A 243,793-nucleotide genomic window follows, 5' to 3' on the forward strand; every position below is an offset into this window, starting at 1 on the left:
GTGAAAATAAGGTCCGTAGAAAAATCCTCAAATCGTGAGCAGAAAATTAAGCCTCGCCTAAACTGCGGACAGCGTATCTGAACACACAGTATTTTTATGCAGCTACACTCAATCTGTGAATGATTTCAAAATGTGTCGTTTAACTTTACAACTACTGTTGTTATTTGAACTCACGAATGCGAATATCTGTTACGTAGAACATCTGATCTTTTGTTTCACTCGTGAGGCATAAAATTCACCGGAAGGTTTTCACCCGATTTAATATTCCTAAGTATGATTGTAGGTTATAAAAATTGTTATGCTAGAAGTAAAATCGTTTTGAAAATAAATCATATTTTTCAAAATGCTCGAACAATTGGTCAAAGGTGTAAAGATAATTAAGCTCATTGATTACCATTAAACATCATAAATACAACAACTAATTAAATATATGAACAATTATCACCCAACGATGATTTATAAGTTATATAAGGAAAGGATTTCTATACATTTAAGCTAAGAACACGATTCTAACATTTCATGGCGCCCCTAAAGCTATATACTTATCTTTCCCTCTCTGAAAAGCCATGTTAGCATTTCTTTAATAACTTAAAACTACATCATTGGCTAAATAAATATTATTAAAGCGATCCAATCCAACTAGATGATATAGTTTTGCCACATAATCCTGATACAAATATCAGCTAGGCTAAAATATTCCATACATAATACTGAGGCTTAGCAGACGATTAAAAACTATTTGGAAATGAATCTTATGATCGAAGACACTCGTAGTATTTCATTTCAATCCTTCTTTTGATCATTCAATGTGATCACTATCTGCACAACAACAGATCTACCATGCATCTTCTGGCATTTCCTTAATATTTCCGAACGTCTTTCGATACGAACGGTATTAACTGACAGGATAGGACGCATGAATGGTAAAATTATCAACGCTGATAGTCGGGACAGATTTTTCTCCTTCGGATAAGAAGTCTTACTTGGCAAACTGACGTGTATAATGACCATGACAAATTGAGCTTCATCCCAGACGATTTAAGTGTTCGTAATTCTTTCCCAGAACTCCTCGACCTCAAGAGATGTCCACCTGCTCCCGAGGAATCTCACTTTCCAACTCCATCGATTACGTTAAACAACGGGCCAGATGGTGCTCGCTTGGAGATCGATCCTCATTCCAAATCCAATGCATCAAAGTCGGAAAATCCAGTCGAGATCCTAGCGAGGGACGACCAATCGAACCCGGCTAACAACTGTAATTTATGGATAGCTGCAATCCCAGCGACTTAAGCGAAACGAATCCCTCGCGGAAGTAGCGCCGCATCCAACACCTATGCGCGCCCCCGCTATACTAGTAAATGTGATCCAGCTCCTCGATCCATTCACTCTGATCCGTGAAGGGAAGGTGACGGATGGGAACGGTGCACGCTCACGATGGCGGACGGAACCCTTCCCTTCTCCGCTCCCTCACGCCCCCTCATCCAATTACCCAGTGAAAGGGATCGCACAACACCATTGGGAACGGCATGTTTACAACCGCGCCCGAAAGAAATGGTAACGAAAATGGCGGATCATTGTCTACGCCTCTCCCATGTGCTCTTTATCTCCGCGGAAACACAAGTGCGGAGCAGCTAATGGTGGTCCCTGAAGGCACGATACGTTAATTCTGTCTTTTTGTAATTTCTATTCATTACATCGGTTCTCGCCAGGACTCTGACGATTGAGAGATACCCACTTCACAGGGTAAGGGTTAAGAGGAGATATCCTTCCTGTGGAATCAATGAGAAAATGCCTAATCCTCGTCGTTGATATACTCGTTCCAGAGGTATTTTAAAAACAAGCTTAATTATGATAAATGCCATAAGGCGGTTGAGGTAGGTTATGGTTGGACAGTGACTAACCGCTACTAGACTGTTTAGCCTCACCGACCAGGGAACAACAGGACATTCACCACACGTTACGCTTCTTCAATTCCGTATCCATTTTCTCCCTATTATCTTCCTTCCCCTTCCTCACCTGTCTAAAATTACAATTTCTATTCAATTCAAATTCCAATTCATCGCCTATTAAAAACGCCTTGTATCTAATTTTCTTACCTCCTTTAGAAATTCTCTTCCTCCCTCCCTCCTCCTTTCCACACATTTTTTCCACCGCTCCCTCACTTTTTCGCTGCTTCTCTCTAGAGGATTGCTCATCGGTTATTTTGCCTTTAACCAAAGCATGTTCCACGACAGAGTTATACGCTGTCCTCCTTTGGACCAATGCCTCTTCCATCATATTGCCTAAATGAACTCCTCGAGTGCTGAAATACCTTCCTTCATGCGAGAACTATCGAGTGAAGGGTGACAGTATTTGAGAAATTAGAAAAGATTCAGAGAAAATCGACACGATTCGTTAAAAAATACCACGAAAAGAGATCCAGGGTGACGGGCGCATTAGAGGAATTAGGATGATAGACCCTTGATTCACGCAGATTGCAGGCAAGATAGATTTTTAGAAAGATAGAGGACACCTGTTTTTTTTGCAACACCAAGGATATTGTTATGGTACGAAATAATCCTAGTATGATCCACCGCCGAGTTTAATAGATCCTATCACTGATGGAATCAAGGCCTCGTTCTCCCATCGTATGATACAGAGTCATGACAAAATCCGACCTAAGTACCCGAGTATATTAGCCTAAAGTTTACAATTTAAATATTTAATCAAAGGCTCCAATTCTACATGATGACAAAGAATTGTATACGTAGGAGCTGTTATCAATAAGAGAAAATACTTATTTAAATACCTGCATGAACTAATATTTGGACAAGTATGGCTGGTGCCCTTACACCCCACGCCACACGCCCTCGCAGTGACATGTGGGGCATTGTGAGTAGACGTGCTAACTCCAAAATCCTTTCTAAAATTTTATTTTTCCCACTCAAAGTCACCTTAATCTAACATAACAGGTGATCCAAAGGATGATCATATGTGGTACTGAGAGAGCGCAAGAACCCGACCACATAGTTTAGTCTCCGGAATTGTGTGCAGCTCAGCACCTTTCCGCACGTGAGAGAACATGTCTATAGCTTGTTGAGCAACAGTGGAGTTCGTCAACCGTCAAGTGTGGAAAATTTCAACGGAAACAAATTAAATCTCGTTTTCTCTGTGCAAAGAGCACGTCTCGCTCATCACTGAATATATATCTGGCCATATCGGCCCGATGAATCAAATATATACTCGAAAATCAAATTATGGAAATGTATACTTGAATATATCATGCAGATTACGTTATTTTCGACTTTAATCTCTCCGGAGCGAATCCATCACCTTGTGCCTTTTAAGATTATCATTTGATCTCTTGAGTTTGCTTCAAAATTTGACTTTTTCCTGTTGATTCATTAATTGATACACAGAGGGTTGTGAATTCAATTTTTAATTAACTTAACTATTGCCTATCCTCCAGGCTATTTTACCCAGCCACCGATTTCATTTACCCCAATTTCTATGACATTTCAACTTTGGCAGAAAAGTGCAGAAGAGACCTTAAGGAAAAATATGGGCTTCCACTTGAGAGTATTATTATTGTTAAAATCAACATGTGCAGGTAGACAGGGTCAGGTGGCACACAAGTCCCAAGTAATCACAAAAGATAATAGATAAAATCAGTCAGTAAAACAAAGTACACTAAAAGGAAACCTCCAAACACAAATCTCTTTCTCTAAGAGCTCTTGTTAGCCAATAATAGCTTCATATTACTTTGTCAAATGCACTATCAAAACTGCTAAATTAATTACGTATTTGAATGAAATCTTTGACTCTTGTTGGAGAATGGTTGCAAAATATTTGTTTTCGTTTTCACAGAGAAAAAGAAGTACAGAATATCTTGTGTAGTTAGTAGAAATTTTAAAGCGAACGGGATTTCAGTCAATAAGTCATTTTCATGAGATAATTATGCCATGAAATTCTTATTTTTTTGAACCAAATCAAAAATAATACAAATTTTCTCGTAAAAAGTTTGACCAAAGGCAAATTTTAATTTTGAGCGTTCACCTAAGCTTTTTAGTTAAAATATGGCAAAAAATAATATCATTCAATTTGGTCTTCAAGGTGGTCAAAATAACACAAACTGGAAAATGTCTTACCTACCTCTCACGAAACGGCCTGATTTCTTAAGAATTTGGTTTGAATCCAGAATTTAATACCAAAAGCCAATGAAATTTATCTCCATTGAAGAGGTATGCCAAAAAGAATTATATGATTTTCTCAGAAATCATGCGACGTCAATCATTGTGACTTTAACCATCACATTTTCATCTGGTCACATGCTCTTAAACGAATTATAAACTAATTACTGCAGTTAATACTGTCTCTACACGGAGCCGAAAGATCCTTGATTGTATCGTACTTACAATAAAGGCATACGGTAGACGTTTCAGCCACACTTTACATATTTGGATCGCCCCGAAGGTTTATTATCAGCGAAAACGTATGCTTGGAAAAAGGAGTATAATAAAAGAGCCGTAGGTTTCAATAATTATTGTATTTCAGGTATTACCAAAAATTAGTACTAATTTCCCAAATCACGCATGAATTTTATCGCATGAAACAAAAATTATTTACCTGAAAAATCGGTAGGTGTCATCAAACGAGCAAATCGTAAGCGTTAAAGAAATATTCCAAACTACACTCCCAACTTTGGGAGGTGGGATCATTAAGCGTCTTGACTGCACAGGAGTTCATCTGTGAATTGTAAGCGCAAATAATCGAATCAAAGAGAAACCAATTCCAATTGGCGCATAAACACCCTGGGGTTACTACAAAAACCTTTCCCATGAAAAGAAATCCTTTGGGTAATGGGTCAATTTGGTTTATTGAAGGAGTGGGCGGGAGCAACTAGTCTTAGACACCAAATAGCATCTAGAATATCGTTTTCGGAACATTCTGTAGCCACTAATGCTTGGGTCTGACAGAATGATAAGCACAAGCTCTTCAATTTTGACTATTCTTTCAGTTGTATATGCATTCGAGAAAGGGAAAAAGAAAATTAATGAAAATTCTTCAAAAATTTAATCAGTGGACTAGTTTCTCGTATATAAAGCTTTTCAGTATTTAGCATTTTTTACCTTGCGCATTTTTGATGTTTTTGGTTTATTCAAAATAGCACCAACAGAAACACTCATTGGCCTATGATTTCATTACAAAATAAAAATATTTTCTTAACCAAATATTCATTTACATCTTAAATAAAATACTTAAATAGCAATAAATACATAAAGTTACTTCTAAACACATGTACATAAGCATCTTTAAACTGTTATCCACGGTCTTTCACGAGATTTGTGGACAAGGTCGGATTTGAAGACTTGAAAGTGTAAGTAAGTATTGCAAATTGAAATGTATTCGCCAACTGCAACTCTTTAGCCATCGATTGGTGTGCATTAGATTCACGATTTGCATGCTGAATGAATAAGAGCTTAGTCACCCAAGACTATGGAATTTAAATTATCAGAAAATGATTATATTTTCGCAAGGAAGACGATATATTCACTGCCCTCTAAACAGTAAAACCAACTTTTAATAGATAAAAGACGGCGGTACATTTTTCTGAAACTAGTCGAATTTTAAATGGGTACACGACAACGATAATATTGCAGAATCGCCGCTTAACCCGATTGGCGGAGACACTGCTAAAATATGAACCTGAGGACTCGATATGATTAGATAAGCTACTCTCCCAATTCTTCGCCCCAATCCGTTGTTTTTGTCCGTTTTCTTATTCCCGTGAAATTCACATAAAACAAAACTTATGTTAGCTGATTTATTTATATGGCGTTTTATTAAACATCAAGTTTTTTCACTTTATTTCCACCACCTAATCTTGCCGAGCTCAAAATTCGAATCACCACCTCAGCTTCAGAAGTGATGCTGGATAAGCTGAAGCAAGGCTGGCAAACATATCGACTACAGGTGAGGTATCGAAATGAAATGAAATTATTGACTTGGTAATTCCAAACACTTTATTTAAAAATACGACCCAGGTTTCAACGTTGAACGTCATCAACACCCGATGATGACGTTCAACATCGAAACCTGGGTCGTGTTTTTAAATAAAGTGTATGAAATTACTAAGTCAATAATTTCATTTGTTTTCAATATGTTAAGCAAATTCCATAAAGTTACGCCCTAGAAAGCAAATTTTATTCAAGTGAGATGTTTATGTGTTTACCAGGAGCACTCACTTCGTACGAATTTCACAATGAATTGTTAGCAATTATTGATATAATATAGCGGTAGTCCAGGGGGTAGAGCGTTGGACCGCTGACCGGAGGGTCCGAGGTTCGATTCCCGAGCGAGGCACTCTGGGCACCTGCAGCTCCACCCAAGCTAAAGTGATTATTCGGGTACCAGATCTTCCTGGGAAACCATAGCCGGCACAGGGAAAGGAACTGTCCCCCCTACCCTGATGTGTGAATTTCACACGCCGTATAGGGCTTTGTACCGGGTGAACTCTACCATCACCCACTAAACCGACCTTCGGGTTGATTACTGTGTTTATGGTTTTTTTATAATTAAGAGATCATGTTTGGAAATCGCAAAAAGTAAGTTTTTCATGGAAATCTTGATATATTTTTGTACAAAATGTTCCCTCAGATGAACCTCCGAGCATCATTAATTGATTTCCCTAAGCCTATAAAATTGAAGAGTTATTTTTTATTTACCCTGGATAACAATATCAGAAATAATCAATATTGAAAGTTTTACTACATAACGAAATAATCACAAAATGCTTTCAGTTTGGGAATATTAAGAAATTCAATATGAATTATTCGTACTTAAAACTTGATTCCATCAATTTAAGAATACTATAAACACCCTATTGCTTAGCCTCATTTCTCAAGCCAGCTTTTCCGTAGCATTAAAATTGGATATTATAACCTTGCCATCAATTACTTAATTACTTATGGGAATCGAACCCAGGCCCTCCGATGAGTAGTCCAACGCTCAACCTCTGGACTACAGCAACCCAATTTATATCTATTAGCCATAAAATAACGAGCCAACCAATTCAACCCATTTTTCTAGATTCCTCAGCGCAGGTCTGTTGGCGTGTCTTCCACGACTCGAGTCGTTGAGGTTTTCAAAATATCGAGCTTTATATACGGTGAAAATGATGTATCAAATAAGGATTAAAGCGATCAATATTACCTGGGATATGTGATAAAATAAAGAGACCAATGGCTTTTTCTTTTGTTCTCACGATGTTTCCTTTTGTTCGCATGCGTTTAGCGTAAAGAATGTTTTACAGCTACTCTGGTTGAATGAAAATGCAGAGGCTCGACGCAGTTCGTTCATAAAAGGCTACAGCAGTGATTCCAAACTTCGATACGTGACAATCTATGGCCCACCCCTTTAGGTGTTGGGTGGATTATCCGGGGAGACGGGATTTATTATTTATCACAGTCCTACCTCATGAAATGTGCATTCAGGGAGGCTTGACATTTTTTTCGATTTCTCAGGGGACGCAGGAACCTAAAATGTTTTGTAACCACCGGATTTCATTCACTTTGGAATGTCAGAAATATCAATTAAGGAAAAAAATACTGCGAGACCCTTAGCACGCGAAAAATGGAGTGCCTTTCCTGAGCGGGTGGCCAATATGTCGGTGACTTGTTACATCACATTAATAATTAATTTAAATTTAGTTTTCCGCACCCCGGGGAATTTCAATTCAATTGTTTCATAAATCATGACAATCCCCAGTGTCGGCGCAAGATGAATGTGTATAATGAGCAAACGAAATTTTATTACCGAACTTTTTATAGATTCTTCATTTTCTTTCCCAGGTGACTAATGTTTGCATAACTTACAGCTTAATGAGGGACTCTAAGAACTTCTTCCAGCCGCCTTAAGGTTGTGCTGATGCTCCAAGGCATAGCATCTTTTTCATTAGAACCTTGTTGATGGCAAACTGACACCTAATTCGTGAACAACCATATTTGGCATTAATGCGATATTTTGGACATCCTTTAAGATTGACAAATATTACCAAGAGTATTAAATTACCAAGTGAAGCATAGAAAAAGTATTGAGCTTTAACGCGAGAGGACCATTAGATTGACTGAATGCCACTATGCAAATATAGAGAAAATTCTTAAATAGGACAAAAAGGAAGCAATACCACATGCATTCGTTAACTTTGCCAAGCGACATCAAGACGTTGCGCAGGTTATTTCATAAATCTTTCCTTAAAATATATTTCATACGTTTCCCGTTTGATTATGGATTAAAGTAGCATCATACACTTTACGATTAAAATTACTCATATTCCGATGAAATTACTCTCCTCTCAAAGGTTAATTAGAAAAACAAAAGTTCTATCATATAATATGTATCATATCAAAGCGGTAGTGATCAGCACAGTAAAATATATTAAAGTAAATATATTAAAATTCATATTGAAAGAGTGTATCCAGAAACACACCCCTCGGATGTTCCGTACCAGAGTGTAAAGTAAAAATCTATACTCCGTCATATACAATGAAAAAAAAAAGAAATTTTAAAATAAAATATTCTTCATTTTATAGTTCGGTTAAAATCTCGCTCAACCCCTTGGTCTAGTCTTCTGAAACGAAGGAAATATATTCAGAGTTTTTATGCCGATATAATTATTTTTAAAAGGGTAGGACGAATGAGAAGAGCGGATGAAGAAACTTCATAGTGTAAAAATCACTCGCTATGATCCGGACTCAAACCCCGATCCTTCGATCCTCGATCCCCCGATTCTTCAGCCGAGTACTACAGAGCTGTATGGCCAATTAATCTACCGAGGCGTCTTCTTGCACACCGATCTTTTGTGGGCTTTTCGGAAACATGATGTTATAACGAAATACCGTACGTACAAAGTTACATGTATCCGTAGTCGTGCGCGTAGCGCCAGTCCACGAGGTTAAAGCTAACGTCTTAAACACAGTGGTGTTTCCCTAAGACTAATTCAAAGACCTGCAGGAGATGCCGCGACAGTAACTATTAAACGGAGTCATCCGCAAATATACATTACAATGCAGAAATTTCCAAGCGTGAAATCATTCGCATTGACCGGGATTCGAACCCGGTGAATGATTTTTCTCATTGAAATTTTTGCATTTTAATGCATATTACTGGATGACTCCGTTAAAAGTTACCGTCGAGGAATCTCCCGCAGGTCTTTGAATTTGCCGAGATGAAAATATGTGGAGGAGAAACTGGTTAAAGAAGGGGCTTGGTTAATATTTCGAAAGAGTCCGTGGTGTGATAATCGGGAAGAGGTGGGATGAGAGGGAAATGAGAAAACTTTGGCTTGCAAAGAAGGGAACGCACAAAATGTGGGAGGAATATTCGACAGTCATCACGTTTTAGTACCACTGCTTTGTCTTCTTCCCCTGTATAATCACTAGACACTTTCCGTCCGTTCACGGTGATTTTCAACTCACCCAGCAGCCCTTCCTTGTAATCTGCTTAATTTACGAATTAACTCATCACAATATCGCTTTCAAATTCTTAAGACGTACGCTTCTTGCGCCGGACTTGCATAGCAACGCGACGTATATCTAGCTACCTTAGTCATTCAAATTTAGAGAAGGCGGCGGACAGCCACCAGCGCGGAATTCTGATCACACGGGAGTTAAAAATTCAAGATTAATTCCTGCGAAAATAAACGATGATACTACCGGTGGCACGTGGACTTCATGGTCAACAGTCCCCCTCGCCTTTTTGGAAGACGTACTCCGAGACCCCTGCGGAAGTTTATTATACGGCGAGACAGCTACCACCATGCCGGAGGCAATGCTCGACTAAAATTCGTGTCTCTCTGCGAAATTCAGAAATTAGGCCGTCGATACATTCCTCCGACTAACAAAAGCTGTACCGTTATTTTGGGCATCTATCTTGGCTTTCAACTCTCCCTTGGCATTGATTTCTAATGAATTCTGAGTAAATAAATTTTGAATAGATACGTTCGACTTCTGTAGTGTTACAAAGACTAGCTTTATTATCTGAATTCGCAATTAAAAGTTAATACACTTGGATATTGGTTTGAGAAAGGGGAATTAAATTGGAAACATTGGCGTAGTGCATGCAGATTTTAGGAATATATCTAATATGCAGAGCGAACAACCATTCCTATAGAGTGAGTGAAGGAAGAACTGTATGTAGAAAAAAAACTCATCAAAGAAGAGGTAAAACTCAAACTCATTGGACATCCTGAGGCATTTTAACCTCCGAACCCTGAACATGATGCATAGAGAAATCAGTAAATTACAGATCAATTGGAATACCTGGAACAAGTAATGGAGTGCGTTAATGTCAAAAATTTATTATATTCCCTACTCTTTATCTGACTGATTAAAAAATAACCTTTGCGGATTTTCTTTGAAAGGACATACTATTTGTAATGATATAATATATACAAAACCATTTATTATTTCTGGAATGGATGATATGCTTCTAATTCTCTCAGCGATCTCTTGATTCTTGATATTACGCGTGCTAAAAATATTTCTACTTGTTTAGGTTGACGAGATTCTACATATTATAATGCACTACATTTTCTTAACAAGCATAAATCTTGAAGATAAGAAAAATATGCCAGTATCATCAATGAAGCCATGTATAAATGAAACCTGTTGGCTTTCAAATGCTAAACCATGGAATCTTAATCTGGAAGTATTCTTAAATAAATGTTAAACCACAATTTTAGGGTGCGATCATTTATTTTAGAATACTTCAAGATGTAAATCTCGATAACTTATATTGGTCCAAATTTCCATTGCTCAAATATAACGATTATCCTCTACTTTCGTTTACCATTTAAAACTTATAAATTTATATGCTATTCTTAAGGCGTTTCAAAGAGAGTTTTAGGAACCAAAAAGATTTTTTTAAACTTACTTTATTGTGAAAGTAGGAGACGATTTGCCTTTCAGTAAGCCTATTTATTAATTAGGCACGCCAGCTTTTGCCAGCCGTCTGACCTGGGGAAAGAAATAACAAATTTTGTAAAGAAGTTGTGGAGATAAATCACGTGTTTCAAAGGTTTACTGATAGGATACACGTAAGTTTTCAGTAAAAGTATGATATTATCTAGTATTTAATACTGCGGAATTAGCGTATGTACTTCTCTCAAAAATATTTTGAACACATAATGTAGCCTCATGATTTATCCTAGACGTATCTTCTCTAATGGGCAATTTTATTAAGTTCAATTATAGTCGAAAGACTAAGCACACCAGCGGTCAAATCCACTTTTTTTTAAACCCAGGCTACAGCCTTCCGATCGTTTTACCGCCGATTTAAGCTATATTCCACTTAAGAAAAAAACTTAAAATTAAACATCCTAATAAATGCATGTGCTTGATATGAAAAATAGCAGAGAAAAATGATTTAGCCCAAAACATAACAGATGACTCCTTTCGGTCCATTACGGTACCAAAAGGGTTGGCCTACCGTTGTTGCGTTTAACCTATCAGTTATTTCATTAAATAGCAGGTATCGAATAGAAACAAAATAAAATGAGTATAAAAGGAGGCACAGTCGTGGATTATTCCTGTGGTTGCTTTAGTACAAAACCCAATTTTCCTCTGAAGCTTACTTTATCTTCACATTTTATTCTATCCCACCCACTCTTGGACGATCCAAGAATCGTGTTACACCGGGTTTTTTAACACGCTATTAAAAAATGTAGATGAAATATTCGTCATCCTTTGCGTAGTAGCAACAACGCTAAGAAGTGCCCGTTTATAAGACCCATGGTTGCGATCCGAGTATGTTAGTAAACCGCGGTGATTCTCCGCCAAAAAATACTTGCAAAAATAATTTGAATAGCTAATACCATAAGAGAAAGGAACGCCCATCTTCCCGTGAGAAACAAATGTCACACTTCAAATTTAAACTAATCCACTTCTAGCTACAACCGATACTAATAAATAATCATTCGTATTCTAATCTGATTACCTTTTGCACTCACTAGAAAGAAAACAATTAGTACTCACAGAAATTTGCAGCCGATATCTCCAATCTAACCGAAACGATTCATACGAGACAATCACTAAAATCGACAAAAATGTCTGATTACTATTAAAGGTGTTTGGATACAACCAACATACCGATGATTGCAAACTGATTTCGTAAGTTTTTTGAACTTTTTCGATCCTTCATATCTATCTAATCATATTCACCTTTTGATGGTTTAGGTACTACCGATACTGGATAAATGTTTTTAATCGTACGATATCTCATCTATTTTTAATACATATTGGTTAATAAACTCGATAATAATTATTAACAATTTTACAAACCAGTTTATATAATTTAATTGTGTAAAACGTTATGCATATCTACATCTAAATAAATGCACCACAATCCACCAAAAAGGTGTGTGGTAAGGGGTGCAAGCACCAGGAGGAAAGGGTATAAATGATTAGTACCTTAATCACTGGGAAATATTAGATTGTCACATTCCAACATTGCCTTCACCACATCCGCATATTTTATTGGTTATAAACCGTAATGAATTACCTCGAAGACAGAAATTCTTTCGGCCAAACATCACTGACGACTCTAGCATTCAATTTAATTCCAGGAACTGACAATTAGAAGTTCATCTGATGTCTCAGAAACCAGCCCACCAAAGTTACCACACATTCATTCTCAAGGAGGGATTCAAAGCCGTTCTTCTTTCGATTAGAGGGCAGTTGTCCACGGAATACATCATAAGTCAAATTTTAAATACAAAATTTACGAGATGCTTGTATTATTTTCAGAGTTGAGAGGGAGAAATAAAGAGAATTGTAATAAATTAATTTAAAAAGTGCACCTACCTCAACTCAAATGCGAAAAATATTTTTTCCTCGGGCACCGATAATTTTGGAAAAATTACACACCTCGATGGTCTGAAACACGAGTGTCTAATCTGGTAAATGCTCAAAAGACTCTAAGGATGAATTCCAATCTGACAATTTAGATATTGACTTATGGTATATTAAAGAGACTACAATGCCCTGCATCAATTCTCAATAAATAAAAGAACGAAGACTATTGTAAGAACGAAAATAAATTTTTTCAGCACTTTTTCTATTGTATTGCGTGTTTCTTTGAACCCTTTAAAAAATAAGCTATGCCACGCCACACAACTTCAGAAATAAAATAATGGCAGTTCACAATAAAAAGTTCAGTCAACTGATTCGGTGGTTAAAAAGCCAGCTCGTGTCTGGGTATGGGAGTTGATTTTCTAGTTACTCTCAAGGCTCCATCCATTTCGCGCCTAAAGCGCGCCGTCCAAGAAAGCCGGACAACAAAACAACCACTTCACTGGAGAGGTTTAAAACCAACGCCTTTATGACTAGGAGGTGAAAGCCATCACCTAAGGTCATCAAAATGTTTTCGCGAGAGAGAGAGAGAGAGAGAGAGTAAGACAGCGAGCATTTAATCAAATATCTTTCGGGAAACGAACGATCCATTATAATTTCCCGTTCACCCACGAGACTCGGCATTTTGCAGAGTCTGATTGATTGTAGACATTTCCCCTGCCGGATTTGCATTCTCAACCTTGGGGTGTGAAGCAGCGTGGTGAAAGAACGTCAGATTCCCATTCCGAGGAAGACCTAATCTCACTGACCCGTGTATTTGCCTAATAGCACTACCCTCACCTAATTATCGCGGGCGCTTAGAATGCAGAAGTCGGGGGGGGGGGGGGGAATAGAAGATTTCGGCACTCCGGTTTTGGTGTGAAAAGCCGCAGATATCTACCAACACCCGAGTCCCAGTTTCCAACCCATTGATTCCTCAGGCGTCAAGCCATGCCACCCCCCTCCCCCACTTATTTTATTCTGCCCTCCTTCCGATCGCATGTCCGCCAGCTCATCTAAAATTTCTGCCATCCAAAACCGCGCGGGAAGAACCACCTTAAATTCCCTTCACCCCGAAAAATACTCCTTCCCTCTTTTCCTCCCCCCCCGAAACTTCCCCCTCCCCAGAGTATACCCTCCTAGGCACTAACCGTTAAAGACCCACATACTCCCGTCCCCTTAAGTCCTTGTCCCACGCCCGATGGGCCTTATTGTCTCCTTATCTATTTCTGTCCCCGGGACGGTGAAGCGAAAGCCCGAAGTTGAGTGGGTCAGCACGGACCCCCGAAGACCCATAGGAGACGGACGGCAAGGGAAAGGGTTGAAAATGCCGGCCGAGGGTGGGTGAGTGGGTTCGGGGGTGGGGGTTATAAATGAGTAGTTACCGTCAAAATTCGAGTTAGTGTCCGTCCACCAACGGTCGAGGAACGCGTGTGACAACTCGTTGCTTCGAAGGAGTGACCGATTATAGAGAAGAGGACTTCGCCGCGGATCAGCAGTCCTCCAGCAAGGGATTTTTAAGGAGCGCTCGCCATGAATAAGGTGAGGTTCGGTGTCTGTGTCGGTATAGGGTCGGTGCGATTTTCGACGCCCAATATCCGAGGAGCCTGCGAATGGACACCTTTTTTTGGATTAGGGATATTTTTTTCTAACCTTAACCAGCCGTGAGTCAAGGATATACAGTATGTTGGAAGTGTTGCAAAAAAAGTAGCTATCGAGAGTCAAGCTAATTAAGTAAAGTTAAAAATATTAAATGTCGAGTGAAAGATATACAAAGGTGGAGGACATTGGAGAGGACATCCTTCTCTTTCAACCATTGTGCAGGATCTTTGCGTGGTTATAACTGTCTCGTAGCATTCGGCCATTATGTATCCAAAGGAGACGGCTTCGAACGGCTTTCTTCCTTTGACATTTTTTAACTGATTACCCAAAGAAAAAATGAAAAAGGTTCACACTTTTGCGTTAATAGGAATCGGTGAAGGATCGGTGAAGTTATAATAAGTCCAAAACATACCAAGAAGCTACGGCCATCAGTGGGTTTATAGCTTAAAATAGCCCTCTCGTTCAAAAATAAATTGAAAATAGCATTGAAAAGCAATCGGCCAAAAATAAAAAAGTATTTAAGTATTAATTGTTTAAATGTCATAAGCCTAGAAAGCAAAACTACAGAAGAGAACTTAGCAGAACTACAACCAACTTTTGACGATTTTTAGCATAAAGCCTACGGTATTGTTTATACCAATAATTTTGATTGAATTATCTCTAACTTTACATTAATTTAACAGGAATAAGGAAAACCCTATGGTGAATAATCTGATATCCTTTTAAAATCAAATTATGATTACTTTACCAAATAATCATGCAATGTCTACGCTACAGAGTCGTGATTTCTATACGAACTGAATCGTTTCTTTCAAAGTTTTCACGGCCGTAAGAGGGAAAAGAATTCAAAAAATAGGCAATCACTCATTACACCTAAGTAATATTACTCTTTCCAGACGAAGTCATTTGAAAGTTAATCATTCATATTATTTTGGTATTTCGAAAAGAAAAAAAAATGTTTTTTACGGATGGAAACTTTGGATGAAAAATTGTAAAGTCAACATAAAGAGCAGGTAAAAACCGGTGAATTTTTCCCCCTTTCACCAGCAAAGGCTGTGGGTATATTCTAGAGTGGGTATCTTGGTGATATTAGTTTCTCTTATCATTTGCTTTTTCATAAGTTCTTAAATAGAAATAAACCGTCAACTCCCTTCGCCATCACACTCTCTCATATTGCCGTGCGTTGTAGCTGCCTTTAAATTAATATCAATAGTATTCTTTTATTTAATTGCAAAGCATCATTTCTCCATTAAACACTTCTTAATGTCGAATTACTCGGTACAAAATTCCTACTGATTTCACTTCATGTCTTCTCACAACATCTCATCTCTCTTCACCTACCCTATTAAGCATTACGCATCAAAATATTCATCCAAAATCAAAATTTTTTGTTTTTCTCTAGTACTCACCATAGCCGCATATCTATATTGTAAAAATATGTTGTCACGATTCTAATATCTACTCCTATTGTACCGTTTGAAGTTCTATACCACTTCTTTTTCATTTCGACAGGGTCATCTAGAGACCTTAGGGGCCTATTTCAATTCTTCCTCCTATGCTGTTTTCTTTTCCTCCCATATTCTTTCATCCTTTCACTTTAACACTTTTTTCTTTCCTCTGGGCACTTTGGACCTGCTTCTATCTCTTCTATCTTGAAAGTCTATCAATTTCAACACTTTGCGTGAAAACCAATTTTGATTTATATTTATACATTTTCTGATATCCGCCACCTCGAAAGATATCCTTTTGAAGAAGGAAATCGAGAATTTACTAGTAAGTACTTATTAAAAAAAGCAGCACTAGCTAAGTGCCTAATTTCAGTATCATGCAATAACATTGGATAATGCTCAATATAAGTATCTTAATTTTAATCAATTCTTAATAATGTGTAATACAGGGAGTGGCAGCTTGATTTTCTGATTTGCGTAGCATTTCTCCATCAAATCAGCAAATTATGATGCCGCATTCTGCATTAGGCTCTCTGTAAGTATTTTTTTTCAAAGATTGCCGCTTGCTGAGAGCTAGAGGGTAGCAATTGAACTTAAGAATCAAGAGCTTTTCCTTGCTGCCGTCTACGCAAGATTCACCAATACTATATTTTTTTCTATTACTGGATTCGCCTCTCCTACCTGGAATCTAATCGGAAACGTATAGCTCATGCTCTGAACCAGTACACACACGCAGCGAATTACTCGTCTTGTTATACGACTAATTAAGGATCTTTATAATGGGAAACTATCTACTGAAGAAAGCCTTTGTATAGGATGATTGGATTGGACTGTTGAACAATTACTTATAAGATGGACAAAGCGGGATTTCTCCCGAGCACTTACGGTAACTTTTTTGTTTTTGTTTTTAGCTTGATATGTTCATTTAACACTAAATGAAGTGAACTTGAATTTTAAATTGATATCTATGTGCTGAATCATATGCATTCAAAAAATGACCTGGAAAGACTGTAGTTCAAAAATGAAGAAGACTATTGGAAGCTATATGAATCGTTCATTTTATCGTATATAAGATAACGTGAGTGTTTTTAAAAAATAGATTTTCAAGCCAATTTTTTTATAATTACCCATTATTACTCATAAATACAGTTCAATAAATCATTGTATATCACCAAATATAATTTACAAAATATTGGCATCATAGACAACAGTTTGACAAATTAAATGCCTTAAAACTTTTTTCAAGGTTGTAATCCAAGATGCAGACTGTACAATTGTTTTCCATTAATCTCTCTTCCTTAATTTTGTATTAATAGCAGAATTATTTAGGATGGGAGCAATTGGCCAGCGTGTTTTCCCTTATATCTTTTCATTCCAATCATTTTTTTTGCATTTTCAATAGTAAAGTTAGCAACATGGTTATTGCCACGGTAACTACATTAGTAATGGCATTATTACCACGGTAATACATTAGTAATGGAAATAAGGCATACCTGAATTGCCTATTGTCAAAGAATGGTTACGTTGATACGCAGCTTCACCTATAGCCCCTTTGACACATTCAAACACGTGACGAACCTTTCTTCACTGAATCCAGTAAAAGAAATCTTTTTAACTTAAATCAGTCTCGCGGCCATGTGGAATTTTGAATGGAATGGCTCTGTTTTCATAATAATCTCCGTTTAGAGTGGCACACAAATAAATAACCTTAATATTTTTTTGAAATGCTATGCTATTAAATGGCACTAACCGATCATTCCTTACGGTCGCAGAATACGTGTAGCGATTCTTAATGTTGGCTAGCATCAAATAGAATTGTTATCATAATTTTATAGCATCGTTTGGTCAGCCAATTATTAGTGATGCGATTGACTAATCTCTCATATATTTTCTGAATTCTTTTCAATAAATAAATATTGTATTATTTCACACTATCTGCAATTCAGTGGCCAAATGGATAAGTATCCTCATCAAATCCTCTTAGACCATGTAACAGACTCGTCCAAAAGTCGTGATTGAAGTCTTGGGAGTTGAATCATTTGAATCTTGCTCGTTTCTCACTTAGGGGTTCATTCGGTTAAGTGGGCTACTATGGTTAAATGCCTCGCTCATTTCCATCAACGGATTGTCCTTTTGGGCGCTCCACCGTAAAATTACGAATGCCACGCAGCAAAAAGTGAAAAACTTGAGTCAAGCGTCAAACTCCAGGCATTGTAATTATAAAAATTCATCAGGTATTGAACCGTCGTTTTTAAAATTTAATAACGCACGTTCATCCGAAAAAGTACAGGCTTTTTCACATAATTTTATGATTTTTGTTCAATTTTATTATTCTTTGTAAATGTAGTGAATCTCAGATAAACAATGAAATCCGAGCAGTTGATAATTAATGCATTCAAATGACTGGAATTGAAAGCAAGGGTCGGTAGTATCGAAATGACACAGAATATTCAGTGACAGCAATGGAAGGTGGGAGGGTGAGTACAATTTTAGGGTATGAACAAAAAAAATGCTTAACTTAGAGGAGACTCAAATCATCCAAGTACCATCACTCACACTTCATTGGAATTGGATTAATCGTAATTATTTTTCTAATAGTTGTTCTAACGTGTCAGTGTTCCTCATTTTTACTTTCTCTTTTCCTCGGTGGTCTATGGAATATGCTAACTTTAAATTTGTTTTCTTTAATGAGTCCAATATGTATTTGGTTGAATATTTCCATTTGAGAGCAAACGGGTAATCAAATCACGCTGCCCAAGTTAACCCAGCCCACGGAGCTAGCCGCCCTTCCAAAAACACTGGCTCAGTTAACGGTATCCCCAAGTGCAACATGAAATTTCTCCGATTCCCACACAAGGTCAGGATAGTGAAGCGCTGCCCTATATTATATCTGAACCGTCCGTTATTCTAAATAAAACCCATGAGGGTGTGATTTTCCATTCTTAAAGCGGATGAACGCAAGGAAAATCCAGATTCTTAAGGCTGCGTATGGGAGAGTTTGCATTGTTCCAAATATATTTTTCCACGTCATAAAAAGGGGGAAAACTAAGCAATTCATTACTTTCCAAGTTGCATCGAATGAAAGAAACTAGTCAGATTTAGCGTTTCATTGCTCATGTTGTAAATGCATCACTTCGTAATATTCCACACTTTTAATTGCTGCAGATCTACCAATATTCCTGTGTATGCCTAAGCATGTACCATGCATGTATATAAAGCCGTTACCAGAAAGAGTGACGTAAAATTATCTTGAACATAACGTTCGTGCGTGGAAGCTAGATAAGTTTTAGTAATAAGAAGTAAGTAATATTGCAAAATGATTAATTTACAATATGTCGCATTTCTATAAATTCCAAAGAAACTGCCGGAGGTGCCGCAACAGTAACTTTTAACGGAGCCATCCGCTAATATGCATTTCTATAAAATTATTTCACTGAAAACCAGCTTAATTTCATTTCTCAATGCATTTTGTCTGGTGTAATATGAATACCGAAGCGAAAAAGAGCCACTGCTAATTTAAAATTCTTCATGGAACAAACTTTCGAACTATTTCTCCTAAAATATTTCGGCTTCAATTCATACATAGCTAGGATTTAGGATTGGAGATTAGATACACGAAAGAATCTCAAAACCATATAGCTTCAAGTTTTACCTTTGTTTTTCACATGATCTAATTTCAGTCAAGCATGCATATGAGCGTGCAAATTTTATCATTTAAACTGTTTCATTGAATGATAAAAATGATTCAAAATTGAATGAAGCTGTCAGGAAATATTATATTTTTCCACAGAAAAAAAAGAGACGGCGAGGATATCAGGGAAATGTTATGACAAAAATGCCCAATACGTACATACACTGGCCAGCAACTTATGGCCAATCTGCTTCGATTCGGTCAAGGAATACATTGCGGTTGTGCTCATATTATGTTTAGGAGGGCTTGCTGGTAATTAAAAGCATGGGATATAGAGGTAAGCGTGGCATTTGGAACATATGATATCTCCGCAGACTCACTCAAAGGTCTTGAAAATGTTGAAATACATACATACATATACTTGGGACTTCATCTTAGAATTTATAATGGCCAAGGTTGAACAAGTGGCATCTAGATCATTTTCAATTCTCATACCGAAGAAAGTGCAGCAGTAGAATGTGAGCCTAAGAAGTATACCTTTAATTCTGCACTGAGTTCAGGCAGTGATGTGCGATCGACATCGTGGTTTCGTTTAGGAAGAGTAAAGGAACATGACACACCGTAGAAGCGTTGACAGCGTTATCAAAATGGAGTATAAAGTTGTTCCCTCCTCTTTTACTTTTGCAGCATTCATTTCCAGAAGGCACTTGAGAGATTAGAGTGGGAATGTTTAGTCCAATAAAGACAGAATATGGGAGTACACTTGAGAACTATTTATCGAAACCTTCTCGGCAAATCGCAGACCTCTATCAACAGAAGTAGACGGAAAATCGAACCTCAATGGAGATGAACCGTAATGAAATATTGGTTGTCTGTTAGCTATCGGAAATGAAATAAATACCATTTTTACCATGAAAATATTTTTCATTGGTACATGCTAGTTATCCAAGCCCATGCAAGGTCATTATTTATGGCCTAAAATTTGAAATATGCCAGAAACATCATTAAAACCATTTACTTGATCAAGATATTCACATTCGGATAAGATAGAAAAGATATTTTGGAAAAGATGTTGACTATTAGCTAGTTGCCAAAACTCAGATGCGGTTATCAGTCACTTAAAATTGACACTAGCTCTCCCCTAGCAATATGGAATGCTAGTTCGTTTCCGCATTTCTCCCTCTCGAAAACGATCTGTAAGCCGAACACGAGTTATCCATCCATTAGGATTCATGCCACGAAGACATTTTACGAAATACGCCACTTGAAGATATCACGAGAAAGCATCTAAATAGTATTAAATGTGACTGCAAACTCGTCTGAATAGAAATAACTGTTTCTCTCCACCTTCTGAAAGACAACATAGCTTCCTCCCCGGGGTTATCCATGCAAAATCCAAACCTCAAATAAGTCAATGCTGTCTAACACATAAGTTGGTGAGGAAACTTACTTAAGTGGGTAAAAATTCCTAAAAGAAATAATATTCACCTTTACCCATTATAACTGACAACTCGAATTTCGTTTGTGGTCTAAGTCCGCTTTTTTAATGGTGGAAAACTAAAGAACCATTTAAGCGAAAGGAGGAATTACAGATCTGTAGTTCAGATGATCAAATTTTGCTCTACATAATCGAATTAACTTCAGAAGACATTATACCTTAGTCTTTAAGGTGGTTAACTAGAATAGCGCCTAAACCTCAAAGCCTACATTCCTGTAACCCTTACATCAACGGTATCAGTTTCATGAAAGAAAGAGGAAATTTTCAAGAATTATTAAAGTTTCATTAAAATTTCTTCAAAAAAAAAGAATTATTAAAATTTCTTTCACTATCCACGAAAGAATTTCTGACTGCGATCTTGAAGGCGCTCTTAGATAACGCCAGGTAAAGCCTAGCTGAGTGGGGATTGGGTTAATGCGGTGGACGGTGTACTGGCTTCCCATCTGCGAGGTTCAGAGTTCAAATTCCGGTAGTGGCAGAAATTTTCATGAGTATCCCGATTCTTGCCCGAGTGTCATGTGGAGAGCATTGAAAGTGGAGTACGCTATACATTGTTTGAGACATTTGATCGTTGTTTCTTTTTATTAACAGACAGGGTCAAGGCTCCTTTTGTTAGGAGAAGGCTAATGCCGACGCCGGGTTTATCTCCACCCTTCCCTAAATTCTTCTTCTACCAAACAAATTGCCCACCTAAACCTAATGGCGCAATTGACTACCATTGTCGGTCGTCTCCCATAAGGACTTCTACTATACAAGTTGGGTGATATTTTGGTTAAGAAAACTTTCTGAGGAAGCATATAAATTAACCATTTACCATGAATGTAGGGCCGGTAATAAGCGAACTCCATCCTAACGTTTCAGTGTTCTTTTGGTTGAACCAATGCAAGCAAGCAAACTAATTAAGAAGAATAAGCGTTCCAAGGACCCCGATGTTTCCATAGAATAACCTCGCCTCTTTTTTTTACCATCTTATCCTTTCAGCTCGTAGCTCTCCTAATAATCGCGCTGGCCGCGCCGCCAGTCGAGCCCTCAGCAGTGAGTCTCCGAAAACCTCGCTTCTTCGGTCTGTCTTCCTGGTTCGGGGGCGGAGCGGAGGAGGAGACCACCGAACTCCCGGTGCCCGACTTGACGGCGCATCCCCTCTGGAAGGTCCACAAGTACAACGGCATATCCATTCACCCAGTGACCCTTCCCCTTGAGGGAGGATCCCCCTCTCCCGTCTCCCACGTCCTCCCACCGCCCTCTTCAAATTTCCCCTCCTTCGGCTCACCCCTGCCGCCAACGTACGGACCACCGGCGCCAACCTACGGTCCCCCGGCGCCAACCTACGGTCCGCCTGCGACCACCTACGGCGCTCCAGGGGAAACGTTTGGCTCCTCCCAGAACCATGTCGCCGAGAGTGGCGCATCCTCATCCTCCACCGACGTCTCCATGGGCTTGGATGCCCTCGGAGCCCTGGCGAGCTTCCTTCCAGATAGCGGATCGGATGGCGGAGCCGCTACCGGCAAGGGGGCGGGCAAGCAATCCCTCATCCAGAGCACCCTCAAGTCCATGCTGGACATCAAAGGCAACCTAGGGACGGCCATCACCGGGCTGGCCGCCGGAAAGAGCTCCGCCCTGACCAGCCTCGCCAATGGAGGGGGTCACGCGGCCCTCTTCGGCCTGCTCACCCAATACCCGCAGCTCGCCTCCTTCCTGGCGAGGAAACACGGCGTCAAGGGCGGCCACGACATGCCCAGCCTCCCCAAACTTCCGGACCTGCCTCACATGCCCGGAATGGAGGCAGTCCCTGAGATCCCCGAGTTGCCGGAGCTCAAGGTACCACCGACCACGTACGGCCCTCCCCCCCCGGCCTACGGCCCACCGCCGACCCCCGTGAAGGCCTACCCACCACCGATCCAGCCCGCGCCCGAGTACGGCCCGCCTGCAGGGGGAGCGTTCACCTCGTCCTTTGCCTCCGCCGCCGCGAACAGAGTGCCCGAGACGACTTATGGAATCCCCGCCTTCACTGTCCCCCAACCCAGGGTTCCCCAGCAGACCTTCGGCGCCCCTTTCGCTCAGGGCATCCAGAACACGGAGGCGAGCGCCGCCGCGGACGCGACTGCGTTCTCACTCGCCTCGTCGACCTCCTTGCTGCCACCCTCGACATCGTATTCAAGTCGGACGGATCAACCCGCGGATCTGTTCACTACCGTCCGCTTCAATGACCAGGACTCCCCGGCCCTGAACAGTATCGGTCAATTCATGGTCAGGAATTCGGACACTTCGAAGGAAACTTACGTTGACGTGAGTGAATAATTTATTTTCCAGATGATAACTGGATGGGAAATAAATGGGTTTTCATACTCCTTTTCTTTCTGAATAATTCATTAAAATTTTTAAATGACGCAGCAGCACTGGTATTGCTCGCAAAAAAATTCTTTTTCAGAATGGTCGAATTCAAATGATGAATATTTAATGCCACTGAGTTATTTTTTTAATGTTGAGCAAATCTAAGTAACAAATATAGTGTTTCACTGGAATAGATAACGATAAAGAAACAATATTCTAAGTATTGCAATGAGGGAAAATATCAATACTAAATATATCATTTTGGTTCCTCGTAGAAGATAACATTACAATGAAACTTAAGTATTTCAAAAGATCAAACACACATTGCAATCCCTGAACACGAGTATGCTAACGTACCCGTCGCCAAGTATTGGGTTTGAAAAATTTCCCAATTCGTTTGGTTCACACGCATAATTTTCGTATTGCCTGCAAACAATGGATTTCGACGACTGAATTGTTTGAAGATATCTTAATCCATATCTTTGAGGTTCCTCATTTGGAATTATCGACTCTATTTGAGAATGTTGCAAAAACAAAATTAAATGTATGAATTTGTCAATATTTATGTATAATAGCAGAATCTCTGCTCGGTGAGGTGCGCCATTCTGAGGAATAGCAGAATATAAAAATAAAAATGCATTTTAATCTCCGCATTTAAGCGGATTTCTTGATTGTTTCATTCTATCTATTAAGCGTGGAGATGCAAGGAAATAAAGCCTAACTGATTTTTTTTAAGGGCTCTGCTTTCCGGCCATCAACAGAACTCCGATCCTCCGACCCAGAGATCGCGGACTCCTCTTTCTTCCCCGTCGCCCGCGACTATGTCTCACCGTTCGTGCAGTACAGGGACGATTCCTCCCCCGAGGCATCGGGCAGGGAGGAATTATCCCTCCCAGCAGACGTCGAAATGATGACTGTCGAAGAAGACGACGAAGCCGAAGAACCCGCGCCCCTCATGCCCCCGGCTAAAGCGAGGGAATACCCTGTGACAGCGGCCAGGGCGGCCTTCATCGACAGGTTCCGAGGAGGCAAGGTTCACGTCGCGTCCGGTGAAGTCACCATCGACACCGCCATGAGAGTGCAGGGTTGAGGAAGGGGTGCACCGGCCGGGAACGTTGTCACGAGTGAGGTGAGGAAAAAGCCAACGGCAAATATTTCGTGTGAATTTCTAATTGAGGGAAGAGAAATGGCGACTTAATTTCTAAGACCAAATGAAAACCCAATGCAATATCGACAATCCCATTGCAATGAGTATGGCCAGTGAGAGCGCTGCTAATTTATTTTAACTTATACTCAATGTCTTCCGCTATTCTTGGTAAAGGTCTTGCACCTTTACTAAGAATAGGGGAAGCCACTTTGCACCTTGCTTGGTAAAGGTCCTTCCCACCATCATGAAAAGACAAAGAAGATTTTAATAATGATAATTTTTCCCAAACAAGATAAATAGTAATAACATAATCAATTAACACGTGGCATTGTGAAAATGACTCTTTTATCGACACATCCAGCTTTCCCTTTAAAAAAATCAAAGCATTGAATTTGGAAATGCAAAAACGCAAAAGAGAAGTAGAATAAAAATAAACTTTTATTAATATGAACCTGTAATAGCAACTATAACATTCCAAGTTAGTGCGAAACAATTTTTTAGCCGATAGGAGTGGTTAATTCCTAAATTTTCTCCGGAATTCTTTTGAATTTTCAGTATGTTAATCAGAAGTATAACCAGTGCAGAGAAAAAAGATTTAGGAAAGTATTAATGTGGAAGCGAGTAATTAACAACTTAGAACGAATGCATCGATTTTGCGAATCTCCTCGCGGCTTCCTTCTGAAAGGGAACTTTTTACCAGCACGAAAAAATATTTACCTCTACAGTAGATCCAGGCGTGCATGAGACGATTATTATCTAATCTACACTCAAAGTCACTCGTGCTCTATTAGGTTACTACTCCTGCCAAACTTAAAGCATATTATGTTAATCTTGTAATGGCGAGGGGAAAGCATAAGAGACATTCGAGACGGGAGAAAGGGCAAGATCATTCCTAGAAACCATCCATCACCACTTCGTGGTGGACACAATATGCGCTGACGACGGGTGCAGGGGCTGACCTACGTTTAGCGGGCGGACGCTACTGCACGTTTTCAAAAGTTGAATAGGCAAATTGATGCAACGCGGACACCGTCACGTTTCATTATCTGACGATACTTTCACTGCGTTCTCTTTTTCGTATGCTAATTGCACATAACACTCCTCGCGGATCCAACCTCTTTGAGTGGAGGTTGGCAAATACGAATCTTTCTACAAAGAATGGGTCATGAACTCACCACCTCCTTTTCAATAAGTGTTTACTCTTTTCAATCCCAAGAGTCGTTTTTGGTTTTTACCATTTGAATATACCAATACTTTAGCGCTCTGCGGATTTATCTATTCATTCATGAACCAGTATACTAATTGGACAGCCAATGTGCCCTCAAATTTAGCATATAACTCGGAAAAGTTCCGCATTTCCATTCAGTTGTACATTTTAACAAAAGGCCTCATCATCCTATTCAAATTCACTAGAGTGACTGTAGTCGTTACGCTCACTCTTACTTAGGTTTCTCTTCAATTCGAATTTTAATCGTAGTTGTAGATATGGCGATAGAAAAATTAGCGTCGGCTCCCTGAAATATATATCTTTGGTGCTCTTTCAATGCTTAATAAATGTAAAAGCTTTCATCGACATAAATACCTCGGAATCCACCAAAGAGGTGGTGGCAGGCCTTTATAGTGCTCCCTTCGGTCTATTTGAGGGAAGTGGTGACATAATAATTTACCATATAATAATCATATTAAATTTTCATTCACAGGATCGTATTAAGTGTGTTCATTTTCTTAAGCTGCCTTATTGGGAATTACTTCCGAATTATAGCATTAAACATATTTCAGTGGCTTCAAGAATATGACTTATTGTAAATATCATGAGATGCACTAAGAGTTTACACAGCACTGGTAAAATTTTTGTGCTTTCAAAATGAACTTCCTCTTTCGACTATCTTTTGATATTTTAATTTCATGTTAAACGAAAACTTTGTAGATTTCACGTAAATAATTTCATTAACGTGAAATTCACAAAGTTTTCGATATATTCGACATTAAAATTTCCTAAAGTTGAACTGCAACTATTTATTTTCATATTTAAAGTTTCGAAGCTATTATTTCTTTTTACAATCCGTTTATTCTTAAAAATAATTTTTATTCGAAAAATTTCAAATTATTGCAGAATAATAAATTCTCGAATTTTGCATTGCAGGTATGTGATGACGGATGATCCCAGAAGATGGCCATATGTGATTCATTTTTGCCGCATTTATGTGAAGATCTTCGCGAAAGGTCATTTTGTCTTAGAAGTCATCTCATTTAATTTTCACTTTTATGTGTTTAGTGAGGCTGTGCCTTTCTACTGTAAAATACGTAAGTTGGTGTGTAGTTATCTTACTTTCGCGAACCGAAAGTTAGTGCATTTGATCTACTTATCGCGGACTATTTTCTTGATGATTACTTTTAGACGATAAAATATTTAATTTAAGGATGTATAAATTAATGTATTTATGTAACGAATTAATTATTAAACGAGTCAATTTCAAAGAGCCCCTATTTTTCTTTACCCGCTACCTCAATAAAATTATTTCAATAATTTCAGAAGCACCAGCTTGTCACCTCGAAGAAGGTTGTGACAGAGCGCTTTCTAATGCCATTAGGGTTCATTTCATAAATACCTGCTCGTCTTGATCACTTAAAATTCATCAAGTGTGTACAATGCACGCAGGAGCAGCATGTGACAAGTCATTTGAAAAGTGCGCACTCAGAACTATCGTTCGGTTGATCCCAAAAACGTTAAGTGGCCCTAACGACTGCGATTCCGAATCACTTTCACTCATACTCGGTCCTCTTTCAAAATGAACCAATTAAGTACCATCACCGGCACCCAGCAAGTGCGCTAGCATTTACATTGTGCCCATCACGCCCCGTGAATAAATATCCCATCCTATCATTGAAAGGAAGGGTGGTCGGTTAATGTCACTCCATTCACCATTTCTTGCGAATAAGATTTTCTTTCAAATTCATATGTCCATCTTTCGGGTTTCAAGAATAAAAAAAAACAGTTTTTACATGGTACCTCTGATCCAAAAAATGTTTTTATTCCAAGATTATTTTTATAAAGTCCGGAATTTCTTTCCAGTGGATACCGTTAGCTCGGTGGGAAACACATTAGCCATTATATCATCAAGGTCACGAGTATGAATTCCCGCACTTCCGACATGAAGGAACTTTCAGCCATGGACGTTACCCTCGTGTCGCGTTGTTTTTTTCCGGTATGGCGTCCCTTAAAAACGCAATAATGGCGGTATCAACTTCTCATCGTCTCCTATAATCCATCCTGTGATTTTGGTGTCCTTTATCCATCATACCTTCATGTTGATCATGCTCTGGACATTCATCTAGAGGTTCGTATTACTGGTACCCTCGAGCACCATTCCGAAATCAGCACCCAAAACTCAACTGCCACTAATATTATTGACATTTTGTTTAACTCCCCAGTAGAATAAGAACACATCAGTAATTTTACAATATTTCAGAGTTAATTTCTGGGCAATACCCAACTTCATCCAGGTTATAGTAAAATGATATAGAAATGCCTCGATGACGGAAATAATTTGACATAAATTGACGGAGTTAGATAAGGATTTGAACATTTCATTGAGCTTTTAAATCCATGCCAACATCTTGATAAATAACATCTGCAGATTTGTAATTTAAATGCCGAAAATTCCTTATAATATCCTAAATAGCTAACAACCTATCGTTCAACAATCGGCGAGCAAAGATAAAAGTACTGAAAACTTTGACCACCTTCCACGTGATAATTTTCTACCCAACAAAATATTTCTTAATTCAACAAATAAACAAGGATATGCTATAGCTAGGCATCATCTAGCCTTCTAAGATGAGGTTATTTATTTGAGGTTTACCGAAATTTTTTTTATAACAGTGTATATATAGTATTACCGTTGTAATGGAAAGAATATCGAACGTTTGAAAATGCGCTAATACCAATAATGTACGTTTTCGATCCGGCAGGCATTACTTTTTTTAATGCGAAGAATAGGATGTGCCAGTGAAACTGATATGAGTTAAAGATCAATGTATGCAATTTATCAGCGATATTAACGAAAAAAGGCTATCACCTTTTCTAGAAGGAAAAAAGTTAACTTATACGTTAAAGAGCCAAAATTAGATCAGGCATAGAAGTTAAGCAATCTTGGAAGCGTTTTGTACTCTTTTGGAAGTAGAGGAAGAGTTGCGTTAAGCAAAGAAGCTTTCACAAGTAAGAGGAATTTAATGACAGGGCCTTCAATTAAAATGTTAAGAAAAGATTAGTTAAAACGTTATGAATGAGTGTGATTTTTAACGGCGCGGAAACTTGGTCTTTGAAGCAAGATGATAGGCGGAGAATGGAGGCTTTTGAAATACGGGAGTTGGGAAGGATGGATGACGCAAAATGGTAGGAGAGGAAAATATAAGTAACTAGGCATGGTGGGGAGGAGAGAGAATTTTTGGAGGAAATACCGAGGAGGCAGGAAAGGTGGACGCAGAGAATTTTGAAGGGTGTTAGAATGTTGAAGATTGTGATAGAGGAGAGAACATTAGGCAATCGAGGTGGGGGAGGATATGGATTTGGCACGTTGAACGGATGGGCGATAGAATGTATGAGGAATTGAATAAGAATGTATTGCAATGTCGGGTGTCAGTTTTTGTCTTGTTATTGGGAGGCTAAGAAATTCATGGGTGCTAAGGTGTGTCCATCGAAAACTAGCTTCAAACGTTAGACTAACGATTAATGAAAATTATGACTTGATGGGCATAATTCTTCCATATTAAACAGATATACTAAATTGGGTTTTAACAATAATTCCGTTCGGTCATTTCATCAGGAAATCTAAGTTCATATGTATTACTTTGAGGGAACTCGAAAGAAGGAACAATATTTATCATCTTCGCAATACAGCGTATTAAATTTGCGAATATGCACATTAATTACCGATAAAAGGGATAGCAGATCCGACGTAGAGCCACACTAATTACTCCAAGTGAATATCGGAACAGTTCAAAATTTCCATTATTGTTCATTTTTTAATTTATTACATATGTTGCGTCTTTTTAACTAATGTAAAACGTTAAGATTGTCGTAGATTACGAATAAGCACCAATGGCAAATGTAGTGCTCATATTCGGCAAAACAAATAATAACCACAATCCCCTAATCCGCCTCCCGTTCCAAAGCCCTGGAAAAAGTATTAATCCATCCCACAACATGCATTAATATAATGGAGAAATTTTGTACGTCTGTTTCACAAGTGTACGTCATTTATTCGCCCGTTTAACTTCTCAGAGGGAGGCCAGCGAGACATATGAAAAGGAAACGGGCTTCCAGGAAGTAATAACGAGAGAGAGAACGGAATGCGAGAAAAGGAAAGAGTGAGAGGTGAGGGTCGGTGGAGGGGTGCCCGCGTCCCGTGTGAACTCTACCCAGGCACGCCTTGCGTCATTGGACACTTAACCCGTAAAACGGAAGTGCCAAGGAGTTTCTAATGACCCGCTTCGATTATAAAAAAAGACAATTTAATCTAGCGTAACATGAAGCGTTGACTTGACGACATGTTTCAGGCAACATGCTGACAAATGGGATTCAGCATTAATTTCAAAGCTACAAAGAAAGATTTAGAGGAAGGATTTCATTATGGGGAGAGAAAATCAATGCTGCATACCCGAAGCTAACTTTTCCGCAGCTGGGAGACGAGTTTTACGCAGCATCAGAGGAAACAAGATTAATGCAAGACGCAAACCTATGCATGACCGCAGTGATGCATAAGAATGATGAAAAGCAGTTATGGTAACAAATTGAAAAGTAAGTTGAATCGCAGGTAAAGAGAGATGCCTACGGATATCGATAAATGGAGTAGAAAGAGACTATTTGGGCCCATACTGAGCCACTATAGATAGCCGCATGCCATTACAAAAGACAGTATAGAGTGACATAATTAGAAAAATAGATCAAGGATGCATTTTGAGAAGCAGGTGATGGAAGTAAACAGTACAGGGAGATATATTGCAAAGCCCATCCGAGGATTGTTAGCCCATGAGGATGATATTTGTGATTAATTCTTGAAACATTGACGTAACGGAGTATCCATTCTAACGAAAACTGATACTGAAGAAAACAAGCTTGTGTCGGGCTGTCAGGTATCCTTTTAGACTTCCTCATGATCGGTCTTAAGTGAAAAGGTCTGCTAATAAATATGAACTTAAAAAAACACCTGATAAAAGCTTCATGCTTCTGTGGAGTTTCTTCCACGCGACCTGGCTCTATTCTGGAGACGTTTCATGTTTTAGTGAGCATTTTCTCGTAAAGGCGCGTCCAAGAACTAGGGCAAAGTTGCTGATTAAATAAAATCAAAACGACTGAAACCCATAAAGGAAAAAAGATATCATCTGGATGTCGCGCGAGTATCAAAGAAAAACGAAATATTTTTCTGCTATTCGATGTTCAAAAAATAAGGCATGGCCTGCGGACTTAAGTGCAGTAATTCGATATTTACAATCAAACTTCTCTACTATTGCAAGCGTAAATAGCTAATTATATAATTATTAATTAATAAAATAGTACGAAATGTAAGATTTTAACGAAACGCGACAAATTGGTACGCAAGATTGAAAAATTATACGACTTGGTAAAATTTATACCTCTGTGCATAACCTCCGAGATTTCAATTATTTCTATGATTGTTTCTTTTATTCGTGTTCGTGTTTTACTATTGCCTCAAGCACATATTAGCAACCTAATACTTTGTAGGTGCGTGGTACTTTTATATAAATAATCTTATGCATACATACATATACATACAAGTATAAAACATGCGACTAAAGAGAAAACAGAAATATGAATTCAACCAAACATGATTAAAAAAAATTCGTGGAGCACAGAATGTTAACGCTCGCTCATTCTTTTGTGCAGTTTTAAGACTGGGAGAGTGAAAATTTTACCATAGCTCAAAATTACCGCAAAGATAGATTCAGTGGTCAGCGGGTCAAGCAAAAAATCACTAAGCAAAGAAAAAAGCATTTTCAAAATACTCCTAAAGGCGCCGAATAACCGCTTTGCTTTAATTGACTAAGCTTTGGAATGACTGACAGCACCCCAAATCAAACCTAATAAGTTCCCTTTAGCAAAATACAGCAAAACAATCTCCATTCAACAGCGTTTCCTATACAAGCACCCATTAAAAGGCATATCCTTTTTCCATTCATGGCGACTAATTCAGAAGAAAATAAGCCCTTCACCTGGATCTCACGTTTTTAAGTGTCCCACTACGGCCGCCGCCGCCGGCAATTATATCGTCGGAATCTGCTGCCCAGAAGAGAAAAGAATTTTTAAAAATATGAGGAGAAATCCACGAACACAATGAATCTGACTCTTTCCCCTCACCCTTCGCTTACCGAAACAGGATGCTTTGGGAGGAAGAAAACAAATCCCTCCCACCACTCCCCCCATTAAAACCATGAATACGCATTTTTTTGTGTATCCTAAGGAAGATTTATTGGTTTTTGCCGTCCGACCCGACGTCATTCCCCTGGTGTGGGAGTGAAATGGAGAGGGGAAGGGAGGTGGGAGCTTGGAGGGAGGGGGTGAGTACAAGGTGTGGCGTGTTGTAGAGCAGATAGAACGGGAGAAGTTGAACGAGGAATGAGGTGGGATCGGGTGAGGGTTGAAAAGGTTGTGGAAGGAGAAGAAACACAATTCCACGTTACGAAACGTCACCAGGGAGTGGGTGGGAACGGGAAGAAGTCCTTTGAAATCGAAGAACTTCCGGAAATATTCTCCCTCCTCTTTCCTCTCCTCTCCCGTTCATTCTCACCATTCCCTCTCTCCTTCCACCCCTCGTATTCCCCTTCCACCCTCTCTCCCTTAAACTCCTTCCTGACTCAATACTTCCATACAAGACTCCCCCCCCCCTCGCACCCGCTGGCCCGAGGTAACAGAAAAAAATCGTTTTACGATTCGGATTTCTTATATCCAGCCCTCCGGTCAAAGGGTGTATTGTTCTCTACAGCAGAGAGAGAGAGATTGTACTCACGTCCCCTTTCCACACGACGTATCTCGAAGAACGGGAGGGTGATAGGTTGTGCTTGTCAACTTCGGGTTTCAGTGGCGGGAGAGTGAAAAAAAAATAAAAAATGCATAAAAAGGTGCGAAAAAAATGCACTCGGATTCCCACGGCATGAACACTTTTCCAATCGAATGCGAGCAAATCTGCAAGGCAAACGACCCGCTGAGTGGCTTAAGAAACTTCCCGCGAGAGTGCGTGGATAATGGCGATCCCGGCTAATATCCTGGGGGAAGGGGGGGAACACGCTAAGACGCCTCCAATTGAAGAAATTTTCCCAGGGGTTGTCTTTTTCTTATTTTCCTTCAACGGTGCACACAAAAGAAAAGGGGCGTTTAATGGCCCCCTCCTACATTAGGGTGATGCCGAACTGAGATTTCCTGCTCCCACTCCCCCTTGATGCTTTGTTTTTTCGCATGAAACCCGTGCAAACTCGTATGCGCGTTAAGTTTTTATGTCATGAGATGACAACACGAAGTGTTATGCAGCGGTTTGTCAGGCGAATAGAGTTCTCCTGAATACGTATTTGAGGCACCCAATAAGGAAATCGAATGAGGTTTGTTTTGGCGCCCATTAAGAGCTCACAACCCAGGTCAACAACAAGGTGAACTACGTCGCGAAGACTCAATCCTGTCTCGGAGTGCATATGTGCCAGCCATTCGAAAATTCTCGGAGATATTTTCTGAAGATTTCCTATCTATAAGTTTCGAGTGAAAATACGTTTTCCTGGTTAATGTCGCGACTCATTTGAGATTGCGGCGCAAAATCAGTGTTTACGGTAAAAATGGGACGACGTTTGATTCTTAATTTTACCAAAACTTACCCTTTCACTTTGATGCATGTTGATTGAAATGCCCTGAAATTGGTGTGAGTAGCATTTTTACCACAAATAAAGTGTAAAAATTATTTTAGAAGGGAGAAGGGAACTAAATATACTAACGCAGTAGTTTGAGATTAAGGGTAGCTGCAAATGTGGCAGATTTCATGAATGCTTATTAAGAGGTCAAAAGCGTAAAAAAAAACCGAATATGACAACTATCCTTGACGTAACTCATAACGTTCGAACAGAGTCAATATTATTGGTATTAAAATCATAATATAAGTAGACTTCCGTAATCCAATTGGCAGTGAAAATACGCTAGATCATTTTTTATCCAAAGAATTTTGCATTAAATTTTATCTGATAATGAATTTTTTGAAAAATAATCTACCGCATTTTTCATTCTTAGTTTTTCCAAGCTTTTTTATCCTGATCTTTCGTAAAGGTCCCATGCTCGTCTAATTTCTTTTTAATTAAAGACAAGGTGGCATCGTAAGGGATAATATGTACTCCAATATTTAAGGGATAATATGTACCTGGTGCTTCTTGATACTCGTATTTCCAACTGGATCGTAAAGCCGTTGCCTCTGCTACATGTTCATATTTTTCGATACCTTGCTTTTAGATAAATCTGCGGTTGGAACAAAGATCACACATGATTATGTGCTTTCTATTTTAACCCTACATGAATTAAAATTCACTATAGTAGTAAATGATGCACCATGAAGTGGTCCAAGAATTATAGCCTATTCGTCAAGTTGCTGTTTTGTTTTCATAAGAGAGTCGAGTTGATTTTACCCGTGACCTCTTGATGGACCTGAATAATAATCGAGTTGGTATCAGAAGAGATAAAAACTTCGTTCAAAATTGAATCTTGAGTGATTCGAAATGATCAAATCGGAATAAGGACAAATACAACTGTAAAGATCTATCTTAAAAATCTGTAAGCATTATGATATAATTAATTTGAAAGACCATCGAATCGGTCATGTTCATAACTAGGCCAAATAAGTAAGTAAAATTCATCCTTGCAAACGTATACGTCATCAATTAATGAAAATATTTATTCGTGTAGTAGGAGTGAAGTAAATTACTTACAACGGGAATATGAGGCAAGTTGTTAAACTAAATATCAAATTATAGATAACTAACTGGTCATACTATCTGCCTTAGAATCGTTTAGAAACTAGTGTACTTCTAACTTATTTCACAGTATTGATTTATATTGATTAGCTACAGATTGTATTATTTTCAAACACACTTAATATCGCAGCAGCCAGTGTGACCTATCCCACAGTTTGATGAAGTTGGGCATTTGGAGAAGCATTGCAGGAAGGTAATTCTTTTTAAGCCATCGCAGATTGACTAATCGAGACACTGACGGGAAGTAACGATAGATATGGATAAGCAAATGCGGCTAAAATCTATTTAAAAAAATCAGACTCAAGCCTTAGTTTCAAACACATTATCATAACATCCGCATATTTTATAGGAATTAATATGCACAGAACATGACACGTTTTAAGGAAAGATATCGGACAAGAAAAATATTTTAAAACGCATATTTAGTGGATTATTTGATTAGCTTCCTCAACGCTTTAGTGACCTCATTTATTTCCTTTCCCTTCCCTCTCTTCCTATTAGCGACGATCTCAATCGCAGTATTGTACACGAGGAAATATGATATGCCTGTGATGAGACGGACTTAAAATTATTTATATATTTTTTGTAGACCTTTCACTCCATTAAGAGAGTAATGGTAGAAAAATCTGCATATTTCGTTTTTCACAAAATTATAACGTCACCACCTTAAACCGAATTTCAATCTTTTTTAAAAGATATACGACATGAAATTTAGCTCTGGGCGATTCCGATAAACGTTTCTATAATAAATTTTAAATGTACTCAATGATTGAGGCTGTGCTCAATACTATATTTGCATCTAATTTTTTTTATATTTTCGAAATACACCGTATAATATATAAGCATCATGCCTATATGTTAACTATTTAAACTCGAGATCGCCTAATGCCACTATATTATATCGACAGTCAGACCACATGTTAGGAACTGAAGACGGGAGAGAGCGTAATTACTCCTTACGACTGGCAGGCAGTCTCAACTTCAAAATATTCAAAGTAATATTAATGGTCCAAAGAAATAGCGTTATTCGAACAATCATTCGGGTGATTTGCCTACACTGGTCAAATAATAGCCCCTTAAAAACCCTCACGGCTGTTGACTTGTCACCTCAAGGCAGATATTCGATAATGCATGTCATCCTCAAGTGATTTAACTTTCGCTGCGGTAATACAAGCGAGGGAGAGCTCAGTTAGTGTCAAACAGAATTTTCTACCTCATCCCAAACAATTCTACAGCAATACCATAAATGGCCGCGGACCTCGGTAGGTAATTAGGACTGGTTTTGAAATATCCTGCTACTCGCATTCCCTTGCGTTGGCATCCAGATATTCGCCAATGTGACGAATATGAACTTGGTCCGATAAACAGGCGAATACATTGGCTAGGCTTTACTCTATGTGGAAAATTTAAATTCGAATGACAGATATAAATAAAGATAAACTTATTTTTCTCTTCAAATGAACGCAAGATTGCAACTCAATGAACGCCACGCTTACTCAAGACCATAACTCAAGAACATAAAATTTAGGTATGGAATTACGGAGAAGTGCCAAGAATGAACTACTAGGAAGTATTTGAATATTTCAATACAAGACGCTCTGACGTAATTAAGAGACTGGTAAGGAAGAGGATAAGTATTTCTGAGGGCTGTTGTAAGCCAATATAACCTGTGATACGGTGATTATAATCACATGTTATAAACAATGCTATTTGTTTCATTAGTATCTCCGTTGACGGGTAAGTGTAATGTGACCTATGACAGTCCTAGTTGGCTTTTTCCGTGACTTCGAAGGCCGTACTCGTATGATGATATACATGTAATTAGAATGCTTTAGCCTCAGCGTATCTCATATCGCAAATGTTTAACGCTTTAATGGTCACAAAACAGAAGAAATATAAAAATTACTCGATTAAGGATGGCTTGATAGGTGAGGGTAGGACTCACCTCGGATCAAGTCCCCGGATCAAATTCTTGCATCCACGGAGAGGGATGCCAATTCATTTCCATCCTACGCATGAGTTTCTCTGGAAGATCGAGTAACCGAATTCACAAATCTTGAGTACGACTGAATTATTGAAAGTGATCGAAAATCGAAGCAGTACCCTCCAGTCAATAGTCAAACAATCAAGACACTGGACGACCATAATCACCAAGCATATAAAGAAAGGCAGCAATTAAATTTTGGAATTACTCATTATTCTTGCTCTCAATTCAATAATGATGGATCAAATAATGTAGCTTGGAATTAAATACCCAACCCCACGAAAATCCTCGATGAAACTTTGCTAAAGACGTTCATTGACAAAATAAGGTAAGTATGTATTGCTAAATTTATGCCAGAAATTTCCACTGCATTCAATCGAAACGTTTAGCGAAAGACTGGATGAAACTCAACGAGTTTTACTTAAAAGAATCAGTGGGTTTTATAGCATTTCTTTCAAGAAAAGAATAAATGTCAATCAGAAGAAATAACGCGTACATTTCACAAGGTCCTCGCCATTATTCCCTCGGAAAGAAATATTGGTCGATCGGAAATCGCGAAATAGAGTGCAAGCAGTGTTTCTTTCAACGTCAAGTATTCATGACCATAATAAAAGGGCCTACTTGTCATTGGCAACGGTACATCACGCACGCAAACTCGAGGATTTTGAGCATTTAATCATTACAAAGATATTATAATTGCGCTTCAAAAAATGAAGGGTAAACTTTCCCGATGAAGGATAGCCCGAGAATTCTCTCCAAAAATCGGCACGAAAATTATCCCTAAATTTGGTCAATCTTGGGGAAATTCTCGAAATCATTGATTCGAAACCTTCCGGAGAAAGATCAGAATTCTTAGCACCATTTGGTGCTTAATAATTTAGACACGTTCTTGGGGATATTTAAGACACTATTTCCTACCACTGATAGTTTCGGATGCATAGCAATTTTATTTATTGCGCCCTCTGATTTCAGTTCGTTTTAATATGATTCCCTTTAATATTAATTTTATTTAAACAAAAGCTGACTATTTGAGAAAACTATTCATAAAATACTTAAAATATTTGTAAAATATATATTTTGTGGAAAGACAGACTTACATAAAAATAATTCCGTCTTTCAACCAAATTAGCTTTATTTTTTATGAAGTTTGAGAATGGAATAACGACATCACCATGAAGTTTGTATATGCCATCTTCTGGACATCCCATTTTCCTTGGTATCTCCCCACCATATTTTTTGTGTGAATTTCTGAACGACATTTTATTTAAATACGTATTTCAAGAACACTAATGAGTGGATAGATATGGTATTAAATGGTATTAATCAAAAAAGTTCTGATAACTAGAATAGATCAATATTCCTTCACGATATCAAAAAACATATTATCTCAACATACCACGTAACTTTGCTCAAGTATAGATTAGAATCTAAAATGAAATGGAAAATATTAAGTCACGTATCCAGAACTAAGAGGCTTGGTAGTCCAGTTGGTAGAGCGTCCAGTGGCAGTCCAGTCACTGACTCAGGGCACCCTCATTTTCTCCCAAGATGATGAAAAGCGTATTTATAAGAGTATCAGATCTTCCAGGGTAACCAATGGTGGAAGAGGGAAAGGAACTTGCCACCCTCTGCTCATGTGTGAATTTCAGATAAAACTTCAGATATTTATCCCCGTAGGACTTATTACTATGTGAGCTCTACCCACGCCTAAAAAACCAACCTCTACTCTGTGTTGAATGCTGCGGTTGGTTGGCGTTCCAAAACTAAAGCAGATATGGTCAATCCGAAGCAATATTTGGAAATATCATCACAAATATGCCAATCTATAGATCTATTAGCCAGCACAAAATGGAAAAAGTATTTTTGTTGGGCTGTGTACTGATTCAATCACATTAAATGGGTCTCTTACTGTCCCGGATCCGTTTGCTTTCGTCGGTAAATATACTGCTGTGATGTAATGCAGAGCAGATGGCTCCGAAAAAAACTTTCTTAAGCCTGACCAGCAGCACTGACTCATGGCTAAGAAACTTAACATGACGAACATGAGGTTCCTCCAACCCTCCACCGACACCTTCACACGGTAAATGCAGATCCGATCCGTCTAAGAGTCGATCATCTGGAAAACGAGACGTAAGAGAATGCACGGTGAAAACTTTCGAAATTAGCCTGAAATAGCATTCCTATTTCTCACTCACTAATGACAATGACAGCTAGAGAGCCGATTGGGGTGAGACCTAGATACTATCCAATCGGTAGATCCGAGGTGGTATCATGGTTGAAATCTCTGACAGTCAATTTGAAACATGAAGCTACGAAGCACTTAAAGGCCCTATTTCACTTTTCAATAAAATCTATCTCAAATTCAGTATATTTTTAATGTCTGTAGTAAATTTAATAAATTACTCTGATGTTTGATGGTAGAGAAGCGGAATATAGCTACAGCAGTAGTTAGAGGGTTTTTGTCATCACCAAAATTTTAGCCAATAAGATGAGAGAGAGGAGGTATGATGCACTGAAACTTCTCATAATTTGTACAAGAAATAGTTGAACATATATAGAAAGAAAATGCTATTTCTTAGGTTTCCAAAAAATTAAAGCGCAATGAAATAATATTGAAATGCACAATAATGAGAACTATAGTTCAGTGTAGACTACATATCTGATTGATATAATCTAATATGCAAAATTTTATTCAAACGAGCAGTAATTGAATCAACATTATTCACCTTCGTTATTTAAAAGCATGGAATGGTGAACGTGGCTGTGAATACATTTAAGGTCACTAAGGAATTGAGGTTAAACGCGCTTATGCAACAATAGTGTTTTGTAAACAATAATCCTAATGTCGTAATTAGGCCAAAACAAATCATTAAGACAACTATTTAGACAAATAAATACCCCATAAACAGGCGAAAATATGTGAAAGTGTCATAGCCCAAACCGCCACCTACACCCTTCTCGACGCATCTTAAAATCGTTGTAACATTTCCCAGAAGTGTCGTACGTGACCATGGAATGAAGCCAAAATATAAGACTAACTGACGAGCGAAAGTTAAGGTTACGTCGAGATGGGGAGGTCAACGTAACCAATTCTCCAACTCAATGCATTCACCCTGCAAAAAGAAAACTGTATACGTTGGTACACATGTTGAGTGATATGGTCCACAGAATACACCCAAATAAGTGAGAGGGTCCTTGAGAATTCGCTCAGGTCGCCGGAGACTCCCAAAATCCAAGACCACCAAAGGAATTAGGTTATGAAAGATGATGACGTCTTTATATCAGAGCTGTTGTACCACAAAAGTCGGATATATTCCCTTAGTACACTATGAAAAGGAATGCTCTTTTGTTTTACCTAAAACATTTTCATGAAAATCTACGAATGTCCTTGATTTTATCAAGCCCAGAATAACACTTAAAATTAGTTTAAAGGCATGAGTTACTGATAAAGTACACGTATTCATATCAAGTAATGTAATAAAATAGCCATTTCAATATCTGCAACTCTCAAAGAAATATGAATGACTCTAATTAAGGTTATTTATTGAACAGCAATTAATATATCCCCTAAGATGGTTAGAGAAATGATTCCGCGTGAAGAGATATATAACACCAAGTGAATATTCTGCCTTACTAGCAAGTACTTACTGCCTAACTTGTATTTCAAAATATTAGGGTCTTGCCGCCTTACAGCAAGTTCTGAGTGAGAAAGAATGTAGCACGGAAACATTTTCCTGGCCTTCCCATAAAATATTATTTCGGCAACGTTGTCACTCAAATTTAAATCTTTTTCGACGGTATAATCTTGAGAAAAAACATCACTCTGAAGGAAATGTCAGGAGATTTTCAGCGATGGTGACAGAGGAAAAGGCTTGAACGAGGATGGGAGAAAATTGTAAACGTTGGACGAGCAATTCAGAATCGGACCAAAAACTTCACCTTTTCCTTATTGCGCATGAGGGACCTAAAACAACGTTTCCACATGAGATGTATTGCACCTTGTGCCTTATTTTTGTATTAAAAAATTGCAACATTTGTTACAGCCATATAGAATCCCTCCCTTTTGGGTAGGGTCGTGAGAACTTGTTAGCACACACGACATCTTTATAAGAGACAGTAGCGGGGGAATCTCTTCGGAGGTAGGGGATAAGAGATGAAGGCAAGGCATCGCACCTAAAAGTAAGATATTGTCTCTGAAATTTAAATCAAAAACATTCAAATATTTTTATGACCGCTAAAATTAGGAATGAAGGTGATTAATGTGGACGTCGGGATATAATGATCATTCATATTGGTCGACTGTGGGGGAAACTTAAAGGTTGTTATTGGGAAAAGCCGGTGATATATCTATCTACTGAAAACCTGTTTCATAACGAAAGATTCTCGGTCATAGACAGTCGTTTGACCATAGACTTCGAGAGCATGCCGATCCCCTTTAATATATAGTGACCCAAAAAGTTAGTTCCACGAACGCACGTTACCTATATTAGTTTAATTAATAGAAGGTTAACGCATTAAGATATATAAAATATAATCGTTTAAAGAAGAGTGAGGCTATTAAATACCTTTAAGTATGATAGAAATAATTTTGAAACGCTCCAAAAATAAAGAGTTTCCTCACCATCTATCTGACAATCACTTTTGCAAAACAGAGATCGTTGAAAACCCTCAAAGTAGCTTTTTACTTCACAATACTACAGCTTTAGCAGCCATAGAATCATGGGATAGGCGCAATGCTTTGTTGGACCAAATAAAAGGATTGACGTTTTATGTTCTCCCTTGATTGATTTTAAAGAAATCAAATCATTTGCCTATCAGCAAATATTATTACTTTAGTAAAGTGGGATATCCTTTTAGCGATAATAAAAAACTACGGAGAAATATATTAAATATCACGAACGTTAGGAAAATGAGGTAAAGGGAGGAAAAGGATAGGCATGGGTTTGATGGAACGGAGGGGGAAACGTAAAAAAATTGTTAGACAAGGCAAGGAAATGTAGGGGTGTTACTGTCCAAGCTGTGCCCATCTAAAACCTACTTTAGATGTTACGCTACCAAATAATATTAAATTAAGAAGAGTTAGCATTTTGAAAATATCTAAAACTTGAACGGTGGTTCTATGTGCAGGGGTGGATTCAAAGGGAAGAAGTATTGAACAATGTCGTAGACAAAAATTAGACAAAGGTTTTCAACAAAATTCGAAATGAATATTACTGATCACCCCGTCAATAAATTCGAATGGATACTCTCCTCCAAGCATACAATTATTTACCGCAGAATACGTTGCGATCTCTAAATTAGAGCAATTATTTTCAAATTAAACATGATTTTCAACTTTCTTCCAGAGTAGAAGTTTCTAATTTCTTTTTTCATTTATGGAAATTATCCCTGCCCAATTTAGAGGTTTTCGAGATCCACTACTGACTATGAGAGAATTTGAGAGCATTAAAGCAATAACTTCGGTCAAATTATAATAATGTATTCATAAATAACAGATCCTAGTATTAAATGAGCTCCTACGGAGGACAACGACGAGTGCAGTGCAGTCGGAGAGACCGGGGATCTCAATGACTACAGACGACGAGATGTTACATTATTTCCGCGAAAGCGTAATTCACCATCATTCTAATTTTCGAAAATTAAATATAAGACAGCTGCTGGGAAGCTTTCTCCAATTATTATTTCTTTAATTTCACCAACAGAGTGTGGGGGAAGGCAAAAAAGTTGGTCGGAGAAGGATATACGAGTGGAGTATAGTATAGGGCTTCTTCATGAGGATCCAGTTGGTACAGAAGGGAAAGTATATTGTATGAAGTTGTCGACCACATTTGTGGATGAGATTAGCCCAACTGGATGCCGAACGAACTGAGACGGAAGGTAAACTAAGGAAACGTTTTGCCACGTGGCAAACATTCTCGATGAATTGAAATTGTGTCAGTCCAGAAGAGAACCCATTTTTAAGAGAGCTATGGGATTATTTCTAATTCGATTTAGGCACAGAGGTTTTGTCGATATGCTAGAAAAAAAGCATGGCTTAATGGAAGAGATCAAGAAAGTAAAGGAGTGCGTCTAAAAACAGAAATTTCCAAGCAGACGATTTTGCCAACTCGGGAGAAGGGGGATAACAGGGGTGCCTCACAGATGTAAATTGTTGCTGTGAATCATTTGAATGGGTCAAATTGATTATTTGTAAAATTATTTGCAAAGAGGTAACACTTAAGATAGGTTCGACGGGAAAAAAATAGTAATAACTAATCCCTAAATTGTGGCTGGCTTAAACCTGCATTGAAACCATCGTTCAAATTATGAATTTATGTGAAATGTCAAAGAAAACAATCATTTCGGTTTATGTCTAAATAGCAAACGATTTAAAGTCTTATACTTGAATGTGAACTGACCTCTTCATTTTCATTATTTTATTTTAAGTACGAATGGATGCAGTGATTGGATTGCCATTTTATGCTTCTTATTTTAATTTATCACTATTATTATTGGTAGCCTGCCGTCAAAGATAGGTTTTGGATGGGCGCAGACTGATCATAGCTACTCTTCTCAGTTCCATCTAAGAAGACACAACCTGAATCCCCCCAGAAAACATTAAACATTAATTCTGCCATAAATGGTGATTAAATTCTGCATACTTTCTACCTCCCTTCGTTTCGTCCAACATAACTATCCTTTTCCTCCCCATTACTATACACTTTATTGACAAGGACAAAATTCTACCTGGAATTTTTAACTGCCATTTATAAAACACATGGATTCCGAATAAAAGATTTATGAGTGATTCAGGTGAACACAGTTCTTGAAATGAAATTTCTGTGTATAAATGAACAAATATTTTTACGCACATGCACAATTTTTAGTACAGTGAGAACCATTTTTGTCCCATCCAAGAAGATCCTCTGCTGTATCATTTGACTTCCATTATATTTAAATTTAAGGACTTCCAAACTTTCGCCAGACTGCACCATTGGTAAACCTGGGTATCTAACTTATCGCATCTCTACCCTTAGACACGACGATAATAAGCTAGCTCTTCGAAGAGACATATTTTTCAACTACTCTAAAATTTTGTCAATGAGAGACACATGAATACAATTTTGACATACATAACATCGTCACGCAACCACGCGCTACTGAAATCACTCGGGGACAAGAATGATGACTATTCAGCGGAATGACCTTCACAACCCCACAGTCAGTTCTCGCATTGTCTAGCCTCCACAATCGGGAAAGGAAATAGTTCGGGAAGGGTAATAGTGGTAAATAGGGGTTAAGGTCATGTTCATCGAAATGGGCGAAATTCTCGCAATGAGCAACCTTCGAATGTCTACCCTTTTCGAACGTGTATTTACTCGCACTCCCTGCCACTAAAATAAACGGGGAGTAGCGATTCATGCGAAACGCCCGTCACTTTTTTGTTTTCCTTCCCTAATAGACGAGGTCGACCAAAGACTGTGCGGGGGAGAAGTGAATGGGGGGAGGGGGACCTCGGCTCGAGGAGCTGGCAAACAGGGAAACGAGGTGTCTCGTGGGGCACTCCCGAGAGGGGGGGAACGAGCAATAAAAAAAGAGCGCGCGCGTGATGAGAGGGCGCGCCCTCGGGAGACGAGAGAGGAGTTGACCAACGACTCGGATGAGGAGTCGAGTCACTCGGAGAGCGAATGTGGGTCGCGGTAACAGGGAAAATGATTGCACGGGGAGGGGAGATGGGGACGGACGCGATGCGACTGGAATGCCTTCGCTCGGCGAGGAACCACGAAAAGTCCAGACGCCGGGCTGTGGCAAGCGAACCAAAGGCATGTACCTTACCGCTGCGATCAAAATTGAAACTTGGGTATTACGTCGTTAACTTTTTGGGTAACTCTTAACTCGTTCACTGATTTTTCTATCATGTGGAATGATAAAACTATTTCGTAAAATTTCAAAATTTATCAGTAAAAACGACACGGATTTCGATGCTTGAACATCATCATTTCATATGTAAACGTTCGAAGGTAATAATCCAGGCGTTCCACATTAGGTTTCGCAAAAATTTCACAAAGCTTCTACAGTCAATATGGACTAAATCACGAAAAATGATAGAGGAAATCCTAGATATGATAGGGGTTGTTCAGAGAAATTCGAAGTGGGTAAGGAAAATACATGCAGGGCATTTTGGTTTGCGACGAAATTTTGAACACTGTGACAGAAGGAAGAGTGTTAGGCGGAGGAAAAGAATAAGTATGCTGGATGGAATACAGCAGGGGGGCAGAAAGTGTGCAGAATCTGTAGGGTCGGGTGTGGCGCATCGTGTCAGGTCATGATTAGATATGTAGCAGTGTTTAGTCAGTGGATTCACCTAAGGTCTACCATAGTCCAAAGACAACCATACGTAACGGATTAATTTTACAGAAAAAAAACTAACGTAAAGTTGGACACCTTGGAAGTTGATTTAAAATTAAGATATACAAGATTCTAAAAATAAGATTTTATCAATGTATTCAAACTAAAACGTACTTGCTTTCCTAACGGAATGCCCGGAATTGAATCCTGGAGGTGGAAGAATTTTTCAGTGGTATCCCGACTCCCACTTTTGGTACCTTGTGGAGGACACTTCAAATGAAGTGCGCTGTCCGGCGAATGACATTTTAGAATGTGGACACCTTGGTGCCCATCGGTAAGAGTAGGGCAATGCCAAAGTCCGTTTTCTTTCCACCCTTCCTCCATTACCCGAACAGTCTACCCCTACTAAAATTTCCACCTTTCCCTGAAGGTGCAAATGAACTTAGCTATCGGGCACCTTCAATAATAATCAGCACCAAGCCTATCCCAGCTAAACCATAAAAAATAGGATGACACAATTTCTATTCTGGGTGCGTTCAAATTTGACTCCTAAGTTTAAATGAGGAGGAAAAGTGTTGATCGAGTCAACTCCATCGTATCAAAGCCGGTTTCAATGAAGATCGAAGGTAAGCAGGGAGAGAAAAATCCACGGACCGAGGGATTAGAAAAGAAGAGGCGATTACCAAGGGGGCGTTTGGTAATCAATCGCTGAATCCATCGTGGAAAGGCTGTGAATTCGTGAGATTCGCTGTCGAAACGGATGGGTGGCTTATTCGGTGGATGAATGTGTTACTGAACTGCTAAAAATGTGGTGGAGAGGTTCTTTATTTCATCAAGCCTATCGCAGCAAAATTTCTCAGGAAATCCGAGAGGCAAATAGGCGAGTAATTAATTAGACAGGTTGATAAAAAATGGATAAAACCGTGAAGAAACCATGGACACATCAGAAGCTTATAGTTTCTTCAAGACTTCATTGGAAACATCATCACGCAAGTGTGATTGCTATAGAAAGATATAATGCATAAAACCTTCTCGGTCTCTAATAATAAAGTTGAATAACTATCAATGCTGAATTTTCTTAACTTAAAAGTTCAAAACACTGGGTGCATTTAAATATCGGAGGATAAACATTAAAATATTACGTACTATTAATAAAACAAAAATTATTGGTACAGAATGATGATATCTTACATAAAGAATTTTATTGGAAACATGCACAAATAATGTTCACATTCTAAAAAGCATTTCTCTACCGTGTAGAAAAGGACAACCTAACGTGTGATTAATAAATTCACTCTCGGCTTTTCAGGACAAGAAATTTCTATTTAGCAGCCACACAGAGGTTAACAAATATCTCCAACCCTCCTTTGGGCATTGAAATATATTTCAAAATGTACCAGTTATGGAGTAAAAAGCGGACGTTCTAAAATCGACGTTCATGAAGAAAATCGTCCTACGCTCATATATGACGTCACGTAAATATTTTAATGTTTAAATTCATTTATCAACAGGAAGTATCAATGTAAAACAAGGAAAGGAAAAATAATGGTAATGAGGAATACAGACAGGATGGCTTCGAAGTAGCCACTGGCTCCTGTGCTGCATTTTTTTCCATTTTCGCTAAAAATTACGTTGGTTTTGTTTTATTTAATTATATATTTTCATCCTCAAGATCATTCGTTTCAGTACATAAAGATTACCATTTACTAATAAATATTGCCGGAGATTACTGAACAATCGTGTATTGTGTTTTCTCGAGATGTTAGTTTCATATATCAGGGTAGAGCTCACCTAGTAAAAAGTCGAATGGCGCGTAAAATCGCATATGAGCAGGGTATGAAGAGGGTCACTTGATTTCCCAATACAACCCGAGGCTTCCCAGGAATTCCCCATGGTAATCACCAGGAATCGAACACGGTACCCCTGGTCAGTGGGCCAGCTCTACCTATTGGACTTCAAGATTCCCTCTTCCGTCAGCGGTAGATATTTCAATTATTTTGACTGGGGGGAGTTTTGTGGCATCTTGGCGCGTAATACATTATTTTTGCTATTTAATAAACTTTCAATAGCAGGAAAATGCAAAATTATAATTATTAAATCGATAATAACAACCATTTAGGTGCGTAAAATTACGGTTTTAAGACTAACCAACTAGAAATATAAATTATAATAAAATAGTAATTCCGATTTCATTTTAATGTTTTTCCAATATAAATCATTTCAATATTTAAAGTTTCATTGGGAAAGTATGGAGAAAGTAATCACTCCTGGACTTATATCCAGTAACAAATGTTGCAGGGAAATGGACGGTGTGGCAACCTAAAATAGGCATGCGAAAATATAGCAAATTGAAATAGTTTACGCCAGGGTAGAAGCTACGAGATAGAGCAATTTCAAAGCAAGTCTGGCATGACTAATGCAGTTGGACGAGGATTAGAGAACTTAATGTGAGCCCTAAATATTAATCCTAGGCTGGCAGTAATATTCATTTCGCCACCGTAGTTAACCAGGAGTCCAGGGGATTTTGTTTGAATTTTTTAGTACACCTTGTGTTTTACGTCAAAAAAAACCGTTGTTGCCCGAATAAACTCCGCCCTTTTCAAAATTTGAGCTAAAGCAAGTCGGCCCGTGCGACTAAGATAGCGCAAAAAAATTTCAAAGGCGTTATTTCGTTAGTTCGTAACACACAAGCATCATATCGTGCCAAATTGACGAAATATGGCGCTTACTTTTCCATTGACTCCGTCAGGAGGCCGATGGTGCGAATAGATGAAATTATGCTTACCCGAAATTAAAAGGATGCCGGACCTCTCTGAGCCCTATTTCCAGTTATTTAAGAGCCCATTGATTTCATTATATGCATATCCCAGTGTTCATGATTTATAAAAATAATATGGAGGGAAATATAAAGGATGGAAGAGGTTTGTGCATCATTCCACCAATATGCTGATGCTGCCGATGCATTACGTCGCTTTCGTTTGCAAATCGCTGCAAACTCGGCAAGTTAATTAACGAAGGAAGCGCTTTCTTGCATCCCAGTGCATATCAAGTGGGCAATTAGGTATTTCCAGAATAGGTATGCCTTTTTCCTACTCATTACTCTCAATCATTCTCAAACAACACCTCACTCCGCCCCACCATCATCATCATTCTTCCATTTTGACATACTCTAGGCCCACGGCAAGACACGTTATAAGCAAGATAGTACATAATTAACAAGGCCCTTCCATGGTTTGAAATTCATTACCCTATTATCTACATCTACCTCAGTAAAATTGGAAATTAAAATCACGAGACACCTGTTTGACCAATGCCTCAAAAAATAAACACTATTTTTTAAGATTGAACTTTCAAATTCTTATTGTTGCTAGTTTAAATTGGAAAGCAGCATGAAAATGAGTTTCTATTAAGTCATTTTAATTTATTGTAAATGTAAATGTATTGTAAATTTATTGTATTTACTTTGAGTAAATGTTCCGATTTAGAGCATCGTAATAAATGTTCAAACCTCAATTGTGAGATATAATATCATACCACGCAAAGCAAGTTCAATCAATTTTTTTGCAATACTTCTTCCTTTTTTGTTTTTGCTTCAATTTCAAGTTATGGCTGATAGTAAAATGAATCCTGAAATATTTTCAGTTTCAATCGTAAATATTTTCAACTAATGATGATATGTGCCCAGCGCGCGCTTTCAATAATCAGTCAAATTATGACTCCTGAAGGTGTTGCTAACTATGGTGTTAACCTCCGTCGCTAGTCAGTCGACGATAATGACACAGGGTGAAACACACAACGATTCAGTAAGATACAGAAAATAAATTCTGACAATTAATCTTATGTTTCGCAACTGGGTGTACATTAATTATAGAATCAATCCAACCGCTTATATCTGCAAAATAAGTCAGGAACTTAATGAGAGAGCGAGGAAGTCAAGCGCACCGTTTAAAAAAATGAGCTCATAATTTCTCCGAACCGCTATCGCACAGGCATTGACATTCAACGGTCGGCCTCCGCCGTGCTAGCGAGGATAGCGTCCCCCTCGGACGCGCGTGGGCAGATTCTTTCATGCACAGACGAACGCGCTTGAAAATTTTACGATTTTTTTACTTTTATTTTCCCTTTCACTCCTGGTCCCACTCTCTCTCTCTCTCTCTCGCCGAATCATCTACATGAATATGAGCTCAACGGCACGCGTTTACGTGTATTCCGACAAATGAGAGAAAATATTTACTTTAGCCTCGACGCAATTCATGTATATTACGACAATCTGGCATGCACACGTGGCGCGGGGAAAACATGACAGGTGTTATTCAAACGAAAAATCCACCGGAATCTCCGCTGATATTCGAACGTCTGGGTAACCTCTCCACCACTTTTTATTAGCATTCACCAAACTGTGAGCTTAAGTCCGCATGGAGTCTTCTAGGGGATAAAATTTGCGGCACTGCTGAGGGAGTTAAAAATCAGCAGTTTTTCAAACATTCTATGATGCCACCCAGCTGATTTTCATCACAAGAGTTTTTTTTTATTGAAGCTTATGTGGTTAATAATGACCGCAATAAGTCTTTACTGGTTCATTTGCGGAGTCTCCTTGGTGTGATTCATAAAATTCCTTTGAGCTCTGACGGTTACTTTTGAAGGGGAAAGAATGCCTACTGTCAAGAATGTGTGTTTACCCTAGGTATTTTAATTAAAAGAGTGAAGAAGGAATGGAGACATGAAGACAAGTGAGAGAACAAAATACGAGAATCATTTAATTAGATAAAAATTCTCCAACATGTTGCTTTACTTGCAATCGTATATCCGATTTATTCAATTAGTACCAACCCCCTCGTTTACAGGCGAGAGTGATGTATCAGTTTTTTCGTAGTTACACACAGCTTATTTTGTAACAGATTTATGGACATCCTCCACAATTCATAATTTTGTTTAGGATGAAATAAGGTAAAAAAAGAGTTTATTACGCCACTTCAATTAATCTATTTGGTAACGACTCCAAAGATCACGGTATCGGGGAAAAATTCCCCCGAGAATAAATGGATGGATATGAATTTTTCTTATTTCATTAAATAATTCGCCAGGTTTTCGGAAACCCCATTATTATTTCCAATATATTATAATTAGGCCTACCTACTTTAGCTCGATCTTTTAGCCTAATCTTTCCACGCATTGGGCCAACATTTACGCTGAAAGCCTTTTCGCGTGAATACTAGAACTCATTTGGAACCTATAAAAGAAAGGCAAGATTTCGCATAAACGTGCAGGAATGCGATATGAGAGGTGGAACTCGTTCTAGTGAAAACTATCAATACATATGATTGCCAAAACTATGGTTTTAGGCACCAGTTCTTCGTTTAGCACCTGACGCGCCCCAGGGGAATCAGAGACAGTATAGAGAGGCCCAGGGTCGAGGATTCTCCGAGCAACCATATAGATCTCGGCTGATAATCGTGAATCCATATTTCACATTAGTTCGGAAATGGATTTGGACTGACCATTTCTCTCTATTTTCTTCAACCTAGTCCAAATTGAACGGGCTTTCACTTTAACGAAAACAGCCGCACGTGACGGAAATTCAAAGCAATCAGTAATCAACAAGAACTGGGTCCAAAAGAACGGGAAAAAAAGACACGCTGGAAATTTTACTCGAGTACTGTGGTTGATGCGTGATTATTTCAAGTTAGGTGTTGATTATTATGGCCGCAATTCAAAACCAGCAACGTAAGTGGGTCTCTATTCCAAAATGTTTGTAAAGCATTGCTCTTAGCGCCTATAGGTATATTCTCAGTATGTGTTGAACAATTTATTATGAGAAGGACGGGCTTCCCTTGTTTCAACTCCGTCAGAAAATGATGTCATCTTTAGCGTATGTTTTACAGCTGGCCAAATTTCAACCACAGGATTCAATTTATGGATATTATATAATGTATGCATGCATTATCCTCTTTAATATAAGAGCAATATTCCCAGGAACAGCCTGGTAAATGGAAAAGATCGAATAAGTATGACAGTAATCTTATATGCTAACTGAAGGACAAAATTCACAAGAGGGATTTTCTTAAATTTAATGGAATTAAATTTAACTCTTTACAGAGATTTAATCGCTGTGGGAATATCACCCTATTACGGCATAGAATTACTTTGACAATATGAGGGTGTTTTCAACGCATGTAAATTGCTTGGAGAAAAATGATTTTTAAAGACGCACTAGCATACCAACTGTCAGAAATTGGATTATAGTAATAGGATTTAGTATGATAAGGCACATCTTATGCAGTCTTACATATTCCAATCAAAATACCTTTATCAATTAGATTGGTACCACATTATGGCTTTCTTCTTCAATATTCTTCACAGTATATCACTAATAACAGCACATTTTACGTTTTTATACTCTTATTGCATGCCATAAACCCTGAAAATGGCTTCTCTTGGTAATATGACCCATCGTGACACGATACCGAAAGTAAAATAAAATAATTAAAAATAGAAAAAGGGCATTTCTATAGAATACTTATGTAGATCATGTAAATGAATGTGCCACTTTTTTCAGATTAAAAAAATACCTTGTTCAGACATAAAGATTACACATCCTAATACTTCTTCCAACGTTGATGCTCCAAATAAATCATGCTGCGTGACTTAACTAGGTATGATAAGAAAGAATGAAAGCGTGAAATTTTCGGGCTAACGATTCATTCAAAAGCAATCTGGAGTAGCTTAACTTCTCTTTCTATCTCCTCGACAGCATTAGGAAACACAAAAATGAGGCTTTGTCCTACAACAAATGTGTCTGGGGTGAACACTTCTATTTTCAGGATCCGCAACAAGTTTATGTGGTAATAATATGACATATATCTGCGATCAGAGGCATATTCTAGTGTGTTCAGCCTACGAAGTACGAGGCAAATTTAAACATTTTGAATAGTAGAATAAACTCTGTGGCTGAAGATGCTCTTACCATTATAAAAATACATTTAGAGCAAACCCTTAGGAGACCTGCTTCGTTACTTTTCTATACATTAATGTAAAATATTTCATTTGAATCATTAATAAATTCACTATAATACACCTCGCACCGCAATAGGGTGATATTCCCACAGCGATTAAATCTCTGTAAAGAGTTAGATTTAATTCTATGAAATTTAAGAAAATCCTTCATGTGACTTTTTTCCCTCGGTTAGCATATAAATGTATATCAGGACGAGTGTAAAAATAAATTTGACCAACACCACTATTTACATCAAAACTTATTTATAAAATGTAGATTTAAAATTATTTGCTCAAGCCTTCTCGTATCATGCATAATCACGAAAGCAAAAGAACTGAATTCTACACCCCCATATATAATTAATTCGTGGCCTTAATTTGTCGAGGTTGAGACTTATAGCACCTTCTTCCACCTGATCCTTAAATTACGTTAAAGATAATTACATACAACCAAGCCCTAGAAAAAACCACCTCGGCAGGAATGGAACCCTCGACCTCTGGGTTGATAGGAGGACGTTACCCCGCCGCCACCGTGTAATGTACCGTGAAGGGAGCCATCATTCCAGAATCTAGATTATGTTTTTTTAATTAAGACACGACTGATAGCTTCGACCCACCGGTAAACTTCACACTTAAGGGCTATCAATCATACACACTAGGTAGTAAAAGTGAATTGTTGCGACTTCCCTACATAAACTTAAATCCCTCCAAATAATTAAAACCATGTACATCTTTTGTCGAGTGAACGTTTCCGATAAAGTCGAAGAGATTGAAAACCAAAGATTGCCATCTAACTCCTGTTTCGTCTCAGGACTCCTCTGTGTTCACTTTGGTAGCGTAGATATTACGTTCCACGTGGATTCAAATGACTGAGCCCAGTTGAATTCGTTATCAGCCAACGAAATCATAATCTCCTCTTGCATTACCGACGAGACTGACATCTTTTCAATTTAAAAATCCATTAATTCCCTTAGTTTTGCTACTCGACAACAATATGCCTTTAAAAAATGACCATCATAAAAGTTTACCTAGATTGACAATGAAATATTATTACCGATTGACAATTGAGAAGCATTCAATTAATAAATCAAAAAATAGTTTCGTAAACATTTCGAGAAACATGCTAATTAACTTAATTAGCTCTTAAAAATAGCGAAAGTTAATGAAGAAATGATTTAGGCATTTAAGATAATTGAAAGGACTTCAACAAATTAGACGAAAGGGTATAATTACCCTTATCATGAACCATGACCGCACGGATGAAATGATGTACGTAAAATGGACAAAATAAAGGAACGAGAAATTAATTTTATACAATAAACTCCAGAAGAAAGTCGTTCTTCGTACCTTTTCAGTTTGGAAAAGGTAACTCTAACACCGAGGCGGAAGTCGGCAATTCATGTAAAGTCTAAAGTAAGTCGTCTAATAATGTTAATTGAAACTGACACCCATTTTGATGCCTACTCGATTCATCCTGAAGATTATTCCTTAGCAATTTCAGTATAAGCCCCTAAGCTAAAAAAATTAAAAATTTAAGGAAATTTAAAAACACTGCACACATGTTTATTTTCACGAGACATTTTTTAAATATTTTCTTTCACAAAATAAATTTCCTGAAACACAATTAAAGTAAAATATTGCTAGAGATGGAGTGTTGTTCGCGACATGCCATTTATTCAGTTAATTCAGCTGACATAAGGGATTTAAAAAATAAAATTAGAGTATCGCGAACTTAATCAGCTCTCTTATTGGCTTAACCTAGCCGTCGTCGACCATAATGACCACAGGATACTGGATTCAGAAATTATTGCAGAACCAATTTCCAGACGCTACGAGATGTAATTAAGAGTGTATCTGTTATTACACGGACTGGAATGAACTAATTTGATTTCCTGAATGTCAAGGGTTATTAAATGTCGTCAAACACATTGACGTCACAATATGTTTGTTTCGAAGCTCCAAAAATGTACGCCAATATAGTCGACTAGACGCTTTATATTAAGCTGTATCAATTATTAACGGAGAGGGAATAATGAGTTAAGAACATAAGAACTTGTATATGTACGGATGAATTGCAACACGCATATTAACCAAAATTTGTTTTCAAATCGTATTGACCGCCAAATGAAAGCAAAACGAAATATTTGAAGGGATCAAATGAAAGATTATTTGAACTATATGTTATGGTCGTCAGCGGTATATTTATCCAATCATTTTCAAAATGTGTGAAGTTATTTATCTTTTTTAATTATAAAGCTACAGAAGAGACTTGTAATTTACAGAAAATCGTCATTATTCCCAGACTGTCAAGAATGAAAACGTTTACATTCGAAGAGTATCTAATGCCCCCGAAATACGTACTAAAAGGTAAGAATCATAATGATATTCTCTAAATAACAATTATATCATCAAAATAGAAAGAAAACCTGGATGTTTTCAATTCGTGGTGTTCATGGCTTTAGAATACTATATCAAAATAAAAATCTGCAATTGAAGGTGAATCATCAAATAGAAAAATTTTGAAAGCAGTGTGTGAGCATAGATATCAAAGTATATGCATGGTGAAGCGAACACAAATTACTCGTATTTCACGTCGTCTTTTAGCAACTCAGACAAACGTCACACGCCCATGATTATTTTTTATCGTTGTAAGAAAAATGTTATTCCTCCGACTTTTAACTTTTATTGTCCTGATGCATGTGTCCTAGTTCATAATATAATAATCCTTCGACATCGGGTGATGCTCCTGGGAACACTCAGCACAAGGTGCGTGATTTTCCGGGTACCAGGTCTTCCTAGGAAACCACATGCAGCATAGGGTAAGGAACTGGCCGGTCTCTATCCTGATGCGTGAATTTCACATGCCGTACTTGTTACTAGGTGATCTCAGCCAACGTTCGGGTTGACTAGTAGTATGTGGCAATATGCAGTCAAAAAGAAAGCATAATTTTCAAACTTTAAGGCTTCAGATAATTGAATTATTTGAGGTCCTAATTTGGGCACAAATTTGCAGAAAATATCAACAAAACGGTCGATCATACAGTATCCATCAAGGATGAGTGAATTTTAGGAATTAAAATTGAAAAAGGGGACAACATAGGCTAGAGTAGGCTAATGCCAACGCCGGGTTGCTCTCCACCCTTCATCCTTTCCTGTCCATCCCTAATGGCGCAATTGACCTCAGTTGTTAGTCACCTCCCCTAAATACTACTACTACTACTAGAGATGCATAGTTAATCGACCTTCCGTTTATTGGACATTACGAGCAATAGGACCGGGTAAGAATCTTCATTTCTGAATGGCAACATGCCACTCACCACATTAACAAGAGGAAAAAATAGCCCATCTCTCACTTCATAGCTACATTTACGCATAACCCATCTAATGAAGCCAAGCTTCTTATGGGAAGACCAGTATATTCTTCAAACGTGTGTTTAAGCACGAAGTTTGTCATGAAATGATAAGGATCATAAATGTATGCACTGACTTGCAGTTGGGCGTTTTCTATTTTGTTTAATTCAATGTCGTATATTCAAAAGGTCATTCGTTTTTTGCATTTCCATAACTTCAAAATATCCCTCCAGCTCATTTTTTAAGGTTTGAATCTAATACCAAATAAAAGCGCCGATTCGAAATTACATCCGCACAACACCTGACTTAGAATAGCTGTCTTCAAAGCAAGCACCTGCCGCTTCAAACTTCCACAATGCGAGAGAGGATGTGGGGAAAACAAATTAAGTGCTGTGGGATTCCAAAACCACTTTGCTTGCGCATATTCTTGGACGAGCTACTTCCGCTCCTACGGCACGGCGTAGGTAATTGATACTCAGCTTTGAATGGCGGAAAGTAGTCATTGGTGGTCAAATGTTCATTTAAAAAAGGGATATCTTATTGGAAAGATATGTATTGCGCCTCTGAGATCGCTTTCGTAACCTAAATGCTTATAAATAATATTTAGTTTACATTTGTGACATAAATCTTGGCTTAAATAAATTTTAACGCAATAGCAGTGACACTGAAAGTTCTGAATTAATGAGAGTCGCATTTTGTTAATATATATGGAACATCTGTGAGCAGAATTGTTCAGAATTTTCTTCCGCAGCTTCGAGATTCGCCGCCAACTACTTCATTTCCTCATCAAATGCCTTAACTATTTTGACGCAGGAAGTCAATCATCCCCTTTTTTCTATTTTTTCTAAAGCCAAAAATTGATCTAATACACTCCAAACTACTTGTTCTCATTCTCATAAATATGATTCCTAAGAGTTTATCTTTCCTACCAAACTACTCTCTCCACCTCATAATTCCTACACCGTTATTTTTTATGATATTTTCCATCACTTGCTTCCGCCAACCCTACTTTCTGTTTGCATTTCTTTCCTCTCAGAGTTCATTTCGTCGAGGTGTTGATGTGCTTTTTGTAGCGGATGCAACTCCACATGCTTGCTACTGTCGTAAGAGGAGTAAAATCAATTACAATGTAACAATTTCAGAGCATAAAAATCATTCACCTTGACCGGGATTCGAACCCGGATCAGTGTCAAAATTTCGGCCGGATATCGAGGGATCCGGGTTCGAATCCCGGTCAAGGCGTATGTTTTTACCCTCTGAAATGTTTGCATTTTAATGCGCATATTGCTAATGACTCCGTCAAAGAGGTACTATCGCGGAATCTCCCGCAGTTTCTTGTAATTCGTAAAATTAATTTGGAGCAATAATTATAGAATCATGATAGTTAAGTGAAAAAGTTGAATAGAGAACGCTTTACAAGGAAGTCACATTTTAACTCAAAGCCTGCCTATTAAAGTAGATTTTTGATTGTCCCTCAAGAGTATTATTACTTAATTATCACGAGAAATTCCCTTTGCTTGACTAACATTATTTCCTTCTGCATTCCTCCGTGCTTCCTGCTTCTCTTCATGCTTTCCTAAAGCCTATTCTGGTCTTTTCTCTTTCCCGCTTACCTAACATTCTGCATTATATCGCTGTCTATATCATTCTACCAATTCTACACAGACTTCTCCAGCCTTACTTGGAATTCACGCTTTAAGGTACAGAATTGGATGAACGGGCGTTGAGCATAGACATAAACAAAAAATACTCAGAGAAAGAGAGAAACTCCAACGAGATTTGAGTAGTCGGTGGCACAGTCATCTTCTCCAATACGTCGAGACTTGAAAACTATATGCACATGTGTGAGAGCCTTTCATTTTTGTCTATGTTTTGATAGTGTTTTTATAAGTACTATATGCACAAACGTGCAAAAATATACCAAAAGAGGTAATGTAAGAATTGGAATAGGGGATCTACTTTTAAATTAGCGGAAGAAGAGCAGCTTAACTGACGAAAAACATTTTGCAACAAAACGAGAAGGCAACCTAATTACCGGAAATGAGTAGAGGACCCACAATCAGATTTTTTACAGCAGAAGAGATAAAATGTCCTTTCGTGTAAACCGTTGAAATAAATAGGTCTCGTATCGTGATTATGCATCAGAGAAGAGAGGCCCACTGAAAAGATAAGTAGAGCGGATGAAGTCTGCCTAAGAAGTGCTGTGGTATATATAATGACGGCGAGAGAAAAGTTCAGATGGAGAAGGAATAGAGGAAGCAGCAGATTTGGTGGTGCTACGAAGAGATGGCCTTAGGCTACAGAATACTTTACTCATGGAAGTGCTTTTATTTTCAAATTTTCATCTCAATTCCATGGCTAGAACATTTTTCAATGATCTCGCACTTCACAGAAAAGTCAAGTATCTACTGCGAGAGAGGAGTGATAAATAGGTAATATTTCAACAGGGTTCACAATATCTACGACTACATTTTTTCCTGGATTATATTCAGGAATAAACTTGGTTAAAACCGGAAAATGCATAGTTTGAATTAATGAACCATAGTTATGGAGATGCTCTTGCATGAATATTCAATAAGAATCACGACTTTAAAATGAGAGATGGTTTTAGGGAGTGTTATCCACTCAATCCATAGATATTCCATTTTCAATGATTCACTATCGCGGCCTTGACCAAATTTAGTGGTTCCGCAATCATTTAGACATTAGCAGCCACGCATTTCATTTAATCATCCAAATATTTGTAGAAAGGAGGACATTTTTAGAATGGTCGTGGCCCAAATTTTCTTTGGTTTGCAAACATCAGCTCTCATGTTAAATTCTCCCTACTACGGTAAACTCTGATACTGAGCAGATGGGATAATCGTTCACTCAGCCAATGTTTTTGGATCGAAGGTCATCTGCCCATTATATACCATAAACAATAGGATGCTAAGGGAAGCAATGACATAGCTAGAATCGAATGCTGTATATTGATCGTGAAGAATTAGTATTGTGATTATATCTATAATATACAGTAGATACATATTGATTCAATCGTAAAGAAACTAAGTCTGTTAATTGGCTAATGTCTTATAGAAAAATACATTTTAGACAAAGACTTCTTAAGTTAAATAATTTCGGAAACGTGAACGATCGTTAATTTAACCACATCATGGGACAATTTCGACTCCTAGCACCGCACGAATGACCTTTTTGGTCAGCAACTTCCTTAGCCAGTAAGAATGATGGGCATGACGGGAGCCCATTAATGAAAAATTTAAGTCGACCGAGAGGGGTTAAAAACACGATTTCCAAAGAATTACCTCGAATTATGATGAAATAAGTATTCTTTTCAAGCCAGCTATAAAAATTCCAGGACATAACTTAGGAACTTAATGAGAACGAAAGTATTCATATTTATAAATACATGAAGGTTAATTCTAAAAAAATTAATCATGATTTGGGATCGTAGCAAGGAAATACTCACATATCAACCATAAAAACAAACTGAAATATGATTCAGATTGGCGAGGTGGTGGATGACTGGTTTATCTACCCAACAACGACGACCCAATTCCAAGCGATGGCGGAAATTTTATTGATATTCCAATAAAGGGTCCAATTAATATTCCAATAAGGATTAAGCCCTAAGGCTAAACTCTCAAAGGTCACCATGCATCGGAAACCATTTACCGAGAGTATGTCCACTAACTTTTCTTTTCCTTTAGTTTTATTTTTTAATGTGACGGACAGGTCCCTCAAGGGGCAGTAAAATCCACGTAAGCCCTGAGTGCGAGTGTGCGTGCGACTCAAAAAAGGGCCATTGGGTATCACAAACCTGAGCGAGGGAAGGATGTTTTTGAAAGTTAATCTTTTTTCTTGTTTTCTAATTATCCTTGACCACAGAGAACAATTGTTCTAGTTCTTAATAATTACATTATGATTTCAGAATTATTTAAGAATTCCACTATCTCTTAAAATTAAATTCTAAAGTTCTTATTCATTTCACTTCATGTGTTCTCATGCCTCTAAAATAAAAAAATCAAGTTGCCAATCATGACAGTATTTTTTTCTCAAAAAAATGAAACAGGAGTGATTAGAGAATAGATAATGGTAGGGAAAACGCTTTCAACATACCTAAACGCGCTCTTTTCTTCTTTTAAGAAAAAGATGCCTACATGATAAATTAATGATAGCGTCGATTATTACGTAAGATGGGAGAGCAGGGGGTTTATATAGGGGGAAAAAGTTGGCAATGGTCTTCCGCAATTTAAGTGCAATCTCTACCATTTATTCACCCTTTTATTTGAACGACCGTGGGTCGGTTCTTTGATTAATTTAATATGGCGATCTCTATTTGGCCACCTTATGTAGATCCGAACAATGAAAGCATTCTATCCATCGTAAGACGAGTTGGAAACTTTGACACCTTTCTCTAAGAGTTTGCCGATGCTGAGTTTCCTTCTGCATTTCCTCTACTGCTAAACATTTTACATACAATTATTTACCACACACACAAATGAACTCGGCCGTCGGTCGTTTCTCCTTGCAAAATTCTGCGACCTCGTGGTCAAAGCCTATTTCCGGTCACTCTTAAAGGATCTTCGATTCAGTACGTCCGGAGTGCCCAACCCTGACTGCAGTCAATTTCTATCCTTCAAGGTCGCGCATCCTTTCAAAGGCTAATGCGTTAGCATACTTCGACGAGTTGAGGAGTTCATTCCGTGCCTCGAGCGAGGCGCGCCCTCTAAGGCTATTCTCTTAAGCGCCGAGACCACTTAGATACCATCCTCATAGAGGACTAAGGCCAATGCGAGTTTTCTCCTTCACTTATTGTTTGCGTCTTATGGTAAATGACCTTAGTCACAGACAACTCGGCAGGTGACCTGGAATTCTGAAGTGTGGCGTGTAAAAATCATCACCATGGAAACAAACAGAAAAGAAGGGCGCTTTGTCTTCCAGGTTCATTTGAGCAAGCTTGTGCAATACTGCGATATGTCAACTACCATGTTCATTCGATTTAATATTGCAGAACAATGAGCAAGAGAGGTGATACGTCCTACCGCAATGTGAATGCGATGATGAAGCTATTCGCGGTACGCTTTCCTTTTCTAACCCTCACGAATTTAAAAATTCGTTCAGATACATAAATTTCGCAGTTTCGCAGAGGATGTCGATATAACTACAGCAGAGAGCCGTAAATACAAGCCGATTTACTGTGAAAATGTATTTAAATTTCATGGCCGCAATACGCTCACGATATGTGAATAAGTACGTTCGATGCTGCGGTGTAATTGTGATTTAGATTACGAGGTGTGTTCAAAAAGTATCGCGACTTTTGTGTTTTTTCAAATATTATTTATTTATTCATGAATATCTATTTGGCCCATTGAAAGTAATCCCCATTCGATAATATACACTTGCGCCAACGTTCTTTCCATTCCCCGAAGCACTTAAAAAATTAATTTTTTTGTCATCTTGTTCAGCTCCTCCTTCGATGCAGTCTATCTCGTCAATCGTAGCGTAGCGTCGTCCTTTATTGGACCTCTTCAGTTTTGGGAACAAGAAAAAGTCACTGGGGACAGATCTGCGGAATACGGTGGCTGCGGCATCATTGGTTTGTTGTTTTCGCCCAAATATTCGCGCACAATTAACGATGTGTGAGCAGGGGCTTTGCCATGGTGCAAAAGCCAATTTATGTTCTTCCACAAATCCGGGCGTTTGTGGCGGATTGCTTCACGCAAATTGCACATAAATTGCACGTAATATTTCTTATTTACCGTTCCACCCGGTGGCAAGAAAGCATGATGCACCACACCCCAGCAATCGAAGAAAACTGGAGGCAAAACTTTGACATTCGACCAAACTTGGCGCGCTTTTTTCGGTCTTGGCTCGTGCTGCAACTTCCATTGGGATGATTGAGCTTTAGTTTCCCCGTCTTAACCATAAGCCCATGATTCATCACCATTTATGACCCCCAGGAGTAAATTTGGGTCGTCGCGGACACCTCACTAGCAATATTTTCATAGCGTTGCTGTTTTTGGTCGAAATTGAGCAATTTTGGTACGAATTTCGCGGCGACCCGTGTCATGCCCAAATCATTGGTACAAATCGAATGGAACGAGCCGATCGATATGATTAGGTCCTCAGCAACTCCTCCAATTGTGATTCGACCATTTGCCAATTCTATTTTCTTCACTTCATCAATGTTTTCGTCTGTTGTTGACGTGCTCGGGTACGCTCTTCATCGTTCATATCTTCTCGGTCCTCAGAGAACATTTTATACCACCGATAAACTATGCTTCAGTTTTCTTTATGCCACATTCAACATTCGGAATGCGTCCGCGCACTTAATTTCGTTTTACACACAAAATTTGATAAAGATTCTTTGATCAATTTTTTGGAACAGGCAAAAATCGAAGACCAGCCAAAACGCGACCAAGCAAAACAGCTGTCAACAACTAACTGAGCATTAAAAATGGCCAAAAATTCCGGCATAAGTGAGAGACATCAGTACCAACTCAACGCCACAAAAATTTGGAAAATCGAAAATCAAATATACGCAACCCGCGAAAAGTCAAAATTCGCGATACTTATTGAACAGACGTTGGACGTGAAATACGACAAAGTTCGTTTACTTGGAGAATTCGATACATGGACTCTTTTCCGACACTCATTGAATCTTTCTTACATGTACAAATTTGATCACTGCACAATTCTCAAAAGATCCAGTTCAGCGGCTTAGCAAACGGATAAAAATAAGCTATTTTCTCCTACTAGTACTAACTTTAACGCTGAAATAAGATGGAAAAAGTGATTCGATAGAAGAAGCAACCAGGAGAGCCTGTAACAAGCAGAGGGAAATAAGTATAAAATTATTTCAAATTAATAAAAAATAAGTGGCATGAAAGAATTGCGTATGAATTGCAAAATGTTTGAATAAAAACCTATGTAACATTCCAATAGTAATATTGGTATGATTTATATTTTTAAGTAATTTATTTTTAGCTATCCTCATACGTATGCAAGGACGTATTTCCTGACTCGATTTTATAAAATTTTGTCTGACTATAATTCTAAACAGCTCACCGAATAATGGTGCACTTGTCATCCTTCCACTCTCCAAGGTACCGAATAAACGACACCCTCTCTAAATGACGTAGTTGCTACAGGAAAATTATGTGGTAGATTGAAATCTACACACATGAGATAGTGTAAATTCCAGGTATGTTTTTTCAGTGTCATGAAACTATGAGCCCTCCCGGGAAAACGTTTTTTCATTAAATTAATTTTTGTTTACCTAATTTTGCGAGATTTTTTTTCGTTTAAAATAAATTAGAGAATTCTTACAGAAATCTCTGCACGTTCATTGCAAAAGGGAAGCTAAGGCGAGATAAAAATTTAAAAGTAGGTAGGTAAGTTAGGCATTTTATTCAATCAAAACATGTGTAGTTAGTTTCCCATTAAAAACAGTTGCTACAATTTTTATCATTGGCCATACCCTTTAGAGATGATTGAAAAATGGAATATCATAACAAAAAATACAGACTAAAAATTCAATTATTTAGGATACGGAATTGAACCCCAGCCACTAAATAGGCAGGCGAGAAAGTTACCCCGCAGCCACCATATATAAACCACATAAACCCATGATATTTGCAACTATATATGCTGAATAACAAAAATCAGATGCAAATCATCCTATGTTATTTAAATTTAACTGATGAGAATTTAGACCAAACGTAATTGTTTGATCGGTGAAATCGATTATTGGTGATCCATTCGTAATCAATTCTTGATAGCCTCTTAATGAGATAAAATTTGTCATCCCTAGATAGACCTGTACGGAAGGACAAACGCTGCTTCCCCGTGAAAAGTAAACAAACCGAAATGTTAGAAACTTATACGGCGAACCAGAGCATAAAAATGTATGACAACACCTTCTATTTGGCTGTCGAGATGTTAATAAGTTCTAGCAATTCACCCACCGCGCAACTTGGCAACTTAATAACTGGTGAAAAAATCGAACGTTATACGATTGATACAGTGTGATACAATAATTAACAGAATGATCTATGCAGGGAAAATAACAAATATAATTCATGTTCAGCTAACTTTCGCTATGGTAATCTGGCATTTTGTTTTTTTCCACTTCTTAATTTTTACCCGCAATGTGTGCTTTTGGGGTCCTAATGCCTCGGGATGACGCCATGTAAAAACTATGGAATTCACACTCTGCTAGCGAGTGAGTTTAGATCCAAATTTAGACATAATTTTCATAATATTATATCGGTAGGAAATTAAAACGAATCCAAAGAGAAAGTTTCGCATGCCAAGGCCTAATTTCAAGCTTCATCTGACTCATGCAGGGGTGGAGATGGGTCGCTCTTCCTTAACAAGGTCCCTGTATCCAATTATAGATTTTTGGTATTTAAGCTAAAAACACCTAAAAATAAGTTGTCTGGATAGGTTGAGTTGGATTGAATAAAAATAATAAAATGCGTAAAATGGGAAGAATTGGTTTTAAGACACCTATAATTGAGAGTGAACAGAGGAATAGAATGTCGAACAGATCTAGTTGTATTAGAATTACCTTTCCCAGTTAAGGTTAATATACAATAGGATTAGATAAAGGGAAGTACGAGTAATGATACCACTAACACTAATGATCCAAAATATACGGTATATCTCTTTTAGCAAAAAGGCGAAATAATTATATCAACAGAGACCAAGGAAAGCCTTCTTACGGCCAATAAGGATTGGATTCCTAAAGATTTAAAAGGTCTGTTTAAACAATCGATTGTAGAAGCAGATAATATTTAAAAAGGAAGAGGATAAATAACGTAATAATGAAATAGATGACCATAAAATAACTAGAAGATGTGAAAGAGAAGAAGAAATTATAACAGAACTATATTTTATATACATGTATATATATATATATATATATATATATACATATATATATATATATATATATATATATATATATATATACATATATATATATACATATATATATATATATATATATATATACATATATATATATATATATATATATACATATATATATATATATACATATATATATATATACATATATATATATACATATATATATATATACATATATGGGTCGCGGTAGTCCAGTGGGTAGAGCGTTGGACTGCTTACCGGAGGGTCCCGGGTTCGATTCCCGGGACAGACACTCTGGGCACCTGCAGCTCCACCCAAGATAAAGTGATTTTTCGAGTACCAGATCTTCCTGGGAAACCATACCCGGCACAGGGAAAGGAACTGGCCCCCCTACCCTGATGTGTGAATTTCACACGCTGCCGGGCTCAGTACTGGGTGAACTCTACCATCACCTACTAAACCGACCTTCGGCTTGATTACTGAGTTTATGGTATATGTGTGGCAGTCGAAGAGGACGGTAGGCGACAGAAAACACTTCCTCTTTTGAGGAATGGGGAGAAATTAACGGGTCAATGCTTCTACAATGGCCCTGTCATTTATTATCGAAATTTCCCACAATTGTGCCAAGTTCAAGATGCCTTCTTTCCCCAGAGGAAGGTCTCATACCCTCCTCCAAGGCCTCCTCCAGGAACGTAGGGAGGAAAGGGGGAAATTCCTCCGAGGAAAGGGAAATTTAAGCGATCGCAGACGAGAATCGCCCTCAAAGAACGTCAAGAAGCTTGCGTGCAAACGACGTGACGGATGAAAACTTTCTAAATAACACGAAAAAAAAATGCCAACACCACAAGATTGGGCTTGAATTTTGACGACTCCAATTATCTAGCTACTCTAGTAGCTGTTAAAATCTAAACAACCAAAAACCGCATTTCTGGGGCATTGGATTATAGCGACATATGAGTCAAACCCATTAACCGGGCTTGATTTCAGTGATGTCACAACCATTCCACGGGATGGTGGACCTCAATTCCATGGCTCTTTGAACTATAAGTACTGGGTGAAATATCATTCGAGTTTTTTTCTGGAGCAGGCATAATTATTTTTCTGAATGCAAGGTCGTTACGGGTGAAAGTTGACAGCAAAACTAAGTTTTTGCTAGAGATGTCCGCCTCGAAAATTAGGGGTCAGGGGTCTCGAAGGATGAGGCATAAAAATCGCTTCGAGAACATTTTTAAGGGGATGAGGTGTCGCAACTAAAACCTTGGATCTTGTTGCCTGTCATCAAAGCCTTTGTCATTAATACAGAGTCTGTTAGTTATCGTCAGACATTCATAGTTCTTTTGTTTATAAAACAATAATACAGGAATCAGTTTTTTTCTCTACCATTATTCTCTCTCAGTGTCGAAAACTGGCAGCAGTACTTCTTCGTTAATTAGTCCGGAAAATATGATTCCTTTCAAGATTCGATGATGTTCACTACCTCCTCAAGCAGTTTACGTAGGAATTCAATTATTCCCGATAAATCCGAGGATAAGTCAGATTCCAGGTCAGAATTACGATCATGGTAAAGGAGTTAAGTACTAAGTCATTACTGAAAGAGTAATTAATAAATAGGCCAATGAATATTTTAAGATACAAAGCAAGCGTTTAAAGAAAGCTCTCGAAATAACAACCTCGTCCTCTTTTATTACAGTAAAATTTGATCTTTCAAGCCTATAAAATTTCAACAGTCGCACTCATGTTAAAAAATAACTGCTTCCAGAAAAGTATCTTCCAAATGAATATGCTGAAATACAGAGCCGGGCGTGCAGCTTATGGTAACCGGATAACAATTGTTTTGTTTAAAACACTTTGTACACGATCGTACGTATGTACTCATCTTGTGCATAGCGTATAACAATATGGACTACCTTCTACACGAGGTTCTCCACATGCTAAAAATTGAGATGTCTAAAAGCTGTCCAACCTCCTTAAAAATCCAACGGTTGGGTTTCACGTTAATTCAAACCAAATTATATAGAAAAATAAGAATTGCACATGTTAACCTCGCACTTGAACGTTCAATAATTAACTTTTTTCCGTATTTTTACTCGATACATGCTCAGAATTTTTCTAATTTATTTTCTTTTCATTGCACTACATGTATATTCCTCGTATTTTTGTTCATCATAGGTTAGTAAGGGAAAAGCTAGACATGTAGGACGGAATGAAGGGAGTTAAATTGTATGCGGAATTGAAGACGGATTTATCGTAGTGTGGGATGTTAGGTTGTCTTTTGGGCGACGGTAAGAAATGTGTTGTTAAGTTTGTGTCCATTCAAAACCTAACTTAAACAGTTAACTGCCAAATAAATAAAAATCATCATAATACATCGATTTCTCTGCCTTAATGATGGTCTGAATTCAAAATAATATCTTTTTTAATATTTCATTTTATTTAAAGATTGGAGTAGGAGTTTTGCTTGGTGTATATAGGCATATTTGGGAGAGCATATCGTCGTTCTCACCTTTTCTTTGCGAGGATGTAGACCACTGAATGTGAGTGCAACTATCATTTCATATCAGATAACCTCAAAAAAAAAGTATCTGAAATTATTCTGACTTTTTAAGACAAAGAGACCGCAGTTGAACTTGGCCGAAATTATTACCTGCGCTTTTTATCTGCTCAGCGGCTGTTATCTGCTAAGTTAATTACGATTCCAAAGTTTTATTACTATTGGTATATGGTTTTGGTATATGCTTCTCTCTGACCCCCCCCCCTTTACCTCCTAGAGAAAATCAAAGGAAAAAATTCAGAGAATATAATTGAAAATAGAGGATAAAATGAAAATTTTTAAAGGAAACTATGGGTCGAAATTCAAACGTTCCTGGAAAAAGAAAATAATTGATTTTTTCAATCGATTATCGAAAATGAGTTACAAAATAATAGAAGGGAGAATGGAAGGGAAGATCTCGCGGGGAATATTCAGATACAAGTACATAGGTCAAATTGAGAAGGAGGAATAAAACAGAAAAACTATCTAAGGGGATGAAAGGGAATTAACAATGAATAGAGAAGAATGGAGGGCTGCAGTATACCAAACTTGGGATTGAAATAGCTGATGTTGATGACCTAAAACGAAAATGAAATTTTTTTTATCAAACTAACAGAACAGATATTATAACTGACTGACGTATGGTAAACGAAATGAACGTTACTTAAATGTTGCATTATTTCTAAAATTTCAGGATTATTCAGTAAGAAAGAGGTTGTTTTCTACGATCGCCCCTCAACTAATCAATGAGAACCCTCTCTCTCGGATCCAGGCACTTTTGGTAAGCCGATCGTATCCCTTTACAAATGGATCGGATAGACGTGGGAAAAACAGTGTCGAATTCTCAACAGGACTCATCTTGAAAGAGAAAGGATTAATAAGGAAGTGCCCTGGGGAACTAGATGTAAGATTAGGGGAAGCCAGTCACCCCTATCCACTTGATCTCATCACACTGCTAGGCGGATCTCGTCTCCTCAGGCAATGCACATGGCAGCGGAACAAACGTTTATGGCGAAAAACCTTTCACCGGAACATGCAACGAGTTTAAATTTTAAAAGAGCCAAAAAAGAAGAGAGTTGAGATCCACGTCAGGGCCATGAAAGTGGGCAGTCAGCGAATGCGACGGCAACAATAATCATGCAAAAAGTAATGATAACGAGTTCGGAGTAGAATAGCTTGGAACTACACGACCCATTCACAATATTACAATTCGATCATTAGCTGTGGAACGATCTAATCAAAGACTGACATTTACAGGAACCTTTTTCTCACTTCCTCATAATCCGCAAGTTCATTTACTCGTTATCTGAACAAAATTTAACTGACTTAGAACCAAAGAATAGAGTGGAAAGTGAAATGTGTCTCGAGGTTTCTACACCTATCAATAACTAGCATCGGAATGCCTAAAAGGATTCATATTAGACCCCCATTTCAATCAAAATGGCTAGGTTGATAATGAAACTGTTAATAGGGGGAATAGTTCAGGGTAGTGGTTGACAATGTAGATATCTAGACCTCAACGAGTTAAATATTTATCCGCGAAAGGTCCCAGTTCAGCCCGACTAAAGTTGGGCGATTATTCCTCGGGTTATCAGAAAATTATCGCTTTGTAAGATTTAACAGCTACAGAATTACTTGATCCTCTACAAGCCACGGAACTTGACAGTCCGGCCTCCTTCAAAACATGACTCCTTCCCCCAGAGCCTCTTTCGTACGGCAATACTCAAATGCACAGTGCCTCGGGCGCGCTGATTTAAACAACCAGAAAACAATTATTTTGCTTTGAAACACTTCCTTTACAAACATTTACACACATTCTCCTCAACTTTCCAACGCTCAGATTGATGGCCTACATTCGCTCTTGGATTGGGATAATTCTGGGTATATCACCTTATTATTTTCCCATAGTGTAAAAAACATACTTATTTTTTCTTTTATTCAATATGCGTTCCTTGAAAGGTCGCTTTCCACCTGGAAGGCTTCCGCTTTCACCTCCAAAATGGCTACGCATGCTGTATGCCCCTACGTGTGGACCTTACTTTTTTAATTCCGTCAGACGATTTACCGATAATTCTTGGTCACTGGCGCGGGTGCCGCTGAGTGCCGTGACTGAAAGATCATTAATCACGATGTTTCTTGTAAGTAGAAAATGGCTTAATCCCCTGTACACTTGAAAAAACGTGACCGGAAGAGATTTTTGAAGAATTATGAGCTGAAGTTCCTGGAACCGCAATCAGGGACGCCCGAGGCTCATGAGCGTTCATTTATCAATGGAAACTGAAGATTATGGATCCAAATTTACTATTGCTAATGACGGAGGAAGCCCAAGGTAAGACGAATGGACGAAAAAAAAAGTTTGTTTGCGGAGGATGCAATGGATGAATGAGTTTAAGACCAAAAGAAAACAACAAAATAGACATGATGAAAAGATTAGTCTTGACTATGATTTATTTTCACAGGGAATTTTAACTTTGGTCTACAGACCACACAATTCAGAAACAATGGTCGTTTTAATCCAGGTTTCTGAATCACTGTTTTAATTTATAGATGGCATAATCGAACTATAACTTCCGAGCATGTCAAGTCTTGAGGAATTTGACGAGAGAGGATTAGGCATAAGTAAAAATTTCATGATAAAACAGAAAGTTAGTAAAGGTGGTTAAAACATAAATATTTGACTGAAACGAAACAGAAAATAAACACAAAGTACATAAGAATATTTCCTAGTCGTGTGAGTGTCCTTATTCAATTCAATTTTTTCGTCATAAGGGTGATTAACTTTATAGATGTTCCCACAGCTAACATAAACGTAGTGATGGACTTGGAACAGGTTTGAGCAATTTCCAAAATCACTTCATGCTTGTTCATTTGCCTCTGAGACCGATGCTCTCTTATTAACAAAATGCATTCTAAATAAATTGTATGCGAATTGGTTTTTTTTACTTCTGTTACCTGGACTAGTTTCAAATGGCAGAAATTTTCTGAGGTTAATATGGCACCTTAGTGCTATATGCAGGGTTGTTTCACTAGGTAAATAACAAATAACGATGTTTACCGATATTCTAGGACGTAATCTCCATACATGGAAATGCGCCATCTCTGGAGAGGAATTCAAATTAGGGTAATTATACTTATTTTATTAACATTTAATTGATTTAATACAGCAAGTTATTGGGTTTTGCTGAAATGATTCGATCCTCTGAAAATTTTTTGACTTTAAAAACATTTTGGTTTCCCTTTGATTCAATACTTTCATTTTTAAAACTTTGTATTATAAAGTTCTCGGATTTTCGACTGACCTTAGGGGGATAAGAATGTTACCAATCTGATATATGATAATGTATTGGCCCCGACTTGTCTTTATTTTACTGGCAAACTGAGTAATGTCAAGCTGTTAGAAGGATTAGTGTTAAATTTTTAAAAAGAATTAGAGGGTGCGTTCTCTGGGAAAATATATATCTGCAGTTTTATATCACGGGATTAACATCATCAAGATACTTAGTTTATCAGCCCTTGAAAATTCCATATAAAATTCCCCTGAAGAAAATCAACCCCGCTTTATGTCATATTTCTAATTCACAGTTTTTCTCTGGGATTACTTACTGGGATTAGGTATGTTTCATCGCATTACTCTTTTAACTTGCCGATAACCATGGCAAATATCAATAAAATAAGGGCTTAAATACTTCGGAGTCTATGGACAAACATCCTCTTGAGTAATAAAAAAATTGAAGAATTTTATAGGAAAAGAAAGGGTGCTTGAGATGTAACATCAGGGTGGATACGTCTTCAACATATATCTAAGGGTATTTCCATCCGACCTAATAGGTGGATATCTTCTTGATAAGTATTTCAAACTTTTAAATTAGAAAGGGTTATCTGATGGGATGATTCGGGTACGTGAAATAAATAGCTTCATCTTCTACGTACCCTGCTCATGACGAAATTCCACCTGGCCGAACTTCAATGAGCCTTAACTTTGTGCAACCAGAAAATTTTTAGACTTATCTAAGCAAGCACTTGTATAAACATTCTCAAGACCTGATTTTTAAGCATGACGCTGGGTTTAAGTCCAACAGGAAATCAGTATAAAGAATTATTTCACAGACCATTTAAATGTCAAACTACCATCACATAACTTATCACCGTGTCAACTAAATTTCACTTTACTTCTCAATATTCAAAGCTTAGATAATGTCGCTGGTCGTATTATATTTCTATGTCAATTGTGCTTCTCTACGTAGTCACACCGCAGATTTGCCTTTTTTAAGCATGCAAACATTTTGGTTGGTAGACGATCAACAGCTTTCAGGAATGCAGAAAATTGTTCAGAGATGAAATTGCGACGCCTTCGTCTAAAGTAATTTACACAATTAGATTATTTTAAGATGTTATCTGAAATTTTAGGAAAACAATAGTTACTCTTTCCGCTAGGTTTTTGCTGCCACGAATATCTCTGAAAACATTAAGTCATACCAAAACTATGGAAATGATAGCATTACAATTTTGTTACATCAGTAATAATGATCGGAAAGATGATATTTCATAAGGAGAATTACACTGGAGGACTTTGAACAACCTGGACGGAATATGGGAGGTATTTTGCCGCACAACTAGTAAAACGCACTACAAACCAATAGTTGAGAGGTACAGAAAACTTAAGTCACGCAATGTGAAGTAGTTGGTCAATAATAGATAGTGTGACCAATTTGATCGATACCGGCAACTATTTCAAAATAAACTTGATACGGGAGTATCAAGAGTAACTATTGACAACTGACGAACCGCCATTGTTAACTATAAATAAATACTTCCACTGAATGAGTAAAACTTTGCATACTATATATTCCAGATAAATTTATTGAAAATTATTTATCAATGAATGTCACAATAAACTATGTGAAAATGTGAAAATATACAAAGTTAAACTCATTCAATGATTATAATTTTTCATTAAGTTGATCCTGAAACAATTTAATCCAATGAATAACTTCTTCTAAATTAAAAGTTTTTTCCTTCGTGAAACACCAGCCGCCATAATTAAGCCTTAGCGTCCCCGGGAAAAAATATTCTAAGTGGTAAAGTCACTTAGGAAAAGTCGATAAAAGACTGTAAAGCAACGTACAGAGGAACGGGAACAACATTTGTTCCAAAATGCAATCCCAGGGAAAATTAATACTCCAGTACCGGTTTCCTAAATTATTTACTATTGGAATATCTATGTGCACACACGCGTACAAATTAATCACATATGGGTCCTACGGTTCCACAAAAGTGGATAAAAGCTTTGTCCCATTCTAGATATTTCAGCTTCACAACAACCATACGCTATGCGTGAAGACTTTAATTAGAATCGATTTATTTCCAAACGTTTCCGCTAGAAGTATCTTTAAAAATTTTTAAGAGAGACAAAATCTTATTAGTCTGACACCTACTGGTTTTCAGGTAATTAACTTCTAAGTCCAAAAATGTATGCTTTGTATTCTCACTTTGTGATTCACTCGAAGAGCAGATTTATCTCTCAGGGAAAGACATGAAAACACGGCTTCTAGGGATACGGATGAATGGAGGACCTGAGAATATTTTTTGTCACCTTCATCAATGCCATTCCTCAGCGTAATCTCAGTGGCGTGATAATGGAGCCAGTAAATCTCCGGATGCGACATATCTGTCCGACTGCTGCCCTTTTTATGCCCAGACATTCACGAAAGAAACCATTGGTGGAGAAGGCAGAGCACAAGCAGAAAGAGAATATAATTGAAGGTAAAAATTAAATTTAAAGATCAGATTGGCAGGAAGATAGAGAAGATATGCTGGAGCGGCCGAAAGAAACGTATCATCAAGGACAAAAAGACGAATAATAATAGGAAATGGATTTAATGGAGAGGTCTGAAGGCAAAATACAAACATTAAAAAGGACGGTTACGCAGAGAAATGGAACTGAAATCATACAGTTAGCTCAAGGGTCAAGTAAACAATTGGGAGTATTGATTTGGTAGAATCTGAATATCAACTACAGTTTTTCTTCGCAATGTGAGCATTTAGCCCTAAAGCTTTATTAAAAACCATGCGTAGGAATGAAAATGTACTTATATTTGGTCGTAAATTACTGTAAACTATAGTCAACATTTTATGATACGTTTGTTATTGCACTTATGTTTATTTTTCTTTTCCTTAGAAAACTGCAAAAATGTGATGAGTTCTCGGACTGAAAAATTAACATGTGTGTGTGTGTATACATAAATGTGTGTGTTTATAAATATATATATATATATATATATATATTTATATTTATTTATTTATAAACACGAATGCACTAATCTTAAACCCACATACGTGTGTGTACATATATATATATATATGTACACACACCCATGTAATGGGAGATAACAAAACGAAGAGGAAACATAGACGGTCTGGAAATCGACCATTTTGCTTTTGCGTGGCCCCTCAGACAGCTACTGCTATTACTTAACTTCATTCCATTATTTAATACAAAGCCATTCTAAAAATTGCCCGCCATCCCGACCAAGGAATAATTGAGATACTCCTTGCTTAGTCTCGAAGAATGACCGGGCGACTGAAAATCTGACTCATTTTTCCAAGCGTTTCGAATTTTTATGACCCAATCCTTAGCGCTTATGTAGAATCCCACTATCAGCTCTATTTCTAGAATTTTTAAATTTGGAGACGCAGGGAAAAATAAAGAGTTTTCAATCCTCTAGACTAAACAAGAATTATCTCATTCTAAATACGACACAAATGAAATATCAATTCTTTATGGTAGCTCCACCAAGAATTTATTTTCTTACATTATTTCCACTTAAATGCACCTATAAATGCACCATCTACAGAAAAATAATACCCTAGTATTACCTCTTTTAAGCGTTTCTATATTGCGAAAAAGAATGTTCCCTCATGAAAAAAACCGTTATGGAAGCCAAACAATGTATCGGAAAGAGATAATTTGAAAGGTTTCGTTTGTGATTAATGTTAATAGTCAGAACGAATGATCAATATGTTTGCAGGAACATTCACAGAGGAAAATTGGCAGCCTTCACCAAAATTCTGGTCCGGTTGCAATGCGCGAAAATTTAATAAATAATATAACAGCGAACCAGAATATAATACCAACATCAGTTCACTAACAAATATTTTCTCGAATAAAAGAATTAAATAAAAAGCCACCTCTAACAGTAGACTCCGTGTGATAATAGTGACTAAACTGCATCGCTCTCGGCAGTACAAGAAATTTGAGATTTCAAAGGTGCGCGAGTCCAGCCGCTTCGTCAAAGAAATACGTATCTCCATTGCCCAACTTTCAAAAGAGAAGGGCTGGACACTGCCTAAAATTTCCAGCGCAAACACTCGCTCACTTTGGAAACTTTGTTGACAGGACAAATTCTTTCGCACTCTCTGATTTATTACTTTCAAGGATTCGAATCATTTTCAAAGCTTCGAAATGATGATGGGTGCTGTTGTCAGATACGGAAAGGCGGACATCCTTCTTCCCAGAGCCAATAAAGGCATAAAAAAATTCTTCAATTATGATACTCCGTATCAAAAGGTTACCAGCAAAACAAAAACAATCAATAGACGTAACAAACCGTAACTTCTTTTCCCTAATGTCCATTATATAAAAAGTCCAGAAGTGTATACAGGATAACCAAAATTCGACTGCACAAAACATTAATCCGTATAGTACTGCTTTATGGCGTTGACACATGGACAATGACGGAAAAATATGCAGAGTTGCCACAGATTTGAGAGAGAAATACTATGCATAATCTATGGGCCAGTGTACAGGGAAGGAATCCGGATACTTCGCTCTTACAACGAAATATTCCTACAATTTATACAAGGAACCTAGTATTCTACCCATATAAAACTAATGAGACCCCAAAGGGCAGGACATTTCCAGCGGATGTCGGATGGACTGATAGCAAAAAGGCCATCACTGGGTATATGAGAGGGAAGAAACGAAAGGGAAAACCAATGGCTAGGTGGGAAGACAGCATCAACAAAAAGATTCACATGAATTACTAGGGGCGGGGAGCTGGGGAAGAGTGGTAGAGGACAGGGATGAATGGAGGCAGAGAATGCAGGAGGTCGATTCTCGATTCTCGGAGGTCAAGGCTCGATTTGGGCTGTGGCGCCATTGAAAAAGAAGAAGAGGGTTATCGTCTTAAAGAAGGGGAAGGTTTGCGCATGCGTAGGAGGCTTGGGAAAAATATGTCGAGGACATGGAAAGAGGTTCGTGCAGGACCAATGCCCGTGACTGAGTTCAATTAAATGGAAGATCTATTCGTAGACAATAACATGAGAATACACACTATTACCTGACATGGAATTGAGTATTCTGATTGATCGCAGGAGCTAATTTATAATCAAGCCAAATGCGAACTGTGTAGATATCATATTTCGTAGATGTAACTACGCTTTTGATTTCCCTACAAATTATGAAGACAATAGAAAAAAAACCCTAAGATCTCTCATCAGATTATGTTTTCCATTACTTGGCGTCATGGAATCATTTGTTTTTTAATATTGCATCAATCTACTCGGCTTTCAATTAAGATACCTCAGATAAACTTTTTGTCAAATATTAAAATATAACATTCATTTGAAATCACGTAAAACACTGACCATAGTTAGTGTGTTTATAGTGAGTAAATGAAAACGAAAAACAGAGAAAGATTGTCTTCTTCTGTTGACGAAGATGCCGCCTTAGGACCGAAACGTTCATGAGTTCTACATTTATCTTTCCTCCACTCTTTCAGGCCAACTGTTCAAAGATGAGTGTAAGGATAAACTGGGTGTAGATGTAACTGCATTAAAAAGGGTTGTAATGGCACAGTACACATTTCATATTTGCATGTGGTGTGTGCAGGAAAAGGATAAGGTGGGTGTATGAGAATGTACTTATAAGGAAAATAAATAGATAACATAGACAAAAGAAAAAAACAAGGATAACGGGGTCAATCGTGGCATGTAGATTCATAGTGCGAAAAAAGGAGAGAATAATTCGGATTGATAATTTGCACTGGTCCTGCAAACCGAACGCCCATGGCTCGCTTACAGGAACAGAACCCCTACTACGTATTTGACTTTTAAGCGCGTTGCATATCCCTTTCTTAGCACCAATATTTTTATAGATAAGATTTCGCCGTTTGACGCGCTGGTGAATGCCACCACGCGATTCCTCGAGACACGAAAACCAAAATACACTCTAAAAAAAAGTTAAAACAATGCTGAGGCACACGCGCCTTAACTATTATCTTCATCGTCCAATAAATGTAATTAAAATTATCCAGGGTTAAAAATGATGTAGTTACATGCACATGGTGTACATGAGCATGTAACATGATGTAGCTACCACAGAAATACTTCATTCAGTCTCTCAGATGCACGTACATTAGATTTCAAATATCAATTAATCAAGGGTAAGCACGCTTTACCCCAAATATCACTCAACACTCTTATTACAATTTGAACAGTACATAATATACGTCTTGTTTCCATTACATATTCTTAAATGTTTAGTTAATATTAAACTGTGAGTTAAACTGAATGCAAACTTCATATAGCAGTATTACACGACTTTTTCAATCCGTATTAGGGGCTTACCAATCCGTGTTAGGTACTTTATCAATCCGTATTAAAAAATTATTCCGCTTAAACTGTTACACGTTATTTTGAAGTATGCTATACTAATTTATAAGGTGATAGATAATAAACATTACCTAATATTCAACAGTAACTTTCGATTACTCCAATTCAAGGAATGCGATAATTGTTCTTTAACTTAAAACGCGTTTCGAAATTTGTTTTTGTTCTTTCAAACCTCGCCTCCGCAACCAAGAAACGTGTTCGATATACATTTTAATCATCCCAGCATTCCTAATGAGCACATTATATGATGATACTTACGGCATGGCGAGGCTGCGCTTTAATGCTTAGGTAATGATGTATGAGTTTAAGGTACGGTTCACTGCTTCTTCGCACAATGAAATACTTATGAGATATGTAACTACATAAAGTAGCAAAAGAGAAAATATTTAGAAAATATGATGTGGTGATGTGCGACACGTCGTTTCAACTAGTAAAAACTCAAAGTCGAAAAAATCTCACTGAGTGGAATCGAGTACACAAATAAATGCTAAAGTCGCTCAATTAGAATTAGTCTCAATTAGTCGCTCAAGACTAATGTAGGTTTGAGAAATAATGGACGGTCGCTATGGGTATACGACTGAAGCATCGAAGAAAAATCCACCACGTATATAATTTAATTTTTTATAATAAATAAGTCGTTTTCCTCATCATAACGCCTCTGTTTAGCATGCTACGATGAGTGATGAGTACTCATGTTTAAAAAGGCGGTTTTTTGCAATTGTTTTTAGGTACACATATTTGGGCACGCTGGGAGATGAAGGAGTAGCGCTAAAATAGCCAGATACCCGCCGGCTCTGATTTCTCTGTTAGCAATGTGAACATTGTGATCATTGTGAACATTTTCACTTCGTGAGAACGTTGGAATTTGACTCAAAAAATCAAACTCAGTATTTAAGTACCGTGAACCGAAACCCATACTCCGGCCGTAAATCGCTGGACTAGAATCTAGCACCGGTCGGGGCGAAGAATTACTGGGCAGAATTTTTATTATTTGATTCAATTAACATTTTATTAAAAGATTATGAAATTAATTCATTTAATTATTCATTTACATACCGTCTGCAGACCTATTTAACTGCCAATAAAATTTTGGTACGCGTTGGATAAGTTGGACACACAATTTAAGCACTTTTTTACTATCTTAAATTATGTATAAAACTCCATCCAATTTTTTAATAAAATGCATACGATCTATGACACATTCTGAGTGTACGATGAATGAAATCATTGTTGTGAGAAAAACAACCCTACTTTTACACCATTCCTTAGGACGTCGTATTTTATAATGTTACTCTAATGAAGGTTTCAGTGCAGAAAGCTAGCAAAACGTTTGCACATAACAGATCTGACTTCGAAATGTTCCGTTTCGTTCCGCTACGGCTTGCTCTCCATATGAGGTCACGTTCATGGATGCACAGGGCGGACGCATTTTCGTTCTACGGAACGAACTACCTGATATTATAATACCGCTGTTTTTTTATCTCTTTGTATCGTATGTTTATCTAAATAAAATACAGTATCGATTTCCCAAATAAGCGAATTGCAGTAACGCCAGAATAACCACTAGCCCAGAAATACCGATTTAGCTGAAACTGGATTTTTTTCGTTTGGAACAGGAACGTACACAATGGAAAAATTGAAAAGAATGGCAAATCATTCGGTAATTCACGTACGTAGGTGACGTACATAAATCATGGATGCACTTTAAATAGGCAATCATAAATGTATCTGATATAACTATCTATTATACCCTGAGTCAGTAATTCATCTATAATGGAGTTATATTTTAATATGCTTATTTTGAACGCAATTGCTGCTTTCTATAGTGCTTGGCCCGGTCCTTATGTTCATACGATCGTGGAACGTATATTAATTTTCAATATTATTTTCTTAGGATATTATGGCTTTGGATGTAAATACTATATTTCATATAAGAGATACGAGACGTCTACATTGATTTTCACGATGCTACTTATTTTAAAATGTTCTGATTTTTCAACTTCATCCGTAAACTTGGGATAATAAACGTAGTGTCGAAACTGTTATACGAATAATAAGTGAAATATCAAAGGAAGCTGACAAAGAGCTCCAGGCTGTCATGCCTGTCGTCCTTTCCTCCGAAATCTCAAACCGCTTATCGGTGGGCAAACATGAGAGGCGACGCGCGGCTTTCGCGCACGACTAATTCGCACGCGGGCGACGCAACACCAGTCGCACGCCCCGTATGTTACCGCAACGCCATCTTACTTAATATTTACACGGAAACTATGAACTGGAACTACTTCGTGCAACTGGTAGGCCGCGGGATAAGAATTATGCATAGAGCAAAAAGCAGATGAAAACACTCGCAAAAAATTAACACGACGATAAAATTTGGTCAATTGCTATCAATGAGTTCTAGATGCTCTTTAATTATTTATTTAAAATCCACCCATCGGAAGGAATAAAGAGTAGGCAATTAATATTTGCAAATTCTCCAGCCCTATGCGAAAGAAAATCAACCTAGGCCGTAATTGAACCTGCAACCTATGGAATAGCAGACGAGGGTGTTAAATTGCCACTCAAGGGGATACTAAGCAGCACATTTGCATCTATTTGTAAGAAATGTAAACATAAATTTTAGGAGCATTCCAAATCTTCACTGGGAATGCTGATGCTTACAAGTGCGGGCCCAAGGAAACAGGGGTGCAGGATGAGGTGGATCCATGTGAAACGAAATGAAAAACATAAAATAGACTGGAAGATAAAGGAGCAAAAATTACAACTTGCAAAAAGGAAATGTTTACAGGGGCAAACTTAAAACGAAAATACGGAGCTAGTTATTAAGACAATGTAATAAATTGGTGTGATATAGATAGTTATGACGGTGGTGAATTAATCAGTCTCAGGTTTTCATATTCATCCTAATGAAGACTGCTAAATCTAAGAGTGCATGAAGGCCTCATCAGAATACAAAACGGACGGCAGAGAGAAAGAAAAGCATGGAATTTGTCGTTACTAATCTTATGACCTGCAAAATAGTATGAATATAAAATTATTACTGAAAAATTATTATACGGTAAATTACTTTTTAAGGAAATTTTAATTACCAAATTAATAAAAAATTAAAATCGACAGAAACTGTATTTAGTTGTCGCCAATACGTGTACACATGTATATGGCATTGTAACTGTCTACGAAGCTACGGGGCTACAGGAACTACCCTTCCTACACCTAAGTGTGGATCACGCCGTAAGACTTCATTCGAGGTGAGCTGAACCCTCATTAGTGAGGGTAACCTTCCGATTGGTTACTTTGGCCATACAGCGCTGCATATTCATGTATACGATGCATAGACTTGCATGAGTGCACCATCACCATCCGGAGGCAAGGGTTCTGAAAACTTCGCAGATGGTAGTGGATTTCATATGTACTTCAACTAATATCAAAGATACTGAACGCCATATTCTACACAAAACACACAGTTTGGGTGAAGTTAAATATGTGTAACATTGCCGCAAATTAAACCTGGGCAATCCGAGAGCCAAACGTTCTAACCGCTAGGCTGACGCAAGCTAAGAGAATTAGATTGGGAGCTACTTGATATGCGAAGAAAACAAGCCAGACTGAGACTTTTAGAAAGATTCAGAACAAAGGAGTTTAACAATGACACTAAAAGAATTCTTATGGCCCACACTACTTAGGTATATTAGACTATAAAGATAAGATAAGGGAGCTAAATTCCCATTCAGACAGATACAAATACTCATTATTTCGCCGGGCAATCAGGAATCATAATAGTAAGAAACCAGAGTCAATAAAGAAAAATTAAAGACATTTAATTTACAAGTCAGGAGAAGATTTAACATCGCGTAGACATAAGGTATATTCGTGGGTGCATGTTTATGTTAGTTAATAGTATATGTATCTGCATGTGTGTGTGTTTTAAAAGTTTCGGAATGAAAATATAGTATACGATTTTATGTGTATAGATTGGCAAGAATTTGTGGGTTTTGTATGCGGTTAATTCTAATTATTATTCCTAACACCCCCGCCAAACCCTCTCGCAGCGGCTTGCGGGGTACTCTGTAGATGCAGGTGATCAACTGAATTCGTTTACGACTGACAAATGAAATCTTTAATTAGTTTTCGGAAGCACGAGTAAGATTTTTCGAATTCGTTATGCGAATTTCTCTTAAAGGAGTGCAAATGTATGATTGATAGTTATTATTTGGCAGTCAACCAAATTACATTAAATTCCACATATTCTTTACTGCCCTTTAATCCATCTAACAACCTATCCTTTTCCTCCCTCTGCCTCGCTTGCCAAACGATCTCCCCTCTATCACAATCTTTAACATTCCATCCCCAATCAAAATGCTTTGAATCCATCTTTCCTGACTCCGCTGGATTACTTCCACCAATCCCTTCTCCACTCCAACCCAGTCAAGCACTTCTTCGTTTCTTTTCATTAATTTCCATTTCCCGTATTTAATCCTCATCACACCCTCACTTCAAAATACTCTAATGCACGCCAATAATCTTGTTTCAATGACCAAGGTTCCGCACCGTACTTACCAATGTTTTAACGAATATTTTCTCAAAGTTCTCACTCATATTACTCACTCTCATCAATCCCCTCCTTCCCGTGAAAGATTCTTGGCCTAACAAAATTCGTCCTCTTATGTTGCCACTTCTTTGACCATCTCGGTCCAAAACACTCACAAGATAGTTAACTCTTCCCCCTAAACTAATTGATGCCCTCCTATTTTAACGTTTAACTTAGTCTTCCTCTTTCTACCACATAGCCTTTGTTTTGTTTAATGCAATTATCATCCCATGTCCATCACCCATCACCATTGGCTTTCCCAACCGCGGTTTGTTCACGTCATCTATGACTTCGTGGCCTTCAAATTCAAAAAGTGATCAAATGAAATTAGCAACCTTTAAGCTGAGAATCTGAGAGTTTATTATGCAATCGTCAATTTACCATACATTTCAACATATAAAACTCTATTCTTCGTGAATTTCAGGAGGTTTAGCCCATGAAATCGTAACCAATAGGTATGATTCTCGTCAAAAACTGTCAAGGGTAAAAGAAAGCCAAATACTGACATCTCAATTTAATTATATTCACGTAATTGCGCTCTCCGTCAATAGAACTAAGGTCGTTCAAAGCACAACAGTTTCATAACCAGTAGCAACGTGGCCTCAAGTACTAACAGATGTTTGCGTCCGACTTTGAAAATTTGCATTTTATTGCGTTCATGTAATTTGTACAATTTTTAAACTGGCTTTTACTTACTAATTTTTTTTTAACTTTGTGGCGTCAACTCCACAATGTTCCACATCTCCAAATTAGTCCATGCATTAAAAAATACTTCCACATATCCACTCTATTAAACTTTTTATCTGGGCACGCGAAAATAATTTTAAATGATTTAATGCATTTTGGATCCTAAGGCAACATGAAATCCAAAAAAATCACTGCGTAGAATTTAGTCAATGTTGACTTTTTGAAATCTATTAACTCAAAAATTACAGGTCATATTTTTAATCCGACATATTTTTGTGTATTTTAGTATCCTATAATCGAGACTCGCCCTTAAGCAGTATTATCTCATAACTGATCTCTTCAGCTACTCTAAAACCTTGAAAATACGCGGATATATTGATTAAAGATAAGCACACATTAAATGAAGCACTAGTGTTCACAATTTGTTATGAAAAGGTTTGCAGAGGATCCTATATACTGCAGGGCACGTTTAATGTGAATAGAATATGTTTAAACGTTGCATGTTGAACGAGTAAACTCACCGTGCAAAGCTAAGTGCATCACCTAGTTTACACGCAAATATCCGTTCATAGCGACAATGAACTAGTCAGAGGCGAAGTATATGCAATTTCACAATAATTCAAATAATTTCAAATAATTAGCAAAGTGCTGTTCATATTTGCTCCACGCGAGGAAATGTACTAAAATAATCAGTATGTTTCCCTACTCAAATAATTAAGTAAAATGTTCTAATTTTCTTTCGAGTGAGGACCTATAATGAAAAAGTTTGAAGGAAGAAAAGAGCTATCCTAAGAATTGAAGCTTCAAACAACACTCTGCAGAGCGAGTTAATCTACGAAATATCTGCATATAGTAAGTGCATTCAACCATTAGTTCCGCCAGATTGCTGATTGTGAATAAACTAATCACAGCAGATGGCACGTAGAGCGGTTATCCTATGATGGATTTTTATGTAAGTGTTTCCACCAATTACTCTGATATGAATAAATTTAAAGAATGCATTACTGTCTACAATCGATTGTATTTTAGTCGAATTCTGCCTCACGCTGCCATTGAACAGACTAATCACAGTGGCTGTGATGTCTGGAACACGAGTCCAATTTTGGGAAGGGCAATGTATTCCAATCCAGACATTTCTTTTCGAAAACATTCGGGAGAAATTCTTGAAACTTTGTTCTCGGATATACTCAACGCTCCGATCCATCAAAGCGATCTACATCTGAAAGTTCGTCTGGTTTCGGAAATCGTTCCGGAAAATCTTACTTGATCGTTGGAAGAGCGCAGAAAGTAAAGAAAGCTGAAGTAAGTAACGTGAGTATATGTGATAAACAAGAAGATGCCATACCCTCCTGCCCCCGACTCAACATTAGCTGCACCATACAGACTTTTCCCCGACACGCATTCCTAGCAGGGGGTCAAGCGTGTCGATCTCCAAATGATGGTAAATGAGCGAAGAGTTATGGGAAGGCCGCGTGTAGGTAAATCCGAGGAATTTTACGAGGAAAGGAAGCAGTAGAAGGCCGATTTGATGAAATAAAAAAATCAATCCCTTGCAATTTTATTTTTTCGAAAAAAATTGAGGGTAACGAATGAGGTTCCACAAAACCATGCAACAGCATCGACTTAAAAATTCGATAGGGGATCAAAAACTTTCTTTGTAAGACGAGAATAAAAACACAAACCTGCTATTAATTCAAAATTATTCAAATTAGCGAAAGTATAAACGTAAAAAATCGAGTGAAAAAATGCACCACCAAATGAATTAATTACCATGGAAATATTAATGTTCCACGTCCGAAAAAGATGCTACATAAATATAGGAAAATAAAATTTCAACTGATATTATTATAGAATCAGTAGTTTGGTTTTGCAGCGGGATAGTTGGCGACCAATCACATCTTACATTCTCCATCAAGAAAGCGCGAAAACCTCTCAAACGAATCACACCTATTTTTCCGCGACCCTGGCTCTTCACCGCAAAACCTTAATTGCTCGCGACGCTATGCAAGCGACAGGAAATGTTTACTTTCGTGAACGCGTCTCTGAAAGTCACGACGTTTACAGTTCTTCTGGAATTTCCCAGGTTCTACTTTCCCTTTCTTTCATGAACTTAGCTTCTGCGCTGTGAACCAGGGAGATCAACTCTATCAAAGGCGAGAAATTGGAGATCTACTCGGATAAAAATCTAACGCTATCAAATCACACCTTCCACTGAAATATGGTCTCTATCCCTTCACCATCGATAATCCCATGGATAAGCTCGAGTCACGGTTAAGGACTCGAAATAAGCTTCAAAATCACAAAATCATAATTTTATTTTACAATTACTACAATCTTTTGCCCACACTTACAATCTTTTAATTGAAGTCGTACGTTGAAATACCCCTCACCAACAATACAGCCAGCAAGAGAAACAAGGAATCGCTTCTGCCTCAATCGAACTCAATAGCAAAGCTTTCTCTCTTCCTGATTGTAATCATGTGTAAGTGATAAAATCCCAAATCAATACACCAATTATTAATTCTGTTACCATGAAGTGATTGGCATAATGATTCCTACCGGCGATAAGTGAAAAAAATCCCACGTGAAATAGAATCCCATTAAAACGGAATGGGTATGATGCACGATTGAATGAATGATAAATCACGTTTTTTGTGAAAAAGATGCTAATCTACCTTCGATTGCGTTCTTTGCACCAGTAATTATATCTCCTTGAAATCATAAAGTTCCATAGAATTCATTCTAAATTTGAATCTCATGCATGACGCATATCATCAAGTAACTTTCCGATATGATAACTAACTTGAGGAATAGGAGTCCATTTAATCATTTTCGCTGACAAAGGATACACATCACCGAAAGTAAAACTTATGAATAACCCTAAGTGAGCTGGCGTCCTTATAGGGAGTATAAATTAGGACAACATTGTTGGGACATGAAAGTAAAAGGGATGTGTAAATCTAAATCCCTTGAAGATTTACAGACAGAGTGGTCGTACGCGGGAAAAATCAATCTCCAGCCGACTTTGGATCACAACTATTACTATAACTGCAATTCCAACGGGAAGACGGCTAAAAGAAGGCGTACCAAAGATAACGTAAATTAATCTGCTTCATCTCCATAACCCAAACATTCAGGAAGCAACGAGAGGCAACACTTGGCTTCAGGCAGCATACATTTGCATCGAGGTTGTACGCCTGGGTTATCGCCGTTGATCTATAAAAAGGATCTATTACCCATGATTATGATTTTATATACTAATTACATAACCCACGAAAGTGCATAAATAGGATTTCAGGTTCATAAATCAAAGGAAGCATGCCTTCAGCATTCCCATGGGTTTTCAAACGGTAGACATTGCCAGCTGTTCTACACGTTTTCTTTCACGATTTCTGATTCATGGTCGTAAATAAAATCTCCTACCTAAAAAATTCAAAATCTTCGGAGATAAATGCAGTTACTTTCATGCATGCACCCAGAGAAAGCCATATCTAAAGAATTGGTTCAATCCATTTTCTTGACACTTCACTTTTACACCAAATCAATATTAATAACGACTTATTGTTTTGTTATACAACTGCCTAAGAACCTATAACCTTAAGCTTTTCTAAATTAAGGATTTATCTTAAAATAGATTTTAAAATATTATAGAATAGATTAGAGATAGTAGGGCTCACCCAATCCAAACCTGCAATGGCGGGTAAAATTCACACGTCAGGGTAATATCTTGAACCAGCTCTTTTCCAGCTGCCCAAGAAGATTAGGTACCCGCCAATTCACAGAGCTTGGGAAAGGATGAGAGTCCTCAAAGGTATATCAGAAGCCAAGCGCCCTACCCACTTATCACCCGCCGAAACCAAGTAAGTAAATATTTGGAATTTCGCTCCAATATCCAATATATTTCAACTGAACTGGAATTAAAACTGGGACACCCGAAAAACAGACCAATGTGCATCTGCGACTGATTTTTTACTCCAGGAAAAAAACTAGAAAATATATATCATAAACATAAATTATTCTATGTTACAATGTTTATATTAATTATTTGAGTGGTTACTTAATGCAAAAAATGCCCAAATTAACTCAACACATGAGTCAGGGATGATCTGAGACGAAAACGTTCGCTTCTGAAGGAAAAAATCGTAATCATTAGAATGAACTATTATGAAGAGGTCAATTAAATTAGTGTTGTTTTCTTTTTTCTACCACTTTCCTTCAACTTTTGTCGGTAGAATTTACATTTTTTACTCATGCTTTCTTCAATCAACTTGTTCTAAAATAATTAGATTTTATATTTTTAATTAAATCATATCCACCGATCTCAATTACTAATCCGATAACTAGCTTGGATATTCTCTAACCATACTTTTGATAAATATCAATAGATCGGGATTCAGTTTTGATGTCATAACAACTCGCCAAATCATGAAGGTGCCCATGACTTCCACACAAATTGCTACGGACGATATGCAGAGGCGCGAACGCGAATAATGCACTCTTTCGCAAACGACCCACCTCCCGGTTTCAAAACCCCTTCAGGGATAATTTGACCGCGAAGCCGCGGGATGATCGAAAGCAAACAATTCCTCAAATTCCACAGCTCATTGACAGCGACACTTTCGAATCCTCCTCTGCGAATCATTCGAAATAAGCGCCACTCTAGGTATCGCAACTTGGTGGACTTGCGACACGCGCCAAATGGGAAGCGATTACTGGCTAAGCGCGTTTGTGAATTAGTTTGCGCCTTCAATTAGTGTCTATTAGTGCGGGAGGAGGGTGAAAGGCGCAGAAGGACCGAGTAGGGGCGTCGGACTGCCGAGAAAGGGAAGTATGGGGGAGAAGGCCACTTGGACAGAATCGAAGGGGCGGGGTGGCGAATGGAAATTAGAACGAGATGATGACCGAAGCACATTAAGCAAACATAAATACCGTGTAAAGAATACAAAAAATCTAAGGCATGGCAAATGCCTTTTCTACGGGGATAAATATATTTTGAGTAGAGCAAAACTTTTAGAACATAAGAACAGAATTTTTACCTAAACGAAGGTTTGAATTAAATTACCGCGCAATACAGAATAACTGCGCGATAGCAATTTCAGCCAGAAGAGCAAGCTATCGCATTGGAGATTAGTTGACTTTTATCCTCTGTTTAATTATCTGCATGCTTCATCTGCTGTTCCTAGTTCCAACTGCGACGTTAAAAAATTAGTTTATGAATAGAATCGGCACGGTAGGTTGCGTAACTTTTTCCTGCGCAGAAGGCCCGATTGAATGACATAATCGGGTTCCCCTAAATCGTCCTAATCCAATACTAAGTGTTATTATTATTTCATTCAATCTTTGCCCTGAGTCACTTATTTTATATTGTTATGTTTGTTTGTCTTTGACGAAAACATTTCCTGGAAAAGCACTTGTGCCACCGAAATGGCAGAAACTAGCATAGTGTATTTTTCCCCTCTCAAGACAACTAGAAAACTGAGTAGGTAATCTTTCGGAATAAGAATAAAATAAAGAGTATCCATTTTATAAAAAACACCAACTAATCGCATTTAAGGCAGACACCAAACAAATTATTCTATCTCCCAGAGAACATCAGAAGGTGAGATTAATATGGTAATGCAAATATGATGCTCAAAAATAGCAACACGAGACCTTTTCCAGGAGTTCAATTCTACGGTAGAAATAAGAAAAAACAACTCTGAACAAAGTACTTAAAGGAAGAGATCGTGATACAAAAAGTTTTATTTGTGTTCGCAAAGAGTTTTAAAAATGAGGAACCGAAGAAGGGTTTATTGTGTCGTGGAATGTCAGGATGTGCTTTGTTAGTATAGGCAAAGAAATGTATCGTTGGACCGATGTATAGTTTGTGTCCGAGCAAAAAGAACCTTAAACGGTAGAATACCAACAAATTGAAATTACTCTTACGAATATTTATTAGCAGTTTCTTATCCTTTTATATCACATGAAACATAATTGGATCCTCGTTATTGTTTATTAATGCTCGTGCCCTAACACGATATGTTTTATCTCCCTGGGGCGACTAGGAGAGTAATTTTCAGGCGTGCTTTCGAATTGAAATGAACTAAGACACATACCGTTGAAATTTTCACTGATTCCATATGCTGTGACACGCATGACAGTGAGAGATGGCATGTGGGGTGTGGAATCTCGACATCTGCCTCCCCAGGTGACTCTTCAAGCGCTCTGCAGCCATCCGACGGGCTGAAAAATAAATATTCTGGGGTTAAATATCCATGCCCTTTATACAGAGTTATTCATTGTATTTAACCTATAAATCATAGAATTTGATCACTAGCAGAGCCCAGGGATACGAAAAAAATATCGATATTTTTTTGACAGCACTAAGTATTTTTGTACTCGATAATTTTCTCAAATGATTACCCAGAACTTGGCATCGAAACCGTTTTAAAATATTTTTATTTGACCTATTTTAGTCACCTAGCCGTGGACTTTTGGTTCAATACACCCACATGTATTTTGGTTTCGCAGTTTTTATTGCAATGAAACGACATGATTTCCGTTGCAACGTTTCTTTACGCTTCAATTTAATATTTTATTTGTAAGTTGTGAAAAAATTTGCCACTTACAAATTTCTCATAGCATTCATTTCTGTATTTTCATTATACCAGGATTCAATGAAATCCTGTACAATACCTAGCAAGCTAATGAAACTAAAGGTTGAATTTAAGTTAGTTCGCTAACTGATACGGGAATAAGACCAAAGCCCATTCATTTTATTAGGTTGTGAGGATTTATAAAAAGCAATTTAATTCTACCGCAAAACCCGTAAAATTACTTGCAAGAAAATAACGGAGATTAAATTCGGTATATATTTTCGATGGATTTGATAATTACCAATACTGAAATTCTAATGTTGATACTTGCATAGTATATTTTCATTGCAAGTAAATCACCAATATTTCTGTTTATGTACTAAACCCCTAGCAGTGCCGTTATTCAGCTTACTAATAGAGGGGATCTCCACAGTATCTGAAGCCTGGAGAAAATATTCTCACTTGCCTAATCCCTTCCAGGATGACAATACTGAACTCAAGGCATTTGGGATATAGCCAAAACATCAGCCAACCATATTGTCACTGGGACACAGAGACGACGGAATCAGCCAGCTACGAGGATCATAACCTCAGTATAGCCTCTAATAGATTAACCCAGGAATGGGAAGTGAATGGACAAAATATCAATTTGAATCCTACAATTTTCTTCGCTCCTAATGTTAAAAGCTATTTAGGAAAATGTTTAAGATAGATTTTCGACATCCATTTATGAGAACTGTTAAATGCTCACAATATCCGCACGTTAATCTTTCACAAAATAATTTTTTCAATGCAGCAAATAATTAGGAAGCACATCATATTAAAAAGCACTGCATGCACATTTAATTATGATTCAAGGAATAATGGCCAAACAGGTCCCAGAAAAAATCGATTCTTAGCACGAAATTAGGGCTAAGGGAAAATGTGTATTTAATCATACCTATCTCTTTTGCCGTCAAGGCAGTTGCGTATTACGAATCAGTTTACGTAAAATCATCAGCTAGCATAGCTCTGGGGGTGAGAGAAAAGATTCATTGTCCCTGTGTCGTTGAGTGTCAACAAAGGGCTCATCATCGCAATTATTAAATCTTAGCCTCGCTCGTCGTGGGAAGGGGGAGAGAAAGGTTGGGAGCTAAATGTAGGTACAAAAAGTTTTAGATTTCTCCAAATCTTAAAACAATGGTCAAAAGATTTCTACTGCGGGAACATAGATGCAGTTATGAAATAACGAGACCGTAGCAGAGACAGTTGCGATGTTTTGCTCGATGAGTTCCAGTCTTAAGAGCCAAGAATCTAAATAAACATCATTCCAATGTTCTCAGCTAAATCTTTGAAGGCAGCTTTAATAGCTTTCCTTTCTTTGTTCAAAAATGTTCGGTTTCAACGTTTATGACTTGGTAATCCGGTGGCGGCGGGGTAACGTCCTCTTCTGCTAACCTATATGTCGCGGGTTCGATTGATTCGCGGGCCTAGGTGGTTTTTCTTTCAACTAGGGCTTGGGTGTATGTAATTTTCAAATTATTATATGAATGTTCAAATTCCAATGTTAAAGATTGAATTGCTATTTTCGCACTAATGGAAAATATATAAATAAAATCTCAATATATGCTACTAAAATTGCCATGAATGTATCCCTTAATTTTAATTATTATTTCGTAGTAAATTTTAAAATTCAATCCGACACTAAGTACGTCACAATTTTTCCATCGACAAAGAAACATAACACCACATCAGCTTTAGTTGACCATAACGGCATGAAAATGTCTATTTTCAAGCAATGAATTACTGCTGTGTGTAAATAATATAGCGTCATAATTACATATCTCGATACATTTCCCTGAGCATATCAAGCGATATGCACGTATATATACACAGATATAAAAACCATAAACACAGTAGTCAACCGGAAAGTCGGTTTGGTAGGTGATGGTAGAGTTCACCCAGTATTAAGCCTGACGGCGTGTGAAATCCACACATCGGGGTAGGGGGGCCAGTTCCTTTCCCTGTTCCGGATATGGTATCCCAGGAAGATCTGGCACCCGACAAATCACATAGCTTGGGTGGAGCTGCAGGTACCCAGAGAGGCTAGCCCGGAAATCGAACCCGGGCCCTCCGGTCCAACGCTCTGCCCCTGTACTACCGCGGCCCACGTGTGTATGTGTATATATATATATATATATATATATATATATATATATATATATATATTTATTTATTTATATTTATTTATTTATAAACATATGCATAGATCTTTCGACTTGCCGGGCCGATGTCTTAACCAGCAACTTTTATATGTGTTCCTATCCCTTTTCTTAATATCTATTTCCATTGAATCAATATACGTTCGCCATGCGGAGGGTTTCCGTGTTTGAGTGCATGTATGTATATATATATATATATATATATATATATATATATATATATATATATATATATATATGTATATATATATGTGTGTGTGTGTATATGATATTTTTAATATATATACATATATATATATGTATATATATGTGTGTGTGTGTGTATATGATATTTTTAATATATATATATACACATACATACATGCATTCAAACACGGAAACCCTCCGTATGGCGAACGTATATTGATTCAATGGATATATATATATATATATATATATATATATTTCTATCGATTATACGGAAACACACACCCGAGCAGTATAATAATGGGACGGCACAATAGAACACAAATGATATAGTAACATTTAAAAGGACACTCACACGGCACACGGTAAAATGTTTGAGCTTCGTCCTCCTCCGAGGCCTTCTTCAAGCCTCCTTATAGATATACATACATATATATATATATATATATATATATATATATATATATATATATATATATATATATATATATATATATATATGTAATATATATATATATATGTGTGTGTGTATATATATATATTTATATATATATATATGTGTGTGTGTGTATATATATATATATATATATATATATATATATATATATATATATAAAATATATATATATGTGTGTGTGTATGTATATATATATATATATACACATAAACCATTAACACAGTAATCAACCCGAAGGTCGGTTTGGTAGGTGATGGTAGAGTTCACCCAGTATTAAGCCTGACGGCGTGTGAAATCCACACATCAGGCTAGGGGGGCCAGTTCCTTTCCCTGTGCCGGTTATGGTTTCCCAGGAAGACCTGGTACCCGAAAAATCAATCTAGCTTGGATGAAGCCGCAGGTGCCCAGAGTGCCTCGCCCGGGAATCGAACCCGGAACCCTACGGTCAGCTGTCCAGCGCTCTACCCCCTGGACTACCACGGCCCGTTATATATATATATATATATATATATATATATATATATATATATATATATATATATATATATTAGTGTTGCAGAAATACTCACGAGAGCAATATAACACTTGGACGGTACAATAGAACACACAAAAGAAAATAAATGGACACATTTAAGGAAGTTGGAGCTTTTGGCCTACTCGTATTTTCTATTTATATTTATGCATGTATATGTGTGTGTGTATTTGTGTGTGTGGCATGTATTTGGGTCACGGTAGTCCAGGGGTAGAGCTTTGAACTGCTGTTCGTGGATCCCGGGTTCGATGTCCACGGAAGCTGTGACTTTTCGCGTACCAGATCTTCCTGGGAAACCATTACCGGCACAGGGACCGGCCAAATGACCATCACTCTAACCTTTTTGTTATATTAACCGTAAGATTTTGGTTGTACTGCATTTTTAAAGATTAAACGTACTAAACATTTCATTATAGAACTTAATAAAAACTTAAAAGGCTCAGGAGTTTGATAATTATTTGTTACAAAACAATATTTGCGACTCTTTGCACAGGATTTGAGCCATTTAAAGAGCTTTAACCATTAATGAAGGTATAAGAGGAACTTTTTTAAATATCCATCACCTAAACAAAGCGTATATACGTACGTGATTTCTCGAGAAAATAAATCCCAACGCTCTCAAGGGACGGATGATTATTTTTTTGTAAGTCACGTCATCCGTAGCATGAGAGTAAATCATATCTAGGGTAACGAAACAAGCACAATTTAATTGCACCGTCAGTAAGTAGAAGCAAAACGTTTTGACATGCTTTCAAATATCGCTAACATTTTTATTGACCTCTTTAAAGCGGCTAAATTAATAACTGTGGAATTTTTATCATTTTGAAAATTCACTCGGTGATCGGCGGACCATATCGCCCTTTCAACCAGCCGAAGTGAATATTAATGATGATCATCAATTTTTTGTTTTATAACTAGGCCTAATAATACACAAAAAATTCACAACTAAGCACTCGCAACATCACATTATCTTTATTCTTCTAGTTTGAAGAATCCTGTCGCAAATTTCACATGAAAAGTATTCAGATGATATAGTCCGTAAGTGGCAGGTATTTCTTCACTTATAGTAAAGTCAAGTGAAAGCCATTTATTGCCACGATCATCATAATTGTTCCAAATATATCATGCCTTACACTGGTAGCGATTCGTTTCTGACACCATTTCAAGAATTTATATGTTTTGAAAAGTTCAGCGATATCTGAGGGATATCGGTCCTCGGGACAGAAGTTGTGCAACATGAGTCCTTGGATCACCTCCTCCAGAATTCGCAAAGAAGGCACTCCACATGTAGAGCGGAAGAACATAGCATCGTGAATTTATTTATTTAACCTCATAGAACTACGTATTCCACCAGATTTCAAGTTATTAATTAACTTTATCGGGAGTGATACTTAAATGGAACATTTTAATTTGGCACTTATATCGAAATAAAGGAAAATTATCTTCCTTTCCACGGGAGCTGAAGCAAATTTTCCTTCATTCTTCGCATTCCGCGAGACGAGGCTCGTACTACATCATTCTACCAAGGATTGACCTTCTTGGGTAAGAGGAAAAAAAGATTGAATGCATAAGATTTGATGGGACGAAGGAAAACAAAGAAGACGTCAGATAGAAGTCGAGCGAGTGGTGGTGGAGGGGGGGAGACCCTGAGGGTCTGTCCTTACTCCGCCGTCGCGACGGTTGGCGGACCGGTGATGGAGAGATCAACCCTGAGGCGATAGAGTGGGATCATGGGGGAGAGACATGGGTGGGCGAAAGGGTCTCGAAGGATTGAAGACGATCTCGCAAGAAAACCGAAGGTGAGTGGGGAGTGGATCTTGTTTCTAGAGGTAGAGAGAGAGAGAGAGAGAAAGGGAGGAGTGAGAGTTTCAAGAGAGGAGGATGGGACGTCGGGGACGGATGGTTGGGAAAGATTCCGGTAGCCACGCTCCGAGACTCTTCTCAACTCCCCCCCCCCTAATCCCCCCACATCATACTACTCCTACGACCCCATACCCTTCCCCACCAACGAGGTCCCGTCCCCCCTACCTATCTCCCTTTCCCCCGCACTCGGCCCCTCGGGTTCGTGGCCCACAAGCGTAGCGGCCATCCGACTTGGAGAGGATGGTCGGGACGAGTGAAAACTCCCCCTTCTCATGAGACCGCCAACTGCTTCCACCGTCCCCTCCCGCCAACCGTCCCCCCTCTTTCTCCCCCCGCCAACCCAACTCTCTCTGTCTCTCCGACGCGCCCCCGATGCACCACCGCGAACGTGCATGCGATGCGCCCGCCTTCCCATCATCCCCCTCCCTCCATCCTCCCCACTTGGGGTTCTCCTTTAACCCCTTGCTCACCTCGCGGTGGGTCACGTGGTCTCCCGAAGAGTGAGAGGGTGGGTGGGAGAGTACGGAGAGGCGCCTTTCCGAAGGGGAGCGTTCGCCCTCGGTTCACTTGTTTTTATTTCGGAGACCGACCGAAGGTGAGGGAGAGTGGGGGTGGGGAAGGGGTAGGGATAGGAGGGTAGTGGAGTTTTCAGGGAGGACCGAGGAGTGGGGCGAGTGGGGAGGGAGGGTGGTGATCCTCGATGTCGGGCGACGGTTTATAAGCGCCGCGGAGAAAGCCCTTCGGTATCAGTCCCTCAGGAGTTCTCGGCGAAGGAAGACAGGAGGAGCAAGAAACATTTAAGACAAGGGGCAAGGAGAGTCGGTGCGATCGTTCAAATTCCTGCATCCTAGTACAACCGTCGAGAAGTACCATGAAGATCCTTCTGGTGAGCTGGCACAAATTGTTCCCCAATTGGATATTTGGACTTATTTCGCACGAAAAAAACTAGCATTCAATCCGGACAAATAAAATCTCTCTTTGCTAGAACTTCGGTCTTCTTACAAATCGTTGAGAGTAAATATCGATTCTAAGAAAAGCGCGATTGTGGTCTTACTAAGGAAGATGTTCCCAGCAGTAATGGGAAGTACTTCAAGAAAACGGAATTATTTTGAATGGTTAAGCAGAACATATATTATCGGTAATCACTGGCAGAGCCTGATCAGTTTCCTAAGGCTTCACGAGGCCAAAAAAAGCTAATCAGAGATATTAGTTGCCATGCAACAGGCGCGAGCATATTAACACACAGAGAGATCTAATAACAATAATAATATATTCTTAAGGGTTGAAGTTTCCATATAAAATACAATTCTGAATCATTTCAAACTATTTTTTTCGTATAACTAGCACTAAAAAACTGAACATGGGGTTATTCTGATTATTACGTTCAAAATTAATTTATAAAAATTGTTACTCCTTATTTTAATGATTGAGATAAATTTCATTCGTGGCAATGAATGTGATTACATATATTTGGCCAATCGATTCAGATTTTCGTAATTATACATTTGCTAAGAAGACGATACATGGGGTGTTTTGAATGCTTATTTTAAAATTTCCATTAGCTATTACTGGCAACTAATTGTTTATTGATCAACTTAGCAATAAGAAAGAATCAATTAGCAAATGAAATCAGCTAATAATACTGATTAGAACTGGCTAGCATGAATTACAGCATATCCATCATTTGTATATAGATTCCGGTGTAGTATATTCCTGTACTCTACATTGTGATAATCTAGGATTACTTCTCACAGATGGGTAATAAAAAATGAAAAGGAAAGGGAAAATTAAGGTGATAAAACCGTGACCAATTAGATATTCGTTTTTTTTTCAATTTTGTTCCTATTAATCTCCCACCTATTCGTCGAATAAATTTAATATGAACATCGCCTCTGATGTTAGTTAAATTACTTGATAGTTTCTGCCAATTTCTATTTGTTTGACTGATAACTGCACAGTCGTATTTCATTTCATTCGCACCTTACGATTTCATCTCAGTCTCAAAAATCCACAATTTAAATTTCTTAAATTCCAAGCAATAACGTACCCCCACCCAAGTACTTCAACGGAATCAATTCTGACGTTAGGCTACGGTGATTTGTATACGTGCCTAATCTTCAACTCTTAATTAATTACGAGAAATATTAAAATTTTCCAGTTTCACTTCTACCAGGGAAATCTAGAATCCCATTTGTGTTTTTACTCTTTGTATTATTAATGGTGGTGGTTAAATACCTCTCCCTGAGATTTCTTTTCTCCAAAATCACAATTTATTCCAGGAGCGGTCAAACGGTATCATTCCACAATCTGTCATATTTTTTATTCTATTGCCATCATCTGTAATAACTTATAAATATCGTATTAACTCCCACGATCGAACTCCTAACGTTAGTTTTTGCTCCAGGTAGGTAAAAGGAAAAAATGTAAGGGTTCAATTTGGATGGCGTGTTTCAATTAGGAGCATGTTTTCATTAAGTGACGAGGGAAATGTAATTTAAAATTCTTACGCACACATGATGAGATAATGAACATTAACGGCAGCATTGTTCCCATTGTTTCCTAGCGCGCAGTAGTACGCCCGCACAGTTAAGTACGAAGCTGATGCTTTCGTCAGATATATTCGTGTTGCATTAAAACCGCAATAAAAATTGAGCAGCTCAATGTTTTTATCAAAAGATAACAGCCACTTAATAATACGATGACTCTCAGGAATATTCGGATTTTTCGTGATAAAAGAGACACAACGGGCGTAGTACACTGGGTTCATTTCAAAACAAAGCACATACTGCGCAGCTTCGTGTTAAATTGACTTTTGATAGAATATTCATCCACAAAATTTCAATTCAGCGTTTTAAAATATTGGGTCAATCAAAACGAATCGTACCAGATGAGAAACGGCGAAGTTTTACCCAGCTACCCCCCGTGTCTAGGCATAAACATTCCTCGAAACGGGGTTTGTACTCTAATTTACTCTGCAAGAAGTAATCACACTCGGGAGGGAGGTTAAGGATTCGGCCCTAATTACAATCCCACAGTAAAACCCTCGAAGTGTTTTCTATGCGTTCCTATGAGCGCGCATACTTCGCGAGTTCAAAGAGGGGAAATTGCTGCGCGGTGAAAATCGACGAGGGCGGGTTTGCTCTTCTCAATCACCCCCGTCAGCCCCCCTCCCCCCAATGGCGCTTTTGAAAAATCTTGTCACTCGGCCATTTCTCACGCGGAAGGGGTGGCGTCAGGATTGCTACCGCCGACAGGAGGTGGATAAAGGGGGAGATATCCTGACGATGATGAGAGACTCCAGATAAGGGTGAAAGGTTAGTCGGATTTATGCTATCCCTCGATGGGAGGAAAGGAGGGAGGCGACCGAGCGTTGGCGGTAAAAGAGTGGGAGGGAGTGTGAGGGGAGACTTGGGAGAGGGAGTGGGAGGGTTGGTGGGGTGAGGTCGCGTGCCGTAGGGAAAGTGGGACCGAGGAAAAAATATATGTATTCATACATACATACAGGAAGAGTCTTCACTTCCCCTCCCCTCTCTGGTAGGTGTCACCCCTCCTCCCCCGCCACTTAAATGAACGCGGGCAAAAGTGCGAGACGGAGGAGGAGAAATGAGTTAGGGGGAGGGGGGGGGGTGGAACGAGAGCAATCTGGGCCCTCGCGGGTGAACACATAAGTGGGTCTCATTGTGTTCTTTTCCAAACACTTCTATCTAGAGGGAGGAAGCGTGGGAGGGAGAATGGGGCGGAGGATGGGGGAAGTATGAATGAGAAGGGGAGACAGAGGCAGAGAAAGAATCGGGAGTGGAAGAGAAAAGGAGAGAGTGTAATGAGACTGGTTGGCTTCTGGTAGCGAGGGAAAATGAACGAGGGGAAGGTTCCCTTGGTGACGATGGAGTTAAGGTTGAGGGAGACAAAGAGACAGAGAGAGTGTGTATTTGCGTGGGCGTCAGTGCGCTGTCTTTGAAGATGAACAATGGCCATTGCGTCGCCGCCTGGCGTTTTTCTGATGATCCTTATTTCCCAGATATTTTCCCACGAAGCGGCGGGGAATTCCCATCCCTTTGTATTACATCTAAGCAAGTGTTTTTTTTCCAACCCTTTCTAAAAGAAATAAACTCTCATCTATCATCCGGTGCTCTGACGACATCACCAGAAGAGGTAAAGATTTTCAAATATAAATATTTTAATTAAGCTTTTCCAACGCCCTTTCACAATTCTCGAGGGTGAATTTGGAGAAATTTCAACATGTTCTAGCACCTACTTATTTTTTTCTTCAGTAAGGACGGAGGAAGACGCGACGGCGTAACTGCATTTTCTAGGAAGTTCCTCTGAACACATCGACAGCAGAGTTTCATTAGTTTTATGACTAATATGTTCCCTGCTTTTCTAACTCTAAATTATCTCTCTAAGCAGGAAATAATACCCCACTAATGGCTCGACTTTTGGATCAGAAGCGGGGTGGTACAATAGCGCATTCCAACCGAATACTAGGACGTTACTTGTGAAGGATGTGCGCGTAATATGTATGCGAACTTAGTTGCTCGACAGTCAAACATTGCGTCGGAAAACAAACAAAGCTGTTGGTGGATTTGAAATTGCTTATTATTATCGTGAAAGTAAGAATGGTGCTTTTCTTATTGCGAGGGACATCCTCAACCGCTATCTTCACTTTCATTTTCCAATACTTTCTATTCTCCATCTTCTCGCGCGATTTTCTCAAGTGCCTTCAAGTCCTTCGCAAGGTCGTCGTTCCCAGTCGCGCGCCCAAGTGAGATAGTGGGTCAACGTGGCCCATAAAGCTCGAGAGAAAAGCAGTCCCGGCCAACCTAATTGTTTCGATGCGGCAACGAACTCGCATCCTCCGCAATCAAGGTTCGCTGGAGGGGGACCGGGGGAAAAGGGGGGGGATCTCTCTCAAAAAGCCCGTCGGGCGTCGAATCCGCCCCCACCTCCAGGCGAATGAAACGGTCGGAAGAGCCCTCGATAAAAAAGGCCACGTTCCGCTCTCCGCCCAAAGCGTGCAACTGATTTAAATCGTATCTGAACTCGGGTAGTTTTCCCAAGAAATTTTCCAACTCTGGGGGTAGACGTCTCGATTTCTTGGGGAACGCAAGATGTCACTCCTCGCTACATGCGGTGGTGAAGATTCGAAGAAGATTGTTACATGATCTATAGGTGTAACAGTTTTAAGACAGTAAAGTCAGCATGAGGGAAGACAATCTAATTTGGTGACTTCATGAGATGATTGAAAATTTGATGCCTTTTGATATTAATTCCTGCTTCTCAACTCACCTATGGTGTTTTTCAATTATTTACCTCAAATATTATAGATGATTCTTATAGCATTATTTCAGCTTTCAATGAATAATCTTTTGAGGACGAACTCCTTGGACTATGCAAATTATTAATAACTTAACTCTAGATGAAATATATCTATTATATATATATAGTAAATAATAACTATTTGGCTTATTTTTTGCGTAGGCTCATGGAGTGTAGGTCTGAATGAATATTAAACTAGATTTTACTCTGGGAAAACCAACGCGTCGATTATTGTACTATTTGGCTGTGTGTCTCTAGAATTGTTGATAGTTCAACAAAACATGGTTTTCTTCGGTCTCATCCAGCTACAGAAACGTCAGTTCATGACCCGAACGAAGTCATTAGATACTCTAAAAGGAGTCCTAAATTCATACCATATGACACCCGGACTGGTTGTTAAAAAATTAGATATAAGGTTAAGAGAAGTTAAGAACATTAGCCGATTGGGATCATACTGATTAACAAAGGATTTAATCAATATTGCATACGAACAAAGACATTTATGGCATGTATTATGAAACTCTCTGCCGAAGTTAGTCAGGTTTAGCTATTGTCATTATTTCTACGCAAGCATTTCCCAATGGCGTGGAATGGGGCTGACGGGTTTATAATGTCAGGGGAAAATTCAATGGTGATCTTCGGCATACTATTTTTTTAATTTCAGAACGGATAAGATGAAATCCTCATGATATTTAGAACGAACAGAGAACAGTCATTGCGAACAATGCTTAGCGTAAGGTTGATTGAATAGGTGCGAGAGAGCTGGTTACCTAGGGCGAATTAAACCCAAATTCTCTGTAGGAGGTGCTCTAAATCCTTCGCCCTTCACGGTCAATCATTTACTGCATGCTGTAAAAAAATCACTTCTTCTACTTCCCCATACGCTAAAAAATTCTTCATCCCCGAATTTGAACGCCGGGCCGGGTTCTTAGTCGAAGTAATTATTCGCCTAGAAATATTTTTCACCGATTTGCAACGATCGAGCTGGCGAAACACAGTAGACTTAAAAATACATCGACGCCTAAACCTTTCTTCTTCCCTCATAGTTGTTGGCATCGCTCGTAGCGTTGGCGGCAGCCAAACCCGGCTTCCACGGCGGCGGCGGAGGATTCGGGGGTGGATTCGGCGGAGGCCACGGGGGCGGAGGCGGAGACAGCTTCGGCAGCAGCGGATTCGGTGGGAGCTACAGCTCGCCACAGCTGGACAGCTACGCGGCACCCATAAGCGGCAGCACGGGAGGAGGCCCAGCGTACGGCGCCCCATCCCAGCCCCCTGTCATCCACAAGCACGTATACGTCCACGTCCCGCCCCCAGAGCCCACTTACTCGGCGCCCAAGAAGCCCATCCACGTCCCACCCCCCCAGAAGCACTACAAGATCGTGTTCATCAAAGCCCCCACGCCCCCCACACCGACCGTCCCCGAGATCGCCCTCCCAGCCCCGGACGAGCAGAAGACTCTCATCTACGTGCTCGTGAAGAAGCCCGAGGAGCAGCCAGAGATCAACATCCCCACTCCAGCGCCCACAAAGCCATCCAAGCCGGAGGTCTACTTCATCCGCTACAAGGTGAGTGGGGCCATTTGTTCAATAAACAATGAAGAACTCAAATGACTTCTGCATTGATTGGCGAACTGGCTTCCGATTTCTATCCCACGAGTTCAATGTCCCAAAGTCGCAAAATCCATTGGTGACACCAAGTTCACGGACGTGTTCACAGACAGACGGGTCGGAACGCATTAACGGCCATTGACAACTCGCATGCTTAAATGTATTTCCATTTGGCCGTAAACTAAGGTTCTTTATCCTTTTCACATTATTCAGCTATGTATTAAGTACGCTTTGCCTGTGTATGCCATGTATTTTCTGGCTTCCGGATGTTTCTCGCGGGAGAAAATTTTCTCTACGGCCAACCCGCAGCGGTATCCAACCATTCCTCCACTACTCCATTCCACGCCAACTAACTAGATTTTCTTTGCAATCCACATGATGTAAGCATAACGCCGCCTTCGATGTCTTACTGTCATTGCACGAATAAATAAACAACACACGTGGCGTCCATCTCCCTGGCAAGAGATTTACGATACCCTCATCCATTCTTAAGCAGTTTGTGTCAATATCAATTAGACATTCGCTCCCGAAAAGTAAATATTTGCGCAAGGGTCCCCCATTGCTCCAGCAATCCCCAACTCTTAAATGGCACGATGAGCATGAAATTTCTTATTTACTCAGATTTGGAAGCTCGTAAGTAAGTGAAATCTCCAGTTGATGATGTTATATCAACAATCAAATACTCATATTTATTTCCCTGGAATTGTTTTGCAATGTTTAGCTTAGTTTAGACATCAAAATTAATAAGTATGCTGTTTCTCGTATAAGTTGAGCAAGTGAGCTCAAAGCATTAAAAATGTAGTCAACTAACACAACGACAAAGTCTTCACGTTTAACACTTGGCGAGATCCTTTACTATCTTTTAAATATAGAAATAATAAAGGCTTAACAAATACGTTAACGCAGCTGGCATTCAGAGACTGGGGATCTTATTAATCTAAAAGTTAAAACAACTTTTAGAAAAAATGCAAATTAATAGAGATGCACGAATGTAGAGCATTAAATTTTCTTCGTTTCATTCTTAGTGGAGGCCATCTTGGCGTTCGAGATATCTATCATAATTCACCAGGAAATGAGCTTTTTTATCAGAATTGCCAGGGATTGCCAAATTCTCTGGAGCTAATGGTCGTTGTTGCCAGCCCAATTGAAATGAATCTCCAACCTTTGCAGATTTTGGTTGACTTTGCTTTTCAGAATCTCAAAGTTTGACAATTAATTAAATGGAGTTCCATCTCTGCCAGGAAGCATGATTGCTTAAAAATCCCCCATACATTATTACAGAGACTAAATATGTGTATTTATCTTTTGTACTAAAGTAATTTCACTGTTTCAAAATGAATTTTCATGTAGCTTATTCCTCCACGATGTTATCCCCCTTAATCTATATCTAATAGTTACTCCGAGAACTGCAAAGTAGTGAAAGACGGGAGTTATTACTACTCCTAACCAAAAGTTACCTTTCCCCACAAGCTTCTTAGAGGAATCAAATCAACTACTTCTAAGTTCCTGCATCAACCAAATGTATATTACTATTGGAACTAGTGCCAACGGGTGCTATTTTCTGTTTCCATTCGTGATGACATTTTGCTCAATTTTTACGTATTTGTTAATGCCGGCTGACTGAAATTGACAACTAAGTTTATCACCAGAAATTGTGTGATACGGTTTTTCGAATTAATAAAATTACACCGAATTAGTTACTGCTCCCGCGCGAACTAAATACATTTATAAGGTGCTAATAACACGCGCTGAGTATTTTAAAATCAATATTAACTAAAAAATCTACGTAGCTATAAGTTAATCTATGACCTCCGTATTCATAAAAGACATCTATTAATTTATGCCATCTTACGGCTTTTTTAACCAATCTTCCACCTTTTCTCTGCAGACTCAACAGAAGGACGCCTATGGGCCACCAGCACCGCCCCCGAGGGAGGAATACGGAGCACCCTCGGTCCCATCGGCACCATCTGCGCCGCCACAATCCTCTTATGGCGCACCATCGGGAGGACACTATTAAATTCGCCGTCCGCCCCTAGCAACGGAGCCCCTCACCGCCGACCCCCATGCGCACCATCCGACCGACGACCTTGGACCCCGGCAATCACCCCGTCCCTCCCCGACAACTGGGACTCGCTGAAACCCCTTCCCCATCCCCTATTTAAGCTCTCGAAGTCACTCTTCCGCGGTGCGCTGCCGTAGATCATGTTCCTATCCGGTACGCATCGCCGTTTCCCTCCTCGCGTAAAATTCTAGTGCTGAGGTTTGAAAAAATAAAAAGATAAAAGAATAACTGTACGTAAGCCTCGCGAATAAAAAAAGAATAATAAATGCTTACGGAGATTAAAAAAAGATTTCACGATGTGATGGCAAACTTGTACGTAAATGAGCGCTGGCTAGTTTGACCAAACGGTTTGTAATTTTAGGATCGAAGGGGAAACTGCGGAAAGACATCGAAAAAGTTCCCTCTAGTCCCGAGGTCAACTGTTAGGCAATCATTACGAATTAGCAATTTCCCGTCGTACCACACAGACAGGTCAGCGTTATGGATATTTGCGATTGCTATTTTTACAGATGCGTGCCAAAAAATTCTTGCGAAAATTTCTCAAATTAAGAGTATCAGAGGTACGCATTCTCGAATTGGCTTGAATCAGAATTGTCAAACGAGTATGAAGTAGCAGCTCTGTAAAAAAGTTAAGACTCCTGTAAATTACATGGAGTTTTCTACGACTTCAGATTGGAAAAAAACACAATTAAGTTACTTCGTGAATGACTCACTGAATTAGAAAAAAAGCGTGTTCAGGAGAACGTTCAAAACGACCCGAGCTCTTGTAACAAGAAATTTCTATTGACACCCATGTTCTAATGGTTTAAAAAAAGCAAAGATCGCCAATTCCATTACCCAACAAACGAAGAAGTCATGCAGCAGATTTTTTTTAAACTCCGTACTTGCGGTGAAGAAAAATCTAGGGCGTGTCGAAAAAATGCGTCGCTTTCGCGTAAAACACGAACCAAAAGATTGACAAATACGGAGAAGAAGGTCCACCTTGCCAATACCCTCGGGAAATGTTGCAACGAAACGAGAAACATCGACACGGATGTGTCCAAAAAACGCGTCCCACTCGGCACCGAAAACAGAGTGGGGGTGGGGGGGGTTCTGGACACGCGCAGGGTAGCACATTCCACCTCATTCTAATCACGATCGAGGCCCTCCTTGCGGGTCCGAGCCAAGTGAAAGGGCTTTTTCGGTCCCACAATCGAGAGCCACCGATCGTGAGGAGATAGTAAGAGGCGGGAGGAAGAAAGTGAGACGAAGAACGTCCTGGTCACCCAGTGGCGGCAATACCCGGCCCTGACGGATGGACATGCAATGGGAAGACGTGACGTCATCACGTCAAAACAGTACCCCCCCAAAATCCCCGATTGAACGTAGTCGGTTGATATCGTAATATAAAATCGGGCGCAAAATCGCTGAGATTGAATGTGGTGGAGCTTCAGTTCGCCCGGCAACGTATTACTGACCCTCGAAGTCGATGTCATTGACGGGATACAATACGTCGCTCACGGCAACGCAGTGACCTAACAAAATAAAATGCGTTCTATGTATTACGGAAAAATACAAATATATTGACCTCAAACAGCACCTAAAAATAAATAAGAGAAGTAGCGTTGGGAAAATTGCAATCCGCTATCGGCGGAACGAGGAGTAAACGGTAGTAAAATGGGGGTACAGGAACCTATTTGCTGAAGGGATAAATATTATATACTATATATATACTACACACACACGAATGAAAGGTCGTCGGCGTACTAGTGATTTACAAATCGAAACACAACAAGGCAGAAGAAGAGGGTGGCACCGGCAAAGACGTAAGGGCAGATTGACGAAGACGGGTCCTACAGTCCATCCACTTGTTAACGCTCACACTTTTCAGGCTTTGAGTCTTGGCGATTTGGAAGCATATTTGGAAAGACTAGGAAGGTACAACTCGCTTTGCACTAGCTCAATAACTACATAGGAGAATTTCAGAAAAAAACCGATTCACTTGACACATCTTGCTGGTAGTGTAATGAGATATCCATAGTGAATATCTCTCAGTCACCTCCGAGGATTTTCAAAATTTAAACAAATGGGATGGTATTTTGGCCTTTAGATTTCAATCTGATTGCATACATTATTTTTCGGAAGCGGCGGAGTTAAGTGGTTGCTGGAACATTACGGGTTATTCAATTAGTTTATATGCACTCAGCAATCACGAAACCCGCACTCCAAAAGTTAACCAAGAGCTCGGTAGTGTACGAAAATTCAATGCTATCGATTTTAACTTACAACCGATTACATAAGAGGTGAATAGGCATAACGTAGCCGGGGCAGCCTGAGAGCCAATACTCAACAGCATGATTATTTTTATTGAAGCGGCGTTTTTCCTTCCCTTTTGTACTCATGTTATAATGTATAGATCTATTTTTGTACTGCATCTGGTGCATGTCACCCCCAATCCCTTTTCGAACACTATTTTGTAAAATATGAAAAGTTAAAAAAATAAAAGTTTTTTATATTAAACCTAAAGTTATTATTTCTTCTCAATTCCTATAAAATTAATCTTTTTCCAGGACTCAAGCGATCAATTTGAATCAAAGTACAGAATATTTACGTCCTCTATAATTTCTGCAATAACCCTAACTGGTTGAAAAAACTCTGAATCGATATGCAAGTCTTAAGTTGTTTAAGATACAGGAATATTTATTTAAATTAAACATCTAAATCGAGCAACAAGATTCGCTTCGCTGGATGAATGATAACATTAGATAATACCAAAAAACAGCGACCAAAAGCTCGTTTACAAGAAAACCAAAGAAGAACAGAGGAAGTTAACTAAATTTAACGTAAATTCACAAGGAAGAGGCTATATTTATATTCATATTTTATCTTTAGTACTGTCATTGAACCAAAAACTATAGTTTATTCAATAAAAAAGCATCGGCATTCTTTGTTCTTACTTAGTTAGCATTGGGTCTTTTGACTTTTGAAAATGTTTCCTTCAGTTTCTTGGGTCAAAGTCGCTCTTACCATTAGATACTACATAAAGTGTTAATACGGTGGCGTGCACCGAGAGGAAAGAACTGAGTTGACACTTTCAAATCCCTACAGTTGGACAAATAAGCTCAAAAATAGAGTAATTAAGTATAATTTGATCATTGAACTGGCAATAACGAAAACCAAGCATTTCTTGCTGACTAAGATGCAAAATCATGATTGCTGACCCCATGGAGTCAATGGCGATATTGGTCAGGAATAGACCCCTGGAGTACGAACTGGAACATTTTAACCTGCAAGCCACAGCCATTTCAGTTGACGTTGAGCCAAATTTTCAGCACGACACATTTAGGTGAACTAATGATGATCTGAGTTTTAACAGGCGAGTATTTTGAACGGACTCTGTTTACAAAGGCTGTAGCAATGGAGCAATTGACATAAAGTAATTGCAGAGCAATTCCTTTCTATGAAAACGGGGTATTACCCACTGAACACTAGTTAATGGCTAAATCGAAAAATTTTACCGTATCTCCTATTGAAGATAATGATTTATTTGAGGAAAATCATTGGAAATACTGGTAGTATTGATTTGCAAACGGGGCGTTATTTTCATTACGATTCACGTTTCGTTTTAGTAAAACACGTCCGGTAAAACTACTTGAAATACCAAGTAAAGTGGCGTAGGATTCCATCACATGACAGACCAACGGCAGAACTGTGAGATTATGCGGCCATGAGCTGAGGTGATGGTCTTGTGCCACATCCCATCACGGTTGCGTGGGCATTGCAGCGTTGTCGTGGTATTGTACAATGAAAGTGAAAACTGCCACTCGACCCACCTCATCATGCTGGCAGAGAAATATCCCATCAATAGGGAAAAATGGGGTGAGAAGACGGAAGGGTGGTGGAAGTACACGAGACTGCACGTAACGCAGGAACCATAAAATAATGGCTTCTCCGGGAGGTTTTTTGATTTGATATTTGATTACAAAATTTCACAAGCATTACTCTAACCACTCCAACCATCGCCAGGGAATGCGTATGAGCCCGAGTCATCAAAATCCTCGATGATCGAGTCTTCGACCCCCAATCACACTCGAATCTACACATACTTGATTATTTTCCCCGCGAAGTGCCCACGTCCGCGCAAACATCCAGACGTTTCAATGCCTCGAGGAAATGTTTATTGAGTCAGTACGGGTACCCTCACTGTCACGAGTTCACTCGGACGTGACCGCAACGCTTCAATATGCACTCGCGTCCGACGACCCTAATCTATTTTTTTAACGACGTCATTGAACGGAATCAAACAACAAGAAGCGAAATCTAAAATTCTCCCTGCGACACTTTCACCCATTGAAGAGGGGTTGAAAAGAAGTGCACCAGGGGGCGAGGCAACGTGAAAAAAAGTGAAAGGTGTTTAGACTACTTTGGAATCTAAATTGTCTATAGAGAAAAATATGCATGGAGTATTGAGCAGAGATCTAGTCACAGAGTAAAGTAGAACACAAAATATGGAAGCGTTTTCTTTAAACGACAAAAAAATAATTTTGGCGAAATTTGAAACAAGAAAATTACGTTCCTTAACGTTACTAGTAGTTTAATTGCGCTTACCGCTGAGCCCTCATAATTTTGAACTGACGGTTCTCCGTCCTTTCGTTCTTGATTCTAACTGCAATAGACAAAGAGTAAATCTGCATTTTTTTAACATTTTAAAACATACAATTTACTTAAAATAAAGATAGCATACTTTCGAAGAAACCATAATTGCTGAAATTCTCTAACACAGTTTTTACAATGAATGTTCGTAAAACAACACTATTTTCCCTACAGTGATCACAGTAACTTTGCAAATTTTGACCTAGATATTTTTTTTAAAAAGTCAATATTCCTCGAAAAGAACAGACACCAAAAAAATCACATTATTATATGAATTTCAAGTTTTCAGATCGTGGAATGTTCGAATAAAATAATGAAATGCCTCAAAATTTGTTTAACGCAGGAATGCAGAGAAGTGGGATTGTGGAATGAAATATGCACGTATATATGTACTAATGTGTCGACGGAAGGCGGCCAACCAAAACCTCATCACATTCTCTATTTTCTGTGCTCGAAGTCCTCTTCAATTCTATTCATTTGTTCCTAGATATAATTTTAAACTGTCGCGTAATAATAATTTTGAAAGTGTATTAACAAATAATTGATTCATGAAAGCATTCTGAGACTGAAGCCAATTGAAGTCAGGATGTTCAATTTTGGTAGATATTCCAATTGATTCCACGGTGATGCGATTCACATTAGGCATTTAAAAACGAAGTTCTTTGGAAACAATAGCCGGCTTCAGAAAGTTGGATCAAGTTATAAAAAACATGTAGGGTCTATTGAAGCTTAGTTAACTTGGTAAAGTTGTTAAGTAAAGTGAAAGTCTTCTTGGTTTTCTTCATTTCCACCTTTAAAGCTACTATAATTTAAGGGATTGCTGCTAATTCCGTCAGTATACACGCACAGCGAACGCGGATGATTGTACCGTTGTAAACCACCACCACAACACCTTTCACCATCCAGGAAGAATAAAATTCTTTACGCGTTACCTGAAGACAGCTGCCATCTACTGACTAGGCAGAGAACCATGGGAACTCAGCGTTCAAACCGGCACTGAAGCATATTATTCAAATGAATTTCATTTAGCGCTGGCGAACCACTAACTCGATTAAAAAAAAGAAATGAGTGAACTCACGAGGTCCACAAAAAGATTCATACGACACGGAAATAGCAATCATGCAAAATAAAATAGTTATCTACCTAATAATTTCAAATGAAGGTCAAGATTTAAAACTTTTAACAGCAGTCACCAATATAGAGATATTATTAGCCCATTGGAAAATATGTTTCATAATCTATCAGCCATCTGAAACGCAACACTCAAATCGCGTACCTTTCTCCCGATCAATAGATATTGCCTAGGTATATCATCACTAATAGCTCAATGAAGCATATAACTTGAGAGCACTTAATAAGATATTATTAAGTTGGGATCAAATAGTAAAATTAAATTAAATAATTTCACTTCACCTGAATGCCTTACCCCATTATTTCATTGCTCTCATTATTTAGCTGTTGAAGCTAGCATGGGGAGCCATCAATAAATGTTCATAGACATGAAGAAGTGTAATTATGCATGCAGTAATTTCATAAATTTGTAGTTCTACTTAGATCAGTTTCCTTCAAATGCTCACAAGACGTCACTCAGCGACATCATTTAAATATTCAACTTAAACCGACGCGATTAATCCGTAATACGGAAATCACCATTATAACTTTATTCTCAAAGTTATAGTGTAGAAAAGCATGCCCATTACAAAATAAATTGCTTACCTTATGCGCAGATTCAGCGAAACTTGTTTATCTTCCCCAAGTCTCTACAAATTTCCTCCAAACTTAAGCTCTCGCTAGTCCGTTAACTTCAAAAATGTTGCACTTCACTCTTTAACCAGTCGACCAATCGAAAGAGGGTATTTGCCGATTAACGATTGTTTTTTTCGCACGTTCAAAATTGGAATGCCAAGCAATAATCAAAAACAACATTTATTTAAAAATTCATATTGTGCCTACGTAAATTATTGTTGACAATAATTTTAAATCAGCTATTTTTTAATGAAATACGATAAATAAAGTAACTTTTTGGTTCTGTTCTTTGTCCTAAAGAATTCATAGTCGGTCAATGTGAATTGTAGTGAGATTACTTTCTTCATGTATTACCATTTACCAAGGATGAAAAAGGGATTATTTCCTGTGTTACACACGGCAAAAACTTTTAGATACGTAATTTCTTTCTTGTTCTCGTGTGGTCTATCCCAGGCTGTTCAAAGCGGATTATTGTTATGACAACGTATGTCAATAGTATTTTCAAGTTTGCTTTTTCACTATGTAATCTTACATGTGTCCGATCGTTATCGCATGATATCTTTTCAGTTAATCCCATTCCTAATCAAAGAGTTCTACCCCTGGACTACATTACTTCTATAAAAAAACATGTTTTCTCCATGAGCGTCGATTTTGAGTGAAGGTAACTATTTAACCTAATACACCAATTTGCTGAAAAAATGGCATGAGTTGCTTGAATCCTAGTTACCTGGTGGATTAATTAGAGATTGGTTCTTGTGTGAATGTTCATTAGTTGACGAAATGAAGTGAGATAATCTTTGTGGCACATGTGGCCTATGAAGTATTGACAGCCGAAAAATTTGGGCAAAGAATAATTTCACAGCCTCTGTATTGAAATCCAAAAAGGCGTGTTAGGAAAATTGTTCCCCAGTTTTCGGAGATTTATCAACTGTGACATTCATGGTATCAATCAGTTATTTCCTATCCCCGCGAGCAAAAATATTTTTTGTGGACAATTAACAGCCGAGCAGGCGCTATAAGAGTAGTGAATTAAGATGTCCCCTGGTTTTTGAAAGTTATTTCTTTACCAAGTCCAAATACGGTAAGGAAAAATGTTGCCAGCTGCTTTCAATGTTATATGCCTGATGGTAAGTCCAAATAAGATTAGTGGGTAAAAAAGGTGATATTGACAGCTGCTCCCACTATTCTATACATGGTGTTGATAAGAAATTACTTATATAAATATTATGAAGGAATAAAAATTAATCTTCATGATGTATTAAATGTATTACATTCCACTGTGTGTTATATTAGATTGTAGATTCATGATATCAAGAAGCCACAGAGGAATCATTCAATGAAGACAAGGAGTTGGTAATAGTTTTACCTAGGTATACAGTTGGTTAAAGGTAGTACCAGGTAAATTTCATTAATGGTAGCCTGACAGGAATTGTAGGTTTTAGGTAGGCATAACCAGGCAGCTCCCATTGCTACACTTCAAACAATAAGCCCCTCTTAACAAAATACTAAATATGGTAATACCCTTCATTAAATTACATCATTTTTTAACTCGGCAGACATTCTCTCTTACTTCAGTCCATCCAGCATACCTAATATTTTTCTGGATATATCTTGTTTACCAAATATACTCCCCTCTATCACAGTATTCAACATTCCATTAACTCTCAATGTGCCCAGCATTCACTTTTCCTGCCTTCAAAGTTCTCCCATTAACCTTCTATCTTCTTCTACCAAACCTAACACTTCTCCAACTTAAATTCTTACCAACCAGTTCATTTTTTCCTGTCGCCACAGAACACCCTGATCTCAAAGATTCAACCAATGATAATTATCTTTACTTGTGGGCTTTGACTCCCTCTTCTATGTGAAAAGTTTCTTTGCCTAATGCAATTTTGCTAGTTCTAAGGTTACCTTATGTTCTACCTACCTCCCTTTAAAACACTTCCTAGTAGGTGAACAGTTCTACCTTTTCAATTAGCCTAAATGGTATCCTGTGATGTTTATCTTGGTCTCAACTTCATCCTTCAATGTTTAGCTTTTTCTTTCTATTTTATGAGAACTTTTAACTTCATCCTCTTATCTTTGAGTATCATCCCGTGCCTATCATACAAGTTATTTAAATGCACATAGTCGTAAGATATATAAAAGAGACAATAAGAACTGCAGAGAAAGCAATGAATATGGTAAACAAAAAGCGGGGCTGGGAGGTATTTGATTGCTCTAGAGATTATTATTAAGCTATAAATTAGAGGTCAGTAGAAGAGTAAGAATTGAGATTTGTGGAGAATCATATAAACTAATACAAGAAACCACCAGTCAAGAAAAATGGGGAAAAAGAGATGAAACAATTTAAATAAATTTAAAAGGCAGGGAATAATATTTAGTCACAAGTAATAAGATTATAGATGGAATTTTTAGGCAGCAAAACAGAAAAGCAATACCGAATCAGAGGTAAGACAGGAACATTATTAAGCAAATCATTGTAAATTTAGGATACTTGGACAAAATGCACGACAAACAATAATCGCGATTGATATAGAAATTTTGGAATATGTGATGGGGAAAGAGGTTTGGCTAGAAGAATGTTAGCCAATTTCAATTCCCATATTGCAAAGCGGGTTAGACCAAAGTTAATTACTGTACTACAGAATCAAGGAGTTAACTAGAAGGTTACATGGAATCATAACCTAATTCAATACCTTTGCATTAATAATAAAACACATTTAAGAATAGAGGGCTGAAATTGGAATAAGCCATGTAAGACTCTGGTGTAAACACTGCTGCCCATATTGTCTGTGCTTTTATCTTAAACATTAACGAAATTGTAGACCCTGGGAAAAGGGGTCCTGAACTTCCAGTCACACCAGGGGTTCTAGTTATTCATGAGTGCTGCATATGATTGATATAGGAGTTTGCAAGATTTATGGCAAAAATTTATTGTTGGGAGACATTGAAGAAGTTGAAGCACGAAGTTACATGAAAAAGAAGGCAGGTATAGATTACAAAGTGTTTCATGCTTGAAAAAAAAACAAAACAGTTGAGGGCATTAGAAGAATTGCCCTAGCAAAAGAAGTATTTTCCAAGAGAAAAAAATTGATGATTGTGATATTAAGTAATAGGAGCCAAAAGAAAATATTACTAGCAAAAAAATGAATATGGAATTTAGCATTCACTGTATGTTTCAGAAATTTGGTTGGGGCTTTGGAAATATATTATGGAATAGAATGTGCGAAAAACCTAAAATAGAGGCATTCTTGTGGAAATGTTAGAGGAAGGTATAGGAGGAATACTCGAAAGTTGGCCTGGGTTGCAGATGGAGAAAGAATATGGAGGTAGTGAGATTATAAATACATTATAATATAATAGGGAAAGTAAGTGAGGACGAGCATGGAAAAGAATATTCATTCTGGATGACATTATAGGAAGTAAAAAATTATTAATTTTAGAAAAAGGAAACAGTGTAGGAAGAAAGGTGTTTATGCTTTGTCAATATGCTTGAGAAGTCCAGGATGTTGCCACACACTTTCTAGATTTGCTTGACTTTTTCTTGATGAACATGGTACCGTTTTTCTTGATTTTTCTCCTGTGTATTTGGAAACTGAGTGGGCATTATTTATGTAAATCATCACCCATCACATCCTAGTGCCACAACTATTACCAAAGTTGGTATTAACCTAGTTTTTTCCAGGGTTTGAATACAGTTGGTTTCAGGGCTGACCTACAACCAGTAGTAGATCTAGTATGCCTCTAAGGGGAGCCATTTTTATGACAGAAAAAAATATTTAACTTCATTATCTCTTTGATTTTAAAAATATAATGAATATCTGAAGTTGAAATTCACTTTAGCATTGAAATTAATCCCACTAATTTAGAGACCTCAATGCATCCAGCAATAGACAACAATACCCAAGGGACAGCAGCTACGACTTCCAAAGAAGTCAGGCACATTATTAATATTAATTTTGAATTTTCTTAAGGCCTAAAATGTTCCCCAATATTTCCCTTAGGTTTGCTGCTGCCTACAGCAAAAATTACCTAATCTCACAGCTACAAGGAACATCTCTGTCTTTGGGAATTCCAGTTTCACATCCCCAATGTGAGTGCCAAATTTTTTCGAATCATTCAGTCCTTTTCCCCATTTATTTCAAAATTATTTTAAAAATGGAGAACTTCACCTTTTTCTCATGATGACTGAGTGGCTCCCATGTGTAGCAGTTTTCATAAATTCTCATAAGTCCACCTATAATAATCAGCCTTAATAAGATTGTGAGGCAAATATCATCAGCCTTCATGAGGAATACTAGAAAATGACCAATGTTAGTCAATTTTGTACATCTCTGTGCATTAAACACCTGAGACATGCAGAAAACCAAAACAAATAATGCGCTGGAATCAATTCCCTGCAGGCAACTCACATTTTGAGGCTCTAATGCACCAGGGGGCAGCAACAAAGCAGCAAGATATGAACTTGGAAGTTGCATGGAGTGAAAGCAAGTTCCAAAAAGAGACCTTCTAGTACACCATGCTGAAATAGAGCCAAATGGCAAGTTTACATTCTTAGAGGTTTGAAATACATCTGAAAATATATCTCTTAAAGCAAAATCTGTGAGATAATGCCGAGCATCTTTGAGAAAAGATACCATTTCATCAACCATGAAGTCAAAGGAAGACACCAACAGGTAAACGATCGAGAAAACTAAGCAATTTCATCTGCTGATGTGGATACGCTATGACTGCTAAAGACAAAGTGGGGTAGGTTGACTTACACTAACTGTTACGAATGTCATAATCTATGAAAAGGTTCAGCTGAGACAGAGAAACATTACTAGCTTTCTTTAAAGAGTATGACAATATTGCCGGCCCTGGTAGTGATGGAGTAACATCTCAGTATGCCTTCCTTGATCCTCAACACTACATCTTTCATTCCACAATGTTCCCTAAAATTAACTTCATAAACTTTACTTAAAACTCTAACCCTAAGTTGGTATTGGTATGTTGAATACAACTTGATATCATACTTAATAATTATATCATTTATTGATGAATTTAAATTGTAAATTATCCATAAAATTGAATCATGACAGTGGCGGACCAATGCATTTGTGAGCAATGACCTTGCATCTCCTCAAAAAGATTGATGAAGTCAAGTTTGTATGTTGTTTTTAATTTTAGGTCCATTACATATTCTTTTTAAAAAGAAAACTACTCAATTAGTCCTTGATAAGGTTCGTGCTTGAAAATGTGTTTGCATGAATATGTTGACCCGAATAAGGAAAGAATAGCAAATGCTAGTTTTTTCAGCTTATTATGTGATTCAGATATGCACTAATCCAGGTGTTAAATATCAAAAGATCTTTCTTTTCCACATCTTTCAACACAGACCACTTGTGATATGAACTATATTCATATTTTTTTTTCTCCAATATTTCTAAGAGATGTTCAAATTTCAAGTTCCACAATTCCTTGTGGAGAAAACCTTGGACGGAAGGCAAAGCACTTTGGAGAGTTGGGTGGAATTACCAACTGCAGGGGTGTAGATTTTCACTTCAATGCTAGTCACTCCTGCGGGAACACGTGCCTGGAAGTAAGACACTGTAAAACATGACGCTAAGATATGACTTGATGATATGCATTGTAATTTTTCTTCCTGGAAATGTTTCCCCAAAAAGTAGCTTCAGAGCACTCACCTAATGATAAAGATTCATCCAATAGTCCAACACAAGCTATGCCAGCATGTGGTATTTTGTGAAATAGTCACACTCAAGGGGCCAAAGAGCTGCATTTGGCTTGCAAGCCACCATTTGCTGACCCCTGACCTAGGTCTTGGGTGTTTGTCATTGTCCTTCATATTTTCTTTCAAAAACTCTCATTCAAAAAGCCTAAGCTGGTTATTTTTGGATTAGGATTGAATGAATAAAACATATATCTACATTAAAAAAATGAAAAAGGCTGATTCTGGCAAGTAGAAAAGCTGTTTAAAAAAGTAGGCAGTAAGGCAATTATACGTGCAATCAAGTAGAAAGCAAGAAGATATATATATATATATATATATATATATATATATATATATATATATATATATATATATATAGATAGATAGATATAGAGGCTTAAGTGTGGAAGAGGATTAAAAAAATAAAATTAATTCAAAGGAAAATGAAGTTCTAGGCATGCTAGGAGAAGAGAGGTAACTGTTAGGAAAAATCCCATGAAGGCAGGGCTAGAGGACGCAGGAGATACGGTTAGCCATTGAAATGATGGAGATGGTGAGAAAGGGAAGATTGCTGGGAAATAAGATAGTAGGAGAAAAGAATCGGCATTTTGGATGGTGTGAAGGGAGGCAGAAAGTAGAGTCTAAAAATAGTTTGCCAGGGTGAAAGATATTAAGGTATTCATTGTCATTGAAATTCCCGAGAAACTAATGAAAGGTTTGAGAAAATGTGGAAGTAAGGCTTTTTATGGACTAATTTGCAACATTTATGAGGGAGGAATTTGGGTCAAATATTTGGTTAGATCAGTTTTAGTTTCCATTGCGAAGAATGGAAGGCAGCCATTCAAAAGGACTACAGATTAATTACTTTTATTTCACATGCAGCTGAAGTGATACTTATGATCATCAATAGAAGAAGGGAAAATGATTAATTCAGGAATTATGAGTTTGATTTCAAAGGGATAGGTAAGAGTGATACCATAGGAGTATTTAGGTCACTGTTAGAAAGGATCCAGCCATGCAATATTTTCAGGAAAATAGCCTACCTAGAGCAATGAGGTCTTTTTCCAAGTACTCCCCTTGGGACCTCACAGACTCAACTCAGCATCTCTTCTACTTTCCAAAACAATCAGCAAAGTCTTCTCTTGGAATGGTCATCAGCTGCCTTATCGCATTCTCTGTTATCTCATCAAGGTCAAGCATTTTATACTGCGGTTGCAGGGGAGCCATTCCAAGCCACAAGCAATGACTCAGGTTTTCTAAAAAAAGGTCATCGCTGGAGATGAGTCATGTGTCTACAGTTATGACCATGAAACATAATCCCAGTCTTCTCAACAGTCAGTTGATGAAATAAAGGAGAAAGTGATGAGATAGCTGTTGACCACTTCGAAAAAGGACTTTGCCAATTTAGTCAAAAAGTGAAGGAGACACCTGGATGTGTATGAGGTCCCAAGAGGAGTACATCAAAGGGGACTAAGGCCTCATTGCTATAGGTAGGCTATTTTTCTCAAAATATTGCATAGCTTGATAGTTTCTGGATGGACCTCATACAGTCCAATCAGGATGCATTTCTTTGTTTTGTAAATTTGGAAGTATTTGATGTAATAAGCAGGTGGGAGTTAAATTATGTATTACAGAAGAAAGGGGTAGATTTTAGGGATAGATTATTGTTATAATTTTTAATTTTATTTTATTACGTGTGATTGGTGGGCCCCTGGCACAGAGGGAAACCTCTCAAAAGCCCTGACAGAGTTTGAGTGCTTGAGACTAGCAAGGATCAATGCTGTATAGTATATCCAAGCTAGAAAGTACGTTATTTATTTGCATTTTTCCATTTCATTACGTGTGACTGGCAGGCAGCTGACACAGAGATAATTCTCTCGTTAGCCCCTGACTGCAGAGTGTTTGACAAGGGCGAGGGTCAATGCTATCTGGTGAACCTTAGCCAGACATATTTTGGTTCTAACCATTTGCATTATCTATTTATTTCAATTGTTTTTAGTATTTTTATTATATTTATTTTATTTTTATTTTCAGTTATTTTTTATAATTTTTATTGATTTACTGCATATATCTTCTCTAATTTCCCTCACCCATTCCTTGCCCATTTATAAGAGTATGGCTGGGGTTGACTCTTCCCATTATATTCATACGGCCGTAGTTACCATTTGCTTTATGCATCGCCTGAAACTTTGTCTGGGATGAGTGCGGAGTCGGGCAGTGAGCACTATTTTCTTCGAAAAAGTGTACTCTACTCAAAAAGTGTACTCAATCGTGTTTTCTCTTTTTGAGAAAATTAATGAAACAGCTAACCCCTTTCCTAACCTTCATCAAACAATGTTTATATAAATGAGGCAGAGAATTACCCCACATGTCAGGAAAAAATAGGGCTGAAGAAGTAATATTATTAAATTTTTGCAAATCATAAGGATAGCGAAGTCATGAATAATACAAGTTGACCATAACATTATACTGCATTTGCCTTACGCCAGTACAAAAAAGTCAGCTTCAAAATAAAATTTTTAAAACACAGTATTTGATAAGAATAACATAATATGCCTTCTTATAACAGTATCTTCAATCTGCATATTACCTGAGAAATTCTGAAAACATGAATTATTTATTTTGTCCCTACTTATTTTAGGCTACATTTAACGCTTGCACTCCATGATACATCATTGACTCATTTCTTAATTACCAGTTAGTTTGTAAAGTAGGCAGAACAACGAATAGAAATTGAACTTATAACTTTCCACAATATCAATCTGGTAAAATCTAAATAGAGTTCATGTTGTATTAAGTCCCTATTGGGTGCTCACCATTTAAGATTTAAAAAAGATCTTTAAACAAATGTCACCAGAAAGACCCTTTAATTTCAATTATTTTGTCATAAATTTAAAAAAATATCACTAATATACAGAATTCTCAAGGAATAGGAATACCAACTTCAATAATGAAACCTTTTGGGCATAGAGTAAAATATGTAGCTCACTTCGCTTAGATAGGAAGGGATTAAGATGAAAATGGGAAAGTTATCACGATAAGAATTGAAATAAGAAGCTTTTGCAAAAAGGAACGAGTTAATTATAAAGAACATGAGTGAGAATATTCGGGACAACTTTGATGTGGGACATAGTGTTGAAATTCTCTGAAATTTGGACTTGTGGAAATTTGGAAGCAAGAGGGCATATGTAAATTGATGGCTTTTGAGATTTGAGTATGGATAGTAATGGAAAATCATAAGAAATCATTCCTGGTATGACCTTTTGCAACTGCTAAATGATTTAAAAGAACTCAGAAACTATTTCAATTCCGCATAAAAATCTTAATCACATCACCCATGTTCTGTTGCTGTGTAACATCTTCGGACAAGTTACAGAAAATTATCCGCAAGTATATACTCATTTCTCATTTCTTGTGTAGTGGGATGAGCAGGAAGAGAAGCTGTTTGGTTATAATGTTGTTGCTGGGGAAAGTGTGGCAAGGAATATGACAATGGACAGAGTAATGGTGTAATTAGAAGATTCGCTAGGGGGTTGCCTACTAAGTGAGGAGGAAGAAGGGTTTGATGCACCAGGGCTTGTGTGAGGTACAGTAGGAAGGGAGAGGAAAGATGGGTTAGTATGCTGTTTGAGGGTTAAGTACTTGGATATCGAGTGTTTAAGGAGGTTGAATGAGAACTGTACCTAAGTTCATTTACAACTTTAAATTTACTTAAAGCTAGAAACTGTATTATTTCAAATTGTAGTAAAATGTCAAAGCTGGGTCCCTTCTTTTCCAAGGGGAGCATTTAAGGATAAAATTGCTGGTGTGATTTTTCTCAACCAAATGTTTCACATGCATAGATGACATGTTTTTGTTTCTACAACAGATTTCATATTCCTTGATTCCCTCTAAATTCCCTTCCAGTTTACCCTACGCAAAATGAATTCTGGTTGCAAAATTTTAGTTTATTTACCCCACTTTTTTGTGTAGCTATGATTCTGTCTCTGCTGTGATTAAATGTGTTTCATTAAATTGTATTTGTTTTAAAATGCAGATTTTATTTGGGTTTTGTGTAAAAGTTCATTGATTCTTATTGAAATTTCGCCTGGGAAAGAAATTTTTCTCCAGTTTGGAGTGTAGATATTTTTTATGGCTAGTTTGGTAAATTTTCTACTTTACAGTGGGTCTATGATTTTGAGGAAATAACCATTGTTAGTGGAACTAACTAATAATATTTTTTATGAGTCTTCTCAGATAGACTCCTCACATTCAACCAAGTTTGCTCCCAAAATCCTGCATTATGAATCTAAAGGCCATGGATTTGATGTCTTGGAACAATTGGAAAATGTTCAAAAGAAATTGATAGGGAAAAATTTTAAAGACTAGGCTTTTGTCAAGCATTCTCTCTAGCGATAGCATTTTATATACACAGTTACTGGACATTTACTAATACAATTACTGCTCACAATACCCCTGCCACTTCTTCAATCCCTACCTTAACCTCACCCCAGCCATACCTACCACCCAGATTTTGCACTATACGTATATACCTCACTACTGACTTTGAAACTTGTATTGTTCCTGGGGATTCTTCATTAGAATTGAGCTACGTTGTAAGAAATAAATAGTCGTGGAAATAAAAATTTTATTGTTTTGCATAAAGGTAAACCGAGTTTGCTCAAATGAGGTTATAAGAGGGTGAGTGGGCCCTAACCGCGCTGAGCAAAGTTGAAATTACTCGGCGAATCGAGATGTTAACAGTTCGTCTGACGTTTCTTCCATCAAATGGAATTTTCCACACGGTAAGAAGTTTAAACCAAATGCTCATAGAAAGAAAAACGGTGGCAATCATATCCTTTAGCACATCCAAAAGTTATGCGCTCTTCGTGAATTGTATAATTTATAATAAATGTCCATCAGTTAATGCTCTCAAACGGTTTGACTTTTAAATTTGCGGCAAACAGCACCGCGTGTCTACGTGCTTGGAAATCACCAAAAAAACTATTTTCATTTCCGTAAAGACTCAGGTTCGAATCAAGAAACAATCGAGAAACGTCCAATTTATAAGCGGTTTGCAATCTCTCAGTGTGATAGACCTTTCTCTTCCATTTATTAAATTATGTAATTTTGATCCGATGTCCTTTTTTACTAGACGGATGAAACTATAATTTTTCTTATTTTTACATTGCTTTATATTATTCTTTCATGTTTTAAACATTTTGCAATGGAATATATCTTGTTGTTAATTCTAAAATTGATCGCTTTTAGTCGATTTTTAAAAGCATCCAGAGGAAAACTCGAGTATTGCAAGCAAAACAAGAAACTTTCAGGTGTACCTAACCACTTTTAAAAATTGTTCAAAAAAATGCCAAGATGTGCTTTCCCCGGATGGCCATCGAATGGTGTAAATTTGGTCATACTAACATTTTCGAGCAAAATCATATTTCTTGGACCATTCTACCCAATAACAGTTCATTCATAGGTCAAGCACGGGTATAGGACCAAGCTGGAGTCAAGGTTGTTTACAATGACCAAGACATTATTGACTATCATGGAAAAATATCCAGAAAAATCAGGGACAATTGAAAAATAAATTTCTTAGTAAAAAGGTAAAATCAATGATTTCTCCAGTTTTAATGCTTAATGATCACTGTGTACAGGGTTCGTCCGGAAAATAAGTGTACTGAGCTCATGAAAAAAAATTTATTACACTTTTACATATCTTAAGCTAATATTCCTCAAAATAGGACCCTTGTGAGTCGATACACTTGTTCCAGCGGCGTTCCCATTCCTGGAACGCTCCCGCGAAGGCATCATCGGGAACCTCTCGAAGACACGTCGTCACGGCCTCTTTGACGGCGTCCAAAGTCCCGTATCGCGTTCCTTTCAAACTCCTCTTTATCTTCGGGAACAGAAAGAAGTCCGGTGGTGCCAAGTCCGGGCTGTAGGGCGGGTGCGGCAGCGTTGCCACGCCGTGCTTGGCCAAGAAGTCCGACACGACAAACGCGGTGTGAGACGGCGCATTGTCGTGATGCAGCCGCCAGATGTTTTTGATCGCTGGCCGGACGCGGGCGACTCGTTTTCGAAGCCTGTCGAGCACTTGGACGTAAAATGCAGCATTTACAGTTTGTCGTTCAGGTACAAATTCGTAGTGGACGACTCCCCTTTTGTCAAAAAAGACAATGAGCATCGCCTTGATCCGAGATTTGCTCATGCGAGCTTTCCTTTGACGGGGTGATGATGGGGTGTGCCACTCCGCACTTTGTCTCTTCGACTCCGGGTCGTACTCAAAGATCCACGTCTCGTCACCCGAAACAACGTTCTCTAAAAAATGTGGATCATTTTTGCAGTGATCCGCAAGTTGTGTCGCGATTTCCAAACGATTGAGTCTTTGATCATCACTGAGCACTTTCGGCACCAACTTTGCACAAATTTTTCGCATCTGTAATTGCTCCCTAATAATCTCGTGCACTATTGTTTTTGGCACATTACACTGCTCTGCTATCATCCGAACACTAAGACGACGATCAGAGTTCAGTACATCGCGAACTTTTCGCACATTTTCGTCGGTGAGTGTCATTGATGGGCGTCCAGGCCGTGGTTCGTCGTCGACCTCTTCTCTGCCCTCCACGAACATCTTGTGCCACCGAAAGATCATGTTTCTGGACATGGCTGACTCCCCGTAAGCCTGGTTAATCATACCGACAGTTTCGGTAGACGATTTCCCAAGCTTTACCGCAAATTTGATGGAATAACGCTGCTCCAAAAACTTCGGCATCGCGTTCCGTGACGTGGGTCGAGCGTGGAGGTTCGCGTTAACAGAGCTCCTCACTACACCACAGCTCAGAGCCGACTGCCTTTTTCAGCGTCGCTTGCCAACATACCCCCCTCCAATCGCAGCCCGTCAGAGCGGTGCTGGGCGCGCCTGGAGCGGCGGGAAAAAATCAGTACACTTATTTTCCGGACGAATCCTGTATGCCTACCTATTACAAAACTACACCCAAATAAGAAAAGGGCACACAAATACTTTATGACCGCTATTGAAGGAACTTAAATCATTAATACACAAATATGGAGATGATCTGAAAAAGGGAACGAAAAATTTCTCCAATCGTATTTTTTCGCCCATCGTACGCCTTTCTATGGAAACGGTTCTGGAACGCAAGGGAAATAAGGGTCATTCACATCAGGCACACTATGGTATTTAACAAGGTATCCATAAAATGGATGTGAGTGAGTGAGTTGACAAGAAAGGATCAATGGCCCAACGGGGCTGGTTAAGTGCCGCGAACTCATGTAACGAGTTTGCCTTTCCCGGTGGCCGATAGAATTCCCCTATTTCATCAACAACGAAATTTTTTAAAAATTATGCGGAATAATAACAGCGCCTTCCTTAATATCACACCTAATAAGGTTTTTTTAAGTAACTTGAAAATATAAGCCAGAAGCTTGGGCATTAAACGCAATAGCAAAACCGATCAGCATATTATCGGTAAAAAATATTCAGCCAGCAACGGATTCTCATTGATTAGAAAACGGAAAAGAGCCCAGAGCCAACAAGAGACGCATCGATCATTCCACAGATTGGATATAAAAAAGAATACTATAAGACTTCAATTTGGCGTCCTGACTTCTCCGCTTCGTCTACATGCGCGAGTCGAAGCATGTGAAAGGATTCCGACCGCCCACAGAGTTCGGCGCTCAAACGAGAGCAGCCGCGGAAAGTGAAGGTTGGTAATGGGGGTCGTTGGCGTGGTTTCCGTCCCGCTATTTGCCCTATCCGCAGTAATTTTAGCGGCCATCTGTCTCAAAGTGCACTACAAAGTAAACACAGGAATATGCAGGAGCAGAAAGAGGTTGGACGGGAAAACGGCAATTGTGACCGGAGCCAACACAGGTATGTCATGAAAAAACGTTTTGCGGAGGATATTCTTAGTCTGAGCAAAAACCCAGTCGTTCAGATTTTTAAAATATTGCTCCATGTTTCTGAGAAATGACGTGCCTAATACCCCTTATCCTGATGTGAGAATTGCACACGCTGTTAGGACTAGTATTGGATGAACTATACGATCAACTATCACACCAACCATCGCCTATTAAACGAGCCTTCGGGTTGATAACAGTTTATGGTGTATTCTACAATATATATATATATGTATATATATATATATATATATATATATATATATATGTATATAAATACATATATATATGTATATAAATACATATATATATGTATATCTGTGCAAAAATATTTGTATATATATATATACATATATATATATATATATATATACATATATACACATATATATATATATATATGTGTGTGTGTGTATATATATATATATATATGTATATGTGTGCATATATATTTGTATATATATATACATGTATAAATATATATATATATATATATATATATATATATATATATATATATATATATATATATATATAAAGATTGTACGGAAAAACTCACACGAGCGGCACAATAATGGGCTGACACAATATAACACAAATAGAATAGCAACATTTAAAAGGACACTCACACGGTAAATTGTACGAGCTTTCGGCCCTCTCAGAGGCCTTCTTCAAGAGAGACTGAAAATATGCTGTTGCTGAGGAGAGGGGAAAGAGGTATGGGCGGGGAGGGGAGGTGTGGAAGGAATTTTGGGAGGGAAATTAAAGATGGCGGTTAAGGGTGGGAATTTTGAAAGAACGGAAAGCTAATATGTAAGCGGATTCACGAGTTCTCACCTCTATATTGGTGGCTGAATCAGGTAGGGATTCTAGGATGCTGAGAGCAAAACACTGGTCGAATGAAAGGTTGTGGGAATTGGCGTGTGAAGGGATAGGAAGAGAAGAGAGTGAGGCAGCATTGCAGGAGTACCGGTGATTATTCATTCGGATGGATAAGGGGGTAATGCATTCGCCTATGTTACAGGTTGCATGATAAAAGATAAATAATATTTTTTTAGAAGCAATTAGCGTGGGAACGAGGTGAGGGGGCAATGAGGGGATGTAGGGAGAGGGGAGTAGGCATAATAAGAGGACCGGTTTTACATCGGGGGCGGTTGCAAGTTGGGGAAATATTGGGAAATTTGTCACGGGGGGGCGCCAAAGGGTTGTTGGATCTCAGAAGGTTTTTGAGATTGGCGGGTCGTCTGTATGCGAGAGATGGGCATTGGCGTAAGGAGAATGAGGTCGTGTCATTGTTGTGTAAAATAGGAAACAGTTCTTTAAGAGAGGTTTTCAGTCTGTGTGATCCGGGGAAATAGGTGGTGCAAAGGTTGAGTCCTGCGTCATATGTGGGCTTGTTATTGTGTGGTGTGTGTGGTCGGGTGGAGCGGTGGATTTTATTTTGTGGTAACTTTTCTGGGTAACCGCGTTTGAGGAGTGCAAGATGTAGATTGTCAAGATATTTTTTGAGAGTGGCTGTGGTGTTGCAAATTCGGTGTCCGCGGATAGAGAGAGTACATGCCTTGGCTGACGACACACCTTTCTTCCAGCTCTCGAACCCTGCATAGTAAGCCGCCTTAGGGATACTCCTCAGGTCTGCCGTACAATTAGTTTAAATGCCCGCCATAGAGTCGAATCGGCGCTCTTTCAAGGTTGATTTTAACTTTGGACTCAAAAAAAAGTCTGATGGAGCCACGTCTGGAGAGTAGGGTGGCTGCGGGATCACAGAAGTTCCGATTCTGGCGAAAAACTCAGTCACGATCAGCGCCGTGTGAGCCCCGCAGTCAGCACCCGCGAAACGAATTTTGATGCGACGCGCGTCATGCCCAAAATATCAGTCAAAATTGACTGACAGGATCCGAAACTAATATTCACTTCTTTGGCTATCTCCCTAACAGTTAAATAGCGGTTTGCTCTTACCAAATCGTTCACAAATTGACATGGTTGGGGTTTGTCGAAGTATAAGGCATCTTCATCTGTCGAGGTTCTGCCCGATTTAAAACGACTATACCCCTCAAAACACAAGCTTTGACTCATAGCTTCATTAACAAAGGCTCGCTGAATCATTCCAAATGTCTCCGTAGCACTTTTGCCAAGTTTGAAACAAAAGTTCACGCACACACGCTGTTCCTCTAGCTCCTTCATTGATGTCGTTGTACACGGTGACGAACAGGTTAAGACACGTACCGCTGCTGCTGCGTAACGACTCGACGTATCGATCCGTTGAACGGTTTGCACAGAATGAAATCAGTCCGGTCTTTTTTTGATCAAGCCTTGTACACACACTCATCTTCTCATCTGTTTACGGTTTATACTAAATGGTTTATGTAAGGAAAAATGAGAAAATATATTCACACCATTACAGGCGTACGGAAACGGGACGGAAACATGAAAGGCAGAGTATCAGCCTGGCAAGTCTGAGGTTCAAGTCCCGGTCAAGAAAACTTTTGTTTGGAATCGATTCCTTTCATCCTTTCCCACAACCCTAGTGTTCGGCTTTATGTGTTTATTTATGTGTTTCTGTCCCCGTTTCACGACATTTGTCTTAGTATGGTTAGTCAAAAGATAGTTTGGAAATATTCAAATGAAAAAGGTAAGGAGAGGGTTTTTTGTTGGTTAGACCACACCTTGTAAACACATAGTCCATTTTAGTCCAAGAGCCAATGGACCCTGCTTCGGAAAATACTAAACAGGATACGAAAACATAGTTTCAGTTTTTAATTTAGTGAAGAATCTCAATGAAAGAACCAAACGCGTTACATTATAATTGAAAGAACTTGGTTGGGAGGCACTGGAAACATAAAGAGTACATGCGATAACATCTAGAACAGTAAAATAATTCGTTTCCAACGCAGACACAGAAAGAAACTTAAACCCAGAGGTGCATTTTATTGGAGGGTGGAATCAGAGCGAGATGTTTAGGGAAAACGACTGGAGAACCGATCGATACACAAGGAACCATTTTTCGCACGCTCAAACTGAGAGCACAGTACCAGGAAACATAATTTCAGGCATGTTAATTGACAATTACTCTGTGAGTTTGTGACCTAACACATCCCGCCATATACAGTTGTGGTAGATGGTAAGCTAATGTGTAGATGCAGATATCAAGTAGAGAGTGAGCATTTAGGAATAGAGGAAAATTTTTCTGATCTATAGTTCGCAGTGACGCTGAACCGACGCTGAGTTTTTCCTCTTGACCTCACTTTTTTCTGATCTCTCTCCGACCTCCATTATCCATGAAGATTGAGAGGCAAAAAACTTAACTAGAAGTACTCTTTCACCGCAATGAAAATGAAAATCAACTCAGTAAAAAAATGAAGACAGTTGTTTCTCATCTTTTACGACTTTGATAACTACGCGTGGAGGAACGTCGGATTGCAAACCTAAAGACATGCACCCTAATATGAAGTTTTAATGTCTGTTTTTCATACTCAGTGTATTACCAGAATAAATGGAATTTACAACACAAACGATGACGAACTTATGAGAAATTAAAAAAATATGTATAAAGACTTTTCTTTTGTTCTTCGTAACATTTCTCACAAAAGAGATGACCAAGCAAATTCTTTTCATGGAAGAGTTTATTATGAAACATCGATCAATAAACCTCAAATTATGGATAACCTACTCGTATATATATATATATATATATATATATATATATATATATATATATATATATAGTACAATACACAGTAACACACAATATAGAAACACAAAAAAAGAGAACACTCACACGTATTTTCTTGATATTTCGACGGAAACAATCCGTCTTCCTCTGAAGATATAGAAGTAATGACTGACTATATATATATATATGAAATCAATAGCAACATTTAAAAGGACAATCACACTCCGTGTGAGTGTCCTTTTAAATGTTGCTATTCTATTCTATTTGTGTTATATTGTGTCAGCCCATTATATATATATATATATACACACGAGGGTCATCCGGAAAGTAGTACCCGTTCGTGCCGCATGAAGTGCTGACGACGCGAGTAGCCGCTGGACGAGGTCAGATAGCTTCAGTGGCTTGTCTGCCTTCTCTGAGCCAAGTTGCGTGACGCTAGCATTGCCTGTGTTGTTTCTGTGATTGTTTACAATGTTTAAAAAAATTGAGAACGCCGCCAGTTGTGAAGTGAGGGCAGTGATTAAATTCCTCAATGCAAGAAACGTTCGCCCATGTGATATTCATCGCCAATTAAAGGAGGTGTATGGAGACAATGTAATGGACGAGTCGTCTGTTCGGCGGTGGTGTCGCAACTTCAACATGGGGAGGGGGAACACACACGACGATGAGCGTTCGGGGAGACCGTCTGTCATTACAGACCAACTGGTGAGCTCAGTTGACGAATTCGTGAGGAACGATCGGCGCGTCACAATTGATGACATCTGTGAGCATTTTCCCAATGTTTCTCGAACAATTGTTCATGAAATTGTTAAACACCATCTGCATTATGCAAAAATTTGTGCAAGATGGGTCCCTCGCGTATCTCAATGAGCTGGCGGCGAAGGACTATGCAGCAGGAATACAGAAACTTGTCACACGTTATGACAAATGCCTTAATTTGCTTGGAGATTATGTTGAGAAGTAGTTTAAAGTATCCTCTTTCAAATAAAATTTTTTATGTTTGTTAATATTTACTTTTGTGTCTTTATTTCACGAACGGGTACTACTTTCCGGATGACCCTCGTATATACACATATATATATATATATATATATATATATATATATATATATATATATATATATATATATATATATATATATATACACACACACACGAGGGTCATCCGGAAAGTAGTACCCGTTCGTGAAATAAAGACACAAAAGTAAATATTAACAAACATAAAAAATTTTATTTGAAAGAGGATACTTTAAACTACTTCTCAACATAATCTCCAAGCAAATTAAGGCATTTGTCATAACGTGTGACAAGTTTCTGTATTCCTGCTGCATAGTCCTTCGCCGCCAGCTCATTGAGATACGCGAGGGACCCATCTTGCACAAATTTTTGCATAATGCAGATGGTGTTTAACAATTTCATGAACAATTGTTCGAGAAACATTGGGAAAATGCTCACAGATGTCATCAATTGTGACGCGCCGATCGTTCCTCACGAATTCGTCAACTGAGCTCACCAGTTGGTCTGTAATGACAGACGGTCTCTCCGAACGCTCATCGTCGTGTGTGTTCCCCCTCCCCATGTTGAAGTTGCGACACCACCGCCGAACAGACGACTCGTCCATTACATTGTCTCCATACACCTCCTTTAATTGGCGATGAATATCACATGGGCGAACGTTTCTTGCATTGAGGAATTTAATCACTGCCCTCACTTCACAACTGGCGGCGTTCTCAATTTTTTTAAACATTGTAAACAATCACAGAAACAACACAGGCAATGCTAGCGTCACGCAACTTGGCTCAGAGAAGGCAGACAAGCCACTGAAGCTATCTGACCTCGTCCAGCGGCTACTCGCGTCGTCAGCACTTCATGCGGCACGAACGGGTACTACTTTCCGGATGACCCTCGTATATTGGATGAAGCTTTCCAACGAAAAAGCCAATTCCACCTCGTTTCAACTTCGCTGGGGTATCTACCTACATGTTCATAGGCATGTGGTCAATTATCTTTATCACAGGCTTGGGTTTCATAACTCTGACGGTGTGTAAAAAACAGGGGGGACTGTTATTGTTCCTTTCCCTGTGGTGGCTATGGTTTCACAGTAAGATATAGTAGTACACGAAAACTCATACAGCTCGGGTGGAGCAGAGGGTGCACGAGATGCGTGCCCATGAATCGAACCCGGATCCTCCGATTAGTAGTATAACGCTTTACGCCTAGATCATTACAGGCACATATGACTGAAAATTCATATAAATATAAATTAGAACAGGTGCAATCACTCGCCAATTAATTAAGTACGTATTTCAAAAGCATGAGGGAAAAGTAATTAGAGCATTAAAATAATATTTTCATTAGGTGAAAAAACTTTATCAAATAGGCAGGAGTTTATGATGAGCACCTCATGTGAAGATGTAAAGAAAATACTTGTAAAAACTTTAATATGTACTAAAACTTAGCATGTAATACGTGTATTTTTCAGGTATTGGAAAGGAAACAGCAAGAGATTTGGCCTGGAGAGGAGCTCGTGTGATTTTAGCATGCAGGGATATGAGGAGAGCAGCTTTGGCAAAAGGTTGTATTACTATCAATTTTTATGATCAAATGAGTCAAGTTTTTTAGTGATGCAGGTATAAATAATAATCACCATAACGATTAGATAGAAATTATGTAAAAGAAACAATTCAATCAAATTAGTGCTAAATGTAAAGAAGACTTCCTAGTGAAGCATTTTCATCAAGTATGTTATAATCCTAAGCGATTTCCATTATAATACATATTTTCATCTTTCCCTTTGTACACTACTCCAGTGAACAAAGCCTAAATGGATTTGCATGATTTGTTCCCAACAGTGAATGGCCACCTCACTCCGATATATAGTTTTTTGTTCCTATATATACAGGGTCGCACCCAAAAGTGGTTGGACTGATTTTTTTACAAGAATTTTATTGAATATATACTTACATCGACTTAATAATCTTCAAAGTATGCTCCTTGAGGTGCTACACACTTAGTATAACGTTGCTCCCATTCCCCGTACGCTCGCTGGAAATTTTCTTTGGGGATGCCGTTGATGACCCTCGTCGAAGCCTCTTGAACGGCCTTTATCGAGTCAAAACGTCGTCCCTTGAGCTGTCTTTTCATCAGGGGGAAGAAGAAGAAGTCCGGTGGTGCCAGATCGGGAGAATAGGGCGGGTGCGGCAACGTGGCAACGCCGTATTTGGCCAGGAGCTGTCTGATGACGAGCGCGCCATGGCACGGCGCGTTGTCATGATGAAGCACCCAGCAGTTGGCGATGGCCGGTCGGACTCTTTTCACGCGTTCTCGGAGGCGGGTTAGCATCTGCACGTAAAAGTTCGCATTCACAGTCTCCCCACAGGTCTGTGTTCAGCAGTGTCCTCACTCTGTCCACATTCGTGTCAGTTCTTGCCGTCGACGGCCGTCCGGAGCGATGGTCATCTTCAACGAACTCCCTACCCTCTTTAAACAACTTGTGCCACTCAAATACTGTGGAACGGCTTAAGGCAGTGTCCCCATAAGCCTGCTTGATCATATCGAGGGTGTCAGTTGCCGTCTTCCCGAGTTTCGTACAAAACTTCACGGAACAACGTTTCTCTAAATTGAGATTCATTTTGTTTTTCGACGCGGACAAAAAACTTGCTTCACTAAAAACGGTGTCCTCACTCAACGACAGCCCGCAGGCGACTGAGGTTGGTGTTGGTCTATTGCTAAGAGCCCCCTCCACCTTACCCTGCCAGGCAGACCCCCCTCCACCGCTCCGTTCGCGCCAGAGAAAATCAGTCCTACCACTTTTGGGTGCGTCCATGTATCACAAACATCGATTTAAAAAAAAAGCATCTCTAAATAGTTCTCCATTTCTTTTTCTTCCTTCTACAATTCTCAATTCATTCCTTGCTCACTCACTCTTATTTAATGAGCTAAGGAAATCAAATTCATGAAATTCCTCTAAAATGTGCAAATAGTCAAATTATTTGCCCATGAGATTACCATACCACAGTTTATATTTATATTATGTTTTATTAGTGACTCATCAGGAACACAATGTGTAATCATCAATTGTGAGCACAAAGGCTGAAATCAAAATGCAGACCTACCAGGTCTGTCCCAAAAGTAGTAGGACTGAGTTCATTCATAAAAATGTATTGCCAGAATTGATACATTGACTAAAAAGGGTTTAAAGTAGCACTCTTGAGCGTCCACACACTACTGTTAGTGGGGTTTCCACTCCTCAAATGCCTTTTGGAAGGTTTTGCCCGGAATGCTGCTAAGCTCCCTAGCCACAGCCTACTGTAATGCTTCCACCGAGCCATGGTGACATTCTTTCAGCACAGATTTGAGGCAGGGGAAGAGGAAGATGTCTGATGGGGAAATATCTAAAAACTTTGGATCTCCACTCACATTGTGGAGAAGCTCTTTTCACTCCGCAAATGTTGGGAGCCAACCAACACCAACCTCCAACCTTTCCTGAGACTCGCCTCCCAAGCCAGTTAAAGTACCATCCGTCTATCAGGCAAAAATAAGTCATGCTACTTTTGGGACAGACTTTGTATCACTGTCACAATTTTACTACATAGCTTAACCATAGCTTCATGGTGAGCTCATTTGAAAAATTAAATATGATATGTATATAAATTAATGAATAGGAAATATGATAACTATGTGGTCCAATTCTACAGAAAAGATATATTTTGTGAACTTCTTCAAAATAGTGATTCAGGTTGATGGCATTAATTGAAATAATTGCAAGCATAAGCCATTCTATTTTTGTAAATTAACAAGTTACTTGCATATATCAAACAATTCCTCTTATTTTAATATTTAAAAAAATGGTACATACCATAAATAAATCATATTTATATGGTGAGGTTATCCACACCAAAATGTTGGGAATAGAACTATTAAAATTGAATGTTTACAAACATAATCTTATTCTATCAAAATGCCTGAAATTTAAAAATAGAATACTTGTAATTCTAATGGAAAGTAAAATATGACTCCTCCATTTACTCCATACACTTGAGAACTATCTCACATCAGTAATAGAGCGAAGGATCTTCTATTAAAGCCATTTAACAGAGCCATTTTGCAAATTATGAAATGAGTAATTCCAAAATATCTTAATGCAATTCATAGATTTTAATGTTATATGTTATAATAAAAAGAAAACATTAGAGGATTGTATGGTCACAGGGTATCCTGACCCAATTGAGCCGGTCAATCATGAATTTGTAAAATACTACAAGAATTAATGGTTCAATGAAACGTTTATCTGATATACTTTTAGGGCATAGCATATGGAGGTGAAAGTGGAAACAAACAGCTATTACTCTATACACATAAATGTTTAGAATAATATTTTACATTAGATTGTCAAATGAATTGCCTTATAGAAAGCTATACCCATATGAATATGTCAGTACACTCAAATCACAGAAGCAAACTGTAATATGCTACTACTATAGTATCGTTTCATCTTTTCCAGATGACATCATAAACAGTACAGGTAATAAGCAGGTCATCATTCAGCACTTAGACCTGTCCTCTCTGAAATCAATAAGAAAGTTTGCATGTGGAGTGCTCAAGACTGAAATGAGGCTGGACATATTAATAAATAATGCTGCCGGTACAAATTTGCCAAACATTCTCTCTGAAGATGGAATACAAATTGAAATGCAGACAAACCATTTCGGACCATTTCTGCTGACAATATTACTTTTAGGTAACATATAAGAAGTTAAGAAGTAAGATAGCAATTGTTATTCTATGATTGAAATGTTCAGTAAAATAGCAATTCAACACTTTTTCCTTGTCTGAATAAAATGAACTGAAACATTGGCAGTTATTTTCAGATTTGCTGAAGAAAACAGCACCAAGTAGAATAATAGTTGTTACATCATTTGTGCATAAGTATGCAAGTTTTAATGTGGACACAGTTCACACAACTGCACAAACCTCCAGCATATTTCGGTACTGCAATGCCAAGTTAGCCAATATTTTATTTGTAAATGAACTTGCAAGAAGACTGGACGGGACAGGTAAGTTTCATATTCAATAATTTCTCTTAATTAAGATTTAAAACAGGAAGGGGCAAGTTATTTGATTCAGAAAAAAATCTGACAATAACCAAAACAATTTTTGAACTCCTGTATAATTCTTTTATATTTATCAAGCGAACCTATTTCCAGGGTCATATTAAAATGAGTGAAAATATATATGATTGCCTTTCCTATTGAATGGAAATTTCAACATTGCATCTCAAGCGTGAAAATAATTTCATTGGAATAATACATTGATATGTATATGTATAGCATAGCAAGGATAATTAAATTCCATAAAATATCCTTAACAAGTAGCTTGGTCTGTGCCACCACTTTTAATCACTACAAAAAATTATAGAATAGCATAATCATTGAATAAGCATGCTTTGATGACACAAGATCAAGAGTATCAACTGCACGTTAAAATTCTAACAAAAAATGCAGACAAAAAAGAGTTTAAACATACTCATAACATTTCCCTTTTATCTATATTTGTGACTTAAGTATGAATTTAAGGAAATTGAAGGCAGAAGCATGAATTAGCCTATGTTAGCTAGATAAATCTACTTTGAAAACTGCATTGTATAACATAATTCTAATAAAAACGTACCCCAGTCATTGCAATCATGTAGAAATAATTCAAAGGAATAAATAAGTAGATACATATCTAGACCTGCAAATATGGCTGTGCTAATTACCTATTTTGTACATAAATCTCAACATTTACTAGGTATTCACTTAAAAAATCATGTTATCACAACACATCCAATTGAGACAATGAAAAATTCCTTGACTGATCATCACATTGCTTGGGGATAAGAACGAAGACTGCTATCAATATAATTTTTATATTTATATGAATGACAAATATTCCCTCATTACCATCAAAATTTTTATTAATTAGAATGAAACACAAAGTTGATAAATCAATTTTGTCAGTGTGATTTCAGGCATAACATTAGGATTGGTGCATGTCAAAACTGCAGTCAAAAACTGTAATTTCAAATGCCACTACTTCTTTAATGAGTAACTTAGAACTTAAAGTACATATCATAGTACACCATGACCCTAATATACCATGACCTTTTACATAATGTAAAAGGTCATGGTGTCATAGCTAACAAAACTAATTATATTAACCATACTAAAAAGAAAGACTCGTACTTTTCCACAGATTTTATTATACGGTACCGTATAATAAAATCTGTGGAAAAGTACGAGTCTTTCTTTTTAGTATGAATATTAAATACTTCCACGAAGTGAAGCCTGAAACAATAGAATATAATTATATTAACTTTGAACTATAGATATGATATTGTTAAAATCATATCAATTCATAGAATAGAATATATAATTTTCATAGTAATTACTGAAAAATTATCACAAAGCGAGCGCTCAAAAGTAACTTCAATTCTTATTTCTTTTAAGGGATTATTGCTAATGCTGTACATCCTGGGATAGTGAGAACTGAATTTTGCAGAAGATTTCCACCATTTCTCAAATTCATATGTGAACTGATAATTGGCACAATATTTAAGGTAAGGTCATTTGTTCTCAGGTTATCCATTTCAATACAAAATTTTATGCAATAAGAAATCTGATAATAAATAACAATCCTAAATCCCTAAAATAAATAGCACCGAGGCAAATGATTATGCAATTCCATCAATGCAGATTCAAACAGTGTTTATTTGTTCCAATGCACGGCCCCTACTAATCCATAATCAGAGGATATTTTCAAATACTAAATAGAATTTAGTTTCCACAATTAATGTCCTCTTGGTACAATATATAACACAATGATTAAAACTATCAAAACAAAATGTATCTACAATCCAAATAAAACAAAATTTATCTACGATCCAAGCCGTATGGTCTATTTTATGGATCGGATAATTAATATCAAGGGAGGTGGAAAGTACAGAGAGCCAAATAATAAGTGATTTTAATAGCCAGGACGTGATTTAAGGATATTTTATGTCATATTAGTTAGGACTTAAGTGTAAAGTAGCATGTAGTGCCAAGGTCTATCAAAAAATCAACCCTAACATGGTACACTACAGCCATCTTTATATGCAAAAAATGTTGATAGAACACCATTATGGTCAAGTTTTAAACTATAACAGCTGCAGATACAGGCCTTTTTGTTGGTCTAAATAGTTGCTTGTTTTTTACTGATGATAAATAAAATAATTTTAACACCATGTGCACAGTACTAAAGCTAATTTCAAGAAGAGTTTGATTACTTTTAAGCAAATTTTGTTTTTATTTGATCTTATCGAGGATAATCATAAAAGCCTGCCACTTACCTTATCAATAAATGATAAACAAGTTCAGCATCAACCTTATGTCCGCTTATTTAATAGATGACCTGAAAATATAGAGTAATGGAAACATTACTAAATTGAATCAAATTAATGAATATATTCAATCTACCTCGATCCAAATTACCATATGTACATACGTATAAGTACTTCTGCATGTTATCCTCTGACCATAAAAACCTGGTAAAGTCGTGGAATTTTGATCGAGTATGGAAGAATTATGAAATTCTCTGAAGGGACCTGGAAACTTATCAAAAAGACAATAATATAATTCGTATATGCCTAAAATAAAGGCAAACTGAAAAACAAACTAAGCTAATTCCAAAGAATTACAGTGATTCGGTCAACAATATCGGACAGTAAGTCATTAGGCTATTATTAAGTAGGGTTTAATTGTCCAAAGTGGTCTAACAGCCTCAGTTCTGAGACTTCTCCGAGAAATGCTTTAACCTTAGGTCTCTCTGTTTTTTTTAAGTGCCCGAAGGTACTTACGAGGTCTGTTCAAAAAGTATCACGGCTTTTGTGTTTCTCCAAAAATTATTTATTTATTCATGAATATTTATTTTGTCCCCTTCAAAGTAATCCCCAATAGATATTATACCCTTGTGCCAACGTTCTTTCCAATCCTCGAAGCACTTCAAAAAATCATTTTTTGTGATCTCGTTCAGCTCCTTCGATGCAGTCTTTATCTCATCAATCGTAGTGTAGCGTCGTCCTTTCATGAGCCTCTTCAGTTTCGGGAACAAGAAAAAGTCCCTGGAGGCCAGAGCTGGGGAATACGGTGGCTGCGCCATCATTTGTGTGTTGATTTTGGCCACACATTCGCGCACAAGCAACGATGTGTGAGTAGGAGCGTTGTCATGGTGCAAAAGCCAATTTTTGTTCTTCCACAAATCCAGGCGTTTGTGGCGGATTGCTTCACGCAAATTGCGCATAACTTGCAGGTAATATTCCTTATCTACCGTTCTACCCTGTGACAAGAACTCTTTAAGCATAACGCCCCTGCAAACGAAGAAAACTGTAAGCAACATTTTCACATTCTACCGAACTTGGCGCGCTTTTTTCGGTCTTGGCTCGTGCTGCAGCTTCCATTGGGATGATTGAGCTTTAGTTTCCACGTCATAACCATAAACCCATGATTCGTCACCAGCTGTGACCCTCTGGAGCAAATTTGAGTCGTCGCGGACAGAGTTAAACCCCCATTAGTAATGTTAATGCGTTACTGTTTTGGGTCGAAATGGAAGAATTTTGGTACAAATATCGCGGCGACCGGTGTCATGCCCAAATCATTGGTAAAAATCTAATGGCACGAGCCAATCGATATTTTTAGATCCTAAGCAACTTCTCTAATGGTGATTCGACGATTGGCCAACACTATTATCTTCACTTCATCATTGTTTTCGCCTGTCGTTGACGTGCTCTGGCGTCCGGCACGCTCTTCGTCCTTCACATCTTCTCGGCCCTCTGAGAACATTTAGTACCACCGATAAACGTTGCTTCGGTTCTCCATATGCCACAGTCAACATTCGTAATGCGTCCGCGCACTTAAGTTCGTTTTTCACTCAAAATTTAATACAAATTTTTTTATCCATTTTTTGGAATACGCAAAAATCGAAGACAAGCCAAAACACGTTGAAGCAAAACAGCTGTCAAAAATTAACGGAAAATTGAAAATGGCCGAGCTTTTTGGCATAAGGGAGAGACATAAGTACCATACATAACCCCACAAAAAAATTAAAAATCAAATACATGCAACCCGGGGAAATTCGAAATTCGCGATACTTTTTGGACAGACCTCGTATATGTGAAACGGTACTTGATGCCAGCGATAGGATGAACTGAGAAAGTATCTAACTGCGGAGGAATCGATCTTCATGTTAAAACACATTTCACTTAACTCGACTATCCACCCTATGATGGTTTTATAGTAAATTCGCTCTACAATCTAATCAGCGAAGGTGCTCATAATTTACAAAATTGAAAAATTTTTCGTTCTATAATGATCGTATTACGCCCCAATGAACTAAAAAATCATATAAAAATAGTAATTACTAACTTACTGTCCGTAAAATTCTATTAGTTGGAAAAGCTTACCCAAATGGTGACGTCGGTCACCCAGATCGTGAATGTTAGAAATATTGTAAATTGAAAAAAAATACGAACATTCCTAGTCACTTAGCAAAAACGTTTTCCTTGAAGTGCTAAAGGGCCCCAGATATTGCGTAAAAGGATTGGGGGACGTAACGGTTCAATAACAGTCTGATCAACGCCACGGTTTGAGGGTTAAGAATTTTGCCGTCATATTATGCTGCTGGTACAGTGGCTTTTATAGCTCCATAACATAGACGAATTAGAGATATTGTGACTATTTTTGAGGAGCTAAAAGTTTTATTTTGGAGTTGGATCACTTTTCTGTCACTTATTTCCGCTACAATCAGTCTTGTTGTCGTCGAAACGTGTTCTCAAAGACTGCAGTTCATTGCGAAAGGACAATGAAACACTACAGGTTCCCCTTATAAGGAGTGAACTCACCATTTTCTGGCTTTGTAGTTGACTTTAGTCACTTATTCTTTCAATTGCTCCTCGTTCCACTCAGAAAATATTGAAAATTATCATCTTCCTAGTGTTTTTACATTTTTAAATAGAACTTCTGTAAATCCTTGGCAAAAATTTCCAATTTTGTTATTTAACAGTGGTGGTGATAATGCTTCGCAAGTTGCGATTCTGTCGTCCATTTCCATTTAATCGACATGATTATTAAAAATGTATTTTTCGCATTGCTCCATTGGACTCTTTATACTCTTATTAATAAATATCATGACTTAAAAGTTTAATTAAGGTATATGGGAAATAAAATAAATTTGTTCATGCGCAGAATGTCCAAGAAGGAGCTCAGACATCCATTCATGTGGCAGTATCTGAAGATATAGAAGGAATCAATGGAGCCTATTTTGTTGACTGCAAGGTATTTATTATTATTTTTTCCTGCAGAATTTTTTTAGTAATTGTACAGCATATCTATTTACCTACTTTAACTGTAATGCCTTTATTGTAACTATCTTTGAAACTATGGGACCTTCAAATTCAAATGATGTACATTTGATGCCAACATTTTCTTACTCCTTTTGCAACCAATTTATTAATCTTGATGAATAAGATAGAAAATTTTTCACCAGTTCCCCTTCGGCATGGGCGATTGGGAAATGGTTGGTACCTCGTATTAATGAAACTGTTCTCAACTTCCGAATACTTTCTGTCTCCCTTCATTCAGTCCAATATTCCTATCCTTTTCCTAGCCCTACCTCCCTTGCTTAACATACCCATCTATATCACAGTCATCAACATCCCATCGGCAATCAAAATTCTCTGTATCCACGGTACTTCTGCCTCCTTTGGATCTCTTCCAACGACCCTTTCTCCTCCTCCACCATTCCTGGCACTTCATTGGTTTTTCTTTCCACCCATTTAACCTTTCTACTCCTTTCTCACGCCCACCTGCCAAAAGCTTCCAATCTAATGGGGTAGTCTGTAAAGTTTCCGGCCTAACAAATAAACGCAGCATTTTTTCTTCAAATTTATTTTTATCTTTCAGAATATTTTCATTTTAAGCTGACACTTTTTCCAGTGATGCTCTAACATTTTAAGCCTTCCAAATATGCTGCGACAACTTCTTGGCTTTTTTTAACTTTGGCATCCATAAAACAAGATCGATCCTGGCCCATCATGGCTCTGGATAGGAAAAAATAACCACAGTAATCAACACGAAGTTAGGTTGGATAGGTGAGGGTAGAGGTCACTCGGTACTAAGCCCAACGGCGTATGCAATTTATAGATCATGGTAGAGGGGAAGTTCCTTATTTCCTGTGCCGCTTATGGTTTCCCAGAAGTGTAAGAAAAATTACGTAGCTGGGATGAAACTGAGATAATCCCCAGGAGTCGAACCCGGGCTCTCAAGCCAGTAATCTACCGTTCTGCGTACTGGACTACCACGTCTGCCAGATATAATGCATCAAGGGGTAAAAGGGACACTAGGGCAGTTAAACATTGTTAACATTAATGCATATTATTTGAAAATATTATTTTTGTAAAGATAAGAGTTATCATTTTAGTCTATGGAATCAATAATAATTAATTAAAGTAATGTGAGTGCCATCACGCCCGCATAGAATTACTATCTTGAATTACATCACTTTGATGTGCCTCTTTCACCGTTTCGAAGGTCTAACGGCAAGAGAAGGTGGAAGCAGAGATGACTAACAGAGAAGGGATGAAAGGTGCAGAAAGGGGGAAAGCATAGTAAGATCCCTTCTCCCACTAGTGACGGAGGGACCGATCCTCCTCTCCAACATTTATATTGAATACTTCTCAGAAAAACTGTTACCAACGTCAGGTTTTATGATAATAAAAAGTAGACATATTGATGAGAGAGAGAGAGGGATTATGCATTGTATGCAGTCTGTCATCCACTGCAACGTGTTAAAAAATAAGTGCATTAACGCGTCTTGTGGAGTAAAATTTTTTCCTCATAATTGCCTCATGCATTGTGTCGTGATTGCGAATGTTTTCATACAATGCATTTCTTTGTGTAATATTTAGTTGTACTACTCAAATGGTTTGGTATTCCAAAGGCCTCGGAAAAGTGAAAGGGCGAGTAAAATGTTGGTATATTTGAAATACGTCGATTATATAGCCAAACGGTTTAAGTATTTATTTGTGCTAGCCCAAGAGTGCCTGTTGAGCCATATTCATGGCCACATGGGAATATGTCAGAAATCATTGACAACGAGAGCCATCCTAAACATGGATACTATTTAACCAGATTTACGTGTATTTTAGTAGCATTTTTAGCTGTCTTATAGGTTTCTATAGGTATTTAGGTATCTATTAGAGGTACAAAACCGGCATCCGAGGATTATTGAACCCCTAGGATTATTCAGTATGGATACGGCTTTTTGGGTGAGTAAGAAGGGCTGATAGAAACACAGCGTCGGCATTAGTCTGCTCCAAACGAGCATAGACATAACAAATGGGACATAGCTTCTTTATATTCCCTCCATCCTCTTTCTTTGATTCTTTGAATTTCCCCCAACAACTATCTACTAGCGCCGAATTCAAAACTCGAACATAAAGAACGCATTGTGGATGGAGCTCTGTACACATAAGTTGAAACAGTTATGGATAAAGGATTCGACTGACTGTTTGTATTACCAATACTAATCGAACCCATGCCTGAGTGGTCATTACACCTACCATCGCACTAACCAGTTTTAGTTGTGTATAGCGAAAGAGGCAATCAAGTAGAATCAGATGCCTTTGGTACTTAATGGCAAGCCTAATCATTGTTATTAGATGATGAGGTAGATAAAAATGTGGTATTAAAAGATGAAGCATTAATGTGGCGTGTGTTATTTCTTTATTGTCCTCCCAATGGAATTTTTCATTGCATTAACGAGACCACAGCTTAAAACTAAAAAAACATTCTTGTAATGGTCTCCACCACAGCATGTTAAAAAACATCTTGTATACGAAGTATACCGATTAAATTTAGGTTTTTTATGGTTCCTGAAAAGTATTACACGACATCATGCGATTCCAAAAAAAGACTTAATATCTCTAAAACACTGCTCAATGTAAATATGCTTCGATACACGCCATTTCATTCTGCAGCAATTCTACATGTCCACCAAATCCCATATTCTTCTAAAATGACCATTTACTTCATCAATTTGCTCTTTTAACTTATCATTGTACCTTCTATTTCGTCCTTCAGCGCGACATTACCTCTTTATATTCTCTCCATTCCCTTTTTCTGATTTATTTGAATTTTCCCAACAAATATCTCCTTTCCGTATCTGATACTTAATTCTTCGTTGGGATTCCCCTCCACTTGTGTATATTCAATTTACTTCATATTTTCTAAATATCAAACGGCTCCAGTCTGCGCCAATCTTCTTCCCTCAAGGGATAGGCTTCCAAACCATAACATTTTCCGAATTAAACTTGTCACTAAACTCTTCTTAACACTTGTCTAACTCAGGAAGAATTATGTCCTCCTTATTTTTAACTCACTTACTCGTATAAGCCGCTAGAACACGGATATTTGTCATCAGGGATGATTTTGGTCATATTTCTTCTTTTTTCTTGTCATATTTATGTTAAGTATCCTCTCTTGTTTTATTTTCTATTTGTGACTGATAGGAAATTGGAGATAGCCAGAGTGTGCTATTGGCTTATCTCTCTCCCTCTTTTTACCAGCGGAAGGGCAAACGGCTTGCTATCACTTTCCAACTGGACAACTAAGTGCCGCGAAGGCGAAGGTTGTATCATTTTAGATGGAACAGGGAAATGTGACGATAAGCCTGAGTCCATCCAAAACCTACCTTAAATGGTAGCGTGATAGTAACAATGATAATAATTGTTCAGAATACATGTAATTTGAGAGTTTCATTGTTGAGAAAATTGACGCTTTTCTTGTGAACTTATTGAAAAAAAATTGATTAACACAAAAAATGTTATGCATAATGTTTCGATCATTTACCCTATCTAAGTTACCTATTCATCTCATTACATATCCCATATGTTCTCATCTATTGAATTTACATATTGTATCATCTAATGCATGTTGCAGATGGAGAAGACTTCAAAGCAGGCCAGAGACATAGAACTAGCCCAAAAGCTGTGGAATTTAAGTGTCAAGTGCGTGAAACTAAAAGAAGAAGAACTGGAAATCTTCAACCGCATTAAATGAAAGTGCCATGGTACTTTTATTTTCTAATGAGACTGTCTAACATAAATAATATGTGAAATAATTTTATGAAAATAAAAATATAGTTATTCAGCACCGTTTTTTAGACCGGGAAAATGCTAAAGATCAAATTAATCAAAATGATATGGAAAAGATGAAATAATATGTCAATATAAACCGGCCAATGTATATTACAGAAAATAAAGACTAAAAATGTGCTAAACAGCTGAATATCAAATAAATGAAAACCATATTTATTTTATCTTACGTGAGAATATCCTCCATGTTCTCGTGTTTCCTGGTTTTGTCTCCGTGCAGTCGATGCACGATTAACCTAGACTATGACCTAACTATTGCAGAAATAAAACGTAGATATCAAAGTTTAACTCGGTTAAATTTACTTTACCCAAATTTAAAGTTTACACCCGGAAAAATGTAGTACTTTCCAACCCATCCAATTCTAACATTTTTTCATTCCCAATCCCAATTTCCCGCACCATCAAATACATATGGGAATCGTTTTTAAGTTATTATTGCTAAGAAATAACCGAGATGTCCGGATAAAATTTATCTGCATATGAATGGATACTCATGTAAATAATGTTGTAAATTAAAGCATTTATTTTTTTGTTTCAGAAAGCCATAGAGTCTAGTAATTCGCCGTATGGAGATTATAGAGTCTCGTACCGTGGTTAAATTCCTTCATTTGAAAAGTTACAGGGCCCGGAAAATCCACGATGAAATAATGGCTGTCGATAGAAATATTAACCCGTCATATTACACAGTTGTGAGGTGAAAAAGGAATTTTTAAACTGGCCACATGTCCCTCTCGGAGACGATCTAAGAAATGGAAGACCATCAGTCACGAACGTTGTTGCTACAGTGAAGAAACTGGAGGACTTTATCCTATCAGATCGAAGAGAAACTATCCAAATGATCAAGAATGAGACTGATTTTAGCTACGGCACTCAGCAGAAAATTATTCACGAAGAACAGCTAATGACGAAGGTGTCAGCTCAGTGGGTTCCTCACAGAACTCAAACAAATATTACGGGGTCGAGATTTGGCAACACAAATGCCGTAATTCAAGAGGTGGAACTATGATTTTCGACACAATCTGCAGAGATCTATCGTACCATGACGGCCTTCGAAAAGTCAAGGAACGCTGGGAGTATAACTCTGAATGGTGACTTGTAGAGAAGTCTTAAAATTAACAAATAAAATTCGAATTTCTTCCCCGATTATTTCTTAGTAATAATTGAAAATTGACGACCCCCCTCGTTTTATCTTCCTGCCGCAAACGCTCCAATTTTATTGGTAATAGGGTGAAAAACGAGGTAGTCGCATTTTTCTTATGGTGGGGGGTGACAGGATAGAGGCTCTTTGGACACGCTAATCCGAAGAACGAGAGTTACTCTGAGTTAAATATTTTTTCACCTATCAACGCAAAGATGAGCCCGGAGGAGAAAGAGCAAAGGGAGGGAGGTAAGAGGTGGGGATTGCATCAGATTATTCACGACAAAGGCGTGCGGGTTGGCAGCAAGCGAAGTGAGCGTTGCCCCAGGAAGACGCGCGAAGGGTCTCCGTAAACTCTCGCCCGTGAGGGAGGAAGATCATGTGGATCCTTTCTGTTCTCTTGGTACCAATCGTGTTTCCAGTAGTTGCCTTCAAAATATACTATTGGATGAACACAGGAGTTTGCAAGAGCAAGAGGAGACTCGACGGGAAAACAGCCATTATTACAGGAGCCAACCGAGGTATTCAAGGCGATTCGTGCATTTATTCATAATACATTCAAGGAATTCAGGATTCAACATGGAATATTCGATGAGCAGCATCCATCGTTCGAATTAGATTAACTTCGTGATGAAATAACAAATAAATCGTTAATTATTGATTCATACACTTTAAAAACTTTTTCAATAAACATAAAATCACACCGAAAATTTGTGTGGAAATATTGCGTTCGTTCTTTCTATCGTCTAAGACGGCACTTATAGATTTTAATCACTACAAAATGCACAACTCATTTACGAGTCGGAGGATCTTTAGCAAGTGCGTCGTGATTCGCCGAATCTTGACAGTCTAGTTCCCTTGATCTCTTGCTTGAAATAATTCATCATTGTAGGGATTGATGTGGAAATGAAATCGAGTATGCATATTAAACAAATCGTTGAAAAGAATCGAAAGGATTATTCCTTTCACTTGCCCTTACAAAAGCTCAATTCATTATGCACATCTCGTTTGGCTTTTGAAAATTTTACATTTTCAACTAATTTAATACTGATGGATACTCGTGGAGTTAATAATAAATAATTTAATTCACAGTCCCAGGTATGAGATCTCACTGAGTTGGAATACATACAATTTCATATTATCTTTATATTTTTCCCAAAACTTTCCGCAGTTTTCCATTGCATTCTGTTTGGTTTAACAACGAACCATCAGTCGTATCAGTGAACTTTGGGTTAGCAGCTGGCTACATTGTCTATATCGAATGACGGCTAACTTTGTGCGATTATAATTATGACCTCAGAGATTATGGAATAAAAAATAAAACGGAGCATATTTTCGTCTTCTTACTCGACACCCTAAGATGATCGCTTTGTACTACCAGGCCGAGACATTCAATTAGGTGATAAGACATAGGATATAATATAACAATATGGGATATCATAAGATATGAATCGTCTGAACTGCATCCTGAATGTGGTACATATTCGATAACAATGGCTTCATCTTTTCGTTCACGTATTTTCCACACCCGTATTTCGTTTCTGGCATGCTCTCCCCCCCGAAATTACTTTTTCCACAAAGCTAGACTCTTTGGCGATCATTTGTACACGTTCAAAAATATTTTCATCCACCCTCTGCTGCTCTATATGCATTGACTTTGTTAAATAATACCCATATTGTGAACTTTAATCCTTCCCTTTTCTCAAATAATTGCAAAATAATGCTTGAAAACTTTTTCTACTCAAATAAGAATGCCAATATTGCCACAGAAAACTTCGAAAACATCCAATTTTCAACGTGTCAAACGAAAGTCAATGACTAAAGTAACGAATAGCATACGTTGAGCTCGAATCGCGTCGGAATGTCCTACAGAAAGATTTCCGAGGCAAAAACTCCATATTCATTTGAATTCAAGTGAAGTCATTCGAGGACAATTAAAAACCCCATAAATTGTTTTTTTCAATAGAAAAAACACACGACCTAATCATACCTCATATAATCCCATATTTTAATGATATATGAGATCGTAAAACGTACTACGATAATTGACCACGTGATATATAAAAGCGTCACTCTCCGAAATGCCCTCAACTTTGACTAACATGATATAACATCGGATGGGTAGGAGGCATCAACCATCAAAAGTCCCTGTGAACTTTTAAGGATTTCTGATTCCGACTTCGAAACTTGCCACCATAATTTTTATTCACATTTCCCATAACTAATATTTCACTAGCCAGAGAAAATTCAGTTAGAAAGGATAAAACAATGTGAAGACTGAATTCGCAGCCCGTCAGATGGATAGTAAGGAGTAATGGCACTGATAATGGTGAATATTTTCAGTGATATACTCATTATTCAGTAATATACTCATCATTCTATCAAGTTATTATTTACTATTGTGAACCGCAAACAACCAGTAGACTGTATACGGCACGAATTTTGTCAGCTGACATTAATAGAATTAATCACATTAATTAATGACATTAATCAGCAGCCTGCCAAATGAATCGATATTTTGAATTCAATTTTCTGGGCAGAATAGAAGGATACCGATTCAATAGCATGCAATGGATTGCCCAACTAAATCGCGCGTTAGGTGCTACCAGGGTGCCAAAAATTCATCGAGTGTATCAGTTATTACCGCATTGGTTCGCCCCAATGTAACACGCGGCAGAGCGATCGAAAAACTGCTCGGGGTCCGGTTTCAGATGAAGTGGTTGAGTCAGGAAAATTGAAACGTCTCGCGCAGTAGCAGTGGGAGATGGACGCTAAGACGAGAAATAGGAAGGTAAATCTCCTCCCCGTCTCCAACAGATAACAGGTGCTGGCAGAGGGTAGACCGGTGATATCTGCAAGCCCTACCTCCGCTCTTGAGAGAATACTTCCGAAAAGGAGCCGTTAGGGTAGGAAGAGGGGATCCATGAAATACATGTATGCAGTATATAAGTCGGGCGTGATGGTCCCAGAAGACCATGAGGGTGTGAGCCAGAGCCTATCGGCCGGGTGCATTCCGGGTGATGTCGTTTCCCAGGTGACGAAGACTCATGGAACAGGGGCTGCGGGTCGTGGCTCATGTGGGCGTCAACGATGCCGTGGACCATGGATCTGAGGGGATTCTACGTTCCTTCAGGGATTATGAGTATGGAGTGAAGCTGTTGGGTAGCATCGTATCATCGAAGGGGTTGGTGCGACGCTCGCGTTTTCAGCATTTTCATGAGGATTGATCGTGGACCTCTGGTTTGGAACCGAATGGTAGACATTGATCAGAGGTTGTGCCATTTCTGCACGGATATCGGGGCTTCCTTTGATGACCTTCACGGCAATGCGACCGTGTAGGAACTCTCTCAACCGTCCAGGTGTTCACTAAGGGTCTGAGGCCACCAGGAGCGCAGCGGGTGTGACATTTGACCACTACGAGAAATTTTGGATTAAAGTTTAGGACAGCGTGTAGGTCAAATAGTGGATCTCTAAAGTTTCTTTTCCAAATAAGGTGTCTTTAAATGAAGTAAGGGTCAATGCTATAGATGCATGCAGTAAGTCACTTAATGTGATAGAGATAGTATCGGACGGAAAATTTTATAAGGGAATCGATGATAGTAAGAAAACGATCCCATTAATCCCGAATCCCGGTTAACAACAAACAATCGTAATGTCAAGGAAACTTTAACTTCATCAGAAATCAATAACCTAAGTTTGAAAATGGCGCAGAATATCATCACTTTATTCAAAGCGCAGGTGCAAATATAATTATTGGAACTGAATTCTGGTTATTCACTGAAATCAGCTAGAGGTAAAATATCCCAAAATACTTTTCCGTTGACAGAATTTACACAGGAACTATAACCGTGGGCGGTGACTTCAGCGAATTTAAGAACTCTTACATCAGCAGGCATGAGATGATTCCAGGTGAACGGTTCGGAGATATTTGGTGTTGAATTTCTCATCCCAAAAGAATCGCGCGAATATATGTGAATTTTACAGGCCGGCAGATGACAGAGTTAATTTAATACCAGAAATTGACCAGGTAATCTATAGTTTCATATTCCAAAAAGATGACAAAGTCATAATCATCGATGAAGAATGAATGTTCTGTCTATTGATTGGAGAACAAATAGTTTTAAAAACAGGGGATAAAGACAGAGATATATGCGAGTCACTATTGCATAATTTTTCGCTGAACTCCATGCATTAACTTGTCACTTCACCACTTTAAGGCGATAATACAGTGTCGGTTCAATAAGTATCGTGACTGGTTCGCTGTAGCCTCTGCGGAGGGGTGGATGGGGGTCCGACCGGTCGGCTCGGTAGAGGGGTCCCCCACCACTCAGGCGCACTTTAGTTTAGTCGCCTTCAGGCATGCGTTGAGACAGTTGGTGGATTTTTATGACGTGTGATTGTTTGTGGTGTCGAAGACGAGCACCGCGTCGGAAGTCCGATGACCGCTCGAACCGATGCTCAGGTGGCTCAAGTGAAAAACGTTTTGGACTCTGACAGGCGTTTAACCATCGCCCTTATCAGTGAGGAGACCGGCCTTTCAGTCGGAGCCGTCCACACCGTTATAACAGAGAATCTTGCGATGAGGAAAGTGCGCGCGAAGCTGGTACCGAAAGTCTTGAGCGAGGAACAAAAACTTACGCGGGTGGAAATTTCGCAAGAAATTTTGGACTACGTCCAGGAAGATAAAGATTTTCTCGACAACCGGCGATGAGACGTGGATGTTCCAGTATGACCCGGAAACAAAACGGCAGTTCAGTTCAGAATGGCACACGCTGGGGTTCCCGCGTCCGAAAAAAGCTCGGATGTCAAAATCCAGCATCAAAAATATGCTGATTGTTTTTTTCGACTGACGTGGCATTGTTCACCAGGAGTTTGTGCCAACTGGTGCTTCCGTAAATGCTACTTTTCACGTGCAAGTACTGACAGCCCCGACCTGGCTCCACCTGATTTTTTCTTGTTTCCGCGAATAAAAAGGGAGCTCAAAGGATATAAGTTCGACTCAATCGAGGCGGTTCAAGCGGCAACGACAAAGGCTCTCAACAGTATTCCGGAAACCGACTTCCAGCGGGCTTCTGACGAGTGGCAGACGCGCCGAACCAAGTGTATCGATGCAGGGGGAATGTATTTTGGAGATTATTAAGTAATTGTAATGATAACTGCAATAAATTTTGATTTTTGGGACCAGTCCCGATACTTATTGAATGGACCCTTTATTCTTGCTTTGTTAGCAACGAACATACCCGAAAAAGTTCTAACAAAAGAAACTATAAAAGGTATTAATGAACAGAGGTCTTAAGATAAGTTTTTGCTACATGGGATCAGAAATAAGAAGCCTAAAAGGAAAATTTACTTGTTTAAAGGAGGGGACTATAATTGTCTAAAATGCGTGCTACAGAGTCAATTTGCAAATTTTTGGAATAACAGTAATCACCGATATACTGGGGTTCACTTCCGTGAGATCACGCGCTTAGCAGTCATGTTCATTCGCTGTAAATTCATAAAAGATAACACAGAACCTAGTAAGTACTAGGCGGAAGTTAAAAATTCGCTAAAACGTCTATGGCTACATCATTCGCAGATGAAATATATAAGGAAAGATATCTCTAGCGACAAATGGTATGAGGTAATTAATCATTATAAGATATCTAGAGCGAATGCCAGAAAGGAATATCGAGAATCGTCAAGCGAATACGAAATGAAAAGATCAAGTGAAAATATAAATGAGAACCCAAAAGCAGTTTGTATCTATGTCATGGAGGTTCAGGGAAATAAGTCTATTGCTGATTCACTGAAAAATGATAAAGGCGAAAGAGTAACCAGCAGTTTGAAAAAGGCCAACTTCTTACATTCCTTCTTTCAAAACTTTTTCTCACTGAATGACTCTGACAGTTTACCAAATCACTTCCAACCAACCAATGACAATAATTAAAATTTCAAATAATACAGTAGAAGTTTTACTGAAATATATTAATCTCAACAATTCCTCTGGGTCTGATTGAATACATGTATTTAATGAATTAGCATTAGAAATTGCATCGTATCTAGAAATCATATTTAAGAAGTCACTAGTAGATCATAAGGCTCATAGTAACTGGGAAATTGCAGATGTAACACTTATTTTTAAAAACGAAGACAAGGAAGAATGGAGGATTTCTAGAACTATTTCCATCACATCCATTTTGTGCAAGATCATGACACATAATTGTTAGTCAGATAATTAAAATCCTCCATAGTCAAGTGCTATTGACGAAAAACCATAATATTTTCTGCAAGGGTAAATCCTAATTGACTCAGCGGGTGGTTTTTGTTCATTCTTTGGTTCGGGAGAGAGTGATGTTCTAGAGGACACGATTTTTCTAGATTATATAAAAGCTTTCAACAAAGCACCTCATAGTAAACTACTCATACAGCTAGAAGCCTGTGGACTACATGAAAACATCCAGGGTTGGATTAAAGACTTTTTGTAAGGTCAAAATAGAAGGGTAGTCAGAGTGGTGTTTGCTGTAATGCAGTAGAAGTCACTTCAACTGTTCCCCATGTAAGTCTTATCTGGCCTCTTGTATTTCTTCTTTACGTCAATGACATTAACTCTGTGGCTAAAAGTAGCATTAGTTTATTTGCAGACCATTCAGTGGTTTATGGAGTTATCCGTAATCTTGAGGGTAAAGTAGCTTTAACAGATGGCCTAAATGCAATACAATGTTGGTGCAACCCTTTGCAATTAGAATTTATCTAAAAAATGCATAGTAATGAATTTTGAAATAAGAATAGTTACTCCTTGAATATCAACTAAATCAGGAATACCGACATAGAATGAGTACACTAGATTAACTATGATTAGGCATTACACTCATTCATGACCTATCCTGAGTGAAACATGGATTATGTAGGTAAACTTACAACAAATAGAATTTAATAGAAGAGCATTGGGGAAATGTGATGAGAAAGTTAAAGAGAAATGTAATCTTTTACTAGCTAGGCCTCATTTAGAATAATCTTTGCTAGGCCTTATATACTTTTTGTATATGAAGCATATCCTCATAAAGTTGGAGTAATTGTTGAATTAGATCATGCACAGCATATAGCTTAATTCATAAAATGCTGCAATGATATATTGAGTAGTGTATCAAAATTATTAGAGTAACTACGCAGGTAGAGTTACTACGTATCAGAGTTACTAGATTACTATGTAGGTAATCACTTATGGACACAAGGTTAAATTACAGTTCAAATCTCTTGCATGAATTGGAAAGATATTTCATTGGTGTGATGCTGAATATGTATTATTAGCCCCATCATACTATGCTAGAATACTTTATCGCAATAAAATGAGAGACATTAAATGTAAAATATTTAGGTTTAAGATGTCAATTTTCCTATGAACTATAAGGGACCAGAATAACAGTGCAATTCTCCCTATACCGTCTCTCTCTCTCTCAAATTTCATACTTAGGAGCCTGATGCTAACAACTTGGTTAGCATTTTATTTATGAAAGAGATCCTGAATTTTTTTTCTTTACTAATTCAGAGTTTTAAATCCTTGTTGTGTGGTATTCAGGTTCTCATTTCTAATATTGACCTAATGGTCCCTTCTTATATTGTAGACCACAAACAACCATTACACCTCACAATAATTGAATTTCAGCAACCAACCTGAGTGGAATATGCATTGCATTTTTAGTATGATTTGATATTTTAAATTCGATCATCTGGCTATTTGAAATAAAAGGATGTGATCCCAGCAGATTAAATAAAATGCAAAGGATTGTCCAAGTAAAGCCATCATTCTGCACTCAGAGGGTGCCAGTTATGGTGCAGTAACTATCCCCACACTATCTGCTTCTCTCTTACACACAGTCGTTTTGTACAAATCTCGTGCTAATAATTCGGTTCACTTGATGACGAATAAAGGGATCATGAATTTTTATTTTGTATCATTTAAGCTCTAGACCTCTCTCTTTCATTTTCTCTTGCACTCATGGGCTACAATAAATGAGACACCATGTCATAGTTCGAAATCCTCATTGTTTAGTATTCATGCTCTCTCTCCAGGAGGTCTCCTGGTAATTGGAGGTAATGTTTTATTATGTCATTAAAACTCATTAAGCCACCCTCAAATGTAAATGGAGAAGACTTTACCAATATTTCTTGTTCTACTCTCTCAATTTCTCCTCATTCTAAGTCCTACGCATTTTTCCCTCCCCTCCTGGCCAGCACCTCACCCATGACCTTGCATTAAGGCCTCGGCAGCACAGGAACAGGTAGCACTTCACGTTACTTCGGTGCTCATTACAGAATGAATGTAGATAACTTTTTAAGGTGCATTTAAGACACACCAAATCAGAAATTCCAATGGTAAGTCATTTGACCAATTGGAATGACCCAATTTTAGTTTCCAAAGTGATGTTTGTAATGAAACGGATATTTCGATTTAGTGATAAACATTTTCAAACCAATTATATTTAATTTAGCAATTGCATTCATGTGAAAACTTTAATGCTACAGTAGGGGTCAGAGCAATAATTATGGACTTTCATTCTTATAAATTTCAGGCATTGGGAAGGAAACAGCAAGAGATCTTGCTCAAAGAGGTGCCCGTGTTATTTTGGCATGCAGGAATGTACAAAAAGCTGATGAGGCAAGAGGTAATGCCATAAAAATATTTCATATAAAATTTTTTGGTTCAATTTTTTCTCCAAAATCAATTATGGTGGGAACATATCCTTCCTAAGGGTATTTTTATGTTTATGGTCAAATTTCACCTAATAATAAATAATAAAATATTAACATTCATGAAGCAAGTCACATAGTTTATGAATTCTCATCCTCATATATACTTGCTTGACAAACACTGAATTATATCGCTGACATATCATATAATATTTAGCATATTAACTGAGTATAACTATTCCACCCTCAGAGGTCATAATGCACTACAAACCTGACAAATGAGACACCAATTATGTGACCACAGAATACCCTTGCCTTAAGTGGAATTAAATATGCGACCCCTGGATTGGCTCAAGAGTTGAGGGAAAGCAACATTTTCACACATTATATGTATATATATATATATATATATATATATATATATATATATATATATATATATATATATGCTTTCATAGACGTAACACGGAAGTGCCGAATAGTACAATACACAGTAACACATAATATAGAAACACAAAAAAAGAGAACACTCACACGTATTTTCTTGATATTTCGACGGAAACAATCCGTCTTCCTCTGAAGATGTAGAAGTTATTACATCTGCCACCTTTGCCAAAAAGGGTTGACCACTAAGTCACCTAAGCAGACAGACCATGTGATTAATTGCCAGAGCAAATTACCCACCATAATGCTGATATAGTCAAGGCTACCATCACTTAAATCAGTTATCTATGAAAAATATTTTTCTCAACATCCTCAATATATCTTCTCTTTTTCAGCTGATATTGTTGAAAGTACGGGCAATAAACAAGTCATTGTCCAACATCTAGATCTATCATCTCTAAAATCAGTGAGAAACTTTGTAAAACAAGTGGAAGAAAATGAAAAGCGACTAGATATCTTAATAAATAATGCTGTGGATGTCAATTTAAGGAATAAACTCACTGAGGATGGAATTCAAGCTGAAGCACAGACAAATCATTTTGGACCCTTTCTCCTGACAATATTACTTCTAGGTAAGATTTGCATCCAAGATTTTACTTACCAATATATATTCTCCTTTATGTCATTTTGGAAAAATTACCATATTTATGAGACTAAAAAAAGTAGATTAGAAGAATTAAGGTTTAATTGTAGTTCTTTTCAAACAGGTTTAATGAAAAATTCAGCACCAAGTAGAATAGTGGTCGTGTCATCTTTAATGCATAAGAAGGCAAGATTAGATGCGGACAAATTTCACATAACTCGAGATAGAAGACCCTTAACAAATTACTGCAATGCTAAATTGGCTAATCTTCTATTTGTAAATGAACTTGCAAGAAGACTGGAAGGTTCAGGTAACTATGGCACGTATGTATTTGTCATAAATACATATGTGCTCACACACTATTTCCCAAGTGTGAATCAAGCCAGGAATAACATAATTACTCTGCTAAATTGTTCTGAAAAGATTAAATATTTTTTTAGACAATTGCCATACTCCCTACAGCAAGATTACTGTTATGGATGGGTAGCCCATGCATTTTCCTATATGATTGCAGCTTGAACTCAGTCATGCTTTCCTATAAGATTAGCACCTTTGTCATTACCTGTACTTTTGAAAGCTAGCCAGTGTAACCTTAAATTATCTGAGCATAAAGTCTCTGTATGCCCTGAACCCTGATCCAGTTGTTTGATAACTTTGATAAACTGTACAAAGCACAATTTAACTTTGATTGCTTCAAAAGCTACCATCCTTTCATTGTTGTTATGATCTATCTTTAGTGACAAAAATATGAAGCCTTCTCTTTAAGTTTATGAAATCAACCATGAAAGCCAAAAATGTGAATTAGCTCATTCAGCATTTCACTGCCAAGATTGTGGTAATAAATTACATCATATGAAATTTTACAGACTTATTCCAACATTACAGTTTCAAATTTGGCCAGTATTTCTATTGAATTAGAAATTACCCACACATTTCCCATCTCCTCCCAAAAACAACTGATGTATGAGGCTGACATCCAGCTCCACTAAGGTCCATCATAGATGAGAGTCAGACAATGGTGTGATGGGGATATATTCTGGGGAGACACTAAAGCAAGGATCTCTAGATTTACCAATGGCGTACACTTGGCATTCTATCTAGTGTCAAGGCATAGGATGGTCCCCGGGTGCCCTTCCTCTAAGGACAAAACTGTCTAACATCACATTCAAATGGACTTTGATAGTTTGCTCCATGATATGCATGAAGCACAAAATATAACTGAATCCTGGAAAGGCTAGGGATGAGGAGAAATAACTGTTGGCAGAAAAATCAAATTATAGAATTTGATTTTTCTATTGACAGCAAACTTCTCCTCACTATTTTCAACAAACAATTAAATGATGAATCTCAGGCTTGAGAGTGCACTCTGTAATTTTCATGATGGATTTTCATCAATTACCAAGGTAGCAATAAGCTAAAATTCATAAGTCATTACAGTATATTCTATTGTGAAGGTTAATTTTCATGGATTCTGCATATATTTAGAGAAATCATCAACTTTAGGATTAATTTTAATTTAAGAAAAAGAATTTTGTACATGATTATCAAAAGAGAAATATGAAAATCATAAATACATACTCATTTCACTACTATTGTGTCTTTGTTAGTGTAGTGGATTATGTATTTCGCGCAGGATTCTCGAAGTTCCATTAAGTTTGTATAGATAATTCATCACTCAGTTGATGCAGTTAAACAAAGAAAGAATTATTTTTTCCCTGTACATATATGCTAAAGACCAAATCATGTTGTTTATTAAGTAATCTACTGGTTGAGGTAGGTTTTTGGACAGGCACAATTACCAAATAAATATTTTGTCACTCCTAGCAAAACACAATCCAGCAACCTACTCTACATCAGGTCCCTCTTCATCTCTGAGTACTTCCTTCCTCCCTTCATCCCGTCCAACATCCCTATCCTGCTCCTTCCCTTTCCTCATTTGCCTAACATTCTCCCCTCTATTACAGTCTTCAGCATTCCACCACCGACCAATACAGCCTTCATCCATTTTTCCTGCCTCCATAGGATTTCTCCCTCTCTTTGCCGACCGTACCAGGTACTTCCTCATTTGTTTTCTTCTCGGTCCATTTCACCTTCTCCATTCTTCTCCACACCTACATTTCAAAAGCCTCCAGTCTATGTCTATCCTCCTGCTTCAATGACCACATTTCCATGCCGTACATAGCTACACTCCATATCAAAGGTTTTATGAGTCTTTTCTTAATATCCTTAATCAACATCCCTCTCATCAACTCACTCCTCCATGTGAAAGCCTCTTTGCCTAAAGCAAATCGTCTCCTTACTTCCCTACTACTGTGACCGTATTGATCCAAAACACTTCTGAGATACATAAACTGTTCTACCTGCTCTAGTTTTTGCCCTCCTATTTTAATGTTTAGCTAAGCAAACCTTCACACTGAATTTCCAATTCACTCAGCAATGCTTGCAACCCCTTGGCTGACTGACAAACTAAAGCTTGGTCATCAGCAAGCCCAACTGATTTTACGAATTCCCCACCCACTTTCATTCCTACCTCCAGTTCTTCCCATGCCTCTTTGATCATTGCCTCTGCATACAGGTTGAACAGCAACGGTGATAATGGGCAACCCTGCCTTACACCTCTTCCTAACACTGCCCATCCGGACCTCCTGTTTCCCACCTGCACCTGAGCAGTCTGAGACATGTACAGGTTGCTGATAAGCTTCCTTTCCCTCCAATCTATTCTATATTTTCTGCAGAATACTCATTAGTTTTTCCCAATTCACTCTATCAAACGCTTTTTCGAAATCTACGAAACAGGCAAATACCTCCTGGTTGTGTTCTATATTCCTCTCGATTAATAATCTCATTACTACAATGGCATCATGCGTACCTCTCCCTTTCCTAAACCCAAACTGATCATTCCCTCAGTAATAATTTACCCTACTCTATCCTTTTGTTTATGATCCTGAGAACAACTTTAGCTGCGTGGGATATCAAACTTATCGTCCTGTAGTCCTAACATGATGTAGCCTTTACCTTTTTTGGAATAGGAAATAAAACTGATCTCACAAAGTGTTCCGGCCAGATTCCTTCCTCATAAATACTACGGATCAGCCCATATAGCCTCTTCCTCCCGCATTTTCCTAAACATTTCAATAGTTCTGCTGGAATGTTATCCACCCCCACGGCCTTGTTTAGTTTCATCTCCCTCAATGCCGTTTCTATCTCATTGTCTAGTATGCCTGGACCTAAGCTATGTTCCTCTACGTCATATTCTTTTTCAATGTCTAACTTTGTTGGTCGAAGTACTTTATTATACAGTTCTTCTATACTATATATTCCTTCCATCTCTCTTGGATCTTTCCTGAGTCAACTATTATCTTACCCGCCTTATCTCTAACTGTTATCATAGATGTCCCTTTCTTACTTTCCGATAAAGATTTAACTTTGCTGTACAGCGCACCAATTTCACCCTTCCTCTGCAAACTTTCCATATCCTCGCACTGTGTCTTCCTCCATGCTTCTTTTGCTTTATTTGTTGCCCGCCTCAATTTATTGTTTAACTCTTTGTACTTCATTTTGCCTAAGTCTGTATTTACATTCTTCCATTTTCTCTGCTCATCCATCTTGGTAATCATCTCATCCGTGATCCATGGTTTCCTATTTCTTTTGTCCTATCGACCTCTTCCTCCATATGGTTGCTCGGTGGCATGTATACATGAACAATGTCCAAACATGTCAGTTTTGCTTTTATCTCTGCTGGTAATATTCTATCCATTGCTTGTTCTATGTTGACTACTCTTCTTTCTGCCTCTATATTTAATATAATGGCAACCCCTCATTAGCTCTTGCTACATATTATTCTATAATTAATACTCCAGTAATCCCCGCTATCCTTCCATCTCACCTCACATAGACCTAAAATATATATTTTTCCCCTTTCCATCTCTCGCTTAATATTCTCCAAGTTACCTGTCCTCATCATTCTCCTAACATTCCAAGTTCCTATTCTAATGAATTTGGTCTTCTTCTCCTACATCTTCTGTCCCGCTGCTGTCGGTTTTCCCTTGTAAGGGTTTTGGGGGAAGACGACTGCGGAAGCCTTGCCTCCCCTGCTGCGGGGCACGACACACGGCTGATTGGGCCGAACCCCGTAGTTTCCAGGACTCAAAATCTCTGTAGTGACCATCATATTTATCTTGGGAATGATAATTGAGGTGGTATCCCGTTGCCTTCTTCAATTGTGTTTTTAACGTGATACCATCACTTATTGGCGGCCCCTTTGGGGTCAGACGCCATTGCAGCCACCTCACTGAGGAGCAGATGCTGCGTGGACTACCTTTCGTCTGACTCCTAACCTTCGACCTATCTGGCATGGGTGACCCTACCAGGAGCAACTATGTTAATGAAGCCTATATTAATTTATTTATAATATTAGGTAATGTTTTCTTTCCATTAGCTTTCAAAATATCCTAGGATATACTTTAGTGACTGGACATTAACAATTTTGGAAAATTAATTCTTGAAAAATGATCAGTTGAAACACTAGACATCTCCAGAAATCAACCACAAATTTTTTTAGAAATTTTCGAAAGGAAAAATTCAAGTACTCTTGTATCAATTTGAACATTCATGTCATATTTTTAATGGACATCAATATGAGGGGAATTATGTGATAAGAGGATAAAAAAGAAACAATGAAATTAATTTAATTGAGTAACTGTGATGAATGCTTTAATATGATCTTTACAGAGATTTTAACTCTTCAGATTTTATATGCATCATCACTCAATGTATAATAATGGTCACCATAGATGATAACACCAATTTCTATATTGTTTTAGGTGTTGCTGTCAATGGTCTACATCCTGGCACAGTAAGAACTGAAATATATAAAACACTTACTGGAATAATTGCAGTTGCAGTAAATTTATTGGCTGCCTTATTTTTCAAGGTAAACAGGAGTAGAGCATATCTTCATCCATCTTCAAAGATTTCATACAGGAGGTATTTTAAAGGTTGCCATTTTAGTAGCCACTTATTTGCTCAAGTGAGATTACTGAGTTCAAACCTGGAATATGTCTCCGGACCGTACTTAACCCTAACTCTTTGATTTATTGGGCACTCATTTTTCTGGAAATAAAATAGAGCAAGCAGACATGACTTAGTCCTCTTAAACAGACCATGAGAATTTCACACCACATAAGGCTTAGCAAAGGTAAATAAACTTCACCATAAATGTCAACCGGCTGATCAGCAGATGGGATTAAAGTTTCCAGAACTGCAGCAATATAATCCAACAGTTAATAGGGTGAGGCTTAATTTTGTGGAATTTTTGTGCATACATCAAATGAAAGAGAGAATGTACTTTTGCATAGAACTTATTTGGTTTAATATATCATGTTTAATCGTGATATGGAATCATCACATTCAAATTCATGGTAAGATGCATGTGGTGTACATACAGAGACATAGTGTGACCGGCAGGAGTACATGTGCATGTCAATTGGAGGAACTGAATAGGTCATTTCATGGGAACCAGTGACCAATTGGAAGTAAAAATGGTCACTTGTTCCCATGACATAACCAATTCCATTTGAGCTTCAATTTACTCTCATCCATCACACAATGGCATGTGTACTTGATGATGCTATATCACAGTAAAACACAATGTACTTAACAAAATAATTTCCATGGAAAAGTTATTATCTCTTTCATTTGATGAATAATCCAAGAAGCTGTAAGAAGAGTAATTAGGCTCTGGGATAAAGGAGTTCTACTTTTTCTTTTGAATAGCCACAGTAAATTGACTGAGATCTTTCACCACCATGAATGCCATGTATAAACATTTAAACTTAGCTTATTTTTTGTATTATTATTTTAATTTATGTGAAGGAAAACGATTGTGGATGATGATACATTCAGTAAGCAGGCTTCCATATTGTAACGTAATTGAAATTTACTAATATGGCATTGCTGACTTTGAAGACATAACAAGGGAGTTAATTCTAAATATATATTTTGAGTAAACATGTGATCAATGTTGTGACATCCAATCAACAATGAGATATTTTGCCTTTCATGAGTGAGTTATGGACAATGTATATTATCACTGTAAGAATTTAATGATAGTACCACGGACTACTCTATGAGAAACATTTGTCATGTTTCCCTCTACAACTCTGACAAATTTATAACATCGCTTTTATGCACCAGTAGGCTATTGGATTGGATGTCACAAAAAGTGTAATGAGAAAGGTTCACTCTGTTTTCCAAAACGAACCCTATATTGTATCCAATAAAATATTTTAAAAAGAGTTCTGACTTAAGCTCTCAATTAGATGTGATCATTCTCCATTTATGGAATGCACACATCTGTGCTGTGAAATGTTGGCTTTAAAGGATATGACTCAAAGTACCGTATTTTTTCATCGATAACGCGCCCGTTATCTACTCAAAAATGTTCAGATGATCGAAAACATAACGATGCGCGTTATGTAATGAAATTGAAAAAAAATCCAAGCATAGACGTATTTTTACAAACACACATCCGATATAAACATATTTTTACACCATTTTTGGATGAAAGACTTTTTGAAAGGTCACATGAAAAGGGTAGTCACAGAGGTGTTTGCTGTACAGGGTCCGTTCAATAAGTATCGGGACTGATTCCAAAAATCAAAATTTATTGCGGTTATCATTACAATTACTTAGTAATCTTCAAAATACATTCCCCCTGCATCGATACACTTGGTTCGGCGCGTCTGCCACTCGTCAGAAGCCCGCTGGAAGTCGGTTTCCGGAATACTGCTGAGAGCCTTTGTCGTCGCCGCTTGAACCGCCTCGATGAAGTCGAACTGATATCCTTTGAGCTCCCTTTCTATTCGCGGAAATAAGAAAAAATCAGGCGGAGCCAGGTCGGGGCTATCAGTACTTGCACGTGAAAAGTAGCATTTACGGAAGTACCAGTTGGCACAAACTCCTAGTGAACAATGCCACGTCAGTCGAAAAAAACAATCAGCATAGTTTTGATGCTGGATTTTGACATCCGAGCTTTTTTCGGACGCGGGAACCCCAGCGTGTGCCATTCTGAACTGAACTGCCGTTTTGTTTCTGGGTCATACTGGGACATCCACGTCTCATCGCCGGTAATAACGTTGTCGAGAAAATCTTCATCTTCCAGGACGTGGTCCAAAATTTCTAGCGAAATTTCTACCCACGACAGTTTTTGTTCCTCGCTCAAGACTTTCGGTACCAGCTTCGCGCGCACTTTCCTCATCGCAAGATTCTCTGTTATAGTGGTGTGGACGGCTCCGACTGAAAGGCCGGTCTCCTCACTGATAAGAGCGATGGTTAAACGCCTGTCAGAGACCAAAACGTTTTTCACTTGAGCCACCTGAGCATTGGTTCGAGCGGTCGTCGGACGTCCGACGCGGTGCTAGTCTTCGACGAGCTTCCGGCCTTCATTAAACATTTTGTGCCACTCAAAAAATTATTCTGCGGCTTAAGGCATCATCCTCATAAGCTTTTTTAATGAGTTAAAGGGTCTCCGATGCGGATTTCCCGAGTTTAACGCAAAACCTCAAAGCATAGCGTTGGTGGGCAGTGCGCTCCATGTTGGCGCGACGACACCACAAACAATCACACGTCACAAAAATCCACCTCTGGTCTCAACGCATGCCCATAGGCGACTGAACTAAAGTGCACCTGAGTTGTGGGGGACCCCTCGGTAGAGGGGTCCCCCACTACTACCGATATTCATATACATATGCGCGGCATTTATACACATTCAAGATAACTATGAAGCCCTGGGCTTGCGGTATCTATGCAAACCACAAAGTTCTGGGTGCGCATTATACATAAGGTGGGCGTTATTAATGGGAATATACGGAAATATATAATTTTTTTCATAAAGCTTTATTTGGCAAAGTATGCTTTTTGCACTCCATGCATTTATGCATCACTAGCCATCACATAACAATCTTATTTTGTCAAATAATATGTGAAACATTATGTCTAACAAATGCTTTTAATATTCAGACTGCAACAGAAGGAGCTCAAACGTCTATCCATTTAGCTGTGTCCGAAGAAGTTGAAGGGATCAGTGGAGCATATTTTGAGGATTGCAAGGTATTTTAATTAGTTAGGTATATCAATAATGAAATACTCCGAGAAATATTTGGGAGAATGATCCAAACCCAAATAACCTCTGAGTGTTACAAATATTTTCATATACATAGACATGGCTCACAAGATGGAATTGGGCTGCCACTGATATATTTTGACATCACTGGGATTCAATCCCAAGCTTCCAAAGAGGGAGGCTAGTTAAATACGCACCACACATCCATTCTCCATTGAAGGGACTGAAATTGGTTATCAGAGAAGGATAGAATGAATTTCAACCACTCTTTCTTAATAAATATCACTTATTGAATGGATGCAAATGCAAAATGTAGCATAAACAATGGTAAATCATTGCATGTTTCAATGCTGACCAGTTTGAAGACATGTTACCTGATTATTGTCAATAGCAGAGTCTATAAGAAATGTTAAGAGACTAGTAAAAAAGGCTTGCTCCTATAAAAATGATTCCTTTTAATATTAATCTAGAGTCTCCAACAAATTGCTCCACCAGGGACAAGAGTTTCAGAAAAATATTGTTATCTGTTATGAAGAGTAGAGATGGCAACTGTGAACCACGATTCCTATATGACCCTTCCTGATTGATCCAGGATAAAGAGAGGAGTAAAAGGAGTTGTTACATAGAACATGAAAAAAAGTATATCAATGTAGCATAGTTGCAAATGTTCGGGCTTCCCATTTCATTGGCCCAGGCTCAAATCCTTGTAGTGGCAGTATTTTTCAGTGGTATCCCGACCCCTACTTAGGGTGTCTTTATGATATAAATTACTTCATCCATCAGGTCAGAAGTTAAGTTGTGGACTCCTTGGCTTATAACCATAAGAGCATGATCCTGATTATAGATTTTTCTCCACCCTTTCTCTATTTGATGAGTATCATAACCCTTGGAAAATACCTAACTACCCTAACTGAGGCAAATTACCTCAAATGTCAGTCAAAAGGAAAGATGAACTAACATCTTATGAAATTTCATCAGTGTTCAAGCCCAATGATAATAATGATGGGTCCAATTAATGGGGAATCAGGGCGTGCTCTTATCACTAAAAGGTAACATGGTGGTAGTTTATATGTTGAGAGCACAACTGAATGAACATGACTAAAATTACTGAAACACCTGCCCATCTTGGGATCTAGTACAGGTTTCCTAGTACTTCCTTTATATATTGTGTCGGAGTAGACCATGGTAATATAAATTGAACACTTTTAAATATTCAACCAAAAAGGTCAATTGAACAATAAAAGGTAATGGTCTTCTTACTAAAGGGCATATGCAAAAAACACTTGATTGATCTTATTCATAGAATTGACAAGAATAAATAAGTTCCGAAATTTTTTTTACTTTCTGATTACTCATGACATGATTCCATTTTTCAAGCAAAGCATGATATCGCTGATCCTTTTGTTTATTGACCCTTTAATAAATAGCATTTAAGTTAACTGGAATGATGGAAGTAATGAGATTCCGCCAAATATCTAATAATCACCCAATATTATGCATTACAGCTGGCAAGATCTTCATCAAAATCCCAAGACAAGGAACTCGCCAAAAAATTATGGGATATGAGTGTAAAATGTGTCAAACTAACAGAGAAAGAAATGGCAATACTCAACGGTGTCAAATAAAGTATTTGGACACATAGTACATATCAGTTGTTTGATTTGATACTGTCTTAGTTTCATTTATGTTTTATGTGTGGCCTTTCTGTAGTGCTATGTTGCGTAAAAAATGGCTGATTTTTTACCTTGAATATAATGATGTATTTTTCATCTTGGCTTTTTCAATGCCCAACCTAAGAGTATAAATTTACTACACAGGAAATTAATTGGTCCAGACATGGTGGTGATGTTGAGTCATTAGAATTCCTCAGCTGAGTGATTCCTCTTAAATTTCTCCAAAGATCCTAAAAATATATAGATTTGACAATTTTTTGACAATTATGAACTGACTTGAGAATTAATTCAACATTCTTTGGAAATCAGCGTGCTTTGTGTGATTCATAAGCTTTCATCCACTGTGGATCAAGGAGATCCTCGGTTGAAACAATGTATGTTTTCTGCTGCAATGGATAAGCAATCTAATGAAATACATTCTTGAAGGTTTAATATAACGAAGCCACATCCATTGATATTGAGCATACATTAGGCTAATGAAACATTTTCCATCATAGAAAATATCCAAGTAAAGTGTAATTAATAAATTCAGTCATTAAAGAGACAGAGAAGTAATGTTTAGGTCATTAAAAATAAATGTAAAGTTGCGCAATAAACATAGAAAAATGTCCTCCCATTTCCTAATAGGTGTCCAAACAATTTGAATGATATTTATTCATGTAATTGTTATTACTTTAGCTTTAGTCTAACTAAGTTGTGAGACAGTCAATTCAACTAGCATGTTGGAGATATTTTTAATTTAAATTCCTCACACATTTTCATGCTACAAATGTAATACTCATTATGATTGTATAGATTTTTTCATTGATCTTTTTCACTTTTTGTCAATGTATTGTGAATGAGTGTATTTGTATGCATACAGTAACCATGCGATATAATGCACGGAATGTACATATGATGTTTTCTGATTTTGCTTGAACAATTGTCAAACATACCAGCTATTTGAATATTTCTTTGTGCTGTCCATTGAAGTTGGTCTCATTTCTGTTTACCCCAATAATTTTCTATTTTTCCACCAAGATGATGCCACCAATACTTTACTTGTCTAAATTACTCATCCCAATTTTCACTGGGGAAATATCCTATTTAAATGGGTGTAACTCTTACTTCACATATGATTTTATAATAATCATACAGTGGTTGCATGAAGTGATCAACTAAATAACTAAATATTTTGATTAATTGTGATAAATAAATTTCACATTGGGCCTGCTTAATTTTCTTTGAAAAATGCTGAATATTCATAGGGATTTTTAATGTGGACATGAGGAACATATATGTAACTGGTCCTTTTTTCTTAGACTTGCATTACAATACTTATATATTACTAAGAACAGATAGAATTTTACATCATCACAGGACATGGAGTAGTCATCCATCAACAGTTTTTCTGTCTTTCATCATTCATAACACGATAACCACCTGACCAGACTAACTCCTTGTATAATGATGGCTAAAATTGATCTGAAGTGTTCAGATTAGAGGAAGGTCAAGTTAGGTTCCCTTATTCGACTGAATTCATTATTAATAAGCAAAAAGCATGGAACTGTCAAAAAAAAGCTGAAATTGGGGGGGGGGATAGAGAAAATGCTTGAGATAGTCCTCTCAAAATTGTAAGTAAAGTCCTAATAAAATGTCAATACCAAGTGGTAAATGCATATTACAGAAACTAAACACTTGTACTTCATGTACTTTACAAAATCTTTCATTTCCATCCATAAAAATTTTTTTCCAATCACTCCATTCAAACAGTTTTGATTTTCCTATTTCAATTTCCCTTCAATCCACCAATAATACATTCTTTTGTGAGGGACCATAATGTGGCAGTCACATTTGCCTTTTGGTACAGGTAGCAAAGGGGAAAGGCTACTTGACACACCAGTCCAAAGAACGAAAGATACTCGGGGTGGAATATTTATTTATCCATTAATGCAAAGTGGGAAACAGCACACAAGGAAGAGGGAAGGGGGTGGGGGGGTGATATCAAATAATGAAACCGTAGCTAGCATTGTCTTTTGCTCTCTGTATTTTCTCTCACCTTTCAATTCTCTCAACATTTCTGCCATCATATTCACCATTTTTCTCCAAGCAAAATATTGCACACCCCTATTCTGGAATATAATCGCAGGAAGAAGAATATAATAGTGATTGCAAACCCAAAATCCTCAATCAAGAATTCCAGGATCAAAGAATGGACATTTTGGAGCAATTCAAAATTAGACTAATTGTGCTAATGAAATCTTAGTAACATACAATGTGTTTTCTTTACATTCCCCGATCCTTGATGTCTATGAAACCCAGTAATACTCTTGGGAATGATAACTGAGATGGTTTCCAGATGCCTTCCTCAATAGTGTTTTTACACAATTGAGGAAGGCATGACACCATCACTCAATGGCCGCCCTACTGGGGTAAGATGCATTTGCAGCCACCTCACTAAAGAACAGATGCTGAGTGGACTGGCTATTGTCTGGCTCCTAACCTTTGACCTATCTGGCATGGGTGATCCAACCAGGAGCAATTATTATTACTCCAACCAGCACAGCTATTGGGGTCAGCAGAACACATGAGCCCTTGAGCAAGCAATTGAGTTCTGCAGGAGACAGGGGTTGGTCATCACCAACACTTGGTTTAGACACCACAAAAGGCACAGGCATACATGGAAAATGCCAGGTGACTCAGAAAGGTATCAGATAGATTATATTCTGGTTAGAAATAGGTTTAGGAACAGTATGATAAATTCGCACAGCTTCCCGGGAGCGAATGAGGACTCTGACCACAATTTATTCGTTATAAAATGTTGCCTCCGTTTCAAAAGGATAAGGCAGGGGCGGCGGGTAAGAAAATGCAATGTAGAAGCATTAAATGGATTGACAAGGAAGGCGTACCAGCAGGCCATAGAAAAAATCATGGAGGATGGTGAGAGCTGAGTACTATCAAAGAAAAATGGGAAGTAAGGGATATCGGAAGCCCCAAAAGACACTATTGGAACCATTAACACAAAAAGGAATAGGAAACCATAGATCACGGATGAGATGATTACAAAGATGGATACACAAAGAATTTAAGCACAGAGTTAGGTAAAATGAAGTAGAAAGAGTTAAATAAATTGAGGCAGGCTACAAATAAAGATATAGAAGCATGGTGAAAGATGCAGTGCAAGGATAAAAAATGTTTGCAGAGGAAGGGTGAAATTGGTACGCTACACAGGAAGGTTAAATCACTATCGAGAAGTAAGAAAGGAAGATCTATGTTAACAGTTAGAGATAAGGCAGGTTAGATAATAGTTGACACAGAAAAGATTCTAGAAAGATGGAAGGAATATATAGAAGCAATGCAAAGAACTTAGGCCAACAAGATTAGGCATAAAAAGGAACATAAGGTAGAGGAAGACAGCTTAGGTCCAGGCATACTCGACGATGACACAGAAAGAGCATTAAGGGAGATGAAACTAAATAAGGCCGTGGGGGGTGGATAAAATTCCTGTGGAACTATTGAAATGTTTAGGAAAATATCGGGGAAGAGGCTATATGGGCTGGTTCATAGTATCTACGAGAAAGGAATCTGGCCGGAAGACTTGGTGAGATCAGTTTTAGTTCCTATTCCAAAAAAGGTAAAGGCTGCAGGATGTGAGGACTACAGGACAATAAGTATGATATCCCACGCACCTAAAGCTGTACTCAGGATTATTAACAAAAGATAGAGTAGGAAAAATGATTACTTAGGGGATGATCAGTTTGGGTAACAGAGGGACATTAGGGAAAAAGGTTGGCGGTGGAATTATGGTTTTTTGAGAACAGGGTAGAGGTCTTTTAGGATTAATCGCAGAGATTCTAGGTCAGGGAAGTATGTGGTGCAAATTGAAAGAGGGTGGGTTCCTACGGTGGAGGAATATTTGGGAGTGTAGGCATGTCATAGAATCCTTTGGTTAAGAAGGGATTTAGGATAACCTCGTTTGAGGAGGGAACAGTGTCGATTTGAGAGGAAATTATCAAGGGAGTCGGGGTCCAAGAAAGAGGTTGTGCCATGGGCAGCAGGTTCAACCCTTCCTATGCAAACCTCTTTCTTGGTCTTGCAGAAAAAAAATGCCTGTCAAAATAACCCCTGAAACCTCTAATGTGGCTCAGATACATCAATGATAGTTTCCTGAAAACTTTCATTTCCGACCTCAATGCTTCGTCCTCTGTCTCCTTCAATTCTACGGTTTCCTCCTCCTAAATCACCTTCACACTTCTATACATATAAAACCCACCAACAAACAACAATAATTACATTATAATAGTGGCCACCCATATCACACCAAATGCTCAATTCCTTATTCCCTGTCCATAACAGGACACAAAATTTGCAATGACCCAAACTCCTTTGATAATATCCTCTCAAATCTACACTGTTCCCTCCTTTAATGAGGTTATCCTGAATCCCTCCTAAACAAAAGAATCCGAAGACATGCCTACACTCCCAAACTTTCCTCCACCGATGAAATCCACCCTCTTTCAATTTGCACCACATACTTCCCTGGCCTAGAGCCTCTGACATTAATCCTAAAAATTAAAACGCTAAGCTAAACATTAGCATAGGATGGCAGAAACTAGAGCAGGTAGAATAGTTTACATATCTCGAAAGTGTTTTGGACCAACACCGTCAAAGTAGCAGGGATGCAAGGAGAAAAATTTCGCTAGGCAAAGAGGCTTTCATAAGGAGGAGAGAGTTGATGACAGGGACGTTGAGTAAGTATATTAAGAAAAGACTCGTCAAAACTTCGATATAGAGTGTAGCTATGTACGGCGCGGAAACGTGGTCATTGAAGCAGGAGGATAGACGTAGATTGGAGGCTTTTGAAATGTGGGTGTGGAGAAGAATGGAGAAGGTGAAATGGACCGAGAAGAAAACAAATGAGGAAGTACCTGGTATGGTGGGCAAAGAGAGGGTGAAATCCAATGGAGGCAGGAAAAGTGGGTGAGGGGCATATTGACCGTCAGTGGGATGTTGAAGACTGTAATAGAGGGAAGAATGTTAGCCAAACGAGGAAAGGGAAGGAACAGGATAGGGATATTGGACGGGATGAAGGGAGGAAGGAAGTACACAGAGATGAAGAAGAACTTGACGCAGGGTAGGCTGCTGGATTGTGTTTTGTTAGAAGTTACAAAATATTTATTTGGTAGTTGTGTCCATGCAAAAACTACTTTAACCAGTAGATTATTTAATAATAATAATTTTGGACATTATAGCTATTATAGTTGCATTATTACGTTTCAGGAAGCTATAGGTTGAAGTTACTCGCACAATGGAGTAGTTAGAGGACCATAGTGCGATTAAGTTCCTTCATTTGAAAGGTTATGTGACCGGAAAGCCCACGATGAAATGATGGTTGTCCATAGAAATGAAATCCCGTCATATGGTTTAGTTTAGAGGTAGAAAAGAATGTTTTAAACTGGCAATTCGTCCCCCACAGACAATCCAAGAAGTGGAAGACCATCACTCACCTACGACACAGCGACATTGAAGAAACTGCAGGACTTCATTCTATTACATCGAAGCGAAACCATCCAAATGATCATAAAAGAGACTAATTTTAGCTACAGCACTCTGCGGAAAATTATTAACGAAGAACAGCAAATGTTGAAGGTGTCAGCGTAGTGGGTTCCACGACTTCTGGCTGTTTTTCAGAAGCAAACACGGCGCAACCGACAATAGCGCAATTAAATCGATGCGGCTTTAAAATAGTACCACATCCGTCATATTCACCCGAAATCGCCTCAAGTGGCTTTTTCTTATTCCCATAACTCAAAAAAACCAATGCGGGGTCGGAGACTTGACAACGCAGGTGACGCCATTCAAAAAGTTGGAGCAATGGTTTTCGACGTAATCTATTATGACGGCCTTCGAAAGATCAAGAAATGTTTGAAGAAATACATATATAACTCTGGATGGTAGCTATGTGAAGAAGTCTTAAGAAAAACTAAAGGTTTCATTTTTATTATTTTTAGTAGTAATTATAAGTAAAATATCTCTTGCGTGCAATCACTTCAAAAACTTCTTAGGCAGTCACCGGCGCATTGAAAATCGGGGAAAGGTGAAAACATTTATTATGCTGGCTTTCAATGGCTGATAGTGTCTGCGTGCGATAGTTTTACATAGATAGGGAATACCGGAGTGTCAGGCAACATAGCATACCAATGATTGACTGTCAACATAGCGAACGTTTCCAATTTTCCCTCTTCTCGCAGTGTTTAGACATTTAGTAAATGATACCACTATAAAGGTAGAAGTCAGCCGATGGACGGATAACTACACCATACCTATCCTTGAATTTTATAACCAGTGTTAGTGATGGACTGCACGGAAGGAATAAGTGACTGCTTCAGCTTGGTATGTACGTATTTACTGGTTGTTAGCCAAGGGGCCGGACGAGGACGGCGCGCCGGCGAGAGATGCTAGAAGATTTCAGCCCAGGGCGCAGGAGAAACACGATCCAACTCCTAAGACCACAGCAGAGCTTAGCAGAGAAACTAGGCGGCACGAGCGGAAGCATGCCCTTAGTGAAATCCTTCGAAGGGGCGATTGTCTAATCGTCCCATTCAACGGACGACGACCCAGGTCACACTCGAGCGAAGCTGCACTTCAAAATGTGTCACGTTCAATGCACTTCTCCGAAACGCGAATTTTAGGCCATCCGCGCCTCAGAATCTAAGGGGGTCCACTCATGTCTTCCACTTTCCAATGCTATTGTTCCATGGTTCGTATCATTTGGAAAATCCACGCTCACCGAGCCTTTCTACGGTGGAGGTCCAATCGAGCTTTCCCTGCGTCGTCATGCTTGAGCTCACTCACTCTTGACAAAAAGTCAATATTTACTTTGAGGACACCTGAGAAAATAATTCAAAATCAAAAGACAACTAAGCTCACTTTTAATGCATAGCCATATGTAGAATGAATTTCCGAGAATTATCGCTCATTTCGAGAGGGTGCGGATGAAGCAGAAATATCACCGCTCAAAAATGGGCGATTGCTCGAAAAATTGCCGCGGAAGCGAGATAAAATTAAGAAGTAATGAGGAACCGCCACGGCCCAAAACTCAATAAAGCGAGAGGAACGCTATGCAATGTCCTTTCTGATATTGCGTTCCAAATCCCCAGTAATGCTATTCGATACATTTTGTCTGAGTGTTCTGCATTGTGGTTTTTAATTTTTTTAACGTCTAAACGAATTATAGCCATAAGTCAAAATATTTTACTGCTTTATAAATCTAGGATTCAGGAAATACGAATACATAAAAGAATTTCGATGCAAGCTCATCGCGGATTTCAATAAGAAGGCACCCAGATACTTCTGGGTAGCAATATTTCCTTCATGATTAACCGTTAAAGAACAGAAAGCTACAAGAATACGAAATGATTTGTAAGAATTGGGCTATATTCTAGAGCTACTTCAATACGAGATAGCTTAAAGTTCAAATCCCAATTTTTTCCTAGGGACTGGAAGTAGAAGCAAAGATGTGCTCGAGCTTGGAATTCGTGGACACTTAGCGAATACTAGATATAAGTAGATCGTTGCATCGTGCAGTGCACATGGTCCATACTATATAGCTTCGGCCAGAGTAATAAATAATAATAATATAATGATACACATTAATCAAATAAAATTATCTCCTTCGAAAGTTTGTGGCAATCAATTGCACTTTATTACATCTACACAATACCCCGCAAGCCGCTGCAAGGGCGAGTGGTGGAGGGTGTTAGGGGACCAGTCATGTATGTATAAATATATTATCATTCATGCATTTGAATATAAATACACACACACACACACACACATATATATATATATATATATATATATATATATATATATATATATATATATATATATATATATATATATATATATATATATCGATTATACGGAAACACTCACACGAGAAGTATAATATTTGGACGGCAAAATAGAACACAAATAAAATAATAACACTTAAAAGGACACTCACATGGTAAATTGTTTAAGCTTTCGGCCTTCTTCAAGTAAGACTCAAGTCCCACTAACACTCCTTTTAAGTACTACTATTTTATTTGTGTTCTATTGTGCCGTCCAAATACCATATATATGCATATATGTATATATATATATATATATATATATATATACATATATATATATATATATACATACACACACATATATATATATATATATATACATATATATATATATATATACACACACATATATATATATATATATATATATATATATATATATATATGTATACAGGTATACACACACACACACACAAACATAATAAACACTCGTGCACATGCCCACATTCGTGACTAGAGAGATCAATCAATAATTTTTGTTTGAATAAATGGCTAAATTTTGGTTTTTGAGTAAATATAATCGGGTACTTTAATTAGATTTTGTTATAATTGCATATCTTTCGAGAGAAGAACGAGTACTTAAATATATCTGATTCATTGATTCATGGGAAACTTTTACTTAACCACCGTTACGAAGTCACACGGCCCAGTTTCAATGAAATTCGCATCGTCATAAGATCAAACAGAGGAAACTGCAACTCTCTTTATATTTCAACAAGGAGTGAAGGAGATAGATGGGGATGAAGAGGGGTGGGGAGTGAGGGGCTCGACCAAGTAACTGCCGCAAGGATGGCGGAAAGGCGGGAGTCAAGCAGATACAGGGGTCACTGATGGGTCAACAATTCTCTTTTCTTGCTGATGATTAAAGAGAGATCCTGTTTCCTTTGCCTTGCCTGATAATGATGCCAGTGCAGAGAAACCCAGGTGACATGACTTTGTAACTGTAGTTTCGAAAAGCTTTCTGTCAATCAATAAAGAGTGAGTGGAGTTTTCAACTCCAAATATTTCGACTTTTAGTGCACAAGAACAACGTTTAATCATCCGTTTCCTCCATTGGTGCGGTTAAACACCCAAAGAAAGTCGTCATCAATTGAGTGAGACATATGGTGTTAGTATTATGGATGAAAAATATGTGCAATTATGATTACAATAATATATGCAATAAAGAGATTAAAATATTTCACAATTTATGGTTGGGGGACATTCGCAAATAACTGTACAAATGCCGAACGTCTTACTTGAGTAGTTCATAGAGCAGAATCGCCGAAACATGATTACCGTTCTTCAAAGCGCTCCTTCAAATCTTATTCCTTTCCCTTTCGTTATCCAAAATGTTTGTATGTTAGTATTGCCTTGTCCATTAGCATTGCAATATTACAGCAGTTTCCACGTAAGAACTATGACTGGAATCTGACTCGACGTAGACACTGGCATCGACTGTGAACACAAAAAAAGCCTGTGCGCATGCGAAAGAATCAAAAGTCGTCAGGAGAGTTAGATCCCGTGAAAGGGTTCCTCTGAGGTTTCCGCAACAGATTCGCATCCAGCATATTCACCATCCTGATTTCAGTAATGATATCGGTAACTTAAGTACGCATTGTGCAAAACAACCTTAAGAATGGTCGTAGCGGAATTCAGGAAGTTCTCCACGACTCATTCTCAATAATCGCATAATTCTATTCAAAGAAAAACAAAGTAACGATGTATAATATAAATAAATCATGCAATTAGTTAATGGCCACCAAACCATATCTTACACTGCAGCCATACCATGACGGTCTCATATGATGTGTGGGGTACCATAGTCACAGCAAAAATGTTTTCTGAAAGAGACACCTATTTGTGGGATAAGAATAAAGAAATGAAATCAGGCAGTTGCCTTCGTAAAAACAGCCTGGTGGTAGCCGTCCTCATGCTGTTTTCATTCATTCTCTACTGCATCGGTAGGCGGGCATTTTTCAAAGCGCGACACTCGAATGGCCCGAGAAACTTGTCCGTTCGAAGTACACAGATGTGACGTACATGTATTAACCTTCTGGCAAAATAAATAGGACGTAGAAAGTCACTAGATTTCCTGAAAAAAGGCAAAGTGAGATACATTATTATCCAATTAAAACGTAAAAAACACATAAGATTGCGTAGTTCAATTTCTTCTGTTTGATTGTGTATATTCCGTTCAAAACCATTTACAACTATAATCCAGGGTTTTACTGTTCGATTCCAGGTTTATTTTCGAGGTTTTTCCCATTCCGGGTTTTCAGAATTCAAGGATTGCAGGCCTCCATGAAAAATCTTTTGGAACATAAACGCACTAGCGGTTTAGCACATGGAATAATACACATTGAGAGGAAAAGATTCAATTAAAAAACTTGAGAGGAATTGGATATTTTCTAGATTTTTTAAATGAATGATTTTCATGTCAACACCTATGCACTTTACGCAAGTACCACAGCTGATCCCCCAAAACATGCCTCCAACCAAAGATGCAAATGACGGAGCCGATCTTTTAAAAGGAAGACTAGCTTACGGTCAACTTGACGACCAAAAGTTTTAGTCAGCCTAAGGGAGACTGCAGTCGTCAGCAATATCGATTGTTTCACCCGAAATATACTTTCCTGTTCTTATTTATTTTTTGTCCATTAAGGTCACTTCTGCCAAACATAAAAACGTCACTGCTTAAGTTAAATTTATAACAACTATCTTTTCGACGTTGATTGTACTTGTAATATAGAAATTTACTTCAAGGTCACGCTAAACCTCCCCACTCGTCTCCGGTCCCACTGCGGGGCCCATGGCGCAACGCCAGGCACGTATCCTACAATCCGTCTCTTCACAAATTCCTTGCGCTCTCAAGTCTCACTCCCCGCCCACCTTTCCTCTTCTCCCGCCAACGACTGCCTACATCTACGAATGAGAAAACATATAATAGCAGTAGTCGCGTCTTTATGATTACTTTTCTTCCTCCTCTGCTCATAATTGCTGACATTTGTGTACATGAGAAACGCATCATCAACGGTAACTCTTCATCTCTCTATGATATATTTGATATATTTTACATAGCGACATAAAAATCTGTAGGTCCTATGTCGCAATGGTTACAACTCAAATTGAACACGCGTCGAGCATTTAGAATACAACGCGAAAGAACCCAATTTCAGAATTAAACGATACACGGAGAGAGAGAGAAAAAGGAATGTTTCTTGAAAAACCGTTGAGAACAGAGGGAGAGGAATGAAATGCACGAATTAAGACAATTACATAATTGCAAACCGATATGAATGTAATGCCTGATAGAGGAAGAATAATGACAAGTATTTGTATAGCCCCCCATTAGTTACATAGGTAGACGAAATAACATCCCTCGCCTCACACCCTCGTTGCGACTTCAAGGATGAGATATAGACGTAGATCCATGCTCTACATCTAAATCTTTACACTACCCCGCAATCTGTCGCTATGGCGTGTGGCAGGGGGTGTTAGGCCACCGCCCTATATCGTACTACAACTCCAATACTTCCACAAACACATGACACCCCGCGATCCACTGAAAGGGCAAGTGGAATGATGGCAAGCAGACATTATTAATGCAACACCCGTTGTGCCTATTACGAATGCCACTGTTAGTAGCTACCCTGTTGGAAACACAAATAAGGAAACCCATCAAAAAAGGCGGGCTTACATGCTACGTAGTAAATAATTACCAGATGGCATTCTACCTATGCAGGAAGGACATTTCACACTAGCATTACACCTACATTTTTTTACACGATACCACATCACCGGCCATAAGGTCTAGTGGCGGGTGGCTTTAGGCTGCCATCCAAGAAGTTAGTTGAGGGGAAATGTAGCTCGTATGTACCTAACTCCGAGTATTTTCGCCAGTAACTACCCATTTCTGTCTTAGCATTTATCCCTTGTGTTATTACCACGAAAAGTGCGCAGAATGAATCGAAAGCTTGAATATATCCTAGTCCTGGTCGTGGTTGAATACAAAACTTGATGTGGAACTGCTGCCAGTTTCTTTTTCAATCTCTATTATTTCATTCGTCAAACCCATCCCAACCATTCATATTAACCCATTAAATGCTCGTCTTATATTTTTAATTATGGCGTAAATTATAAAACATTGAATGACAAACAACAGCGAAGGAGTACAAATATAATTTAGTTGTAAGATGGCACACCCAGGAGGGATACGGAGCCGAAACATCCGGAGCAGCAGTCCAGGAGACGACTACCATGAAGCCGGGAATGACAGAACCAAATGCAACTAACCGATTCTTATGCTTCAAAGTACCATCCTTTGCACGAAAAGCAGACAGATCAGCCTAAACAAAACATAAATAAAGTTTATCAGACGTTAAAAATATCATTTGACCAAAAAACAAATATATTAACAAATGCATATTAAGTCAATTGTGATTTGAAAAAAATAACTTAACTAAAATTCAGGACATGTATGACTTACTTTCTCATCATATTATAGTGTTAGAACTTCACCCAGATATATGAAAGAATGGCCGTTAACCTCCTTATCATCTGCTATTACGAGTACATAGGTAGAATAGCTTAAGGGCCAAAGAGAAACTGAACGTTGAGGCGCATTAGAGCTACTGAGATAAACTGCTACTTACAGCATGCCCTCTCTTCAACATTAAAAAATAACAGGTATACAGTCCATACGAGTTATCTGCATACACGTGCGTTTATTAGTTATCCATGAACGAGTACTAATATGAACTCGTAACATAGCATTGAAATGCACATTAGCGGATGACTCCGTTAAAGGTTACTGTTGCGGCATCTCCCGCAGTTTCTTTGGAATGAACTCGTAACGTAACGTACTCGTACTCTTAAATACCAAAGACCGCATCTACGCATACAAGACTTAAGTTGCCCCAAAACTAAATACGGCAACAATGCCTTGGAAACTTAATATATACTCAATACAAGACGATAAATACCTCAAGAGCCCATGCTACGTTTCAACCCCCAAATTGATGCCACGGCAACAGCAGAAACTGAGAACCGGCTTCCATACGAGGTTGAATGCTAATGTTGTTATTACCTCCCACATCACATGTTCCCCACTTATCTTGTCCACGCATAAAATATTTTACTATCATGAAAATCTGAACTAAAATTACTGCTAATGAATTACATTTTTATTGTTTCTCGGCAAGTTCACTTTTTTGCGGATAAAGACACATTTTCATATTTATTGGAGATACTACCTGGACATAAATTGTATTTGGTTCAAATTAGGGCTAGATTAAAAAACGTCGAATAAAAGAAACAGGAATTTGAGTTTCCTGAGATTTCTTTTATTTTCAGAGTACATTGATCAATTCTCTGAGCTGTGATATCATCAAAAGTCTACGAAACCCGTTATTTTTAGTTAAAACATACATATAATAAGGGATAGGACTAACTCGCGGAGTGAAGGTTTAATTGCAGATTCACGTAAAATATCTCGCATTGATTGGAATCAGATATCTTTTTCGATGTCAAAACCTTATCACTAGCCTATTACTGCATGAGAGATCATGAAAATTAGATTAGAGAAATCAACTGAAGAACCGACAGTTATAAGATATTTTTTCCAACAAACGGTAAGGGATCAGAAAAATTCTAAACGACCGCGGCAAGGAAAAATATCCTAAGCAACCTACTGAATCGTCATTACTTTATCTAACCTTTATTTTACTTCTCTTATAATTAGCAGGACGTGTCAGATGCAATGATAAGTATTGCGCACTAGTATACTATAGTCAATTTAGCTGTCGCTAATATTAATTCCATTTATTGAATTATTAAGCATATTAACTAGTAAATATCATTTAATCAGGATTAATCTTAGATGTAGTATGCCTGGTATGGAATCACAATGAGTCACACCCTAGCGGTGGTTGGCAGAAAAGATGAATACAAAACTATAATTTATGCCTTGGGCCACTATGAATCTATTTCATATAGGTGTTATATATACATTATTAATCATTGCATGGAAAAAGATGTTCAAGATACTAGAATCGCTAGGAATGGACTACAATGATAGAAGAATAACTCATAACCTCTACAATAATCGGGTGACAACCGTGCAAAAGAAAAACGTTAGGAAAAAAGAAGCCAAATTTAACAAGTGAATTAGACAAGAATGCGACCTCTCGCCAGCACTATTCAACGCATAGGTATCTAGAAAAGGCAATAAAGGAAGCACAAGTATTGAGTATCAAAGCAGTCAAGGTTAATGATGAAGAAATGAACATGCTCAAGTTCAAAGATGACATCGCAGTAGAAGCAGAAACACATGAGGACTTGAAAGCAACTCTGAAGTCCATGGAACAAGCACTTCGACAATATAAGAGAAGCATTAATAAGAAGAAACTAAAATCCTTGCAGTGGAATAAAGGACCTGAAGACAAAAAAATGGTCTCAGAGAATATAATCTCGTAAAGAAAATACTGGTCGCAATTAAGTGAAGCATTTTTGCGTTGTGTCCTTCAGAAATTTTACGCATGAGAAAAAAAGGAGCATTGACTGAAGGGCATGGAGACGAATTGAAAAAATAAGCTGGGAACATTAGAAAACGAAAGGGTAGGAATAAAAATTAGGATTAGGATTATGGAGAGACGATATGGGTGGAGGATATTCAAATGGAATGGAAAAGTGGATGGGTACATAGGTACAAGGATGCCGATGGCTTCAAGAAAGTAGGATGCTAGGGAATAGGAGAATAGAGAGAAGTAAACAATAGTAGTTTCAGATGGATAAAAGGGTTGTGAAACCCAGCCGGAGCAATCATTTAAGGGTAAAGTATTCTCAGCGTGCTGTTTCAGAAATCGATAAAAATGAGTAGTCATTTTTATAAACCCTCCTGAATCTCTGTTCACTCAACAGGACTCCGTGAAGAACTAGTTCCACGCCGATATTTTCATCTCAGCAGTGCCTCCCTTCTCCTTCAATTTCGGAGCTGAACTCTGCCATCCTATTAATTTTTCTCTTGCGGGCGTTTCATATAGTTAGTAACGAAAAAACTTAACCATTCTTTCGCGATCGAGGCCGAGTCAGCCTTTTGCCGGAAAATGAAAGAAAAAAAGACTTCAAAACGATTTAACGGGCCAGGGAGCACACACTCGCCGAGGGGACGAAACTTCCAAGTAAATCCTTCCGCTGGGTAACGACCAAGGATGTAAGAGGAAATTCTTTTTAACGGCTGTTCACCTAGCCCTCCGGAAAGAGATGCGACCGTGACAATGACCTTAATATGTACTAACCTCTCCCTCGGGTACGTCCTTACGCTTCGCAGGGAAAGGTAAAAAATGAAAAAATAACTTCTCTACTAAAGGCCTCTACGAGTTTTCCATGTTGAGGCATCGGAGAAAGTTTCCCCTTAAGGTGAATAAGCGGATAGGCTATGAGCGAGCTGAGGGTAATGGGGAGATTCGAAGGCATCGGTTTGTAAGAGTGGAGGCGGAAAGGGATGGAGGGAAAGGAGAGGTAAAACAGTCAGCCCGCGACCAAGGCTACGGCTGGAAGCTTTCTCCTTCGCTTCTCAGTCCGACACGCGGCTTCAGGGCGACCGCTTCTGCCAGCAGTTTGAGGTAAGAGATTTTGATTCAGCGTAAACGAAACTATTCTTGCTTTTCTTAATAAGGCTAGCTTTTTTCGCGATCATAGTAATAACTTTTCTGTAAACAGTTGATGAGTCATTGATATTCTTTATTATTCGCGCTTCATTACTTTTTAATGTGTTGTTTAAAAACAATATCTACTTTCACCTCTACAACGGAATATACACGGTCTGTTCAAAAAGTATCGCCACTTTTGTGTTTTTCAAAAATTATTTATTTATTCATGAATATCTATTTGGTCCCATTCAAAGAAATCCCCATTAGATATTATACACTTGTGCCAACGTTTTTTCTAATCCTCGAAGCACTTCAAAAAATTATTTTTTGTAATCTTGTTCAGCTCCTCCCTCGATGCAGTCTCTATCTCGTCAATCGTAGCGTAGCGTCGTCCTTTCATGGGCCTCTTCAGTTTCAGGAACAAGAAAAAGTCACTGGGGGTCAGATCTGGGGAATACGGTGGCTGTGGCATCATTAGTCTGTTGTTTTCGTCCAAATATTCGCGCACAAGTAACGATGTGTGAGCAGGGGCGTTGTCATGGTACAAAAGCCGATTTTTTTTCTTCCACAAATCCAGGCGTTTGTGGCGGATTGCTTCGCGCAATTTGCACATAACTTGCAGGTAATATTCCTTATTTACCGTTCTACTCTGGGGCAAGAAATCATGATGCACCACGCTCCAGCAATCGAAGAAAACTCTAAACAAACATTTTACATTCGACCGAACTTAGCGCCCTTTTTTCAGTCTTGGTTCGTGCTGCAGCTTCCATTGGAATGATTGAGCTTTAGTTTCCACGTCATAACCTGATTAACCCATGATTCGTCACCAGTTATGACCCTCTGGAGCAAATTTGGGTCGTCACGAGGTCTCATTAGCAATGTTAATGCGTTGCTGTTTTTGGTCGAAATTGAGCAATTTTGGTACGAATGTCGCGGCGGCCCGTGTCATGCATGCCCAAATCATTGGTAAAATTCGAACGGCACGAACTAATCGATATATTTAGGCCCTCAGCAACTTCCCTAACGGTGATTCGACGATTGGCCTATACTATTTTCTTCACTTCATCAATGTTCTCGTCTGTTGTTGACGTGCTCGGGCATCCGGCACGCTCTTCGTCGTTCACATCTTCTCGGCCCTCTGAGAACATTTTATACCACCGATAAACGCTGCTTCGGTGCAAAGTAGCTTCTCCATGAGCCATTGTCAACATTAGGAATACGCTCGCGCACTTTATTTCGTTTTTCACAAAAAAATTGGTACAGATTCTTTGATCCATGTTTTGGAACAGGCAAAAATCGAATACAAGCCAAAGCAGCTGTCAAAAATTTACGGAACATTGAAAATGGCCGAACTTTTCGGCATAATTGAGAGACATAAGTAACAACATTACGCCACAAAAAAATCGAAAAACAAAAAAACGTAGCCCGCGAAACTTCAAAATTCGCGATACTTTTTGTACAGACCTCGTATGCACGCTTTAAAATAGACATACATATATACTCGAGTACATATGCCTAAAGCGGTTCGTTTAAGGCCGGTCATTTTATAAAATGAATTTCTGACTTCCTCGAGCTATTCAGTGCGATGAAAGGTTGCCTATGGTTCATTTATTACGATAAATAATTCACCTGCAGCTTCAATTGCGTTACTCAGCTTTGCATTGACTTGTCACTAGAGGGAACGTATGAATTTCTAAGTGAGTGCGTGCGTTTCCAACCTTGACAGCTTCCATACATCTGTCCATGTAATTTATTTTAGGCTAAAATGCATACAGATATATTCAAATCACTAAGGTTCTATTAGAGTAGGGTATAGGAAAAACAGATGTTGGGCTGAACAAGAAAGTCTGTGATTATTTCAAAGCAAAGTCGGGGTGAAGGGCAAGTTATCCATTCATTTCCGTACCCTACGTGGAAAATAAATAACTACCAGTATCTTCAAGTTAGTTTTGCTGAACTTTATTTAGAGTATCTGTTCATTACTGTTTTACTCAGCCAAGTTTCAAACTTTGCATTCAGGCTGTGATTATACCATTTTTGCTATCAAATATTTCTAACAAAACATTTATAAACCATAATTCAGTAGCGCAAGGTTGTGGCTAAAATATTCAATGGCAGTTTATTTCATGTCATCCTGTGTCTCTTGGACTAAGGTTTCAAATTCCTCGTGCTTTTTTTCATAAATGTTTCAGCGCTCGGTATTTTGTATGGAATTATGTGTTATGTCATTCCGTCAGAATATGAATATAGCCAAAGCCATGCTTAAATGGCTCATGTAAGGGGAAATAATCATTCTACAACACAGCCAGTAATTGCGGATTGAGTTTACCCCATTGGCGAAGTCAATTTTATTCATTCGCCCTTCATTAATCGTTCAGTCTGGGTTGTAATCACCCCCTGCCACACACCCAGGCGGTGGCTTGGAGGGTACTATGCAATAGTAAAAATTATAGCAAAAATGGTGTCGCCATGAACAATCATGAAGAGGCCATATTTAAAAATAAAAGAATGAGGCTGGCCGTCTCCAAAACATTGGAGCTATTAGCTGTCGTCTCTCCTTGGGCGCCATTGGGTCAATGCACTTGATTAGTCACGTCAGGGCAAATGGGATAAAAACTAAATATTGTACACGTCACATTACGGTAATCGAAGAGACAAAGAGACGAGACGATAGTGCGTAATCCAGGATTCCTGAAGGTTCGCCCATCGCCCGGATCCAGATAATTATGGCAAATCTGAAGCACAACAAAACTTCCCATTATATCCATGGGTCAAATCCGTTTCCAAGGACTACAGAGGATTTAAAAAAATTACAATTTTTCGTCCTTAAATTTTGAAAAGTGTTTCCTTGACGGAATATATGTTTTCTAAGGTAAAACACGCGAGCTACCTCAGGAAATACATATTTTTCAGCGACTATACTCGAAAAAAACCCTTGAGATTTCCTTAGGCAAATGAAGGACTCTATAATAAATGTTATTAATAAATATTCTGCTTTACGGAAAACCAATCAAGAATTTTATGGAGAGAATGTAATAAATTTTTTGGTAACTACAATAACGCAGAGTGCCAAACCTGAAAAGTAGCACCTAGGCTGATATAAATATAATACTTAACAGTAACTACTGAACTACAAACGAAAACTATTTTCCATTTCATTTTTAAAATAACTTTAGGCATGAATATATATATATAAACATAATATTTCTTTATAAACAGAGGTATCTCTGTCCCCTTGAATGTTCCGTTTCCACAAAATGCCACGAGTGGGCGCACATGTACATACAGCACGATTGAAACTTCGTCGCTCAAGCGCAGTTTTCGGACTGGGCGAGTCTATTGCAACAATTTTAAATATGAGGGAAGCTTTTATAAACAGGTTTCAGGGATTAAGAAAGAGCTAAGCGACGTTAACCTTGGCTAAAAAACGTCTTAATGCTAATCTAAAAAATTTTGAATTTTCTCCTTTTACTATTGACATTGAAATTTTTTTAAATTCAATACCTGGATTTAAAAAAACAATGAATTTCGGAGTTCCAAATTTGAATGTCTTTGTGTTTACATCTTATTAACAATCTTTTCTATGCATCCTCAAGCGCACACTTCAAAATCCGTCGATATAGGGTTCCCTCTTCCCTTAAAGCAAAAAAGGCCAACCAAAGGAGGCTATATTACATTTTGACATATCTGTTGCTTATTTCTCTGCGAAGTGTGTTACCTTCTCATTAAAAAGATATCCTGTGTCAATTCAATTACAATATTAATTCCATTTCTGGTTTTTCCATTTTCGATAAAAATGCTGCCCAGCATTGTAATTTTTTCCACCAGCTCTAATTTATACCATCCCAATAAATGATATAATATAACCTTATTCACAATGGTAACCGTCTTTCTTTTCACCTTCTAGTCATTCATTTTCATTCAATATGTCTTGGGTTAATCCTGTATTAAAATCAGGGACAACTGTCATCCCTCGGATAACTTACTAAGGCTTTATATGTATCACATATTTCAGTCAATGCAATGTCATCTAACTTCACTTTCACTTGAAACCCTTCTCAAAACTCTGTAACCAACACCATGCAAAGTGCTAAGAATGAAAATGGATACTCAAAACCCTGTCTCATCACTCCAACCAACCCGATTGGTTAACCTAATGAAGGAGAGCTCACCAACACATCTGCTGTCAAATACAACTCTCTTGTGAAGGTCTCGAATAGCACGCTTATCCCTGCAATGTTAACCAATTACTCTAATGGTTTTTGTCCAATTAACTAAGCTTAGAGCCTTATATTAATTCGAAAACAAAGCATTTTCTTTCTATTCTATAATCATGTATATAAGTGATAAGTCTGACATTTACCTCACGTAAAATCGTAATCGCACGTTTTTGGCCTTTAATGAGCGCATAAAATGAATCTAGTTATCCTCAAATCAAACACATTTTTCGATTTTGAATATTATTAATTTAACGAAGTTTTGTAGTGAGTAGTTCTGCCAGTATATCACCCGTTTTTTCCCTTTCATTTCCCCTCTACTCGGTCTACTATTTCCTGAAGCCTAGCCATCATCACCAACACTCTGTATCTACCACGTACATCCGTTTTAACCTTTTTTATTTACGTTACCATACGTATTTTTTCACATCTCCCGATACTTTTTTGGTTCCCTGTATTCAGACTCATTTATAATAGATTTTCTCCTTTCACATCCGGACCATTCTCTTTTTATCAAGTCATGTTTCTTATAGTCCGGCCACTTTTCCCGATCTCTGAAATCTCTCAAAATTTTACACAATTACTCCAGAACTTTTACTCAGTCCTTCACGCACCATTTCGTTCTCAACTCTCCGTACATCCTTCTCACCAACCTCACGTATACATTCTTCCATTTTTTTCTCTCTTCCTTGTTCTTATCCTTTCTCTTGTAATTCATGGCTTTGATCATAAGTTTTTAATGCCAAGGGTGGCTTTATATTTCTCTACAACTCATGTTGACCATTTTTAAATCTTCCCATCTCCATTCTTCTTTTTCCATTTTCTGGTCCACACTTTATCCACCTGTTCATACTTTTTTCAGGCACCCGGACTGAATCTCGATTATTTAATCACCCAAAATTAGCTGTGAAAAACTTTGTCTGGGATTTTAAAATACGTACTATATGTACTACTATATTCTTTTATGCACATAACATACGTCGAAGCCTTTTTAAATACATAATTTGGGAAAAAAATGAGAGAAATTAATCTAAACACAATTGAAATTTCAAATAAATAATTTCTGGGTTCCATGGAATCCCTGACCCGGTGGAAAACCCGAGAAAAGTTCACAGCGTTTGACTACATACAACAATTTCAGGACGTTTAGTTAGGAGATGATCTTGACGAGAAAAAATTCTGCACGCACAATATTTTAACAAACATATTTTTCAGTTTTAAGGAAACTCAATAGACAGCACTCTAATTGTGTTGCACAAATAGTGATTCTGCTTTAATGTACTAGATAATGTAATCGACGCAGAACTCATGAAACTGCAACGCGTGTAGTCCACAGGCTTATAGCAGATGCATCAAATGACTAAGAAGTCGTATACCGTTGCCATCCGGAACCTTATACGAAAAATTTCACGATCACCTAATGAAATTAAGGCGGTAATATCTTCCAATTAATACGTGGCAGGGGTGGAACTGGAGGAGTTCAGAAAGGGGTTTCACAAGTAAGCAACAGAAATGATTATTATGGAGGGTGTACATAAGACTTTCCAGAGTAATTAATTGATTTGGGATGTGGTGCTTGCCATCCATCAGTCGGTGTTATAAAACGATGACGAATGATTTATTCTAAAGCCAAATCTTACTTATTACCTATAGACCCCAAAAGCCTAATTAAGGTATACTTGGATTTTTTTGAAAGAAGCACACTAACTATAATTCCCTCTTGTGTACTCCCTACCCCCCGCCCGCACTTAGGGCCGAGGTTTGATTCTGAGTGAATTTAAGACCGCTATTCCAGTTCCTAAGTTGAAGCGATAGATGAGAAACCACTTAAACTCTTCCCTCGCTTAAATATAGATATGACGTTTAATTAAGATTCTTCAGACGCTGCGAATACACCTGACTTAGCGATTGGGTTACCCCTATCGCTCTCCTTCCTTATTCTAGTTTCAACCGCACCAAATTCTACTCCTATCTTGTATCCTGCTAATGAATCCAGTGCTATTATTCTAAACCCTGCAAAATGGCTACCACTCCTCATCCTAGAACTGTTTTCGTGCATTGCGATAAAACCTGAAGCTTAGGAGTCCCTCCATCCATCGGGATGTTACCTCTTGGATATATTAATAATTATGCAACTGAAACGCTTACCGCCACAAAAATACTTTAACAAGATATGTAATTAATTCGAGTTCGAATTCAAAAACAATGACCACAAGAATGAAATACCAATTGTGTTTCCCACATTTCTCTCCCATTGTTATTCCGAAAAGTGTAACACTAAATCACTGGCTTACTTCTTGGAATTTATAATATGACATGAAATGAACATTTGAAGAGCCATGCGCCAAAAACAATTGATGGCAAATCAGTACCATTAGAGACAGAAACTAAGCTATTATTCAAATTGTTTAATACAATGGATAACATTCTCCATGAAACAATGTATTTATATTCTCGTGGGCTTCTATACTTCATTTGAACATAATAATATTCAGTTCCACCTATTCGGTCAATTTTAAAAATTCAAACATACTTGACTTGTTGACTACAAATCATAGAAGTTGCTTACTCGTAACGGGGCTAAACATTCAAAGGGTAGGTCTCAATTTAAATGAATCCTTTTCCATTTTAGATCGAGTTAAACTTTCCTTGTTGAGCCTATGATCGTTCATTAAAATGCCTCTGAAATGAATTTGCGGAATTTCAACACGAAATAGAGAAGTTGAGAAATTGCCAAATAATTCAAAGAGGGCGAGAGGCCTCTTGTTTCAGAAACGGCTGAGCTTGGTATTTCCGAGCACTGTGGTTCATTCTTCTGTCCGCGAGGAGGACATCTGTCTCCCCTCGTCTCCGGTCACCTACAGCGTTCACCCTTCCTCTCCTCATCTAGACACGCCTCTCTTCCTCCGCCCATCCTCTTGCGTGCCCTCCGCGGCGGATGTCTTCCCACCCGAGGTTATTACTCCTTCACTCCTTGACCGTATACCTCGCGCTTGATCGCGCTCCGACGGTGCGCGCCGGCTTCTTCTTCGCCCAGCTGGAAAATGACGGGCAAGTGCGCGGACGGCGAAGCGAGAGAGGAGAGACGATGCTAGGAGGAGATTCAGAGCTCGACCGTGGCGGAATAATAACCAGCCATGAAACGCGCGACGTATTTTCGTTAAAAAAAACTGCCGAACGAGGCGAATAACACCGCGAGAATATTTCAAATTCTACCCTGAATCTTAGGGTGGAGACGAGTCATACGATTGCGTGTAAGCATGAGGCAGACTGTTCGCTCGCGTGGACGCTCCTGTATTGACTCCGTTGGGTTATCGGATGACTACACGAACGTGGACACTTGCTTTTACGATTACTCTATCCGAATTAAAAGGTACGTCATTTGCCCAATTGCGCCTGCCCAATGAGTAAACCAGTCGTTACGTTAAAAAGGTGACAGTGATGAACGCCATGCCACTCCATTCTCGTCGATATGAAAGTTATAGAACCAAGATTTTGAGGAAAATTTACGGCCACAACCATCACGCTCCAAATTAAAATGCTTCAACTCCCTTCAGTCCAGAACTTCGCTTTAAACTGTAAAGCACGGAAATGCTTTTTAAAGTTCTATCAAAATCAGAGAAAAATTGGAAAAATCCACGAGATCACAAGAGTACTTACTCTGGTCACTAAGATCATTGTTCTTTTGAAAGTTTCATTCACCTGGACTATTTTTCAAAACATTTCGTACGCATATAAACTGTTGCTTAAGATCATCATTGAGAGGATAAATTGCGCGGCATTTAAAGAAATTATCAGTTTAAGTTCAGAAATGGGAGAGGAATTCATGATGCCGTAGCAGTAATAAAGTCACTAACTAGGAACATTAAATATAATATAGATAAAAATTTCTTGTTTGGTTGGCTTCGAGAAGGCGTTCGATAGATTAAAATGGGTAAAATTAACTAATATTTAGCAGAAAATAGGAGAATAATCGAGGGATAAGCGATTTATCCGCAACTTGTACGTCTCGGACTGCTAAGGTACGCGCGACGGATGGCGAGTCCCAATGGCCAGGCCAGTATTAGGAAGAGGGGTAGAGAGCAGGGGTGTCCATTATCAACAGTGCTGTTCACCGAATACGTGGAAGAAATGTTAAAGAGGCATGGGAAGACATGGAGACAGGTATCCAAGTTGATGGTGAACGAATAAAACCGGCTAGATCTGCCGATGATCGAGCTTTATTTTACCAGTCGGCCAAGGGGTTACAAGCATTGCTGTACGAATTAGAGTCTCAGTGCATTAGGTATGATACGAGAATAATTGTAAACAAAACAAATGCTATGAGGATGTTAAGAGAGTCGAAATAAGATAAATAGGAGGCCAAAAACGAGAGCAGATGGAACCTTCTACCTCTTTCGGAAAGCTTTTGGATCAAAATGGTGAATGTAGTTAGGACATATGACGAAGAGCTGCGTTTGGCAAAGAAGCTTTCACAAAGAGGAACAAATTAATGACAGGGACGTTAATTTAGGATGTTAAAAAAATACTCTAAAATTTTGATATGGAGCCTGGTTTTGTACGGCGCGGAAATGTGGTCGTTGAAGCGGTAAGCACAGATTGGAGCCTTTTGAAACGTGGGTGTGGGGATGGATGGGAAAGGTGAAATGGACAGAAAGGAAAACAAAGGAATGCAAGGTATGGCGGGGGAGGAGAAAGGACTGATGGGAGACGTACAAAGTGGGCAGGAAAGGTGGATGCAGACCATTTCGAACTTCGATGGGTTGTTGAAGATTGTGGTAGAGCAGAGAATATTAGGAAAGCAAGGAAGGAGCAGAAATGAGATTATAGGTTTATTGGAAGATTATAGATAAGAAAATAGCATGCGGAAATGAAGAGGAGCTCGCTATTTTCTGTCAGATTTCTGGTTTTGTTTTGTCAGGACAACTCATTGAAATGTATCATTATACCGTTTTATATCCTACCCAAAACTTACCTTAAACATTAGAATAGCCATAATAATTAGTCAAAAAGTGTATTCATCCACTATCCATAATCAATCGATATATGCCTGTAGATGGAACCAGATGAGGCAATGAACCTTAAGGCTATGATCTGCGAATACTAAGGTTATGAGGGGATAATGAGCGTGAAAGCTGTAGTTTTGAAAATCACATTTCCCATGCGTTTCTAAAATACAGTCTTGATTTTGACAGGTAAATATTAATGTTTTGGGCTTTTCTAACTATACTTCTTTCTTATCACTCTTCAAGACCCTCGAATAAGTAACTGGTATTTTATTAAACGTAATACAATTTTTTTATAATTGCTCCTGAGAAAACATCTGGTGGGAGGAAAACAATTAGACACCTCAGGTGTTGACTCGTACTTATCACCAGATTCACACGAACACGGTACCATTAAATCCACCGTTAGCGTGTGTGGCAGAGGGCGATTACAACCAGAATACTTTGGACACAAAACAGTTTTACTCACTCGCGCGGTCAGACGTTAATCTGATCCGCTATCCTTCGTATGACAGATGACGTCTTCAGCCTATTTATTCTATTCTTAATCTCTCTAATTTTATTTATAAGATCTCCCATACCGTGGTACGATAGGGTTAATGATAAATTTTCAGCATCATTGCTAAAGAGACCTTCAAATCTATGCAAAAGATTTAATCTGTAAATTAACCTTCGCTCCGTGAGTGATTCCCAACCTAGCTTCTCCAATAATTTTGATACTCTACTCAGTTTGTCATAACAACGTTTGACAAATCTACCTCTTTTACGCTATAATCTACGCAATTTAATTCGGAAATCAATACAACTTCATGAGGATCCCATACTCTAGCACTATATTCTTCTTAAGGTTGTTTACTTTTTCTGATTACGAAAATCAACACAGGAAATTCATAAAACGTTAAAAAGGTGATATATTACAGTATAATGGAGTTTAAATAGCTAAATTCGTATGTCAAAGAAAAACTCGCAAAGGTCATTTATGGAAAAATCTGGGGGCAGCAATCTTGTCTTTCCGGAATTCCTTAAAAGGTTCAGCATGTTCGTCTCTCCATTTCCTTAACGGCTGAGGTAGGTAGAATCTCCGCTTAGATAAGTACTCGCGGTGAATGGACTGCGATAAATGGATTTTAACGTAACAAGTTGAAGTGCATTTGAGACAGATACCGTAGAGGGAGAGGAAAATACCCTTCCTAGCCGCCTATGGCACTGCAGAAGCCGGTGTGCTCGTCAGCAGAGTTCCCAGTCTCTAGTTTGACCTAAGTGACTTGGGTCGCCGGCCTTCCATCGGGATGTAATGAAAGAAACCCTTTGCCATAGGAATCCATTTACCTGGGGATAATATACTGCGCCATTCACTCACTTCTACATATCCTTATCCAGTTTTTAGAAGAAAATTAAGTTACTTATGCTGCAATACATTTACTACGAGACGTTGACACCTGATCGTGACAGGTAAAAACAACTGTGAAACATTTTAATTCGTATAAAAATGTTTTCTAAATAACCCAGGTTCCGTTGCTGTCCAACATATTCAGTTGAGTTACATAAAGTTATCCAGTATACATGGCTCAGTTTTTGGGAGGAGTTAGGTGAGGAAAATGGGGGGGATGTGGGATTTAAGGGAAGGGAAAGTGGTTGGTTACGTTTATAGTCGGGGCAAGTGTGACGGAGGATATGATAATGGACCGAGAAAGGGGGCGTATGCAAGGCTAGGTGGAGGGTTACCTATTAGCGGGGGGAGAAGATTTGAGTCAGCAGGGCTTGTATGTCCAAGATTGTAACAGATTGGTATTCAGACTCGTAATAGCTGGTACTCGTATTTCCAAGATCGTAATGGAGAAATTATACAGTTTTCATGCATTTTGAAATCTATCTTTTTTTGGGATATTTTAGTACCCTGCAAGCTACCGCTAGGGTGTGTGGCAGGGGATGAATACACAACAGGCCAATTTTGACCCGAATATGACCCCTACCGCGATTGGAGAGAATTATTTTGATTCTTTATCGCTCGTGGAAAAAATGACATTTTAAATCTATCCGTTCTACAGTTAATCTCTCTAAATTTATTTACATGATCTCTTCTGCCGTAGTACGATTGGGCCAAAAACACATTTTCAGCATCACTGCTAAAGAGACATCCTTCCAATTTATGCAAGAGGTTCAATCTGTAATTTAACCTTCGCTCCGTGAGTGATTCCCAGCTTAGCTACTCTAATACAGTATTTTGGATACGCTACTTAGTTTATTATAACAACGTTTTATAAATCTAGCTCCTATACGCTGCACGCGATCCAATTAGGCATTTAATCCAAATTCGCGAGGATCCCATATACTTGCAGCATGCAACAATTTCAGAGTGTAAAAATCATTCGCCTTGACTGGGATTCGAACCCAGATCCCTCAATATCCGGTCGAGTGCTTTAGCCACTTAAGCTACCGAGGCGTCCTCTTAAACTCTGAAATTTTTGGGGCTTTTAAAGGAACAAGATGTTGTGACGAAATACCGTACATACAATGTCACAGGCATTCGTAGTCGTGGGCGAGGCGCCACAGTCCACGAGGTTAAAGCCAACTTTAAACACTTATGGTGTTTTCACTTTGACAAATTCCAGAGAAACTGCGGGAGATGCCGCAACAGTAACTTTTAACGGAGTCATCAGATTTTTCAGAATAATTTCATTCAGATAGAAATTTCAGAGTTTAAGAGGACGCCTCGGTAGCTTAAGTGGCTAAAGCACTCGACCGGATATTGAGGGATCTGGGTTCGAATCCCAGTCAAGGCGAATGATTTTTACACTCTGAAATTGTTGCATTGAAATGCACATTAGCGGATGACTCCGTTAAAAGTGACTGTTGCGGCATCTCCCGCAGTTTCTTTGGTACTTGCAGCATATTCTAAATGAGGCCTGACTAGCGACAGATAACATTTCTCTTTTAAGTTTAATTCTAATTCTGATCTCGACGCAAATAGTATACCCGTCAATTTGATTTACATTTTAAAATACATTTCGAGATTAATTTAAATACCATAACCCCATGAAGAATGGCGACGCTCTTATAAACTTCGAGGTGAGAAATTACTAAGAAAAGGAATTTTTCCTTCCTTTCCTTTAGATTTCTCTAAATATCAGAATAGATAGAAGTTGTGAAGTAAACAGATAGAATACAAACTAATATGGGGATCGTCTTGCTCATAAACATACGAAAATGTGAATAAATTATTTAGAAAATTGGAAGAACTTTGTTAAGTTAGAATATTACGGATGAGCTCTGATGATAAAACGGAAATTACAGATTCCCTATAGCAGTTTAGGCCAAACTAATCGACAACAATTGGAGTACAAACGTTAGAAAACAAAATCCATATCATCGAATTTCTTCAGACACTATTATCAAAAGTTTTTCAGCCTAATGACATGAAGTTATTTATTTTAATCTTTTTACTATTCAAACAGCCATTACTTACGCGAAACAATGTCCTCAGAAATAGCCTATTCTATTCTACATGATACCCTACTAGCCACCGCTAGAGTGTGTGGCTGAGAGGTGACACGCCGGCCAAGCAACATGAACAATTAAGTCTTTCTATTTGTTAGCCACCATACACGCATGTACTCATACCAAGATGCACATTTAAATTGTTCAATTTATGTACATTAACATTGATACAAGCCCATGCACTGCGATATATAAGTGAGTCATGGCTCTCTACGCATATGGGAGGAGTCGTCGGTAACAGGAAGGAAAAAACCTAAAGCTAGATGAGATAAAGTCAAGATACTAGGCTACATAGAATAAAAATTTAAAATATTTTACCCCCCTAGCGCGACAGGATAGTGTTATTCTGATCTCTTACCGTTTGTGAGAAAATAATGCATTAAATCCATCTGTTCTACAATTAGTATATCTAATTTTTTAGCATGAGATCTCTCACCGTTGTACAAGGGGGGTTAATAATAGATTTTCAGCATCATCTCTGAAGAGAGTTTCTACTGTATCCAAGAGAATTAATCTGTAATATAATTTTCCCTCCGTGAGTGATTCCCAACCTAGGTCCTCTAATAATTTTTAATCGTTTTTCATCATAAAAACGTCTTAATTATTCAGCTCCACCACGCTGCACGCGATCCAATTCGGAAATCAATCCAAATTCATTTTGGATTGATTACCCAATCCCCATATACTAGCAGCCTATTCTAAATGAGGCCCGATTAACGTAATATATCATTTCTCTTTAACCTTCTTGTGACATCTTCCCAACACTCTCCTCAATTCTTTGTTAGTACGTCAATATATTGCCCGTATATGATTCACCCAGGAGTGAGGGTAGCTCCTAACTAATTTGTCTAGTCTAAACTTTCTATTTCGGTATTTCTGATTCAGTACGCAGTCGTGACGAAACTATTCCAATTCCAAAAATTCATCACTAATTTTTTAAGGTTAATTATAATTGCAAAGTTTCGATCCAACGTTGTTTAGGCTTAAGGTCATCCTCTAAAGCTACTTTCTCCTCAGGACTATGGATATCTTTGTAAACCACTCCGTCGTTGGTAAATAAGCGTATCATACTATTAACCACGGATGTAACGTCGTTAACGCAAATAAGGGATTCGAGGTTCGATAATACTTTCCTGGAGAACGCCATTAAGTGCCTCAACTGCATCAGAGGTTGCACCATCAATGACTACTCTTTGTACCCGAATATTCAAAAAATCTTTAATCTAGTCCTCCAGTCCAGTCATATTTTTATCTACGCCATAAGCTTCTAGCTTTGTGAGTGATTTACAATGAGATACTTGGTCGAAGGCCTTTCTTAAAATCAAGAAAATCCGAGTGCAATGGAATTCTTTCCCGAACTAACAACATCATAACAAAAAGAGCAAGTTGTGTCTTATGGATTTACCCTTTCGAAAACCGCGTTGGTTTTTCATCAGCGAGTCTTGACCATCAAGGTGTCTGATTGTCGAACCAACAAAATATGTATTATAATACCTTGCGTGACATTGATGCGAAGGAAATAGGTCCGTTTAATTGCCCCGTTTCTATCTGTCTGCGCTTATAAATGTAGCTGTTACATCAGCAGTTTTCTAATCACTGGGAACCTTGTGATCTACTAGCGATTTCCTAAATATGATTTCTATATACAGCGCATTTCCGAAGCTACTTCCTCAAATACAAGCTGATATTTGATCGGGCCTGGAGGATTCATTACAGTTAATGTTTTCAGTAACGTTCTCTTCCATTACATAAAATTTCAATTTCAACCAACGGCTAGCGGAAACGAATAGGTTAGCTATCGGTGATATTCGGTGAGGTATTCGTGAAAACGCTTTGAAAATATGAATTAAATATGTTGGCCTTTTCTAAACTACTGGTTACTACTACGTTTTATCTTTTTGAGTGCAATAACTGCTATTCCGGTCAAGGCGAATGATTTTTACACTTAATAATTTCTGCATTTAAATGCTAAATACCGAATGACTCCGTTTAAAGTTACTTTCGTAGCATCTTCTAAAGTTCTTTGAATTAACTGTAGACTTATTTCGCTGAACCTCTCTGACATATGAAAAAAATACTTTTGGATCATCGCTTAAATTTGAAGTCAACATTTTCATTTTGAATTCGCTTAACCTTTGACGTCTTCATGAGTTTCTATCTTTCGCGTCGTACCATCTAAGTTCCGACATATATTTTATAAATTTACTTGAGATGAACCTGTAGACTACTGAGCGCGTGATGACAACTAAGTGATTCCACATATCCTCAGTATTTCGGTGTTTACTATCCTTCTTCAAATCATCAAATTATCACCCCTAGTTGGCGAAGTGACAAGTTGATGAATGAAGTACACAGTAAAGGAATGTAATATCAACTCTTAGCATCCACTAACCTTAGCATTCACTGCTCAGTGGTTGCAAATTCCTTACATATTTTCTATATTGAAGACCTTTCCGCATATATTTTTTGCTAGCAGCTAGTAAAACACGCATACGTAGATTCTTTTGGATTCGGGGCTTTAAAAAAAACACCGAACACTTTCCGAACCTCTACCTGGAACAATCTCAGCCCTTCTGATGCAAGAGTTTTTAACAGCAATAAAGACGCAGCCCCCGATTGTATTTACTCTGTCATTTCTGTAAACGGAAAAGGATTTTGGGAACGTATTACTGTCGGCGATATCAGTGGATGCCCAGGTTTCAGTGCCAATAATTACACCTGTGTCTGTTTCTTCAATAAGGTGACGATGTACAGCTACTTTTTTTTAAACTTCGAGAGATATCTACTCATACGGATGCTTCCATTACGGTTGCTTGAATATTTAACGGGGATCTTTTTCTTTTTATAATCGAACCCCTTGTAAAATTTTCCGACGGGTGCTATCTGACTCATATTAAGTGACCTATTGTATGCATCTCCAGCACTGACACTCACTTCATTTTAAGTTAAATTATTTGTCAATGAAGACTTTAGAGAACCACTATTTGGTCTACACGCTGTCCTGCACTTTAATATAAAAAAGACGTACACACATAACAACATATAGGATTGCCGAAGAAAACACCACAGGTTTGAGCCGCTACATCCTTTAAACAAATCGAACCCCAGTCGAGGTGAATATGCTTTTTAAGAACAATGACTGTGAAATTGAGTCAAACTATATAAGAATTGGGTCAGACAAGATTCAACACTTGCTACATTCCCAGATCATTACACATACGACAACACTTCTGAATGGGACAATTAGACTGAATAGACTGTATCTGTCGTTTTTGTCTATTTCCTAGAAGAATCCCACTAATATTAATCGACTGAATATACCTTCAAAATATTTTTACTACATGAAACACCATAGTTAAAATAACTGTTAAACAACGAGGCGAACACCGGAAGCGTTGATTCGATCAACATCCGAGACAAAGTTGTCCGCTACAAACGGGTTAGGCTCCAATTAACTGGGACGACTTCTGGAAAACTGCGGTTTCAGTAAGTAAAACGTTACACTCATGCATGGAATACGAGATATACGTTTCTACGCATGGAATGTCGAGAAATTTTTATGCTGCATTTCGAGCGAATCGATCGAAGCCTCAGGCGGGCATAAAGTCTGACTGAATCATTATACAAAGTAGCATTTTTCAAAGTTTGTTTATAATATTTTACGTATTTCTATTGCGTGCTGAAAATTTCAGTTTCGACAATAATGAAATTTGAAGTGAATGCCAATCCTAATGATTGCCGAGTAAATTCATATAACTCAATTCGATCCTGGAAGTCGCCAATAAATTAATATGAATATATTAACACTAAAAGATATTGCCGTGAAAATTATAGAAAAATGGCCCTGTGCCATTCTCAAGGTTCACAACGTGTAGCACAAGTCTTTTTCCCGATTTGTCAGAAATAAAAGAAACGGCCGAAGGAAACGCTTTGGCTTTCTCAACGAAATCCTAATTAATTACGGAACACGCACGTCTCAATTCTCAATGTATTGTGGGGGTGTTGTGCACTACGAATTTGCTCCAAGAAGTCATACGATCAACAAATAATATTACGTTGAAGTTCTGAAAATATTGCGTGTTGCCATGAGAAGAAAACGACCGCGTCTCTGGTCAAGCGGTGACTGGCTTCTTCACCAGGATAACGCGCCAGCGCATTCATTGAACCTTGTGCAGTAGTTTTTGGTACAACACAAGATTTAACAGCTCCACCAGCCTCCGTACAGTCCCGACATAGCTCCCTGCGACTTTTGGATGCCCCCAAAATTAAAAATGGCGCTCAAAGGAAAGCGGTTCGACGACATCGAGACGATTCAGAGTAATGCGACGCGCGAGTTGAAGGCCATTACAAAATTTGCGCTCGATGACTGCCTTAAGATGCGGAAGCACCGCTGGGAGCGTGTGGTTCAATCAAATGGGGACTATTTCGAAGGATGCCACGCCCGGATGACGAAGAATAGCACCAATGCGGAGATATGAACGCAGGTCGGATAGCTTTCGGACAAACCTCGTATGTATATAACACTTAGGGTGAAAGTCTCACGGATGTGAAGAATAATGTATATGAAGGTAGCACTAGAGAACAAAAACACAGAAACACAAAAAAGGAAAATAAACTCAAACGTTTTCAAATTTTCGGTGGCCAAGCCACCTTTCTCAAGGAAGAGAAGGAAGGAACTGAGAAAAAGGTTATAGTAAAGGGGGCTGGAGACGCTGGATGGAACGGGAAGGTGGGGAAAGGTTTTCGAGGGGAAGAGTTGGGAGGAGAATTTTTAGAAGTGTGGGAATACATGGGAAGGCCCAAAGTACCCGGCCTGACCTAGAGATGGCGGTAGCTGTTATAAAAATATCACTGTATTCGAAAGTACGCAATCTAGAAAGCATTTGTTCGACGCCGCGTTGTTTAGTATTTGTTTGGCAGCCATCAATAGTGAACGTTTTCAGTGACTTTGTGAAAATGGAGAAAATTGGTCATCTTCATGTGATACAATACTTTGATTTAAAAGGCCTCAGCCCAACCAATATAAAAGCTGAACAAGTCTACTCTAGGTTAGTCTGTGTCTTCGTTTACAACAGCAAAATATTGGGTAGCAGAGTTTAAACGAGGCCGTATGAGCTGTCAATACGAGCATCGCATTAGTCGGCCAAATGAGGTGACGACACCAGAAACGGCGAAGAAAATCCACAAAGTGATACTGGGTGAGCGTCGACTGAAAGTGCAGTACATTGATAATTAAGTGAAATTTTGGACATGAGAAACCTATGTGCAAGATGGGTGCCGCGTTTGCTCACACTAGAGCACAAACCAGTGTCGTCAAGATGTTGCAACTGAGTGTTCAGCAAAGTTTCAGAGCAACTTAGCAGATTTTTGGCGCCATTTCATAACCACGGATGAAACATGGGTCCATTACATCACACCCGAGACAAAAGAATAATCAAAACAATGGATTCAAAAGGGAGAACCGGCTTCAAAAAGGGCAAACACCGTTTCATCTTCAGGCAAGGTCATGGCGTCGGTTTTTTGGGATTCGCGTGGGATAATTTTCATTGACTATCTTGAAGGAGAAACTATCGACGGCGAGTACTATGCAAACTTAATACAACTTTTGAGCGAAGAAATCAAGCAAAAGCGGCCGATTTTGGCTAAGAAAAAAGTGTTATCTCATCAAGACAATGCACCAGCTCACAAATCCATTATTGCAATGGCCAAAATTCATGAATTAAAGTTTGAATTGCTACCTCATGCACCCTATTCGCCAGATTTAGCGCCCCTGGGATTATTTCTGTTCGCAAACTTGAAAAATAGCTACATGGTCAAAGATTTTTCAACCGTGAAGAAGTGATGTCGGCAGTTAATGGCTATTTTGAGGAGCAAGACAGGTCTTATTGTAAAAAGGATATCGAACTTATTGAACATCTCTGGAGAAAGTGTATAGAGCTGAAAGGAGATAATCTTGAAAAGTAAATACATTTTTTTTCCAAACTTTTAACTTGATTTTGATGTTTCACGTATGTTGTTTAATCATCCCTCCCAAACACCCAAGTGGTGGCTCGCAGGGTATCATGCAGATGTAAACGTTTCACCTCGCTGGATCACCGTGCCAGTGTAATTCGAGTGATGACGAATAAACACGAAAGATTTGGCCACACGCAGAAATTCTTACGGCTACGAATTGCTCTTATACTCACTAAAGACGATACGGCGCTAATATTATTTTACTTCTGTCATTAAATAGCACCAATATAAAATTCCATTTAGTTGAGAATTGATTTTTTGTCAGGGGCTTGTAAAGGAAATTATCCATAACCTTTTCCCGACATTTGGTATTTACATGTACTAGACGCCTGCAATTATTCTCAATCAAGTTCACCAGAAATCTCATGACTACTATGATTGATGCAGTTATCGCATTGAAAAATGGTTTAAAAGGAGAGGGAAGACAGAGCTTCCTCTTAATTAGTCCCAACGACGCATGAAAATCAGGTGTAGACAAGTGGAGGCGAAGGGGGGGGGTGGGGGGGGGAGATCGCTTCTCACTCTGTGACGCTAATGGTTTCCTGGGAATATGGCACTGGAAAAATATTAACTCTTCGTTAAAGTTGAATGCGTCCAGAGTCATTCGCCGAGTTTCCTCCCGTAAAATCCAGTCGGCAGTCATTAGCCCCAATCATTGAGCCCTCGAGCCTCACAACCTACTTCTCCTTGTTCCTTCTAGTTTAGATGGGAAGTGCTCATTCAAATATATACGGGGAATATGCGGAAAGGGAAGCAAAAAATTGGAATTTATCAAAATAGTATTGGGGAAATTTGATGAGCAGGTTAAAGAGATATTTTATCTTCCGCTAGTCAGGCTTCATTTAGGATATGTTGCTTGAATATGGAATCCTCATGAAGATTGGATTGATTGTCGAACTAGAACGTGTGTAGCGTAGAAGAGCTAGATTCGTGAAACGTTGATGTGATTAAAAAAAGTAGTGTATCGGGATCATTCGAGTAAATAAGTGGTAAATCACTACCAGAGTTAAAGTAAAATGACAGATAAATTCTCTCGCATAAATTTGGAGCAGGTCTTTTCAGCAAATGATGTTGAAAATGTTCGGCAAAAACAAAGGATTGACATCTTTAAATTTTTGCGATTGCTTTGACTCAAGAACAATCATTAACCCAAATTAATATTTTTCCAGCTTAAAATGTTTTATTTATCTACAACAAGTATCATAGACATGGTGTGGAAACCGTGTCTCGAGAAAATTCTGAAACGCACCTAAATTGATTTTTTATACTGGCATATATTTTCATTTACAGAATTATTGATGTATAAATAGCAATATCTGTTTAAAGTTTATGGAGCAGTTTTTCCATTAATTTAATTGCTTCCATTCCACCACTTGCTTTTAAGGTCCGACTGCTGATTTTTTTCAGTTTGTGAAAATGTGAAAATTTATTTCTTAACAGTTTATCTACCGGTTGAATTTCAATGATGAATATTTTGTAAATAGACAGTTAAGAATAGTGCAGCAGATTAGTTCCCTTTATCTCTCGCGCACATATGGAGAATAGAATAATGGTCCGACATTCGATCCTCTCTCGCATCTCGACTACGGCCCGTTAAAGAGCACGCTTCAAGTAAACACTCCTCGCGTTGGATGTCGGCGACCGCCGCTCACGCGTAAGACGTAATTCGAAGGTACTTCGAGTGTGATCAAAACCTCCTCCGGGGAAGATTGGCAAAATTGCCATCAGGAAGCAATCCTCAAGGCTTTGCATTGCTTCGACGCTTGTGTCAAAAAGTCTCTTCCTACTTTCCTCATATTTCTTCACTATTGAATAGATTGAAAGCAGTTTAAAATAGGTAAACATACAAGAGTGTACAGAAATGAAGAAAGCGGCAGATCAAAAGGTTTAAAAAAAAATGTATCAATGTATATGGTCAGAGCACACACGACGTAAGGTCTTTCGTTTTATTTACCTTCTGGTGAAATCCCTTAAAATGTAACTCCCCATCGGCGTTCAAATTAAATGAGAAAAAAAGAAATCACACTAGATGCGCATTTATAGAGAAATCGGTAAAAATAAGTGCTGAGATTCAGATGCAGCGATACTGTAGCCTAATAAGTATTTCATCACATTTCTTGAGACCAAAACAATCACACACCTCTCTCGATAGCTCTATCATTACAATAATGTTTTGACCTTCCTCTTATCTCGCTCGTCATCCCACATTTTTGACATTAAATACACAAAAATGCATGAATTTAATGGACCCCGGACATTGATTGGCTTAGAATGAGAGATGAGAATACGTACATTCAAATTTCTGAGGCCTTTGTTCACCAGAAAAAGTATCGAATCCATTAAATACTTTTAACTTTAAAAGATTCAACCTTTAATAGCAGTTTGCAGCGAGTACTTTCTCTATTTAACGTTTTCCTATTTGTAATTTCCCTTCCACTGGCGCACAATACTGGACCATAACTGCTCGGAGGACCACGTTATTCCAATTCTTACGTAATTCCTATCTTTGACCTATTATTTCCAATTTTTTGTTGACCTCCTTAATACCATTAACGAATTACGTCGATATCTTAAATCTAGGTTTTCCCATGTGAGATAGCTGCGCATCACATAGCTATCAGCCGATAGAACATTTTCATGGATGATAAAGCCAAATTCTAAAATTCATTCAAAACTAGTACGGTGCATTATCAATATGTATATTTAAAGATGTCGTAGTATACACCTTGTCTCTAATTATTCAAACGCTAGGGAATAAGCTTTCTATTCTGTTTGCGTGACAGCGTTCCCCTTGAACTTTCGGAACTACCACTCTATAGCATGTATGGTTCCGCGGAAGTTTTAACGTTGACAGAAATAAATGAAAGCATCGCCGTCTCAGCACTTGCACAATCCAAGGAGAATAATTAATTCCAAGGTTGCAGAAACGAGGAATGGCAGCGTAAGTGGTCTTTCTGTCGCATTTGCTGCGTTTTACCTGGGCTAATTGTAGCGCAAGAGCAAGTTTTTCAGACATCTTTCAAAATAACTACACCCAAGAAGAGCCCTCAAAATGAATCAAGTCAGTTCTTAAGGTGAAACGGTGAAGTTCCTGATAGCCTTAGCCTTCCACAGTAAGTGATAGCCCCGTGACGTCTCGTGCGGGCAAATCTTTTGTTTTTCTTTCTGATAGAAATACATGATTCCCTCGCACTTTCTGTAACCAGGAATCAAGATGCAAAAATGTAGTTCTCTTGAAATTATGCTAGGTTTGATAATTAAAAATTAGAAGGGAGCAAGATCATATTCGCGGAACTGAATAAACCCGAAAAATAACAAACAAAATGATTGCTTTCGATAGCTAGTTTTCTATCCCTCCTCTCGACTTTTCTCCGCATAGAAGGTACGCCCAAACTCAGTAACTTTACTTTGCCGGTCTTAAATAATATACTACTTACTCCGACTAAACTGTATTGTATAGAGAGTGAAAATAAAAGTGCAATGTTACAATACAGCGACCTTGATGTCAATGCCATTTTGATGTGCAGTTCAATGCAAAGTCAAAGTCCGATTTTGTTCATTTGAAATGAGAATCTATTTACTTGTCCATTTATCAGCAGTCTGTTTACAAATAGCTCAATTGCTGAGTACCAATATTGCAACACCATTCCGGCATTTAATTTTAATACTCCGCAAAACAATTTGAAATAGAATGAGTGATACAATTAGCCATAAGGGAGAGACAAATTTTAATTAAAACAACGCCTCATAGGCACGTACTCATGTTCACTTCCCTGTGGGCCTTAATATTGGCCAGATATAGACAACTCATTTCCGGCCATTTAAGTCCCTAATGTCCCTCGGGACCCATAAACAGTACATCTCTATTCGATGCTCAAGGTTGGCTATCGTCGACGGGGAAATCTCATATAATATCCAGAACACGCGGCAGCCCGCGGAGAGCAATTACTTGGGCATTATACTTTTCGTTCATCTTTAGTCGGTATCTGCCGTTTGAAAATCTTTAAATTGACAAAGAAGGCTTTATACTATGTACAGATAAGTTCAAAAAACGAAACGTAACCAAGAAGAAAACACGAAGGGCGTTTGAAGGATATTCTCAGGAAACTTCTAAATGAGAAGTTACCTCACTCTAATAATACTACTAACGGCAATTGCCAATACCAAAGCTACCTCACTCTCAAATTACACTATGCAAAGGCAACTGCCAATGTCAACATAAGAGTAAAAATGATTAGAATCAGGATCAAATGGACTCTAATCTCTGTCCTACAGTTTTCCCGAAAGTATCTGTTTCCTTTCACCTAAGAGTCTACTATTTTAAGGAACCCTGTCGTAAAACGCAAGGTCTCACACCTCAACTCTTTCCTCAAACCACCTCGCCCAGCATGGGTCAGAAAGTAAAGACCTCCGGATCGGTTCCTAGTCGCGTTTGAATTTATTTTCAAAATATGTCTCAGCTGTGTTTGCACCTATACCTAATGGGTTCCGTGATACGCACAAAGCTTTCAGCGGAAATCGAAATGTTGAAACAATTACTATAAACCGGTATACGATTAAGTTTAATTAAGGAGGCGAATTTCTCCGGACTCACAAAGATAAGAATTTATCTGCTGGCGTTGAGTCCAGGAATCGATAGGCAGTGATTACGGATGGTATGAATACGAGTTCAAATATTTCAATAAATCATTATAATGAGAGAATGCGTTTTTACCACGTTTGACGGGAAATATCACGATCCCCATTACCGCAAATATAGGTCCCACTCTTCAAAATTTTCTGTTTTTGAGCACCTGTGCTAATTTCCAAAATGGGTGCGATGAACATTTTCATGAACTAGATATTTCGATATGAAATAAGGAAATTGACCATCAGGCATGCATATTAATAAATTTCAAAATCACATTTGCGACAGAATATTTAGACGAAAGGAATGGGTAATGGGTTAGTTCACATGCATGAAAAAGCACACGGAAGTTCACCTTTCTAATTTCACACAATTTGAAATTAAAAATAGAGACTGAGGTTTATGCCCAAATATTGGATTTATGTTTCAAATATTGGTGTCCGTCAAGTAACCCCTACCGGGGTACCTTGACAGATACCAATATTTGAAAAAACACTCCGGCACCCTAATTATGTTAGGTGCCGAGGAAACCAGCCACTGCGAGAAGCCAAGACTCTGGAGCAATGTATGTAACACTCGACATAGCCTTGACTTATAACAATAGACATACCTGTAGGCCACCACTATAAAAGACCTTCAATGCCCATGACGCATGCATACGTATTTTGTGTAGAAGTTTTGCAGACGATCGCGAAAAATTGCCTTGCGTAAAAAGTGCTACGCAAACTCCGGTGACTGCCCAGGTAGATGAGTATTTCTATTTCGATGCGCGGGAATCAAAGTTGTCATGATGCGCTCCCACCATCAAACCCGCCAACCAGCCAAGGTCGGTTCTGATGGGTGAGGTTAGGGGTCACCCTGGAATAAGAAGTAACAAGAGGGGTAATTTCCTTTCCCTGTGTCACCATTCAGTTTCCCCCGCAAAGGCCAGGTTTTATAATGTTCCATAAAACTGAAGGATTACTTTTACCTCCAGTTAAAGCCAATTTACAGTTTGATAATCGCTAATTAAGTCCAAAACTCTTTCGCTGAATTTGCATTGAACTGAAAGATGGTGTTCCTACGGTTAGAATATTCACATTCATTTAAATGCAGTCTTAAATGCTTATCAAATTGGATTTTTCTGTAATCTCCACTCTAACTTTACTTCCATGCGAACTAATGATTTTGATTCAACGAGACATTATAAAACTTGGCCTAAGTTCTAAAACATATAAAACCGTACCGCTTGGGTCTGAGACTTGAACGTAGGAAGATGATAATCACTTACGCAAGTTACAATTTCTATTGAATATAGGTCAAAACATTTCGCATTAGCTACTTTTGATGTCAGCACCGAAAAAACATTTTTGAGGTATCCCCAAACTGCCAGGTTTTAAATTTAAGCCCCATGAAAACTGGATTTTTTTGCCTACTCTTTCGGTGAGCTGGCGAAATTTGGTGAGGAACGAGCCACAACAGGTCTGAGGAAAAGGCCGCGGTGGGTGCTGAAGGCGGTTAGGGGGGGGGGTAGAAGAGCTTGAAGGAAGCAGCTGGCCTAGGGCGCAAAGTAAGGGTTCTCGGACCCCCAAGCACAAAACCCCATGTTACGGCAATGCAAAATATATGGGTGTGACAAAATTTTCAAGCTGGAAATAAATGTCTCTTGCGATACAATTATTATATTATACGCGCTTGACATTTCGTGCGGGCGTATTCGGATTAATTTATGTTACTCAAATTTTGAATGATTTTTGTTCGGTATCAGTCATTCGATTTATTTGACTTCTTCAAATAAAATCGCTATGGTTAATTCTGTCCTGGTATGCCTCGAAAAACCAGATCGAAAACCTTAAAACTTCTGGTCATGTTTTCACAATTGATATCTTCTCACAGAATGGGCGCGGCGTTTGTGATGTCGTAAGACACTCACATTGATGTCTTATGTAGGTCAGCTGAAATAACCAAGTTATTGCCTAACTTTAGAAGAAAATGGAAATCTTCACGACTTTTTCAAATTGCTTCAGCACTTGTTTCCATCGGTATATCGCGAGTAAACCACTCGAAAGAAAATAAACGCATCTAACTATGATAATCTAAATTATCACGTCCTCATGAATGAATAAGCAGTTTTGAGCTTCCGCACCATAAATGAATTGAATGCTATTCCGTCAGATAGTTGTAGCATAGTCCTTTGGAATGGGAAGTATATGTGTCTCAATGCTGATGTATAAAATGAAAAGGCAAAATTCATTCATGAAAATAATTTGGTATCCAAGAAGATTTTCTTTAAAATGAAATATCAAAAAATTAAATTCAATCTACGATAAACAAAAATGAATGGAAGCTCAACTTGAAGAATGTTAATCAATTATATTCCAACTAGACTGACACGAACAAATTAAAGTCCTTTTCCGACAAGTACATTAAACATAGAACGATGCCAATTCACGACCTTAAATGCACACGAAATCAATTCCAAAGAAACTATTAAAGCATAGACTTGCAAATCAGGATATTTGTCCACATTCCCGCTCCGAAGTGAATCATAACCGGGAAGGGAGACTCCGTAAGGCGTAATCACGAAGAACCTGCATTGAAAGCGATTCCAAGGTTAATACACTCAAGTCTCGATTCACATCTTATGTAAATATTATTATCTTATGAAATAATTATGCTAACTATCAATCCTAAAACAAACTTAATAAAACGATGCCTCTGTTCCAGGGGCCGCAATCGCTTATTTCCAATTAAGTGATTCTTTCTATTACTATTAAATTGGGTAATTATGCAGTGCAGTACATTTTTTCCTAACCACGTGACACTCCCCTTTCCTTGCTGCTGCTGTTAAAGTAGGTATAAATGTAAATGTTCATGGTATAAATTCCAATGATTTAAAAATCACTGAATCCCTAAAAGATCCCGAAATATTAAAATTTATTCTTTTTGTCAACTGTAATTTTGATAAGGTGAATTTTTCATAAGAAGACCTTAACAGTTCCTACGCGCGTTTTTGCAAATGTAAATTAATTGATATGTATTACAGAGTTTTCAGAAATATTAAATGGTTTCCCTTCAGTTTTTTTTTGGAAGTAATCATTTAAATGGTCATGGATTATCCACAAAACACTCCGATGTCCACCTAGTAGAATAAAATATTTCAAAGCAATAAAAGTATTTATTACATGAGACAAGGACTAATTCTTGGAGGTGAATTGAGAGGAAACTGCGTATAATGAGCCCGAGCGCTTAGCTATAGAATAAAAATGTTTATGTATTGATTTTTACATAGACACAAAAATAAACCTTTTATTCGTACGCGTGAATTCTTAGGTTTCTTCACGTGTGCCAGTGAGAGCTTACTGAAAGAGTGCGAAAAGATATCCTTGTCGATGAAATCATTGTACCATGTCAGATTGAAGTGATATTGCTTTGGAAGACGGAACTTCCACTGCAACCAATTCATCTCCGCATCATTCTCATGGTTATGCAACGAGGAGTCACGGCTTCAATCGTCCCTACCACTTCCTAATAGTCAGTTACCGGCGACCTTTACTGATTTAATGAGCGACTTGCTGGGAATTGGGTGTTGCGAAAGTTAATCAAAAGGTTTTTCACGGCAAGGAAGCGCCATTGTTTCCAGTGAGAATCACAAGTCGAACGAAGTGAATCTCATTGTAAGTCACCCAATTCATTCGTACACCATCCATAGAACGCGAAGTGAAGACGGGTAACGGGTTAACTCGAAATATAGCCACGAGGACTCGTGTTCGAACCCTGCCGCGTGACACTTACGCCTTTGTGTGAAATTGTGTAATTCAGTCGTAGAATATTTTCAAATACAATATTTGCACTTCATCAACTTGTATGTGATTGGCCTTTTTGGAAAACGCTGCCTAACGGTGAACAACTGTGACCCATTCATTAATTTTCATCCCAATCCTAAGCATTGATGCTTATGACTCCCCATTCTCCTCTATCCGACGCAAGTTCTCTAATTCTCTGAGAGTTTTTCTAGCTCACGCTCCTCTTTAATTTGACCATTTACTTCTCAGCTTTTCCTGCGTAAAATTTCAGTCTACATAATTTCCCTTTCTAATACCTATGCTAATCAGAACCGCATCGCGCCTCTGAACCCAATCTGTTTCTCTTTTTCCGCATATTGCTCCACATTACTTTTTCCTCGTTCCCCCTCCCCCACCCATTCTCCACCATGTGTTCCTCGTCGTACGTGTCGTCGACCACTTGACCTTCAGCAATAGCCTCCGGCACCATGCTGCGAAGGGTTATGCTCTCTCTCTCTTGTTTTCAGTTGAAAGAGTAACCAGCAGTTACTCTTGGAAAAGGCTAACATATCAAATTCCATCTTTCTAAGCGTCTTCACCAACGTCTCACCGAATGTTTCCGATAGCTTGCCACATCGTGCCGGGCACCGGTGCCCAAATTTGAAATCTCGCATAATAGAATAGAACGTTTACTGAAAACTATTAAGCCAAATAAATCCTCCAGGCCCGAACAAATACCCGCTTTAATATTTAAATATTAAACACAGAGTTAAGCAGAAGGAAGTACAAAGAGCTAAATAATAAGTTGAGACGGGTAAGAATGAAGCAAAGGAAGCATGGTTGAAGTACGAGATATGGAAACTTTGCAGAGGACGGGTGAGTACGTACGCTATACTAGGTTAAAACACGATGGGGAAGTAAGAAGGGAAGATGAGTTTATAGCTAGAGATATGTCAGGTAAGAAAATAGTTGAAACAAAAAGGATCCCAGAGAGATTGAAGGAATACATAGAAGAACTGTATTCAAAGAACTTAGGCCAACAAGCTCAGACATAAAAAGGGAACGCGACGTAGATGAAGATATCTTAGGTCCAGGCATAGTCGACGACGAGATAGAAAGAGCATAATGGGAGATGAAATCAAATAAGGCCGCGGGGGTAGATAACATTTCTGCGGAACTACTGAAATGTTTAGACAAATGTGGGAGGAAGAGGCTATATGGATTAATTGTTAGTATCTATGAGGAAGGAATCTGGCCGGAAGACTTTGTGAAATCAGTTTTAGTTCCTGTTCCGAAAAAGGTAAAGGCTACATCATGTGAGGACTACAGGACGATAAGTTTGATATCCCACGCAGCTAAAGTTGTTCTCAGGATCATCAACAAAAGGATGGAGAGCAAGGCAAATGATTACTTAGGGGATGATCAGTTTGGGTTTAGGAAGGGCAGAGGTACGCGTGATGCCATTGCAGTAATGAGATTATTAATCGAGAGGAATATAGAACACAGTAAGGACGTATCTGCTCGTATTTGCCTATATTTCGAAAAGGCGTTTGATAGAGTGATTGAGGTAACTAATAAGTATATTGCTGAAAATAGGAATAGATTGGTGGGACAGGAGGCTAATCCGCAACCTGGACATGTCTCAGACCGCTCAGGTGAGAGTGGAGGACAGAGAGTCCGTTTCCCATCGCCGGTGCTGTTCAACGTGTATGAAGAGGAAGTGATAAAAAAGGCATGGGAAGAACTAGAGATATGCATGAAAGTCGGGGGAGGAATTAGGAAAATCAGTTAGATTTGCTGACCAAGCTCTAGTTTGTCAGCCAGCCAAGGGTTGCAAGCATTGCTGAGTGAGTTGGAAATCCAGTGCGATAGATATGGGATGAGAATTAATATTAATAAAACCAAGGTTATGCGATTTTCCAGAAAGAATAAGGCTTAGCTAAACATTAAAATAGGAAGGCGAAAACTAGAGCAGGTAGGACAGTTTCCATGTCTCGGAAGTGTTTTGGACCAAAATGATTAATGTAGTACGGGCCTAAGGAGAAGAATTGCACTAGGCAAATAGGCTTTCACAATGAGGAGAAGGTTGATGAAACGGACTTTGAGTAAGGATGTTAAGGAAAGGCTCGTTAAAGCTTTGATATGGAGCGTAGTTATGTACGCCGCGGAAACATGGTCACTGAAGCAGGACTATATGCGTAGATTGGAGGCTTTTGTCATGTGGGTGTGAAGAAGAATGGAGAAGGTGAAATGGACCGAAAAACATATGAAGAAGTGCTAGGCATGGTGGGTGAAGAGAGGGGTTTGTTGGAAGAAATCCTGAGGAGGCAGGAAAAATTAATGAAAAGCATGTTGACCGGCAGTGGGATGCTGAAGGCTGTGATAGAGGGGAGAATATTAGGCGAACGAGGAGAAGGGACAAATAGCATAGGGATGTTGGAAGGGACGAAGAGAGCTAGGAAGTACACAGAGATGAAGAGGGAGCTGTTGTAGAATTGGATATTGGGTTGTGCTTTGTTAGGAGTACCAAAAAAAATATTTAACGGTCAGTTGAGTCCATCCAAAACCCCCCTTAAGCGGTAGATTGCCCAATAATAATATTTAAGGATCTAGCGTTGGAAATCGCAAAGTATCTAGAAATCATATATAAGAAGTCGCTAGAAGATCACAAGGTTCCCAGAGATTGGAAAACGGCTAACGTAACATCAATATCTAAAAACGGAGACAGCGCGGAACCTAGCAGTTACAGACCTCTTTTCCTGACATCAATATTCGTAGGAGGTTATGGAAAATACAGTTACTAATTCGATCGCGAGACACCTCGATAGTTAGAAGTACTTAATGAAAATCAGCACGGTTTCCGAAAGGGTAGATCTTGCACAAATTGGAAGGATGTCATTTTAGCAGAGATGTTGAATATGTATTTTTGGCCCAATCGTACTACGGTAGGAGAGATCATGTCAATAAAATTAGAGAGATAAGAGAAGAACGAGTAGATTTAAGAAGCCATTTTTTACATGAGCAATAAGGGATGAGAATAACAATTTCCAACCGCGGTGGGGTCATATCGGGTCAAAATTAGTCTGGTGTGTATTCATCCCCAGCCACACACCCTAGCGGTGGCTTGCCAGGTACTAAAATATCCCAAATATATTGCCTCAAATTAGCGGGCTAAAATCCCGCCTCATCATGGAATATGCATGCTTCAATAAAAAACTGAACAATCGCATTGGGAAATAACCCAGAACATTGAATAATTAGTAAAAAAATCAATAATGGGAATCCCTGGAAACGCGTAGTCTCAATTTTAGATTGGACTTATAGCAAATGTTCCAAATCTGTGCAATTCATTTCAGAGCCTAGAAAATAATTTATTCCCCGCACAATCACATCCGGTTAATCAAAAGTGATCGACATCGACATAAATACCAAGCGATTTACTAAAAATGTGAGTGGCAGGGGGTGCGAGCACCTGGTGGATAGGGTGAGTGATAAAGGGGGATATGGCAGAGGAAGAGAAAGGGGAGTATTCGTTAAAAACTAAGAAACAACGTGCAAACTTGTGAAGTTATAGATAGTAATAAAACCTGTTATGATATCACCTGTTAGTGATAAAAAAGTGAGGTACACTGCCGACAAATTAAAGGATTAGTTTCCCCATATGATACGTGACCACATAACAAAAAGAAAAGTACACAATAAATGGTAAAATAGCTATCAATTAACAGACTCTCCCACCTCTAATACCCGGTTTCGAATCCCGGAAGTGACAGGATTTCTAAGCAGTATTCCGATCCTTACTTGGAGTGTTTTGTGAAGAGAACTTTGGGTGAGTACGCCGTCCGTCGTATGGGACGTTTAACTATGGGCCCCATAGCACCTGTCGTTTAGAACTGGCTAATGCCGACGATGTGTTTCTCTCCACCCTTATTCCATTCCCTGAACATCCTACTCCAACCAAATACCCACCCAGTCCTAATGGAAAAAATAATCTTGGTTTGCGGTCGCCTTTCGAAACATCTACTAGATTTCTCCTCTCTCAGAGGTGAAGTTCTAACTCGATCTAACAAACCCTCGGGGCGGAAGGTATTGAATCGTCTGGATATATTCGTTTGCATTTCCATTAACTGGGCGTAATATTGCAAAGGTGTGGAGAAACTTACGCATAACCACCTCATTCCGCAAGAATCGTTGGTCTTTCGAATGTGAGCATTGACGTTCTTTCGGAGGTTTCCGCATCGAGGATTAGATGACCTTTGCGTTCTTCTCGAGTTAAACCGCGCTTGTTGATTTGCACTGACAACAAAGAGAGAGAGTCGATGACCGTTTACCCTGGACACAGATATAAGACTCAATTCACCCTATGAATACACTTGACCCAATTCCTCAGTTTACTTTACATACAATGTATACCAGGTACTATATTCACAGACGCTCCGACATTTTATCCTACAGAAAATAAGCCATGCCAATGCCTTATTCGCCATTGTCCCCTTTCGAACGATCCCCATGCGAATTACATACGTAAACTCCAAAGTTTGTGCGATATCCAGAAGGGGAATCTCCGGAAGTTTTCCTTTGTCGGCGTCTCTAGCACCCCCTAAAACAAATGACGGGGACGGGAGAGAACCAGCATCAGATGCTAGTTTCTCAAAGCTATTAGTTAGTTCTAAGCTCCTCTTAATTTCCACGTACGGATCCAGCCGACGGCCATAAGTTTTGCAATATTACTCATGGCCTGCCTACGTTACGCAAAATGCGAATTTGAAAGTTTACATGACATTAAAAACTGCATTTAGAGGACTTGCAGAGCGACTTGTGGCTTTAAGCAATCGACCCCAGGCTTTATGAGACACGAAACTAATGAGCACTGTGGGACGGCCGCCTTGTGATAGAGCATCCAGCTACTCTGTCACAGCTAGTCTGTTGCCGGCTCCAGTGGTGGTGGAATAACGTCTTCAACTGTCAATTCAAGGGTTGCAGGTTTGATTCCCGCCTGGATGGGTTTTCCTCCACTTAAGATTTGGGTGTTAGTCATTGTGTCCATTATTATAATTGTTCACAGTTCGACGTAAGGGCCGAAAAGTGGTTTTCAGACTAATGCTAAAAAAATAAAGTAATTTACTCCGCATGTATTCCGTTATAAGTCTCAGAAAATTGCAATGAAACTTTGTGCCATTGACAGCATGGTCTGGAGAAAATAATCCCGAAGGAACCCCGTCAGAAAATAGTGTAACCTATAATAACCTCTTGGATTTCCATTCCGCTGGGGCGATTGCAGTTAAGTTCCAGTAAATCATACTTGAAGACATTTCATTACCAGAAATGAACAGGGAAGCGAAGTGAGGGTCATTTATGACCTGTTTCCAATCGTTTCCGCGCAAAAAGTAATGCCTGAGAACTGGTTGCCACATCAGCTTTTGCAAGTGACTACAAGTATGTCAGGAATGCAATTTGTGTGAATGCACGTTCTACTAATAGCAATAAAAAATACGTATTTCAATTCTTTCTACTAGCATTCCGGCATATTTCTTGGGTGGAGGTTATTTATGACAACTCAGATAAAATTTCAACCCAATACAAATCGAAGATATACCCGAGCACACGCAACAGACTTTCCTTGAGAAGGAACGATTTTTTCCCGTAAAATTCACCGAGAAAGCGAATTAAGAAAATTATAGGTAAGAAATACAGGATAACCTTCCGAAAATGTGGAACGGTAGAGAGAACGGCGGAAAAGAATAACCATAGTGACTAGATGCTTGCATTATTTACCAAATGAAGAAATTATGAATATGAGGTAGATATGAGAAGTAAGTGAAGAGAAAAAAGAACGACGAATTACATTAGTGAGGCCCCATGAGACAATTATTTAATTACAATTTAATTTAAGGATTAATTAGAACAGTGTTGGGGAAATGTGAGGAAAATGTCAAAGAGATATATCATCTTTCGCTGATAAGGCCTCATTCAGAATATGCTGCAAGTACATGGGATCCTCACGAAGTGGAATTGATTGCCGAATTGAATCGCGGGCAGCGCAAAGGATCTATATTTGTGAAACTTTGTTACGGCAAACTGAGTAGCGAATCCAAATCATTAGAGGAGCTAGGTTGGGAATCACTCACGGAGCGAAGGTTAACTTACAGATTAAATCTCTTAGATAAATTAGAGGGATGTCTCTTAAGCAGTGATGCTGAAAATGTGCCGTTGGCCCCATCGTAATATTTATTTATTCATTAATTTATCGACTTAATTGGGCGAGGTTGAGACTTATAGTCCCTTCTTCCACCTAACCCTTACATTACAGACATTACATTGAAGACAATCACATACAACCAAGATGGAGGAAAATCCACCTAGGCGGGAATCGAACCCGCGACCTGGGTTGGTAGGCGAGGACGTTACCCCGCCACCACCGGGGCAGGCGGTACGATAGAAGAGATCATGTAAATAAAATTAGAGAGATGAAGTGTAGAACGGATAGATTTAAGATGCCATTTTTTCCACAAACGATAAGGGATCAGAAGGCTGTTGTCCGACCGCGCCAGGAGGGAAACGTTTTCTGGGTCAAAGTAGTCTGGTGTGTATTCATCCCCTGCCACACACCCTAGCGATGGCTTGCAGAGTACTATTGAATGAATGAGTAATGAAAAATGAGGGTCATAGAACAAGAAATATTTCATAAAGAGAAGAAGGCCAGGGAGAAATACAATCAGTCAACAAACGAAGGCGGAGAAAAAAGAAATCGGTGTGGTATATAGTAATCCCGAAATCAATAAATGACATTGATGGTTAATGAATTCATAGAAGGATGAAGAGAGACCGATAATTCATCTAGTTTTCGGACGGAAAAAAATTGCATTATTTGACATTTATCGGCCTGAAGCATGTTCTCTGGACAAAGCCTCTGAAATGTTTTGTTTAAAATTCCTAATAAAGACAATATTCAGCTAAAACCGCTTGAATCGCAGTAAATTTAAACGATTTCAATCGCGATACAATGCGATGCAAATTTTGAAAATTCAATCAATAAACAATTAAAATAAAAGTGTTATTTACGAAACCTGTCACCACCTTAACTATCATATATGCACTAACTCAACGTTGAGCCTAGTGACAAGCCGGTGAAAACGTCAGTCTTTTAAAGTATGATTTCAATAAGGACGTGGTTGAAAAAAAGTGGCCCAAAACACTCTTAGAGAATATGTGACCATCCACCAGAGTAGGCAACACGACGTTAACATCAAAGCTGCTGTCGACAGGCAATAATTTAAAATTGGAGTATTACCAATTGATTGTAGCAGTGTACCAAACTACTTGTGAAAGACAGTATTATATTTCATTCGACAGTAATCAACCCCAGAATGTATCCCTAATTTAAGTCAAGAAGAAGGAAATTTGTCCCTCACGTACAACATTATTTATCACGCCTAAGCTAATCTTGCATATCACTTAATGATTTTTAACATATCCACTTGACACCTGCGCATTGAAGCTAATACTTCAAAATGACTTATAAATAAATGAACTCTGAAAACTGAATATAAATGTGTTCGACTGTGTAACAAGTACTAACTTCAATTTGAATGTCACTGAGTATTTTAGGATGCCCTGGAGTCAGGGATTTTGATTTCTTTCTGCGATGAGGTTACTCTGCGTTCAGCGTGCACGTTAGATCATGTGGGAAGGCAGCAAGCTCGCTGATCGACACGGAAAAACTTACTGTTTCCAGCTTCTGCGACCGAGGCAACCCAGTTCACTCGTCGCACTGCATAGGGCAAACGACATTCTTATCTGAAACGTGTGATTTGAACGCTGGACGAGGGTTCTAATCTCTTGTACTGGGTAATGAAACTGGTCGCGAGACATAAAACATCAATACATCTCACTATGAAGGGCATTGACCAAAGAACCTCTTTCCGCAAGTTGGAACGCGAGATGCCTCAGTTCCTCGTTGTTCGGTTGCTAAAAGAACGAGTGGTCTTTAATCACACTTATCAATTGATATACGACTAATAAATGCAAGAATTTTGGTTTGCTCCAAAGCAGTATTTTTTTCTCTGAGAGGATATTTTTAGTAAGTAAAAGTTTCGCTTTTGCAGGAAAAATAAAATGCTAATTGCCTCTAAGCAATATTTAACCTGATATTACTTTCCCATTTTGATTTTCATCAGTACAATACGCTAACTTATTCAAGGTCAGTTCGAATAGTTTTGGAATGTTCATTTTAGTGTGCAAATGAATGAAGCTGCATTTTTGATTTTCTGAAACTTGGATGTTTCATGTGAATTTTTCACGTTTTCAGTTTTAACATGCATAAAATGTGTTCGCAATTTTCAAATCATAGGCGTATTTATGACATTTTTTCATCTTACCAATTTCATTGCATTCTTCTGTGCTTTGTGGATCGTAAAATAGAAATGAATATAAAACCTTTTTAATTATCCATAACATGCGAAAGTCTAATACTATGTTAATAATAATTTAACAGTGTTAAATAATATTTAACAAAAATATTTCCATTTTCCGTGAATGAAGATGTTAGCATACTCGGTATTCCACAATCTGGCATATTTCTTGCTATTATTTAAATTCATAGCAATAGGGACATCTGCAATTTCGGTGAAATGAGGCTGGGCGAAATTATCCACCAACCTCGTCCATGAATTGACATTAAATTCTCTCTCAATACCACAAGAATCAACACGAAACTCAGAAAAAGTCAAGTCCACTATAATCGCGGAGACAAAATAAATCACTAAAAAACAATAGTGATGTATTATACTAGTATTATTAAAGCCGAGTAATGTTTACGCTGTACAATGACTAGTGTTATTGGTTTAAAATCTGTTCCCTATTGGTGTACTCCTGCTGGCCTTTACCTCGATCCAGAATGGAAAAACACTCATTCCTACTCTTGATTACTGACACAGAAACGGCGCCAGTCTTGGAAGCTACTACCGTTGGGAGGACTCGCGGTCAACCAGTAAGCTAGCACCATTCGTAGTTAACACGAACTCCGTATATGCATAAACTACCGCGTAAACATGGTCCATTGACCGACCGTATCGTAAAGGGTGTAAATTCGAAAACAACACGACGAATGCGCGTTTGAAAATCAAATCGGATGTCGACAAACAAGTAATGCTTGCCTGCTTCCAATTTTTATTGTATATTGACCTTTTAAAAATTGGCAAAACCAAAAGCGGATCATATGCGAATGAAAATATGGTGCTAAAGGACTTATCGGTTTTCATTAAAATATATAGCCCTGAATTAAATCTTCGGAGTAGGGTACCACTACGTTAATACCATTGTGTATCTCGGAATAAGAACATTTTCATCCTCATTCATTGATAAATCCTTTTGTCATGAAGTCCCTATGCATTGAGATATTCTTGCTAGGTAACAAGAGCCAAACACCGCTATTTCTTTTCGGGAAACCGAAGAAAACGAGATACTTTCCGGTCTCTTCAATGCGGTTCCCCTGCCTTCTGTCTTTTCATTCTCAGTTTTAACTTCCGCCAATGTCAAGTCCAAGATTCCCTCTATCCTACTCGTATAATTATTTTTCTGTAACTTAAGATGCCGTTTCTCCTAAAACTACTTAAATAAATGAGTTAATCGAGGTCCCATAACTCGCTAATCAAGTTATCTACTGAGGTAAAAAGCCTTTACCTTGGCAGGTAGTCGACCGATCAGCCAACCCAACGGTCGCAGTTTCGAGTCCCATGTATAGCACACGGATCTTTGTGCTACTTGCGTATCATCTTGCAAAGATGAATTACAATGAGATAGGTCGTTTGAAGCCAAAGAGTTTAGCTTGGGTTCGAATGAAAACTCGTTGAAAAGCATCAGGTCCCTTCTACCAAGATCTCTCTTCGTTTTAAGAAGGGGAAGAAGATATCACAACAACACGACGAATTACTCAATGAGAATCCCAGACACAAAGAATAACAAAAATTATTTTCAGAGACCTCTAATAATGAGCCGCCCACGCGTGGGCGAAGTATAGAGGCACACTTTTATTAGACACATCGCATCCGTATCGCCAATTAATCCATAATGAGCCATTGTCGTCCTTAATCGAATTTTGGGGTTCTCTATTGTTGGAAATTTTTCTGAAGGGCCACAGTGTATAGTCACTCCTGATCTAGAACTCGTTTGCCATAAGTTATCGCGGCGTGGGATCTTGTTTGAGAAAAAGCCAACCCGAAGTCTATTAAGCACAGGAGTGCATTCCGAGAGCGCCTTCCTATTCGGTTCGATTCCTCGTCCGAAGCAATGTCAGCCGCTTGGTCCCCATTCCAACTCCGTCCCGAATCCGCTTCATCATCAACCTCCCTCCCCTCAGACAAGGCCTCCCCGTCCCCCTTTCTCCCACTCACGCAATGTCTATGGAGGGGCAATTAACCTTCCTACCCCAATCCCAACCCACAGACGAGGTTCCTGACCAAGTGAAAGCCACACTCTTGGGTCAGAGAAGGGGCGACGAGGGAAGGGGGCGACGGGGAAGAACCTCGATCCGCGTCCGATGCACGACCGCATTTCTTTTTCCCCCCCGCTTGCAGGAAGGCGGTGCCGGAGAGAGAAGGAAGAGACGTCATTTTCGAAAGGAACACGGGAGCGTAGTGTTGCGGTTAAAGAGGTTGGCGCTGCTTTCACCCGGGACGCCCTCCAGTGAGTCGGGCGGCAGTTGGGAGACGCGACTGAAGTCGAAGGTGTGTAAGCGCCCAACGTAGCGGATGAACGAAAAAAGGCCAACCACTGCAGAGTAGCCGACGGGAAGATTGACATCCCCTTCCTCCACGCCCCTCTACGAGATCGTCCTGCATCCTTCTCCCCCCCCCTCCGCTAAGTTCTTCCATTGAGTTGGTGACCCAGGTCCGGGAGCTATGCTGGAGGCGGTGGTCGCTAGCGTGTGGAGCCGTCTGCCCGGCCCGTGGTGGTGGGCCGCGGCGTCGATTGTGCTCATCGCAGGGTTCCTATTCCTGGTCGTCGGGCTCATAGTAGCCATAAGGGTTTACAACTCCATGACCATCGGAGTGTTCGACAGCCAGAGAAGGATGGACGGAAAAATTGTTTTGGTGACCGGAGCCAACTCAGGTATGTTAAGAGGGGGGCAGAACTTTCTCTTTGCAATCTGTGTCATCTGGATACTGGTGAAAAAAATGGCAAACCCAATCAATCTCTGAGGAACCAGTTTCAACTCACATAATGAATGCTCTGAAATGTCTGTTAAACCAGTTTTAGCTCACATAATGCCCAGAAATATTAGCTAAGCAGGCAACAGAAAATATGATGAAATTTGAAAGCGGAAAAATTCTACTGGCAAAAAAATGAATTTATCTCATCATAAGGTGGATTTAGAACTAAAGATTTTCTTTTGCATATACTAGAATAGTACTGTGTGCACACAGAAATAGGCATGTATGGCATCTTGAACAGATTATCACCAAAGGAAACTGTTTAACGAAATACAAGGAAAAATCTTTCTTCTAAAAATTTTATGAAATCAGAGCAAAAGGTGAATTAGAATCAAACTAGAATGCATGAAAATAAAGTATTATCTAAACAAATCATCCACTCAACTAATGAACCATTACTGGAATTAAATGTTGTCATAGCAGTATTCAATGACATGATGTAAAATTATAAAGCATTTAGACCACCATCATGGTCCACATTTTGGTGTAAATAATTTAGGGCAATACTGACCAACTTGATTGCAAATAATCGATATATCTACTCTAATAGCTACCTAAACATACAAGTCAGGGGATTCAAATACCAATGGAAAAGTAAAGCAAAAGGGGATAAAAAATCAAGATTGTGGTGAAGAACAAAGAGCCTTCAGTATATTCTTAGCACAAATTACTCATAAAGAAAGTAGTCCCTAAATGTATGGCACACAATTCCTATTACTCTGATTTCATTATATAGGTCTAAGAGGCAAAAAAAATTTCACTGTGAAAAACTGCCTGAAGTTTGAGAACTCTCCCATGGCAATTTTTAAATAAAAATTTTAATCTACCATCAAATCATCATTCCAGTTGATTTCCACTCAGAAAATGAAAGGACTGCAGTAATGCATCATTTTTAATAAATTGAACCCCATGTTCAAACTCAGCACAAATTAAACTTTGATCAGCCAGATGCTTGATACTTAAAATATCCCAGTTAAAATTAAATAGCAATATTTTAGCTCTTTACATCTTACACATGACTCCTTCACTATTGATAGCAGCTCTCCCTGCAAGACAGGGTAAATCTCCACAAAAATCTTTGTAACTGGATCTGTACATTCAATAAAAATTTATTTCACCGGATCATTTCGTTTTAACTGAAACTAGCTGGGCCCTTCAATTGTGACAACTTGTCCTGAATTTTTTTCAACCATTTGGGGTATTGTCAATGTAAATACTGAATGCTGTCAACATAAATATTGGCAGCTATTCCTAATTTAAGCAGCTAGCTAGAATTTAAAAAAAAATTGTCATAAATTTGAATACTCCTTTAGCATTTGACTTTTGTATTAATTTTTAATAAAAATTTGATAGGATAGGAATTTTTAAAATTTTTTCACATTATAACCCAAGTTCAAAAACATTTTCATGAATAAAAGATAATATCTTTACATCCACATCAGCGTATATTGAGTGGCAACTTGCGTGTTTCATGTGCATGTAGAGAACCAAAATTTTATCTATAATGACTATCTATCTATACAAAAACAATCTATAAATAGGATATTCTGAGCCATGCATAAATAAAGCTTCTAACTACTGAGAAATGGACTCTTATCTGCATCTGATTATATTTCAGGTATTGGGAAAGAAACAGCTCGAGAACTTGCAAGGAGAGGTGCTAAGGTTATTATGGCATGCAGAAATATGGATACAGGAAAGAAGGCACAAGGTGAGATATCTAGCATTAGACTACCAAAATATTGAAGAGCCTACCATTGTCTTTTGTTTTGGTCCATCCCATAACTTCATGTTTAACTTCCAGATGAAATTATAAAAGATACTGGAAATAAGTCTGTGATTCTGCACAACTTGGACCTCTCCTCAATGGCATCTGTAAGGAAGCTTGCCAAAGAGGTGTGCTCTTCAGAGCAAGTCTTGGATGTTCTCATACATAATGCTGGAGTAGCTCAGACTTTTCGTCGATCAGTAACGTCAGAAGGATTGGAGGCAACAATGGCCACGAATCACTATGGACCTTTTCTACTCACTCATTTACTGATAAGTAAGTACTATTCCTCGGTGAAGAATAGCTTTTAGACTAATGCCATACCATTTTGAATAATAGAAATAATGAGAACAGCAAAAGCATTGCTGACTTCAAACTAAGAAAATTGTAAATGAGAGGTAAGCAAAGGAAGCACTGAGACCCTATAAAACAATTTGCCAGTATTGTTAATTAAAATTCTCATTGGATGGACTAGAACTCATGTTTTATCAATTTTATACTTCTCTTGAAGCTACGTGATTTATATGAAACTGCCCAACAATAAAAGAGCAATTCAAATTATGAGCATTTGCCTTTTCAAAAATTCACTCCATGATATCTACAATTGAGAATTGGGAATAACCCCTACATAGCTTACTGCATGAAATCTTTAAGTTACATAAGTCACAGCATCTTCTACTGTCTGAAAAAATCACTGAAAATAATATGGTACTTTTAATAGAAAAGAAATATATTTTCATGCATTTAACTCACCATCTGACTTCATGAATCCATTAGGCGGGGAAACTCCATAAATTGACAGACTTCATGCATGAATTTCTTCATTTTTCTTCATCCCTGTAAAAATTTATGTACCTATTACAAACAAGTGCACAGGTAAACTAAAAAAAGAAACATTGATGCACATTATCCACTTTGTCTAAACTGATATGAAATCATATCAATAAAATTATATGGCAAAGATTGTGTGCTTTGATTTCCACAGATAGTCCATTCCATTGCAGTAATTACAGGAATAACATTTTGCAGAAACAATCATTTCAAATATGATGGATATGAAATAAATCAAATTTTTTGCATGGAGTAAATATTCTTTGACTAATAAAGAGTTAACTCTTTTACCAGATTTGCTGAAGAAAAGTGAAAAAGGCCGAATTGTAATTGTGGCATCTGAATTATATCGGCTAGCAAAAGTTGACCTCAGAAATCCAAATCCTGTTTCATCACTACCAGCCTATCTTTACTATGTGTCCAAGTATGCAAACATCTTATTCTGCCGAGAACTAGCATATCGTCTCCAGGGTACAGGTTAGTAATACATTTTAAGTCAATTTAATGATTCACATCTAAAACCCAATTGTAGTTTCAAAATTTAAAGCTAGATTCAAATAACTGTAGGCATTTAAAAATACTCAAAATAAAGCAAATATTTATATGTAATGAATACAACTTAAAAAACAACTAAACAAATAATTATTATTTCAAAAATAAAACTGATTGGGGAGTTTAAACTTAACTGTAGAGCTGAAACAAGTGCTGAAATAATCAATACATTCACACAGTTATATTTTATTTTTGGCTATGGTATGAAAATTTTAATCAAGATGATTGGCCAGTGAAATAAAAATATTTGTAGATAGACTAAATGATAAAAATCTGACTTTTTTCATTACCATTCCTCAGGTATTACAGCCAATTGCTTACACCCCGGAATGATTGACTCTGGCATATGGAGAAATGTTCCATTTCCTCTCAATCTTGGCCTAAAAGTGATAATCAAAGGATTCTTTAAGGTGAGTATTTTTCCATAAGAAAATTTTAAGTAAATATATAATGATAATAATGCTAACAAATACTGAATTAATTTTTCAGACGCCAGCTGAGGGTGCACAAACCACTCTTTACCTTGCCATTTCCGAAGAAGTGGAAGGAGTTTCAGGAAAATACTACATGGACTGCAAGGTAAATGCAACTCACTATTACATTAGATATGCTTCATTGCAAAGCGTTAAAACTACTTGAAAACATTGAAAAGGAGCAATTGATATTGACCTAATGGTTTTGGGAAACTCAAGCATTAATAGAAGCAGAAATTTATGTATGCATACCTACTACTCTATTGTAAATTGCCATTTGATTGTTTTACTGATTCTGATTACTTCAATGGTTTTATTTTAAGCAAAATATTTGCACTAGCACAACAATAAAGTATGAAATCATGTTCAACTATATTCAAGTGGGTAGCATTAACCTGTTAACCAAAAGGTCATGGGTTCCAGGCCCACCTTCCTTGGGCATGAGTGTTTTGCCAACTATGGTGGTGGGTCCAGGGGAAGGCTGTTGACAGGCCACAAAACTTATCGGAAGTTAAGGGGTACACTAAACACCAGACGCATCCAGAACGGCACAAATAAAAACCTAATAGGTTGACCAAATCAGTGATAAGAAAAATGTTAACGTGGTTTACACAAACGGAGTTTGCCTATATTCCCAAGCTTACCTCCCAGATTTGTGATGAATGATTAAAATATACCATTCATATGGGATCTCTAAGGGTTGCTGAAGTAGCATTGGATGACTGACTGGAGGGCCCGGGTTTGATTGGGCACCCTCAGCTCCACCCAAGCTGTGTAACTCTTTGGATACCACTTATTTCTGGGAAACCATAAGAACTGAAGGAACATTGGAACCATATGAACAATGAAAGGAACTGGCCCCCCTACCCTGATGTGTGACTTTCACATGTCATCAGGCTTAGTACTGGGTGAACTCTACCATCACCTACCAATCCGATCTTAGGGTTGATTATTGCGTTTATGTTTTTTTACATGATCCTTAATGACAGAAAAATGAGAATAGCTCAATATGACAGTGGCTGGAGCATTAAAATGCAAATATTTGTAACTGGTTCAATATGCTAAAATTAAAAAATTAGAATATTGGTCATAGCTTGGAAATAAAACATATGTAAAAAATAAATATTGAAAGTGGAATTTTATAATTTTTATTATAAATTTAATTGCAAACAAGGGTTTCTAAAAAGTTTTCATCTAGCTTAAACTGTTTCATTGTGATTCAGGAATTACATGAACATTATGCAATGATAAAATTTCACCAATGTACATTTTTCTTGCAGTTTTATCTAAGACTAATGCTAAGTCTTCATTGCAGGAGAGGCAACTGACCCAAGGTATTCAAGACATGGGAGCAGCAAAGAAGCTATGGGAATTAAGTGAAGGATTAGTAGGTCTGACTCAGTCAGATCCTCAAATTGGTAAGCATCTAATGGAAAAATCAAAGTTATCAAAAATTATTCAGATATATGCATTGAGCAGGCTATCTGATGACTATTTAAATGAAATCAGAGATTTTTAATTAAAAATAAGTATGTTCTTCTAAAAATGGATTTTTTTTAATTTACCAAGTAAATACGTTATGTTTACTAGTAGATTTAAGACATTGGATAAATATATTTCAGTTTTGTGAGATACAAGGTCAAAATAAATTATTCTCTCTTCTTAAGATACCTCATAAACTATGCAAATGTGATACATTTCACAGTAAGTAAATCATTTTCCCAGACTGGGAATGACCAGGATATCAGGCTTTCCAGTCAGTAAAAGTTTATGACTTATTATGAATATGGAAACATCACCATCTTAGTAATTATTTAGCTCATAATTAATAAGCTCATTCACACTGCTCAAATGATATTGTTTTTATTTAGCTTCAGTTCTAGGAATAGACAAGTGAACTCAAAGCAAAAATTGGTAAACTTTTATGTCATTGATTAAGTATATCTCTCTATTTCAGGCGGAGAAAGTTAAAAGGTTTCCCAGAATCACAGTCATCGACTGCAGTTGTAAGCATAATGTTTTCATCAGCTCAAAAAGGAATCCTTCATTGTGATGTGCCGTTAGGCAAATATGTATCTCAGAAATTATGCTGATTGGTCACAAGTCAAATGGGACATTTGTTATAGATAATGGCTCCTTTTGCTTTGCCTAATTCTTTCAAACATTTGTTTCCATGCACAATACTCACTGTGAGAGGATTCATTCTTCCGTCATTTCCAGACTTGGGATCTATGATTTCTCATATCTCATTATCAGAAAAGGGCATTTTAAATGGTCACGGTGAAAACTATAGCTTAATGTTACTTCTCTTAAATAAAAAGTTTTGATAGAGTATGCTGATTCTAAAGAAAGTTTCATTTGAATATAAGGTTGTGAGTATTGATTGTTGAATGATTTAAAGTAGTGTTGATGGAGATATTTTTGTTAAAATTAAGTTGTTTTAAGATAAGATATAATACAATTTTTGATAAATAAAGTTTTCTAAAACTGACAACAAAATGTTTTCTTTTAATATGTACATGTATGTATCCACGGATAGATACTTTGTATTTTTATGAACAGTCAAAGACAAATTAGAGTATAGATTACTGTAAATCTTACAATTCAAATCTTAACTGCTCTACAGTGGTTACAATGTGGCTGTTGATATTGTGCCAAATGGAACAATAAAAATTGGTATTTGATGAATATGAATGTAACAAGTTCATTCCACTTTTACATTATATTTTGTTGACTCCACATCAATTAGTATAACAATGAATACCTAAGGGTACATACATTAGGAAGATATCAAATTTTACTATAATTTCAGAGGAAAAATAGGCACAAGTAATGCAAACTTCTCATTCACCATTTGGCATAAATATTTACTTGAAAAAAGCTAAAAACCCTGGCCAGATTTTTAAATTGTGCGTGTATTGAAACGCGGATGTTGAGCAGAAGGATGGTGAAGGTGAAATGGACAGAAAGAAGCACAAATGAGGAAGTGGGTGGAAGTAAAGTGGGAGAGGAGAGAGGATTGTTGAGAAATTTGACAGGGATACAGGAAAAATGGATGCAGAGTATTTTGACGGGCAATCGAATTTTGAAGACTGTGATAGAAGGGAGAAAAATGTGCAAATAAGGAAGGGGGAAGGAATATGATAGGCATATTGGAAGGAACGAAGGAAAGAATTAGGTATGCACAGCTAAAGAAGTGTTTATTGTAGTGTTGTCAAGTCAGATTTTGTTAGAAGAGGCAAGAGAGTTATCATTGCAACCTTGTGTAGCTCGTGTTCATCCAAAACCCACCTTAACAGGAAGATTACCAAAAATAAAAATGATAGTATGAAGTATAACCAAGTCACAAGGGTCAATAACAGAATATGGACAATTCATATACTTGGACTGAATGGTAAATAATGATGAGAATACTATCAAAGATTCGAGTAGGGAAAAGAAAAAAAATGAGCAGAGGGAAAAAATGATGAAGTCCTATGAATGGTGGGAAAGGAGAGATAGCTGTTGGAATAAGTTTGAGGAAGGCAAGACAAGTAGATTCAGGATACACTAGAGGCAATGGGACGCCTGACACCGTGATAACAGGAAGAATATCTGGAAAGCAAAGTAGAGGGAGGAAAGGAATATATATATTGGTTGATATTAAGCGGGATAGAAAGTATAATGAGCTATAGAATAATTTATTTCAATTTCGATTTTCACAAAAAACAAGCGCTTCAAACTCCACAGTAAGCAGTAATATATATGAAAAATCCCTAGATTTTCGGAAAGAGATATCAGTAATGACTATATTATGGTTAAGCACATATTTAAGAACAGTGTGATTACTTTGCACAGTTTCCCCGGAGCAAATGTGGATTCAGATCATAATTTAGTAATAATGAGGTGTATCATCAGATTCTTGAGGATGAAACTGGTGATCTGGATGAATCAACCAGAAATTTAAGAAATGAGTATCAGCAAGCTGAAAAGAAAATCATGAGTGAGAGAGGAGAGATGGGTACAATAGAAGAAAAATTGCACCAAATCAAAATCCACAGACAAAACTATAGGAACAGAAAATAAGATGAGAAAAAGAAAACCATGGATTATGAATGAAATGGTTAGAAAGATGGATATGGAAGGCTGTAAATAGAATTAGGTAAACAAAATAACAATGAATTGAATAATAAATTAAGGTGGGAAACTAATAGGGTGAAAAAAGTGTGGTGAAAGATGCAGTGCGAGGATATGGAAAGTTTTCAAAGGAAGAATGAAATTGCTGCACCGTACAGGAAGGTGAAATTACAGTCGGGAAACAAGAAAGGAAATTCTGTGAGAACAATCAAAGATAAGTCAGGAAAAATATTTATTGAACAAGGAAAGATTCAAGGGCGGCAAAAAGAATATAAAGAGGAACTATATTGTAAAAACATTAGGCCAGCAAGCTTAGTCATAGATGGAGAAGACGAAATAGATGAGGTGAGCTTAGGTCCAGGCACAATTGATGGCAATATAGAAAGGTCATTAAAAGACTTAAAACCAATTTAGGCCATGGGGTAGATAACATTCTTGCAGAACTACCTATGGATGTAGAAAACTAGGAAGAATTTTAATGGACAAATTCATAGCAATTATGAGGGAGGAATTGATTGAAATATTACAAGTTTTTATTATCAGTTTTAGTTACTATTCCAAGAAAAGAGAGTGCAGCCATATTTGATTTAATTTTGCATACAGCTATGGTGGTACTGTAGTGATCAGAGGAGGGAGAAGAGGACAAATGATTACTTAGGGGATGAACAGTTTAAATTCAGAAAGGGGAGAGGCACAAGTGACCCCAGAGCAGGATTGAGGTCACTAATAATGAGGAAAATAAACACAATTAGTATGCACTTGTTTGTTTCATAGGTTTTGAGAAGACATTGAACACAGTTAATCGGGTAGCATTAATGAATGTATTGCAGAAATAGGAAAAGATTGGAGGGACAGGAGAATCATACATGCAAAACCTGTGCAAATCTCAGACCGCTTGGTGCAAGTGGTGGATGGAGAATCAAGATGCACGCTGTTAGGTTGAGGGGTAAGACACAGGTGTTCATTATCACCCCTATCTTCAACATGTATGCAGAAAAAATCGTACAAGAGGCATGGGAAAAAAATAGGATATGAATGAAAGTCAGAAGGAAAATCATAAAATCTGTTAGGTTTGTGGATGACCAAGTTTTAGTTAGCCAAGGGGTTGCAAGCATTGCTGTGCACATTGGAAAGTCATTGCAATAGGTATGGGATGAGAATTAATGTTAAAAAAACAAAGGTTATAGTTTTCCAGAAAGAGGAAAGCTACATTAAATATGAAAATAAGAGTTCATATAGTAAAGCAGAAGGAGCAGTATACCTATCTCGGTAAGTTTTGCCAAACGCTCAAAAAATTAGAACATTATAAGAACGATTGTGTTAAGTATAAAAGCTTTCACAAGGTGGAGGAAATTGAAGCCAGGGGTAGTTTTTAGTAAGGACGCTCAGAAAAGGTCTGCTCCAAACTTGCAGAGCCTGGTTTCTTACAGCATAGAAACATGGTTGCTGAAGCAAGATGATGGAGAAGGATTGGATGCTTTTGAAATAAGGATGTAAAACAGGATGGTTAGGTGACATGAACTGAAAGAGAAAAAAATGAGGTAGTAATACGCATGGTGGGGTAAGAGAGGAGATTATTGGGAGAAATCCATGGGAGGTTAGAAATATGCCTAGAGAGTGTTTTGAGTGGATATGGAATGTTGATGACTGCGACAGAGGGGAGAATGTTAGGAAAGCAAGGAAGGTGTAAGAATAGGTTAGGGATATTGGATGGATTGAAGAGATGTAATAAGAGTTTGCAGAGTAGAAAGGCAGCTTATTGTAGTGGCGGGTTGTGTTTTGTTAGAAGAGGCAAGGAAACTTATCATTGTAGTCTGCGTCTATCCAACACCTACCTTGACCGATAGAATACCAATAACAATAATAATAAAATATGAGGTTTAAGGGTATATTTGGGGCATAATAGTTAGGGCTTAGGAGTCCAGTAAAATATAGTGCCATATGACAGCATAAACCTACACTAAATCAGTGGACTACTACTAATATTATTAACAAGAATTGGAAAAAATGAGGGTAAGGATGCAATAAAGAAAAAACCATAGCCATAAAATGAGAAATAAAAGTTTTGCATAAAAAGTATCACTAACAATTTTTTCCTGATGTATGCATGAAGTGCTGAATTCAGATCCTCAGTTATGTGAGTGCATGATCGCAGATTGTATTGGCAATGATAAGATGACAGTGCTTTCCATTATCACTGAAAATTTGGTGATGTAAAAGATATGCACTAAACTCGTCCTGAAGGTCTAGACGAATGGCCAAAAGCAGAATTGAGTGTCTGCTGATGAAGACCTGCCATGGCATCATGACCATTCCGCAATCCCCTGACAGTCCTGACTTCACACCAGGAGGCTATTTCCTATTACTAAAAGTGAAATCTTCCCTCAAAGGACACCACCATGGGACCCTAAGTGCCATCAAAGAAGCTTGCATGGATACCCTTAAGAACCTTCTGCCTGCCAGGGAACCTATGAGTGGTGGAAAATCCACTCGAAAAAGTGTTTCAATGCTCAAGGGATCTACCTTGAAGAATTTTGAGGCATTGTGTGTATCTGAAATAAATCTATTTTTCCTAAACATTTCCCAATACTTTTTATACAAATCATGTAAGGCAATTATTATTATTTCTTTTTATTCGCCTCAAGATCACAATACAAAAATACCAGGCAGGTGGTGTATGCACATGATATAAGGCATGTCAAAAAGGAGCAAAGACACAGGCTCAATTAAGATACATAAAATTAATGATTTCACAGTCCATAATGTTTGGCACAAACCCATGAAAATTCAATGTGACATGCACATAAAATATCAATTCAGAAAAATCATTGATCATCAAAATGAATCGGGCCATGACTATTGCTAAAAACTATGAGTATGGATCTATTGGCCAGGAATATTGTTGAGATATTCATCAACTGAGTAGAACATATTACATTGAATATATCTTTTTAATTTAAGCCTGAATGCATGAGTTCCCTTAGTATCCTTTATACTTTTGGGTAGTTTTTTACATAATCCAATGCCCATTTCATTGGGCCCTAATTTTAATGCTTTAGTTCTTATATTCCCATTATGGATGTTGTGCCTTCCTCAAGTGTAATGATGATAATAGACAGAGTTAAGAGAATATTTGCCAATGTTATTTTTTACATACAGCATTAAAAACATAATGTAGATGCAGAGGGGGGGTAGCAAATTTAATTAATGGAAAATAGGCCTTGATGGAGCATTGTGAGGTTTCCCGGTTATTTTTCTGATAGCTTTCTTTTGCATTTTAAAGATGGTTTGAGAAATAGCAGCCAATCCCCATAATATTAAAATATAGGTTATATTAGAATAAATTTCCCAATAGTATAAATTTAGTAGTACAGTTTTACAAGTAATTTCATAAACTGCAAGTGTCTTCATAAATAGCAAATAGAGCTGAGCTTATGTTGAAGGGCTTTTACATGCGTATCCCAAGAAATATTTACACACAGAGTAATACCTAGATATTTACATTTGGTCACATGCTCAATTAATTGGTCATTGATTTTTACCAGCAGATCAGCTGTCACATTCTTTTTGCATGTAAAGTATACTATTTTACTTTTATTAACATTTAAGTCTTAAGGGTTGTCTGTATACCACTTGTTTATTGCAAGTGTGACAAACTTTGATTTTTCCACAAGGCTGGGATATGTTTGAGTTGATAATATTACATTAGTGTCATCAGTATACAACACTGGAATTATTGCTTCATAATTCTGTAAGCAGTTAAGTAGTTCATTGATATATATCAGAAAAAGGAGTGGCCTAAGGGTTGAGCCTTGTGGAATGCCTTTGTTAACTTGGTATACTTCAGATGAATATTTTGACATATCTACTGACATCACTACTTTCTGAGTGGGATTGAGAATATAGGACTTCATCCAATTAAGAGGAATTCCTCTAATTCCCATTCTATTGATTTCAATTAGTTTTCTATTGTGGTTTACATTATGAAAAGCCTTTGACAAGTCAAAAAATATTCCAAGTGTTTAGCATGGAATGAATTAAGAGCGTGGTCTGTGCAATCTGGCGGCCATAGCATGGATTATAGCCCCACCTACTGGTGGCGCTAGTTGCTTGAGACCCAATGAGCCATCTGTACTTGGCGGATCGTCGAGCTATGCATATGGTGCCAGTTATGTTAGTTTCTAGTGTCCTTGTTTTTACTGTTTGTCAAAAATGGAATTTGATGAAATCAAGGAGCAATAAATTAACATAAAGTTTTCCGGTGAAGTGCAGCAAAAGTCATTAAGAAATTACTGAAAGGTTGACAGCTGTTTTCGGTGATAATGCTCTGAAGAAAACATCCGTTTTATAGTGGATTTAGCATTTTTAAGATGGCCAACAAGACACCACGGATGATGCAAAGCCGGGATGAACTTCAACCACCTGTGTTGATGACAACATTGATTGTGTGCGGTCCCTCGTCCTTACTGATCTTCCAAAAACTGTTCAAATGATAGCTGATGAACTTATTTCAGGAAAATCAACAGTGCACACTATTTTAACCGAAGATGATGGATGGATCCTTCACCATGACAATGCAACTGCACATTCAGCATTGATTGTTCACCAGTTTCTGACAAAAAATTCAATTACCATCCTTGATCATCCTCCTTATTCATCAAATCTGTTCCCCCGTGACTTTTTCCTATTCCCAAAATGCAAAAATGTGAAGTAGGGACATCATTGGGAAGATGTGGACGCAATAAAGCAAGAATTGACGAGAAGAATAAAAAGCCTAACTGCCGAGGACTTCCAAGGGTGCTTTAAACATTGGAAAAGAAGGTGAAATAAGTGCATAGCAATTAATAGAGAGTACTTTGAACGGGGAAAAAATCGTTATATACTAAATTTTGCAAAATTAAGTTTTTATGGCCTCAATTAGCGTATTTATTGGACAGACCTTGTGTACTGTCAATTTCCTGACATAGGGCAGTTGTGGTAGACCTTTCAGATCTAAACCCATGGAGAGGTTTTTAAAGTAGGAATTTTTTGTCGAGATAAGTTATTATTGGCACATAAGACTTTTTCAAATATTTTAGCAAATGTATTTTGGACGGCTATTGGTATGTAGTTGTTCAAAATCATTGACACAGCCATGGTTTTTATAAATGGGCACTACTTTCGATTCTTTTCAGTGGGATAGGAAAATCCCTTGTATCAAAGATTCATTAATTAAAAATAAAATGGGTGCTTTTATGGCTTCAAAACAATGATGAACAACTATACCAGGAATTTCATCAGGGCCAGTACTAGATTTGTTTCTGAATGAGTAGAAAATGGTTTTTAGATTGGTTTCAGAACAAGGCTTGGCAAACATACATTGGTGCATTTGCAAACAGCACATTAGCTTGAGAAGAAGTTGGGCAAGGAACTGATATGGAGTGCTGGTTAAATTTATCAACTAAAGATGAATAGCTTATGGCAGTGTTATTTTCAGGGTTACAAAGTTTTGCGAGAGCAAATTGTGGATTTTTGTAACTTCTACAATCATTAATTATTTCCCATGAATTTTTGGGCTTATTATTGGAATTAAGTATCTTATTATCATTATAAGTTCTTTTAGTGGCAGAAATCAGCTTACGGTAGTACTTTTGAAATTCCGTACAAAGTAACCAATGTTCATGATTATTAGAACTTTAACTGGAGATAGCACGTTGAAACATGCTATCTCCAGGGGAAACTGGCATGTTTTTTAAGAATAGTTGAGTAGTAACGGATCTCATCAGTAAGCCATAGCTGACATTTTGTCTTGTGAAATATTTTCTGATGTGTTACTGGAAAACACAATTCAAAATTGTGTCTGAAAATTGAATGAAAGTAATTGAAACCTTTGTCTACTGACTTAAGGTCATAGACATTGTCCCAGTTTTGGGACTGTGGAAGGAGCAGAAAATGCTGCATATTTCCATGAGTAAAAGACCCCCTTGGGTAAGTTTCATCATTTAGACTCTCCATTTGTAGGTTGATATCACTACTTATTTTTACCATACTATGGTCTACCTATGGTATACTTAGGTCACAAACAGTTGTTACTCTTTTTCTTGGATGAGGTTGGTCACAGCATAATCTATTAGGGTGGCGGATGTGGGAGTGATGCTAGCAGGATTATTATTAAAACATTTCATGCCGTAAGTTTTCACCACATTCAGTAATTCAGATATGTGAGGGGAGTTAACTAAGAGATTACAGTTGAGGTCGCCATTCAACACAAGTATCCAGTCGTTTGCATTTAGGGAGAAAAAGAGTTGGTCCAATTTTTAATTAATGCACAAAAATCCTCTGTTGGTGGTCATACATGGAGATGAGCATGAGCAAACCCTGTGGAGTTTCAAGGAGACACGCAGCACATTCAAAAGTTTTTTCTTCCTTCACAGGCAAATCAATTGAGTTAATAAAACCCTTTATTCTACAATGAATGATTTTGGCCACACCTCCATTTGTACATAAAGTACGGTAGAATGAGGACACTAGAGAGTAATTTGAGAGTATGATAACCATTAATTCTTCATATTTTAACCAATGCTCAGTAATACACAAAATGTCTGGTTCAAACTTATTTATAGCCACTTCCAGCACGTTTACTTTGTTCCTGAGGCACTGAATATTAACTTGCGTAGATGTAAAACGCTGCCTAATATTGACTAACCCTTCATGGAGGTCAGGTGGGCCTTCAGAAAAAAATACCTTCTGACAGACATATTTTGGCCAAAAGCCAGGGCTTTCCTCTATATCTTTTAAGTCTCCACCAACAGATACACAAAAAGAGGTGAAGATCCCTCCAGATACCTTCAGCTTGTCGATCTCTAAGTACTTACCAGGTATTTTCTAAATAAAACACTTATATAATGTAATAACGACAACATCAAGGATGCCTATGTGAAATGATAGGGTGGATTTTAATTTTTACTTTACATCCAACATTATATGTAAGCCCCATGGTTTATTTCACATTGCAGTGTGTATCTTCAGGAGTTGGGAACTTTTGGCAGATCTTCAGGGACACTTTTCTCCTGAGAATATTTGATTCAATGAGAGAAAATTTTAAGTCAAATTCACTCCATATAAAGCAACACTTGAAAGCCACTGAAACATTATCAAGTCACTGCAAAGGACACAAATTTGTGGGCTTATAGAAAATACCATTCCTGAAACATGTCATCCTTTTTATTTGAAACACTATGACATTTGGTATTTTTACCATAGAAACAATAGGGAAAAATTATAAGCAAATATTTAAATGGAAAGAAATATTGCAACTTTATCTATTCCACTTTATGAGAGGAATTAGTTGTGTAAGTTAGGTTATAGTGTTCTGCAAGAACATTGCAATTTTTCTTTCCACAGTGGATATGTTCCACAAATTCAAGCCTGAAATTACCTATTTTATTCAAATATTTAAAGTTTTTTTTAATAAAGAAATATAATACTATCAAGGATATGAAGAAACTAAATGGTTTAGAGAAACTATGGATTGGAAACAAATTTAGTTTTTATTTTCTGGATAGGATGGCCAAATAATTCTATGACAATGTATGCATAACACAAGTTAAATTAATCAATCAATTTCACAAGTCACTCAAAATTTAAAAGAATGGTAAATTCAATTTTCCAATATCTGAAGTACAAATTTTTAAGGGCGAAATAAAATTTGATGGAAATTAATTATCATGGATCAAGGCTAACATCAATCCAAGGCAACAGAAAAGAGGAGATTGAATCATTTTCTCCAAATAGAAAAGTGTAAATGTGATCTTAATGGCATCTATGGATTTTCAGAAGCCATTGGAGAGAGTGTAATTGACAAAGCTAAATACAGGATGATAGGCATCAAGAATACCCAGGAGGGAACATTCAATGCAACCATAATCATTTTTCACCACCAAGTTTAATGGGCCCGACAGATTAATAACCCTTTACCTTACAGATTAATAACCCTATACAATTTAAAATTTAACAAAATTGCTTTTACCCTAATAAGTTCTGGAAATTATGGGAAACAAGGATGGGTCCCATGTTAAGGATCAGTATGTCAGGTAAGCCACTAGTGGTAACGTAGAAACACAAATAGGAAATTGTTAAATAGGAGAAAATGGAAGCTCTAGTAAGCACATAACCTCCAACCATGATGACATTTCATTAATTAGAACACAAAACGTTTGATCATTTGCAGCCTAACACAGCGCAAATACAGGTAACACCATAACTAAATCAGGTTACTCCTATGGATGGAGGCTGTTTCATGATAATTGATTGGTCAGTGCCTCACAAAAATAGAATTAGATAATTATATCCTGGTCATATGTTAAACTAGGATCACAACACAGAGCTTAGTTCTAAAACATTGAGTTTTTCAATCTCTGATTTACTTCACGGAATAATTTAAGAAAGACTTCTCTAGAAGTTAAAGGAAACACCACCCTTATGCCAATAAGAAGACAACCCTTTAAAGCAGAGAATGCTCACGGAGCTGCATTGATGAATTTCTTGAGATGAAAATCCAAAGAGTAATACCAAGGCACAAACAGAACTTCTTCCATGGTCAAAACCACAGATAATTTCAAATAAAGTCTTCACGTGTGAATTACTGCCTTTGTGTATCGTGTGATAATTATTTACATTCCATAATGCCTATTAACGGCGCAGAATTTTCGATATAGTCATTCTCCACTCGAGGAATTGAATGGCAGGGAATTTTTCAGAGCAATACATATGCATTTGATTAACGATGATTAAACATTTATAAATGTTTAGTAACTTGTCAGATATATCTAAATTCATTCTCAGCCTCAATTCATTAAAAAAAATAAATAAGTGGGTGCATCGCAACTGGGTTAGCTGTGATTAACAGGTATATTTCGAAAAAGGAATTTTATTACTATCAGCTACAACACAAAGGGAATGGCTATGCCATGAAAGCTGCGATCTGCTAATGCTAACCAATCCTTTAAATATCTTAATAACATTATAGTTATCTTATTGAGCCATTCCACGATAATTGTCGGGGCATAATAGTTACATCTGAAATGTTACCCTATATTAATTGAAACTAATAATAAATTACACAAACTTTGCTCATTAGTATCAGACTACGTTCTGGAACTTCTAATTATTACTTTAAATTATAATTAACCAAATTCCAATGATTATCTCATGCTAGTGACGCACAGTAATGCTCTCACGGGATTCCTTGTATTATTAATTGCCTTTAATATCGGATAAGCCATTTCGAAATCCGTCTCAACATGAGCCGCCTCAATATATATTAGTTAGTTTGCCACACAGTCAGTTTTTTCAGGGCAAAATATTCCATTCAAAGTTAATAAAGAAGTCCAGAATAAAATCATGTTTCCATTTCCCTCCTAATTGCCGGTTTCATACTGTGAAATACGCTCTTCATTTGTTACAACATAATGGTGGACCATCCACCATCCTCAACAGTTGAGGGATGGCCGATAGCAACAAGCCGGCAGCAGTAGGCTTGCAAACTACCACTTTGCAGTGCAAAAATCTTCACGATTATCTGAAGACTCTTCCCACTCCAGTTTTAGATAAGCTGTACAATCATCCCGCCTCCTGTTTGGCTGTTTATAGGTAGACGTGTTCGTTATTAAATTTGCAATTTTTTTAATTTTCCCTGCTATTTGCGAAGAATTATGTCACATATCTTGTTGAATTTGTATTATATTTTTCAGAGAACTGCCCGAAATAGCTCGGCATTACGTTATTCGGATTTTGTTTGTAGAACAACCGGTCCCTCAAGCTGTGGTAGCATCGTGGGTTACCCAAACATATTCAAAGTAAGTGCCCTTTAATATTGAGAGTTTTTACGTGTTGTTACCGCGTAATACTTAACGCATTTTTTCTACTTCAGAGAGCATTTGGAAGTTGTGCGAATCCTGAATGAACTGAGGGTATGGCAGGAAGCTGCGATTCCTGGTGGATTACCTGGTTGGATTTTAAATCCTACTTTCAAGAAAAATACAAAAATTGCCCTATTGGGAGGGTAGGTTATTTTCATTTTTCAATTTTTCATTATTCGTGTTAAAATTCATAACAATTGCTTAGGAAGACAAACACCTGTTGCAACTGTTTTATCATTGACTTACATACATCTTTCAATAATACATTCGAATCCCAAACACAAAGATTATTTCCGCATGTATAAAATGTGTGTGATTTTTCAATGTAACCATTGAATATCAATTCCAGCGGAAAACCGTGGAGTAAGTGGGGTCCGCGACGACCTGAATGTGACAGTAAGACGAGAGATGTCCCCTACCTTGATGCATATGCTTCAGAGAGGTGGGAGTGTGTTCTTCATTACATGGTGATGGGGTCACATGGCGGCCTCAATTCTCAGGGTGGAGCTCCTCAAGGCGGTATATCAGCCGACGCAGTTCGTATATTACTCCACGCGGGATTGATGAAGAGGTATGTGGTAGCATACATGTCTTCCATTTGTTAAACTATGTAGTTTTCCTTCTTTTCCTCGTCGCCTCACAGGGTAAATTATTCTGACAAGAATCTGCCTGGCAACTTCCTTTCTAGGGATGAAGATGAAGGAAATGCGTGCATCACCAGAGAGGGTTTTCAGTTTCTGTTGATGGATTCTGCCTCACAAGTGTGGCATTTCATGCTTCAGTACCTCAGTGCAGCACACGTTAGGGGACAGAACCTTGTGGAGTGCCTTACGTTTTTGCTCCAGTTGAGTTTTTCAACCCTAGGAAAGGTAAGAATTTCTGGTCTTTTGTTAACTGTGAATTTCCATGCACATTAGTATGTACTTTATTTTATTGTTGTTTTTAATAATTACCTCATTATGTAGCTTCCATAAGAATCTTTTTATCTAATTTTTAGTTTAAATTACGTAGAAAGTAATGTTGAAAGAGGAAGAGATTTAATTTTTGTACCTATTAGGTACAATCTTAATTTAGATTAGCTTCAAAAGTAATTAAATTAGCAAGTAACATTCTAAGGCCCAGTGTCCAGAATCCAATCGTTAGTTAATGTCAACCTAAATTTGATTTCTGAAAATTACGATTTGGTAAACAAATTAATTACTTAGAATTGAATGTAAACCTGGTAGTAACACTGTTTATTTGATGTTTAGCATTTTATCAGTCGGTTTTTAACTTAACTACAGCTCAGAAAACTTAATTTTTGGCCTCACCCATAAGTTACAGGTACTGTTGAGTTTAAGCGGCAATTATAAAAGCTCATCTTAATGTCTAATAGACATACATATTTAGGCTTTGTCCAACTGGATTGCATAACAAGTGCATCAGAAAACTAGGAAAGTGAGACTTTTTCCACGATTTGAAGTACATTATGGTACAATTATGTGGATAGGGAAATTCTGTTGCCAAAATTACAATAGGGTCAGGGATTGCATCGTCCATCAGCATATATCCAACTAAGATACACCTAAGAAAGTTCACGACATAATCTTATATTTCTAAGATTCAGGATTTAGGTAATGTTTTATTTGTGTGTTTTAATTTGCATGTGTTCTCTATAATAAGTTATATTATCATGCATAAAATAAAAATGATCATTAAACTATGATGTGATAAAATAATATGGATTGTAAATTGAAAAGCATGTAAATTTATCATTTTAATAGAATATTTTCAAATTTCATATATTCAGTGGCAGCATTCCATATTGCCTTATTGTGTACTCATCAATTTAGTTGGCAGTCTCATGCCCATATACTTCGGTTTTTGTATCGAATTTTTCTAAATTTCAGGATTATAGTACTGAGGGTATGAGTGAAGGTCTTCTAGTCTTCTTGCAGCACCTCAGAGAGTTTGGTTTAGTTTACCAAAGAAAGGTAATGCATTAAATTTCATTGCTTCCTTGGGATGTAATAAATTTGATGAGATTTCAGTTATCAGTAGAATTTTTTTTCAATATTATGTAGTGCTTCGAATATATTGCAAAATATTTCTCCTATATATCCTTTCAAAGCTATTTTTTACTTAACTGTTTCATATAAAATTGACTGAAGCTAAATGTAGCCATGATTCACTATTGAGATAATTTCTTATAAAATGATTCATGCAAGCATGTCACCCTGAAAAGAAACTGCTCTCAAATTGTCCAATATTTTACAGCCCAATGTTGTCAAGCCTAGCATTGATGAGGTTGCTTTTAAAAACCTTTGTGTCCTACTTCATCTCATATGAACAGGAATAGAATTAAAATTCAGTCATGCAAATCATTTGGCATTCATTTGATATTTATCATGGGTGTCCCAAGTGTTTGGATTTTACAAATTAATTCCTTCAGTTATCCTTTGTGTTTAAAGGGGATGTGGTAGTTCAGTGGGTGAACACTGCGTCTACTGACTGGAAGGCCTGGGTTCAATTACTGATCATGCCTCTGGGCACCCTCAGCTTCACCCAAGCTCTGAGATATTTTTGGTATCACATCCTCCTGGGAAACCACAGGGAGAGGAACAGGCCCCTCTTATTACCCTGATGTGTAAATTTCACATGCTGTTGCACTTAGATAGATAGATTTATTCGCCATAGAACAATACACAATTGTATGGGCTTCGTTAAGATTCAATTACATTTATAGGTGCATTAACATGCATACAAATTCATAGGTATAATGATGTACATGAAATATATGAGTATTAAAGATTTAAAAAACAGTATTCCCTACTTTGGCTCTTTCTATGTACTCTTGGACGCTATAAAAACATTATTTAAAAAGAAATTTTTCAACTTTTTTTAAATTTATTTTCTTGGGGGCGTATTCATTTTAACTCTTCAGGAAGTTGATCAAAGAGCAGTCTTCCTGAAACTTCTGGAGTTTTTTGTAGTGCTGCTACTCTGCAATGGCCATTATGAAAATTATCCTTACCCCTGGCGTCGTGCTCGTGAACATCCCTATTTCTGACCAGTGAAGTGGCTTTGGTGCAGGCATACAAAATCACATTATGCATATAGATACAGGGAATGGTCATGATTTTGTGACATTTGAAGTACTCCCTGCAGGATTTTCTTGCATTTAGTTTAAATATAACCCTTAATGCCCATTTTTGAAGGGTGAGTATTCTATTCATGTTTCCATGTGCTGAGCTCCCCCAGCAGACGATGCCATATCGAGATATGGACTCAAATATACCATGGTATACTGGGGTTAATATTTCTGTATTACAATTGTTGGCAAGATTTTTTAAAAGGAATAGGGCTCAACATAATTTTTTACTACATTTTTCAATTTGTAACCTCCAGCTTAACTTGTTGTCTCTTTCTAAACCCAATAAGGTGGTATGTTTTAACTCGGATATCAATTGGTTTCCTATTTCTACAGAAATATTTGACTGAAGTTCTCTATTACTAAATACCTAGTAAACTGTTTTTCTTGCATTTAGTTGTAAATTATTTACATTCAGCCATTGAGCCACTGAATTCACCATAGCATACATATCAATTTCTAATTGAGATGATTTCATATGAGCTGCTATTAGATTTATATCATCTGCATAGAGCACCATGTTAGTACTAAAGTAGCTCTACCCTCACCTATGAAGCATACCATTGGGTTAATAACTGTTGTTACCTCCAATGTATATACAACTTAACAAGATGCCATAGTCACTTGTCTTAATAGCTGATAGTTTTTCTATAGCTTGGGGCTGATTTAAAATTTGATCATTCCTTTTTGTAAGTGCTCAAAATTAATGGACGATGATATCTCAACTTGGCTTGAAATATTGCTTTTAATGGTTCACAGCCATAATAGTAGACATGGTTTCTGTTTAATTCCTTATATTTCTATACATCAAACTGTTTATGTGCGCAGACTTTCCGGGTGCATGGAATATTATGGAGTGAATCTGAATGAAATCATTTTACCTAACTGTTGCTGCTTTTAAATTGACTTATGATTTTTCCTTTGCAGAGAAAAGCGGGGCGCTTTTATCCAACCAGACTTGCTTTAAATATTGCCTCAAGTGGGGGTAATCTTGTTAAAAGTGAAGCCACGGGAATAAAAGATGAATCTCAACTCGGATATATTGTTGTTGAGACCAATTACAGAGTTTATGCATATACAAGTTCAAACCTCCAAGTGGCTTTAGTTGGACTCTTCTGTGAGATGATGTACAGGTAATTCAGGGGCAAAAATATTAGTTGAAAAAATAATTACTGTTACATTAATATAATAAATCTAGAACCAATGTTTGAATAAACTTTCAAATTTCAAGTAGAAAGTATAATTAGATGTTTTGAAAAAATTCCTGAGCCAGTTTTCGCTGAGAATTGAAGAGATATTTGGTTCTTTTAAATGAATGAGGAGTTACAGAATTCACTTAAGTGGTTGGGTTTTATGGATTGAAATGGTTATTGAATGGTTTAGAAGACAGCATTTTGTATGCCCCTATTATTTTCCTAGCCATTTAAAGTATTAGGGTAAAATATTTTTGTAAAGAAATCTTGAACTCTCAGTTAAATCTTGCATTGTTGAATTATATGAATGTGGATGATCATCTTTCAAAACTTGTCTGTAAAACGCTCATATTACAAATGTTGAAATTTCTGAATTGTCATAAAAATTCTGGTAAAATATAATCATTAACAAGAGTATTCCACCTTAACGGAGAAGTCTTAGATTGCCATTGAAATGCTTTGGCAACTTTCAGGACCGCTCATGTACTTATTGACAATTTCAAGAATATCTTCTTTAGCTATTCATCATTTTTAATTTCTAAGGTGCCATCCAAAATACCTATTCCGCACATCCATTTTCAATGTTTGCCTCCCAGCCTCACCTTTCTAACTGCTTGAACATTTTTTTCTCAATTCAGTCTTCATCTCCCATACATTCTTTGATTTTCCCCTCACTAAATGTGTAGCATGTATTGAATTGCCTTATTTGTATCCTTTGACTTTTTTGACCACGCCTAAAACCAAAATATGTTCCAAAATATCCAGTCTACATATATTTACTTGTCCATGGAGTATGCACTCACAAACAGAATGTCATCCATGATTATACCTACCAGAATTATGGTGAGTGTAACCATTATATGGACATCTTAATAACTCATATGCTTCTACTAGTGTTCATATAAATCATTATACCTTAATAATCATTTTGGAGCTTGTACACTGCACTATGCTAGTGATACCCTATTGCTTGATTAGAATTGTTACATGCACATGTAAAGCATCTCACATGTGTGTCATGAAGCATAAGCAATCATTTAAATCAACTTTCATGACAACCCGATACTATGCATGTCCTAACTTGTCCTGTCTTATCCGTATCATGGTGTTCAACAAACTCTCTGGATCATACTTCTCCTTAGTGCTTTCAATAGATAGGTATATGGCTTCTTAAAATATTGATGCATAACATTAAAATCTTTTTTGTAATGAATATTCCTTAGTTTAATGTTAAATGATGATATTACTTAGTTCCCCAAATCAAAAATTGCCTGTTTCAAAATTTCAAATTGAATACATTCCCATTTAATTTTTTCAAGCCTATTGCCAATGAGCCACAGTCAATATAAAATTGCCTTTCCCTTTTTTGGACTGATTTTAAAAGTGCCCTTTTAAATTTTACATATCTTTCCCCTTACATGCAACTAATGGTGGTTTACATGTTATTTTACATGAATGAATGAAAATGATGAAAATATTATTAAATTGAAATGAAATTAATGGCAAAGTCAATAATTTCAATTCAGTGTGTTATATAAATTCCTTAAAGTTATGCAAAATATGACTAATGTTATTAAATGTAAATGCATGAACTTCGTTTATTTTAGCTAGAGAAATATTGTTCCTTTTCCAACACTTACAGCTGAGTGTCTCCATTTGACGGTGATAAAACAGATAAATCGGGGATAGTCAGGGTAAAAGAAAAAGTCATTTTATTTTTTGATAATCAATATTAATATGCATAAGGCTGCCCTGAGAAAGGGGTTCATCTTCTTTCAGAGTCTATGAATTTTTAAACTTATAAATTTTGAATTTGACTGGTTGAGTCATAAGGATTGAATTGTTGCATATTTGATCTGTGAGGTACAAAATATAATCAATGCAAATACAATAATGTAAGCATATGAATAATATAATCGTATCAAGCAAAGATTTATGTGAAATGGTAAATTAGGGATTAACTTCCACTTAAAACAATATTCTGTTCCTATGAAAATGACTCATGATGGCTCTTAAAGTTGAAATGTGTAACAATTAGAAGATGATGTCAATTAAAATCGAAGAAAAATTGAGAAAAATAATTTCACTGGGGAAACTTGAACCTCTAACCTAGGATTCAGAAAACCAAGACGGACACTAACCAACATGACTTTCTGCGGTGTTGTGAATCTGACTTCCATGGTCCTTGAATTGCTTCCTTGTTGTTCCCTTGTATTTGAACAGCATTTTACCTGAATTCCATTCAGGGTCTTGTGGTAGAAGTTATGCTGAGACCCAAGAGGTAACAGAAGAAATATCATCATGATCTTAAGTTTTTGTAAATGGTTTGTCATGAATTCATCTCACCTTTAAGAACCCATCAGTCTCTCACTATTGCTTTTGTGTATTTTTTTAAAATTTAGGTTCATTCCTTATCTTCCTGAGAAGGGTCCCTTAGTAACAAAATCCCTCCTTACTCCAAAAACGTAATGCAAATATATGCTGTTTTGTGAAAACCTTCCAAACTTCCTTGTTTGTTTTGTTTCTTTTTGTATTAATACTTCACTGAAAAATGGAGGAGCTATATGTATTGCAGTAGTTATTTTTTGCTTTTTTTCTGGAGAAGTTCTTTGCTGTGTCCTGATTTAAAATTCACTAGTAATGTATGTATTAAAATTAGACCTTTTTGTACAAATATTTTTATATTTTTATAATATTATTTCCCTATTTACTTCTCAGACAACCAACATGACTTAAATTCTATCATCTCACCATATCACAGTCATATATGAGTGTATCCATGTTGAAAAATTACCACATAAGTCCTTTTAGCCTATGCTTTTTCTGCCCTAACTGTATTTGCTCATCTATCAACTTTGGACCTCAATCACCATCATATTCCATTTGTGTGCATTTAATTTCTTTTGATTTATCACACTAATGTGCTGTCACTTTTGTCTGCTGTACTTATGAATCATACATGTGTACTTTGCTACTATTTTGAGCAAAAAGTGAAGCTTAAATATCACTTGATTTTTAATCAATGATTTCAGGATGTGTAAAAATCATTTGCCTTGACTGGAATTTGAAACTGAATCCCTTGATGTCCGATCGAGTGCTTTAGCCAGTTAAGCTATGGAGGCATCTGGATCCTGGTTCGAATCTCGGTCAATGCAAAGGATTTTTACTCCCTGAAATAGTTGCATGGAAATGCATATTAGAGGATGATTCCGTTAAAAGTTACTGTTGTGGCATCTCTCGCAGTTCTTTTGAATTTAACTTGATTTACTTTTCTTGTTTTTAGCAAGATACAGGCAGGGCCAGCACATGTTACTGAGTACCATTGTTTTTGCTAACAGCACTTCTTTCTTTGATCTGATAGATTCCCTAATCTTGCTGTTGGTGTGTTAACCAGAGAATCAGTGCGCCAAGCACTACGTTCTGGAATTTCTGCAAATCAGATAATTGGTTTTCTACAGCAGCATGCTCACCCACAGCTGCATCACAATGCTCCTCCTCTTTTACCTCCAACTGTTGTTGACCAGGTAATATCAAACGGCAGTCCTAATTTCATGTCATTGACTGGATCATTTCATGTATTATGAAATTTAATTTCTGAATTCAACAATATAAGCTTTGTTGTTTTGGATTTTTCTGGTACAAGATGTCCAATTATATATTTGATTCTGGTTCTAATGTGGAGTAGTATTAGCTTCAGCATGTATAAAATGATAAATTGGTTTACTTAAGTTTCCTATGTAAAATTAACACAAGAAATAATTTGGTTGCTTTGCAGAATGTGCCAAAACTACTACTACTTTCTAAAGCTACATATATTCAAGATCTCATACTAATTTATATTTTTAATTAAATGTGAATTTTCACACGCCGTATAGGGCTTAGTACTGGGCGATCTCTACCATCACCTACTAAACCCCTTTGGGTTGATTACTGTGTTTTACCAAGTAAAAATTATTTTTTAGTAACAAGATTCGGGTCTGTGTAATGTAAATTTTCCTCAACCCATCATCCAAGTGTCCACTTTAGATAGTATTTCATTCATGCCATTTTGGTTTTAATGCTCAAAATGCACTTATTTATTTGCTCATATTATGTACTTGCCAATCAGGAATTAAATTTTGTTGTGTTGGGTGTGCTTCAAAAGATCTCCGAAGCTTAAACAGTTGATAATAGCCAACAGAAGCCTATCCAGATGCCCATCACTTGCATTTATTAATGAGTTTGGGTTTAGTTATTTGTGGTTTTCTTTTTGTTCTTTCAAATGCTATTAATCCACACATATTTTGTATATTTTTCAGATTCGTCTCTGGGAGTTAGAGCGAGATCGTTTCCGCTTTGAAGAAGGTGTCTTGTACAGCCAGTTTCTCTCAGTGGTAGATTTTGAAACATTGAGGGACCACGCTCGAGACTTGGGCGTTCTTGTGTGGCACAGTTCAGCAAAGCGAACAGTTGTTGTAACAAAGGCAGGGCATGAGGAAGTGCGTCGATTTTGGAAGAGGCATTCCAAGGGAGGGAGTGGTGGAGGTAGTGGAGGTTCTGGGTCAAATGTGACTGGAGTTATGGGTGTTGTAAACCTCTAGGTCAGATGTAATCAGAGATTGTATTTTTTTTACTGGTGCTTTGCAAGGATCTTGGAAAGTGAGTGTTAGATGTTTCAGATTATGTCTATCATGAAGGCTGTGTTAATGTTGCTGTACAAGAGACACTGTGGACTGCTGAATAAAATTTGCCAATTGCAGTCGGAAGAATTTTTTTCACAGAACAGTATTTTTGCATACATTTTTCAAGTGTAGTGTTCTCATCATGCCAAGCAAATAATTTTACATGTATTTAATAAATATAATGTTACATTTTAGGTACCATTTGAAACCTATATGTTTTACTTATTATTGTGAGAAGTGAAATGGAAAGGAACAAGTAGCAGCTTGAAGTGTTTCTGTTGTGGGTATTTCCAAAAGAATGGCAATTTATGACGAACTAATGTGCTTTGTAACAGTCAATTTTCTTTCCTCTACGCACCTTTTCAATTTGCTTTATGCGTATTTTCCTAACAGCCATTGATTTCTTAGGTGTGCTTTATCAGCCATGAGTTATTATCTTCAAAGTTTTTATCAAAAGTTAATCACATTGGCATTGAAAAGTTAAGCATGATCATTGTAAAGTAAATGAAATCATGTACCAATTATTTCCATTCAATTACTCCTCCATTGGTGTCGATTTTGGGGAAAATGGCCCCAAAGGCCATAAATTAAGGTTATAGAGTCAGATGAATAATCATGTGACAATGTTACTTACAATACTAAGGATGAAGATGGTAATGTGAAATCAGCAATCAGAATTCTTGGTTTTAACTCTGATATGTCTTGTCTAGGGCAGAAATTCTCGTGGCATCCAGCATTAATGTGGGCAATCTAGTACTAGAATATCTGTACATGCATATTGCAACATCTGATGACAGTGTTGTACTTGCACTTAGCTCTTCTAATAATGAGCATTCACCATTATTTTCTTCTAATTTGGGGGAACACAGTTTTTCCAATAGTAGATGAGTTCATGCTGCTTCATTGATAATTTCAGAGAAATTAATTTACCGACATAAGCACCTCAAAAGCATCATAATTAAGAGTCTTCAATTATCATTTTATGAATTGCTACTATTTTAAAATTTAAGTAGGTATTTTTTAAAAGTGGTAATTCATCTTACACTGTTTTACCAAGTAGCTTGACGATGGGCAGACTAACTTCAAACTGCACTAGTGTTGAGGAATAAGACAAACTTCTTAAAGTCACAAAAATAAATTAATGCAGTACTACCCGTTTTATAGCATATGATGGATGATATCTACAGTTGTCACCTATATGATGAAGGCAGTTGTACCATATTAATAATTTTCATGAATTTACTCTGCCTTATCCCTCAAGATGATAATTCATGAAGTTGAGCCCGATACCATTGCACTAGTGTTGCCTATCAACTGTACATCCCACTATCAATTCCATTGAAGCAGAGGATACCTTGTTATTCTTGTAGTCACATTACCTCAGTCTTTTCTTCATTTTTTCAAATGCTATAGTGCTACTG

General features: G+C 37.9%; 5 protein-coding genes across 6 annotated transcripts; all 5 read left to right on the plus strand.

Moving 5' to 3' along the window:
* Nucleotides 1-72,194: 72,194 nt before the first annotated feature.
* Nucleotides 72,195-104,803, plus strand: TwdlE (TweedleE). Its single transcript, XM_071583590.1, has 4 exons — nt 72,195-72,393; nt 75,411-75,532; nt 99,754-100,272; nt 102,203-104,803. The coding sequence occupies exons 1-4, from the start codon at nt 72,195-72,197 to the stop codon at nt 102,332-102,334; spliced, it is 972 nt and encodes a 323-aa protein (XP_071439691.1). The 3' UTR covers nt 102,335-104,803.
* A 17,326-nt stretch (nt 104,804-122,129) lies between these two features.
* On the plus strand, nt 122,130-142,298 carry LOC139686427 (retinol dehydrogenase 12-like). 2 transcript variants are annotated; one of them, XM_071583616.1, is made up of 8 exons: nt 122,130-122,349; nt 128,531-128,623; nt 131,552-131,788; nt 131,919-132,104; nt 133,536-133,645; nt 137,307-137,396; nt 141,060-141,189; nt 141,813-142,298. In XM_071583616.1, exons 1-7 carry the CDS (start codon nt 122,190-122,192, stop codon nt 141,177-141,179), a joined length of 996 nt encoding a protein of 331 aa, XP_071439717.1. In that variant the 5' UTR covers nt 122,130-122,189; the 3' UTR covers nt 141,180-141,189; nt 141,813-142,298. The 2 variants fall into 2 exon arrangements, with proteins under 2 accessions (XP_071439717.1, XP_071439716.1); XM_071583615.1 differs by lacking the exon at nt 141,813-142,298 and having other exon boundaries at nt 141,060-141,562.
* A 3,073-nt stretch (nt 142,299-145,371) lies between these two features.
* On the plus strand, nt 145,372-161,856 carry LOC139686398 (retinol dehydrogenase 14-like). Its single transcript, XM_071583591.1, has 7 exons — nt 145,372-145,489; nt 150,965-151,057; nt 151,862-152,098; nt 152,234-152,419; nt 156,933-157,042; nt 160,129-160,218; nt 161,737-161,856. The coding sequence occupies exons 1-7, from the start codon at nt 145,372-145,374 to the stop codon at nt 161,854-161,856; spliced, it is 954 nt and encodes a 317-aa protein (XP_071439692.1).
* Nucleotides 161,857-177,362: 15,506 nt separating this feature from the next.
* On the plus strand, nt 177,363-221,848 carry LOC139686428 (retinol dehydrogenase 14-like). The gene is made up of 9 exons (XM_071583617.1): nt 177,363-177,385; nt 215,114-215,648; nt 217,368-217,460; nt 217,554-217,793; nt 218,643-218,825; nt 219,201-219,310; nt 219,390-219,479; nt 220,689-220,791; nt 221,331-221,848. The coding sequence occupies exons 2-9, from the start codon at nt 215,438-215,440 to the stop codon at nt 221,342-221,344; spliced, it is 1,044 nt and encodes a 347-aa protein (XP_071439718.1). The 5' UTR covers nt 177,363-177,385; nt 215,114-215,437; the 3' UTR covers nt 221,345-221,848.
* An 11,105-nt stretch (nt 221,849-232,953) lies between these two features.
* Nucleotides 232,954-242,689, plus strand: mrn (general transcription factor IIH subunit 4 marionette). The gene is made up of 9 exons (XM_071583619.1): nt 232,954-233,119; nt 233,221-233,325; nt 233,400-233,531; nt 233,738-233,959; nt 234,077-234,257; nt 235,278-235,361; nt 237,446-237,651; nt 241,073-241,235; nt 242,010-242,689. Exons 1-9 carry the CDS (start codon nt 232,974-232,976, stop codon nt 242,289-242,291), a joined length of 1,521 nt encoding a protein of 506 aa, XP_071439720.1. The 5' UTR covers nt 232,954-232,973; the 3' UTR covers nt 242,292-242,689.
* The last annotated feature ends 1,104 nt before the right edge of the window (nt 242,690-243,793 follow it).

Source organism: Hetaerina americana, unplaced genomic scaffold, assembly GCF_022747635.1.
Source record: "Hetaerina americana unplaced genomic scaffold, ioHetAmer1.1.p SCAF_14, whole genome shotgun sequence".
NCBI lineage: Eukaryota > Metazoa > Arthropoda > Insecta > Odonata > Calopterygidae > Hetaerina > Hetaerina americana.

Bases quoted from the DNA above. Each gene is read 5' to 3' on its own strand.
- TwdlE (XM_071583590.1), top strand. From the start codon at position 72,195: ATGGAGGACCTGAGAATATTTTTTGTCACCTTCATCAATGCCATTCCT. The intron at 72,394-75,410 runs GTAAAAATTAAA...CCACTCTTTCAG, and splicing joins GAAAGAGAATATAATTGAAG to GCCAACTGTTCAAAGATGAG. The intron at 100,273-102,202 runs GTGAGTGGGGCC...TTTTCTCTGCAG, and splicing joins TCTACTTCATCCGCTACAAG to ACTCAACAGAAGGACGCCTA.
- LOC139686427 (XM_071583616.1), top strand. From the start codon at position 122,190: ATGGGGGTCGTTGGCGTGGTTTCCGTCCCGCTATTTGCCCTATCCGCA. The intron at 122,350-128,530 runs GTATGTCATGAA...TGTATTTTTCAG, and splicing joins TGTGACCGGAGCCAACACAG to GTATTGGAAAGGAAACAGCA. The intron at 137,397-141,059 runs GTATTTATTATT...TGCATGTTGCAG, and splicing joins CCTATTTTGTTGACTGCAAG to ATGGAGAAGACTTCAAAGCA.
- LOC139686398 (XM_071583591.1), top strand. From the start codon at position 145,372: ATGGTCCCAGAAGACCATGAGGGTGTGAGCCAGAGCCTATCGGCCGGG. The intron at 152,420-156,932 runs GTAACTATGGCA...ATATTGTTTTAG, and splicing joins AAGAAGACTGGAAGGTTCAG to GTGTTGCTGTCAATGGTCTA. The intron at 160,219-161,736 runs GTATTTTAATTA...TATGCATTACAG, and splicing joins CATATTTTGAGGATTGCAAG to CTGGCAAGATCTTCATCAAA.
- LOC139686428 (XM_071583617.1), top strand. From the start codon at position 215,438: ATGCTGGAGGCGGTGGTCGCTAGCGTGTGGAGCCGTCTGCCCGGCCCG. The intron at 217,461-217,553 runs GTGAGATATCTA...TTTAACTTCCAG, and splicing joins TACAGGAAAGAAGGCACAAG to ATGAAATTATAAAAGATACT. The intron at 219,311-219,389 runs GTGAGTATTTTT...TTAATTTTTCAG, and splicing joins TAATCAAAGGATTCTTTAAG to ACGCCAGCTGAGGGTGCACA.
- mrn (XM_071583619.1), top strand. From the start codon at position 232,974: ATGGCCGATAGCAACAAGCCGGCAGCAGTAGGCTTGCAAACTACCACT. The intron at 233,532-233,737 runs GTAGGTTATTTT...TATCAATTCCAG, and splicing joins AAAATTGCCCTATTGGGAGG to CGGAAAACCGTGGAGTAAGT. The intron at 237,652-241,072 runs GTAATTCAGGGG...TTGATCTGATAG, and splicing joins TTCTGTGAGATGATGTACAG to ATTCCCTAATCTTGCTGTTG.